This window comes from Emydura macquarii, unplaced genomic scaffold (genome assembly GCF_026122565.2).
Source record: "Emydura macquarii macquarii isolate MOO-44397 ecotype Brisbane River unplaced genomic scaffold, CSIRO-AGI_Emac_v2 contig_3240, whole genome shotgun sequence".
In the NCBI taxonomy this organism is placed as follows: domain Eukaryota; kingdom Metazoa; phylum Chordata; order Testudines; family Chelidae; genus Emydura; species Emydura macquarii.
Window position 1 is genome coordinate 918763 of NW_027133377.1, and position 288358 is coordinate 1207120.

The 288358-nt window shown below is 40.7% G+C and overlaps 2 protein-coding genes across 14 annotated transcripts; both read right to left on the minus strand.

Moving 5' to 3' along the window:
• Window positions 1–22000: 22000 nt before the first annotated feature.
• PPFIBP2 (PPFIA binding protein 2) lies at window positions 22001–219166 on the minus strand. Of its 13 annotated transcripts, none has more exons than XM_067532151.1 (30): window positions 218904–219163; window positions 173240–173337; window positions 136357–136571; window positions 106849–106941; window positions 101420–101533; window positions 84984–85115; window positions 80732–80914; window positions 72081–72173; window positions 67141–67249; window positions 65782–65814; window positions 63813–63874; window positions 60792–60867; window positions 57225–57331; window positions 56940–57004; window positions 56648–56716; window positions 56323–56383; window positions 53849–53890; window positions 50671–50824; window positions 48076–48108; window positions 44730–44868; window positions 43686–43805; window positions 42667–42817; window positions 42308–42419; window positions 41457–41545; window positions 39595–39717; window positions 38268–38393; window positions 32709–32897; window positions 30747–30926; window positions 28671–28736; window positions 22001–27899 (listed from the first exon to the last, which is right to left on the minus strand). In XM_067532151.1, exons 2-30 carry the CDS (start codon window positions 173301–173303, stop codon window positions 27828–27830), a joined length of 3072 nt encoding a protein of 1023 aa, XP_067388252.1. In that variant the 5' UTR covers window positions 173304–173337; window positions 218904–219163; the 3' UTR covers window positions 22001–27827. The 13 variants fall into 13 exon arrangements, with proteins under 13 accessions (XP_067388252.1, XP_067388253.1, XP_067388256.1 ...); XM_067532152.1 differs by lacking the exon at window positions 218904–219163 and adding an exon at window positions 184012–184094; XM_067532155.1 differs by lacking the exon at window positions 65782–65814 and having other exon boundaries at window positions 218904–219164.
• A 21268-nt stretch (window positions 219167–240434) lies between these two features.
• On the minus strand, window positions 240435–249944 carry OLFML1 (olfactomedin like 1). Its single transcript, XM_067532093.1, has 3 exons — window positions 249785–249944; window positions 245991–246279; window positions 240435–241261 (listed from the first exon to the last, which is right to left on the minus strand). The coding sequence occupies exons 1-3, from the start codon at window positions 249908–249910 to the stop codon at window positions 240483–240485; spliced, it is 1194 nt and encodes a 397-aa protein (XP_067388194.1). The 5' UTR covers window positions 249911–249944; the 3' UTR covers window positions 240435–240482.
• Between the last annotated feature and the right edge of the window lie 38414 nt (window positions 249945–288358).

A 288358-nucleotide genomic window follows, 5' to 3' on the forward strand; every position in this document is an offset into this window, starting at 1 on the left:
TACAGATAGCTGTATTAAAATGCATATTTTTTACATGCACCCAGTTTACCAAATGATTCAGATTGCTCTGAACCAGTGAATTCACCTCTTCGTTATTTACGACTTCCCAATTTTCATATCATTGGCAAACTTTATCAGTGATGATTTTATGTTTTCTTTCAGGTCATTGATAAAAATGTTAAATAGCATAGGGCCAAGAGCCAATCCTGCGGGACCTCACTGAAAACCTGCTCAATGACAAGTCCCCATTTTGAGACCTACGTCAGCCAGTTTTTAGTCCATTTAATGTGTGCCATGTTAATTTTATGTCGTTCCATCTTTTTAATCAAAATGTCATGTGGCACCAAGTCAAAGCCCATACAGAAGTTAAGTATATTACATCAACACTATTACCTTTATAAACCAAACTTGTAATCTCATCAAAAAAATCAAGTTAGTTTGACAGGAACTATTTTCCATTGACCCAAGTTGATTCTCATTAATTACATTACTCTCCTTTAACACTTTAGTAATTGAGTCCCATATCAGCCATTCCATGTTGGGAACATGGATTACAAGGTACATCAATGAAGAGTAAGAATTAAGATTGTCACTGTTGAAACTTCAGCCACTTCCAACTTCAGATCTTCCAAGACAAGAGCCTAGAAACATACACAGAACTCATACATGATGGCCTGACTAATTTGCACATGCAAATTCTGTAACAAGGTGATCCTTGCAAGTCAGATATTTTCACATGCAAACAGCAGTTGTTTATCTAATGCCTAAATGGCTACTTGAATGTACAAATACCTGATTTGCAGGTGGTATTTCAGTGACTGTCAAAGCAAATTAGCTGCACAATTGCACATGCATTTTTGTGCCTTCCTGTGTTTGAAAATCTGGATCCATAAGTCAGTTTAGAAAAGATCATAAATATAATGGCACAATATTTACTTTTAAAGAATAATCAAGTCAAAGAAGAGTTATTTTAATGACCAAGGTAAATAGTCAGAATGCAGGTAAAGAGCCCAATACTGATTATATCAATTTCACTAGCAAAATTCCCATTGTCTTCAGAGATCTGTCACAAAGTTTCTGTCAGACAGTTGTAAGCAGTCTAACCTTTGAACCTTTAAATGGTTTGGGACTTAGTCTTCTGATTTTGTTTTTCTTTTGTTATGGTGCAACTGAGTAAGTTTTAGACAACTGTGCAAAACAAAGAGAATATTGATCTCAGAACAAATGCATCAGGCCCCTTTGACAAGATTCTTGTCAAAACCTTACCAAAAACTCCAGAAGCACACGAAAATACTTCAAAACCTAAGGCTTTAAAGCTTAGGGAAAGAAAAGACATTGATCATTTACTCCGTGTAACCCCATAGTTTGACCAGACTAAATCACAGCCATTTTGCATGTATTTAGCTATTATTAACTAAAAGCAGAATACTATATAGCTAGGAATAATTGTTAGGGATTTTATAGGCAAGGCCAAATTGTTGCAATTGCAGCTTTGCTAATTAGAATGAAAGAAGGGAAAAAAGGAAAGAACAGTAGACACAAGCAATTGTATACAACAAATTCTCAGAGATTCAATATGTAATAAATTAAGGCTCTATAATATTTATTGTTCATAAGCAGTACCTGTTGCTTTTGATGGATGAATAAGATCTATGAAGAAATCTCTCCTGCTTGTGGGAATGTGGGGGAAATATTCCTTATAATTTTTCATTGTATGTGAGTCTTTATTGATGGTCAAGGGTACTGAAAGCAGTTTTATTACTTTTGCACAGCTCTAGTTATAACTCTGTTGATGTCAAAGGATATCGGATGTCATCCACCTGTGTCAGAAAGGAATTTGAGGCTTGGATGCTACCCATGAAACAGAATTATAGGTGTGATTGAAAAGGATGTGGTGAAAAACTGCTGGGGTTAAAGAATCAAATACAGAATGTTACTTTGCCAACCTTTGTTTTATTTTTAATAGAATTTTTCATACACAAAGAAGAGAGACCAAGGCCTGATTCCCATTTTCACTACGACCACTTTATTGTACTCTGGTAAATGACAGTTACATCTACTTCAATTATTTTTCCTGCCATGGTGGTGTAAAGTGGAATGAGTGTAGATGAAAATCAGGCTCCAAGAATCCAAAATCAAGATGAAATTATTTTTCATGAAATGCAAGTGAAAACAGTCCTCTCAGTAACAGTGTATGGAAGCAAATTAAAGCTTTATTTTGCATTTTTATCTGGAATAGGCATTTGTTTTCTTCCTACTGAAATAATTAGCATTAAAAACAACTACTACTATTTCTTAATGTCCAGAAAAAGTACACAGAGGTGCTGTGTTTTGCTTTCACAGAGTAATTAGTAAGTAAAGTGGAAGTTCCAGTCTTGTGTGATCAGGCTATCTGATACCCTGGTTACATGTGATGCATCTGTGACCAACCACTTAGCTAGTTAGCTCTGAAACATTAGGCCTAGCGTATGCATGAATGTTAGAATCCAACCTTGTAAACACTTATGGATGGATGCCACACCTGGTAGAAAGTATTTGAAAGAAAAATTTGCCCCTTAATTACTAGCAGAAGTTCATATCTTCTGGAAGAAAGTACTCTCTCACAAAAGCAACCAATTTCTGTAAGCAAGAGCATATGTCCATTGCACTGGAAATGTAGTCCTTGCAATGGTATGAAGCAGGAAGGTGATGTTAGCATAAATCTCTATCCAATGGGAGAAGATATCAGAAACCCTGTGGATCTCAGACTCTGCATGGGTATCTGTGTTGCCTTCACGTGGCTTTCAAGTCTTTACTGCATTATCTCCTCCCTTACCCACTGAGGATGGCACAGCTGACTCCTGTGTTATGCTGTTCCCAGTTCTCCACCTTTGCTTGTGCTCAGGTGAGCCCCACTGGAGAACACAGAACAGCAGTAACTTATGTGTCATATTCTCCTTAGATATACTTTGTCTGGGAGCATGTACAGCAGTTATTTCTGACTCCTTCACCCTCTGGATGGTCACACACCTTTTCCTTTGTGGTGGTCTGATGGCAACTGCATCATGTGTTACTCCATTTGTTTTCCACATGGTCTTCACAGGCCTATTTTCTCTTGTTTTATCCCTGTTGGCTTCCCTCTGTGCTATATAAAAGCAAGAAGTATATGGGCCATAATTTTAATTTTTTGTGGAAGAAAATTGCCTTCAAAGAAGCAAGTTTTTCCTTTCTGAAACCAGAGAGAGTGGGCCTGATTTTTCAGGCACTTATATCAGTGTAAATTAAGGAGTAATTCCAGTGGAGTCGATGGTCCAGTTTTATGCAGGTGAAACTCTAAGTGGAGTAGAATCAGGCTTAATATTTTAAGGAAGGAATCAGAATTTCACATGGCCCAGAATCCATCCTGTGGCTGGCAAGACAGGAAGACCATCACTAGAGGAAAGTGAAAAACAATATTGGCTAGAAAGAGGCCTTAGAAATGGTCTCGAATAGTCAAAAGAGCAGATAAAAATCTACTCCTGAAATTGTTCCAAGAGTTATAAGACCCCTTTCCTTGCCTTCACCTTATCATAGGGCTTGAAGTCCATGAGAGAAGACACATTCTTTTCCTACCAAAAGCAGTTCAAAATGCAACTGATAATCCCAGTCACACAGCTCTGCAATGATGAGAGTCACAGCAAAATATGCTGGAGGCCACATGTTTGAAACTAACATTTTCTGATGTTTAGGATTAATTCCTTACTGAGAAATTTGAGTGTTTTGTGTTTAGAGTTTTTTTTTTTTATTTTAGTTTTGGGAGCTGTTTTGTCAAGGCTCTGGGGTTTTTTTAACCTTCCACTGTAGCAGGCATGACTCCCTTGCTGGTGGATTCTCTGTACCTGAAAGTATTTAAACCATGATTTGAGGACTTTAATAACTCAGTCATAGGTTAGAGGTTTATTACAGGAGTGGGTGGGTGAGGTTCTGTGGCCTAAATTGTGCAGGAGGTCAGACTAAATGATCATATTGGTCCCTTCTGACCTTAGAGTCTGTGAGTCTAAGTCTCCAAACGGTAAATTGAACAACATGGAAACTTTTATATAAAAATTATTTTGCTTTCATTAGTCTTTATTTTAAATTTTCATAAGTATAAATTGTTTTTCCACATTGTACAAATTAAGCATTATTTTGCCATGGAAAATAAGTCATGTCACTTCAATCAACATTTCAGGCAACAGAATCCAACAGCTTCTGTCATGGAAATAAGTCTTATGCTGCCACTGAATTCTGTGTGTCCTGATTATGATGGTGTGTGTGCATTGCTCATTACGTTTCACTGATTTAACGGTTTCCTTAATGTAACTACTGAATTGTAAATCAGGGCCTCTTCCAGAGTCTATCTCTGTTCTCTGGCAGTCTGAATAATAGGGGGAATGAATGGTGATGGGGAGAAAACAGTGATAAGAAAGGTAAAAATTATAGGAACCAAGGAAAAAAGGAGTGTAGAGGTACTGGATTATACAGTTTTTCCTCTTTTTATAAATCATAATGACTTCATTATATGACATGACTGCATGCATTTTACTTTCAGTTTGGATAACTTCACAAGCATGACAAAATCTCCAAGTGTTACCAAAGTTAATACACCAAGAAACTGTGTCTAGGACAGGTTTAATATGGTACTGAGGTTTTATATCTTGCAAACTTTTTTTGTACCACTGTCCATAACTTGACAGTGGAAAATTATTGCTGGCATCTTTCCTTCCTCACTCTTTTTAGTAGGATTTTTTGTGTGTGTGTGCTATTTTAGGACATGTCTAAACTGTGGGGACTATACTGGCATCACTCCGGTACCATAACTATGCCAGCATAACCCCATCGTGGCAACGCAGCCTACATTGGTGGAAAGGATTTTCCATCCGTGTAGCAATATCACTTCCCCGAGTGACAGTAGCTATTCAATGGAAGCATTCTCTCGCTGATTTAGCAGTGTCTACACTGGAGGTTATATCAACATAGTTATGTTACTCAGAAGTGTGAAAAATCCACACTTCTGAGCAACATAGCTATGTCAGTGTGATGGGATGTTCACACTACACAAGGCAGAGCAGGGTAAATTAGATTAATTACCTGATAAACTGCACCTGGGGGAGAGCCAGGGATTGAAAGTTTGGTTGATGAAGGACTCAAGCAGAGAAGGAACAGTCGGGATTAGCATACAGCTAGAAAGCTGGTGGCAGAGAGGGAGCCTGTAGCCACTCTCTGGATATTAGAGAGGGAAAGAGGGAAACTTAGGGGAACGGGTATGTGAAAAAGCACAGAGAAATGGCAGCAAGATTTAAGATGGTGCAGACGTTGGCTGCTGATTAGAGGGGTCTCTAAACTGGAATCTGGAGTAGAGGGTGGGCCCAGATTCCCTTACCAGCCAATGGGGGAGCGATACACTCAGGGTCGTGAAATGAAGACTGCTATTTTGTGAAAGACTTTGATACCTCAAAAGGGGAGGACTATAGTGACCTGGCCGGGGGGGAGGGGCAAACCATGAAGAGAGAGCACTTTGAGTCACATAGAGAAAGAGAAGTGGCAGGGTGCACAAGCGAGTGACAGAAGGGGGTGTCAGACCTGGCAAACTAATCCACAGGTGGGCTACTTAGGAGGCGCCAGAGCGGTGAGTGAAACATGTTACAGTCAACCTAAATTTTAAGTATAGACCAGGCTTTAGCCTGGTGAAATCCAGTGGTTAGGGCACAGGACTCAAACTCAGGAAACTTTGATTACGTTGATGGTCTGTTACTTCCTATGTGATCTTGGGTCAGTCACTTTAACTGTGCACCTCAGTTTCGTCAATTGTAAAATGGAGATGATAATACCCTCTTTTGGGAAGCAATTTGAGATCTATAGATAAAAAGAATTATATTAGTGCTTATTATAGAAAGGCTTGCATAACAGCTGGAGCAAAAGGTAGAAAATATTGTAATTTCCATCTTTTCACTGACACATTGATTAAAAAGTTTACAGTCTGTCTGCTCTATTCTATTGTCTGTTTTCTTTTATGTTAGTTGGTTTGTGAAAGATTGTCAGTATTTTGCACCATAATAAGGCAATCTGCAGAGTACAATTTCTGTGCGGGAAATCTATAGCAGTGTTTGTTAAGCTGCTGTAGAGGAGAATTTAATTAATCTAAAAACTACATTAAAAGAACATGAAGGTTGTTTAAGCAAGCACTCAACCTTAATTCTGGCAATTCCTAACTTTTTTCTGTGCAACCTTGATTCTGCCCCACTGGACATGCAAATTATGATAGTTTTTAATTACATGTTCCCATGCTACTTTATCCACCGGACCCCTGCCTCATGTGGGGATCAACTGGGAATGAATTAGTGTTGTGTAGTGAAAAAGCTTGTTGCCTGTAGGACCCCTGCATCATTTCTCTTTTGTTGAAGAACACTGCCAGTGTTCCTACTTGATGCTGGGCTCGGCACTTAAATCAGACTTTTCAGTTGACCACTATGTTCCTCATTCTCTGGGTACATAACTTGAAACACTTGGGATCAGTGGGGTACCGTGGGTCTCTGGCACCCTGCCCTGGGGCCTTGCTTACATTGGTGCCCCCCCACTGCAGCGCCCTGCAGGGGAGGGTGTCTGCGAGCCCATGTTCCACTCTTCCCCGTTGGCGTCAACAGTGTCGGTAGTGCCCCAAGGGGGTGTGTGTGTGTCTGTGGGCCCGTTTCCCGCTGTCTCCCTGCTGTGGGGCCTGCCTGGTGGGGGGGGCATAGGGTGACAGGCTCCGGTCCCCATGGCTTCCTCATTGCACCCAGTGCAGGGGTGGAGGGACTGGAAGGAAGCCCTGGCAGCCTGTGAGAGGCGGAGCCCTGGCCTGGCCCTCCCTCCCCGCTTGGGATTTGTCTTTCATTTGTGCTGAGCACTCACAAGTGCAACAGAGATCAATGACAGCTGTACTCTGAACAGATAAAACACTATAAAATACTAAGGCCTCTGAAAAATCTGGTTTTAGGCTTTTCAGATAGAGCACCCAAAGTAAGCTGACGCTTTTGATCATTTTGGGTTTGATCTATTATGTGCCTCAGTTCCCTATGTGTGAAAAGGGGCTAATATCAGCTCACCTCAGAAATATTGTGAAGGTAAATTCATTCATGTTTGCAAAGAATTAAGCTTTTACTGACAATAGAAAAGCCCCTGAGGAAACTGATAATTCTGTAGGCAGTGCAGGGCTTGAATAGTATGCAGTAAATTAGGCTTAGGGCCACATATTGAATGAGAGGGTTTGGATAAAAAGAAATATTAAATAACCGCTTATTCAGTGGGCCCTGTCAATCCATGACTACTGAAAGAGGTTGAGGGGGGAAAAGAAACCCCAGGATCATGTAATTAAAGACTCTGTCATACTGCATGTGCACAAAGGGGCTTTCTGGTATTTTCTAATTTTTATTTGACTTTGCAACCCTCATATTCCTTTCACTTAGTTGTGTGGGCTGTATTTAAGGGTTAGCAGCACAGTGGTGACAGCAATAGGCATTATTTGTTTTTTATTGGGGCTGTGAGTGCTATAGCTGTGGGGGCCTGTGTGTTGCTTGGCACTGGGAACATGGTATGTGCAGTAGAAATGACTATAGCCTAGCGCTGAAGCAGGGAGCCAGGGAAAGGATTGCAGGGACCAACGTGGGTCTGAAAACGTTTGCGGGGAGGGGAGGGAGGAGTGGGCGGTGTTTGCAGTGGAGTGAGGGATCAGTGGGAGTGTGAAGAGAGGCGTAAATTGCCTGGGGCACGTGGTAGGAGCGTGCAGGTAGGAGAGTTTTCCACCGGCTGGACAGAATGTGCAGGAGAGGGGGAGGGGGAGCTTGTAGAGGGGAGGTTTGCACGGGCTAGGCCGCGTGTGCAGGGGGGAGCGTGCAGGGAAGGGTTTGGGTGGGCTGGACAGTGTCTGCAGGGGGTTGGACGGGGCAGAGGGGGAGCGTGGGGGAAGGGTTTGCCCGGGCTGGACCCCTTGTGTGCAGGGGGAGGAGGTTGCACTGGGGCGGAGGGGGCAGCGTACAGGGGCGAAGGGTTTGCCCGGGAACTCGGACGGTGTGTGCGTGCAGGGGGAGCGTGTAGGGGCGAAGGGTTTGCACTGGCTGGACAGTGCGTGTGCAGGGGGAGGGCGAAGGTTTGCACGGGCACGTGGACAGTGTGTGTGCAGGGTGGGGACTCGGGAGGGGACCGGGGGGTTGCACTGGGGCGGGGGGAGTTGACTCGTCGGGCGCGGTACGAGGGGCCTTGGCCGGGGGCTGCTGTGGCGGGCGTGCAGCGAAGGCTGCTCCAGGGCTGGGCTCTGTGGCATCCGGGCCCGCTGCCCCCCGCCAGGCCTCGAGCGGCGCGGGGCGGGGGCCGCCGGGCGGGAGGTGGTTTGAGGCGCTGCCGGGAGCTCGGGGCTGCGGGGAAACAAGTGAGGCGGGGGCGGGGGCTGCGACAGAAACACGCCGTGCGGGGCGGTGCCTTGTCCAGCCCCCCGCAGGTTTTCAGTCACGCCGCAGCGTTTCGGGAGCCCCATGGCCTCGTCGCTGCCCGGCGCCCCGTCCCGCCGAAAGATGGGGCCGCTTCGCGTCTCTTCTGGGCTGGTGCGTGTGAACGCCCGGCCGAAAACAATGACTGAGCCGAGGCTCCGTCCCAGGTCATTTAAACTCCGGGTTTTTTTCGGACCTGCCCTGGCTGATGGCTGTGGTTGTCATTGTGGCATCAGCCCGGCTGTTAGCTTTCAAGGCTCGGAGATCCCGGGGGAGGAGTGATCCCATTGCATTACAGGAGCCGAGCCCTCAGTAGCCATCCGGCTTGGGTAATAAAGAGCTGTCGGGTTTGGTTAGACTCCTGTCAGACTGCTCTGTGGAGATCTCTTACACTAGGCAGGGAGGAAGCATGGTCTAATGGTCAGTACAGGACTGGGAGTTAGACCTGTGCTTTCCCCCTGGCTCTGACATTGGTTCACTGTGTCATCCTGAGCAGTTCAGTTAGTCTTTTTGGTCTCTGCATTTCTGTCAGTAAAATGAAGGCCATAAGTCTTAGTTATCTCACAGGAGTGTTGTGAGGCTTGCGCAGTTAGAGCGAGACCCAAACGCGGATCCACTGGGCTCTCAATTTGGGAATGGTGGTTTTAAAATTTGAACTTGGAACCAAATCGTTCCTTAGGTCATAGGCTGTCTCAGAACTGACGTGATCATCCTTGAACTTTGGGATTTCCAGTTGTGAGTGTTGTGGTTTGAAGGCAAACCTATAATTAATGTTTGTAAAGTGTTTTGAGGTCCTTAGATAGAAGGTAAAAAAGATTAATATTATTTTTTAGTATTAAAGAACCCCTTTAAAGTATCTACATGAACGTTCCAATACAATTTTGTCATCACCTTTGGTAATAAACTTTCTATATGACCTCCAGATCTTTTATCCTCGACTGGATTTACTTAACATAGGATTCTCTGTCAGTAAATATTTATAGTATTTGTGGAACATCTGATATTCATCACTGCTACTGGAAATTACTTGGATTACTTTTTTCTAGACATTGTCACAAATTTGGTAAATAATGCACAAATTAATGTTTAAAACTAGTTACACCTCCAAAAGAATAAATTATTGGATTAGTTTCCTTGGATGCAAAATTCCTAATCCAGTGGCACATCTTCCTCTTTAATATACTTTGAATTTGTATTGGTAGGAAGTATGAGATACACATTTACATTAAGGAGGCTATGCCTCTACATGAGTCATGCCAGCTCTGTCATAAATGAGGAAACGTCAGAGATACAATGAGCAATGCATATTGATTAGAGAACCTAAAGATTTTTGCTGTAAGGCTGCAGTCTTTACAATGTCCTTAATCAGGAAAAATTGCATTCCTGTTGACGTCAGGGGATGGTGGTGGAGGGGGAGGACTTTCGGATTTGACCCTTTATAACCAGGCTTAGAAAAAGATGAAGTGTTAGACTTCACTGTCAAAACTGTTTCTGTTTTGCTGCTTGGATTTTGGCTTGCATTTTAATGAACAGTAATTTCACCAAAGCATATTGTGTTGTTTTCCAAAGTCAGGGATACTGTACTGTCTTGTTAACACCACACATTATTCTCCATTTCTTTGCTTTTTGTTAGGAGATTAGCCACAATAGCAAGAGATTCTTGTTTGGGCTTCCGTCACTGGATCATATATGAGGGTTACCTATAGGTAAATACTGAAACTTTCCTGTGATTATTTTTATTTGTAAATTTAGGATTTTGCCCTGATTTTTTTTTTTTTTTTTTTTTAAAAGAGTTGTGAATTTGGTGTTCAGGAAGGTGGGGTATTAAAAACTCCACCTAGAGGCAGCCATGGTACTGCATTGTTGGACTAGCTTCCTCCCAGGTCTGACCTGCAGCACCTCTTGTATTCTGTTTCTGTTCATTGTGCAGTATGGCCTAGGATGAGACCACTGGTTTGAAGCTGATTAAAAATACACCGCTATGGGGACAACCTGACACAAGAAGGATGAGGGTATTTGGCTGAGCTTTCAGCACTTTTTTTCCCCTTCATAGCAGGTAGTTATTTTGCACCTTAAATAAAAAATGGATTGTAGCTCCGCTGCCCTTAGATGCTGGATGGAGGGAACAGAAAAGGAAAATGTGAATGTTTGACTTTGAGGATCTTGTGGTATTCTGCCATTCAGAGCCTTTCCCATGTGTGAATAAGTCTTGTTGATACATGCAGAGAGACCTTATAACTCTGGCTCACTTTCTGTAGGCACAAGGCTAGGAAATCTGGGTTTGCAGAATCTACTTTCCTGAGCTCTGTAAAGGGTGGTGCCACCAAACTTTGAACCCTTGAATTAAGGCCAGCCTGATTAGGGGCCGGCGACATTCTCATCAGCCCTCTTTCCAATCTGACTGCCCTCCCAATTACATAGCCATGCATTTTTCATGATGTATTCTTGCTGTTGTACAAATTACCTGCGTTCTCCCTCTCCCAGGCTATGAGTGTCACCTTGTATGCTGCTAAGCAATGGCAGAAATCTTCCTTCAGTTCTGAGCAATTTCTCCTCTTGCCTTGGAATGGCTAGTGTGGAAAATATCTGTAGACTGTCATGTAACTAAACAAAGAATGAGCGAATACAAGAACCACGCTCCAATTCTGTTATGTATCTCCTGTTTGTTCTTGTTTAATCTTACCTCTGTCAGCCCTCCTAATTCCTGGAGTTTATTCTGCTTTTATTTAAGTTTCCCTTTTTTCATGTTCCATTTGGCAGTATTTTGTGCCTAGTCAAAAGTGCTTTTTTACAGGGTCACTCATTCAAGAAAGAGGGGGTTTCCCCTAGCTGCACTCCTGCTTTTTATTGGACTGTAACAGTGATTTTTCCCTCCTTGGTTTGTGATAACTGCAACATCCCTATGTATGTAAAGGTGCCTGAGAGCTTCAGTAGAACCCCTTTTACAGATAGCTTATGTGACTAGTTAACCATCTCCTTTGTTAGCCTTTGACCCTAAATGTCCTACTTTCCATGTGTTCTAATCCCAGTATCCCATGGCTACTTGACCGTAATTCTGTAATTTAATATTTGTATTGTCTCTTGTGTAATACCATGCTACCAGAACCATACGTTAGCATTGACAAACAGGAAAAGGAAGGGAGGCTGTGTGGATACCTATTAGGCTGGAGCAGCAGCAACAAGCCAAATTACATGTGCTTTCATTTTTTGATAAGTACCATATACTTGTGAATAGGTTGAGTTGTGTATAAACTGAGCCCCTTCCCACATATACATGTATAGTAGAAAGTTGTATGTGAACACACATGGATAGAGCCTGTAGCATCTTGTTCCAACAATGGAGCCCAGCCACTAAACCAGAGAAAAGGAGATGTGACAGTCTGGCCGTAGAAATAGTTTGGTGGTAAAATTGTATCCCCTCTCCTGACTGGCTGTCTAAACTGCAACAAAGCAAAAACCTTCTGTTCCGTAGAAATTGTAGCTACTATCTATATTAATTTTTCAATATAAGGGATCTGGAATTATAGATTTATACACGGTATTGCTTTATTTGCATGAATTGGGAGGAGCCTCAGTACTCACAATGGGCAATGTTTTTTTCCAATAGCTGAAGAGGCCCTGGAAGATACGGGTTAGGGATCAGTGTACAGGTAATGTCTAAGGCATGCAACATATATAGGAACAAAAAAAAACCCCCATATTACATATTTCAGCAATTTATTTCATGGTGTAGAATGGAATTTATACTGTTGTTGTCATCATATATGGTGTGTGTGTGTGTGTGTGTGTGTGTGTGTGTGTGTTGCATACTCCGGATGATGTCATGATAACTGTGGATTATGTAAATATACATCTTAAAGGATATAGATCAGTGTTTCTCAATTGTTGTTCCGCGGAACCCTGTTGGGGTTCCGCAAGAAAGTGACATTGCGCCACCGAGAGCAGCTGTTCTCCGTACCAAGGAAAAAGGGAAGATGTCCCGGATTTTTCGGCGGAGGGTATCGAGTATGAGTGTAATTTCCCCATGGAGCCTAAAGGGTTCCACGGGGAAATGTAATTGAGAAACGCTGACCTAGTTGTTTGTATATAATTTGCTTATTTCGGCATTTTCTTTTGGCCCTGTATGTAAAATACTGTTAAGAGTTTGGGGGGGGTTCCGCAATTATTTATCGAGTTCAAAAGGGTTCCGTGGCCAAATTTAATTGAGAAACACTGATATAGACTATGTTCTCAACAGTAATATTTATTTGATTAGACTTAGACTTAAATGTGATGAGGAATAGTTGTAGGGTTGTATGACTAGATGATGACATAATTTCTGTATCCCAACAGGATTTGCCTATCGTGGTTTGCTTGTAATGCTTTTATTGGAGTTATTGTATATGTTTAGTTTCCTTATCTCCCACTCCACCCTCTGTTTTTTCTCTCCTCCCCCTCCACCCCCCCAGGTCATAAAAGAAATAATTACATTGTAACTGTTTCTCCCCATGCCAACATGTTTACCTCTCTTCTAAAATCAATGGTAATCTTTTCATCTGGGTCTACATCCAGGTTTCCAGTGATGAAGGAAAAGGTCATGTTGACTTAATTACAAAGGTAAATATTAGCAGCCTTCATGTAGACAGATAATTTAATCTAACTGGACATGTTTACTATACAGGTGTAGAAGGCAATGCTTGCCTTAGGAAGGAGACGATTAGATTTCAGTGACATTTAAAGTGATGCTGTCACTTGTAGTTTATGCCCAACATTTGACCTTCCTTGAAATAGGGTGATTTGATGGCAAAAGTCCTCCAGATTATTATTTATTTTACAGTGTATTTAGTGAAGATGCTGGATATTAGACATAGAGAGTGAAACCTATTTATCAGTTAACTAGGTACAACAGGGATCAGTGCAAATGTCTCCTTACAGCTCCCTATCAATGCCTGTCATTTGGGAGGGATGTCTTTTTGGTGCCTCAGCCTTTAGGGATGAGAGGGTGATTGAGACTGCAAACAAAGCTGCAGTTGAATTGTGATAGCAGTTTTTATGATGGCTGTTTGGAATTTGAGACTCTATCTTATTTCACAGTGTCCTTTAAATGATATAAATCTCTCTAGTAAATCTGCCATCAGGACTCTGAGAGGGGAGAAGAAAACAATAGTCACCATTCTGGCAGAATATCCAATAAAATAGTGTCAGAAGCTCTTCCCTGCTACTTCCTCAGCAATGATTAACTAGGGACCACTCTTTCCAAACTATGCTGCTGCCATTGATAGGGTTTACGTATAAGTAGAACATAATTGACAAGAGGTGCTAACTTCAGCTTTGCTAGAGAAATTCTATTGTGCCTTTCTAAGCTTTGGAAGTTGTTCTAATGAGTTTGTTATTTGGAGAATGCTGTAAGTGCACAGTGCTTTACAAAACACACACAAAGGCAAGGGGCCTGGCTGAGATCTCATACTGGGATAAATTAAAGTCAAGAGTTACACTAGTGTGAAATCAGAATCAGGTCAAGGTTGCGGTTTCCGAGAGCTCAGATGGATAACAAATATGGGGCAACAGTACAGATCCTTTAAGGATGAGGACCTAATTGGTGAGGAGTTAGAATTGGTCAAGAATTTTTCAACAAAACGTTTTTCATGAGAAATGCTGATTCATTGAAATCAAAACTTTTGGTGGGAAAAGGTGAGGTTCAACAAAACTTGAGGAAAAGTTTTCTCAGGGCCAGGATGGAATTTTGGGTGGGTTCTCTCTCTGAGTTTTCATCAAAAATTTTTGAAAGGTCTCAGGTTCATTCTGGTGGAGAACAGGAAAACTTTGGTATTTGAAAAATTTTCATGGGACGGGAAAACTGTTTTCAGTCTACCTCCACTGATCAAGGGAGGCTTCAGAAAAGAGGTGAGTTTAAAGGAGACACTTGAAGGAGGAGAAGGAGCATTTGGTTGCTGAAACAGTGGGATGTTCACAGTTCCAGGCGTAGAATAAAATAAGGTATGAAGGTAGAATGGGGAGAAGGAGACAAAGGGATCATCTAGGAGTGAGGTGCAGAGGAATGAGGAAGGATTATGAAATGAAATGAGAGCAGAGAAGGAGGCAGGGAAGAGATGTGCAGGGCCATGAGAATGAATGAGGAGCCTGAACTTAATGAAGGAGAGAGGAAGTCTCCGAGAGGATTCTAGGTGCAGTGGAAGAAGAAAGGCAACCAGCATCTGCCTCTGGCATGAGCAAAGGTCCTTATTTTCCAGTATGAGAAGACTCTTGTACAGAGTTCAGCTTTAAAAATGTGCTGGAGTTGACTGTTTTTAGACAGGACGGGTAGAGAAGTAGATGATGTTGCCTGGCCCTTATCTTGTGAAGAAGTATGTTACAGCCTGCACATCTATAACCCACTCTTTGGGAATCTGCCTTGCACATTCCCTGAGCCATCTCTGTATACTAATGCAGCAACCTCAGATTGTTTTCCCCTTCATTTCCGTTCAGATGCTTGCATAATTGAACAATAGCTTTGCATTTCTTTGCATATATGGTGCAGTGTCACGAAAGAATGTTGCATCTTATGATTTGATGTCAGAATCCAGGAAGATTTTGAGTAGGGGGGTGTTCATAGAGCTTCCTTTGTGGAAACCTTTCAAGTTAGTGTGGATTGCATAGTACACTATGGTTTGGTCCCTGGACTCTTGAGTTCTTCTAAACCCAGTTCTAATGCGGATTCTCTGTCTGCCTTTTGGGCAAGCCACTTTCTTCTTTAGTTTCTTCCTTTATATATAGGTTTTCCTCTTTTTCCGTATTCCTCATGTTCCACATATTATGAGAATGTTAGCTATTTAACATTTTGTAAAGTGTTTTGAAGGTGAAGGGCAGTATTTAAGGCAGTATTCAGCATTGCACTTTATGGTGGAGCCCTTCTGAATGATGTAAAGTTAAAAAGGGGCTTCTGCCATTATCTGGAAAGAGAGTAGAGATTTGAGGTTGGTGTTGCAGAGATTTAGGGAGATGGATGCAGTGCACAGAGTTCACATGGACATTCCCTAGCCATGCTGCCTGTGGTGAGTGGAACAGCAGCACCTGCATGAAGCAGCATTTTGCTTATTGCACTGTGGTGGTTTCCAATTACAGTGCACAAACAAATACTTGAGCGCGAGGGATTTGCTGGGTCTCTTTTCAGGTGTTACGTGTATGATGCAAGATGTTGTTTTTGAGGACACAATATTGCCATCTGATAACTAAATGGTCAAAACTCTAACAACTGCTGTGTTTTTTCAAGTCTACTACAAAAATGTCAACCCCAAGTTCCCTGGGAATTGGGAAGATGTCCCACTATTTAGATAACGTGACCGTTGGGCATACCATTGACTTCAGAGAACCAAATGGTGTACCAGGGGACAGATAATGTGATGTTAAAATGGAGGGAAGAAGAACTCCAGTTATTTTCAAGGGTGATTTAAATCATTAGGGTTTTCCAGATTGGGGGATGGCTTTCTTCTGAAATGAAATGGCAAGAAGAGGCCCAAAGTTCTCCTGTGGGAGTTTTCTCCCACTGTTTTTGACTAGTGCCTGTCATAAAGCGACCATGTGTGGGTGAGAGAGCATTGTATTTGTCTGAGTATGGAGTGTCTGTAACTGTTCAAACACTCGCCCTTGTATGAAGGGGAATTAAATCTACTCTTCTCTATTGATACATTGGTATTTTGTATCACTGAAAAAAATGTATTGGAAGTAACAGAGTTTTCAACTCTTTGTGTCAGGTGCTCCTGTCCTCAGGCTGCAAATCTTCATATCTTAAAGTGCCCCCCCCTGGGAAGCACATCACTGCTGCTCTGTAACTCGCTGGCTGTGAGCCAGCTCCCCCTCAGTTTTAAAACAGGCTTGTCTTGGATAAAGGATCATTCTGAGTGGGAGGGACTGATGTGTGGAGAAAAGTAACTCTCACATAAGATGGTTATAAAAGAGTATAAAGGATTTTGCCTTGATCGTGATTGACAGGACCTATACACCTAAAACTCCCATATACTTCAGTGGGAGTTCCAAGTACTTGGCACTTCTCAGGATCAGGCCCTTATTAGGAATAAAGTATAAATGAGTCTGTTATCTTTTGGATGGAATCAATGAGACCCATAAGTTACAAATACACACTTCTACAGTGCTTTGGTTGCTATAGACAACAGCAGCTATGTGGCACTGGTTACAGATCTTTTAAATGATCATCAGAGCATGCACTTGTAAAGTGCTTGTCATGGGGCTTTCTGTTTGGCTTTTGTAGATATGCGGCATGTTAATTTGAGTTACAAGCCATGTCTTATTTTTCTGACTATCTCAAAAGCAATGAAATTTTCTGGGTGTACAACAGAAGTTGGGTAGCTCTTTTGGTCCCTGCATGCCAGGGGTCAGGGTCACTTGGCCTTTGCTGTCAGTACAAGGGTTTAACTGGATTTTTGTTAGCTCTCTGGGTATCTAGAGATGAATGAATTAATATAGTAAAAAGGGCCTGATCTAAGTCTGCAGGACACTAGTATATAGACAAGTCCTGTTCTGGCTCTTAAACTGATTTAGTATGTGATCACTTACAAGTCACTTAATCTCTCTGAGTCTGTCTTAGCCTTTGTACAATGATGTTATAATACTTACCTATCCTACCAGAGTGTTTAATTATTTAATGTTAGTATAGTACTAGGTAAAATGTTACTTTGTAGCTTCTTGGTAAAAAAAGAAACTTTACAGATGACATGGATCAGAAATTGGGATGTTATGGGCCTGATCTTGTGGCTTCGTGCAGACAGAATTTCTACTGAAGTCAGCTTGCCACACCACCTGATAATGCTGCCTTCACATGGGGTAAAAAAGGAAACGCTCATCTATAATGGTCTTTTGTTTTGAATAGGAATAACTGTGATGTTGCAGCTGATCCGTCGGATCCCAAGGATGATACAAAGCGTTACCTCCTTTTTGCTAACAAAGTGAATATGCCTTCATTTGTTTGCCCTTTTTTCCCCCCACACCCCAGGGCCACCATTACAAGGACTTTGAGCTGGTGATACCGTTATGATATTTAACTCTGAAAAATTACTTTCCTGAATAATAAGATTTTCTCTTGATCTGTATTATGCATATTTACTGTACAGTTACATAAAAGCATGTGGTCCCAGTCCATATATTTCACATGCAGAACTCCCTTTGATGATCAAGGCTGCTGGGCGATTTGAAGTGGGTTATTTAAACACGATTTACATATAGGAAGTTACAGGAGATATGGTTTATTGCATCTGTTCTCATACGCTTGCCTGAGTTTGGTTTCTCTTGTTCTTAAACCAACAAAAAGGAAAATATTATCCCCAAGAAATCATACAATGTACAAAACATTTGTGCATATAAAACTGCTAGAAGCCCCAGAACTCTTGAACTGCAGGTAGTGGGTGAAATCCTGGCTCCAATGATTTCACCTTCTGTTCTTCACTCACACTGTTTGTTATACCTAGGCACTGCCACTTTTGTAATACACCAACCCCCCTCCCAAAAAATCCACTGGTGGAGACCAAGACAAATCTATGCAAATAGGTTAGAGTTATAACCTTGAGTCTGAATTTTATGGTATTTATCTGATTAAATTAGCTTTTTAACACTAGTTTTAAGGCATCATCTTAGGTTGCTGTTAAATCTGATTTTGTTTTTACTATTAATCTGGATTTACTGTGAAGAAAAATTATAAACTACCATATACTTAAGAAAAATTCACTTTCACAGTTTGTCTACTGAATGTTGATAAATGAGGAAAACTCTGGTCCCTTCCTGCTGAAAAAGATGTAAGTGCCATGTTAGCGTTACTCTGTGTACTGAAATAGTCTGGTGACTTAAACAACTCTCACTTTTTTTTTTTTTTTAAAAACAGACTGAAAAAAACATATTACTTAGAGCAGAGCTAGAAAAGGTAGCCAAGAATCACCCTGATCGATTTAAATCATGGTATACATTGGAGAGACTTTCTCAAGGTAAGTTACTGATGCTCAGAGAAAGATTTTCTTCTGCTCTCTGTTCTGTATACAAGCCACAAGTTTCATCCTTTCCACTAGGGGGTAGTGCTACAATATCCAGCCATCCATTCCGATAGAACTGAGTACTCCTATCAAACTTATTAGTATCTTCCCAAACCTTCCCAAAGCATGGAGCTGTTCTGTAAAACTTAGAAAATGGGAACTGATGATTAACTTTCATTGTATGGTGCAGCTGTGAAGTGACTAGATCTTTGGATAGTGAAATGTTTGTCATCTTACACTTCTCAGCAAAATATACAGCTCTGCTGCTTTGTCTTGTCTCCCTTCCTCCCTCATTTCATCAGCAGAATCATGTTACCTTGGCATTGTGTCTGCTTAGTACTTGCTATGGACACCACAGGAAAATGTACGAGTGCCACTTACAGTAGATCAAGTTTAGATAGGTGCAGTTGCAAGGTACAAAGGTTTAATGCACCAGTTGTGGATTTCTGTGTAGTACTATATTGTGAGGGAAAACAAAGGCTAGAGCTTGAATTCTGCTGTATCTCTCTCTCAAAACACTGAGCCTAATTAATGGCTGGTGTAAGTGATCACAACTTTGTTGATTTTAAATATTTGACTTCAATGCAGTCACACCTAGGCTATGTTTACACTTAAAGTGGTGTGTAGAGTATATACACTGTGCTTCTCCCCGCTCTTCCCCTCCAGCATGGGTAAAGAAATCAGTGTAGATGGTGAAACACTACTTAGGCGAGCAAAGACATGCCAAAATCTTAGAGTATATACCCTACATGGCTTTCTACATGCACAAGCAATGCTTCCACAGTCAGTGTCCTCCTGGGAAAAGCTCTGGCAGGGGGGAGTCAGCAGAGAGACTGCAGCAGCTCCCTGCTGTTGGAACCTTTCCTTGCTGCCACCCCTCTGCCTGAGCCTTTCACTGCCGTGCGTAGGTACGTGCCGCAGTATGAATGCAGCTTACTTTTCATTGCGATGTGTTGCTATGCGTACCTTGCCCCCGCTGCCAGACAAGGCTATATACACCAGTGGTGGATGTGGTCGAGAGTTTTGATCCTACTCTTGTCAAGTGCCTTCTTACAGTGATGGGGTATAAATGCTGATTCTAAAGGGATACTTGTCCATGTGTATTGCCTGTGTTATGTTGAGGGGCAGGATGGGGCCTTTTAGTGTGAATGTATATTTGAATTGTAACGTACTAGTGGTATCCCTCAGTGTTTGTTTCAGTTTGGAAGCATAGCTCTGATTTCATTACTGCAGATATGATTAAACCACACCTCCCTCCCCGTGGCAGAGATGTTCTTACTCTGATATGTGGGCCTCCACCTGTGATTCAGTTTGCATATCAGCCAAATCCTGACAAACTGGCTTAACCCCAAGATAACACATTCACTTATTGACACTGATGCCATGTAGTACCTTTTACAAAGTGTACTACGTCTCATTCACATGCAGAAATAATCTATTGTGCTACAGCACTTTTAGAACAGTGTAGGTAGACCGCAGTTTTCAAAGTTCGGGTTAAGGATTTTATTGAATAGTTGAGTAATTTTGTTCTGTCTCTTTGTTGCCTTGAATATTTTTAATATGGAGAGCTTGAGTAATAGTCTTTAGATGTTTGATATTAAGCAATAAAACAGAGATGCATATCTGGCTAACTATAATATGGAGAGGGTGTTTAATATACAAAGTTAAAGGTCACGTGACTCCAGATACCCAACATTCAATTATCCTAAAATATTCTGTCTTTATTGCTTTAATTAGATAAAATTTGTAACCAACAACTTAGGAGGAAAAGCTCAATTATTTTGTTAATTATATACTTAGGTATAGCATCGACTTTCAGCTGCCTGTGATTGGTGTTCTGAACCTATTTCCCAACTTATGTGAGGTTTGTGTGACAAGACTCTACACATAGTCCATTCATTACAATGTGAAGAAATTAATTTATTTCCTGAATGAAAGAAGAGATTAGGAATATTTCTTAGGAGGGTACTGCCATAAAACAGTGCAGTAGAGTAAGGAAGGGGGTCATGGGACGAAACTGCAGTAACTCAGACAGTGAAAGTGCCTGAAGAGAATTCTCATGACTTCTCAAACTGTTTTGTTGTTAAAATTTCACTCTAAAATTTAATGTCGGGGATTAAATATTAACCTTCATGCTGAGTCACTGAATGTTACTCTAGGTATATTTGTTTGCCAGTAGCACGACTACTGCTGTACAAAGAGGATGTGATTGACAGTCACTGAAAACTGCATTGCTGCCTTACATTGCACTGAACTTCAGTACAAGTATCTCCTGTTGTTATATGGACTTATAATAAATACTGTTCTCTACAGGTAGTACCTGTGCTGTAGGCAGTTTCAGAAGTGTGTCTCACTCAAAAGAAAATGTTGCTTCCAAACATAAGGTACATGACTCATTCTAAGGCACTCTTATAACGTCATTGTTTTTACTATGCTATGCATCTCTTCAGAAACACCTTTCCAATGCCAGTGCCTGTGCACTGCTGTGTTCACTCTCTCAGGGCTGGTTTGTACGGTACTGTCCTGTTGTATCTTAAGCTTGTAAAGTGGGGGGGGGCAGGGATCTTGTTTCTTATCTGACAGATTGTGAAATTACATGTACCCAGTAGCACTTACTTAATGTTTTTAATTAGAGGTAAATACCAGTAACATTTGCACTTTATTTTATTTTTTTGGTATCTCACCGATGAAGTCTACTCAGTGCATTCTCACACGAACAGTTACAGTGGACAGAGATTAAAAGGCTTCAGGCTTGTAGGCCAGCCATTTTAAAAGTTTTGATAATCCCAATGCCACTGTGGACTGAGTCCTTTAATGCCAGTGTATTTTGGAGAGTCATAAGCAGGGCTCTCTGCTGTGGAGCTTGTGTTCCCTTATGTTGCAAAATACAATGTTAATTTACTCTATCACCATGAATTTTTCAGTCCCATCCTTTCTTTCATTCCCTCCCTTGCAAAACACAGCTATGGCTCAGAGTTGTAAATACTCAGATGTAAAATTTTCTTTGCTTATGTTTTTACCAAATTTTTTTCGATAATGTGTGTTTTGTTATGCACTCTAGGCAACCTGGGCCTCACATCTTTGCTGTTTTCTAGGCAGTGCAGTTCTTACCAGGGAAGTAGTAAACACATAGCTAGCTTCAGCTGGTACATTATTCACCAGCCTGCACTGTGGTTTCCTTCAATCTCAGGCTGCGAGCTGAACAGCAGAGGTGAAATTCTGGACCCACTGAAGTCCATAGCAAAACTTCAATAGACTTTCCTGAGGCTAGAATTTTGTCTTGGAGGATATTTACTTGCAAAGAGAAACTTTGTGTGTCTTCTGTTAAGTCCCTTTGAACCTGTCTATTCATTTTCCCCTTTTGTTCATTCTACATCTGTATATTCTTAGAAAAAACACTTATTTCTTCTTAAACACTGCATAATTACTGATTGTGGTACAGTAATTTAAAAATGTTAAGTCATTTCTAAGTATTATCATTTAGCATTATAACCCCTTTTAAAGGATTATCATTCATTTTAAGGGTGAAGGTTATAAGCTTTATGAAATGCAAAAAATATGCCTAGACATGATTTTACATTTATTATAGGTATGGCACTTAGAGCATTTTTTCATGCACAGACTTCACAATGCTTTATAAAAGTGAGTCTGCTCATTTAATAGCTAGAGAAACAAACCCTTGCAGGTTAATGGAATTGCCCAAGCATACATCAAGTCACTGACAGAAATAAGAATAGAACCCAGGTCTGCTGACTTCATCAGTACTCTAGCCCCATTTCCTGTCTGTGTGCACATGTATTTTATATAAGATGCCTATTCAGTACTCTGGGCATTGTATAGAAATCTCCTAAGGCCTAAATGTACTTCAAGACAAAGTACTCTCATATAAACTGTTAAAGAGCAGATGGGGGTAAATGAATAAACTTCCCAAAAGACCAGCCGCCAATGCCTATTTAAAACGTACTTTACAGAGTCAAGATGGAATAGACAAATGTACAGAATTTATTCATTACAGTATGAATGCCCAAAGGTCGGTATTTGTATTTCCCTGAACTTTTCACTTTTATTTTGTATATCAAATAAGAAACTCAAGTATTCTGTTAACTTATATTTGAATACTAAAGTCTACAAAACAACACACACGAACTGTAAAATATTAATTTTAAAAATCCAGTATGGCCTAACATCTTAGGGTGCAACATTCATACAAATTTAAAACTAATTTCATTAGGTTCATCTAAGGTGCATCGAGTACACTAAAGTGATAACTGTGTGTTCATACAGACAACGGAGAATTCTCAAAAGTGTTAATTAGAAACCTAACTCTGATCCCTGTTATGTGAATGGGACTTTTGAAAATCCCAACTTTTATATCAAACAATTCTGCTGTCTCCATACAGTAAAACTCATTTTGCAAAATGGAATGCAAAAAATTAGCTTTTAACAAGTTCACCTATAAATCTTAATTGTAGAAATTGACAAGTCTTTATGAGAAATCAGTTCTATGACCATCGTTCAAGTCTCACTTTCCCACTTAGATCACACTTTGAAGTTTGTGCATTAAGGGTTAGATTGGGCCATCTGTACCCACAGTGAGTAATACCTTACTCTTGAAATAGTCCTATGAGTAAGGGCTAACTCTGACTCAGCCTGAATAGTACTTAAGTGAAAACAGCCTCACACTTTAAGCTCTTTTGGAAGAGGCATGTCTTCCATTGAGAAATATTTCCAAACGTGGTCTAGCATCATAGCACATAAAATGAAACCTCACTGCAACCAAAAGTGATGAGTTCTAAGCAGTAAGTAACCCACCCTCAGACAGTATAAAATAGGCTTGAATTAAACATATTCCAAAATAAAAAATACCATTTATTTCACAACCCAGTCAAGTTTTGTTTTTGGAATTGCCCTGTGTGCAAAATATCCCACTCATACCTTGGTAGTGACTGTAGGGGCATCAGACTTTTTCTCCCCCCCCAGTCTCCACTCTTGTGGTGATCCATGTTGAGGACCATACAGCCCCATCAGTGTACAGCTGAAGCGAAACCTCAAGTAGTCATGGAACCTGCATGGCCACCTTCCAAGTAATGCTGCCTAATATCTAGCTTTTACGTGCAGAAAGCAAGAACTGCCAGTTGCCTTCATCTCCCTGGACAGCCCTCACCATTTGGGTGTGTCTGCACTGGAGCTGGTAGGTGTAATGACCAGCTCAGTAGTGCTGATCAGGAAGTGTATCTGTAATAACACAAAGGGTGGGTGAGGCTAGCTGTTCTGCATATCATCTCATTTTTGGTAAGTACCTGGATGGCTAGCCACACTTCTGTTTTTAGGGCACTACCCTGATCCCAGCTGGACATGACACCTTCCAGCTACAGTGTAGACATATCCTTTGTGTATGTAGCTTTTCTTCCCCACTGCAACTAGAGACTGTTGTCTTACCTGAGGCAGCAGTGTGGAAGACACCCTTGCCCAGCTGCGCCACAGGGAGTGAGTGCAACAGTGGTTGCAGGGGGAAGAGAAAGAACCCGGGGTAATCCAGCAAGGTGTTGGGGAGTTGGACAGAGAAAAATTCAGTGGGAGACAGAGGAGTGAACTCGATAGGAAATATAGAGGAAGGGTGAGGTAGCAGCTCAGCCCCCAGAGAGAGAATGCACAAGCATGAGCAGTATACCACTTGGATCTTGAAGCAGCTGGGCTAAGGGTCAGAAGATGATTAGGCCTCCCTCCTAAGTTGCAGAGCCTAGCTGGGCCATGTCATGAGGGCAGGCAGGGCCAGGATTTGAGGCTCTGTTTTTCTCCCTGACCGTTTTATGGAGCTGAAAAGTATTATAAAGAAATGAACTGTTATAGAATTTAACATTTTCAATCAGAAAAATGATTCATTTTATAAACTGGGAGGTTTGCACAGTATAAATACAGAACTTGTGGCTATGCATCATCTGTGATAACACAAAGGGCCAAGGCCTGTTCTCAGATAGATACATGAGGACAATGGAAATTGTGTGCTCACAACTGAGGGCACCATGGTCCAAACTCTTTCTCTCTTCACCCGCTATCCTTTCCCAGGATAATTTCTCCTTATACTACTGCTGTCAGGTTACAAACTCAAAAGTTTCAGCTATAATGCAGACTCTTTCTTCACAGCACAGTTAGCTCAAGTTATAATTCAAGTGTTACCCCCAGTTCAACTCCTGCATACACAAAAAAAAACTCTAGTGTGAGGTGAGTGGTACTTTAAGTTCAGACTCTGGCCCGTCAGATGGTGGGCGAAACTTAAGTGTTTCTGATGCTTGAGCTAGTAACAGAGGAGTTACAACTCATTAGCTAATTTAATCACTGTGTAACTCCCATGGTTGTTTTGAAATGTGGTCAAATGTACTAAATCAAACTACCGTTGATGAGCCCTCATCACCGTTTAAGATAGGGTAACAAGCCTTGTGGATTGGGGGAAGCAATAGATGTCAAACTTTAGTCAGGCTTTTGGTACTGTCTCACATGACCTTCCCATAACAAACAAAAAATATAGCCCTGACAAACTTATTATCAGATTGGTGCAAAACTGGCTAGAAAACTGTACTCAGAGCTTAGTTATCAATTGAGCTAGAAGGGCATCTCGAGTGGGTTCCTGCAGGTATCTGTCCTGGGTCTGGTTCTATTCAGTGTCTTCATAAATGATTTGGATACAAGCAGTTTGGAGGACAGGAAGAGAATTCAGAATGATTTTGACAAACTGGAGAAATGGCCTGAAATAGGGTAAAATTCAATAAGGACAAATGCAAAGTACTACTTTTAGGAAGGAATAATCAGTTGTAGAAATACAAAATGGGAAATGATTGCCTAGGAAGGAGTACTTCAGAAAAGGATCTGGGGATTATAGTGGATCAGAAACTAAATGAGAGTCAACAATGGAATATTGTTGCAAAAAAAGCAAACATCATTGTGGGATGTATTAACTGGAGTGTCATAAGCAAGACAAGAAAAATAATTCCTTCTAATCTACTCAGCACTGATAAGGCCTCAACTGGAGTATTGTGTCCCGTTCTGGGCACCATACTCCAGGAAAGATACGGACGAATTGGAGAAAGTCCAGAGGAGAGCAACAAAAGTGATTTAAAGTCTAGGAAACATGACCTAAGAGGAAAGAGTGAAAGACTGGGAGAAGAGAAGACTGATGAGGGACATAAGTCTTCAAATACCTGAAAGGTTGTTAAACGGTCCTTAACCACAGAGGACAGGACAAGAAGTAATGGTCTTAAATTGCAGCAAGGGAGATTCAGGTTAGATGTTAGGAGAAACTTCCTAACTGCCAGAGTAGTTAAGCACTGGAACAAATCACCTAGGGAGGTTGTGGATTAGATAACCTATCAAGTTTCCTTCCAGTCCTACATTTGTGATTCTATATCTGCCTGATAATCAATCAGATCTCCAGAAAAGAACTGCACCACTACCTTTATGTCCTATTGGATTCTAGCAGTTTAAGAATCTGAGATGATAAACATTCATCATTTGCCTTTCCTTAGACATATATACAAGGGAGAGTCACATTAGTCTCTTGCTATATTTCATCATTTAATATCTTTAATTTTCTTTGCAGTAGAACACTTCTGGATTAATTGCATCACATCTTGAACCATCTGGGTCAAGTTCCCCTTTCAGCTACACTAGCATGATGCCACTAAAGTCTGTGGAGCTGCAGAGCTGATTGGCCATTATAATACACTATAAGCTATACTAACACCAGCTCATAGCAGCAGCTGTGCAGCACTAACAAACATTTCCTAACTAGTGACCCTTTGCATGTCACACTGGCAATAGTTGTTGGTTGTTACTGTGACATTAGGGTAGTGCTCTGTATAAGCATATATAGAAGACTGGAATGAAGAGAGAACAGTTAAAGGGGAAATATAACCACAGCTACTGTTTACAAAACAAACAAGTTTCTCATGCAAACATTACAAGGTGTTTCTAACCACATCTCAGTCATGCCATTATGCAGAGTCCATATACATTGACATTGCTTACAGTATGCTGAATGCAATTCAGGGAGCAAGAAGTCTTATGGTAAAGGCTTGAGAGTCTATCACTTCCTCCTGGTTTTCCAACCGTCCATGCTGAGTTTCACACCAGCTGTTAACTTTGCTTGCAGATCCTCTATCTATATACTCATTTTGACTGAAAATTCAGTGACAATTCATTTGTATGCACGCTTGTGGATTGGGCAGTCTGGTATTTATAAGAGAAGGCTGTATGCAGCAGAGCTTACTGAAATGTTACAATAGTACAAGGAACTTTCATCAGTCATAAGGCAAACAATGTATTGGGCTAAAAGTTCTATTGCACTCACCTTGAGGTATCTGTAGAGAGGGTGGTATATACCAATCTGGTATTTTAAATATGCATTTTAAGTTAGATGAATTTTTCTGCCTGTTCCTTGAACACACATACACATACTGCTTGTTTGAAATCATGTAAGAAAGAGTCATTCTCTAAGAGAAGCCAACTTTTGGGTCCCTCAATTTCCTTTGCAGTCTCAAACTGAAGATTGAATTGTGGGATTTCCTGCTGAGAGCAAATTTTTCATTGTCCTTCCAGGGATGCCTTAGGCAGAGAGAGTAGAGGGGGGCCTATCTAGGAACATACTCATCTGCTAGGTCTTCAAGAGGGGTGAAAAGTGATCTGTCTTTCCTCTTCAGCCCAATGGTATAGTCAGGGTAAGGCAAAGAGAAATGCAGAAGCAGGGGAGGACTTCCCCTTTATGGTAGTCTCAAAATCCTGAAGCCCGTCCGATCTCTAAATCAGACTGCAGCTTTTCAGCAATGGTTCAACAAACAGCTATCTGCACCACCGTCTGTCAGATCCCAAAATGATATCTGTTGCACCATGAACCATATAGTATAATTGGAATTGTCAAAGTAACATCCTCACCTCTTTAATTTAGTATCAGGAAGACCCTTATTCTGTGACAGAGGCATATTCTACTTTGCAAGTTACTTATAAAAGTACAAAATTATAAAACAGATAATTGGCAGGTAACAGTGCATAAATCCACTGTATAAAATAAGTCACCGTAAATCTGTAAAGATATCTTTTACCTAGTCTTAATCATTTTCCAATTTTCCCATCTTTAGATGATAACTAATTTTGCATAACTCTTCTTAATCTCCATTTAAAAATACCTAACAGAGTGGGTTTTTTTTTTTTTTTACCTGTAAGGTGTTTCTGCATGAATAACACATACATTTTACACTTCTCGTTGGCAGAAAAGCCTAAGATATTTTCTGCATATAGCACCCAGCTTTCATCAGCTAGTTCTCTGGATACGTGTGAGGTATAACAGTGTTCTTGGTCTTGTTCATCATCTCCAGTCTTCAAAGGTGGGTGTTAAAAATCTGCTGTCATTCAGCATTTCATCTTGACTTAGCAAATTCTGAAAGTAAATAAACAGTATGTATACCAATCAGAAATATGTTCAGTTAGATGTGTATAGCAATCCAACTATAATTAGATCTGATTAATGACAGCAGGAATTTACCACTTATTTGATGTAGCTCTATCATAATATTATAAATATTTAAGGAATTACAAGTCACCTGATTATACTATAACGTAGCGGGATGAGTGGGATGATCAGCAACAATACGTCTCGCATTTGGGTGACATAATGGATAAAAAAGTTCATATTACATGGCCCTCCATTTTGCTTTCCAGTGAATGAGTTTATCTACTAAAATCAGCAGCACCAATGCAGCAGTTAATTTTATACACTATGTGGTCCCATGTATTGGATACAGAATCAAATCCAGACTGCTTTGGTGAAGTGAACTCTATCTGAGGGAGCAGGGGCAGTAATTGCTTGCAAAATGTTGGAGTTACTTATTTTCAATTTGTTTTTATCAGATGTAGGCACTAATTTACAGTGGGCGACAGTCACCCCTGTTCAGAGGGTGTGGAGAATCAGTGGAGGCTATGCACCACTTAAGTTCAACTTAGGCCATACACTATGAATAAAGGACTGACAACTTATTTAAAAATAAATAAAGATTTTTAAATTATGGAAATGTAAGCAGGCTGTAAATAAGAAGTCTGTAACAGGAACACTGAGACACTTACTCTAGAGAACTGCCAGTAATGATTAACTTTCACGGTATTCTAGCACAATAAGTTTGGGACTTTACAGCAAGTGTAAATTGGTACATACCGTGAGGTTGCTTATGCCTTGAGAGAGAACCCCTATTTGCATTACTGTTCCTTCTGAATGTTCCATCTGTAAAATCATTCAGTAACTAGATCAAATCAATCAGCAACTACAATTTTATCCAGACTCTACATGCATCTTTCAGAGGGGATTCTGTCTTTGAGAAAAATGAAATCTCAACATAATGAATTACTACTCCTTAGGCACATTTCAAAGTTATACAGAAACAAATATACATATTGTACATAACACCTCACACATCAAAAGAAAAAAATACTATTACTGTATAATACAGTAAAAATGCAGTTATGATAGGAAGATCAATTTCTGATAAGGAGAAAAGGCATTCCTTAATCCTTTAGTATGAATATTACACCCATTAACTAAGTTAAGAATATATCAGTTTGCTCTCTATGTGCTACAATAATATTTCCCAAAAGACAAAAGCATTCAACAACACATGATGCATTCCTACTAGACAGGCAATACAAGGTACTCAGCATGCTCTCTTATTAATTCTAAAGAGGGATATTAATCTTTTGAGCATGTCAGGTGACCTGAAATGTAAAGTGAGTTGAGTACTAATAGTGCTAATTATTTACTGTACAAATGTGTGTCTGTACTCTGTTCACTTCCAGGTCATTTGTTCAGCTGGAAGTTAGAATTTCATTACCTTTTTTTAAATTATTCAAAATATTTTTGCAACAGTTGCACAGTTGTATTTAGTAATTTAAAATGGGGTCAGGCATGGTGGAATATTAAAGTTAAAATGTGTGGATGCTGCATTAACCTTGTAACTGGACACTTCCTTTCGGTAAACATGTTAAGCATCAAAATACAGGTACATTCACTACAGATACTGACAGTGTTCAACCCTGTTGGGATTTGGTCCTCTCATATTTTCTTAACACAAATAAGATTAACACTAATATTTTACTTTGTAAAAACTAACACAGGAGCCACTATATGTGAAATGCATGCTAAAACAGTTTTGTTAACTGGGTCCTCTAAATAACAAAGTGCAAACTTACAGCAAAAAAGACAGTAGTTAGGTAATGAGTTAATTTACAGATGAGCACAAATGATGTGTTGGGACAGTAAACCATGCAAATGAAAAATGAGTTGTCCTAATTGTGTGATCATTCTCTTATCTGGTTTCTCACTTAGAAGCCAGATTAAATAGTTCTCCTCCCTGGGACAGAGTCTCAGCTAGTGTAAATTGACATAGCTCTACTGAAGTCACTGGAGCTGTGATAATTTACATTAGCAGAGGATCTTCCCCAGGTCTGGCTCTTGTGCTCTACCAAAGCTCTCACGAGCCCCAACAGCTCCGTTTTTCAGGGTTTGCATTACTTTACACAGACTTTGGCAGGAAGGAGGCTGGATAGAATTTTTATGGATACATACTGTTTGTGTGTGTGTGATGTGTAAACTAAAGTCCATTACAGAGAAAGTGATTGCTACATGTATAACAAAATGGAATTATTCAAAGTATTTCTTTATTGTCTAACTGGTAATGTTCATGAGTGATCCATTGTGTTATATATATTATTTCATACAGTATGTAATACTTTACATGGTGCAAATGCTGCACTCTTCAAGTAGCATGTCTTAAAATATACAATCCAGTTGTACTTTTATGAGAACAAAATATAAATTGATACCTCTGTACAAATTAATCTGAATAAGATTTTATTACATTAAAAACCACTTATAAAGATAAAATTTCTTTGTGCAGTACTCCTAGATTATGAAAATTAAACGTTCAAAAATATTTGGTGTTTTTACTAAACCCCCAAATTTAACAATCCAAATACATTAACTTTTATAGTGTAAAGGTTTTATATACCTGAAAAAGGGCTTGAAGATGGAAGGGTTTACACTTACAAAGATAAAAGTATATTTCACCTGACATTCTCAGTATAAAACTCTTCAAAAGTGTCCATAGCTCATACGTTCTCAATGAGTTCATGCAGATGTAGCAAAGATTTTGTTATATGGTAACAAAAGGTTATTTGCAAGCTTTGGAATGCATATAGAGGATGAGAGATGAGAATGATATCAGTCTATGTGTCCCACCTGATCCAGTTTGTCCAATTCCCTATCAGTGAGTGGACTAAGTCCTTTGTATCCACCATAGCTCTTCTGAGTACCATTAGTTGCTCCTGGATTTGTGTCCATAGGACAAATGTAATCTGTAGATTCATCAAATTTCTTTTTTCTTAGGTTTCCAAAATGTGAAAATCCAAGTTTCTTTGGCTAAAATAATGAAATATAAAGTTTTACACAAGAGAAACAATTTGTCTAACATGTAAAATCTACCTTGAAGTTATATTTGGTGGATGCCAATAATGCAGGGCTCGACAAATTTGTTTTGGAGCTAGGAGCCAGCCCAAAAATTAAGGAGCCAGACAACGTGGGCTCAGCGTCAGGGTGCTCTGGCCAGAGCGCAGCAGCTGCTGTCTCCTCCCGGCTCCACCCCTTCCCCCCCACCCCTCTCCCACAACGTGGGCCCAGCGGCAGGGCGCTCTGGCTGGAGCGTGGCAGCCACAACGCTCCCCCCTCCCAGCCCTGCCACATGGGCGCAGTGGCGCCCTGGCTGGAGCACGGCGGCCACTCCCCCCTGAAAAATACGAGGTGCCAGACTTAAATTTCTAGGCGCCATGGTGACTGGGTTTGTCGAGCCCTGCAATAATGCACAAATCCTGACTTAAGTCTATAAACACAGAAAAACACAGCTTTACTCATCCCTGGTATATTTCTTACTAATGATACACTAGCAGAACACTGTTCTGATATTGTTAATGCCTGATTATTGTTGCTGGCTATACTACCATACATTTACTACGATAATGAGGAATTGTTACAACTAAAATTAAACTTATCAAAGTAAATGAACAAGTGTGTTTTGTGATATGATTTTAAACAAAAAAAACTACTTGTCTGTTTACTTGCTAATTCACAAAAAGGTCTCCCTCATCATTGATGTGATTAGGTAGGATCTTACCATAGCTCAGATTGATATATCATGATATTTTCATTTGGCAACTGTGTTAATAAAGAATTCAAGATGCAATGAGGGCAATTCTACCAGCTGGTTGAGATTTAAATACTCAGTTACAGTGTGCAATTTTTAAACTTTATTCACTCTCTTTCCAGCTAGAAAAATAGGCTTCAATTCTGAAAGGTACTTAAGCAAATGCTTAACTTTAAGCACACGAATAGTCCCAATGAAGTCAGTTGTGCTAGTTGCATAAGTTTAAGCACCTGTGTCGTTCTACTGACTTCAGTGGGACAACTTGTGCCTAAAGTTACGCAGGTGCTTCAGTACTTTGTTGAATCAAGGCCACTGAAGATGTGGACTTCATTCAGTACTTTTCTGAACAATGATGGTCTTAAGCATGTGCTTAAGTGCTTTCCTGAATTGGGGAGATAGGTACCAAGCATTTAGCTGTCTGTGAGTGGTCCCATTGAAATCCACAGACTATTGACATGAGTAAAGTCACTCATGCGTAAGTGTTTGAAAGATCAGTTTTATAAACAGCCCTCCCTATAGTGGGCTACACTAAGAGCAGATGCATGCATATGTTCTGCAAATCCTGACACTATTAGGCATTGAGAAGAGCTCACATTTAACACATCTGTTCGATATAAAAGATAACATTTGTATACTTGACATCACATGGACTGCAGGAGCTCAGAAGAGGATTTTTAATTTTCAAGGTTATTCAGTTCAGAATCACATTTTTCTGGAACTTGGTTAACTCTTTGTTAAATTGGGAACAGTTAATGCTAAAAATGAACAATGCTTTGGATAGAGTTTCCTTTGAAGAAAAGGTTATGACATTGCACATTTTATTTCTTTAGTATATTATGATGGACTTGTGCTGAGTTTCCGGGTATTAAGAATACTAAAATTAAGAATAACTAAAACGTAACTTTACTGGGAGCTGCTCTCCCCCACTTCCCAGGGTTGGGCGCTTATTGTATTAAAAAAGCAAACAACTGCACAGAGATGCAAGAATTCACAGAGTAACATACCCGAACTTTAGCAGTGGTGGTCAGAGGTGTGTAAGCTGTAGATTCCATTATTTCTCTTTTTTCTTGTTGTGATTCTGGCCCAATTAACACATTAAAGTTAGTGGTTAGGTGGCGTCTCAGCAGGGTCTTTTGAGGTGGAATGTTTAAAAGCATTGCCAGTGTGTCACCATTAAAGCGAGGTTCCAGAATCTATTAAAAATACAAATTATGTTTTATGTAGTCAAACCTGTACTTCAACCACAATCATTCTATAATGCTGTTTAAAATTATCTGTATGTTCCTAATAATTGTTTTCTGTCATAGACACTATCAGACAAATAAATAAAAGCTTCTCTCGCCCTCAAGTGATTAATGGAAGTCACAGGTGTCACCTGAAATACTTTCCAATTGCCTTTAACTAAACAATGTTACCTCAGTATTTGCAACGTTCTTTAGATATTCCCTATATTAAAAATAGAGAGGTTAGGAAATACTGTGGTAATTTTATGTCGCAAAGAAAGCAAAAACAAACAAAAAAGCCCTGAAACATTGTTAAAGGCAAACCTCTGCACTCCCTGTCCTTATTTTACTTAAGGGTATATCTGCACTGTTTTAAAACCCGCAGCAGAGGTGTAGATGTTCAGGCTGAGGCTGGAGCTTGGGCTCCAGGGCCTGGGGAGTGGGTTAGGTTTACAAGCCTGAGCTACACTGCTGTTTTTAGCACCGTAGCACTAAATCTGTAGGCCCAGGCTCTGAGATTTGCTGCTGTGGGTTTTAAAACACAGTTTTAAATGGGTTTTTAAACAAACCTGAGTTGTTTGTAATCTTTTATCTCCCAAGTCTAAGCAATTCCTGATAGTTGGCAAAGCTGCCACAGCTCAGCGACTCAGGGCAATTCTTTATCTGTGACAGGCTCTTGTTTCAAGTTCATTTTATTTCTTTGAACAACTCTGGTGATACTTAGAAGTTATTAGAAAGTAATTTCCACTATATAATTTCTTTTCTACAGCCCAATGCCTCCCACAGTTCTGGGCATCTGGGCTCCTCTCTGCAGCTCATACAGGTGGATAAAAGTCTTGGCACCGCACGTGCTAGCCATGCCTTGCTCTGTGGCAATGTGAATGGCAGTTCTGTTGCTGCCACCTATTTTCTTCTTTTCAGGGGTTATTGTGTGTGGCTATTTTGAGAGCAACGGTGAGCAGTGTTTTCCCTCTAGCCTTTTCCTCACACTTGGGTTAGTTTACAGATGGGAGAGGCTCTAAAGATGAGGACGACGCCAGTCAGCCAAGTCCCAAGGGGGGGACTTATGGGGCCACAATCCCCCCCACCTCTCAAGTCTTAAACTGTGTCCTGAATGCCCTGGGAAAAGAAGCAGGGCTCATAAACATCACCCTCCTTCCCAATTTGACCAAGTGGTCTCTAGTGTCTAATACCCTCCACCCCCTTGAGGAATGGACCCAGCAGGGGAAGGCTCTGCGGTACGTCTACGCAGCACAAAAAACCCCGCAGCAGCAAGTCGTCTTAGAGTCTGCATCAACTGACTCAGGCTCGCAGAGTTCATGCTGTGGGGCTAAAAATAGCTGTGTACTCACGCTGGCTTGGGCTGGAGCCCAGGCTTTGAAACCTAGCATGGAGGGAGGGTCTCAGAGCCTGGAATCCAGATCAAGCCTGAATATCTACACGGCTGTTTACAATCCCACAGTGTGAGTCCCACGAGACCCAGTCAGTTGACAGGGGTTCTGAGACTCGCTGCCACAAGGTTTTATTTTTTTTGTTGTGTAGATGTATCCAGAGAGATTTCTCTTGAAGGGGCTTCCAGCCCTAAGGACAGATAGCTGCAAAAGGCCTCATCAAAGCCACAACAGAGCTCATATGCTCTCAAAGCATGCAAATATATAAATAAAAGGGATGGGGGGCGTGAAGAAAAAGCACACGAGCTCCATCTGGTACAAGTCTTCTGACTTTTCTCCCTACTCCACGGAGGATGATGAATTGTTGGACTGAGTCTGAACAGGACCGGTGAAAAACGCACAGATTTTTTTTCCCCTGTGAGAAATTTCACACTACGTGCAGCAAGGTTGTCTCCAATATTCAGATTCAACATGAACAGACTTCTGAGAGTAAGCCTCAAAGTAAATTTCTCCCCACAAAATCCTCTCGGGACTGCGAATCCCCTACGCTCTTCCCTTAAGGAAGTGTTCAGGGACAAATGGATAAGCATGATAAGGGCAAGCACATTAACAAAAATGACCTCAGGTTCTATAAGATTCAGGAACCAAAGATACCAAAGGTTGACCCTGCTGTAGCATTCCAAGAAGGCTCGACGGTTATCCATGCGGAAGGGGAGTTCTACGCTAAGGACCTCATAGATAGAAAGATGGCTGTCATTCTCAAAAATTACTGTGAGGCCTTCTCAGCAACTCTCAGGCCAGGGCATGCCTAACAGCTACCTGCCTTACAAGGACATCTCTCTCTCCTGAGATCCTGGCTGGAAGATCTCAGGGACCTATAGGGTAGAAGAGATCACTCTGACTTTGGCTCTATTTTAAAGAGAGTTTCCTTGGCAACAGCATTTATAGTTGACACCTCAATCAATGCCATAAGTTTCTCAGCCAGAGTCAGTCTCTAGCTCAATAATCGGGTGCCACCTATGACTCCAACCCTGGAAGGTAGTTACCTACGCAAAGCAGTTTCTGTGCTCCACCAAGTTTACAGGCTCCCTTCTTTTTGGGGGAAAGCTGGACAAGGTGACAAAATCCAAATAGTCTCTCCCAGCGCCAGACAGTACCTTCAGGAGAGAGTACAGACCATCCTTTAGACAGAGGCACGCCTTCATCCTCACAGAGATAGTGACAGGACAGCAGGTTTTCCAAAGGAAAGATGTGGAACTGAGGATGCCCAGCCCGCTGAAAACCTCTCCATGACAAAGACTGCATAACTGAAGCTAAGGTGCAGAATTTCGCATTTACTGGAGGAATGGGTTGCATCAATCATGGACAAGTGGGTCAAGGAGATAGTAAATCAGGGATACTCCCTTGAGCTAGGGGCTCCACCCCACCCATTCTTCACCCAGTCCCCCATCTCCAACAGTCCTGTAACGCACAATCTGCTCCAGAATGAGATCTCTCATTGTTTAGATATGGGAGTAAGAGAACAGCTCCTCAGAAGAAAGGTTCTCAGGGTTCTACTTCATCATCTTTGTTCAAAAATGCAAGGGAGAATAGAATCTGAGTCATTTTGACCTCAAAAGGCTCAACAAGCAGATGGAGACCTTTGCCTCTACTGTGTCATCCCTGTCCCAGGGGGAATATTCTTACTTCATTGGTTCTGGCAGATGCATACCTCCATATTCCTATCAGACCTTACCACCACAGATCTTTAAGGTTTGCTTATAGCAGGAAGCATTATCAGTACCGGATGCTTCCATTTGGCCTATTCTTGGTCCCCAGGTTTTTACAAAGATGTTGGTGGTAATCATAGCCAGGCTCAGGTCGAAGAGTATCGACCTGTATTCCCTTCCTGGGCATCTTGATCAGAGCTCCATCCATGGCAACAGACAGAGCCATGTCCTTGATGCTGGATCTCCTGAAGGCGCATGGGGTTTATCATCAATGTCAAGAAAAACTCCTTGACTCAGTCTACTAAAATAACTCCTCTAGAAGTGGACACTGACACCTCTATAGCAAAGATCTACCCACCTCTAGAAAGGTTCCAAAGACTCAGGACCTTCTCACATTGTTCCGGAGCTGCAAGAGGCCTACCATAGCACTGGACCTTCAACTGCTAGGCCTCCTAGGGCCATGCACAATCGCACATCAGGCATCTTCAAAGCTTCATCTTATAGGTGTGGAACCACTCCCCAGAACACACGAAGGATCAGGTAAAGGTCCTGCTGCAGATGCTGAGCTCCTTAAAATGGTGGTTTGCCTAGGGCAATATCCACAAAAGTAGGCCCATATGTCTTCCTGATCCTCTGGTTCTCATAACTGATGCCAGCCTGGAGGGCTGCGGAGCACACTTGGGGTCTGAAACCGCTCAAGGCAGCTGGAGCCCAGAGGAAAGGGCTCACAGCATAAGCCTCCTAGAGCTAAGAGCAGCTAAGCTGTTGCTGCGATGGTTCCACTCCAGTGTAGAGGAGAAATATGTCCTGATTCAGTCAGACAACACAACCATGGTCACGTATATGAACAACCAAAGGGGAAACGCGGAGCCTAGACTTTGACTTGTTCCTTGACTGATGTCAATACCAGCTTTCTGTTTGTCCATCAAAACTTGCTTTCTGATAGCCCTCACTTCTGTCAGGCAAGCATCAGAGCTGGCAGCCTGATCTACGCAGGAGCCTTACTGCATGTTCCAGAAGGACAAGGCACTCTTCAGGACTCCTGAATTTTTTATTCCTAAATTGAATTCTTCCTTCCACACTTCCCAAGAGCTGATCCTTCCTTCACTATGTCCACTGAGAGAAGAGGTGGCACATCTGAGATGTCATAAAAGCTCTGAAAAATGACCTCAAACCTACAGAATCTATGAGAAGATGAGGAACCCAATTTGGTATTTTGTGTGGGGGGTGGTTTTGGTAGAAAAAGGACTCAGAGCTTCCAAGGCATTCACAATTCTGTTCCTGAACGGGGGTCAGGACACACAGTATGAGATCCCTGGCAAGGTCACGGGCAGAAATGCATCCACATTGGCAATCTGTAGGAAGGCCAGCTCAAGCACTATAACATGGTCTTCCTGTCATCTGCAAAGGCTTCCTTTGGCAGGAAGGTGCTGCAGCGAGTGGCCCAGAAATAATATTGCTCTGTGAGCAAATCTTAGATTTATTTCTGACCTTTTCTATAACCCTCCCTACATCTGTTCACTGCTCATTACTTTCCAGATGTCCAGAATTGTGGGAGATGCGGGACTGCAGAACCGGAAAACACTTCTTGTTGATAATTTCCTTTCTGTACTAGCAGTATCTTCCATAGTTCTACCCACCCTGAATAGCTTATCAGCCAAAAGGTCAGATGTTGATAGGATCTTTACTATGTCACTGTTTTTTGGTCCACCGTACAGTTGGTCTGGTTACCCTGGTATATTTGTTACTCATATTGTTATTCGAGTTTTTACAGCTTTGGAATAACTCCTTTGGTGGCAAGTGGGAACAGGGGGCATGGCCAGAGCATGAAGCAACAAGATATTAATTCACCTCTGTGAGCTGCAGAGAGGAGGGGAGTAGCCCAGGCTTTCAGCTTGTGTGAGATGCTGCTAGCAGAAAGGAAATTATAAGTAAAACATTTTTCGCAATTTTTCCATATTAGTCTGGAAGACACTGTGGCATCTTGCTTTTTAGCTTTCTAACAATTCTTTTTACTTTATATTTCCTATGTTGTAACAATTAATTTACATGAAACAGACTCAGAAGCTTTTAAGAAGGTTGATAAATGAGTATACTACGTCATATTACTAAAATTAAGGTATATTCCTCTTTCTGTTTCATACTTGGAAATTAAACAGATACCATAGTTTTTTTTGGTAAGGTACTCTGGTTATACTTTTAACTTAAAAAATGCAATAAAACTATGAACCAGTTCTCACAATAAGGCCACCATGAACTCCACTTCCTCGAAGGTTTGGTGCATATTCTGCCAAATCTACTGATCTGAGCCATTCCATCACTCTGTGATTGGACCACTGAACTACTTCAGAAGGTGAAATATAATTCTGTAAAAGTAACCACAAAAAAATTCAATATACTGTTTTTTTCCCCACACAGCTCGTTTTAGTTTACATACATGCATGCAGACACAACTCGAATAAGAAAATACAGTTCAGTACTTGAAAAAGGTTGAACCTCAGCTAATGAATTTACCTTTCATAGCTGTCTAGTTATCAGTTACTATTAAATAATTCCTCCTCCTCAACAATCAGTAGTCCCCAAATTCTGAGGTACCCTGTTTTGCTTTGAACATCTTGTGCAGCTCTCAGAAGACTAGGAGAATCGTGACTGGCTGGTGAAGTGATAAGTACATTCTATTACAGATGGAATCCTAAGAACTACTATATGAAAAAAAAAACAATATGAAGAGAATATTTATTCTGCAAAAAATATTGAAATAATCTATTATTTTGAAGGTTCCCAGATAGACACTATGCTGGCTCAAGAAAGGATACATTTGTTTATGTGCTGTTGGGAGTACTGCTTAAGAAATTGATAAAGTTGGAGAAATTAGTAGAGGTGAGTAAATTAATAAAAAAGAATTCCAAATACTTCTCTCAAAAATGTTATTAAATTCTTAAATATGAACAATTTGCCAAGCTTTACAGACTGGGAGAATGATGGGGAAAAAAGTGGCTGAATAATATATTTTTAAAAGTAATGCAAGATTCACTGAATAATTTATTCAACCAGCTCTGGAACTTACAGATGGTACATACCTATTCACATCGTAGTCCATCTCACTGACAGTGCAGGGTTGGTTACAATTGGTGACCAAACCATGAGCCTTCCAGCTTGCCCTTTGGGAAACTGTTCCACAGTGTTGAGAAATCTCTCTCACTCAGAAGCTTTTCTGAATATTCAGCCAAAATTGTCCCTCTCTCAATACATCTCATTTCTTCCCGTTACACCACTTGTGCCAACCTACATAAGGCCACCAGGTTCCCTTCCTCATGGGAACAATGGGGAAGCGGCTTCCTGGGGTGTGGGCTGGTGACATGGAAAAGGATAAGCAGTAATTTTACACTACTTTCCTCCTCTGGGATGTGGAAATTCCCTGAGGACACTCGAGAGAGAGAGCTCCTGGCTGCAGTGGCTGGTATATTGTACAGTTCATTTTCTTTCACATTCACCCTTGACTGTTATGGGATAAACAAGCACCGGCTCAATGACAACAGACTCAAAACACACAAATTTCTTCTTTACCTCATCAACCGGCCTCCTACGTAGACAGTGAGGGTTAAACTGGTTGACATGCAGCACGTGAATAGCACATTTAATACTGAGATGATGCAGCTGGCTGGTGACTTTCAGAAAGAGAAGGTCATTCTGAAAAAGGAAAAGCCTGGGTAAGTGGCACCACTAAACAATGTGAATTTTTTCCTGGAAAATAAGAGTCAAGTTCCAAACTTGCTGTGACATTTGTATGTATCAAAGAAATCCAGGTTAGATTAATGGTATGCATTCCTGTTACAAAAACAGTTGCATCTTAAAAAAATTAATCTCGAAGACTTTTGGTCTTATTAAGTAGAAACTATTTAAAAAGGACTTTGTAGATGACTACATCTGGAATGTTTCTCAGCTGAGTAAGGTCATGTTCACACTGGGATCCTACTTGCTATAGCCACATTTAAATAAAGGGGTAGCTATCCGAGTTCTAGCATGATCTTCTTAATCAGCATGGACAGGAATTTTCTTCTGAGAACTGTGCTAACTAAAGTTATGGTCTGGATTAACACTCACTAGAACTATACAATGGTTTTATAGCAGTTACAAGGCAAAAAGAAAAATTCTTATCCACACTGGACAGGGAAGTGATGCTAGAGCCTTACCAGCAACAAATATTTAAACATAACTATAGCTTGGATGGTTCTGATACCAGTTTGGTCAAGGCCTTACAAGGTACTGGGCTCACTGCTGGTCTCTACTTCTAAGTATCATGGTTACCTGGTGAACAGACCAAATATCCCGAGCTGCATGTACTGTAGGTTATTAAACATACTGTGTTGATATGGTACTGGTTGTCAGATGTCTTACAGAAACCAGCTATAATTGTATCTCCTCTATCCTATTCCTAAGGCAGATATAGTGACTATTGGTTAATCGTTGGGGAGGGGGGCTGTCCCTCTACCATTCATTAGACAAGGTGACCCACTAGTCCCTCAATTTTTGCCCTGCATAGACCCTTTTGACTGCTCATCTTCAAAAGAAAATTCCAAGACTAAAAGGAATATTGCTGGAAAGCTAGAATCAAAGTAGTAGCTATTTCCCCTCTCTCTCCTGAATCTGCTTATTAGCAACCCTTCGGTTGCCAGCAAAAAGTTGCTATTATCTGGCAGTTGCTAATAAGTGGAAGGCAGGTTTATCAGGCAGTAGCCAGGGAAGAAAGCACGAGACAGGCCTTCCCTGGATGAAGCCCTGCAAACCTGCCAGCAGGGAAGGAAGCTGCAGCCCAGAAGCCAGGGCCTAGAGAGCTGCTTGGTATCTCTCCCTGTACTGTTTTGGGGTCACGGTTCAGCATGTCCAGAACCTCCTTCCCTGCGTGCAGTCCCCTGGCAGGACACAGCTTGAAGAGCACAGGGAGAGGCACTGTGCAAATCCCAACATCTGGCTTGCAGCTCCCTGCTACTGCTCTGCCCACAGCCTCCCCTCCCAGGCCACAGCCCCTTACTTCCTGTGTGGTCCTTGTCCACAGGCAGATTTGCCAGGCCGCAACCCCAGAAGGAAGTGTTGGGATGTGCTAAGCATGGCTGCAGACAAGTTCATGGGGCTGCAACCAGAGATGAAATGTCCCAGCACTTCCTTCCCTGGCCACAGCTTCGCAAACCTGTGTGCAGGTGGCGCCTCTCTTCCAAAAAAAGGTGCTAATAAGCAGCATGCTGTTGCTAATATCTGAATTCCATTAACACTTATGTTAATGGGATGGGATCAGTTCCTAGCAATGTTGCCATTAATCAGAAGTTGCTAATATCAGGATTCTTTTAAGCAGAATCTACTGTATTTACAAGATGGAAGGTTCAGAGTCAGTTTGAATGGAAGGGAAAAGGTTTTATAGTAAGCCATCTTACCACAGTTAAATACTGCAGCATTCTCCCATCAACTCTCGATTCATGAAACTGATCTTTATATTGAGGTAAGCCAATATCATCAAGCCATCCTGAAAATATAAAAATAGTGGAGAAAACAAATCCAGATTTAGGAAGTCTTTTCAGCTCAAGAAATAATCCTTGAGGATGAAATTTCACACCTCCACATCTTCACCTATATCAAGGGTCCTCTGACCCCCTTCAGAAATTCATGTCCCACCTATTCTCTTTTTCATTTCCCTTTCAAGGCCTTCTCTCCAAAATGGCTCTCCCTTTGACTGAGAACTGTAGGCAGCTTCCACCAGAACCCATGAATGATATTCCTGAAATGCTTTAGAGGACAGAGTATGTGACTGAGCATGTGACTTCTACAGGACTGTTTAGCCCCTTCCTTACTAGGAATGAAAAATCTAGTTACTTGCACTCGGTGGTTAAATTGGAGGAGCTGCTTGATTCCTGGCCTGAGGCATTTTTAAGCTGAATTCCAATTGCCTTCTTTTTCAGAGAATGCTAAATTCAGCTATGGTCCAACCTTCCAGAAATCAAACAGCAAGTAAGCTTTGAAAAACATAAGGCATATTCATTATGCTTGGCAATCAAGAAAGCCAAACTTTTAAAATATAAATCTCTAAAATATTCTACCAATGAAATCTTCCAATTGTCACTCTGGTACGGTACGTTTAGACAATCAATCAATCCTATAATCAGCTGGCTTTAACATACATTTCTATCAGAAACACTCATTCACTGTATATGAGAAATACTTGAAACATTTTCATTAGTTCTCAGTTGAGGTAAACAACCTCGAGTCCCACAGTTTTACAAGCACTTACGTGTCACCCAGATATGATCTAGTTGTGCAGACTTATCATCCTGTTTTGTATTTATTGATTTAACGGCCAAAACTAATTTCTTCCTGTGCAGAGGATGTTTTATTCCTAGTTCCTGTAACAAAAAGCAATAATAATAACAGTTTGTCCTTATGTGGTGCCTTTTATCTGATAACCCATACATGTGAGAGAGACTGATTTTAGTTTTTGCTACATAAAGACGACTATGCACCTTCTTGAATTAGCTGCTATGTTTTGATGCTTGGATCTAAAGGTGGCCAGTGGACTGATACACTGAAATACAATAAAGGATCAACCACATACACCTGCCTAATAGACAGCAATAATTCCAGATTTCTTACCTTTTCCATGTCCTGGGGTGTTGCTGTTAATAGCGTGTGGCCAGAACTCACCCACTGCCGTGCAAAAATGACATACTGACCAAGACCAAAGTCCTCAAGCCAGTTACATACTCTTTCAGTGCTCCACTGAGCAAAGGGGGCATTGCAGTCACTGAAAAGCACAAGTACAGTATGAAGATCACACAAAAGAGAATTAACTGACACGTCAGAAAAGCCTTCCGTCCTGGCACTGGGAGTTTAGTGATGTTTTAACACTAGCACTAGTTTTCTTTAACTAAAGTCACTTTTGAATATATTTTTTCCAACTTTCTGTTAACCTCCCCCCCACACACTACTAGGTAGTAGTTGGGGCCTGATCCTGCAAGGTCATTAACTTCAGTTGATAACACTGAGAAATGCTGAAAAATTATAAACAAATTGCTATAACTTCAATTCACAGACCAATTGCTTATACATGGTTTAGATTTTGTTTAAAGAACAGCCAAAAGGTGGTCTCTGCCATGTGGGTAATTACTAACACTTACTGATGTACTCTCTGTTCTCTGGCTGGCTGTAAAAAGAGTTGATACCTAGTCTTGCAGTACCAAATTGGTAAATATACTTTGCAATATATAGTATGTTAGTTTGAACTTTCTTAAATAGATTCAGCTCCACATACTCTTGAAAAATTCAATGGAGAGAGGAGAGAAGTTTCCATCATCCATGTGGGGAGAGTTAAGATGGAAACCTTGACTCCCAGTCATCCTGCAGCTATTCCCAAAGCAGGGAATGAAGAGGATGATGTCATGCTACACTTGCTCTTTGTTACAAGTGAAATTATGGCTTCTCAGATTTTCCAACCAGCAGCTGTCATTACTCCCTGCAACTGCAAAGGTGTAAATAGGTTCTCCTAGAGAAACCCTTTCTAGTTATAGTGAAATTGATCTGTTGTGAAGCATGCCGGGCAATATTTCACCACAGGAGAAGCACTCTGTTCAACAATACTACCTCATATGAATGGAAAGTAAAAGAGCAATTACCTCTTCTGCCCCTTTGATCTAGATAATCGAGGTCCAGCTGTTGCACGGAAACCACCTCTTCGAAACTCAGCCAAACCTAGATCATCTGCATGGAAGTTACCCGATTGAGTTCTTCTTATTCTTTACAGAAAGCAGAACACCAAGTATTAGAGCATGACATACAGTATTTCCATTTCATACATAAAATGTAAATAACACTAGAAACCACATTAGCCCTCCAGTAATCCCAAAACATTTATATTAAAGCTAGAGAGAAAATATGGAACTCACTGAAAATTTCAGCACTTTTTGTAAGTTCCAAGGAAACTAAGATCTGATTAGTTCCAGAGGGGTAGCCATGTTAGTCTCTTTTTAGCATCCAATGAAGTGGGTTTCTGCCCACGAAAGCTTATGCCCAAATATATTTGTTAGTCGTTAAGCTGCCACAGGACTCTCGCTGTTTTGCTAAGATCTGATTATTATGTTTACTATCTGGGACCATTTAATAATTTTTTGAGCAAACTTGTAAAGATGATTAGAAATAAGGCAACTAGATCAAATCCTGTGGAAAGCAAGTTGCTCTGCAAGAAACGCTGCTCAGGCCTGACACTGCATCCCAAATAGTCTAACATTGGGACTCTGACTGTCAAACAAGTGATGACTTGAAATAACGCAAGTGTTTAGGACAGGACACGGTAAGACTAAACCTGTGTTTGCAACTTATGCCTTCAGAAATGGAAGGCTAGTGAAAAATATGGTAATTAATTTTTTTGCCTCCCAACTAAAAAATTAAATTAAGAAATCAGAGGACTTCTTTTTACTGAATTTCTTCTATAGCATGTCTGCTTCTTTATTAGTAATGGAATCAATTTTCTCTCGATCTGATATGTACACATGTATGCGCCCACATGGACACAAAGTTGCTGGTTTTGCTTATTGCTTTTGACATTTTGTTTTACTACAGATACAGATTCTCTAGCTTGTCTAGAACATGCTGTAAACTGAAAATGTTTCTCATCTGAAACAGTTTGACAGGATATGAATAAAGAATGAACAAGATCTTACTTTCCCCAGATTTTCTTGATGCCTTTTGGGCTCCTTTTATTTTCTGGAGACACTGGAGACTGTGGACCTGATTCCATTCCAGAAGAGATGGGTGAAAGTTCATCTGAAGTTGTTGTACCATCAATATTCTCTGTGTCTCCTGAGATTAAAAACAGTAGGCAGATTATTTTTTAAACTACCTGTCCACAAAGTACAAGATATTTAGTCAGAAACTATCTGGAAAGCAGTGCTTCACAGAAATGAAGCCACAATGGCTTTAAATACAGATTCATTTACTGAACAAATGCCACTGTCTAGAAAGTGAGAATACACACCAGTCATACAATTTAGACTAATTGTGAAGCCTGTGAAACACTGAGCGTGTAACTCCAGTCAGTTTCACCTCTGAAAATCATTTGGATTGATACAATTTATTACAACTAATTCAAGGAATCTTACTTCCCAAAAGGCCAATTTCTGTTCTCAAGTACACCAGTGCACTCCCATTAACTTCAGTGGAATACAGTTTAGCCCTGGTCTGTGGGAAGAACTGAACTTGTGTCACAATGGTATCACTGATTTGCAAAGTTCCTTAAAATAGTAATGACATCAGTCATACAGTAAGTAGCATTTAGTGTAATGCATGGTGGCCACGATATGGGGGATGTCTGGGTCAGCTGCCTAGGGATTAGGGAAGGGAGTGAGGGGCCCAACAGAACTGTCACAGTGGCTCTGTGTTGCTTTAGCACAGTCACTCTCATTAACAAACAGCAGCAGCTGGTCTAGTCAATGCCCTTTAAATCCTGTCTCTTGCTAATGACATTGTTTGTCCGCACTGGTATCACTGCCCTCTGGTGGATGGCAAGTTATCAGATCTGGTCAAGTGTGTGTTATAACAACCTCTAATTCCCTCTGTTTATAATCATGAAGTTTTAGGTAATCCCAGTGAGTGGATTCAGGGCCAAATAATAAGAGTTTTGCCAACCAAAAATCTGGCCCAGTATGACAGCTGTGAAATCCTAATTGGTCAAGAAGTGCCATAAGAAAACTAAACAAAAGTATTATGCAGCTTTTCTGTAGTGGGGTAGAAACGAGTCCTCATAAATTTGTGACATCACCGGGAACAGTGATATATGGAAACTCAGCTTCTAGGACACTTGTGTCATTCTAAAGTTATTTTAATTTTCCTGGCCATCTTAGAAATGCCATAAGAAAGAAAAATGGAAACAGAGCTAAGTTTTGTCCCTTTTAGTCTTCCCTTCAACCTTCCTAGATATCAGGGTGACTGAGCAACTTGGTTAAATATTGATTTCAATCCCTACTGTGGGGAAGGGGCGGGTTCCATGGAAAAATGTCCCACTTAGACTCAGGGACGTCTCAAATCACTTAGGCAAGACATTCAACTTGCACTGCAATCCTTCTGAACTAAGATCTCAATTCTCTCAGATTTACACAGTAGATCTTGAGTGCTAGATTCCAATTTCCCTACAGTATGCAAGGAGAAACTATATTGGCTTCAATGGGAGTTTCAGCACAGGAAAACAATCTTAGATTGCAAGCCGCCTGGGGCAAAGACTGGCCTTTTGTACTGTGTTGTACAGTGCCCAGCACAATGTGGTCATGCTCCAAGAGTAGTTATCCATGGTTTGCTGTCAAACTGGGAGGGTGTATCTAGTGGCATCCTTCAGGGGTTAGTCCTGGGTCTGGAACTATTCAATATTTTCATTAATGACCAGAATGGATAATGGAGTGTATGTTTATAAAATTTGCAGATGATGCCACACTTGGAGGGGTTACAAACACTTTGAAGGACACGATCAGAATTCAAAATTATATTTGACGAATTGGTCTGAATTCAGCAAGATGAAATTCACTCAAGACAAGTGGAAAGTACTTCACTTAAGAAAGAAAAATCAAATGCACAACAACAAAATGGGGAATAACTAGGTTGGTGGTAATATTGGTGGAAGTTATAGTTGATCACAAATTGAATATGAGGCAGCAACATGATGGAATTGCAGAAAAAGGATAATATCATTCTGATGTGTATTAACAGGAGTGTCATATGTAAGACATAGAAGGCCACTGTCCCATTCTACATGGCACTGGTGAGGTCTCAGATGGAGTACTGTGTTCAGTTCTGGGCATCAATCACACTTTAGGAATGATGTGGACATATTGGAGAGAGTCCCTGGGAGAGCAACAAAAAGGATAAAAGGTTTAGAAAACCTGAGGAAAGATAGAAAAGTCGACATGTTTAGTCTCGGGAAAATGAGATGGGGGGACCTGACAATAGTCTTCAAATGTGTTAAGCGTTGTTATAAAGAAGATGGTGATCAGTTATTCTCCATGTCCACTGAAGGTAGGACAAGAAATAATGGTCTTAATCTGCAGCAATGGAGATTTAAGCTTTCTTACTGTAATGGTAGTTAAGCTCTGAAACAGGCTTCTAACAAACTGTGGAATCCCCATCATTGGATGTTTTTAAAAACAGGTTGGACAAACACTTGACAGGGATGATTTAAGTTTACTTGGTTCTGCCACAGCACAGGAGGCTGGACTTGATGACTTCTCGGTGGCCCTTCCAGCCCTACATTTCTGATTCTATAAAACTGGGACCTATAGGCACAACCTCAACACAAATAATAAATAATCAGAGTTGATTATGTTTTTTGCATAAAGGACAAGTTTACATAAAAGCATTTGTATTGGTGATGTTTATCAGTTTATAATTAATATTTAGTAGCTTAACACTAATTTCTTAAGAGATTTTGCTTTAATAAGAACAGGATTTTTCTAAAGCGCTCATCATTGGCCTCTCTCCTCCCCTCCAAGTTAATGGGAGTTTTACCAGACTTCTGTGGAAGCAAAGTGAGTCCATTGTTGAGTGCTTTTGAAAAGGTTATGGCTTTTAGCCACACTAAGGCTATGTCTACACTGAAAACATGGGGCACAGCTGTGGTGCTGTAATACTTCACTGCTGACACTGCCTACCCCAATAGGAAGAGTTCTCCTGTTGCTGTAGTTAATCCACCTACCCAAGAAACAACTGATGGAAGAATTCTTCCATTGAATTGGAATAGCACTGTCTACACTGGGGTTAAATCAGCATAGCTATGACTCTCAGGGGTGGATTTTTCACACCCCTGAGAGATGTAGCTATGCCAAAGTAAGTTCCCAGTGTAGACCAGACCTAATACTTTTAAAAGAAAGGCTGTTGGGTTTTTTTGTTTCAGGATTATACCTAGTTTAATTAGGACTCCCCACACACATCTGCAAATAGTATTTTAAAGGAGAAAAATGGAAAAAAGAGCAAGCAGGAAAATTCATAGCTAGATTACAGTTGCATCTTGATTGGATACAGTACCTAATATTGGTGCACTAACACTCCTGATGCGATCTTCAGTCATTCCAAGAAGCAGAAAGCCAGATGAGGAAACAAAGGTGATGGAAAATCCAACAAATTGAAGTTATAGAAAAGCAAAGAAATAAATAACCAAGCATCAAAGGCAGGGGAAAAAATGACAGAAAGCAAAGTTACACTGTAAATGAAGGTGGATATGCAATGGCATGTATGAAACCTAAAAAAGTTCTGCACAAGTTATCAATTAAAACAGATGGGGATGACATTTTTTTTATTACTAATTATACTTTTTTTAACCCCTTCCCAGTCAATAGTAATGTGTTGCAAATGTACTGTAGAACTCAAAAATCAATAAACATCTCAAAAGGAGCAATCTCCAAAGCTACATGGAATTCATTACAAATGGGGAAATGGAGGATGCAATAAATTTAAACAAAACAAAACAGCAATAACAAATACATATTTACTGCAAGGGAAATAAATCTAGACTCCTGGATATGTTACTGTTTTGCTAACCAGGAGATTGGTATGATAGTTGGAAAAGAAAGTGATTCATAACTATTCTAATATTTTTGGAGAAATCTTAGTCATTTAAAACATATTTTAACACTAACATTTACCCTTTTAAATTCAGTATAGTTGCAAGTTCATCACTGGTTTCTACAAAAGCAACAACTGCCTTCATAAAAGCCCCAATCCTTGAATGACCTTTTAGCTAAGGGCATAACCAACATGGTCCATGTGCTACTCACACCTGTGTATGAACTCTCCATAAAATACAGAGAATCAGTAAAACACAAAAATCTGGCGATCACGTGAAAGATTTTTTTCCTTTATAAATAGGAATTTTCTATCTAAAATATTTTCTCTTAACTGTGATAGTTTAGTGCAGTATACTACTATACTGCTTTGCTTTGGTGTTAATCGGTGCTGCTGAAAATGTAATAACTATATTACAATATAATACTTTTCACAGAGGAATTATTAAATGCACTTTGCAATATTGTGGAGGGAAATGTATTTTTTTAAACAAATTAATTTAAAACTGAGGTCCATACTGAGTCTTAGGTTTCTTTTCAAAGCTCCAAACTGCTTTATTCTGAATCACCAGAAATTCTGACAGCTATAGCCAAGAGGTGAAATAATAGTGAACGAAGAGTGTAGGGCAACATTTTCAAATTTGGGTGTCTTACGTCAGTACCCAAGTTAATAAGTGGCTTTATTTTCAGAGCTGCTGAACATCCACAACTGCAACTGAGATCAACAGGAGGAGTAGGGACTCAGCACGTTCGATAATCAGACTCCGAATTAGGGCCTTATGTAATAAAGCACTTAATATATGTAGCTTAAGCACATGCTTAAGTGATTTGATTGATTAGATGCTTAAATATGGATTTAGCACATAGGCACAAAAGGCATTTAGGCACCTAACCCTCCTTATATGCTTTTGAAAATTCCATTTTAGGTATGTAACTTTAGGCCTTAATACACAAAATACATGCTTAAGACAAGGAACATCTTGAAAAGAAGTTAAACGTCTTCCTCCAAGTTCTAAATCTGATGGGTCTCTTCTCCCCCTAGTAAATGAGTGTCATTAGTATCAATGAGTTATATGCAACATACTGATAATAACAGACTGCCAGGACTTTCACCTGAAGAAAGTGTTTGCATTCATGATGGTTAGACTGTAAACAAAGAATAAAATACAGATTTTTTGTTTTAGTCAGACGGCTAATATCTTGGGGGAAAGTAATTCTTTTAAATAACTTTCTTAGGGTATGTCTATACTGACGGCGGCAAAGTCACTGCCACCTGATCTATCTTTCTGGATCGATTGAGCAGTCAATGTAGACCCGCTCAATCGATCAGGAAGTCGATGCAGTAAATCCACCCCCTCAAGTGGCGTAGCGTTGCATCGATGGGAATGCGGTTTTGTTGGCGCAGTGCAGTGAAGACACCGTGCAGAAGGGAAGCCCAGCAGTCGACGGGAGTTACACAAACTACTCTGCGTAGCTTGCATACTCCCGTCGACTGCTGCCGAATTTCCAGATAAATGTAGACCAGGGCTTAAAAACAAATGATAAAGCAGTTGGTTATCTTGGTTATCAAAAGAGGTCAATCAGAGAGCTCTGGAGTTCCCAGGAAAGCTATGAATTGAACAATTAGTACTTATTATTCATAGAGTCACGTGTGCTAGGGACTTGATTAAAGTCCTGATATTAAACAACAGAGGTTTGTTATCCACTACAATCCCCTTTAAATTTCCAGTCTTTTTCATTGCGTAACAAAATGATTTAGCTAACAGCACATGTCACTGATGCCAGCACAGTTTTATCATTCAATGTAACAGAAATCAGTACACTGACCTTAGAGTCATCCTTTACTTTGCAATCAGGTAAGTTAATGCATCATTTTGATTTTTAGTACCCTCTTAAAAAGGAACAGAAATTTTCTTCTTAAACCCTCTGAATGTAACAACTCACTATTTTAGCTTAAAGGAGTATAAAACGTTTGCTATCTCAGCTGGATCTCATAAAGGAGCTTGTTTATATTTATACACAATTATTCAAACACTTGCAGGGAAGTATGCATACGTACTCAGGCTCAGTACACCGTTGTCCTCATTGTCATTCATTCCAAGTACATTCAAAGAAGTGGGTGTATTGTATGTTCCGTGATCTCCATTGTGTGTGGGTCGAAGAAGTTTCCCTGGCAAGGTCTGATATTTACTACTCTTCACATAAAGTTTATTCTGTTTTTTAAAAAACCACAGATTATTTGTATAATATTTATAAAACAAAGGCATTGTATTCATTCAAGGCAGAGGCAAAGCTATGTGGAGGTCACAAATACATTTTAAAACCATGGTTTTCCTCTAAGGATAATTCAATTTAAACACAGCAACATGTTTTTCTAGCTAAAGGGAAGCTTATGGCTTTTTACAAAGGATAGAATATTTCCCTGCCCACCCTCCAACCTAAAGCAGCACAGTGGGTACCGATATACGATGTTAAAGTAGGAAGTATTGTTAAATACTTATTTATTTATTTTGTCATTAGAATTTCTCTCTTTGCCCTTCTTTTCCTGCTTTCCCACCCATAGTTTCATTGTATATGCTCTGTCCACATTTCACCTTCCCCTCCAACCCTCCCCAGTTCTCTATATGCTCCCTTCCCCCCACACACAGACTTGCACCTTACTGAAATATCAACCCTGAAACACTTGAGTTTGAATCAAACTTAGGCCAAATGTAATCATCCATCTCTAGTAGCAATGTATAAATACAGATGCAAAGCAAAGAATATTAAATAGAAGACACATTTTTACAAAAACCAAAGGGGCATTTTTATAAGAAAAGTGGTATCTTGGTATGGATGCTATTATAAAACATTTATTTTATAAAAGTATATTAAATAACTACACAAAGTTAAAATAATTTTCATATATTTAATGTACCTTGCACTAACCTATGTGCTTTAAAAAAAAATTATCGATAGTTTTAACACAATTCTTCAAGGGGAAAGCATGGACTAACTTATATTTTAGGGTAATTTCTGTTTAAAATGGCTATATGAACTCCACTAACTATTCCATACAATTTTTTCCTCTCTCATACTAAAGTAGGGCCCAATCTACATTCACTCCCAGCCATAGCACTTAGTCCTGTGTATAATGCCACTGAAGTCAATGGTACTATGCCAGTGTTCACAGCATGAGACCCTCAAAACATCAACATTCAATATATTGTATTGAAAGTGAGCGGTACAAAAGGATCATTTACCTTTCTATTATATAGGCTAAGATAAGAATGGGAAAACACTTGAGTTTTGTTGTAATAAACCTCTCTAAGGTCACCTAATTTGGTGGGCCAAGTTCTCTAAATAGGTATGATGGATGTATTAAAAAAAACTGCATGCGTGCCTGCAAAAACCTGTATTTGTGCATGCAAATCTCGTGACACATCTAGAGAGACTATTTTTAAGCTGAAGTGTGGATTTCACAGGGGTACTTGCTGTCCCCAGCTTTGAAAACTTGGCCAGGTAAGTGTTATTTCTCAGTAGAATGTTGATATCATTATTTGATCAGGGTTTCTTCCAAATGAAAGGAGAGGCCATTGCTGAGGACTCGTTGCACATTGCAGAAGTGGGACAAATTTAGAAATACCGAGTCCTCTCTGGAGAAGTGCTGAGCACCCTCTGACTTTTACTAAAGACAATGGGAGCTGTGAGTGTTCTTTGGATCAGAACCATATTGCTAAATGTTTATTTTGGCATTATCCGAGAGCATATGAAAGGAAAGGAATGCATGAGGAGAGAGAATGCAAAACATATTTAGTCCACAGAAATAAACCAGGTACCCTCATGTATTAGCTTTACCTATACTATGCATGCTGCAGGAGAAAATAGATACAATAGAAACCCTGGCTACTAAAAATATATGGGAAATGTATAATGAAAAGAGTAATGTGTAATTTATTTTACACGGCTATTACATTTCATATGTAACTTTGTACATAAATATTATTTTCAGTGTTTTGTTGCTAAGTTTTTTTTAAATCCTTCCCATTCCCTCAAACTAGTGAGGATAAAAGGATAAAAGTGAAGATACAAACTACTGCTATGTGTCTTATTTTTCACACAGTGTCTTATTCAGCTGATGTTGAAGTCAATGCAATTTTTACCACAGATTTCAATGAGAGTTGCATCAGGCTCTCATAGAAAGAGGATTATGCATACACTATATTGTGAAATATTAATTTGTTTGTCTAATTTCATAGACTAAGACCAGAAGGGAACATTGTCATCATCTAATCCAGTGGTTCTCAAACTTTTTATATTGGTAACACCTTTCACACTGCAAGCCTCTGAGTGTGACTTCTTGGCCCACATGGGCTCCCGATTCCCCCTTCACTCCTCGCTCCCTTGGGTTCCTCACTCCCTCTTTGCCCCTAACTCCTGCGGGCTCCCCTCTACTGCTTTGCCCCTAACCCTTGCACTGTGTCCACTTTGCCCCTAACCTCTGCACCCCTCACCCCAGAAAACTGACCTGCATGCATGGATCAGCTGATATTGCTGTTTGCTCCCCCCTCGAACGTTGCTCCTCCGCACACACCTAGGGGGCTGTGAGAAGGGCAGTGAGGAGCAACGGCGGGGCTCCTGGCATGCAGGTCTTTTTCCCCACAGGTGGCAGCACTCGGGGCTCACAGCTTGTGACCCCCACCACATAACCACATTGCAACCTCCTGAGGGGTCGCGACCTCCAGTTTGAGAACCCATGATGTAATCTGACCTCTGCCATAACACAGGCCAAAGAACTTCATTCAAAGATTTCTGGAGCAAAATGAAAACTCCAGTTTGAGCTGGCCATAGCATCTCTTTTAGACAGACATCCAGTCTTGACTTAAAGACAGCAAGCAATGGAGAATCCATCACATGCCTAGGTAAGTTGTTTCAATGATAAATTACTCCCAATGTTATAAAGTTGCACTGCAATTCTTTTCTGAATTTGTCTAGCTTCAGCTTCCAAACGCTAAATCTCGTTATGCCTTTTCTGCTGGACTGAAGAGTGATTAAAGAACTGTTTTTATTTTCCTTATTAGACTACAGAGCTTTTCCTCCCAAGTCCTCCCCCTACTTTTTTTTTTTAAACATATCAATACTTTAACAATACAAGAACAATTCAAGAGAGACTGAATGAGAAGTGAAAAAGTAACCACTCCATCAATGCACAATCACAGTAGGTAAATGTTAAAGGAGTTAAGATACAATCAATATACCTCTTGTTCTACAACAGGTTCTACTGGTTTCCCGTCTACATACTACGGAGTTGCAGGGAGGGTAATTTCAAAGTTTGATGGAAAAAAGTAACAGACAAGTGTTAGTATAAACATACACACAACACAAAACAATTTTAGTCTGATTTCTAAGTAGCGATTCTATTTGAAGATATTAAGAGGTCTATTCTCTCCTCATTAAATAATATATCCCTCACGTGTCTTTCCCCAACAACTTTACAAAGATGACCCACATCTAGATTCTGTTGAGGTCAATGGGATTTTTGCCTTCAACTTCAACAGGAGCAGGATTAGTCCTAAAGATTAAGAATGACTTCATCCAGCAATAATTTATTGCCTGCTGTGGGGTTGAATATGTCAGCCGTTTAACAGACCACAATATAATATTACAGAATGATATAGGATAGGAAGTGAAGAATATCTTATCTAATTGAAGCTGTATGAAGAATTTAGCTAGGAATGTAATTACGCAAACAGCACTTTGGCTGGGTCAATAAGGCTAACTTCAATTTTAAAAAAGAAATGCTTTGGGATCTTTAATTGTTTAAAGTAAAAAGGATCTAAGTCTTAGATCCCATGTAAAACATTCCTCCAGCAACACACTGCCCCAAGTGTTAGTCTATTACGGCCTCAATGGAAGAGAATACCTACTATTAAGGCTTTGACTCAGCAAAGCAAGTAAGCATGTACTGAATTTTAAACATATGAATAATCCCAACCATAGTCAGTAAAGCACTTAAGCACATAGGTCACACTGATTTCATCTCAACTAGTCACGTGCTTAAATTTAAGTATATGCTTAAGTGCTTTATTGATCTGGGACCTAAATTCAGTAATGCTATTTTCTGTGCCATCTTGTTGGTTTCTCCTCCAAGTATCGACAAAGCCCTAGAGTGCTTAGCTTGTGAGATCTGAGTAGCACAGAGCCCAAATTGGAATATCTGCACACCTACCTTTGCATATGCATCCTGTATAGCCTTTTAAAATTAACAGTATATACAGGAGCACATAAAGGAGAAAATAGATCTTTAAATTTTGCAAGGAACTAAAAATGTTAGTCCTTGATTCATTTAATGTATGCATCACTACATAAAATAAGTGCAAAATAAGTTTTAAACACATTTTATTAGATTACAGTTATATTAACAAATCAAAATACCACAGAAAAGATTTTAGGAAAATCTAGAAGAAATTTTGGAATTAACCATATTTTTACTGAATATGGTTACTCTGATACATCATTTTAAAATGGCATTAATGTGCATGGATATTACACAAACCTAGTAATTATGGCTGGCATACAAAAAAAATCGGAAAAACTCTGGCAAAATGTAAGTAGTATTGGAGAAAAACCTAAATTTAGGTAGTAAAAAAATGATCCATTTGATCATGTTGAAATAAGACTTAAGCAAAGTGAAAAGGAAGCCAACCTGAAATGCATTTGGCCTTGTCATTAACAACATTGCTGCCCTTGTTTAAATACCAGCTTCAATAATGCCATTTATATCAGAAGTCTAGCGTGGAAAGTAACAAATATATTACAAGCAAACAATCAAACCACAATCCTGGGCAGAAATAGTAATGTAGCCTCAATATTTAACAATTTAATTTCTTTTTAAATTGTGATTTAATTTATAGTTTAAAAAGTTTGTTACCATTAAAGTCCTTGCAACTCATAGGACTTAAAGTTATTTTAAAGCATATAAAACAATTGTATTAATTGTGTTCATGGTTATCTCCATCTTAGTCTGAGCAAAAGCATTATAATTTGCTGATAAGGTGAAATTATATGGTGAAGAAATACTGTATAATGTTATAAAACAGAATTGGCTAATAGTGGTCAATCAGGGCCCACTAAAAGTTTCCTAATACGCATTTTATAGGAAGTAAGAGTCAATATGCTCATGGTGTCAGATGCTAAATCTGAAGAATATATTATGAAAATAGAATATTTTTATGAATTCAGTGTAAGATTGAGGCCTGAAAAGGTCTGACTCTGAATAAAAACATCTACTTTTCAAGAGAAAAATATGTAAAAAAATTACACTATTTATTTGTAGGGTAGCCCAGTTCACAACTCTCATGATCATGTGTCCTGAAACTAAAGGCATATTGGGTGTGCAATTCAAAAGGATATTAATTCCCATGACTATTTTATACATTGGATATATTTCATGGCAATGCATTTTCCCTTTTCTCCTTATTTAGCTGAAAAGCTGAATATTCGGATGTGTTTGTGTGGACAACACAAATACTTTGTTCATTCTAAGCTCAGACGTGGATGGGGGAGAAATAGGATCTAAACTACAGTATCATAAGCCTTTCTTACATATAGTATTGGTTGAATATAGTATTGATTACATTTAGCATATGTAAACAGACATATGTATAAAATTGACATTTATTTCTTAGAATTCAAATTAAATGCTAAAAGTTATAAATACTTATGAACCAACCTTTTCCAGGGATTCACTTTGCAAGTCCTCTAGACTACTTGACATTGTTTTCTGTGGAACCCTTAAAGTACAAAATAATGAAATTGGAAAATTAAAAAGAAACCAACAAGAATTAATGCAAAATGTCATCTGTGAAATCATATACATTATCCAAATGATAGAGAAATAGTGTGATACCACTCTGGGAATAGTCTGCAATTGATAGGAATCTTTAAGACCATCAACACCGCAAAAACTGGCAGAGTTACCAGTAGATTACTGACTAATTGTTCTACAGCTTTCAGTTAATCCTGGTGATAATTGTTTCAAGTAATATTGTTCTTACCTACTTCTGGTTTCCAAGGATTCCTCATGTGGAGAAATAAGATTATTTGAAGAAACTGGAATGCTTCCACTGTTAATCAGAATAATATAGCTTGTTGTAAATGTTATGTGCTATGTATACCTCTTAACGACATTGCTAAGTCAGCACTGTAAGCATACACAATAAGCAACGTGTCCTCATCTCACCAAATATTGTTAGCTTTGTAGGAACAGACAAGATTAAATGTTAATATCTGAATAGGTTATTTAGACCTAGGACAATTTACAAGGACAACATCGAACAAGGGTCTTACCTGATTTCCAGAGTTTTTTGTGGCAGTAGAGACACCGTAGTTGGTGACAATTCTCCCGGAGGTACCTGTGTAAAATATGAATCCCAGTTTTGATTCTAGTCCATACGTATTTGAATCTGAAAACTAACCCACTGAACGCACACATATGCACAAATAAATTCATCGAGGGCCAAATTTTGCTCTGAGTTATTCCCTTGCAACCATACTGAGATCAGTGATGTAGACAATCTGTTATGGCAGGGCTGAAGGAAGAATCTGCTTCTCAACAATATATTTGTTAAATACCTCTGGTTTAAGTAATTCTGCTTGGGGCTTATTCATGAGATTCCACTTCCTCAAACTTGTCTCAAGTTCCTCTTCACTGCTGCCAGACAGAATTCTCTCTGAAGAGCCTGGAAGAATTCAAGGATAGAAGTGATTAAATAAGGTAACAGATTAAATGAACATTTGATGCGTTCCTATATATTCTTTTTTCTCAGAAAAGCAACTACCCTATACAGTACATTAAAGTGAGATTTTAAAATGGAACAATATATCTATATATAAATAAAACAAATTGATATTATATAGATATCATGTTTGGTTTTTTTGTCACTGCACATGCTGCATTTCTGGTGCTAAAAGGCACATGTGCTAGAGCAAGCATTCTCTGTCATAGTCCAGTTTCTCATACTTCATTCCAAAGTGAAGTAATATACCGGCATTTATTTAAATACAGAAATATAACCTAAAGTTCTGGTAGTCACAATCCAGTGTCATTTTATCCTGATACAGAATATCTATAATGACGATCAGTAATGATTCACATGTCAATAGAACACCTTTCATTAGATTCTCTATTTTCCAGCTCATCAATCTACAGAGTATTTTTTTTTAAAACCACAGCAGTTGCCAGCCAGATCACTGAATCCCCTGGGGACAGTTCCTCCATCCTGATCTAAAGATGCTGCATAGAACTAACAAATATTTCCAGCTTTCTTCTGATTTTAGTGACAGAGTACTTAAGCTAATTCACAATGAAATAAATCCATGTCATATGTCAATGCAGCCTTTAATTCTGACACAGAAGCCTGCAGGTAGATGTGTGCAAGTGGAAAGTAAATCTGAAGCAGAAGCTGAAGTGGAAGAAGAGACACTGTTCTCAGTGTTAGAGGGGTGGACAAATCACGTTTCTTTCTGAATTATGTTCTCTCCTAGGCATCTGAGTAGAGCAAGGTTTCCTTTGAGATTTAACCTGTTACAACAGCTAATTTCAATAACTACTGCTGTAGAAACATAGAAGATATCAAATTACAGCCAAGTCTTGACTTGGAACCTGTTCAAAGTGTCTGAACAGATCTTGTGCATGTGTGCGCCTCCACAGACAGATAAATGGAGTAATATTGAAGCCTAATGTGCAGTACTTTAAAAGTTCCCCACAATGAAGCTGTTCTCTCAAAGCCATTCTGTGAAAGAAATGAAGTACTCAGAAGGCATTGTTATTGTTGATAGCAGTATAATATCAGACGTAGACTCAGTAGCTTACAGCATGTAAGTACACATAGTACATTTTTAGGTTTCTAGGCCATAAGAATGTGAGTCTGAGGATAATGTTAAGTGATGTGAATTGCACCCAGCTTATGTGAACTGTAAAGCAGTTGCTTCTTCATTTCACTGTCCTTTACTAACTGATCCATACGGCGTATGATCACTAACAGATACAAAAGAAACCTGTCTTCAATGATGCTGTTTAAAGAAAAGCATTTGTATTTATTCGTGGATGTAAGGCATGCATAGGGGAGAAAGTAGAAGTAACACAGCCATGTGTAACTCTTTGTAATGTTTTTTCTTTTGCCTTTTCTTTTACCATGAGCTACTTATGTATTTTGCAAGAAGATCTATCTCTGCATGCTGCTTTGAAGCTCTTCCCCATATAAACAACCCACATTTTTCTGGGAAAAAACCCAACCAACAAACTCCTCCCTACATAACAAATACCAACGCTAAAAACCAACACAAACTCGTAGGACAGTTCCAATCTTAACATTTTCCTCTGAAATATCTTTTCAGTTCTTTGGTGGTATCTCTTCAGCTAATAAAGGTTTCTCTGGAGTGAACAACCAAATGTAGTACAACATAATGTATCAAACTTTTTTTTGAAAATAAATAGGAGCTATGAAAACTTAGTTTTGTTGTTCACCTGAGACACAGTTCTGAATTCTAGAGAAAACAGGGATATCTGGCCAATTTATTTTTCACACTATTCTATACATTAATGATTTTAAAGACTTTCTCCAAATGTTCTGTATTTAATAATAGAAAATTGGATCACTGCAGCATTCTATTTCAAAAGGACTCATAAGAGTTTCATTATGTCTCTGGAAAGTGTTATAATTACATAAAAGAAAATACTGCCTAACAAAAGCAGACCTTATTCAGCTAATGAAAATGCATGACAGGTCAGAAAACATGACAATTGCTTTCAGCTTTTCTTTTGTCTTTCAAGTCTGCTGGAAAAGAAGACTACTCTGGCTGCTATGTTTGCCTGCTCTGATTCACAATATTGTGTAACAAGAAGAAAAGGAATAATAGTATAGGCAAACTCATTGGCAATCATACTACAGATCGTATGGGACTCTCCAAACCCAATCTAATGCAGTGAAAACACCAAGCTTGGCCTTTAGTAAGATTTCTAATGGTGGTAATGGTATTAAATTAGGGTCTGAGCCACAGCTCACGGAAGTCAACTGAAGACTCCCATTAATTTCAATGGGCTTTGGATCAGGTCCTTAAAATGTGCATTTTATAATGCCTTTTTTTTCTTTTAAAGAGAAACTGCTTTGCTTATGCTTGGTCTTTTAAAGAGAAACTGCTTTGCTTATGCTTGGTCTTACCTTCATGGCTCTGCTATTCTAAATGCAGACAGGAGGGATGATATTTCCTTGGCATATCTAATAAGATGGGCAGATATTTCATGATGGATAAAGTAAAAACCTGATTATTAAAATATCAATTATCCCTCATTTACCTGACTCAGGTGGTATGGTCATAATCACCTATGGAAAACTATTGCCAGCTATATTAAGCCTTGCTGCGGTCTCAAGGATAGACTATTTCCCGATTCATTTGGACTAGGATGCATTATTATTTTGTTATCTTCAGAAGACAGCCAACAAACCTGCTGTTGTTGACTGAGTCCTTGTGATGTGAAGTGGGAGGTTATTCGATGCTGCTATGTAATTTAAAGAATTAAAGCATCTAGTCATGCACATTGCAAAGCTATGTTAACACAAGTGCTTATTGCTTTTGCTTCCTCTTCTTCCCACTTTCGTTATAACCATTGCTGGTCTTGCCTTTAGATTCTGAGCTTTATGAGGGCAGAGTTTTTGTACTCTGTATTTATACAAAATGGGGCCCTAATTCTGAGACTCCTAAGTGCTACTAGAAAAGCAAACAATAAATACTTTGATTGATTGAGAAACTCTCTGAGTATTAAGGAATCTTAATGACATCATTTGGAGTAAATCAGAATTACATTCCAACCTGCTATTAAATGATGTAAACCAAACATTTAGGTTAAGACTTTCAAAGCTGACTAAGGAATTTAGCCACACAAATGTATATGAATTGGAGTGGTGTGGCTAAATCTCAATCAGTTTTGACTCTAGTTTTCTGAAATGTAGTACAGCATGTTAACCAAAATTAAATGCCTAAAATGTTAAAGATGAAAATTGTAATTTAGTTTTAACAGATTCCTTTTTTATGCCTAATCAAGTGGCTTACTTTTTATGCCTTATTAAATAATATTCATTACAGAACTTACAGTATTCAGGAAGACCAGACATTCAAACATTATCCCAACACTTATTTTACCATGAGCTGCTATCATGATCTCCTTCACTCTTCTGTACTGGCTTAGCAACACTGTCAACTCCTCAATTCGACGGTCCTGCAAAAAAACATTTAAGGAAAATTATATTTTAATTACATTTGTAGATGGAGTAAGTTATACACATTATCACTAGCTATATGTTCACGGTGGTGCCTGGGGATTTGTGCCTATTCTGAATAGGAGCTGCATCCAGAAGCTCATGTGCCTAGTACAGAATGTCTATTCCTCCACTTACCATTGCACACACAATTGGCTGAAATGTATACATTTATTAGTATATTTAAAAACCCAGATTAATTTGATACCGATCACAAATCACTTATTTACAGGGGCACAGCGATAAAGAAATTTGGTTTAATTTCCATGAGTCGAGGAGCTGAACCCTTCCAAGTTCCATTCCTAAGGTCATAACTTAGAGTAGCTCCACAGCTGTGTTAAGTTGCACTGGCTTGATTGATGGCTTGATGATCACTGAAGTACAGTGTGATCTGGCCATATCCCCTTCCTACGTTGAACATGCTCCTACACGGTGAACCAGGAGGGGAAGGTATAGAGCCAGATATGAGAGCTTTACTCTGGCTGAGGATTTCCCCACACTGAGAATCCCCAGTTTACCCTCTGAAGGTCAGAATTTCAAAATGGCTCAGCACCCAGCAGCTCTCCTTTAGAAGTTTTTTCAAATCTATTGCACTGAGATGTCTGAGTGGGTGCACTGAGCTCAATTTCACAATCTGGCTTCAACTGTGGGTGCCAAGTTCTTTTGAAAATCTGGTCCTTAGGGTAGTTTTAGCTCCCATTTACGCTGCTGTACTAGCACAAAGCCAATTTAGTGGGGCTGAGCATCTGGCTCAACATCTCCTTTTCCTCTTCCTCTTTCTTCTTCCATTAGAGTGGAAGAGCAGAGGAACAAACAGCATTTCGGAACAGAGATCTGACTTCTTGGTCCATCCTTTTAGTAAGTTTCTCCCTCAAGTTGTAAGATGTATTGGGGATTTAACAGTGAATGATGAAAGATACCACTAACTGATTTACTCTAACAAAGTTCCCTCCCTTCCCCCAAAAGATGAACTAACAAGCAGTGTAAAGAGTTTGATCTGACGAGATAGGCAGACTCCACATCTTCTGTCTAAGCCCTCCCCCCACTGCCCTTACACACACACACAGCACCTAGGATAAAAGTAATGACTTTCCACCATACAATACACAGGCCTCTATCACTAGAGTTAAAGAAAAGCCTGCATACACACCAGTTGTAGGGCTTAACTTCTCTGTAGCCAAGGAAGCCTCATTCAGTGCAGCAGAGAACAAACATGTACATGCCGCCAACTAGCACATTACCCAGCATGAGACCAAGGTTTGCTAACAAACTAAAACGATTCAGAAAATTTGCTGGAAACGTCCTCTTGTCTCTAAGTAAGGACAGACTTCATTGCTCTCTGCTGGAATTTGCACAGACTCTCACAGTAGTAAAGACTGGCAACAACATTAATTTCTCTCCCCCACAAGGCAAAACAGTACATTTGCAGACACGGAATGTAGGAGTTTGCCAGGTAGGAAAAGAGTAGGGGCTGCAGCTACATGCCCTAGGAAGTCTACACAGATTTGGGCTTATAATAGGAATCCAGTTTCTGCTCTAACTATAGAGACAGCAGGGTGGTCTCTCTGTAATGCAGAGCAGACACTGGAATATCCCCTCAGAAAAAAATGGGCATACATCTTGAACCCAAACCGAGACACCCAGCAACTTCCAAATACATAGAAAATCTGACTACTTTATTTGTGGTTCTAAATGGCACATACAGCCACATTATTCAAGATGGCTGCTCTACACACAACACCCATGTACCCCGATACTGGCCACTACTCAGCTACTTAAATACTCCATAGGTGCTAATGGAATGGGTCCCCCGTCCCTATGACTACAGTCCCTGAGACTAGAAAGTGAACAAAGATATTTGATATCCCTCTTAGAATGTAAAATGTTACACAGACTTGCAACAGCTCTGCCAAAAGATAATGCCACGTCTTTCATTGTCCAGACGTCAATCTTGGCTTTTTGACCATTTAAGCAGCACAGCCTGTTATGAGTCACATTTCATTTATGAGATGCTTAATTCTCCAGAATTATCATTTACCCTTTCAGTGTTCTCTGCCTACATGTGAGAGTGTGCATTAGGAGGCTACTTGCCCACACCTCACATCTATTGAATGTACTAACAACTTATTAATGCACATCTTCACCTGCCTTTTTGCTATTATGGTGCCCAGACTGTAATTTTCTTACAAACTCAGCTGAAAAACCCAAACTTTAATTTTTATTTATTTTTTGCAAGAATGAAAAACAATTTAAACAACAAATAAATGGGATTTGAAGCTGCTCACCATCTTGCAGGATTGTGCCTTAAAACCTTCCACTCTCAAAGAGAGTTCAGAGGAACTAGCATATTGTAGCAGAGGAATAAAAGGGTAGAAACATTGTTCTGTTCAAAGCTGCTTATTATAAAATTATCTTTTCTAACTTTTCTCTTGGCTTTTCCTAGACTCTTCTGGCTCTCTCCACCCATGAGTTCAGTTTCAGACTCAAAGGTCACTCTCTCTGTTGCAGAATCTAAACTCACAGTGTCAAAGCACTCCATTACAGAATCTGAATCAGGACAGCCATGTAAGATAGTGGCTGGAGGGCCACAAAGTGCTGCTGAAAGGTCAGTGAACCTTGTAGGGCAGAGAAGGGGCGATGCCTGTAACCCTGGATCTCTGTTCCCAAGGCAAAACAGCTCCCAGCTGAGAATCCCAGGCATTTTAAAGGTGCTGCAACTGGACTGGTGGGGAAAGGCAGCATCATCCTTTCTAGGTTAATCCCATAGGTCCCATAACCCCATGCGGCAACTCAAGGTGATGTTGGCTTTATGAAAGCAGCATTTTAGATCACTGCAGAGGTGCAAATAATTATATACTTCCATTATGACTACACAAGGGCAAGTTAATCCTAACCATTTCCTCACCTTTTCTTCATTTGCAGCTAGCAACGATTCCATTCCTATCTTCAGTCGCTGAACTTCTTGATCTAAAATAGTTTTAAAATATTAAAAGTAAAAATGTATATTATATTTAATCTAGATCGTCATTTCTGTTCTATTCTACTGAGGTTCTTATACAGGGCCCATCCCTGAGGCATCTGATTGCCCAGTACATGGTATAAATAAACTGTGACGATTGCACTTTTTGGAAGTCTCTTCAATTACAACTAGCTGAGCCTGGCCAATTGCTGTGATATTAAAGGTGCTATGTATAATGAATACAATATAATGGTTTTTGTTTTAAACGTCTTATTTTCCTAAAAATTCAAGTGGAAAAGATTTGATACCTGTTTCCCTAGAGATTTGAGAGGCTCCTCTCTTTCACATTTATGGAAATAATTTTAAAATAAATTACCTTCCAGCTGGGGAGAATGATCTATAGTTTACATGAAAAGTGGTTAAAGAATATTTGTGAAGCCTGAAGATCAACAAACAATAAATCAGAAAGCCTGACATTGTGCAGTAATTCTTAATGTCTTCTTGTAGTTTTGACTGTAGATGGCAAAGGTTTCCATGGACTCCAGAATCTATTAAAAAGCTTTCTAAATTTGAATAATTGAGCACAGTCTCTGGCAAAAATGCCAGAGTACAGAGCTGTACTATGCATATCACAATCTTTACAATGCAAGATTTGTAGGTTCTTTATGAAAGTGCATAGGCAAAAATTGTGTGTCTTCACAAATCTGTATTGCTGGAATATATAAAACTTTTAAAATGGATTTTCTTAAATAGTCAGAGGCCCGAATCTACCATCAATTCTCCATGTGCTACTTCTACAGACTCTCTCACATCCCCATTTGTACTAACCAAATGTAGATGACCAAGCAGGGCCTAAAAATATTTTGTCTATTGTAGCTCCCATGCAAGGAACACATTCCTGGACATTTTTAATTGATGTATTGGGTTCACAAAGAACTGTGCTACCAGTTATCAAAGATAGTGACGCAATGGATAAGGAAATGGGAAAGAATTAGTGTTGCAAAAAGTGTTATTAGTAAATCTTTTTACAACAAATAGTTTAAGGTTGAACATTCAGCTTCACATTCAAATTGTTTATAAATACTTAAATTATTAATTTCAGTTAGTTATCGCCAGTTCCATATATTTTGCAGTGGTTGGCTATGATTAATATATTACCAGACATTTAAATTAGTGTATTGCAAACATGTTTCTCTTGCAGAAAACAGCATTTAGTCAACATGTGACATGCACTAACACAAGCAAATCAAAACAAATACAATAACCAGCAGTGAGCAAGCAATCAGACAGATTTAAAAAGAAAGCTGCTATTTTTTGGGGGGGGAAAAAAACTTAAAAAAATCAACCTGGAACTAATTTTCATTCATCACTATTAGACTTTAAAAAGAACAGCGTCAAGGTATTTTAATCCCTTTTAAAATAAACTTCATTCTCGCTGTTTGTAATAACCCCAAACAAGTCTGAATGAAAATCTATTTCCTTACCAAAACGTTTTCCTTATTTACCTCAATGGTGAAAAGAAGCATCATGCTTTCAAACAAATTCATCTCCAAAACCCACAAAGAGAAAAATAAAAAGGAACATACATGCACAAAACAGCTGTCACATGAGCTTTACATGCAAATAAAAAAATGAAGGTTAAATCTAGGGCCTATTAACCTTGACAATGTCCTTTTAAAGTCCAGCTATTGAGATTTCATTCATATTTATTTGAAGTGATAAATCAGACTCAAGCTTTAAGCAGGGCTAATAGCTGTCTGCTTGCTGCAAACAATGAAAATTTGTCTCATTTACATTATGATAAAGCAGCTGAACATAAGCAGACATTAAATTATTGCTGCCAAAGTGCATTTTAGCTATAATTTGTGTGAAAACGAACATTAAGATATTGCCAAAAGTGAATCTCAAGGCTTACATTTTTCTTTTAGCCTCCTCCTATATACTTCCTCTACGATGGTAAATGGTGAAAGTCAAATAAAGTATGTAGAAAAAACACAGATTAGATACTGTATGGCAACTTAGTCAGAATATGGATTCAAGCATAATAGGTACATCTTGACATTATTGTTCTTGTGTGTCTCAGAAGAAAACCAGAAAGTCTGACCAGAAAAATTGGCATTTTTTTAAAGAGGAGATATTGCTATTACCACATATCTTTCCATTCAAATATATACCAATACAGTAGCTTCATTAGGGTACTCACAAATTTAGGCTCAGCTCCTACCCCTATTGGAATCACAGGGAGTTTTACCATTGACATCTATGGGAGCAGGAAAGGCCCCCATTGGAAAACTGAAAGGTGCGGTGCTCTTGACTTATTGGTAATTTATAGTAATTTTTTACAATTCTTTGAACATCCTGTAGAAAATGCCAAACTATTTTCCTAATGGAAAAATTCCTTTTCAATTAATTGTTAAAGTTTCAAAACACTGTTATAGGGAGACTGTATCTTCTAGTGCCACTTGCAAATCTTGCAACACTCCACATGCACAAGCTCTACAGCTGACTAGCACCAAATACACGTACAATGGTGTTAGACCGCTGCCTGCATAGGCATTCACCCCTTATGGAAGATACAACAGTAAAGGACTAGATTGTCTCCTTCGCTTCTGGAAGAGGAGACTTAGACTCAGCAATTCTCCTTGGGAGGGGTGAAGGAGGGCGTCCTGGGCCTATAGCATCATCTGCCCCCCGTATCCCGGTATCCGATGGAAGTTGAGTGAGGTCAACACTCCAGGGAATGTTGGTGAGGTTTGCTGAAAATGGAAGGGGAGTGAAGGAGGGGCCCAGTTCTTCTGTGTAGCATTGTTCCCTATTGACAGTGCAGACTTACACAAAGGAATCTGATGGGTATTCAGTTCCAACCAGGGGATGATGTGGTCCTAACAAGTTATGTTTTGGAATGTTTGAATACACAGGGGCTGCACATGGCTATGACTGGGAAGTGATGAAGAACAGTTTGGTTATTTTAAAAAAGGTAACTGGAAATATCCTTTCATGTAACTTTGAGATCAATAATCTACAAATATATGGCTAAAAAGAACATTAAATGGTCTTTCAAATTAGAACAAAGGTCTCTGCATTCGAAGTTTTCTGTGGATACCAAATTCTCTGATTTGGATGTCAGTAGAGCAACATTAACCCTCCCACACCAAAAAAAGAAAAAAACTTAGAAGGCAGTATTATCATGTCTTACATTGCTTTAAATGCTGAGTAGTTGCTGCTTCACAGAACTGAAGACAAATGTTTTCATTTTTTCCCCATCCATTCTTACCTCTTTCTGTAATTTCATTGTGTGCTGAGGTCCTGGAGAGCTGACTCTGTAAACGTTCAATTTCTGCATCTTTGAGAGCTAACTGCTCCTGAAGCTGGGCTATTTCAGCCTGAAAGAACAGAACAGAAATTCAGAATGTCACCATCACTAGATTCCCACTCATTCTCAACTCCCAAACAAAAAGTCACTTCACTTGATTCCAGGCCCTGATTTGTAACTCCTTTTAACATTATGACACTCTTAGATACTTAAAAATGGCGCCAGTCCTTCAGGAAGGATGTGCCTTTTACAGGAACTCATTGTTTTTCAATGGTATTAGCCTGCAGAACAGGAAATGCCTTGCAGGGATGGTGGGATTTTTTAAGGATTCAGGACTGTACATTCTGATCAAATAATCAGGCTGTTTCCTTGGTAAGTAATCTAGGAATAGACAGAAAGCATTAAGGGTAGTTGTTTTCCCAACGGTGTGCATAAAAGGCTTTGCTTGGGCCAGCAGTATAGTGTAAAAAGGGAACTCTGAGGATCATTTACAACAGCTACTCCAAGAGAACAAAGTATTTTCCCAAACTTTCCTCACATCTTGGAAGAGAACCCTGCATTTTCCACCATAGTCATGGATCACTATTTTGATGTTAATTATAGTTCAGATTAGAGGTAGCTTCTACTACTGTGACATAATATTTCTGTCTATCCTATTAAAGAAGATAAATCATAAAACACAAGAAAACTGTTGACTTCTACGAAGCTTGATCACTGCTCTCAGACATTTGGTAAAACTTTGCTCTCTCTTAACTGCATCAGATATTTTAGATGGCATTTATGGCAAAAGCAATGCATGATCTGAAACCAACCACACATACGGATCAAAACACAATAGTTCATTTACACCTATTAGAATTTAGGCTGCCCTTATGACTGGGTAAAATCTTAGATGCTAAAATTTCTCAAAAATAAAACAGGGACAGAAATATGGACTTGTCCAGCTAGCAATATAATTACACTATTATGTCATGTTAGTCCGTCTGAGAGCAGCTGGCTGTAGCACACTAGACTATTTGAGAAAGCAGCACCATTTTCAGATTTTTGTGCATCTTTAGAAGCATTGAAAGCTATCTATGTGCATTTGCCCCTGTAAAAATATACTGTGGTCCATCCATGACATGTCTAATAGCAATATCACTTTAGTATCTAGCATCTTGGGTGTAAGGTGTGACCAGACTTTTCTGAACTATAATGTCTTGAGAACCTATGACTTGACACGGAAGAAGAGGAGAGATTTAGTTAGGTAGATGAAAACACATTTTGACATGAAGGAACAGGCAGCTGGGTGGCAGCAAAGGCTCATCATTTCTGCCTGCAAATCTTCATGGAACATAAGAATTCAGCTTATTGTGCCTCTGAATGTTTACCATGCTTCTCGATGACTAATATGATTTATATATCACAGCCAGCGAGTCATTTCAGATTTTTATTTCAGTACTTGGAGCAATAGGAAGACAGAAGTGCAGACTTCCTAATACCAGATTTGGACTTGTCTCCTTCACCCCATTCTTCAGTCTTGTTTTTTCCTAAAAACGCTCATTTTTCTTCTTTTACTCAATTGCATGTCATCTTCACAGTTAATTTTCCTATTCCTTTTCTTTCCCCTGCACTTATATTACTTTCCAGTTCCATACCCCATTTCTATCCAGAAGTCTATTTCCCTCTTTTCTTCCTTTTCCCCTCCTCCCTCTGCCTCCACACTCCCCCATTTTCCCCTTTCATTGTCATTATTTCTAAAGATAAAAGACCACACATTGTTTTGACAAAACATTTACCATAGATCTACAAAGTTCATTGTCACTGTTGCAGAAAATGGGTTTATTATTGTGACAGAATACACCACTGTATCCACACCCTACACTCTATTGTAATAATCTTTGTACAAAGTATGTCTTGAAAACTCATAATTCGCTGATCATTATTGTCCTGGTAAAATGTGTGTGGCAACATTGTATGTAAAGTTATAAGATTCTAGTATATGATGTTATTAAGGCATATTCCAAATCTGGGTAAGCAGCCCAAACCAGTCCTCAGAGGCAAAAAGGACGCCTCAGCCAGGTGTCAACAAACTGAATTGGACAATCACCTGGGTAAGCATCCATTCTTTGGCAGGAAGAGGGGTGTGAGTGAGAAATTTACATCTTGGCAAACAGACTTATTGTCACATGAAACCCAGCTGGAGATGATTCTCAAAGAATAGATATGGCCTAAGAAGGGAGAACAGAGGACACAAAATCATCTCTCTCCTCCCTTAGTAACAGCATATAATAGACTCATATAGCTTTACACAATGTTTCCACATATATTTTACCAGGACAATAATGATCAATGAATTATGAGTTTTCAAGTGATACCTCGTAAGGCATACTTTATATAAGATTTATCATAGTTTTGTAAGGGTACAATCTGTCACAGAATGATATTAGCCTTTTTAATAACTGCATCTCATTGTTGGTTCACATTCAGTTTGTGATCCACTATAATCCCCAGATCCTTTTCAGTAGTACTACTGCCTAGCCAGTTACTCCCCATTTTGTAGTTATACATTTGATTTTTCCTTCCTACGTGTACTACTTGGCACTTGTCTTTACTGAATTTCATTTTGTTAATTCTTCAATATATCAAGGTCATTCTGAATTCTAATCCTGTCCTCCAAATTGCTTGCAACCCCTCCAAGCCTTATGTCAACTGCAATGTTATCAGCATACTTTCCATTCCATTACTCAAGCCAATAATGAAAATGGTGAATAACATCGGACCCAGGATAGACCCCTGCGGAATTGCAATAGATATCTCCTTCCAGTTTGACAGCAAATCATTGATAACTATTCTTTGAGCATGGTCTTTCAACCACTTATGCATCTCCCTTACAGTAATTTTATCTAGACCACAATTTCTTAGGTTGCTTATGAGAATGTCATGCTGTACTGTGCCAAAAGCTTCACTAAAAATCAAGATATATCACATCTACTGTTTCCCTCCTCACCATCCATTGGACCAGTAACTCTGTCAAAGAAAGAAATTCAATTGGTCTGGCATGATTTGTTCTTGACAAATCCATGTCAGCTAGTACTTATTGACATATTATCCTCTAGGTGCTTACAAACTGATTGTTTAATAATTTGTTCCAGTATCTTTCCAAGTATCAAAGTTAGGTTGACTAGTCTATAACTGCCTGGATCCTCTTTGAATCTGCCTGATTGCATTGTGAGCTCCCTTGAAGGAACACTGCCCATAGCAAGGAATGATCAGTTCCTATTGTCCAGCCTAAACAAAACAACTCTGGTATACTCCCTTGAGTCATTGTTTACCCATAAACAAACCTAGTGTTCTCCCTTGAACCACTATTTATTCCCTACAAAAACCCCTACCATAGTTCAAAACTCTGCCTGGATCTAAAAGCTACATCAAGTCCACTAGGACTTCACCTTTTCCTGACTGAGCGTGTTGGGGGCTCTGCCTGTCTCAAGCACTCCAGACCCTAAGCTGAATAGCCTGTCTCCTGGGAACTTTTGACTGGTTCATGCTGTGCTGAGTGGTGAGACCCCAACTCTCTCTCTCGCTTCTCTAGTTAAGGCCACTTTTTCCCTCAGACCTAATTTAATCTCTCTTTCTTTCTCTCTCTCACTCCAGGTATAACTTTCTAAACCTGACTTGTAATCAGACTTGGTCTAGATTTCCTCAATACCCCAACTGAAACTGTGTAATATTGTAACTGTTTTGCTTACTGATCTCTCCTTGTATAGCTATTACTCTATATACCTGGCGATAAAATAACTTTTATAATCAAGCTAGTTGCCAGACTCTCTCCAAACTTCATTTACTCCTTCATGTTCTCGGTTTCCCTATCTTGCTCTGCAGCAATGCGTCTTTTACCTAAGCCAAAGATCCCTGTAACGCCCAAAAATCCTGTGGGGTTTGCTGGTTAAGTGGGTTACTACCAGAATAATTGTAGAGTGAAAGTGAGGATAGCGACATGCTGAACCTGTGGCATATGAGGGGGTCAGCTGGAAAGTGCTGCTCTGCCCAGCCTGTTGAGTCCAGAGGCATGTAAGGGTGTCATCTTAAAAGTGCTGTTTTCACCCAGTCCGCTCAGATGCACTCTGTTAATCTGTGAATGTGTGTGTGTGAATGTGGGTGTTTATTTGAGTCTGGGGATGGAGGAAACTTAGGTCCTGCAGGGTAGCTCCACTGGGAGGGGACTTACTGAAGGGAGAAATAAAGCTCCATATGAAAACACAAGTGACACAAGCAGTACATTAATAGAATTAACCCCCCCCTCCCCCCCCCAAGAAAAGTAACCCTAGTAAATGAGCGTACCTCAAGGTGATGGGCAAATCTGGTAACACCTGGAGGACACGCTTTAGTCAAACACAACTTTTTGGGCTCAATACTTGAATAACTGGGTAAAATTCAAGATGATCCAATGATCCATTCTGGCCTTAAAAACTCTATGAAAGTTACTCATGGGGTATACCAAAACAAGTTTGCATTTTTCCTCCCACTGCTGTGTCTCTGTTTGCATCTGTGAAACTGAGACTTTCAGACTAGAGAACTTGCTCCAGAGAATAGTAACTGACATAGAGAGAGTAAAAATAGCCTGAAAGGAAGGCTTACTCCTGAACAAATCCTTTGTTAGCCAATACACTAGTTTTTAGGAAAAGAAAAGGAGAGAACAGGGTGGCTGGAAGGGCGAAATATCCTACGTAAAAGCATAGCACAACCGTAAAGGCAAAATCTTCATTCAACAGATTGTTTAAACAAAACCTTATTTTATAGTTATCAATGCAATGTATTAAATGTTTTTTAAAAAAAAGTAAATATGATGAGAAATAATGAGTATCTGCTTCCAAGTTATAATAAATCTGTCTTTCGTAAGTGCCAAATTTACTGCTTACTTTGGTTGCTTTTAATTTCCATTCATATTGGCTTCTTTCATTTTCCAGCTCTTCCACTTTAATTTTGAGATGTTTGAGTTCCTGAAGCAAGCCCTAGAAAGAAAAAAGATAATAGAACAACTAAGTGACTCAACCAGGTGTTTGTTTTCTAGGGACACAAATTAAGGCTCATGCACGACACATTGCAGTAAATGTGAAACCATCCATGCAAAACAAACTTTTCCTTGTTATTTAAGCAGGTGAAAGCTATTTTGCTTTGCTATATTATTAAGTAGAATGCTTTCTGAAACTCTCTAGCCAAAATTATGACCAACTTTGCTTGGTTGTGTAAGGAAGACAGCTGACTGTTGTGTTCAGGTGCATGGCAATGAAAATGCTCAGGTCCACGAATATCCATGTTATATTGTACTAATTTCAGAGATTCTTAAAAAAATCTAGAAGACTGAAATGCTGCCCAGTCTCCCCTAAAGTTCACAGAAAGAAAAAAGCCGCCTGCTGGAAAGTATTTAAGACACCTAAAAACACCAACAAATGAGGCAGACAGGCATCATGCACAAACAACACTTTACAGACAAGTAAGACTATGTCCCTACCATAAGGAGCTGATGATAGACAGACCCGTCAGTGAACGGAAGAGTCCATATTAATTGGTGCTGTCCAGAGATGCATTTACAACAACAAAAAGATTCTTAGCAGCTATATTAGGATATATCTACATGGGTGGTCTTGATGTAAAGCTTTTTGCTGGGCAACTGGTAACACGCTGTATACTAACTGCACCAATAGCATTCACATTGTTTGAAGCTCCTCCAGGAACTGGTCCACTAGAACTGGGTACTCAACTAGAATTGTCCTCCTCTGCTTCCTCACCCTTGTCCTGCCTCCACCGTTGCTGAATTTCCTCCTGTTGCTGGAGGAGCTGCTGCCACCACATCCTACACTCAGTGGTGTGACATATGGTCTCCAAAACTGAGTTTGTCTAGTACTGAGCGCTGAAATACACCCCAAGCAATCTTTGCGTATTTGTGGCTACCACCAACTTGAGCAGAGCATTGCTGGGTCCACGCTGCCATTTCTAGCCTTGGAAACCAGTGTGGTTTGGTAGGAACGGATTATTCTTGTTGCCTGATTTTGGGTGTTTAGTAATTTGAGTGGGGTTATAAACTTGCCAATTGATCTGATCAAAAGATAATGAAGTTCTAATCCCAGAATCAGGCTACAAAGAGTTTACAAGGACCCCCAGGGTGCACGACCGGAGTGTTCACACTGATAACCGAATATGTATAGTTTTACAGACTTTTATTAAGATAGCATAGAATGATAGTCAAATGAATAATCAATTGGATAATGATTGGAATTACTGTCTTGTTCTAAAGACACGTGATATATATATATATATATATATAGTACACTTTGGATTAATATACTCACACCCTTCCCTGATGACCTGGTTGAGAGAGATGTTCAGTTCCTCAACTCTTGAGTGGAGGGGTGGAGAGCTAGGCAGTGCTGGCGAGCTAAGAGCTATAAGACTAAGACTACGAATAGTACTAAGCATAAATTAAGAACAAAGATCCTAACCAACGCCAACACAAAAGAAGCCCAAAAGAAGAAGGAGCTGATGATCACACCCAATTAAGATGGTTTGCCCTTTTTATACCCTGAACAATATGGGTCCTCCTTCTAAGTCCAAACTTAGCTTCTTCACTCCCAAATTATTCTATAGGCTGGCAGATTTGTGCATATTAATGACATAACCATATCCTTTCCTTATCTCACTTTTGTTATTTCTGGCCTTTTCTGTGGGTTTTGTGACGTACCTGTGAAGTTTACTTGGGGCATAAACTGAGGCAGCTCCCTCTGTCTTGATGCCTCCTGACTTATGTAGGGTAAAGGTTATAACCATATATGTCTTATCCTTTAACTCATCATTACTTATCTGGGCCAAAGGTCCCGAACACAGGTATGCTAACGGCGTCTTGTGTTACAGCTATAATACCCTGACATGAATCTATGACTCTATTATAATACAACAAATACTCAAATTTATAGGTAAAAGTATATATGTGCAAGCAAGCAGGCTGGTCCTATAGGCCACATTCTGCAGAACTGGGATGACCAGCAGTGGCAAGAAAATTTCAGCATGGGAAGAGCTACATTTCTTTGACAAGTGCTGAACTGACCCTGGCACTGCATCAACAGAGTACCAACATGCTGTGCCCCATGCCCAGGGAGATGCAGCACCCTTAATACGGAAGTTGACAACCCCAGAATGCTACCGGTCGGTGGCAAACCAATTCAACTTGGGGAGATCAACTGTTGGGCACATTCTCATACAGGTGTGTCATGCCATGGAAAAGTTACTGTTGCATTGGGTTACAATGATGGGTAACGCTCAGGAGATTGTTGATGGCTTTGCATGCACGTGGTTCCCAAACCACATGGGGCAACTGATGGAACCCATCTGCCTAACATTTGCCCTCTCCCAGCCTGTCACCCCTTTGTCCCCCAACTAGGGCACAGAATTTATAAACAGGAGGGGTAGCTCTCCAGGGTGCTCCAAGGGCTGGTTGACAACCATGGCAGGTTTACAGACATAAATGTAGCGTAGTCTGGAAGGGTCCATGATCAGATCTCAGATCTATTCAAATTAATAGAAAAAGGACTATTTGGCCCTAGGAACACTATGGACACTAACGCTGTGGAAGTTTCTCTGATTATTCTGGAAACCTGTCTTAGCCCTGCTTCCTTGGTTAATGAAGCCATTCACAGGTCATCTGAACAGAACTTTTTAACTATCTACTCAGCAGTTTCAGAATTGTAATCGAGTGTACATTTGGCCATCTGAAAGGGTGATGGTGATGTGTGTGGAGTAAATTGGAAGCAGCAGAAAAAAATGTGCTGACCATGATACACCAGCATGTTGTATTCTACACAATATTTGTGAGGATAAGGGGGATGAAGTCTAGATATTGCTCGGCGGTTCGAGCAGCCAGCCAGGTATAGAAAATGGAAACACACAGAGAAATATTGTTAGGGATGCCCACTGTCTCATCCCTGAAAATGTGTGGCCATATAATCATCTGATAATCCATGGAGGGGGGATTTGGGTTTACTGTATGCTACACGGTACTGTCTTCGGGTAGTACAAGTGAGGCCTTGTTCAAGCATTTTGTGAAACTCCCTGCATTATTGTACCTTTGTTTAAAGGGATTTCTAACTTTCATGCAGTGATGAACCATAATGTATGAATTTTAAATAGTTTTGATTGTGAAACAAGAAATAGTAATGTAACAAACCAAAAGCATTATGTATATATATATATGCCTTGCTTCTGTCTCTTCTTGTTTGTGGGATTTCTGGGGTTGAATGGCATAGATCAAAGTTTTCAGGGGCACTGGAAGACTCAAAAGAGCTTGGTTCTCAGGTGCATTTTTAATCTGTGCCCAGAGGTTGGCTCTGCGAGGGGAATGGCCTCTGGGAGCACTGCTCCAGGGGGTGGAGTTGCGGGGCCGCCCAGAAATTAGTATTGTCCTGGGGCTAAAAACATAGGTGGGTCCCAGCGCTCATTGCTGCAGCGCCTGCTGTCCAAGCACCAGCATACGATGAAGCAGCGTATTTTGGCTTAATATAGCCTCTCTGAGCTGCCTCTGCATCTCCCTGTTCTTTTCCATGTGCTCATTGATTATGACAATGCTTCCTCTGGGCATTGTCCCAGTGATGCTGTCCTTGGCCACTGCCAATGTCTTGTTTGACAGTTCAATTTTTTTCTCCCTTTGGGTCCTCAGTTTCTGCCGCCTCCCCCTCTCACCCATCCAGAATTTTTCTGGGGGACTCTGCTATGAGCTGGGCAAATGTCTTATCTTGAGTCTTCCTTTTACACCCCTTCTGGTTGGCCAGGCACTCTGCTATTGACAGAGGCCCTCTCCTGGATGGTATGGCCATTGCAGGTGCCATGGCTGTGGGAGCATGAAAATAAACCAAAACAGTGGGTTATTGTTTGTTTTTCAGACAGGCCATGATAGCATTTTTTTAATATGAATTAGTAACTTTACCTCCTTGAGATTCTTCTCAGTCTTGGGGGAAATTCAGGGATGAAAAATGGTCTGCATGTGGGAAAGGCAGTGGTTGTGCTGGAGTTTGTGTGTGTATAGTGTATGCTGTCTTGCCTTGCCACTGTGCCTTGGATTGCGGGTGGGGGGGGTGTTCCCAGTCAGGCTTTGCAGTTGTGTCTGTGCATTGGAAGGGGGGCTCTATGCTGTCAGAGGGGTGAGGTGAGCACCAGGGTGTAAGCTGCATAGTAATCCCCTCTACATTCCCTTTAGGCTGTCCTGAGTCTCAATGATGTTCCACTGAAGCATGTTATTAGGAGGGGCCTTATTCAAAAAGGCAAAGGGCAGACCAGAGAGATACACTGTGAAGAGATTCACCAAAACCGTCCCCTCAGAAGTGCTGCTGGAGTAGAAGGGAGTTGTGAGCTGTGTCGGGAGGAATGAGCATGTGGCAATCCCTATAACACGAAAACCAAAATCAAGCAATTTCTCAATCTTAAATTCGCTTTCTCTCTCCTGCAGACATTAATAAAATCCAGAGAAAAGTAGATAGGGTCCTGCAATAATCATCAGCTACAATGCATGTTACAGGGCACTTACCCCTCAGAGAGGAGCATTATCCTTTGTACCTGCCCTGGGCAGTGCATGTGCATTTATACCTCATGTAAACTATGGATACTAACCAAATTTCTTTTCCTGTATCCAATGTTTCAATGAACTGTTGTGGTTTTAGCCAGATGAATGCTTTAATTATTTGAATCTGCCACGGGAGGGGGCTGGTGTAGAGGTTGCGGCTGTGCCATGCTGCCATTCTGAGAGGGCAAATGGGTGGTGGTGGAAAGGGGTTTCCTGGACAGGACAGATGAGGGAAGGTGAAAGGAAAATGGGCAGATAGGAATGTAACCTCTGTGGAGTGGGCCTGAAGACCGTTGATGGTCAGGGCTCTAGGATGTAAAAGAGGCCGAGTACTCAAGTGGAGCAGATGCCATCTTGGGAACGTGGATGAGGAAGGAGGGGGTCTGAGTGAGAAAGGTAAGGGGGAGAGGGGTTGGAAATTCAAAAAGGCTCCTAATTTACATCTGTCTAAAATGGCTGTGACCATGGGCCACCCAGAACAGAAATCAGCACAGCAGCACAACACAATAATAACGATAAACTGTAAAGATGTGCCTCTTTGATCTCAGTCTGGGTTTCTGGCTGGGACCAGGGCTCAGTTGATGCAGGGCAAGAATCAGGCTCTACCGCTGCAGGACTGGAATTGGGCTGGCTTTCACCTTGTCACAGTCTCGAGTCCCAAAGAGATCCTGGCTCTCAGGGGACAGCTCTTCTCCTCCCTCATCCCACTCATCCTCCAACAAGTCTTGGTTGTCCTTGGGCAGGGGGAAAAGAGCTGGCAGCAAGATCCAAAAAATGTCTGTGTTTGGTGGTCTGTCCAGTTCTTTGTAAAATGGACAGGTCGCGTGTGTCTCCTGGGGGATGACTTCCTTGAATCCCTCATTTTAATGTAGGCCTGCCTTCCTGAGCTGCTCTTTATTCAGCACTGCTTGGTGTCCCAGCCATGACCCTTCATGGACATCTGCTTCACAGTGTCTGCAAACAGTTCTTTATCCTGATGTCTGATCACAAGACATCCTGAACTGACTCTTCTCCCAGATATCAATGAGATGCTGGGTTTCAACGTGGCTCCAAGCAGTAGCACAAGGCAAGTTGTGGGGACTGTGCAGTGGAATTGCTGTGGCACTGCAAGAATGCTGATATATTTCAAGGTGAGGAGCAAATGGGCAAAAGTTGGTCCCACACCAGGTTTTAAATGGGGGGAGGAGTCTGTCCTGAGAATTTGACACCAGGGCAGGGGGGTGCACACAGGTACACAGTCAAGCCAGTAATGGTTGACTTTAAAGCACTGTGGGATAGCTGTTGGAACAGTGCAAAAAGTGATGCACAGCTGTTGCATGCCCACAAACAACAGATCTAACTAAATCAATTCGCAGCAAACTTAGTCCACTTTGCTAGCGGGCTACAGAGTTTGTGGTAAAGTGTGGAGTTAATGCATCGTGGTGCATTGCGTCATATGTATGCAAGCATTTTAGAACCGGATTAACTCAACTTGATCTAGTTTAAAACCCCCATGTAGATGAGCTGTGTCTGTTTAATTCAGCAGCAGATGGACAGTTCAATCTGCTGCTGCTCAGAGTTTTCCCTGTTCTTCCGTCTCAGAAGAGCACTGCGAGGATAAATACATTAAATTTGATTAAGATTGTAAGGGACTCAGATACTACAGTATGGGTCCCTTAAAAAGTCCCTAAAATATGTAGATAAGACAGAAAGAGGGAACACCAAGAATAGTCCTCCATTCTAACAGCCGGGGTGATTTGGTTGGGACTAGGAGGCATTGCTACAAATTTATTGGACAACTACTATCTGAAGGCTGACATAAAAGATGACATCTTTGAACAGGGTACCAGAAGAGCACCAAAATAGGAATCTCAGCACCTTCCCATTTCCCAGCAGCTTAACAGGGACAGAGGGTTGAGAAGGAGGGACATCTCACCTGGGCATTGCCCCGGCTATCATCTCTGGCTGGTATGTTTAGCCATTTGGCTGTTAGGAGTCTGGTAAAATTTCCACGTCCTTTTTGTGAGTGGATGTGTGAGAGTGGCAAGATTCTGAAAGATTAAGGGGGAAGATGAGCACGATACTTCGGGATGAGAGATCTGGGAGGCAGAAATGCATGAGGAGACAGAAATTACAGAGGAGGAAGTAGAGAACACAACGTAGAGAAAAGAGTTATAAGGGAGCCCAAGGAGAAAGAGGAAACAAATACTGAAGGCAATGAAGGAAATATACACTATGATCTATAATAGAAAAGATGAGGAAAGTTTAAAACCAATAGACACAATAAATCTCATTTGAAAAAACAGAAAATTGACCATACTTTACCACAGCACACAACAAACAATACATAACCATCTTATTACTTTAAATTACAGAAGGTGTGATTCTGGAATATGTGTAAAGCATCACCGGTATATTTTACCCTGACCAGTGGGATTGGTCCACACTAGGTACATTTTTCAAGCCCTGATTTTAATGAATAGTAATGTTTTGTAATTCAGCATATTGAAATACAACTTTTGTTTCCTTTTATGGTGGTGCCCAATTTACCTTCACCAGGCATCCAAACACAGTAGTTATTCTTGTCACTGGGCCTACCAAAAGCTGTCCAGACAGGATCCTAGCAATCTCCATCCATCTGACCATTTCTTGCCTCTCGAATCCCTTCGTTCCTTTAACCCTCAGTGTTCTTTCTCTGAGACCAACATTACTGATGAATCTTGGCACTGGCTTTGAGGGGACGCTATTTCCCTGAACTGACGTTTGTAATGTGACAGACCAAAAGCCTAATCCAAACCTCATGGATCTTGCATACTCTTGTACATTAAGGAACCATACTAATGTATCAGGGAACACAAAAACAATATTTCTTTAAATGTTCTTCAATTTCTTCTTCATTTTAGACATGAAGCTATTCAGACCTTCATTTAACTTTCAACCTTTTTCTCCAATGTGCATTTCATATGATACGCTAATGATTGACTAATCAGTTCCAGACAGTGGCAAACTATTAAGCAAGAAATAGCTGCAGTATGTTTCATAGGAACCAGATCAACAGAGAATATTTATATTTAAAAAATCCTAAGAAAAAAGTGACAGAAAAATTATCTGAAAACAAACAAACAAACAAACAAAACAACAAAAAGCAAAATACCAAAACCCTCTATCAACATGAGCAGATTACAGTTTGGCTTTCTGGAAACGATCCCACAAATAATTAAGGAGACACTGCAAATACAGCAAACTGGCACTAAAAAGTAATCTTAAAATAGGCTTAAGATGCTTGACCTAAAAGCAAAGTACCTTTTACCATGACACACAAGTGATTTTGATCAAATAAAGTTAAGGTTATACTGTAAACACCAAAAGAGGATTTTTTTCAGAAGTGCTCATTTCAGAGAATAACCAAAAAAATTTGCTTCAAAATGTTCAATTTTTAAAAAGTATAAAATGGATTATTTTACTGCGGTTCTTCTCATTAATTTCATCCTATCAGAATACATAAAATGAACAGAATGAAAGAAAAAGCAAATTATTTCTGCAAGTGTGTTAAGCACTTCTTAAGTGGCTCAGAAACTAATAACCCACTGTACTCAGTGTGTCAATGCATGGTTATGTTGACATATATGGTTGCAGATTACCTCAAAAGCTTTGCTGCTATACAAACAAACGTGGCTCTATTGTTGGCATTCTAAAACAGGACAACTATGACAAAATGCTTTTCAGTGTTAAAAGCAAAATGGAAACTATGTACAAAAAAACCCGAAGGCCATATTTTGCTCTCATTGACATCTGTGCATTGGTAAGCAGGCATCAATAAGAACATAATTTGGCACTAGGTTTATTATTAACATAGCGCTCTCTCTAACAAAAAAGTCACACAGATTAATGCCTATTGTTCACAACATAATTCTGGTTAGTGAATTCAGTTTTTGTGAGAAAGGGGGCAATAAACAGAATCATGCTAACATGTACTTCTCATACATCACACCAAGAGCAATTCTTCTGGGTGAGGCTCTCTACCACTGATCTTGTGCTCGCCTGAGGACCATTAGCTGTCAGTTCAGGTTTCCTATCTTGAGACTTTCTTTCCTGGATTTTACTATTAATTTCCAGCTGTAGTCTACACATCTGCTCCTGTAGCTCACTGATCAGGTTCACTACTGACTGCAAGAAGGAAAGAGACACAGGTGAGAAAGAAAATGTGGGGGATTAAGGAAGAAATGAGGGCAGGAATCACAGAATATTATTTCATAGTCAGAGGACTACAGAATACATGGAGCTGGGAAGAGTAATTACAAAGAAACAAAGCAGATTTTTCCCTAAACGAGAAGTGTAAATTGGTGTAAATCTGGAGTAGCTCCATTTAAGTTACTGCCTATATACCAAGGGGATGGATGTTTTAGAATACCTAAGACAGAGAGAGAGGTTAGTGAATTTACTTGTGATTTACACCAGTGTGAAGAAGATCAGAATTTGGCCCCAAGTCTTTACCAATCTGTCCATCAGGATTCAGTCAGATATAATGACAGCTGGAATCCATATTGTAACGTTGGCCAGTCCTGAAAGCTGTTTTGGAGCAGTTTTGAAAGCTGTTTGTTGAATATGGGACCACAGGCAGATTTTTTTTCTGAAATGGGATGAGTTATATATAAGTTACTAGTAGAAACTTGCCATGTGATCATTCTGGACCATAATCTAGTCTGTCATATAATTTATAATTACAGACATCCATGTCAAAAGAAATCCAATTCCAGAAAATAAATTAGTTGACCTCCATTCTACTAGCAGGTCAATTTGCACCCAGTACTAGCCAAGATGAGAACAATAGGCCCCTAAACCAGCCATTCTGCCATTTAGCCCCACCAACCTGGGCAGGTTCCTGACACAAATGGGTAGCCAAAATGATAACACAATTTTAAAATAACCCTAGGCAAATACATTCATGTGGGGAACAGCTTCCCTGTAACAGTCAATAAAACAGTACACATCTAGTTATGGGAAAGAAGCCAATTGCAAGTCTGTAGTAAAAGCCATGTAATGTCGTATTTCCCCTCCTTAATTCAATGGCTCATAATCTTCAATGCTTCCTCAGAGATTACAAAAATTTGGAATTGCTTCTTAATATTTATGTATTTTAATATCATGTACTTTACAGCTTTTCGTTTTTCCCAGCTAAAGTGAACCTGTTGACATTAATCCACCCCTAAGTGAGTGTGAAAGTTAACAGGCAGCAGAACCTCTGGAGAGACTGGGGGCCTGGAAAGGGGGCAGAAGGGAGATTTCCATTTTTTCTATTACAAAACATGGAAATCCTCTTAAAATTTACACTTACCTGAAATTCCCCTGCACTGCAGTAAATACAAAGCTAGACAAAACTAGTAGGGAAGATGGACAACTTCTTTGTGCAGGGGAGCATCTTAGAGGGTTTGGGCACATACTTTTCCAAACAAGCAAAAACTCTACAGAACCAACAGAGTCCCACTAACTGCACAGATTCTGGAAGCAAGATCAAAGGCTTTAAATATCTCCCCCTCCCTTTTAATCTCCAAAGGCATGCACATCAGCAAATTAGAGAAGTTATATGGTAGATGGGTATTTTCATGCTAAGGCCTTGATTCAGTAAAGCACAGGCTAACTTTTAAGCACATACTGAAGTCTTTTGCTGAACCAGGGCCTAAATATGTGCTGTTTTCAGAACTCTTCCTCCACCCAGCAGTGGTTTTATATTGTAGATAAAATGATGAAAAGCCTCTTTAACATATAGGAGAAGTTGCATAGCATGCAGTCTGGGTATTAGTTCCTTTACAGATTGCCACACTGTAGGTAACAAAACCAGTCTGCTTGAGCACCAGCTAATGCAGGTGGAACTGTATCCTTCATACACTGGATGACTGAGCGACCACATCCATTAGCAACTTTGCAATAACATAGCAGGGCAGTGGGGAGGGAAGTGTTTCTTTAGTCAAGCCCATCATCCTATCACAGTACTGCAAGTTAAACCCCTGGAAAGCACAGGCTCAGGCTTTGTGTAAAATCAGGATACTCTCCAGAGACCTTGATTTTCCATGTCTGGATTTTGTTTCATTCTCACAGTCATTGCCACAACAAGGCTTTTTTTTTTTTTTTTTTTTTTAATTAAAATGGTAAATTCCTATTGAGTGCTACTACCACAGGCTGGGATTTTCAAAGGAGACTAAGGGAGTTAGGGACCCACCTTCCACTGAATTTCAATGGGAGTTGGGGGCCTGCCTAACTCCCTTAGTCCCCTTTGAAAATCCCAGATTTAGTCTGTATTTGTCTTTGGCAGGAAACGGAGAACACTATTAACCTTTATGAGGCAGAACCAAGCCTAGGTTTTGCAAAACCCTTGGCTAAATTAGATGTGTGGAGCCCAGGCAGACTTTTGCAGGTATGGCTTGGCACAGGTAAAGGGTTGGCAGCTACTCTAGTTGTAAATTCCCGTCATGGCAATGCAGGAGTTTGGCAGCAACTTAAAATGGCTCTGGGATAAAATAGTGGTGCTGGGGTGGAGCACTACTCCCTCTGGGCAGAACCAACACAGTGTCCCATCAATCAATGTCACACCCAGCCCCAACCTAGAGCACAGTGAACGGCTGGCGTGTGGTATGGGGCTGCTTCAAAAAGGCAGTGGCTGATGAAGGCAGCCTCTTATTGCTGTGCCTCTTGCAGCTTCACCCACACTCCCATGCACCTACCTTATTCCAAATGTTTATTGCAGCTTCAATTTCATTTGACAGATGCAGCTACTACTGGGTGCATTATGTGCATTATGATTATTTTGCTCAGTCCGCATTGGTTTGCACACACTAGGTGGGCCACAGCGTGACTCTTCAAACATAAGCACAGATCACAGCCTCAGCTTTTCTTACTTTGGATACACAGAATCACAACTTTGGGTGTGGTCTCTTAGCAGCGGAATCAAACTGACCCTCACATTGGAGGTCAGGTCTCCCAACCCTAGAGCAGTTAATAGTTTGGCACATACTTTAAACCAATGTTTCTCAACTGTTGTCATCCAACTAGAACCTTCCCTCTCACTTAACAATATAGATGACAAAGGGGTTGCTGTTACCTTCTTGGCCTTCAGCCACTGCCAGAATGTATCCTTCTTAAGACTATTAAAGTTTCAGAAACCTTGGGAAGCTAAAATAAACCAAATCCCAAACGTGGAAGTGAACAGTAAATTACAGCTCCTCATAGCTAACCTAGATTGTAGGGTCAGTATGTGTCAAACCTGAATTTCAAATCTCTCCTAAGTAAACAGGGAACCAAACATTTTTCTGCTGCAATAAAGTGCAAACCTTGGTCCCAGAACACAGACCTAGTAATCTTCCCCCGGCAGGCTACGGTGCTCCATTGTGTTAGGGGCATAGCTCCTGCTCCCCGCTGAGGTGCAGGAAAGTTCTGTGGAGCTGTGCTCTGTGATGTGCATGGGTAGTGGATTTCCTGTATCTCCTGCAGGGCGCTCAGTGTCCTCACTCATTTGGCAGAAACGAAGGTTCTGCTCTGTCCACAGCCTCCCACACCTATCATGGAGTTTAGTATTTGCCCCAATGTAGATACCATTTCTTTTCACCAAGATTTCTCTTCATTTGACATTTATTGTGTAGCTGAAATTCTGCTCTCCCACCTCAGGTCTGGTGTTCATGACTGCATCAGAACCAGTACAGATCTACAGTGCAGAGACGGCATGGGACAGGGCCAGTGGATTGTGCTGAGTCACCGGCCATTCTTCTCCTCCCCCCCCCCCCCCCCCCCCACACACACACACACACACACACACACACACAAATGGAGAGCATATCAGCTGCATCAGCTGTGGTAGATCTGAAACTGCAATAGCAGCTGCAGAACTGGGGGAGGATTCCTATTCTGTGGAAGAGGAAGGATTAAGTGACTAACAATTTTAATGCATGCTTTTAGAATGGACTCTGGGTCTGACTAAAGAGGCACAGTAACATTTGAAGTTAGTAAGTATAAAAAGGAACACACACACACACACACACACACACACACACAAATACAGAGCCATATTCCACACTGAATCATAGTAACATCTAGGGCAGATTACCAAAGGTACAGACAGTGCTCTGTAAGCGGGAGGCTGCGGTTGCACACTTGTTCCAGCTCAAGTGCTTCTCAGAACTACTGTATAATGTATATGCAAGAGACTGAGCACCAGAAAGTAAACAATGAGCTAAGTAAGACTCACCTCAGCTTTGTTCTGCTTCTCTTCATATTCACTCTGTTCCTTTTCCATGCCAACCAACTTAATCTTCAGGTCTGAAACTTCTGTCATTAGATCTAGTTTCTGAGTTTCTAGTGACGTTCGACTTAGTAGCTCCTGAAACAACAGGAGAGTTTCCCCCCTAATTATTATTATTTGCATAAAACTCTAGCAGCGAACTAATGTATTACTAACACTTATGTGAACAAAAGTCCTTCCCCAATACAAATGCAAGATGATTCTATATCTTATTTAAGAGCCACATGCACTCAAAGGCATACAATAATTTAAAATTTTTAAAATTAAATGGTAATAAGGTTTTATTTTCAAGATTTTTTAAAATTAAACAATAATTAAACATTAATAAGTCACTAGAACCCAAGAGTTCTGAAGAAACTTGAATATAAAAATGCAGAAGTAACAACTGTAGTATGTAACCTATCACTTAAATCAGTCTCTGTACCAGATGACTAGTGAGTAGCTAATGTAACACTGATTAAAAAAAAAAAAAAAAAAAAAAAAAAAAAAGACTCCAGAGGGGATCCTGGCAATTAGAAGCCAGTAAGCCTAACTTCAGTACAAGACAAATAGGTTGAAACTATTGTAAACAACAGAACTATCAGACATATAAATAAACGCAATATGTTGGAGAAGAGTCAACACGGCTTTTGTAAAGGAAAATCATGCCTCACCAAACTATTAGAATTCTTTGAGGGGGGTCAACATGCATGAAGGCAAGAGTTATCCAGTCGATATAATGTACTTGGACTTTCAGAAAATGTTTGATAAGGTCCCTCACTAAAGCTCTTAAACAAAGTAAGCAGTCATGGGATAATAAGAAAGGTCCTCCAGTAACTGGTTAAAAGATGGGAAACAAAGGGACAGTTCTCACAGCTGGAGAGAGGTAAATAGCAGGGTCTCCAGAGGAGCTGTACTGGGTCCAGTCCTCTACAACATATTCATAAATGATCTGGAAAACAGGATGAACATTGAGGTTGCAAAGTCTGCAGAAGATACTAAATTATTCAAGATAGTTAAGTCCAGAGCTGAACATGAAGGGTTACACTGGGATCTCATAAAACTGAGTGATTGGGCAACAAAATGGCAGATGAAGTTCAATATTGATAAGTACAAAGTAATGCACATTGAAAAACATAAGCTTAACTATACATACAAAATGACGGGATCTAAATTAGCTGTTACCACTCAAGAGATCTGGAGTCATCATGAAAAGTTTTCTGAAAACATCTGCTCAATGTGCAGCAACAATCAAAAAAGCTAACAGAATGTTAGGAATCATTAGGAAAGCTCCATCCTCCCTGGAACCCGCTTTCAGGTAGTTAAAGGCTGCTATCAAATCCCCCCTCGTTCTTCTCTTCTGCAGACTAAACAAGCCTAGTTCCCTCAGCCTCTCCTCATAAGTCATGTGCTCCAGCCCCCTAGTCATTTTTGTTGCCCTCCTCTGGATTGCTCCTCCTCCTCTCCAATTTGTCTACATCTTTTCTGTAGTGGGGTGCCCCAAAACTGGACACAATACTCCAAATGTGGCCTCATCAGTGCTGAATAGAGGGGAATAATCACTTCCCTCGATCTGCTGGCAATGCTCCTACTAATGCAGTCCAATATGCCGTTAGCCTTCTTAGCAATAAAGGCACATTGTTGATTCACATCCGGTCTTTTGTCCACTGTAACTCCCAGATCCTTTTCTGAAGAACTGCTGCCTAGTCTGCCCCCAGTCTGTAGCTGTGCATGGGATTCTTCCGTCCAAAATGCAGGACTCGGCACTTGTCCTTGTTGAATCTCATCAGCTTTTTTTTTTGGCCCAATCCTCCAATTTGTCTAGGTCACTCTGTATCCTATCCCTATCCTCCAGGGTATCTATCACCCCCCCCCCCCATCTTAGCATCATCTGCAAACTTCCTGAGTGTGCAATCCACCCCATCCTCCAGATCATTAATGAAGATGTTGAACCAAACTGGCCCAGCACCGACCCCTGGGGCACTCCACTTGTTATTGGCTGCCAACTAGACACTGAGCCATTGATCACTATCCATTGAGCCCAATGATCTAGCCAGCTTTCTATTCACTTTATAGTCCATTCATTCAACCCATACTTCTTTAACTTGCTGATAGGAATGCTGTGGGAAACGGTATCAAAAGCTTTGCTAAAGTAAATGTATATTATGTCTACCACTTTACCCCACGTCCACACAGCCAGTCATCTCCTCATAGAAGGCTATCTGGTTGGTTAGGCATAACTTGCTCTCGGTGAATCCATGCTAACTATTCCTAATCAACTTCCTCCTCTCTTCCAAGTGCCTCAAAATGGATTTCTTGAGGATCTGCTCCATGATTTTTCCAGGGACCGAGGTGAGGCTGACTGGTCTGTAATTCCCCAGTTCCTCCTCCTTCCCTTTTTTGAAGATGGGCACTATATTTGCCTTTTTCCAATTATCCAGGACTCCCCCAATTGCCACGAGTTTTCAAAGATAATGGCCAATAGCTCTTCAATCACATCAGCCAATTCCCTCAGCAGCCTCGGATGCATTGCATCCGGCCCCAAGAACTTGTGTATGTCCAGCCTTTCTAAATAGTCCTGAACCTGTTCTTTCAGCACTAAGGGCTGCTCACCTCCTCCCCATTCTATGCTGCCCAGTGCAGTAGTCTGGGAGCTGACCTTGTCTGTGAAGACGGAGGCAAAAAAAGCATTGATTAAAAGAGTGGTGTCACGCTGGTGAGATTGGGCGGGAGGAGGGGGGCATTTATTATATTATTTAACATCAATATGTCAAAATCATAATAATTCATGTGAGATATGCCATGTCAGGTACTGTTAGAAAGGCTATAATGTGCTAAGTAAGATGATGATGTTTATGTTCACGTGTTATATATGTAATGGAAGTTATGGATATGTTTGATATATCTGTATTTCAAATTGTCCTGTGCCTGGGCGACACCCCAGACAGGATGGCTGCAGCACTAGCCTGCTTAATGGCCCATTAAGGAAATTCACAGGTACAATGGGCCCAGAAGGAGAAGCCAGGATAAACCTGATGAGTCACCAGGACTTACTCATGTGATTCTAGACTCCATCTTGTTCCTGTAAAATTCCACGAGCAGCATGGCAAAGACCAAAGGACATAAAAGGCAGCAGCCTGAGATCCATTTTGTCTTTCAGTCTCTGTCTTCAGTCTTCACCTACCTCTGGATCAACTCATCTACAGTGGAACTGAACTGAAGCTGTGAAACAAAGGACTGAGACCCATCCAAGTACTGGCTGTACACCAGAGGGACTATACAAGCCTGCAAACTCCACAATTCTTCTAGAAACATGATATATATGGACTTTCCAATCATTTGTATGTATCTGATTGCTTTAATCGTTTAACATTTCTCTTATAGCCTGTTTCTTTCTTTTTATAATAAACCTTTAGTTTTAGTTACTAAAGGATTGGCTGGCAGTGTGGTATTTTGGGTCAGATCCAAACTTATATTGATCTGGTACTGTGGCTGACCATTTGGGGTCAGGAGAAACCTTTTTGGTAAAGAGCATGGAGTTTAAATAACTGGTCTCTTTACTGGACCTAGTGGCTGATTGGGAGCCAGAGACTGAAATGCAGTAAAGGGGGCTGTGTATATTTTATTTTGGCTTCTTGATAACCAGTGTGGGGAATCAGAAGCACTGTTTGTGGCTGATTGGGAAGTCTGACTTCAGTGCCATCACCAGTGTTGGGAGAATCTGCTCTCTTTTTACAGCTTGCCCTGACCTTGGCATTTTCAGGTGGCTATCCTAGGCACGGATGGGTTACAAGTGGGACTGCTCAATTTAGAAGAGAGACAATTAAGGGGGGATATGAGAAAGTTCTACAAAATCATGAATGATGTGGAGAAACGGAATAGGGAAATGTTATTAATCCCTTCACATAACACAAGAACTAAGGGTCACCTGATTAAATTAATAGGTAGCAAGTTTAAAACAAACTTAAGGACAACTTCTTCCCCCAATGCATAGTCAACTTGTAGAACTTGTTGTCATGACATGTGCAGAAGGCTGACAGTATAACTGGGTTAAAAAAAGAATTAGATAAGTTCATGGAAGATAAGTGCATCAGTTGCTATTAGCTGAGATGGTCAGGAATGCAACCCCATACTCTGGGTGTCCCTAAACCTCCGACTGCCAGAAGATGGGACTGGATGATGGAGATGGATCACTCAATAATTGCCCTAGACTGTTCATTCTCCCTGAAGCTTCTGGCATTTGCCACTGTAAGAAACAGGATTCTGGGCTAGATGGACCACTGGTCTGACTGAGTATGGCCATTTTTATGCACTCACTGATTATAATTTAAAACACATGATGCATTGCATACAAGTTTGAAATAAACATTTATTACTGTTGGAAAAAGTAACTATTATATATATTTTTACTGGAATAGTGGCAGATTTATAAAATATTAGAGGGAAAACATTTTCAAATTCACCAGAATGCTCTATGCAGAAGAAAACAACTGAAAAGGGATTGTTTTGCTACGGCAGAAAAATCAAGGAACTTGACTGCAACTGAAAGAGGAAGGAAAGCAATCTTTTCTAACCTCTCCACTGTATGTATCCTTCCAAGGATGTCAATGAATTTTGCAGCCATTTTTCCTAACTGTTCTTCCATGTAAGCTACTAAAGAACATTTTTTTCAGGAGAATTTGTATGTCTGAACTATTTCATGGCCTAGACATCAAGCTGGAGGAGTACGTGGAAGTTGAATAAGCACAAACACATAATCCTACACAAATCTTCAGATGACACAGTAGAAAGCAGTGCATCAGATAAAATCTTTTCATAGAATTTTCTGCAGTCCTGTGGCTGAGAGTCTGAATTCCAGACCACTCACCCAGACAGAAACTGCTTTTAATATTACAATGCAATGATTTAGGCCTGGTCAACACTTACCTAAATTCTGATCTCAGTTACGTGGACTAAATCCAGAGGAATTTCACTGAAGTCAGCATAGCTCTTCTGGATTTACACTGATGTTACTGAGATCAGAATCTGGTCCAAAAATATTATGTATGTACAATATGGTTTAGAAACAAGGAAGGACTTTGAAAAAGCAAAGCAAACAAAAATTTTGAAGTTATACTGTTTATTTAAGACCCAAATTTGATCCACCGCAAATACCGTTTTAATCTGGTGGAGAATATTGTCTGGATTAAAAACAGTAATTGACTGTCCTCTGTGCTGCAGCAGCAATCATCTAAACCACTCACTATTCCCATAAATTGTGCCCATTCCTGCCTGCATTGCCAATGGCATTTGGGCACAGGAAAATAAACAGAGCAGGAACTGTGTGTTTTATGCTTCTGCCTATGCAGCCCTTATAGTGTTGCATCTGTCTGCTGCTGAATTATTTCACTGAGTTACATCTGATTATTTCTTTTGTTTGTTTCAATATTTATAGTTTAATATTTTATTGATCTAATGTTGTGCAGAAACTTTGTTCCAAGAATCATCCAATATCATTTCAGTAGTGAATGTTTTTTTCACCACAAATTCAGTTTTCAAAGCTGTGAGCCAAAAACTTTATAATATATAAAACATTAAAGCTATCCTTAGCTTTTTCAGTCTTCCTGGAAAGCAAGGATAAAGGACCACAAATACAGCATTTTGTAAAGGATCAATGACCAGAGGTATATGCTACCCCAAAATGGAGCAGGCTTTACTACTGCAACTTTAAATGACAATTTTAACTTCAAAAAGGGAAACTATACAAAAATGAGGAAACGTGTTAAACAGAAATTAAAAGGAAAAGTCTCAAAAATGAAATGCCAGCAAGCTGCATGGAAACTATTTAAAACACCATAATAGAGGCTCAAACTAAATGTATACCGCAAATTAAAAAAAAGTGAGAGGACCAAAAGCATGCCAACATGGCTAAACAGCAGAGTAAAAAAGAAGTTAGAGGCAAAAAGTCATCCTTTAAAAACTGGAAGTTAAATCCTACTGAGGCAAATAGAAAGGAGCATAACTCTGGCAAGTCAAGTGTAAAAGCATAATTAGGAAGACCAACAAAAAAATCTGAAGAGCAACTAGCAAAAGACACACACAAAAGTTTTGCTATTAACTTTTAAGTACACCAGAAGCAGGCAGACTGTCAAACAATCAGTGGGGCCACTGGACAACTGAGGTGCTAACTTAGCGCTTAAGGAAGAGAAAGTCATTGCAGGGAATCTAAATGAACTCTGCATCAATCTGCAATGCACAGGATATGAGGGAAATTCCTCATCAAAGCCATATTTTTAAGTGATTAATCTGAGGAACTGCCCCAGATTGTCCAAAACCTCCTTTATTGACACCTCAAACTGATAAATTAAGCAGTAATAAGTCACCATGACCAGATGGTATTAACCCAAGAGTTCTGAAGGAACTCAAATATGAAACTATAGAACTATAAACTGTGTTATGTCACTTATCACTTAAATTGGCTTCTGTACCAGAAAACTCAAGGGCATCTAATGTAATGGAGATTTTTTAAAAAGGCTTCAGAGGCAGTCCTGGCAATTACAGGCTGGTAAGCCTAACTTCAGTAGCAGGTAAATTGGTTGAAACTATAGTAAAGAATAGAATTATCCGACACATAAGTGAACATGATATGAGTCCACATGACTTTTGTAAAGAAAAATCATGCCTTACCAATCTATTAGAATTCTTTGAGGGTGTCAACAAGCATGTGGAGATGGGTGGTCCAGCTGATACAGTGTAGCTGGGCTTTCAGAAAGCCTTTGATAAGGACTCACATGAAAGGCTCTTAAGCAAACTAAGTAGTCATGGGGTAAGAGTGAAGGTTCTCTTATGATCAGTAACTGATTTAAAGACAAGAAACAAAGGTAGGAATAAAAAGCCATTTTAAACAATGGAATGAAGGAAGTAGCAGGGTCTCCCAAGGATCTGTATGGGGACTTGTGCTGTTCAACATATTTATAAATAGTCAGGAAAAGTGGGTAAGCAGTGAAGTCGCAAAGATTGCAGATTACATTGAATTACTCAAGATAGTTAAATTCAAAGGGATCTCACAAGACTGGGTGACAAAATGGCAGATAAAATTCAATGTTGATAAGTGCAAAGGAATGCATATTGGAAAACATAATCCAAACTTCATACAACTTGATGAGATCTAAATTAGCTGTTACAACTCAAGAAAGAGATATTAGAATCATCATGGCTAGTTCTTTAAAACCATCTGCTCAATGTGCAGCAGCAGTCAAAAAAGCTACAGAATATTAGGAGCTATTAGGAAAGGAAGAGACAATAAGACAGAAAACATCATAATGCCTCTAAATAAATCTATGGTATGCTCACACCTTGAATGCTGTACACAGTGCTGGTCACCCCATATCAAAAAAGGTATACTAGAATTAGAAGTAGTACAGAGAGGGGCAATAAAATGATTAGGGACATGGAACAGCTTCTATAAAAGGAAAGATTAAAAAGACGGGCTTTCCACATCCCTGAACGATGCAGTTATACCGACTTATCTCCCGAAATACCTTCTCCTATAGAATAGCTACCGCCTCTTGGAGAGGTGGAGTACCTATGCCACCAGGAGAAGCTCTCCCGTTGGTTTAGGTAGCATCTTCACTAAGCACTACAGCAGTGCTGCTGCCTCAGTGCAGCTGCGCCACTATGCTCTACATGTAGACAAGCCCTGGGACAGTTCAGTTTAGAAAAGAGATGACTGAGGGGGGATATGAGAGAGGTCAACAAAATCATGAAGGGTGTGGAGAAACTGAATAGGGTAGTGTTATTTACCCCTTTACATAACACAAGAACAAGGGGTTACCCAATGAAATTAATACGCAGCAGTTTAAAAACAAACATAAGGAAGTACTTCTTATGCACAGTCAACCTGTGGAACTTGTTGGCATAGCATGCAGTGAAGGCCAAAAATATAACTGGGTTCAAAAAAAGATTAGGTAAGTTCATGGAGGATAGTCCATCAACGGCTATTAGCAAAGATTGTCAGAGATGCAATTCCATGCTCTGCGTGTCCCTAAACCTCTGTCTGCCAGAAGCTGGGACTAGACAATGGAATGAATCTTTCGATAATTGCCCTGTTCTGTTCATTCCCTCTGAAGTATCTGGCAGTAGCCAGTGTCTGAAGACAGGATATTGGGCTAGATGGACCATTGGTCTGACCTGTATGGCCGTTCTTATGCAACTCTGTTATCTTACTGTGAACTTGGTATGAAGTAATGAACTACATTTTAAAGAGTCTAGAACACTAGGTCTGCTGCAACTGTTGCACTTTCGCTTTCGAATATAAACCTTTGTTTGACAGACTTCACTTACTGTTTAACTGAAATGTTTAGAATATTTTTTGAGTTTGACATCAGTTTGACATTCTTTTATTGCTGTTAAGAACCATTTTACAGTGGAAACACAACTTAAAAAATTTCTGCATAAAAAAACCTGTGTAATGATGCAATACAAGATCTCTCCTTAGAATACACTGTATAGTATTTCCCTTATGAAGGATTTTGTCACAGTTACTCATGTAAAACAGTATGCCTTATCCAATCAGTGGTCCCATGTTGATTTTAATGGTTCTGCTTGAGCAAGAAGGTGCTACTCAATGTGATAAGTGACTATTTTACACCAGCTGAGGCTGTCCTGGAGCTAAAAAGTCTATAACTTTTAGTTTGAGAGGAAGCAAAGTTTAAAGTAAATGTCACTTCTTGAAATGGGTAACATCTGGAAGCAATTACTTTCATCTTCTAACAGATGATTTCAGTGACCAGTGCAACAGCAGAATATAACCCATTTTATTACAGAGAAATTAGAGAGTATTTCAGTGGTATAAATGCAATTTGAAACCAGTTTGAATAAATATACAGTTATAAGAAAAGAACATACAAATTTGTGTTGTTGGTTTTCAAGTAAAAAGATACTACATGAGATGTAGAAGGATAATTTGGGCTGCAGAGGTTTTAGGAGGATCTTTGAAGAGCCAAAGGGTGGTGTAAAAATAGAACATAGTCTACAAGGATGTCTTGTTTTTAAAATTTAATTTTTAAAACAACTAACCAACATCTTCACTTCTCTTTTAAAAAAACACCACTAGTATTTCTTTTAACTGATCAACAAAGCAATTTGTTTCAAAAGTGACTTTTGCTCCTTAAAAACGAAAGAAAATGTTATTTCAGAGAAGAATGACTATAAAGACAAACCACGCACAAGCTGTGACATTACGTACAACATACCGATCAATGCATAGCCAAACTCAAACACGCATCCTATTCTAAATACAGATTTATTTCTGAAATGCTCAGAGTACATTGTATAAATTAGTATTTTTGATTTTTACATTAAAACATGCCTTTTAATAATTCCAGTGAAATCTGGGCATGTGCTATTGCCCTATTTCAAATTCACACAGCAGATTTAGCTGGCTTGCAAAGGCACAGATCTTGTAAAGTTGTTATAAGAAGGTTTCAAATGAAATAGGATAAATTAGAAGAGAGGCCTCTGCAGACTGTCCATATAGCCCAAAATAATATAAGTATAGGAAGTTCCAGAATATTCAGTAGCTGTACCCTATAAGGACAGGAGGAAAGTCATGCTATACATTAATAAAGAAATCTTATAGAAGAGTCTCAGTTAGATAAGGAAAACTATTCTGCGCTATTCTACACTGTATGTAATACTCTGTTGAAGAGACACAGTTTGTACTTTTCATTCTTAATTAAAGCAGTTTTGAAACAAAATGGTTAGAAGAGACACAGTTTATACTTTTCATCCTAAAGTAAAGCAGTTTTGAAACAAAATTGTTAAAGACCTACCTGGTTAGTAAAATTCAGCAAGAACCACCACTAATGAGGACCGCACTTTTCAAGTGCTGTGTGTCAGCTGTGGTAGAAATAAGATATTTGCTTAACTCAAACACAGCTGAGAGCAACGTACATGTGTAATCTCCATGAAATAGTGCAAGACAGTAGCAGACAGCGAATTACAGCTCTCCAATTCGCCATTTGCACATTATCTAGCCAAGCGAATGGAAAGTATTTAACTTGCCAATACTCCAACTGTTTGAATAGTCTTTGCATATATGTGTGAAGAACAGAACAGTACCTATATTAAATGTAAACTAGGAAAAGGTTGTAATGTTCACCTATGAAGATAGCCACATAATTAGCTAGTATGCTACTATAAACTCACCAACAACCAAAAAGGAACAGAATATACCACAATTTAAAACTCTCGCACCAAGACAGCTGCTAACGAGTACCGGCTGCAAACTGTAAACAAGAGTTGAAACTTGTCTGCATTCAGGTATCTTGGATAATTGAAAGTTGATAGTACGACTTTTTCTGGGCAGCAAAACTCCCATTTAGTGAATAGTTATTTCAGGTTTACAACATCATAAATGAGATAGGAATCTGGCCCACTTTGATACAGGAAAGATAATAGCGAGGATGGAACAATTACGGGTAACGGTGCATCACACACACAAGTTGCTGCCCTCATACCATTTCTCCTTGCATTTTTGAGTCCCTAGTTCCTGTGGGAGGCACTATGCTCTCCAACGGAATTCTGGCCAGCCCTTCCAAAGTTACAGGACAGAGTTCTATACATCCGCCCCATGCCTCTTAAACCTATGCAGTGACTGGCTGGAATCTCGCCCCAAGAGGAGAAAGGACATAAATTCAGACCCATTTGTGTTCAAGACTTTATTTTCTATTTATATTCTCAAGTGACAGTGTCATGAAGACAGTATGATTCATCCATGACTCTCTGGCAATAGACTTCATGGGAAACACCTCTTGTCAGAACGTTATGGGGACTACCTGGACAAACTACACAGAATCCTCTGGATGGATAATTGCTGATCATATGCCAAATGCAGGATGGCTGTGAATGGCAGTGGAATCATATGGTCCAAGCATGGGCAGGAGTTGGGACTGAGGTCAGGAAGGAGAACAACATGCTGAAACTGATACACTCCCACTGACTTAAATTAAACCAAAAAAATTATCTACAACTTCAGGCACCGTTCTGCAACATGCAGGGCATGAGTGGAGACTAGCATCTACTCAAACAAGACAGGTGGTAAAGGAGCAACTATTCAGTAAATAGTTTTAGAATGCTTTTACCAGCAATGGTTACCTTAGAAATGCACATATAAACAGAAGAGTTCCAGAGGGGTAGCTGTGTTAGTCTGTATACAGCAAAAACACTACCTACTGAAATTAAAATTGTAAGTCTTTAAAGTGCTACAGAACTCAAGTTGTTTTGACATATAAAGAGAGAGCTTCAAAGGTCAATTTCCTTATCAATGAACAAACAAACTGTTTTCTTTTTCCAAACTGATCCAAGTAGATCTGAAGATTTACAGAACTTATTCATAAAGTTCAAACTTTTTGAGTGTTCAGTACTACTAAGTGAGCAATGAGAATTTAAGCTATATGGGTGATATTTTGCTTCTGTTTTCAAACCCTCACCCATCTATTGTACATTTACATAATGTAGATAGCAAGTGCTCCCAGAGTTAACATAGTGAAGGTCATCTCTCCTTCTCAAAAGACATCATTTCCTTTGCACACTTTCCTGGAACAAAGCATCCTAGAATGCCACAGATCCATGAACTAGTATGGCACAGATACACACCACTCATCTCTAAAATATGCAGTGACTTAGAAAATCAAACAGACACAATTTAATATTTCTCTGGAGCAAACCAGATATGCTAAAAATGAACAATCACCGAGAACCAGCTATCGTCTTACTATTATTCCAGTTCTTATCCCTGAAACAAACAGATTCCATTTTAAATAAAACCATTTTATAGCGTTTATATGGGAATGGAAAAAACCCCAAACTAGCCCTGAGGAATCAAGCCCTTTTTCCTCTTGGAAGATTAAGTCTACCACAGTCCTGTTTGTATTCATTTTCTTGGTCAACCTTGGATAATCACCTCCAAGGCTAATTAGGACAGTAGACAATCTTCAACAGTGAGTTGGAGCAGAGACTTTGTACCCTGCCTCACCCTTCATAATTTATCTGCAGATGGACAATATAACTACCACATTTTAATTTTGTTCAATCTATCTATGTATTAAAGCCTCATCTAAAACAAAGACCTGCACTGGCACTGCCAAAACACACATTCACACACACACTCTCTCGCCCCCCCCCCCCTTTTTTTTTTTTTTTGGTGACGAAGAGGATAGACACCGGAATCTCTTGTACTGAATTTGCATCAAAACTAATTTTAAGAAACATGCAGCATTTCAGTACAAATTTCTTCTCAGGCAGAATGGAACGTATATTTAGGGCCTATCCGAAGTACTAAAGTCAACAGAAGTTTTTCCACTGATTTCAATGGATTTTTGAAAAGCTCTATCTGTTAAGTGCCGTAAAAGAAAAAATAAGATAAACAAAGAAAATTACCCCAATCACTCTCATGATTCTCTTCTTCATTCCTCACAACACAAAATAATGTTTTCGAAATTTAAGGCCAAATCTAAAATGCACTGAAATCAGTTCAAAGACTCCAGTTGTTTTCAGAGGACTTTGAAACAGCTGATACAGCTCTTAGGCTATGAATCAAGTTCTAGTAAAAGCACAGCCACCATTACAAGTTTCCTAAAGAAAACATGAGAAGTTGATTTTGACAGAGTCGCATGCCAGACTATTCTTCAGAACCCAAGCTGTTCCACTAGACTCTGTACTGTCATCCTTTACAAGAAAAGGAAGGAAATTTTGACTAATTCTAATACACAAAGAGCAGCTTATTTTTAAACCGCTGTTTGTAGTGTTTGCACTGTAGCTTTAAAGCAGAGTTCAAAATAATCACTCAAGGACCCTAGCCAATGGCCCCGCCCTTACATCGTGGGCGAGTCTCTGCTAGTCTGGGTCCAGATGGCATGCATTTTGCAAGGTAGTATTACATACTGGTGCTGCAGTGATATAATCAGATATTTTACTAAAGAAACTTCATAAACCCATACTTAAGCAAGCTCAATACAAAAATAGACAACATCTAAGTGTAGTACTTTTGGAGCACAAGAAACTTTGGGAGAAAACTCATATTGTATTATCTTTTGGAAAATAAAATTAAAAAGCCAGAATGCATTCTGGACCAACATATATTATTGTTATTTTCACAACTGAAAACATGCCAGTCTACAGTGCATTTTGGCAGATTGATTCTGTTAATACATGCTAAGTTTTTCCAAGCATGGAAAATACCTTTTCATTTACTATTTAACACTACAAAGAAAGAGAAAGTGAACTGATATTCACTAAGATAGAGTCAATGCAATTCAACATACTATAAGCTGAGCAATCCAAATATAAATTAAGGCTGGTATTTTCAAATAAACCTGAGATGACAACACAAGTATTGCTGAAAGGCAAGGGGAGTTGTACTATTAACTCCCTTAGATGTTTTTGAAAACCTAAAACTTGAGTTCAGTGGGACTACTTGCATAGTTAAAGTTTAGCGCATGTATAAATCTTTGCACAGTTAGGACCTAGATTAAAAACCAGTGTCTGGAAAATTAAACTGAAGGTAAAATTTCCTAATGTCTAATACATTAAGAGACTCCCATCCTCCAGGCTGTTTAAAAAAATAATATAAAATAAATAAATCCCCAGTTTATGCCTATTCTCACTGTACACTCCAACCCAGAAACAATAGTAGTCGTAACAAAAATGCAGACCCTGTATAGAAAGCACAGGTTTAATTTAAACAAAGCAAACCCTGCCTGCAATAGTTTAATAATAGACTTGGAGACAGATCTCCTGTGATCTCTTCTGGTTTCTGTCACTGCCTTGTGGTGTATGATCTTGGGCAAATCTCTTAGGGCCTGATCCTGCAATGAGCATCATGAAGACATTAAGGTCCACTGACATGTAACTCATTGCAGAAAGCAGGGTTTAAAAGTCTCTGTGCTTCAGTTTACCCAAGAGTTAAATAGTTGTAATGTTAAACATCTCACATGGGTGCTTTGAAGATCAGTCAAAAATGCTTATAAAAGACTGAGATCATCAGAAAAAAGCTCATGCCTGTTCAAATTATTCTTACAAAATGTAAGCACTTGTAATGCTGCCAAGGATTAAATTTTAGGTACTTTGTACTTTATTTTAAGATAGACCTTGCTTTTGGCATTTTCTAACTTTTGTTGGTTTACTTTAGATCTTTTCCAGTCACATCCTATACAGCAAACCACAAAACCACCTGCTTAATCGTGTGCTTAAATCCATCTTGTTCAGTGAAGCACATGCTTTATCTTAAGCACGTATTTAGGTACCACTGATTTCCAGTGGATTTAAACACTTGCTTCAGAGTTTTCCTGATTCAGGTCCTTAATCCACAACTTCTCCTGGGAACACTGCGAGCAGATAATTTTCCAGTAAAGAGGAATGGTCAGCAATTTTAATGCAAATCTTGGATTTTGAAATCTATCTTTGGACAGATTGGATTCACTGATCTTGGATCTATATTTGCTTTGAAACTGAAAAAAAAATCCTCTCCAATCTGGTTAGAAATGCTTTTATGCTATTTCTGATGTTTCACATTCTAAATAGCTACCGTTCTTTTCTAGAGGTTTGCCTCCTGAATAGAAAGAAAACCATAGGTGTTAAAAGTTGGTATTTTTCAAAACCTAGCACAGTTTATATGGGTGAATCCAACTTCCCCCAGCTTGAAATGTTTGGGACCACTAACACTACCAAGAAATCCTGTTGGCTAAAAGGTGCATATGAAAATTGTGATTTTAAACAGACACATGATACAACTACACTGGATGTAGACTGCCACCGTTTGCTGTTTATATTTGTGTACCAGAAACACTATCATTAAGGATACGATTTAGTTACGGGGTTCACAGCGATCATGGATTCCATGACTACTGGACCTCCGTGACATCTTTGGCTTCAACTGTGGCCGGGGTTGAAGCCAGTGCTATGCATTCCGCCGCCTCCCCCATGGCTGTGACCAAGGCTAGAGACATGTTGTGTGCACCCTCTCCCCCCTTGAGGCTGCACTTAGGGCTGTGCGCACCCTCCCCACCTCGTGGCTGTGACTGGGGCTAGAGCCGGGCTATGTGCGGTACCCCACCCTCCCCCGCCGCAGCTACGGCTGTGCAACCCCCCTGCGGCTGCAGCCAAGACTGTGCGGTCCGCCGGTGGGGCTCCCCCAAGAGCTGCGGCTGGGGTTGCAGTTGGGACTGTGTGTCCCTCCCCCGCAGCTGCGGGCCAGAGCCATGGCTCTGTGCCCCCCTCTGTGGCAGTGGGGCTTCGCCCCAGGGGGCTCCAGCTGTCCTTCCTCCCCCCCAGCTTTGCTCCCTGGTTATTTTTAGTAAAGTCACAGACAGCTCCCTGAATTTTTGTTTATGGCCTTGACCTGTCTTGACCTGTCTGGGACTTTTACTAAAAATAACTGTGACAAAATCTTAACCTTAACTATCAAAAACATGAAGAAAGTCTATATACATGAAGACAATGTAATTATGTAAAGTCAGTCATATTTTGTATTATCTAAAATGTTAAGTGTATATAGCACTTTGAGATCAAAACAGATAAGCTCACCAATAATTAATTTTGCCCTACAAATCTACAACCTTAATTTCAAGAACTATCTGATCTTTTTCTAAATATCTATCATCTAAATTACCTGTAGACACTCAGCATTTTCAGAATCTCTTGCTGGTAGGCATGGAAAATTGCAGAGAGCAACTTCTTCAGAGTCTTTGTCACTTCGAAACTGTCACTGCTGTCTGAAATGCTTAACCATATTTACTTTATGGTGTATTCTACTCTCTCATCCCCTGTTGTGAAATGGCATGGGTGGGTTAAATCAAACAGCAAACTGAGAACTGTGGTTTTGTAAGCAAATGTTAGAAGTAAGGAAAAAACAGCTTTATATAGTAGCTGAGAGAAAAAAAAGAAAGCTCATACAGATGAAGAGAGAGAATGTTAGCCTAATTCATTTCAACCTCAAATGAGTTTAAAATTCAACTTCAAACCAAACCACATGAAAGCAGGAGACAGTTTTAAAGCAGTACACATTATAGAATTAACCCTACAGAAACTAGTATTTTGTTACTTAGCCTGTCTAACCAGTTATTCAACCATCTCCAGCCCTCCTCCAGCTTTAGTTTGCTGAAGCATTATGAATAATATACAATGGTTTCATTTTACATGCTTACTGCTTACAGCGTTATACAACAGACCGGTAAAATCCATGTACGCAAGGAAAGCAAACAAACATTTATTATGAAAATATTGTTCCAGGCAACGGAGAAGATAAAAGGAGATAAAACTCTTCTATGTCCATTTACTCAGGGCATTACAGAGTCAGAAGCATGCATTCATGTTCCTCTGTCTTGAAAAAGATTGCATAAGAAACCTCCCACACTAGATTTTACCTGTTGAAGCATTTCTTCAGTAGCATTAAGTTTCAGCTGATGCCCCTCGAGACAGACTTCTAGGTCCCGGATTTTCTCTCCTTGTGCCTCCACCTGATCAGTGAGGACACTCACCTGTAATTTGAGAACAAGGCAAGGAGAACACTTTTGAACTGGCTGCAAATAAATGTCAGCTAAACCTTATTAATCAAATAGTCCAGCACACAATGTATTTTTATATCCAGTCTGTCACTGAAAGTCTTTAAAAGTTTCACATTCCTGAATATCATATCATCTTCTTCTAGCAAGATAAATATAAGTTTTGATTCTTACCTCAAATCCTGTCTTACAATATCGTTGTTTTGAAAACATCAGTCACCTTTTGTACTTTTTTAAAAATAAAAAATATAAAAACATAACATCTCTGTATAAGCGGCATGAGTAAATCATACACCAATGTGTACAGTAAACACTCTCTTTAAAAAAAATAGTAGCATAGAATACTCTTAATATTTTCAGTGGTATCAGAAGATGCACTATTTTCAGCTATTCAGATGCACTATTTCAATAATTTCAGCTTTGGTTAGCATTTCCCTCTTTAAAGTGGATAGACAATAAAACTGTTCTTCAGGAAACTGACCAATTATAGTACTTCTTACAAGAACCTGAGAACAACTTACCTATCAATAAAGCTTTCTGAAGCCATAAAATAATGTAATACGTAAAAGGCATGTTTTAGCCTTGACAAAGCTCTACTCCACAAAAATGTCCAAGCTTTACAAGCCAAAACATGAATGCAAAAGAACTGAAATAAAAGGGATGAATTGCTGTGAAGAAAACAATTAGTAGTCCTTTTAAGGAACTGTAAGAATGGTGGTACAAACTGCTATACAAAAAAGTAAACTGTAATAAGAAAAGCCCAGTAGCTTAACCCAGAAACTTATTAAAACTCAAAAAAAGAATGAATTCAACATGTTACAGAGATTTGAAAATCCACCTTTTAGAACAAGGTGATGCAGCCCATGGAGGATGTTCTTATGTATTAGTTCATTATTATTATTTATTTGTATTTTGGTAACCCAAGGAGTCCCAGTCATGGACCAGGACCCCATTGTGCTAGGTTCTGTACAACATGTAACAAAAGAGACAGTTCCTAAAGAGTTTACACTATATGCACAACAATCCCTCCAAAAACAAATAGCTAGGATGAAACTGCAAACTCCACTTCTAATTTTTTTTTTTGCATTACTTTAATTAAAATCAGACTGAAATGTTATTTTTGTGAAGAATTCATTTTTGTTGTTTTTTCTTTCTTACTAAAAGTGGCGATAAAGGAATGACTGAAATGTCATAGAAGAATGCACTGTGAAAGAGATGCATTGCGTCTTTGAAAGTTAAATTTAAATTTCAGGCTCTCTCACATCCTTAACGACGCTGATATTTAAACACTTTAGAAATGAAGTGCATAGTGGCCAAGTTTTGTGCCGTTTGAAGCATGGTGTTTAAAGCAAATAATTTTATAAGTGAATATCCACATTTTCAAATAATTTGCATATCACCACTTATGGTAAAGATACTCTGCCCCAAGCAGTGACAGAGACAGGACAAAGAGCTACGGAAAACGTGGCGTAGCTGGGGGGCCAGTATTGGAAACCCCACCCCTCCACCCCCACCCCCGTCCCTCCCCCTGCATTCAGATCCAGCATGGGGAGAGGCTGCTTGGCTGCTGCACAACAGGCACCACAGTGGCCCCTGGCAAACAAGAGGAGCATCTGCAGCCAAACTTGCTGAATGACGTCTGTGCTGGGTTGCAGGAATGTGTTGCAAAGCTACCAAATGCTTGAGTGGCATGCCAGAAACATGGCTAAAAATCTTCTGAAATTCTTTAATGCTAAAACATATTCTTACATTAGGATTTCTGAATTTGTATCCCTATTTATGTAGCCTTGCCTCATTTTAGTCCATGTCTTGAACTGATTTCGTGCCACAGAGTCAAGTGGTTCAATATGTACCAGCTACCATAAGTAAGAGTTTGCCTCTCTTTCCCTATCCTGGGCTAATAAACCCTTTAGCCTTGGAGTTTTAGTTTGCTACAAACACCTTGGCCTTCATTCTCAGAGTTTATTCAGCCCTCATTACTACTTTAAACAGGATGTAACCTCAGGCTTCTAAACGCCTGTTAAACACAACCTTACCTGTGCTGTCTCACCCAGCTCCAGCATAACAGAAACTACATAACCAGCTATCCTCAAGGAGGAGCTCCAAAACCTTCAAATGGGCCAGCAGGACCCACCTACTTCAAAAAGGATCTGCTTCGGAGAGAGCCTTTAAGAAGATGCACTAGATATTTAGTGTGCTCCCTGCAGCTGTCACTATAAGAGAAAATGCAAGCTCTGTTTAAAGGGTTACAGTCTAACTGGTAACTGGGTACACACTGTAATTCCCGAGGAACAGGTGACCTGCACAGGCATTTAATAAATTCCCAGCAGCTTTAGAAGTATGTGCTGAATGTTCTAACAGCCCAGCTAAGAGGCATATTGGTAGCCTAAAACTCCATTGTTTCTTCTCTCTTAGGTCTCACATCTGCCAGCCCCTCTGGGGATCACTGGGTCGTACGCAGAGCAATGTTCCCACATACACTACATGCCTCAGTCATCACAACTCACTAAAGCCTATAAAGAAAGTCATTTTCTTTTAAATAACTTGCTTTGCACATGTTTATTGTTTGAGATCCCAAAGGCTATAACTTAGAAAAACTAGGCAACACAGAGGAAAAGAGGCACTTGCATTAACTCCCATAAACTGTCGCAGGCTACAGCAAGACTTCACAGCTGATGTGGCATCTGTAACCTGCACTGCACGCTGGGCAACACTGAGTTGGGAAGCACTGTTCAACAGTGAGTGTTGATGGGACAGAATTTAACTCTGAAAGGTTTAAAGCAGAGGTGTCTGAGTGACCCCACTCGCTACTGGGTACAGGTAAGAGGCACTGCCTTTCCCACTGCCCCACCACTGCTTCACCTCCAGCAGTTCTGCATGGACTAGGAAAGCTCTGCGCAGCCTAGGGGCTGTTCTACCTTGTGCCAATGGACTGTGGTCCCTAAGAGATCATGGAACATCTGGGGATAGCAGGAGAATAGTGTGCACCAGTCACTCCTTGATGTTACTTTGACATGCCCTCTGCATTGCAGAGGCATAGGAGTTGGTTCTATGTCCACTGAGGACTTTCAATGGAATCCCCTGCAGGGGATTTGCAGGTGGTTTCCACTTCCTTTGAGCAGCCTGAATGGCATATGGAGAGTAGGTTTTGACTGTGGCCTTGACTTTTAAAAAAAATAACGTTTGACCCTTAGGCTAAGAAAAGTTTGGACACTACTGATTTAGACTGTGAGCTCTTTGGGGCAGCAATGGTCTTTTACAGTGGGGCACTAGTCTTGGGTGTGGCCTTGTGAGTGCAACTAACACAAATAGGTAATAATGGGGGGGGAGGGCCGGAGGAAAGGGTAGAAAGGTGAATGACATTAACATGTTGAATAACCAACCTGGACCTGGCTTTTGGGAGCATTTAGCACAAATTTCTGAAGCAATTTCATTAAATTTCTTTGTAGGCAGATCCAGGTAAGTGTCTCAGCCATGCTTAGAACTAAACATTTATGCTTTCAAACAGAATTTCAAACAGAAGTTTTATTGCTAAGGCTTTTGCCAATGGCAGTTCTAATTAGACAGGAATTAACAATTCAAGCCAAGCCATAAGAGTATATCTCATGAGAAGTTTACTGCTTATTTTATATTGGTAATGAGAATATTATTCACCACTCAGTTAATTAAAGCAAGTGTGAACAAAAACATATTCAACAGAAGACACGTTCACAGAAGCTCATTACTGAGATAACACAGAATATTGTTACACTGGTATTATGGGTATGTGGACTAGGAGCCACTTTCAGAGGGAAAAGGATAGATAAAGATTGGGTATCTAGAGAGACTTCTGCTTTGGGCTTTAAGAATAGCTACTGTGCAGGCTAGTAAAGGAAAGGGGATAATATTGAGAAAGACTCAAGGAACTTTATTTTATCTTGTGCATAGTTTTATTTTCCCAGTAAAATTTTGTCACAGGGACAGAGGCCCTGCTTTTGAAAGAGACTTGTAAATTGGGAAGCAGGAAACCTGGAAGAAACTGAACCTGTTTCAGACTTATTTTCTCCTGGATTTATTGCCAAATTCTCCCACCCTATCAGATTTTTTAAGGAAGTGAAACATCTCAGATACAATCCAAAGGCAAGATGTGATCACAGAACATACTGTTCTCTCTACTTCTTGACACAGAAACAAGATTTGGGAAAGCCAGATGTTAAACATTTTTCTGGGAGGACAAAATTGGATGTTGAAGAGGGACTGGGGAATGGACATACAATGATATTGATGTCTGAGTGTGGCTCAAGTCATGGGATGGAGAATAATTTGACAGCTGAAAGAGGCTCATGTCACCTGGAAAGTGTTAGCACCAATGTGCGTTGAAGAACTATGCCACTGTGGACGGAGTCAGTTCCTGCCCTCTGTAACTTTCCCTTGATGCCAACTTTCCAGCTGTCTCATTTCTCCTGTTCCAAGTTCCCCACATTCTTCCTATAACAATAATGACCAGGATCCATCATATCTCCTCTGAATCCAGAGTATGCTGCTAAGCAATGACTTCTCAGATCAAATCTTATATTCTCATGCACGGAACAACAATTATAATACAAACAGAGAGTGGGTCAACTAGACCCTCATATTCAGTGATAAATCCTGAGGGTCAACTCTTCAATTGGCATATGTCAGCATAAGTCCACTGACTTCAGTGGATTTACACCAGTTGAGGGTCTGGCATGGAGGAGAAAGAGAGTGAGTGTTTGTGAGAGGTAGAATCACCACAGAGGAAGTGGAAGCACAGGAAGATGGGAGAGAATTGGGTACAAGAGCCAAGAGCCAGACATCAAGTTACTCAGCCAACTATAGAAATTGGCACAAAACCATGTTCTCCCATAGAACTGACTAGGACAATCTCACAAACTTGGAGCAATCACTTTGACCTGCCACATCTGGTTACTCTACACTTCTACAGTGTACTTTTCATGGATTTTACAGAACAAATAAAGTCAATTACATGTCCACGATTTTGAATTTATTTTTTCCTCTTGCTTAGTTGTTCTCTTCTCTCCTATCTTTGTGCTATATACAAATATCAACCATTTTGGTGGCCAGCCTGGTTAGCTGCAAGCCTTCCTCACATCCAATGGCAATTTTATGTTGGCAATTTTATCTATCAGTGGCCAGTAAATGTTCTTCACAGAACATATTCTATTGTTCCAACAAAACCAAGGTGTTTGGCTTCCTGTCTCCCCCATGCCTCCATCTAACTTTTATCCACTGAATATGAAATATGCTGATAGTACCACTACCATACATACCTGCAGTATGAGGGACTCTTTATCACCTTCTAATCGTGCCAGTCGTTCTTGATAGGTTTCATTGTTAGCAGAAGAAAGATGATTCACCTGAGACTGAAGATAACAATATGTTAAGAATTTAAACAAATAATTGAAATGAAAATGTCAAGCAATAGCAAACATAATGAAAAGAAAGAAAGAACCAGGGGTTGCAATAATGCAAAATAAATATACATATTATACAGCGTTTATCCTGCAAACATCAATCCAGTATGCCATAAGCAGTTTGGAAATTCCTCTTAAATGCAGCTGAATTTTAGATAACTTCTGATTTCTAGGGATCAAAATCTCTGAATACCCAAAGATCAAGAATGACATCCAGTAGAACTTCATGTCACTCCTGACCTTTGTGTATACAAACACTTTTCCAGATTCAATGAAATACAGATTGTGAACTGGAATCAGTGTGCCATCAGCCATTAGTGAGCCTGTAAGTTGTTAAAGGCAAACATTTCTTTCTGTTGTCCATATTTTCATTTGTCATGCAAAATTCCACTGAAAGTATCACAAATAGGTTGAGAATTCATAAATGCAAATATATATGCTGACATGCAAATTTGTGCATTTGCAAAACACATCCAGGTAGTACAACCTCTGAAAATTAAATGTTTATTATTTGACCAAAAATATGAAAGAATCCAGCTCCCAAGGTGATCAGGAACTTTCTGAAGAAAAGCAGCAAATCCAGTAGGAAATGAACAGAGGTGAGTCTAAACTGAACCTGGACACCCACAAACTTTGGAATGTTAAAAATTTACTTCAAGAACCAAACTTTGTATCTTGGGCCCATCTGTGGAAATGATACAAACTAAGACCCATGAAGACTATTCACAGCAGCATATTAAATTGTGCTACTCCAACATTCTCCCTCAATAAGACTTCATATTAATCATAGTTCATGCAGGAAAGCCATTTAAGGAGCTACTTTGCATTTTTAAGTAATTCAAGGGTATAGCTTACTTTGCAACTAAGTCCCCATGTAAACGATACAAGAAAATATGTAATTTTATCTTTTATTATTATGAATTTATTAAAAATACCTTATGATGTTTATAATAGCAAATGCAAGTTTAACAATACATCCAGGGTTGCTTCATTAGTAACTAGAATTCTATGCTTTAAAAAAACCCTGCCTAAAAATAAATCCTTACATAATATTCTTTCAACATATAAAGATTCCACAGAATCTACTTCAAGTCCTTTGCTTTGTTTTTTCTGTCAAACTCCAGCAAACTACCTTGGATTTTACCAGATATAGCTCAGTAGATGTATTTTTAAGCAACATAATTACTATAAAGCTGACTTAAGGAAAAAAATGAATTCCTTGTTAATGGGCTTTTATTACCTTGTTCAGCTGGCAACTTTTTATCAGAAACTACTGTAGCGGTTTAATTAGATTTCTAAAGTAAACTCAATGTGCAGAGCAGATAGGAAAAAGCAAATGTCAAAGTAGAACATAGTATTATTAAATGTCATTGTCAGTGACCATGCAATTATGTGCCTTAACAACAATCAATAGTGCAACAGTGTCTGCAGTTGTTGAAAGGAAGACAGTGGAAAGCTGTGAAATTTATGCAAAGGAGCAATCTATATACACAATCTGTAACACAATCTATTTAAATAGTGCCTGATTTTGCTTTCACTGAAAGTCAACTGCAGAACTCCCTTTGCCTTCAATGCTGCAGGAGCTACCCCACATATTAGTAATTTTTGAAGACCGTGCAGCAAATTGCTATGATAGCAGATACTGCACTATGCAACGGCATGGAAGGATGGTCCTGTGGACAAGTCATTAGGGCCAGATCTTCAGTTGGTGCAAATAAGTGACACGCAACTGATTTTGACATAGTTCTGCCAATTTGCACTGTCAGAGGATCTCTCCCTTAGTCTCATCCTCTGCATCAGCTCCCAGATTAAAAATATTTCCAGTCTTCCACCTTTTGTCTTTTCTATTTTAGTTGTAAACTCTCGTGGGGAGGGGTGGTCTCTTAATACATATATGTATGGCCCCCTTGTTCAATGGGCCCCTGATCTCAGTTGGCGCTGCTAGGCACTACTGTAATACAAATAACAAAGGTAAACCTGACAGTGATAATTTAAGCTAGATCCAAATCATACTGGGCTACATTTTAAAAATATGGCTACTTAGAGATGGAGTTGTACGGAGCTCTGCATCCTTCACTTCCATGGCTTCTGAGGTTGTTCCAGATCTCTCAGAGCTGTGTTAGCATAAGATTTTTGGGGAGGCGGAGTTCTAAGAGGAGGAGAATTTAATATCTGCTCCCTCTTTTCTCAGTTTTTCAATATATCTTTGAAAACATCTCTGTGAACATCATCTTCCCTGCACATCTCCATCAATGGTCTATTTTCAACCCTTCCATTTAAAAAAAACCCACCACCACAACAGTTGTCAAATCAACACAGGTCCAGCTTAAATTCATTCCTTTCATGTGGTACATGCATCTATCCAGCTGTTTTTAGAGAAAATGTTTTATTTATGATTTTTATAGCGCTATAATGGAAATAAAAAATGTCCAAGAAATGTCTCTATATGTCCTGCAGGGACATTCCCTTGGCCAGCGAGTTTGCATGACCTCAGACATACTGCTAGCTACTCTGCTTTTGATCTTACAGAATCACTTAGAGTCTGGGACCTTTGAACTGACTGCCCATAAATTAGAAATATTCCCTTCTCCCCACCATCATGGGTGCTCCTCCCAATGGACAACCTTCCCCAACAGGTCCTCATGACCATACCAACAGCAGCATGGTGGGGAAAGCCCCCTTCTATGTGTGTACAGCATGTGCAGTACTCTGGGAGCGCCACCACAGGTCCACTGCTCTACACAGAGCAGGATAAGCCATAGCCAGGTGAGGAGGGAAGGAGGAGGAACTTAGCATTCTTCCAGCTTCTTGTACATCCTGTAACAATTCATATCCTGAAACAATTAATTTCAGGCCCAGCTAGCTGTCTCAATTAGTTAACATCTAATTTTGAAAAATTCATTTTGTTGTCACTATGTGCCTCATTCTGAGCATGTCACTGCAAATTCACTTTGAGTCACAGAAAGCCAGCACAAGGCACATGGACCACTAAAGTCCTACCTCAGGGGTTCTCAAACTGGGGGTCACTGGGGGTTGTGAGGTTATCATGGAGGGATCACAAGCTGTCAGTCCCCATGCATGCCAGTAAGGGTGGCATGGCATGGGTGGGGGTTCATCACTTTTTGGGGGGGTTGTCACAGCCTGAAATATTTTCAAAGGGGGTCCCCCATAAAAAAAGTTTGAGAACCCCTGTCATACCTAAACCCTGTTTTGAGGATCCAAAAGCATTACACAGTCTTTTTGATGGCCACTTCTGCATGGGGGTGAATTTCTCTCTTTGAATTTATAGTTTAATTTTAGATTAGCTTTTAGAGTGGTGAATAATATTCTGGTTAGATCTGAGAAGATTTGACATTTGATCATGATGTGGATTTCTGCTAGAAGTATTGTGGCTCACTCAGCTTCCCAGAATATATAATTCCTCTATAAAATGTCTGACTCTTCATTTTGCAAGATGATCCACATCAATGCTTTCAACATTATAAGCCTCCGTGGGAACTAATCTTCTTTGGCTGTGTAGGTGGGCTCAAACCTGGGAAAATAAAATATGATGCAATTTTGTTGTTGATGTTAGAAAATCTGCTTAGCTAGCAGTTGCTGATAACATTCTGTCTTTGACCATCATCAGGTCAGTGACAATAAAGATAATGGTTCTTTCAAGAGTTTGTAAAGGATTCTTGAGAAGTAGCTTTTCTTGTAATTTTTCAAACCTCTATTTTGTTTAATGTCAAAAGGACAGACGAGATTTAATGGAGGAAGGAGAGCTATTAAGGGGGAGAGAAACTGAAAAGTGGTTCTAGATTTCAAGACCTGTGCAGGAGAAGTTTCTATTTAAAAAAAAAAAAAAAAAAAAAAAAAAAAAGCAAGGTTGTGTTCATGATCAAAAAGAAGATGGATTTTGTATGATACTCTTTTTACTGCTGGCTTTGCCCTTTTGCTACATTGATTTTAGGAAACAGGACTGTGACCACTTATGTTTAGGGAAAAGATTTTCCAGGCACTATGAATTAAATTAATGTCATCATACTTTTGCCATAACAAACTTCTCATGAAACATAAACAGGGTTCCAAGTTGTATATGAAGAGTCATCTGTCTAAAAGACTTAGATCAGTATCAAATCACAGATACCTGAGGTTCTTCACTGCACCCACTTTTATCAAATGTGCAGCTGCCAAATGTTGTCTGCCTTGTTGCATGCTTCTGAAACACCCCCAATTACAAGTGCATTATTTAATAATAAAATAAAGCTAGTGAATCACTGTGATGTGAGCAAGAAAATATCAGCTTTGCTAATAGGTCAGCTAGTGAGTGAGCTATTATCTGTACTTGTCAGATAAGTGCAGACAAGATGACCTGTTAAATAAAAGTGGTAGATTGACATGTAGCAGTTGTTTAAGACTCGGGCAATCTCTGTGGTAAACAAAGACAAGATAAAACAATGTAATATATCCCAAGGCCATTTGTGGATGGTCGGGTACTTTCTGCAGTTGTAAAAGTAAAGTGCTTAGTTTCCTCTAAGCCAATGCAGGCAGACATCAGCAGGGACTGAATGTGGGACCTTTGACTCTAAAATCACAAGACCTTAAAGTACTTGATTAAAAGACATAGCTCCATTAGTGATCAGCGAATAGCAGGCCCTGATAATCACATGCCTAAAAGCCAGTACTATCAAGACTTATTACAGAGATAACAAAAATATTAAATCTGAGGGGACAGCCTGAAAGCAAAAAATAAGCTTACTGCATATGCGGTGGGTAGACTTTTGGTGAATTAGGTTTGCAGTTTATGAACTACATGTGTTAATTATAGAGCTGGTCAGGAATTTTCTGTTGCAATTATTTTCTGATGGCAAATGCCTTTTCTGCACCATCAAATTTTTCTGAGAAAATTTCAGTTTTGCCCAAAATTTTCAATTTTCCATGGGGAAAATAGAAATGACGACTTTCCCCACTGCCTTCCCCCTGCCAGAGCCTTTCCCTGTGGCAGGGACAGGCTCCAGCAGCTTTCTGTGGTAAGGAAATAGATGCATCCCCCATCACAGCCTTTTCTGCTGGGTTGGGAGCTGCTGGAGCCGCTCCCTGGTGCCTCCCCACTGCCAGAGCCTTTCCCAGTGAAAGGCTCTAGCAGTGGAACACTACACTGCTAAAAATAGCAGCACAGACAGGGAAGGCATTGCTTGGGCATGTAGAGAGCTGCACAGAGTACAAACCCTAAGGGTCTGGTGTGTCTTCCCATTGCTCATCTAAGCAGTGCCTCACCATCTACACAGCTGTTTATGCTAGTGCTAGGGGGTCGTGCAGTGTATACATTCTACATGCCGCCATAAGTGTAGACATAGCCTGAAACCAATTTTCAGAATTGTGGCAGCACGTCAGTGCCTGTCTATTTTAAGAATGCGTTATGTATAAATTTATACATTTTCCTTAACCCAATATGCTCTGTGTAATATTTACTGTTGTTTTCCCAGTTAAAGTAAAAGCTTTCACATAGGGGTTCATCCCAGGACCTGTTTCAACTTCTTAAAAATCTTCAGTTTCTTAGATTCTCTCTGTCACATTATGCTCTCTTCTAACTTGGACAAAATGCTGTTATGTATTGGAAACACTTGCTGTGGGTATGTCTTTACTTACGGTGACAAATTCAGTGCCGTCAGATCGATTCTCAAGGAGAAATAAATCAGACACCTCCCCCCTCCCCACACACACTAGTTACTTTAATTTTACCAATGTCTCAGACTGGAGATGGGAGAAACTAGTTACTTTAATTTTACCAATGTCTCAGACTGGAGATGGGAGAAACTCTTAGTCTGGTATGCATAGATTTTTAAAGTTTCTGCCAAGTCTCATTTTATCTTCACAGGAGATTGGATTCAGAACACTATTTATTGTCCTACACAGAAGGAAAGCCAGAGTTCAGGTTTTCTAGACAAACTCTCACAGCTGAAAGCTCCACAGCCTGCAAAAGTAAGGCCTTTTAAGCAAGGACATATGCAAACCAATAAAATTCAATATGAGCCAATCTATGGTTTCCTTGTGTGTGCTAAATTTCAGCTTTAGGAGTCTCCGTCAACCTTATTCTAAATAGCTTGGTAAGCTGGTCAGTACACTGAAGCACAGTAATTCAGCACTAATTCTAAGGAAGCCATATTGAAAGAATAATAAAGCTGACAGGCATTTAGATCAGCGGTTCTCAAACCTCTTTTGACAAGGCACCCACACCTTAATAGAGAGCTTGTGTCAAAGCTCCCCTCCCATTCACAATCACATGAACCGCCTCCAGTCCCACAGGGAATTGAATAAGTTTTCTGTGGCAACTATGGCAATTGCAGGCATGGAAAAAGTAACATTAGGGACATGCTTAATGTATTCCATCTTTTATTGCAATTTGGCAGCTGAAAATAAGGAAGCGGAACCAGCAGTGTGTGACCAAACAGATTTCCACTGACTACCAGTGGTACATGGACTACAGTCTGAGAACCTGTCATTTGTCATATGCAATCAGACTGAAGAAAGAAAACACCTCACCCTCCTTTTTCCCCCCAGGATCAGTCTAGTGTGGGGTCAATGCTATTGAGAAAAATATATAATTCCCACGTCTGGGACTCATCAGGGTCACTACTTCCATTCCACAACAACCGTGTAGCAACGGGCACGTAGCGTATCACTTGGGAGATATTTGTTTTGGGGGCTATTACTTAAATCTCCAAATACGATTGGATTCAGATTACAATCTATTGATATTTTAGAGCTATCTGACTGTATAGGGATTTTTGAGGAGTTGCTAGATATGTGACTCTCCTCTCCGTTCACCTGGACGCAATGAGAAAAGCAGAAACGGGTTTCTCCTATAGTTCCCACCCCTCATGTTTGATTAGATGTTTGGATAGGGGAGAATGGTAGTCAGCTAAATAGAGCTAAAATCACATGATCTGAAACAAAGCAAGGCAGAGCTTATGTTCCTAGACAGCACGAACGTTTGCTTAAATTCTTTGCTCTGAACTGGAAAGCTGGATCTGGCAGATTTGCTGGTATTTGGAAAAGCTAATATTTGATTTTCCCATTCCCTAGTCTTTCCGGCCAACCATAAAGCTTTAAAATCAAATCAAATCAAATCAAAACGTCATTTATAGAAGCCACAAGATTTGTCATGGGCAGCAAGATGTTAATTCTGTGGAACTAGGTGAGAACAATTTACCCCACCTCATCCCAATGAGGACTATCAACAGTTTAATGTTCAGAGAAACAAATGAGATACATGGGAGCCCTGGTGTGTACCTGTTTCAACTGAACATTCATTACAGTTCAACATTCACATGCAGACACCTACTCAACAGATACAAAGCAACAGCAGTAGATTCACCATGGTATTGGATGCTCTACAAATGGGAGAGGGTTGTCCATGCTGCTCCCTCTGATATCCTTCACTAAATTAGACCAGTGAAGGTCTAATGGTCTCAGAGAGCTCTCACCATACACAGCCAGTGGAAAACCTCAACATTTATTTTCAATATCATTAGCTGACCACTTGTCGATGCACACACACATACCTATGTGCAACAATGGGGATCACACTTTTATTTCAGAAATGTGTATTCTAGTTAAGGTCAGAGGAGGGGATACTAGAGAGCTAAAGGGAAACAGAGAAGAGTGGTGATTTTGGAAGCAAGCATAAAATTCTGAGGGAGAACTTCCTCCCGCACCTCATGGGAACTGAACAGAGTTCATACTAGAGATAAGTATCCTTTGACCTTATCCTAGATGGGAGCTTCTTTTCGTCTTCAGTCCTAGCTTCCTCAGTTCAGCCTGGAAGGTTTAATTAGGGAGACTGTGGTGTCCTCCCTATCTGATGTTGGGTTTATACACAGGGCTAGCCTTCTGTAAAATTGCTTGAAAGCGGAAGCAGTCTAAAGTGGCAGCAGTCTCCAACAAGCTAGTGCTCTGTGTGAGAAACATGCACAAGGGCATGCTTCTTGAGCTATAATGCTAGAAAAGTACTACTATGCATAAAGATTATTCTACATCCTCCCAGGATGTAGAGGCACTTTTGCATGAATATAAGCTTATGTGGCCTCCACAGTTGCATATGTTGATGGGCTCTCTTTTGTCTGTAGGTAGCAGGAGCTCTTAGAATGTCTCCACCGTTACAAGTGGCAGATTGACACAACACATACCACCTCCACCGTAGCGTAACATGCATCTGCCAGATCTTATTCAACTTCTTAGCCACTGAATGTCTGCCAGTTGTGAAATAGTTTCCTACCATTTCAACAATTTGCTGAGTGTTCAGTGGGCATAGTTAAATCACTCCTTTTCACCAGTAGGTTATATTCTACTGGTTGGGGGAGTTATTCCTTGTGCTTTTCACCAGTAGGTTATATTCTACTGGTTGGGGGAGTTATTCCTTGTGCTTATTAAAGGGAATACTGCTACAACTGGTAATATCTTTCCTATCAGTAAAGGCAAAAGAAAACATTTTAACTGTGCCTACTGTCTGACCCAGAACAGGCAGCTGTATTTTTTGGCTCCACTGACTTGCTCCTTCATTTTGCTGCCACCTAGCCAATGCCCAGGGCCTGTCTTGGCACTGCTCTCTTAACAAGTCTTTTCACAGCTAGGAAAGTACAGATGGCAGAGCTGGAGTGTGGTAACATTTGTTTCAATTTGATCTAAGGGGTTTCTCTCCTTACAGTATCACGTGACACTCGCTGCTGTACAAGTTAAATGTTAAAGGAGATCGCTGTTAAGGGACTGATTCTGATTTTTCTGAGAATCTGAAAATATCAGCTGCATTATTAGTTTAGCCTGCCTGGGTTTTGTGATTTTACATTTGCCGCTGCACTCCCATGATATAGTTCAAGCCCACAGATTGTATACTGTAATGCATATCCAGCTATGCCACCTAACCAATTGTAATATCAAAACTGATACTCCTCCCTTAACTGTTTTATACTCATGGTGAAACTAGAGCCTGCTTTGGCACATTTCACTGAGGGTCTGTGGAAGTTCATTTCAGTTGCTCTCTGTTAAGCACTGTTCCCTACCGTAGGGGAAGTAGTGCTTTTATTATCAGCCAAACAGCATCAGTTTACGATTACAGGATCTGAAATCTTTATATGCCATCACAGTTGGTGCCAGAACATGTGAACCAACACTGGGATTCTGGGGCATGAAGATTCAATAAATCACACAGATTGTGGCAACATTTTCTCTCTTATCAAAGGAATTTGGGAGTGCAGTGGCTCAAGTTCTTCTGGGAGCAATGCAAGATCGTTTGCAGTTCTCCACTTCCGTTCACCCCCACACATTTTTCTTTAACAGCCATTACTAGAAAAGGGGGCAGTATTGATGTTCTGCTTTAAAGTCATCATCATAAAAGGAATTACACACAACTACTGTAATAGCATACTTTCATTTCTGCAAAACAAGAAACAGAGTGTGCACTATATTAACAGAGCATACATTTCTGGCATACTGTGTTGGGAAATAATCCCAATATACCCACTGTTTCAAGAATTAATTCTTCCATAAAAGCATTATACGGTGTTAAGCATTCCTTACCACAGGGAACAAAAGATTAATGCTGTTTCCAAGATAAGCCTTAAAGGGTTTAAAATTCATCACTGTGGAGTCCAGCAAACTGAAAACAATTTCTTGAGCATTCCCATTTTATTAGAGAGAACAACCAATACACATTTTTGGCCTCAATTTACAGTGTATGCTGCTATCTTAATTACTGCACACAAGCCTTTATTTGGCATACTTAAGATTTGAAAGATGAAATTTTATCAAGAAGGGGAAAAATGTATTGTTTGAAAACTTATTTCAATAAAGAGATTTAAATTCTGACCTCAGAAAACAGCAATAAAAAGTTATTTATCTTTGCTTTAATTATGCAAAACACAGGTTAACCTCTGATAGTATAATATTACCAACTGCCATGTCCTGCATACCCCAACTGTAAAGATACAAAGGCCCCTGGGACTGAAGCAAATATTTTCCATAATTTTTTTTTCAAACTAACTGAACTTCAAGCTTCCCAGGCTTCAGCCTTTGTCAGAGATTGAGATAATATTGTGAAGCTTTCCATGGATCCAATAAGTCAATCAAAATTATAGATCCTGTTCACAATTCACATACAGGATAGACTTCTATCTACATATTTTTATGTATATAAAATATAGTTAGTCAATAACCAGACATTTCAAAATTAAGACACTAAAAGAATCTGAAAACCGTACAGACATGAATAATTATTTGATTCTATGAGAGAATGCATAGTATTTGCAAGAAAATGTTTACACAAAATACATAAAACTAGTTTTTACATGCTATACTATTACTGAAAAGTTAAAAAAGAAAAGTTTTTTAACACAGTAAAATCTATTTATTGCTGCCTTTGAAGACTCAAGAATAGAGTCAGGAAAGGATACAAGAAAATTATAAAAAATCCACTAGAAACAATCTTAGTTCTTAGGTGAAAAGGAAAATTCTGTTTTCTGCACTCCTACTTCTAGACAAAATAACTTAAAAAATCCAATTTAGAAGTTACTTTGTTCACCACAAAATTAAGATTTCAATTGTTTTTCATCTATTTTTAAAATACATAAACTACACTGAAAGGCAAGTGTGTAAAAAAACCAACCAACACCCCAACATTCCACATATGCAGAAAGGGTTAATTAAATGAACTACTGACGCAAATACCCTCTTTATCACAAAGTATCAACAACATTTTCTCATTGCTTACCATAAACTGTTATATAGGAAGCACGCTGTAGATTTACAATCTCAGGGACAGCCAAATTAAAATATTATTTTCCATTTGTTCAAAGCTTGATTTCAGAGTTTCATTTTAAGCACAGAGAACTGGTTTTCCCCTCTCATGGAGATATGCCTATATAATTAGCTTCTCATGAAGAACTTGGCAATTGTTTAAGTCTGAGGCACTAAATATGTTTTTCCTTACAAAGCTGAAAAGTCAAAGCCTGTTACTTACAGGTCTTTACAAAGAGACAACAGAGCACAGCAAATCACTTACCCTCTTTAGCCACGTGAAGTGCTTGTAAATATCAATCTCACCATCCATGCTTTGGGCCCATCTCAGCAATTATATTTCCTGGGTTAAAAGGAACTTTTTGGACACAAGGTAGAGCGTCGTCCCGCACAATGCAATCGCTGTTTCTCCCCCTTTCTGCCCCCACCTCTAAGAGCATGAATCCATGTTCATATTTAACTTAAATCTTCTGTCTCTGTCCCTCAGGCTTATCCCAAACTCTGCTGACGGATGTATACACAACACACAACTGCATAAACTTCAGACTCTCCCCCTCCAAGCATCTGTTTAGTGCAGATCACAATTAGTGACAAGCAGCAACATCATTCTAAAGGCTTCAAAAGATGTATCATGCCAGATAGTCTCTTGAAAAAAAGGAGCCTTCCATAGTAATCTAAACCTGCAGTAACTGTTCCCTGTTAAAATAACAAGCTAAAAATTGCTAGGCTGTCATAGAGAAACTATTTTCAAGTAATGCCTTCCCTGGCTTTCCGTTTCAAGAGTGGCTGGAACTCATTACCCAAAGACCCCCTATTTCCTGTCTCTGTTTTACTCTGTGTTCATCGTAACACTCCTCAGCTTCCCAGTTTATTTCAAGCTGGGGTTAAGCCTAAAAATAAGCCCTGCTCTTTGAATTACTTGCCTGTTCTCACAGAATACACTGTAAAAATAGAAGGGGTTCAAGAAGGACCTTATGGAGAAATAAAATATTCTATGAACATGAAGGCTTTTGCCAGAAGGGGCAATGTTTCATCTTTACAAAGAACAACGATATACTCCCAACTTTTTATAGAGTCTTTTTCTACCGCAGCTGAAGCCACAGAGCATGGCAACGTTTCAAACTTGCAATGCCAAGATGAATGTACAGTCAAAGCAATGGTTCTGTTGACAGGGGAAGTCTCAGGCATTACTGCTTGTTACAGTGGTGTCCCCTAGTGCTTCCACACAGTATTATGGCTATGTCTTAATTTTTCTTTTCTTTATAACTTCAGGTCATAATGTTTTAGATTTGCTTGGTGAAAAGGCCCTAACTTGCAACTAGGCAATAAAGAACTCCATATTAAGAGAGAATTATTTTGGACAAAAATATTTTTAAAATTGTAAGAAGTTAAATGACAGGATCCAGGTTATACCAGCTTGTAAAAAAAAAAACCAAAAACATGATGCCTTAGGAGTGTTGCATCAAGTGGCTGGGTGAGTGGGGTTTTCCCCCTCGTTGAATCAACAATGATGTCCTCACACCCATGCAGGTCTCCGGGCACTCAGAGAAATGCCTATTGCCTCCAGGGTCCCCAGCCAAACTCTTTCCAGCCATTAGAGAAAATTCTACAGCAGAAAAAGGGAACCCATGCCCAGTAACACTGCCAGCAATGGCACCACCCTATGCAAGGAACAGCCAGGAATTTGAAGCAGAATGTTTCCTTAAAAGACAATTCTTGTCTGGCTCTGCCTCATTTAGCTACATCTCAACGCACAGAGTCCTCAAGTATATGGAGAAGTTTCTGCTGATGGAGAAGCGAGGAGGTACCATGTTAGCTCAACTCTTCCTCTTTAGACAGAATTTTGGCCAAAGCAGCTCCGGTCCCTCCAAGGCAAAAAGCCGAGACTCTCACTTAAAGCCATATGCTGGAGAAAATGTGTAAGACTTTTAAAGAATAAATGCTGTTAAAAATATTTGAAAGTGCTAGTATGACTAAAGCACAGGCAAACCTCTGACCATGTAACCGAATGGTAAGCTGCCAAACTTGCCATGCCATTTGTGACAGCACTTTGAAAGATTTAGGATATTTTATGTATTCATTCCAGGTTTGCCTCGTAAGACTTTACTGATAGCTGGCCTTTGTTGGTGGGAAAAGGCTTTTCTTAGTAGTTCTTGATATCCAGCACAACCTCCTTATATTTGCCTGTCTCATCAACTCGCCATATAATTTAAAATCTCCTAAAAAACTCTCACTTCTCGTACCCATATCATGTATCTTATATATATTAAATTAAATATGTCCGTATGTGACGGCCACCATCTTGGCCAACATCCTGGGGATCTCTGGAACTAAAACCACAAACTGTTACAGCTTGAGATAAAGAGATCTGAGAGTTCTGAAACATATTTTCATGCAGGACAACCATAGTTAGTTACAACTGTACCTTGGGCTTCACGTCTACATAAACAGTACTACTTGTGTGGAACCAGACTTTCCAGCCTTATCCATGTGGCTCCCTCATTTCAGATAATTTTTAAAAAATAATTTGCCTCTGCTAAAAATGCCCCCTCCCATTATGCTTTAATTAGTCAGTTAAACCCAATAATAATTTCTTTAAAACTTCTTACATTCAAAATGTCACCGTTTGACGGCAGGGGAATCAATTAATAATGCTCTAGGAAAGCTGCATTACTCTGCTTATTGCTCTCTAGATACAATATTCACAGACAGGTGAACACTAGCTCTCTTGCTGTAAAGAATATTTAAATTACTAACATACCTTATTCCTGTCCAAGGGCTTGTTTCAGATTTCATGCAACTGTGCCTTGATTTTGTCACAGTCATTCTTCCTGACTAAAAGAGTGTCTGAATTTCTAGTGATCTTACACTGAGTCAGTCCCTTATCAGCTAGGAATGTTGACAAAGTACACTCCAAACAGTCACATGCTTGATGTTAGCCTGTCACCTACATGCTGGATTTTCTCTCTTGTTTGAGCTTTGGCCCTAGAGTACTGAATGAATAAAGGAGGATACAAATAAAATACGTTAACATTAATCAGAGTATTTTCCCATTGAATTGGGAAGGTGGGCTGGTTTCTATTGGGTGTATAAAGTTGAGCCAGTGGGAAATGTTACAGTTTGAAAATTTTTTCATAAAGCTACTATTATATTGCTCCATTATTTCTGCTATTAGGAAACCAGTGTCTGTATTCCTGATGAAATGTCAACTTCTAATTACCCCCTTCAAAAAAAAAAAAAAAAAAAAAAAAAGGCAGTCCTCCACTCAATCCAGACCATTCTTTTCTTTCTTAGTATTTGATTTATTTCACTTTAGCATTTTTAGTTTTCAAGAAATGTTATCTCCCATACCCTCCTCCCAAACATAGGACACACAGCAAAAATGGGAATATAATCTGAAACATTAATCTTAAAAATAGCAAATTTTCTGTAGTCCATTGTCTGTAGCCAGAGACTACTGGAACAAAATGCCTTCCCTTCCTAGTGAATCCTCAAAAGAGGCCCACTGATCACAGCTGTTACAATGTCAACTCCACCATTTTCAAAACAGCATCAAGAGAGAGAGCTACATGAACCTTTTACCTAATATTTAAGTAATGGAAACCACATAGCCAAACACCCTGTGCAATTCTGGCTATTCACTAGTCTATGTTCAGAAGCATTAAATTTGCTTCAACAAGCTCAAATACTCTTTTAATCCCATATCAAACATTTAACAGACTTTCCACCATATATTTTAAAATCTACTAGGATCAGTGCGCTCCAGGCTCTTATTTATAGCTTCTGCAGTTAAGAGCCCCAATGTTATCATTTAATTCCAGAAGTGGAAGGGAAACAAAAAGCCATAGATCCTGCTGGGGTTAGGGAGAGAAGAAAGGAGTGCTTGCTTTATGTCATGTTTGTCTTTGCCCACTAAAACCATGGAATCTCCTCCTCTCTAGGGCTGAGGAGACGATGGAGATGGCCACTCCCAGTAGCACTGTTCTCCAGCAACCTTGTTGAAGCCCTGTAAAGCATTCAGAAGCAAACCCCTTGGGATGTTTTGGGATGGCACCCAGCAAAAACGTCTGTGGACTGTGCTCCTATTGGAGTCATGCTGCCACATGAGGTCAGAGAAGGGGGGAAAGAAAACAATTACAGAGGCTCAGGAACTCTGTATGTATGACTCTAGCCTCCAGCAGATCTGAGGCAGGGAGGGTCATCAGTTCTGAGCCCTGAAATGAAGCACCTCAATGTTTAAATTTAAAGTGGGAAGTGTTCATGAAAACTGGGAATTGCTCAAAGATATCCTACTGGATATCCTAAAAGCCATAACATTCACAGACCACGAAAATAAGATTTTATTTATCTATCCATCCCGTATGATGTTGTGGATCGAATACTAAGTTTACTATCTGTGATAAAGAAAGATGGGAGGCAGAATCTGCTAAAATTAAACATTTTGAAATCAACAGGCCCAGATAACTTACACCCAGGAATCTTAATGGAACTAGCTGAGGAGCCCTCTGAACCACTAATGATAAAAAATAAGTCTTGGAAAATTGGGGAAATTCCCAAAGGATTGGAGGACTGCTACATTCCAACATTTTAAAATAAGGGTAAAAGGGATGACCCAGGGAACTATAGACCAGTTAGCATGACGTCAATCCCAGGTAAAATAATGGAATGGTTAATTTGAGAGTCTATCAACAAAGAATCAGAGGCTAAAAAAATAAATGTCAGTCAGCTTGGTTTCACGGAAGGAAGGTCTTGTCAAACTTTTATTTTATTTTATTTGGGGGTAGGGGGAGAGGGCAGGATAACAGTTGATAAAGGCAACTGTGTTGACATAGTATAGCTGGATTCTTGCAATGCATTTGACTTAGTACCATATGACATTTTGATTTAAAAACTTACATTATATGGAGTTAACAGCAGACACATTAAATGGATTAAAAACTGACTCCACTGACAGATCTCAAAATGTAGTTGTTGAGGGGAGATGATAGTGAGTGGGGCTGTTTCTAATAGACTCCCAAGGAGATCAGTTCTTGGTCCAACACTATTTAATATTTTTTTATCAACAATCTAGACAAAGATGTAAAATCTTTGCAGGTAAAATTTGCAGAGGATACAAAAACGATGGGGTAATAATTACCGAGGACAGGCTACTGTTACACAGTGATCTGAATCACTTAGTTAAATTATCACAATCCAGCAAAATGCATTTTATTTTTAATACAGCCTGAGACAAGGTAATACATTCAGAAACTAAGAACACAGATTATGTGAGCTTTAATGAGCTCAATTTATTCAATTTATTGAAGAGAAAGTTGCGAGGTGACTTGATCACTGTTTGTAAGTACTTACACATGCAACAGATCCCTGATAGTGAGGCTTTTCAACCTTGCTGACAGAGGCATAACATGATCTAATGGCTGGAAGATGAAGTTAAACAAATTCAACCTTGAAATAAGACATTTCCTAGCAGTGAGGATAACTGAACATTGAAACAGGTTACCAGAGGAAATGATTGACTCATCATTGCTTGGAGGCTTTAGGAGCAAATTTAAAATCTTTCTAAAGGATATGCTTTAATCCAGTTTCTAGGAGAAATTCTGCAACCTGTGTGTGCAGGAGATCAGACTAGATGGTCATGGTGGTCTCTTCTGGCCTTTGACTCTGCGAATCTAGGAGTCCCCATGTTCATCCCTTTCCTTCATGGACTATGGTTAGAATAAGATTACCTGTATTGCCCTTAATATGCTCATAACACGTGAAACTCTGCATTAGGATAATGACTATAATCAAACCTCATGCATCAGGGCATCAGACAGTTGCCTATAGGGGTCAGGAAGGAATTCTACTCCCAATCCACCGTTGGTAGGTAAATTCTGGATATTTTGTTCCCACTTCTTCTGAAGCAGATATTGGGCACAGCTGGTCCACTGCTCTGAGATGGTACAGAGAATCCTCTATCTAGATGCCTAATTAATGTATCTTCCTCACATGTTCAGACCATATCAACTACCACATTTGGGTTTGGGAAGGAATTTTTCCCCCAGCTCAAAGTGGCTGTAAGAACCCATAAGCCTAAAACTGGGATCTGTGGTATTGAAGGCAGACGTCGCTTCCTCATTGCCACAAGGGGCCCAGGCAGAGTTGCCACAAAGAAGTACTGAGAAGCTAAGACCTGCAGCAAGTCTCACTCTACGGGGCATGAGCAATAGCCATCTGTGATTCTCTGGCTGGCACTCCCCATACAAACCAGGAAGCCATTTCTGGATATTGTCTGAGCAATGCAGCCTCCTGTGTGCTTCTGCCTTAGACCCCCACATCATCACGCCTTGCTGCAACTTGCTTCCCAGCTCTTGATTTAGGCTTGACTCCGGTCCCTGCTCTTTGGTTTGCTGTCTTTGGCTTAAGACCATTACTGGCCTTGGTGAAAGACTCTGGCCAGCCCAACCCCAATTCTCATCTCGTGCTTTCAACCTGGAACAGACTTGGACCTGCAATTTTGAACTGGCCAGGCCCCAAATTGACCTTTGTCCTTCGGCCCCGATACCGAGCAGCTCATTCTGTGTCACAGACCACCCATGAGCCAGTCCTGACAAGGTTTTTTCACCTTCCTTTGTGCAGCATGGGCATAGTTTGCCTGCTGAGATCATCTGGGCATCTCACCTAATCAATTCCCTACGATTATGGGGGCCTTGGACATTGGTGTCACCTTAGTCTTTCCCTGTAGCACACAGTTCAGTCTCCTGAGTATTGAAGTGTTCGAGCTAACTAAAGTCTTTCATCTTAATATAGGGGTATCTAGGTGAAAATTAATGCCCTGTGACGTAAAGGAGGTCAGACTAGCTACTCGGTGGTCCTTCTTGGTCTTAAATTCTATGTAGCTATGAAATTGATCTCTATAGAGCACAAAGTGGCTTCTACAGGTTTGGAAGAAAAGAAAGGGGCATACTGTGCAGTGAGTGACCCTGTGCCTGATCCATTGCTTTGGGGTCTTTTTCTCTCAAGGGAGTAGATGGGAAGAGACAGCCCTCTGTTCACTTTTTAACATTAGTTAGAGAAAGCACTTGCTGGTCTGGCTTTGAGAGTGCCTGTTTATAATACACTTTATAAAACAAAGGCTATTTAGCCCTGAAGATGTAAAACCAATGTATCTCATCAGTAGAGTGCGAGTATACTGAAAAAGAAAATCAGGCCATCTGTGCAAAAGGCAGACATCTCCAACAGCTGGTTCTCAGCCCTTTGGTCAAGACCAACTGACAATCCCTAGGTGAAAAGCTCAACACAAAGGACATATATTTGCATATTTGGACCAAGCAGCATACAGAAAAGAGAAGCAGCTTGTCTCTTAGTCAGAAAGAGAAACAACTTTGACAGAAGGAGACACAATTTTTATTTCGGAACTAAAACACTGAGGAGTTTCCAAGTGGAGTTCTGCATGTGGAAGCATCAGTGCATAGCCAGGACAAATAAGACTTTTAACTTCCAAAGGACATCAGACAGTTTATTTTTCTCCTTTCCTCTTTTCTAAGCCAGCATGATTATGCCAGGCTCCTATTACATACGCTAGATGAAAACATAACTCCTCAAGCAGGTGCAAGAGACTTTGGAGTCTTTCCCAATTACAACTCATACTATCCCATAACTCTAGCACCATCAGGCCTTCCTGATAGTTCTAGCAATAACTGGCTTGCTTCCCTTAGCTTATGTAAAGAAAGTATCACCGGTGCTTGAAGCAAAGTTACTATTTACTTGTTCATTCACAGACGTTTGCACATTCTTGGCAACTTCAGACATGTTTTGCCACATACTGAAATACACTTTCAGACCAAACCACAGAAGAGCTACAAAATTTATATTTGAGGTTTAATGAAATTTACTTAGAATAAAAATGCAAAGCATGGGAAATTTGAATACTTTGCCTTGGATTAACTAAAAAACATTTACCTTTTAATTAATAGTAAAACTACTGTTGTGGACATCCAAAACCAGCAGGTCTGGTCCAGCGAGGGAAAGGTATGCCAATATGGAAAAAATGAACTTGGAAAATGTTTGAAAAGGCTAATGTACAAAATTCTGCTGGTAGGTCTGACTTACTAGTTCAGGCTTGCAGTATCCAGCTTGACAGGTTTCCATGTACTGCTGAAATTATTAAATATATAAGTGAGATGATAAAATGGACAGTATTAACAATATAATAATTGCATTTTGAGGCTTCACACACCCTAGTGTTTTACAGTTTGTTTATTTTTTTATTTTAAAAAACTGGGCAAAGGTTTACCTAGAGTACTTTATTATAACCTGGTGGAGAATAAAATCCAGTTTCTAGATCTGTTTTGATTCTAGATTCAGTAGGCTCTAACTGAGAAATAAGAAGTCAGTATTTATAGAGGACTTAGAATTAGCAAAACTTAACGCAATAATTATATACAGCCTATTTCCTAGAGCTATGATTATTAATTATACTGTATCATTATTATACTATATCGGGCAGTAATGTGATCCTTACTCCAACTAAGTGAGATAGGATAGAGGCTGGCTTATTTTCTTCTTAAAACATTAATTCCAGGGTTGAATAGGAAATAAAACAACCTCAGCATTTATTTCAGATTTTAAACAAAACCTATCAGCATATGTATACTGTTTTATTTATGTGTATATGAGCTACAATATTTAGGGTTTTTGTTTTGTTCTGTTTTGTTTTAAGCTATTCAGTACTGGAAAGATGACAAAAATCTGAAAATATATTTAGCTGGAACCAAAATCCAAGTGCACTTCTATAGACAATGTTATGTTTTGGCCTGAACTATAAGATGCTATTATCTTTATTGAAAAGTTCCAGAGGGGTAGTCGTGTTAGTCTGTATACAGCAAAAACAATGAGAGTCCTGTAGCAACTTAAAAACTAACAAATTTAATTTCTGCAGGCATAAGCTTTCGTGGGCTGCAACCCACTTCGTCAGATGCAAGAAACGGAAATCAGATAGGGGGTATATATATACACACAAGGGTAAGGAACAACAATGGGGAGGGGAGGTGTTAAAAAGCATTCAGTTAGAGTAGATGAGGCCTATTCACAACCATTGATTAGAAGGTGAGAATGTGTGAACAATAACAATTACTTCCTTACCCTTGGATGTATATATATACCCCCTATCTGATTTCTATTTCTTGCATCTGACGAAGTGGGTTGCAGCCCACGAAAGCTTATGCCTGCAGAAATTAAATTTATTAGTCTTTAAAGTGCTACAGGACTCTCGTTATTATCTTTATTGTGGAGATACTGTGTTATCTTACTGATATGACAGGTCAACTGACCCAAATACATTTTGTATAGATTGAATGACAGTTGTAAGCAAAAATACTTCAGGTTTATAGTATTTCTATACAATTCCAGGAAGATCTCCAAATCCAGTATTGGCTATTCAGAAACAGAGATTTTTATCATGAATATTTCTATACCACAGTTGTGGCACCACTTGTTTTTATCTAGTTTTCATGATCTAATAAAATAAATCCCTCCTTATACAGCCCTTGATAGATAACAATTCCTTCAATAAAAACCTCCACTTACATACAGCAAATTACTTTTAAACCTCAGTATCTGTAAATTAGAACAGTGCATCATACTATAGCAATAGGAATCACTGGAAATTGCAGAGGCAGGATGATATAGAAAATGAAGAACTGTCAGCAAGTGGAGCTTTAGGCACAAGGGAAAAAGAACTTCTACAAATTTGTCAGCTGCTTATTGCAAGAGGAGAAGACACTCAACACAACAGCTGAAAGAAACGTGGATGCAGAGGATTTATCCAGATCCATTATTCAAAATCTTTCTCAAGGCGAATGTGCAATTGCTATACCCCAATGGTTTCTTGAAAACCCACAGAATAGTCCCCTCTATGGGTCCTATGAACATTAACTTGAAGAGGAGGTATCCCAAATGAGGGTGGGGGGAACTACATTTTTACTATAGATGCCCAAAATCGAGCTCTAGCCACTGTGAACCGCCTGCTCAATTATTCCCATTCCTGGCAGGAATTCTGAGAGGTGGTCAAGTTGCAATTGTGGGACAGCATTGCTGGCCAGAACATGGGTGCAAATAACTGTGGAAAAGCAGAATCAGTGTTTCCTTTTGGGGAAACATCTGAAGAGAGCCAATTTGGCCCCACTGGTTGTAAGATGACTTTTGTTTGCATAGTGCTGATTTCTTCCTATCTTTGCTGAATAGCTAATACAGTAGATGATTGTAATGTTAGTTTCTGAAGATTTATCATTTCCATGCAGGGTAAGCCTAGAATAAATGATATCACTATACTGGGTATTAGAGTATCCACATCAAGCCCTGGCTATTTATATGGGGGAGGCAATGCTGTCTGACATTCAGGAATGGATGAAGACTCTCCTACCATTCCTTCTTTCTCCTGTCCACACTTCTGAAGCACTGTGAGAAGAGTTGATATAGCAGCTCTATACCTACACAAGGGGAATTCCCATCTTGCTAAATCTGTCAGGTTTCGAGCCACTTTGAGCTGGAAGATCAATGAAAGGAGTCATAAAGTGTATCATAGAACTGGGTCCTATGTTTTGCCCTAAAAAAGGTGCTATTCAGAAAAGTACTTCAGTGTTATGTTTTAAGTCACACGCACACAGGCACGCAAAGACGAATGAAAATAAATGCAGAATGAAGGCTCTCTTTTACTCTTCAAAGTCTCTCTGCAGGTCAGTTTTCAATGTTGTGTGTGTTAATTCCTCTTGGTGCCAGGCAGATCCAGCTATATTTAGATCCATGATGCCTCTCAACAGTCAAGCTCTATAGCTTGTGGATAGGTGTATCAGTCTTGATTGGCACGACACAGAAGAGTGTGTATTCTCATCCCAATGTGGGAGAGTCAGATGCAGATGAAAATTTCTATAAATGTATAAAAGTTTATTTTTTTCCTTAACCACCCAAAACTTATATTCAAATCTAATATTGATATGGTATGCAACTTGCTTAAAAGGGAAATGAGAAAGCTAAAATAAATTATTTTTGCAAAACCAGAATTCCTTTACCTATGTTACTGGCTAACACCATAGATCACTAACATTAAACAAGAATTTTGAACCCCTAATTTATTTTACATTTATGCACTTCACTTCTCTCAGCTTGACCAGTGAAAACTGACTAGTTATTTTTGGCTTTCATTTATAGTTCACATATTATCAGGCCAGAAGAAACTGTTGTGATCACCTAATCCAGTGGTTTCCAACCTTTTTGGCTCGAGGGCCACAAATATAATTTTTTACAAACCTGAGGGGACACCAGTCTCTGCCAGCAGCCCCTCTTCCCCCCTGCAGCTAGAAGGAAGGAGTTCAGCGAGAAGGCTCTCCCGTCCCCCTGGCTGCAGCAGACAAAACATGCACTCCACCTGGGTTCCTAGGCAGTGGTTCCCTTCTGCAGCCAGTGGACAGGAGATCAGTGCTCCCCTCCCTCTGGCTCAAGCAGGCACCCAAGTAGAGCACTTCACCGTGCTCCCTGCTACAGCCAGGGAAGAGGAGTGCTGATCTCCTGTCCTCTTGGCTTGCAGCAAGGAGCCTGCACCCACAAAGCGCTCTGCCTAGCTATGTAGGCAGCGGCTTCCTTCTGCAGCCAGCAGGAGGGGATCTGTGGGCCACTCTGAAAGACCCCACGGGGGGCCACTTTTGGGCCACGGGTTGGGAACCACTGGTCTAATCTGACCTCCTGTATAACACAGGCTTTAGAACTTCCCCGAATTAATTCCAGTTTGAACAAGAGCGTATCTTTCAGAAAAAAAACAGTTAATTTCACTTTCAGGCCATCGTGCACTGGTACAATTCTGCTGTGTCTTGAGTTGTGAACAGGGAAATGTTTATTTGATAAAAAAGTATTTCTGTAAGAATTTTTTAAATAAGTTTGAGGAAAACATTATTGGCCTTAAGTTTGGTAAAAGCTATGTTTTACAAAATTAATGTTTTGGACCAATTTGACCTCACAGTGTCCCTTAAATTTCTGTACAAATAAGAATTATCTATTACCAGTGAACAATATTATAATTATATTAATACTTTCCACCTATATAATGACACTCATTCAAATATCTGCAGGTGCTTTACAAAGCAGCATTCTCCCTATGTTATGGATTGAGAATTCTGAAAAGTCCATCTCAGTCCCTAAACATTTAGTGAAGTGGGGAACAGGGAGATTTGGGACCAAAGGACCCAAGTCAGCAAAACATTTAAGCACATGCTGAATTTTAAATCTTGAAGTCAGTGGGTCATAAACACATTCGTAAACTTAAGCATGTTCTTTATTCTTTTGCTGAATTGGGGTCTAATGGGCCCCTAATGGGTTGTTACAAAACCCCATGAAGTCAATGGAAAGACTCCCTTTGATTTTAATGGACATTCAATGAATCTTCATTAAAGGGTTCTTATTGGTAGATAAGTACTAGCTAAGAATGTATGGGCAGGCTATTCTATTTTATCTGTTGAATGGGATGTTTTTAATTATATGGAAGCACCCAGAGTAAATAGGAACTTGTTACAAATCAAGAGTAGATGAAATAAAGTAAACAAAATAATTTAAAAAATATGTATAGTATTTCAAATTTTTCTACTCTTCTTTTCCTTACCATCTGGCAAATAGATTTATCAAGTGTGCCAGAGTAACATTTCTCCGAGTGAATATGGTCAAGAAAATATTGCCATGATTTCAAGAGTGAGCAGCTGTTTAAGGATCAATGTACAATGCTCCATGGTTTAAACTAACTACAGACCTTTTACAATCTATGAAGCTAGACTGTTATTTGTGTTAAAAATCATTAGAATTATGCTCAGGTAAAGTGGATCCAAACATCCGTAGGGGAGAAATGCATCTTTGCAGAGCCTAATACAAAAAAAGCATTAGCAGTGCAGAATTTCATTTGAAGTTAGCAAAATGAAATGGTAACTAAATATGAATCATTTAGCTGACCAAGTCAGGCACAGTCAGTTATTAATTTTTAATGTTGAAATTACTATCCGCTTTGTGATACGTCATGCACTACTGAAATATTTAGCAAATAATTGTGTTACTATATCCAACGTCATTTTACAGCCAGTCGCCCATGACAATCTTACCTTTTATTTTGTAGTGTGCCAACAGCATCAGTATTTCCAAATACAAAAGCATTTATAAATGACAAAGACCTCTTCACCCACAGGCAGAGAATTTCAATACATTTCTTAAGTAATTACAGCTGTTCAATTAATACAGCTTTATTCCATCTTAGCCTTGTCAAAACAATAGTCCTGTTTTAAATTACAATGTTAAGCCCTACTTAATGAGCTGCCTACATCTAATACCACCTAAAAATTTCCTGTGAAACTCAGCTCTGACATACCCTTATGTCAGAGAATGGGAGATCTGTCCCACAGTGTTTGGAATCAAAGTCCCAGCAGGACTAGAATTTGAAGTCTAATAAAAAAGCCAGGTAGGACTAGCTGCGCCTCTCTTTCTGCCTTCCTCTGTCTTTCTCTCTGACTGAAAACTACACTGACAACTTCTGGGACTGTTACTTCAAGAGCTTTTTGTGCAACTGGGTTTTCAATATTTTAAAGGGATTTCTTTCTTTCTGTTATGCGTTCAGCTAGCTCATACTAAGGTACCACAACTAGTTACATCACGTCCACTTATAAGCTTTGGGATACGTTTCTAAAAGTTACAGAAGTGTCAGCAGCTTCCGAAGCATCACTCTACACAGTCCTTCTGTAGTCTCAGGAACCTTGCGGTTCCCTGGTCACAGGTAAAGAGAGAGTAGGAGCCTTGTGGCATGAGCTTGTGGTCTCACTACCTTTACTACTGCAAACAGTCTGTTTTTAAAGTCTTGGCCATTCATTCTTATGGGTTCTGGGTCAGGCCTTTATTTTCATAAGTCCAAAATTCAACTCTACGTGAACCATGAAGTCACAACCAGTCCTTTCTATAGCAAAGGATTAAAGTAGACACTTACAAAAATGAAGGGAAGCAATCATGGGCATAAAACTTACTGGTTATGTTATTGTTTTGGTTTTACACTCTATGAACACAACTAAAGTCCATCACACCCTACATACTTACATCCCGAAAAGGTATTGCTTTAATTATTTAGATTAAAAAATAAATGAGTGGATTTAGGGCTTTCTGACAGATAGCCTCTATTTATTCATTGAACAGATATAGCATTGGCAGTAGTCATTAAAGCTTCCCCCCTCATCACCCTACCCATGTGCTTCAATCCTGACCTAGAGGGACCAAATTCCATGGCTTTGTCTACTTCAGCAAACTTTGTAACAGTAATTCACCACTGGGAGTAGCAATGACAAAAGTGGTATTGTTCCATAAATTGTAAGCTCTTTAGGCAGGGATAGTCTTTTTGTTATAGGTTTGTGCAGTCCCCCTAGCACAAGAGGCTGGGACCTGTAGGTGCTGCTGCAATACAAATAAATAACAATGGGGTAGAGAGAACTTGGTCACTTTCCATTGTCTATCCCCACTCTAAGTCAGTCAGGAAGATCTGAAATAGTCACAGTAGGGTTAGGCGACTCAGAGATGAGAACACACATAACCTCTAGGGTGAATTCTGGTTGTGAATTTTACTAATGAGAAAATAGTTGAGTCTCTGTTCTCAATTGTGAGGTTTTGTTGCTTTGGTTTTAAATGATGATGGTGTGCAGTACGGATTGGGATCACCAGTCTGATTTCCTATACCGTAGGTTGTTGAAAAGTCCACATATGGCAGTGACTTTCAGTCACTATCAACCTGGGGCCACATTAACCAGGGACCTAAAGATGAAAAGTTCTGTATTTAGTTACAAATCCCCTGATCCAGTTGCTTTTCTCTCTCATCACAGGACAAGCTCTCAGATGCTTTGTTCTGTTACAAAGACCCCTAACTCAATAGTTGTAGGAAGGAAGAATATTATCAGCACAATCAATTCTAAATTTATTTAAAAAACTTACTTCAGCAAGCCCATTAAGGGAAATGCCGACTTCAGTGCCAGTGTGGACAGCACTATGTTGTCAGGAGAGCTTCTCCCACCAACATAGCTACCACCGTGCATGGGAGCTGGAGTAATTAAGCCAACAGGAGAGCTCTCTGCTGTCAGCTTAGAGTGGCTACACAGAGAGTTTGCAGTGGCATAGCTGCATTGGTGCCACTGTGCCACTATAAGCTCTCTAACGTAGCCATAGCCTAAGAGTCTTCAGTCAATAACAGGTAGCAATAAGGAGGCAGAGAAGCCATTCGTTTCAGTTCCCTGCTAAAGATTGGTACAAGACATAAACAAGCAGCTAGAAACTTGATGGGCCAGAGTTTTTTCTGGAACCTTGATTGTTTCACATGAAGTGGCGACTATCCTCATTTACTTGGTGTCTGTTACGACTGTAAAAATTCCCTGACCATTTCAGGGCCTACATATTGCACAAGTGAGTAGAAAAGCTTAAAAAAGGGGGACAGACTGAAGGTTTTAGACAGTGTTTTATATAGATGAGTTATAGCAGTACAGTACTTTAGTACTTTACTGTACTGTATTTTAGTACTTTACTGTACTGATATAACTTGTGTATATTGGTGTATTCTGGTGAGCATAGGAACCCAAGGGCTATTAACCAAATTGCGGAAGGTGTGACAAGCCCAAATTTTTGTGCATATATTTAAAGGAAGGATAATGTGTAAGTAACACCTGTTCCTCCTGTTGAACGGGGCATGCTCATCCATTGCTAAAGAGCACCAGTTTCTTTTGCATCATTAGCTTCTACTAAATTTCCAGGCAGAAGGAGTAGCTGTGCCTGCTTTTTACCCTATCTACTTCAGTAGGATGTTAAGAACATAGGAATTGCCTGAATGGATCAAACCAGAATTCCATTTAGTTCGCTATCCTATGGCCAATACCAGATGATTCAGAGAAACGTGTCACAACTCACAGTAGGCAGACATGGGATAATATGTCCCCCACATTAGGTCTCATCCTGATCTTTAATACTGTAGTTAGAGACTGGTTTAAGCCCTGAAGCATAAGATTTAATATCCCTTCCAACATTTTTGTTATCATGACAATTCTGGAGGTTGCAAAGTTTTGTTCTCAGACCTCCATGCTGGACTACTGCAATGCACTTTACAAGAGGCTACTCAGAGAAGCTACACTTAGGCCACGTCAACTCCTGTTGCGCTGCAGCTGTACCGATGCAGGTGTGCTGCTGCAAAGCATCTGGTGAAGACTCTCCATGACAATGGAAGAGAGCTCGCCCGCCGACATAGTGCTGTGCACACGAGCACTTACGTCGCTCTGCGGGGTGGTTTATTCACACCTGTGAGCGACATAAATTATGCTGACATAGGCTGTAATGTAGACATAGCCATAGTACAGAATGGCAGACGCTGTCTTTGGGTAGGGTTTGTTACATGAAGCACATTGTACGTGTGTTTCACAGACTGTACTGGCTACAATTTTGCTTTGGTAGTCAAATCCAGCCTTTTATAGTTTGGTTCCTAGTTATCTTGGAAGATCACCTTTCCTTACATATCATGGGAGATGAAAATATCTTGGGACCCTTTTACAATCAATCTTTTGATTTCAGTGCTCAGGGCTGGAAGTGAAGTGTTCTCAGCGTAGGACTCTTAACCCTGGAGTTCATGTCCAAGTTCACTGAGCAGAATATGCGTTTACTGACTTTCAATGGATGTACACTCATTTATTTCCGCAGGCTTTTTCTTGACACCAGATCAGACCTCCCACCATTGAGTGAGAGAACATTTTGGAAATTACTTTTGCAATTTGTCATTTTGAATAGGCTGCATGAATCATGTATATGCCTAGAAACAGGATTAGGCATATTCTTAAAAGTAAGTAAAAACAGAATATGGTGTGGAGTTTGAGGATTAATATAATAAAATAAAAATCATTAAAAAAGCAGAAATATTGTTGTCTTCAGTAGTCTTAATATGTTCCACAAGAGACCCAAAGATAGATAGTACAAGTTACCACTAATTAGTTGGTTTTGAACATATACTTTATCCAAATCAACACAGTTGATGACATACTAGATGGGGCTGCAAGATTTGCAATGGCAAATACTGATGTTTTGGGAAGGAAATTGTGGTTTCTGTTTTGGATGAATTCCCATGGAGGAAAGTACTATATAAGGAAACGTTAGCATAAAACAAAGAAGTCTAAAGTCAAAGGGGATAATACTGTTCATTACAGAGCTGCAAAGCTTAATTAATATTTGTACAAGAGCGGAGGCAAAAGCAAAATCCCAGATTCAAACTCCCATGCACTCTGTGATTCAGGACTGACTGCATTTGAATGGTGCCATGAAAATGTAATTCCAGTATATGAAGTACTAAATAGTTATATTTTCATAAGTACTTCCTTTATCTACCATTTGGTCAGGACCTGAAAGCCTGTCTGAGCCGAGTTCTTACTCACGAAACTCAGCAGGAGTATGTCTGAGGGAGGACTGAATAAGAATTGACCTCAGGATTTGACCACAGATTCTGATACTGTGAAATTAAATTTAACATTTTTAAAAACCACTAAATCTGCACCAGCTTCCCATCCCTTCCTTTCGTAAGGTCTCAGGATAAGGATTTTCCAACCACACCACTGCACCTCTAGAGTATGCAGTTCAAAGACAGGCCACTAGCTAACAAAGATAAACAAAAGGCAGAAAGCATTCCAGAAGCTTTAGCGCATATTAACAGCAGGACAGCTCCGGTAAGTAAGGCACACTGAATCAGAAGCTACAGTCACAATTAGGAAAGAGCAAAATGGTCTGGTGGAGCCAACCCAAACCGCCACCACCACCCATACAACTAAACCTTTCTAAATGGTTCTAAATGGTCATCCCCTTAACCAACCCACCACATATCTGCAGCACCAGATCTTCATGGGGAGGAGCATCTTGACAGTCTACACCTGCTTCTCCTCCCTCTCCTACATTGGGTGTCTTCTTCAAGAGGTTGCCTGAAGGCCTGCTCCCCACTCTAGTGCACTCAGTCTCCTTCACTAGGTGAGCAGGTGGCTCATTCCCCTACCTGCCTCCTAACCCAGCTTTGCATGGTCTCGTGTAGCAGGAGCAAACAGTTAGTCTCTCAGCTATGCTCGCTAATCCTCTCTCTTTATAAACACAAGAGATGCTTTGGAGAGTCAAGACACCCCTGAGTGAAGACACCACAATGTAGAAGACGAGGAGTATGTGTCCATCTTAGCTGCCTCAGAAGCATGTGCCACTGCATACAGTCACACTCGGAACTAGGGACCTAGAGGTGAAAGGTTCTGTATCTAGTTACAAATCGCCTGATTCAGTTGCTTTTCTCCAAGTGAGGGCAACAGAAAGGGCACAGGAGAGACAGCACTCTTAAAATTTCCCTTCCACCCTCCTCCTCCCACCAAATGAGACCTTCTTAGACCTTCAACTCCCAGCTATGCTAATCTAATGCAGAAAGCATTCTAAGGTCTAAAACTTTAGTAGATTGCTGCTGTTTGAATTAAATTACAAAAAGAATTGAACCACGAGATTCAGGATTCGATACTATTCCCCAACCAGATGGAAAAGCTTTTTGTGACTACTCACCAGGTTTTCCTCCAGCCACTCTCGTATACATTTTGCTGTATCCCCTGGTATCTGATTCCGTAATGCTGCTCTGTCTTGAGGATCCTCTAGCATTTCTAGTGCCATCTTCAGGTCTTCTAGCAGATGCAAAATTTGGAATGTGCCCAAATATACTGATGGAGCAGGTGACACAATGTCATATATGCCATTTGCATACTCTGTGGCTGCCTTAGTACCTAATACAAGTAATAGAGAGAGGGAGAAGAGATTTTTATAAACATTTTAAAGTTCACAATATAATACGATGATACTACAATATCTACACTCCAAGTGCTACTCTTTGGGCACTATTAACAATTAATGAGAAGGTGAATATGACACAGCACTTACAAATTTTTGAATTAGTCATTATTAAATAGACAAATAAATGTCCCCTTTCAAAATGAGACAGAGGTGTAACATTCAGATCACTACATTTAAAAAAAAAAAAAAAAAAAAAAGGATACTGGGTCCAGGATAGATCTGCTAAAGCGCCACAAACACAAACCAAAAAACCCCCAAACCACCTGTAATTATCCTCACCAACCATTAGATGTCACAATATAGTTGAAAGACCCCAAATTAGCCCCATTTCTCCTGTATTACAAGAAAGACTTTTGCTATACAGTATGTTAGCAAGAAATCTAGGTGAGAACAGGTTTCATTACGATCAAGACAGAAAAACTAATGTTTAGCCAAAAAAAAATCATAGTTAGCTATATCGATTGCTACCACGTCCCTTCTTATTGTCTGAAAACATAATCCAGCAATAGTGAGAGAGAGATTCTGTCTTCAAGATACAGTACATGTGCAACTCCTCCAAAGTCCTAGCAGAGGGCAGAAATTAGCCTTTAGATAAAACCTTAAGTTCCAAGTTCCAAAGTATCAGCCTGGTATTGATTAAAATTACCAGAAGATGGACAAGAAATTGGAATCGGAAAGAACCCATTGCTGATGTAATGCTCTCCTACCACTTAAAAAAAACCCAACAAGGTGGGGGTAGGAGACATTTTCCCTTGTCATGATGTAAATTTAGCTCATACAGCAAGACCCACTCCCTTCATATGGTAATCATGCATTGACATAGAGTTGAAAGAGAGTTCCAACTAAATGCAAGCCTCACAAATTTGGATTTATGGAACCATTTGGATTTAGATTTGGAAATATGGAGGAGTTTGTTTTCCTTACACAGTAAAACTGGATAGCACCTTTGGCTTAGTAAAATACTTGATAGCACAGAAGACAGTCATTAGTTGTTTAAGCTTTTTTGCCCCCAAGCAATGTGGGAAGGGAGTGTCAGAATCAAAAGTGGCAGCAAATAAAGGCCAGCACCGGAGGGGGAAAGCTTCTATTTATAAATATAAACTCCAATTAAAACATAGGAATTGCCATACTAGGTCGTTCCATCTAGTTCAGTATCCAGCATACATACTATAGAGGAAACTGAAAGAAACTCCATGGTAGCCATATGAGAGATAATTTGTTTCCCCATGACGCCTCCTCTTAAACCCCTAACAGTTCAGAGACTGGCATAAAGCCTCAATCATGAGTTTTTTTCTTCCTTCCAAAAAATTGTTAGTATTTTCTGTTGTAATTCTGGATATTATCTACATAAATGTTCAATCCCTCATTGAATCTTGCTAATTTTTCAGGCTCAACAATTTCCTGTGTCAATGAGTTCTACAGTTTAATTATGGATTGTGTGAAAAAGTGTTTCCTTTTATCGTTTTTGAATATGCCACCTTTAAGTTTCATCAGATGTCTCCTGGTTATTTTGTAAGATGGGGGGAACAGAAGTCCCCATCTACCATCTTTTTATCATTAATTATTTTGTATACTTTTATCGTCCCGTTATTCATCGCCTCTCTAACAAACAATCCCAGTCTTTTCAATCTCTCTTCATATCAGTTTTTCCAGGCCCTCGATCATTCTCATTACCCTTCTCTGAATTACCTCTAATTCTGCTATATCCTATTTTGAACGGAGTGACCTGCCTCACACACAGTATTCCAGATGAGGCTACCCCCTTGATTCATATAAGGAAATTATAATAGTCTCTGTATTATTCTGCACTCATTTGTGAATACTACTGTCTTGTTTACTTTTTTGAGTGCAGCTGCACATTGAGCAGAAGTCTTCACTTGAGCTACCAATGACTCCCAGGACATTTTCTTGGGCTGATATAATTAACTTAAAACCCAGAAAGGTGTATTAGGAATTCAATTTCTCTCTTCAGCATGCATTTCACTTTGCATAAAATCAACATTAATTTTATCTGCCATTGTATTGCCTATTCACCTCGCTTGGTTAGGACCCTCTGAAGTTCCTCAGTGTCTTCTTTTAACTCTACTAACCTAAATAATTGTCACATGCAAAGTTTTCCACCGTACTATATACCCATTCCAGATCATTAATAAATATATGCAACAACACCGGCTCTAGTACAGAACCTTGGGGCACCCTGCATTTTGCCATGACTGACCATTTATTCCTACTATTTGTGTCTCTGAGCTAGATTTTGATCCATAATACTTCACCTCTTGCTACATGACTGTTTAGCTTCTTTGGTAGCCTTTTTTGAGGGACCCTGTCAAAAGACTTGAAAGTCTAAAGAAATTGTGTCAATCAGTTTCTCTTTATCCACTACTTTAATGACATGTACAAAGAATTCTAAAACATTAGTGGGACACAATTATCTTTTGCAAAACTGTGTAGATTAGACTAGATATCATGGTCTTCTAGGTGTTTTATTGTTCTATTTTTAATCATCATTTCCATTAATTTATCAGGTACAGCAAGAGTGTAGCTATGGGCGGGCCAGGGGCCACCCACTTTGAAAGCAGGCCCACCCATGCTTTGCTTAAACTACTTTCGCAACTGGAGTTCTCTCAGCCGGTGGCTTCCCGAACATCCTGCTTCTGGTCACGTGACCGGAAACAGGAAGTTCGGGTTTTTCGGCTGGCCCACTCCAGTCAGCCAGAGGCCCTGCCAGAAGATCAGGTCTGGCTTTGCGCCTGAGATACAGATAAGACTACTGGTCTGTAGCTCCCTGCATCATCCCCACAAACTTTTAAAAACAAGGAGTAGCTTTTAAAAACAACAACAAAAAAGACTGCCTATTTTTACTACAAGCTCAGTCACTTCATTCTCAAGTTCCTTCAGAACTCTTGAATGGATCCCATCTGGATCTGGTGACTTACTGCTTTTTAATTCATTAATTTATTCCTGTACCTCTCGTTCTCCAACACCTCAATCTCTGATTCTACCTCATCTTCATTACCAGATAAGAACAGTGAGTATCTCCCCCAGCATGCTATGTTGCCAAGACCAATGGAAAGAAATCATTTCACCTCCCAAAAATGTCCTTATCTTCCTTAATTGCTACCTTTAGCAACTAGTGAGTGGATTCTCAGATTCTTTTATAGGTTTCCTCTGAAATACTTAAAGAATTGCCTGTTGCTCATTTCTATGCCGTTAGCTATGTTGTCTTCAATTCCATCATAGGCCTGCTAATTTTCTTACATGCTCCTGTTAGTGAAGCCAATAAAAAGTGGCACAGATTTCCACATTATGAAGGATCTGTTTGGCTGAAATAACCTCTTGAACCTGGCCATTTGACTGCACTAGTTTACTACTTGCCTTCCTGCTTTCCTTTTTGTTTAAAGGTATGCATACCTCCTATTGTTTCCATAAGTAGCATCCATGCCACCCCTCTAAGAATTTTACTTCCCTTGCTTTTGACTTTAGGGCCTTTTGGAGGATTTTCCTCGTTATATTTAAAACTTCTCTTGTGAAAGTTTAGTGTAATTTTGATAGCTTTTGGTACCCTTCCTCCCCCTAGTTAACAAGTACATGTCACACCAAGGAGGCAGACATGTTTAAAAGCTATTTCATGCTCATACCTTCAATGAATGGACAGCTTTAATATTTATGGAACAGTCCTAAATAATTTAACAGGGATGAAACAAATAGGGTCCTATAGAAATTTAAAGTGGATAGAATTAAATTAGGGTTGTTAAGTGATTTTAAAAAATAATCACAATTAATCACAAGATTAAAAAAATAGTCACAGTTTTAATCACACTGTTAAACAATAATAATTTAAATGTATTAAATATTTGTGGATGTTTTTCTATATTTTCAAATATATTGATTTCAATTACAACACAAAATACATGATGTACAGTGCTCTTTTTATATTATTTTTATTACAAATATTGGCACTATAAAAAAGATAAACAAAAGAAACACTGTTTTTCAATTCCCCTCATATAAGTATGTAGTGCAATCTCTATCATGAAAGTGCAACTTACAAATGTATAATTTTTTCTTTTCTTTTTTTTTTTAAATATAGCTGCACTCAAAAACAAAACTAGGTAAAGCTTGAGAGCTACAAGTCAAAGCATGAAGGAGCATATGAATGTTTAGCATGTCTGGCATGTAAATATCTTGCAGCGCCGGCTACAACAGTGCCATGCAAATACCTGTTCTCACTTTCAGGTGACATTGTAAATAAGAGGTGGGCAGCATTATCTCCCATAACTGTAAACAAACTTGTTTGTCTTAGCGTTTGGCTGAACAAGAAATAGGACTGAGTGGACTTGTACGAAGTGAATTGAAAAATACTGTTTATATTTTTACAGTGCAAATATCTGTAATCAAAATAATACAAAGTGAGCATTGTACACTTCATATTCTGTGTTGTAATTGAAATCAATATATTTGAAAATGTAGAAAAACATCCAAAATATTTATAATAAATTGAAATAGGTATTCTATTATTATTTAACAGTGTTATTAAAACTGCAATTAATCACGACTCTTTTTTAATCTAATTTGTTTTGTGTTAATCATATGCATTAACTGAAATTAATTGACAGTCCTAAATTAAATAGAGAATTACATCTCTACTATAGGATTCTCCAGGCTGATTTGTAAATTCTATAAGAAGTTATCTTAAACCCCATATAGGACATTTCCATAAGGAAGCAGTCACACACCGAATGGCTGACGCCCTAAATCTGACCTCACACCTACAAAAATATTTTTAGTTTTCAAATATCCAAGTATGAGAGGAAGAATATTGTCCTCCTTTAAAAAGGAACAACAACAAACAGTTACAATAATCTTAAAATCACAAACTTTAGGACAGGAAGCTCAAGCAACTAGTACTTTAAATTGTGTGTCTTCTTGACATGAGGCTGCACTTCACATGCACCTTAAGACATTACAAGGATTTGGGCTTCATGGCCCAAGCCTGGGAAGATATAAGCACCCTCAACTCCCATTGTTTTCTATAGGATTTGTGGGCACCCAGCGTCTCACAAGACTACCTCAGCACATTGCAGGACTGGGCTGTTAGAGCCTCAGGCATTGTGGATTTGTTTCATCACCCTAGTCCTAATGCATTGTCATTTGGTAAGAAACATCCTGTGCTTTGGGGGTGATGCTAGTCCTGTCATTATTATGTGCATGTTTAGAAGTCAATCTCATCTTTTTAATGGAAAGGCTTCAGACGGGAGACCTATCGATCCTGAAGGAAGCCATTTAAGAATTTCCAGATTTCTTCTAACTGCTTTCTTCTCTTGCCCTGATTTGATCTCTCTGTAGTTTGCATGCTACTGGTGTAAAAAAGCCAAACAGCAGGAAGTATTTATGTTCTCATTATTAACACAGTCTATAAAAAGGCACAACAAATGAAAATCTTCAAAGGCATCCTCGTGGCACGCTCGTGCACCTGCTGCTTTGATTCATAGATTCCAAGACCAGAACAAACCATTCTGATAATCTGATCTCCTGCATAACACATAGCATAGAACTTAACCAAAATAATTCCTACAATTTATTTTTCAGGAAAACATCCCATCTTGTTTTTAAAATGGTCAGTGACATCACGACCCTTCGTAAATTGTTCCACTGGTTAATTACCTTCACTGTCAAAAATGTATCCTTTATTTCCAATCATAATTTGTCTAGCTTCAACTTCCAGTCACTGGGTCATATTATACCTTTCCCTGCTAGACTGAAGAATATCAGTCTATGGGACTACTTCAGTCTATGAGACTTCATTACTGAAGAATATCAGTTCCCCTGTAGATTCTTACAGACTGTAATCAAATTAGTTCTTTTGGCCACAGCGTCACATTGGGAGCTCATGTTCAGCTGATTACCCACCACAACTCTCAAATCTTTTTCAGAGTCACTGCTTCCCAGGATAGAGTCCCTCATTCTGTAAGTATGGCCTACTTGAGGAGCTGCCTGACAAACAAAATTCAGTGTATCCAGCTGTTTCTGGCTGGGAACCTATTTTGAGCATACCTAGTGCATGATTTTAAAGAGCGCTGAAGAAGACAATGACTAAACTTTCTTAACAAATAAGAATAAAAGATCAGAATTTGTCTTTTTTTTTTTTTTTTTGTGGTCTATACATTTGTTGCCATAATGGTCTTACAATTGAAGGTCTTGATCCTGCAAAGTGTCATTTATGTGAGGAAGTCCCATTGGGAGGGCAAACAAAGTTGTTCATCTAATTGTGTTGATGTGCACCCAAAATGCCCATTAACATTAATAGAGGAAGTAGAGACCAAGACTTCTGCTCTCGTTCATAATTTAAAATCTTTCAAATGTGATCACTTCTCTCTGCTGTACAAGGAATACCAGAGCTGTTTAAAACTTTGTACGGGAACACTAAAAAAAAAAAAATGATAAAAAATAAAGTGTTGGGAACAGAATATCCAGGCTTTCAGATATGATCAGTAAGAGAAAACAAATCTGAGCCTTTTCTTTCGGTAAAGTGTCTTCAATGCAGTCAAATATCTTCTACATCAATGACTCGGAGCCTATTCATCATTCGCCACCTAAGGCTCACTCTTGCAAGGTACTGAGCATTCTAGCTTCGATCCAACAAAGCCTCATTGACTTGAAGTCTATGGGACTACTCACATGTTTAAAATTAAGCACATCCTTAAATTATTTGTTGCATTGGGGCCAAAGTGCTCAGCACCCTGCAGGATTAAGCCCCTATATGGGTAACTCATTTTCTGGAATGGGAGCTAGACACACAGATCCCAGTGCATCACTGAGAGAACATAATCCTTCCTCGCTCCTTTCCAAACTCTCGCACACATGGTCTTCCTTTGTAGTGTTATTTTTAATCCAATTTGCTGAGTGTTGCCATTTCAGCCCTTTTGCTCTTTGATTGAAGGGGAGGGGAGGAGAAAGACAAATTCCTCTGGAGGCAATGCTAAGGGACAGTTTATCAGGGAGAGAAATGATGTAGAAATGCAGGAGCTCATTCAACATTTTAATTCATACAACTTCCTATTTTACTGGCTGAACAAAGGCAGGACTCAAACGGATCAATAACTTACTTCCTCTTGTTTGGTTCCTAAATACTGTTGTATTAAACAGAACATGCATTGTTCATTTGAAAAGGCGAATAAAAGAAAGAAACTGAAAAACAGAACTGAAAACCCACAGGAACTATTTTAATTATATATTGCATATGTTCAATTTAACCATGTCCATGCTAAAACTGCAAAGAGTGCAAGCAAGTTACGATAGCAGACAGACAGGTGTGCAAATGCAAGAATGAAGGTCTCCTTGTAGCTGAAATCTGATGAGATGCTATGATCAAAAGAGAGACTGCAGATTACCCTCCTACTGTCTTCTTCACAGTGATGAATTTATTTCTTGCTTAAAAACTCAAGAGGGGAAAGATATAGTTAAAGCAAAGGCACCTAACAGGAACTCAAGAGACTGCTCAGTTCCCAGTTCTGCAACACACTCACTTACACAAACCACTTAATCTCTCTGTGCCCTAGTTTCCCATCTGTAAAGAAGGGAGTAGTAATATTTCCCTTCTCCCACCTTTTGTCCTTCTTTAAATTGTAAGGTCTCTAGAGAAAAATCTTCTGATGCCATGCACCTACACAGTGCCTAGCACAATGGGCTCCTGATCTTAGCTGGTGCCTCTGAGCACTAATGTAATACAAATGTGTTTTCCACGTGGCTGTTTATAAAGTGTTTTTGGGAGCATTTTAAGGCATCTTTTAAGGATTAACCCATTCCTCTTTTGGCCTGCATATCCAGATAGCAGGTGACTGGGGTTACAAAGCTTCTGCACAATGTATTCAGAAGTATAGTGACAACTGTACATCATTTTCAGTTACATGTTTCCTATTCTGTGAATATAAAAAACTTATTTGCAATTCAAAGTTCTTTGGAGTCATTCAGCTAATTCCAGGGAAAGGCTGCTTTGGGGCAAATACATAACCAGTTTGGAAAGCAATGCATTTGCAGCCCTGTGAAATAAATTACCAAAGGGAGCTATAAAACCAGCTGGCTTAACAGTTGAAAATCTTCCCTTCCCACTCCGTTTTTCTGGATCTTTTATACACTTTTACCCCTGCGTTTCTATCCATCTCTCTTCACTTCCAGCAAGTTATCATCTTTTATCTTACTTACTTTCCTTAAGTTCCTGCCCCGTGCCTCCATCCATACAATCTGCCATCTTTTTTTGTTGTTGTTATTCTAAATTGACTGAGATAAGAAAATGAACCCTAGCGACAAGTGACTCAACTCTCAGCAGTTACAAAGAGACTGTGCTGAACTGCAGAGTCACCTAGTACCTCCTATTCCAATAATCAATTGAAGAGTTTCCTTAAGGAACAATTCAGTTCTGTGAGGGAGGGATGGCTTGATATAGGCTGAAACACGCATTTAAAACAATGCCAGTGTTAAAATCAGAACTAGTGTGCGTGACGAAGTGGAGATATTCTTGGGGTTTTCTCTGAGTGCTGTGTGTTTCCCCATATGTTACTCATGTATTTCGGTGATGGGACCCGGGTGTGTGATCATTTCAGAGACTACCAGAGGGAGGATGGGCCTTCACCAGCCACACGTATGCCGACCTAGCCAGGACCCTCTGCCCTGACCCAACCAGTTGCAACAGGTTGAGGTAGGTGGAGACCGAGAGGAGTGGCACCTTGCCAGGAAAGAGACAAAGGACTGGGAAGGGGCAAGGGGATGGCTCAGGGGGTGGCTGGGGTAAAGGGGCAGTGGGGAGGGAGCCCTGAGAATGGGGCTCTCCAGGTGGTCGCTGCTGTTACTCCTAGTTAAGCTGCTCGCAAAGTCCTTCCACACTGTGATCCTGAGAACTAATAAACCCTTCCACGCTGGATGTGAATTGCTTCTGAAGGGGACCACACTCCGACCCCATCTCCGGCAGCCAAATTCCAGACCGAGTTGCAGAAGGACCCCTCATTAACAAAGTTGAGGGAACTTGCTGGCCACGGGGCTACAAAACCCCTTGGGGGAGAATGCAAGGAAAGATTCCTGTGGGAGAAGGGGTTCCTGTACCAGAAGTGGGCTCCCCCCAGGGAGGTAGAACGCTGGGGAATCAGGAGACGGCTAGTGGTCCCCCAGAAGTACTGCCGCAGGCTATTGTACCTGGCCCACGATGTCACTCTCTCAGGACACCAGGGGATCCAGCGCACCATGCAGAGGCTGCTGCAGAACGTTTACTGGCTGGGGATCTTTGATGCAGTCTGGCTGTACTGCCGGTCCTGTGACCCCTGCCAGAAGGTGTAAGGATAGCCGAGGTTATATACCTGAGCCACAAGGTGGGGAGCGGCTGCCTAAAGCCAGAGCTGGCTAAGGTGGGGACAATCAGGAACTGGCCTGTCCCCCAGACTAAGAACCAGGTCCAGGCCTTCATCGGGATGGCGGGGTACTACCAGGGGGTTTGTCCCTCAGTTCAGCTCCATAACTGTCCCCACCACTCATGTAAGAAGGGGAAGCCAGACAAGAGGGTCTGGACCGAGCCGTGCCAAAAAGCCTCTGTGCACTGAAAGTGGCTTTAGTCCAGGACCCGTTTCTGGTAAATCCAGATTTCGACAAGCCCTTTATAGCGTTCACAGACGCCTCAGTCACAGGGCTGGGTGCGGTGCTAATGCAAACCGATGCAAAGGGGGAGAGGCACCCCATCGTGTACCTGAGCAAGAAGCTGCTCCCCCCAGAGCAGAACTATGCTGTCATAGAGGAGGAGTGCCTGGCCATGGGGTAGCCTCTTGAGAAACTGCAGTCAGACCTGTTTGGTCGGCGCACCACTGTGTATACGAAACACTCACCTCTGACCTGGCTACACCAGATGAAAGGAGCTATCGCCAAGCTCAGGACGTGGAGTCTGACCCTCCAAGATTACAATACGGAAGTGGCCCACGTTAAGGGGAGTGTCAATGTTATAGCTAATACTTGGTCATGGGGGGGGGGGGGGGTCTGAACTTCCCCAGGTCACTGGCTGAGGTGACCCTGCTCAGTTCGGTCTCAAAGGGGGAGAGATGTGACGTAATGGAGATATTCTTGGGGTTTTCTCTGAGTGCTAGTCGTGTGCCTCAGTTTCCCCATATGTTACTCATGTATTTTGGTGATGGGACCCAGGTGTTTGATCATTTCAGAGACTACTAGAGGGAAGATGGGCCTTCCCCAGCCCCATATGCAGACCTAGTTAGGACCCCCTGCCCTGGCACAACCAGTTGCAACAGGTTGGGGCAGGTAGAGACCAAGAGGAGTGGCCACCTTGCCCAGGAAGGAGACAAAGGACTGGGAAGGGGCAAGGGGATGGCTCAGGGGGAAAGAGGCCAGTCCCCCATGAAGGGGCGGTGGGGTGGGAGCCCCGAGAATGGGGCTCTCCAGGTGGTCGCTGCTGTAACTCCTAGTTAAGCTGCTAGCAAAGTCCTTCTGCGCTGTGATCCTGAGAACTAATAAATCCTTCCGACTTCCACGCTGGCTGTGAATCGCTTCTGACTGCAAGGCAGAGTGGCTGGCCCTTTGGGTGCGTGTAGGGCTCCCCAGAGTCCCGGAAAGGGGGCTCACAGGAGCAGCTTGGGTGGAGCAGGGGTGCTGAACTCTGCGAGGCCAGAATCAGGAGGCGGTTGCACTGGTGTGTGGAGACCTGTGTGGTGGGTGGCAGACTCTGAGGCACTAGAGTCCTGACTGGCTGTGTCCCAAGTAATTCCAGAGCACTGTCCTGGGAACTCTGTCACAGTGTGAATATCTTAGCGTGTGATTTTTCTGATGGTTCAGTCTAAGACCATGCTTCTACACAGCAAAACGGTTAGTAAACTCAAGATGTAGTGCTGTAGCACACTAAGGAATTTTAAGTGGATTTTTACTCAGGGTCAGTACATGGGCCCTGCAAGTCCCCCTGGATTTAGAGGCAATTAGAAACATAAAGGAGAAAAATTGTTTCACAGGTCTGCCAGCTTTGTACATAATCTGCATAGTGTTTGTTTTGTGTAGCCCAAAAGCCTTTAAAAATATTTTGTTTGCAGCTACACAGGGACTTCAAACAGTAATAACAAGTTCCAGTGATTGGTTATAATGCTGTAATGCAAGGCAGCTACGGAACTGCATAGTTACATTCCCTCATATGTGCTGGGAAATTGAGTCCAGGCTTGCAGTTTCCTTTCAATTCTTCTATTGGGAAGACGGGATCCACTTCCCCATGGAGAGGGCAGAAAATTCATCTCCCTAAATCCATGGCTATTGAAAGCAAAGACCACCAGCATAAAAACCCTGTGTTCAGTCCTGCTCTTTGTCCCCAAACCCCTCACCTCAGGTTGTACTGCATTCAGAGGGATTCCCAGGGTAGCTTTTATTACCTTTGGTACTATTACTATTTTTTCATCTTTGGTAGTAGAGCCTACAGGTGCCAAATCCAAGATTCAGATTCCACTATGCTAGGCACTGTACATGCACATACACAGTTAGATACCCTCCAGTTTCCCAGAAATGTACATCCAAGTAAATGTGGTAATGGGACAAAATGGGAAGGACTGCGGCCTCAAAGCTAAGGTGAAGATATGCCTGCACCACAGATGGATTGATATTGACCCCAGCAACAGGCTTGGGGGCAGAACAACAGACCATTTTACAAGGCAGAGGGAAAGGAAAATCCACCCTTCTTCCCACCCAAATAATTTAGGGAAATTCTGTGAAGAGCACCTCACACAGATTTCCTCCCTGCCAGATCACCTCCTGCAAGTTTGTCTAGCCTAATGAGATTTGTAATCTAACAACAATAATTTGGTGGGGACTGGAGAGAGAAGACATGTTTTCAGTTTTCAAAATCCAAAATGCACTCGTCTGCCCCAGAAAGCTTTGTGGTAACTTTAGCAGGCCATAGAGAACTGGAATGCCGCATCAAAAAAGGCTGAATCTCTGAAAGTATACACACAATCTATTCTTTGGTTTGTGCGGGGAGGGAAGGCATTTAGCCTCAAATAGTCACAAGGCTGCTTATATTTTTGGGTCATTTTCTTTTGCTAATCTTTCTTCTGTTCATAACAGAACGAAACTCAGCATTAAAGACAAATATAAATTCAGACATATTTACAGATGATAAAACTTGTCAAAATCTGACAGTCTTCAAAATCTGTTTACTAACCTAATTGACAAAGGAATGACTCACATGAACTAGAGCATAGGTGAAGAGACTTCTGAACCACAAAAGACCTTTGTGCTTCAGATTCTGCATGCTCAATGCCTCTTTTTGCCTATGTTATTGTATCTTCTGCTCTTTGCACTTATACAACTCAATTTATTTTCAAACATCTAGCCTTCACAATGCCAGTTGAGCCTGAAATTATATATGCCTTGTGGTTATCTTGGCCATCCCATAGCTAAGTTTGAAGTTAGTTTCCCACTATAAAGAGGAATTTGATGTCTCCCTCACCCAATTTCAGTGCTTAATTTGTGCCAGGCATGAGCCCTGGCACCTGTAGGCTTGGCAGTTTATAGTCCAGCACCTTTGGGCTTGCCACCTCAGTTATGAAATTAAAGAAATTGCTCAAGCCCTCACACATCGTTCATTAAAAATTAAGCACTGCCCAACTTCAGTACTCAATAAAAAGAAACCAAATCCCTTGAAACTTCACATGGCACACAGCAGCTCACAGTGGCATTTTCCTGGGAAATCTGGAGGGAAAACGTGTTTTAAAGTTAGCGACCTAAATCCTTCAACACATAAAGGCAGCATTGTGTCATTCTAGAAGTTGTAAGCACTCCAGCATCTTTCTTGAAAGAACTACCTCTAAAAGGCAACTTGTAGAGCTAATCAGAATTTTCTGTCAAGGAGCCCACTCCCGGAAAGGTCATTTCTGGCCACAGTACTGGTTGCCACTAACTGGTGGTACCTCCCAATTTGGAGGTAGAGAAGGCTAGGGTATGCACATTTTCTGATCTCAGGACCCTATTATAGTCTTGCAGGTTCAGATGAACTCAACATTTGTCTAAGCAACTCAATCCATCTCTACTGAATCCCTTAAAAAATAAAAGGTATGATATATGCAAGTGGTATATATACTTAATTTAAATGTTATAGTCTTACAAGAGCTACAGGAACAAAATAGTGTGATATTGTTTCTTTTGTGTTAATTTGAACATGTAGTGAATGCATGGTTATGCTTTGATGGTATAACACTGATAGGGTTGGCATATCTGGAGTCAGAGTTGCAGAATTTAAATGGCATTTACTTGCTTGTTGATTTTGAACTTGTTTTTGGCTGCAACATGCTTTTGAAATCTTTGCTTTTATTATTTTGTAAAAATAGAGAGACCTATTGCTGCTGATCTAATTTCATACTAGTCTGTGGAATCCTTCTCATGTATGTCTCAACTATTTCCTTTACTGACATTCAAATTATGGACATTCTGAGCTATAGTCCTTTCTCTATCTGCAATTACTCACAACCAACCAGTAAGACATATTTTCTTAGCTGGAACATGGCTCTTAGTTTTTGCAAATCCTAGCTATGCCAGACCTACTATTTTTATGTCAGCATCTGCAATAGTACAGTTCCCAGTATATCCCTGAAGATACAGGGATATACAATAGGCTGCAAGAAATAAGTTATTTTCTGAAATTTGGCGTAAGGCCAGTTCCTGGAAGCTTTAACACACTACAAAACTAATTACAAAACAAAAACTGAACTTTTAAGGATAAAGCTCTGATAAATTTATCTGCAATGAGCAGCACCTTACTTCATAACTAGTCAAAAAGTCCCACTGATTTAAAATGGAACTACTTGTGGAAAAAGACACTAGTCAATATAAGGATATCAGAATCTGGCCCTCAGTTTATGACAGTTGAGGTTATCCCAAAGTGGTTAATAAATTTAGATAACTATCTGTGCTTCAACTGACTCAAAACCAGAAAAAGATGGATATTTACCTTGTAACTGTTGTTCTTCAAGATGTGTTGCTCATGTCCATTCCATTGTAGGGGTGTGCACACCTTTGTGCATGGTTACTGGAACTTTCTTCCCTTTAGCAGTACCCATAGGGCCGGCTTCGGCACCCCCTGGAGTCCCACACATATGCTGTAGTATAGGAGGTGCTGCCGGCCCTACACCTGCTCAGTTCCTTCTTGCCGCCAACTCTGGCAGCGGGGATGGGGGGTGGGTTGTGGAATGGACATGAGCAACATATCTCGAAGAACAAAAGTTACAAGGTAAGTAACTGTCTTTTCTTCTTCGAGTGCTTGCTCATGTCCATTCCATTGTAGGTGACTCACAAGCAATATCTTGGAGGTGGGCCAGAATTACGGATGAGCTGCCTGCAGCACCACTCTGCCAAAACCCGCATCATCCCGCGCCTGCTGGACGATGGCGTAGCGGGACGTGAAGGTGTGCACCGACGACCAAGTGGCAGCCCTGCAGATGTCTTGCACAAGCACTCTCACTAGGAAGGCTGTAGACAAAGCTTGAGCTCTGGTTGAATGGGCTGTAATTATCCCCGGAAGTGGCACCTTCGCCTGCTCATACAACTTGATGCAGGAAGTTATCCACGATGAGATGTGCTGGGCAGAAACAGGTAAGCCTTTCATCTGATCAACCACTGCAACGAAGAGTTGTGTAGGTCTCCGGAACGGTCTCGTGCGCTTGATGTAGAATGCTAACGCCCATCTAACATCTAGCATGCGCCACCTCCTCTCTTCCTCTAAACCATGCAGTTTGGGAAAAAACATGGGAAGAAAAATATCTTGGTTATAATGAAATTGGGAAACCACCTTAGGGAGGAAGGCCGGGTGTAGCCACAACTGAACTTTGTCTTTATAGAACTCAGTATAAGGAGGCTCCAAGGTCAGTGCCCTAATCTGGAGACCCTCCTTGCCGAGATAATGGCCACTGGAAAGGCCACTTTCCATGACAGCAGCAGTAAAGGGCATGTAGCCATGTGCTCAAAGGGGGGCCCCGTGAGCCACAAGAGGACCAGGTTGAGATCCTAGGGAGGCAGCAGGTCACGGACCTGCAGATAGAGCCTCTCCACCCCTTTCAGGAACCTAATTGTCATACGGTGAAAGAAAACTCATCTCCCCTCCAAAGGCTGGTGGAACGCCGATATAGGTGGACATTCAGGAAGGCCACAACTAGCTCCTGGAGTTTTAGTTGCAACAAATACTCCAGGATCGCCTGTATCAGTGACAACCCAGGCGAAATCCTCTGGGACTCTGCACCCCAGGTAAATTGTTTCCATTTAGCCCGATACATAACTTGCATGGAAGGTTTCCTGCTACCCAGCAGGATTTGCTGAACTTGCACCGAACAGGCTCGCTTGTCTGCGCTCAGCCACGGAGCCTCCATGCTGTGAGGTGTAGGGAGTCCAGGTCTGGGTGTAGCAAGCGACCGTGATCCTGGGACAGGAGATCGTGCCATCTCGGAAGCTCCAGCCAGGGGGCGATTGATAGGTCCAGCAGCATGCTGAACCAGTGGTGGGGTGAGCAGGCCGGTGCAATTAAGATAATGTCTGCCTTGTCCTCTTGGTTTTCAGCAGGACTTTGTGAAGGAGAGGTATGGGCAGAAACGCGTACATGAAGCTCCCCGACTAGTGCAGAAGGAAGGTGTCAGAAAGCAACTCGGCCTCCAGAACGCAGAGGGAGCAGAATTGCGGGCATTTCTTATTCCATGCTGATACAAACAGGTCCACCTGGGGAGAGCCCCACCGTTGGAAAATGATAGAGACCACACCTGAAAGCAGCGACCAGTCGTGGCGGGGTAAGAACGACCTGCTGAGGTGGTCCGCCTTGTCATTCTTCACTCCCAGGAAGTGAGAGGCTATTATGTGAAAATTGTGCCTCACCGCCAGGTCCCGCAGACAAATGGCTTCCTGGCAGAGGGCTGAGGAACGGGCTCCACCCCTGCCTGTTGATGTAATACATAGCCACTGTATTGTCTGTCAGTACCTGTGTCACTTTGCCTGCAATAAAGTGGAGAAATACTCCACATGCTACTCGAATAGCTCTCTCGCATTGATGTGCATGTGCCTCTCCTCCCTCGACCAGACCCCATGTGCCGAGGTTGGCACCAATATGGGCCCCCCACCCTAAGTCCGAGGCGTCTGATACCAGGGTGACCGAGAGGACTAGCTCATTGAATGGCACGCCCCTCAACACTGCTCGGGGGCTCTGCCACCAGTCTAATGTAGCCAGGATCTGTGTGTGTGTGGGGGGGAACTGTGACCATCCAGTCCAGGGAATGTCTACTTCGGGCATAAACCGAGGCCAGCTATGACTGAAGTGGTTTGAATCTTAGGCGAGCCAGCCTCACTACATAAGTGCAAGCCAGCGTGTGGCTTAACAACTGCAGACAGTGCCTGGCTGTTGTCGTCGGGCAGAGGTGCAGCCGAGCAATGACGGCAGACATCGCCTTGAAGCGTGGCTGGGGTAGGAAATCTCTGACATGGTGGTCCAGGACCACCCCGATTAACTCTATCCGCTGAACCGGGTTAATGTGGACTTCTGCTCATTTATTAGCAGGCCCAGCTGGCAGCAGGAGGCGCATGTCAGAGCTACACTGCTCTGGACCTGGGCCCTGGGCCAGGCCCTGATCAGCCAGTTGTCCAGATAGGGGAAAATCTGGACCCCTTTGCAACTCAGGTGTGCTGCCCACCACTGCCATACATTCTGTAAACACCCTCAGGGCCAAGGAAAGGCAGAAGGACAATGCTGCAAACTGGCAGTGGGAGCCAGCTACCATGAAACCGAGGAAATGCCTGTGGCTGGGGAAGATAGAAATGTGGAAGTAAGCTTCCTTTAGGTCGAGGGCAGCATACCAGTCTCCTGGATCCAGGGAGGGGATGACGGAAGCAAGGGGGACCATGCGAAATTTCAGCCTCTTGAGATACTTGTTGAGATGACATAGGTCTATTATGGGTCTTAGACACCTTTCGCTTTGAGGATGAGGAAGTACCTTGAGTAAAACCCCTTTCCCCTCATGTCCGGTGGAACCTCTTCTACGGCCCCCAGGTTGAGAAGAGTCTCTACCTCTTGCATGGGGAGATGCTCATGAGAGAGGTCCCTGAAGAGGGACGGGAAGGGAGGGTTGTTGGGAGGGGTAGAAACAAACTGGAGGGCATAGCCTGCTGAAACTATGCCAAGGATCCAGCGATCCGAAGTGACCTTGGCCCATTCGGACAGGAAGTGAGCTAGACAGTTCAAAAAGGGCTGGGAAGGATCCAGGGCGCAGGCTGGAACGCCGCCCTCAGACACACCTTCAAAATGACCTCTTGATTACCGGATCGCCTAGACGACCCTTGCTGAGGAAGACCCTGGCACTGGTTGACGTCTCCTAGACCTCCTATTTCTGTCCCTCTGTCTGTAGGGTGTGAACCATTGTGGCTGGTACCTCTGCTGTTGCTGGCCCTGAGGACGGAATTGGCGTCTACAGGTCTGGGGCGTATAAACACCCAAGAAGCGGAGCGTGGCCCTCAAGTCTTTCAGACCATGCAACTTCGCATCTGTCTGGTCCGAAAACAAGGCCAACCCGTTGAAGGGGAGGTTCTGGATGGACTGTTGGACAACCTGGGACAGCCCCGACGTGCAGATGGAGGAGGCCATGGCTCTGTCCACCAAGTCTGCTGTGTCTGAAGATGCCTGCACTGTTGCTCTGGCCCCAGTGATACTCTCCTCCAGGATGAGTACTGAAGTCCAGTGCCTGGTCCTGGGGCAAAGTGCCACAAAGCGCTTTAGTGAGTCCCAGAGATTGAAGTTGCACCTGCCCAGGAGAGCCAGCTGATTGGCAATTCGAAACTGCAGGCTTGCCTTCGAATACATCTTTCTCCAGAACAGGTCCAATTTCTTGTTATCTTTGTTTTTTGGCGTGGAACTGGGCTGTTCCTACCTATCACGCTGGTTGGCCACATCTACCACCAGGGTACTGGGAGAGGGGTAGGTGAAAAGTTACTCGAATCCTTTGGCTGGGACATAATATTTTTTCTCAGCCCCATAGAGGTTGGGGCCACTGATGAAGGAGCCTGCCACAGGGCTTTCACTATCTTCAATACCCTCTCACATACGGGGAGGGCAACCCAGGCTGGGGCGGCGGCTGACAGGACATTAAAGAGACTGTCTGATGCCTCCTTTAGATCTTTTGCCTTCAACCCCAAGTTGGAAGCCACCCTCTTGAGAAGCTCTTGATGAGCCCTGAAATCATCCAGGGATGCCGAGTGTCCCTGGGTGACCGCCACATGTGAGGAAGAGGAGGAGGACTGGAGAGGCACGATGGGTGGTGGCATACCTTCCCGCTGACGAGCGGCCCTACCAGAGGTCTCTTCGTGGGGGTCCGAATTGTTATCGGAGGCCAAACGATGGCCCTTCTCTGGTGCCCGTGGTGCGGACTGCATCCCAGACTACCTGAGCAACTGTGGACATGGCCCGACCGGAAACCCCCAGGGTCCCCAATATGGCCTTTGGGGTGGCCACTGATCTTGAGGCCATCCTGGGGCCGCCTGAGTCAAAGGGTGCTCTTGCATCTTTTGCTGGTGGTGACAACTTGCCTGGTGGCCGTCCTCTCAAGAGGACACTGACTCACTGTCAGACGACCATGGTGCGGCTGCCTCGGAGGCTCCCGCTGTATGGTGCCAAGTGGCGGGGAGCGATGACCTGATCTGTGGGTCCGGTGCTCTGGAGAATGGCCTTTTGGCGTTGCTGATCATCATCATCATGATGAGACCTGGTGCTGCGACCAGTGTTGACGCGAGAAACCATGCTCTGACTGCAAACTGGAGCACCCGGAACGACGCCTGGGCACCGATGACTTACGTTGCCACTTCCCACTCAATGCTGTGTCAGCTTCTGATGACCAGGTTTTGCGCCACACCAGTGTGGGCGAACTCTTCAGTGCCAGGGAACAGGAACAGTACCGACTTCCCTCGGGGGGAGCGGCCTCCTGCAGGCAACCCAGACAGGTGCTGCCTTCTGGAACAAACTTCGCCTGGTGCCGAGGATTGTGACTGACCAGTGCCAGGAGGATGACCTCGCTCCGTGCCCTGCCAATGCGGGGTGCTCCAGCGGCTGTAACCTGAAGTGACTTCTGGGGGAGCAAAGCCAAGTCAACCCCTCCACCCGGGGCAACCGGGTTGTTGGAGATCTTCCTCCACGCTCCAGGGATCACCTGAGCCAACCGGGAGTCCCAACGCAGGCTTCCCCCATGACACCGGCCCCTTCTCTCTGGGTGGAAGCTGGGGTTAGGGCAGCATGGGAAAGTCCTACAAGGTCTGTGCTGCCTGAAATGCCTCCAGTGTCGACAAAGCCAGCAGGTGCAGAGACGCCCTCCCACACCCAGGAGTCGAGGGTGGTTCTCTGGTTGGAGACAGACACTGGCAGTGGCGAGCGAGTCTCCACTGTCTAGCTTCGGTGTGGCTCTGTGCTTGACCCCGCTTTCTTGGACGGTGCAGGGGAGTGTCCCTAGTTTGTGTGCTGCTTTCGCTGCTTCTTCCTTGACAGAGAAGAAGTCTGGTGCCGATGCGGGGCTGGTGCCAATGGCGCACTCTGCACCCATGCCATGCTCGGTACTGAAGCAGAATGGGTTGGTTCGGAGGCCGGTCTGAGTGCTGAATCCATTAGTAAGGCTTTCAAGCGGATCTTTGTGTCTTTTTGGGTCCAAGGTTTGAAAGCCTTACAAATTTTGCGTTTGTCTTTACGATGAGCTTCCCCCAGGCACTTTAGGCAACTATCACGGGGGTCGCTCAGCGGAAAGGCCTTCCCACAGGCTGCACACAGTTTGAAACCCGGTGACTGGGGCATGTCATGCCCTTGGCAAAGTCCCAGCCGGGACTATCCTAAGTGAATAACTATCACTATTAACAACACTTGAGATCTAATCTACCTAAGACAAACAACGATTAAGGGAGAACAAAAAGGATTGAGCACTTGCGATGCAAGCCAAAGCAGTTCCAGCAACCATCACAGGCAGAAAGAAGGAACTGAGGGGGTGTAGGGCTGGCAGCGCCTCTTATACCGCTGCATGTGTGCAAGGCTCCAGGGGGCACCAAAGCCAGCCCTACGGGTACTGCTAAAGGGAAAAAAGTTCCAGTCACCGTGCACGAAGGCGCGCACACACCTACAATGGAATGGACATGAGCAAAGACTCAAAGAAGAACTGATTTTAAAAAGATAAATGTGGCAAGTTACATGTTTATTAAATGAACCAGTTCCTTTCTGTATTTAACATACTGCACAATTTATGTGAGCATAACATGAACTTATATTTCCTTCTTAATGCCACATTAGCAAGATATTATTGGTACTTGAAATGGACAGAGAAAAATGACTAACGATCTCAACACTAACTGCCAGATTATGAAAATCCTTGTCCATAAAGTAGTAATACAAGGACTGGGCATCAGAGACCCTGATTCTAGCCCCAGCTCGATGAAAGACTCACTGGGTTAATGCCGCGGGGCTCAGACCTGCGCCTGCAGGGTTGATGAGCGAGAGCATTACCTTTTGCACCATCATGCTGCAAGGCCAGACAGAGAAACGGCAGCTGATACTGCAAGCAGAGACTATACCCACAGACTCATTAGGGTCTGCTGACTAGCCGAAGACTCCTGACTGGTCACTTCTTCTAGCATAAAACTTCCTGTTCCTGCCACGCTCTTTGTCTAAGCAATTGGAGTCTAGGCCTGCTGCTGGCCAGACCTCTGAGACCAAATTCCTGCCTCCTCACCTGCTTTTTCCTCCTTGCTCCCGTTACCTCGCCTCGCTCCTACTCTCTCACCTTAACTCCAGTTATTGACTCTGGATTAACCCTTGGCGCAACTCTGACTCTGGCTTTGACACCCCCCGCCCCCAACTTGACTTCTCGCTCCGGTGCCAGTTTAACCCTTGGCATGGCTTCTAACTCTGACTCTAGCTGTGACCCTTAGTGTGACTCTTGACTATGTCCCTGCCCCTACTCTGGGCTTCGACCATTACCCACCCATACACGCCCTGCCACATTGTTTGATTTCAGCCAAGTCAATTAGCTTCTCAGTACTGTACGACAGTTGTGTCATCCATAGAACTGGATTAATAATACATATCCTTGTAAAATGTCATGAGATCGCTAGATGAAGATATTAAAGGGCCTTCTATGCAATAATAATGCTCACCAGCTTCACAAGTTGTTTTTTTAAAATTATTATTATCCCTATTTTACAGAGGGAATTAGTCAATGTCACAAAGGGGGTTAGAATTTAGGACATCTTGGCTCCCAGTGTCCCATTCAGACCACATCACTTGCTTAGTACATTAAAAGACAGGAGGCAGGTTTTTGGAACAGTTACCCAAATAGCTGAAATAACCTTTTGCATGATCAAACACACTAAAAATTCAGGAAATTCCAAAGTTCAGGTTGTTCTGGCAACAGTGTGTAAGGAATGAGAGACAGACAATGCCACATTTACACAATCCTAAGGCAAGATCTTGACTGTTTTTTTGGTTTTTTTAAAATCAAAACTGCTCCCAGTCATTTATACAAGTCCTTCACATACACCTAAAGAAATCATGAGACACCAAATTATTTGCAGTACGAAGAGTCTTTGACAATGCACTTAATTCCTGTCCACACACTTACATGCAGTTCAGCATACACACCAGAGACCTGGCTGGCAACAAAAACAAATCAAAACAGAATGTAGGTAGTTAATATATATATCCTGTGGAATAGCGTAGCAGAGAGACAGCTAGGAAATATTGCAAGGTGGTTTAAAATGCAAAGTAATTCTCTTATGGGAAACAAAGAGAATGAATCTGACTGAGACATCAGGTCCTATTCCCAACTTGAAGGGGTGTTAGGAAAAGGTGTGACTCGGAAGTGCTGGTAAGAGACCCCAGCTTATTTCCCATCCCCTGTCATACTGAGTTAGGGTTACAGAAGTTATAAACTTGTCACTTCTAAATATTTTCATGTGACTGTAGAACAGATCAAGAATTAACTAATTCAACATTAACTAAAATGTCGGCATATAACATCCCCTATCCAAAAAAAGGCCAATATTTGCTGTCTCAAGTTTTTAATTAAATTTAAACTTTTTGATCAATTTCCCCTTCTAAAATGAACTGAGGACTATCTTTATGACAAGATCTTGATAAATATGTTTCTGGTGGTGTTAGGATAGGAAATTATATATTTCTCTGTCAGGGATCTTGTCTCAAAAAAGACATTTATTGATGCATTTCTTCTTTCATATTCCTATTGTTTACATAAGTGTTCTATCTTGCAATTTCAGAAGATCATTACTGTATCTCATATAATCTGAGTATGCTCTGTGAACTTTACAATGCACAAATTTAATTAAGGTCTAAGGCTGTAGGGGGCAGAACATCCATAGTATGTGCTATTTATCTCTTTTGTTCATCTACAAAATTTCAGGGTTTTTACTAATATATAAAAAAGGAAATACAACACAACTGAAGTACAAACTATTAAGGTAATTACACTGTATTTAGAAGATACAAAGGATAACACAAAATACAAAGATTATCAGCCACTGTTACTGTCCAATTACTCTGATGCAAGAGGAAACTAACAGCTCATTATTTAAATTATTCCATTTCAATCACCATTATTTCAATTATAATCCCTGTCAATGCACTGCTTCAGTAAAATTCAGTAACTTCTGTTTATTATCAGTTGTAAAGTGTTACATATCTTTATCACAGAAAAAGGTAAAATACAAAAAGCTTTCTCTCTCTTCAAAATACTATGAAACCCAAGTAGGACGGAAGGGAATAAAATGGTGGCTGACACTGCTGGGAACAAGATGGAAAAAGTAGATACAGTGGATTCTTCCACCCATTCCACACAATTATAAGAGTTTTACACTGCCAATCAGCTACACATCATTTACTGTACATTTAAAAGCAAAACACCAGCTGATTACACAAAACAGTACTAAGTTTTACTTGTTAAGTGCAAGCCATTTCAATCCCTTGTGAAGCAAAGCTGTGAATTCTATTTTATTTACAAAAGACTGTGATGTTCTCTCTCACGTAGTGTGAAAAGATATTGGACTACAAATGAACCCAGTGATGATGTGTGGTCATTCAAGAGGAAAGCATGTGGCCACTGGGAAATATTCTGGTTTCATAAGGTTGATGTGGGAACTCGATATGTAACTCATGCCAGCATGCACATAATCTAACTTAACTTGTAATATTTAAAAATTGAATACTTCCCTTCCCCTGAGGCCCTGCCCCACCGCCATTCTCTCCTCTATCCTCCTCTTCCTGTTGTTTGCTACACTTCCCCTTTCCTTCCCTCCTCCCGCCCCCGCTCTGCCCAGATTAGGAGGGACTCACCTGTGGAGCCAGGACTGGGAGCTGCAGTCACCAGACGCAGGAAGGAGGCGAGCCCGCCTCCCCCTGCCTGCAGTAACCGGACTTTTGGCATCCAGTCAGTAGATCTGACTGGATGCTGTCAGGTCCCCTTGTCGACAGAAGTTTCCGGTTGAAAACCAGGCAGCTGGCCACCATAGGGCACAGTGCATGGGAAGAAATGAGAATCTACACCACCACCTACAGATTCTCTATGGATAGAAATTCCATGCTTGAAAAGTAAGAGCATAGCAGTAGGAACATACTACCCACCACCTGACCAGGATGGTGACAGCGATTGTGAAATGTTCAGGGAGATTAGAGGGGAGTTGAAAAACAGAAAACCCAATAACAATGTGAGATTTCAACTCTCCCTATTTGAATGGATACATGTCACCTCAGGACAGAATGCAGATATACAATTTCTAGACACCATTAATGACTACTTCTTAGAGCAACTAGAATCGGAACACATAAGGGGAGAGAAAATTCTTGATTTAGTTCTAAGTGCAGCACAGGATCTGCTGCAAGAAGTAAATATAGGTGAATCCCTGAGTAACAGCTACCATAATTGAATTAAAGTTAACAGCCTTCGGGAGGAGCTGTGGGAGGGGAGAAACCAAAGAAACCCATCACCGTAACACTTAATTTTTAAAAGTTACACAAAAATAATGAAGATAGTTAAATGGAAATTAAAAGGGACAGTCACGAGAGTGAAATGCCTGCAAGCTACATGGAAACTATTTAAAATCATCATAATAGAGGCTCAAACTAAATGCATACTCCCTCCACCCAAAAAAGTAAGAGGACTAAAAACATGCCACTGTAGCTAAATAGCAGAGTAAAAGAGGCAGTTAGAGGCAAGAAGTCAAATTCTACTGAGGAAAATAAAAAGGAACATAAACTCTGTCAAGTCAAGTGTAAAAGTATAATTAGGCAAGCCAAAAAAGAATTTGAGCAGCAATTAGCAAAAGACACAAAAACTAGCAGTAAAATTTTTTTTTAAAGTACATCAGAAGTACTCCCAAACAATCAGTGGGGCCACTGGATGATCGAGGTGTTAAAGAAGCATTCAAGGAAGACAAGGCTGTTGCAGAGAAGTTAAGTTGCATCGCTCTTCATTGCAGGGGATGTGAGGGAAATTCCTACACCTGAACCATTCTTTTTAGATGACAGATCTGAGAAACTTTCCCAGATTGAGATGTCAATAAAGGAGGTTTTGGAACAAACATATTCAAATTAAAAACTGTAATAAGTCACCAGGACCAGATGGTATTCACCCAAGTGTTCTGAAGAACTGAAATATGAAACTGCAGAATTATTATCTGTGGTATGTAACCTATCACTTAAATCAGTCTGTATGTCAGATGACCTGAGGACAGCTGATGTAATGGCGATTTTTTAAAAAGACTCCGGAGGTGATCCTGGCAATTAGAGGCAGGTAAGCCTAACTTCAGTACCAGGCAAATTGGTTGACACTAATAGTAAAGAACAGAATTATCAGACACATAGATGAATATGATATGGTAGATAAGAGTCAACATGGCTTTTATAAAGGGAAATCATGCCTCACAAATCTACTGTAGCCTATAGAACTAGCCTGCTTGCTTGCATTATATAGATATGTATCTTTTCTTATAGATTTAAGTATGATTGTGTGATTATAATAGAATTATACATTTATATATATTTTGCTGTAATGCAAGGTACCTTACAGGACATCCTGGATGACAGCTACATTATTATTATTATACACATATTTGGGAACTAGTGTTGAAAATGTTAATGGTATAACAAAAACAAGACATATATGGTCATGTGTGTCCTAAATGAGTTAGCAGACATACTCGGGACCTTTGGCCTAGGTAAGTGTTGAAAGTAATGATGTCAGGCATAAAAGGTGAGGTAATGGAATCTTTAAAATGGGAAGTAAAATGTCATGGATATCCTTAATATTCATGAACCTACCAGCCTATAAAGTATGCATACCTCAATAATTTGGGGGTGGAAATTCCAAATATGGACTTAGGAGGAGGACCCATATTCTTGGGGTATAAGAAGGGGAAGATCGTGCTATTTTGGTGCGATCATCATCTACTCTTGCTTAAAGCTTTTAGTTTGTGTTAATATTTTCCTTCTTCATTTTATAGTCTTATTTTTGTAGTCTTAGTTTATAACTCTTAGCTCTCTAGCAGTGCTTATTCCACCCCTCTACTCAAAAGTTGAGGAATCAAACATCTCTCTCAACCAGAGTGAGTATATTAATTCAAAGCATATCATAGAAATATATATATTATGAGTCTCTAAAATTAAGATTGTATTGTCCATTTGATTGTTTATTTTCTATATCAGTTATTTGTCTATCATTTTATGTTATCTTAATAAAACTTATAAAATTATACAAATTTGGTTATCACTAAGAAACTTCCTGTTGTACACACGGGAGTCCTTATAAAATTCTTCTGGAGCCTGATTTAGGACAAGAACCTTCTAATCCAAGCAATTGGCAAACCTATAACCCTATGAAATAACTAATATACTTAAAATCAGACTACACTACTAGAATTCTTTGAGGAGGTCACAACAAGCATGTGAACAAGGGTGATCCAGTCGACAGTGTACTTGGACTTTCAGAGAGCCTTTCATTAAGGAACCACACCAAAGGCTTGTAAGCAAACTAAGCAGTCATGAGGTAAGAGAGAAGGTCATCTCATGGATCAGTAACTGATTAAAAGATAGGAAACAAATCACAGAAAACAAATATAGGAAAAACAGTCAGTTTTCACAATGGAATGAGGTAAACAGCAGAGGGCCCCCAAGGAAATGTACTGGGACCTGTGCTGTTCAACATGTTCATAAATGATCACAAAAAGTGGTTAAACAGTGAGGCGGTGAAGCTTACAGAGGATACAAAATTACTCAAGATAGTTAAGTCCAAAGCGGACTATGAAGATTTACTAAGGCATCTCATAAAACTGCACGATGGCACAACAAAGCAGCAGATAAAATTCAGTGTTGATAAGTGCAAAGTAATGTACATTGGAAAAAATAATCCCAGCTACACATACAGAATGATGGGTTGTCCATTAGCTGTTACCACTCAAGAAAGACCTTGGAGTCATTGTGGTTAGTTCACTGAAAAACAAGGTTAGTTACCAGTAACTGATGTTCTTCGAGATGTGCTGCTCATGTCCATTCCACTATAGGTGTGTGCACACCTCCGTGTACAGCTACCAGAACTTTTTTCCCCTGAGCAGATCCCATAGGGCCAGTTCCAGCACCCCCTGGAGCCCTGCGCACATACCGTGGTATACCGGTCCTACGCCCCCTCAGTCCCTTCTTTCTGCCAACTCCGTTAGCGGGGACAGGGGGTGTGTTGGGGAATGGACATAAGCAACACATCTTGAAGAACATCAGTTACTGGTAAGTAACCTTGTTTTCTTCTTCCAGTGATTGCTCATGTCCATTCCACTATAGGTGACTAACAAGCAGTACCTTGGAGATGGGCTGGCATTAGCGGTGAGCTGCCTGCAGCACAGCTCTGCTGAAGCCTGCGTCTTCCCGTGCCCGTTGGACATAGGCATGGTGGGACTTCAAGTCCCACCCATGCCTATCAGCCTGGCAGCTGCTCTGCAGATGCCCTGCACTGGCCCACACAAACCGGAAAGGAAATAGAGGCTAGGGTGCCACCCTTGCATGCACCATCAAAAAGGGTTTCAATTGCCCTATTGCCGAGATGACCGTTACTGAGGGCCTAAGGAGCAATCTGAACCAAAGACAAAGGGCCAAACCTCTGGGCATGCCAATGGCGGGGGGAAGCAACTGTGGATGCCTGGAGCGGTGCCCCGATCCACTGGAGCGCTGCTCTAGCTCCCAGGTGCTCCGTCTGCTCCAGGAGCTCACTGAGTCCCCCAAGGGTCCCCTCAATGTCGATTGACCTTGGCCCTTGTTCTTTACCATCCCTGTGGTTCAGGGATGTGGGTGTATTCAAACCCCTTGGCTGGGGTGTAATGCTTTTCTCGGCTCATTTAGGTATCGGGCTACGGAGGAGGGGGTTTGCCACGAGGCCCTCACTATCTTGAGCACCCCTTTGTAGACTGGGAGGGCTGCGGCCGGAGCAGGCGCACGGACAATCCTCTGGCGAGCTGGGCTGACCAGCGCGTCATACCGGTAACAAGGACTTTGCGCACTGCATGGTCATCCAAGGGCGAATGGTGGCACCAAGTCAAACTCCAGCAACTGAGGCCATTACCTGCCTGGGGTTCTGGCCGTTGGTGGTGTGCGGCTACCTCCCCAAGGGGACACTGAGGCACCGTCAAAAGACCACGGTGGGACTCCCCCCAAAAAGATTCTCACTGTGCAGTACCGAGCCTGGGGGGGAGGAGGGGAAGGGAAGCGGTGCCCCGATCCACAGGTGCTCCGTCGCTCCGGAGGGCGTCCCCTCAATGTCGATGACCTTGACTACCAGGTTCGACGTGGGTGCTGCGGCCGGAGCAGGCGCACGGACAATCCTCTGGCGAGCTGGGCTGACCAGCGCATCATACCGGTAACAAGGACTTTGCGCACTGCATGTATCTCGGCACCAAGTCAAACTCCAGCAACTGGGTTCTGCGCTGCCTCGGTGCGGGGGGTCGAACTCCTCGGTGCCGAGTCTGTCTCTGGCGACCAGGTTCGGCACTGCCCGGGCAAACTTCTCGGTACCGAGTCAGTCTCTGATGACCGGGATCAGCGCCACATCATTGCAGGTGAACTCTTCGCTGCTGGAGAGCAGGAATGGCAAGTTCTATCTGGGGAACAGCACCCATCGGGCGACCGTGGTCGGTGCTGCCTCCTGGGTGGACCTCACCTGGTGCCGGGGGGGTCAAGACCGGTGTCGGGCAGGCGACTTCGCTCCCCACCTCGATGCAAGTCGGTCCGAAGACTGCGACCTGGGGTAACTTCTAGGAAAGCAGTTCTGCTCTGCCCTAGGAAACTGGTCTACAGGAGATCTTCCTCCCCCTACCGGGGATCTCCTGAGCCATTCAGGGGGTCTCAATATGGGCTTCCCCCGTAACACCAGCCCCTTCTCTCTCATGGAGGTATGGGCTGGGGCAGCGAATGCAAGACCAACAAGGCTCTTGCCGCCCAATGGCCTCCAATGTCAATGGTGCCAGTAGGTGTCAAGGGGCTCCCCCAGTCCCAAGAGTCAGGGGAGACTCCCTGGCTGGAGACGCTGGCTCAGGCAGCGGGTGTCCGTGATCCGACCTCGGCACGAATCGGTGCACAACCCCGTCTGCTTAGACGGTACGGGGGAGTGTCCGCGTTCAGAGCGCTGATTCCATCTCTTTGCGGTGCCGAGTTGGGTCAGTGCCTAAAGTTCAAAACACGGGGAATTAAGCACTTGCAATGCAAGCACAGGCAGTTCCAGCAACTGTCATGGGCGGAAAGAAGGAACTGAGGGGGCGTACGGCCAGCAGCGCTTCATATGCCGCAGCATGTGCGCGGGGCTCCAGGGGGTGCCAGAGCCAGCCCTACGGGATCTGCTAAGGGGAAAAAAGTTCCAGTAGCCATGCATGGAGGCATGTACACACCTATAGTGGATGGACATGAGCAAGCATTCGAAGAAGAAACATCTGCTCAGCGTGCAGTGGCAATGGAAAAAGCTAACAATGCTAGGAAGCATTAGGAAAAGGATAAATAATAAGACAAAAATATCATAATGCCACTATATAAATCCATGGTACACCACTTTGCTGTTCTATTTGTCCTGTCTTAAAAAAAGATATATCAGAATTGGAAAAGGTACACAAAAAATTTATTAGCGGTATGGTACAGCTTCCATATGAGGAGAGTCTGGGACTGTTTAGCTTAGAAAAGAAACAACTAACGGGGGTGCGTATATGAGAGAGGACTATATAATAATGAATGGTGTGGAGAAAGTGAATAAGGAAGTGTTCTTTACTCTTTCACATAACCAAGGGTCACCCAATGAAAGTCATAGGCAGCAGGTTTAAAAGAAACATAAGGAAGTACTTCATACAACGCACAGTGAACCTGTGGAACTCATTGCCAGGGGATGTGGTGAAGGCCAAAACTATACCTGGGTTAAAAAAAGAATTAGATAAATTCATGGAGGATAAGTTCATCAAAGGCTATTAGCCAAGACAGTCATGGATGCAATCCTATGCTGTGGGTGTCCCTAAACCTCTGACTGATAGAAGCAGGCACTGAATGATGGGGATAGATCACTTCATAATTGCCCTGTTCTGTTCATTCCCTCTGGCACTGGTCACTGTCTAAACACAGGACACTGGGCTGGATGAACAATTGATCTGACCCAGTATGGCCATTCTTATGTTCTTATTCTCTATCAACCAGACTCCTTGAGGAAAATACATTAAACTGAGCTAAAAAGTCTATGGATCTTTTAGGGATAACTTCCAGTAAAGGCCATTTTAATCTATTCAATTCAGTACATGACCAGAACAATCAGAGGAACATGAACCATTTACTCCTCAAAAGAAGAGAGAGTTTGGTTAAGCTCTATTCTATTTGGACAATTTCTTGTTAGTCCAACTTCTTTGCAAATGTTAACTAGTTACTTCTTCAGCAGTTGTATGCTGAATATATTCAGGTCACCTATACATTTTCAGTTTCCTTAGTAATAAATCAGAAATACAACAACTTTTACAAAAGGGAAAACTAAATAATTCCACTGATTAGCTGTTAAATTTTAAAACTCTTAGTGCCATCTCTGCTCCATAACTCTGCTGAAAATCAACACATAGTTACAGGGGTCTTTAGATCTTTACTTGTGGTCATTATCCAAAAAGGAATTAACGGATTGTCAGGCCAATGGCATAGAGAAACACTCTGTGACATAAACAATACAAAAATATTGAATGGGTTCAAAGCATTTTGCAAACATCAATCTCCACAGACCCCTCGTGACACAAACACAAATTTTATGACCCCCTTTTTGACAGAGAGGGAAGCTAAAGAAGGGAGAGTTAAATTACTTGCTCAAAGCCACAGAGTCAGTGTTGTGCCCCCATTCTGTGCAGGCTTTACCAGATCTGACATATGGGAAACATACTTAGAGCCTTGTGCTTACAAGGTAAGCAAGTCTTGCTAGCTAATGGATCGGTCCTGTTCATTGACAATCACATTACTCTCTTTTGCATTTCAAGGGAGATTTTAAACAAGGCAGCTAACTTTAGACTAATCATTCAGAATCCCTAATTCATACAGCCATGAAGGCGGGTTATCAGTACAGATGTACTGAAGCAGAAAAGGTTTGGGAATGCTGACCTATCTGTCAAATTTGATCAAGCACAGTACAATTCAATTTGGCAATCTATCTTGACAATCTTACCCTTATGCGCTCTAACACTAATATCATATTTTATATTGCACTGAGCTGCTTGGTCTAGAGTAAGATTGGAAAATATAATATTTGGATGAGCTATAGACATGTGTTGGGTCTATTCAGATTTGGGGAGACACTGTTTTCAAACTGAGAAGCCTAAAATTAGGGATATAAATCTCAGTTTAGGCACATGAAAAATATCAGGTCACTTATATGGGTGCCTAACTGTGTGCTTATCCTTAGGCAACCAAGTTGGAAAATCGTGGACATAATCTACTATTTTAATATTAAACTATGGCTAATATGTGGAATTATGATTATAAAAACTTTTTGTATAAAAAGCCAAAATTAAAAGGAAAATTCCGGGGCTGCATAACAAAGGCTGTATAGAGAAGTGTCTGAATATAATTAAAATTCGAAACTACCCAATGAGAATTAAATATGTGTAGAAATTCAGCCTCTTTTTCTGTGAAAAATGCAGATTTTAGGTCTTGAAAGTAGACATCTGCAAGGCAGAGAGCAGCAGCGTTGGATACATCTTTCCCATGGCACGCCTCTGGCCATACCCCACCACTACTCCACTCCATATCTCCACCCAAGCTTCACTTGGAAAAGAAACTTCTTTCTAGCAGATACTTAGATTTCAGCAACTACCCAGGTTGACTTCACCCTTGAATCCTAATAAGTCATCAGTCCTGGTACCCTTTTCCAAGCATCCAGTCCTTCCTTCTGAGCAACCTTCCCTATTTCATTTCCCTCTGATGATTTTGGAAAGCACCCAGGTTGGCCAGCAAAGCATTCTTGTCCTTCAGTCCATAGGCAGTTCGAAACAGAACCCTGGATATTTGGATCATGGAGCTGGGAGAAGAGAACCAAGCTTGGATTGTTGCCAGGTTCCTGGGTTTGGAACAGGATGGGCTATTAACTAGAATCCACATTCAAGGTTCAGAAGAGCTGTTTGCTCTCTGGGTCCGGGCAGGGTAGGTAATATAAAATTTTCAACAAGCCTGACAACCGTAAAGAAGAAGGATGGCCCAGTGGTCAGGGCACTGTCCGAGGACTTGGGAAACCGCATTTCAATTCCCTGTTCCACCACATGCTTCCCGTGTGACCTTGCACAAGTCACTTGGTCGTTCTGTGCCTCAGGTCCCCATCTGTAAAATGTCAATACCTCATAGGGGTACTGTGAGGATGAATACATTATAGTTTGGGGGACACTAAAGTACTGCAGCAATGGGGACCGTATAACTAACTAAAATATACTATCAATCTTTAAATTAAAAATAAAAATCCAAGAATATTCCCAGAAATAAACAAAACAAATTCTATTAAGGTAGATAAGAATGAGAGTACATTTCTTAAAAGAGTGTTTTCCAGATGGGGGGGATGCAGGAAGAATCTATGTGGGTCACAGACCTGATGCAGAGGGGAAGGAGTCAGACAGCAAGACCACCTGCAGCAACAACTCCTGTCCCATAGGGCTGGTCTAGCTCCCCATTCCCGGTGCTGCAACCTAGTGCATGGAGTCACTGTGCTACTTGGGTCTGGCCTGGCTGCTCCCCCCATGAGTGGTATTGTGACCTGATGCATTGGGGGGGGGGGGGGGCGGGGCGGGAGAGGCGGGGGGCAGCACCACTCACATTTGGCCTGGTCATGATGGACTGGCATCTGGACCAAACCTGACTGGTGCTGCCACCTTGTGCACCAGATTGCCATATTTCTAATAGGGAGCTGGGCCCACCCCATGATACAGAAGCCACTGCCCCGGGGTTGAGTGGGGGAGGGAGGGCTCACTCTCCAACCTCCCCCTCCCCCCCCAGGCCCTCAAGGCTTCCCCTCCACGCCAGGCTGGGATTAAGGTTCCAGTGCAGGGGCAGATAGTACTGCCGCAGATGGTTGGAGCCCCTCAGTGGGCCAAGGAGGAAGAAATGGCAGCAGCAGTAGACAAGGAGAATGACACTAGTCTATGATTTTACTCTGCTCCCCTCTGAATTTGGACCCCTGGCCAGGTTGCAGGGGAAAAAAATTACACAAAATGCAGTTGGTGGGTTGCCTTAGTAAAAAGTTTGGGAACCATGATCTTAAAAATCCTCACTATTTTATTATAATCTCCACCCAACTTCTCCAAGTGGCAGGAGACCCTCACTAGCTGCCACTCAAAATAAGCCTGTATCTGCTCTGTCATGTATGAGCACAAGGAGTATGGAGTTTCTCGGTATGCTACGACCAACATCCTGCTTCAGGTACAGGGGTAACCACAGGCTCTTATTGTAAATATTATCAGGGCTCACATGTGCAGAGTACAGGATCCAGGTTGATCTTTGGCCTGTACTCAGAGAATAAGTTTTCCATTTCATAAGGGGAAAGGAAATGGGGTGCAGAGGGGGGTCTACAGTCTATAGCAGGTTAGTGTCTCCAACTCATCCAGTGAAGGGTCAGATATGGGATGCTATGCTGTCTGGCCTGTAGCAGCAGGATTGGAAGGTGTGTTCTCCAGCATGCTGATGGCAGATGGATTTGCAGTTCACAGGTCAGCATGTTGTGTTTTCCGAGGAACAGTGGGCATACGTCCATGTTGGAAAAACATGGAGTAAAGCGATGCAGGGGTTAAGACTAGAACTTTACTGAGGATTTCCTGTCTTTTGAGCTTTTATACAAGTGATTTTGTAAAAATTATTATTATTAATAATAAAATAATAACAATAATAATAATGGATCCAATGTGTCCAATTAACATTGCTCAATTTTAACAAAATTCATTGTCAGGGAATTATGATATCTTAAAATAAACCAATTTTCCAGCTGATTCTGAATTAGATAAGAAAATATTCATAGACACTAGAATAAAAATTTGAGCCGTATAAAGCTCTTATATGAATCAGATCCCTCCAAGAGGTTTCTGTCTTGTTCATGACCTGCACGTACATTGTGGAAAAGAACTCTGTGCACCCACAGGCATGCCCAAACCCTTTAATTTGTTTCCGGAGCTTGGACACCAACACCACCATGAACTAGCTGGGAGTGGAATGTGTTGATTGCTGTACAAGTGAATATGCCAAGCTTCCATACACAAGTTGCTTTGCTTCTCTGTAGTCCTATATCCAGTGCTATGACAACCAAGTGAAGAAAAAATACTGTTTGGCAGCCTGGGACAATCAAAACCCAGTCTGAATAAGTAAAAACTCTTTGCTTACTGACCGAGAGTACATTCCTCAGTGCATGGGCACATTCAAAACTCAGAACTGGCCCCGTATCTCGGTTACTGTGCAAATACTAATCCATTACAGAAGAAATACATAATATACCCAACTAGCTCATGTAATGCTTTACTAAACTGCTCTCTGCAGTCAGCTATGACTAACTCTACACTAGGTTTTCCTTCTAAACAGCATCTATCATTAAATACATATGGTCATCTACTGAATAAGGGCACAACTCCCATCTGCAAAAGCTCCTAGAATATCAGTGCAATGACACACAGGTGGCAGTCTCTACTCCTCAACTTTCCTTGTCCAGGTTCACAGGAACTCCATTTCCTCCACAAAAGGTTAATACAGCCTGACTCTTTCAGGAAGGAGATTATAGGAGTTAGTATTTACGTTGGATACTCTCTCTATGTACCAATGGAAACTTCACATAACAAAACATAGCATCACTCAGATGACCTACAAGAGGTATCTATTTGCCTACAGCTCACATGGCCTATAACTCACAGCAGGGAGACTTCAGAGAATTTGAGACATGTTAGGAAGCATCTACAACTAATTCTAGAGTTTGGAATGCTGCAGCTGACCGGACTCAAAGGATGACAAAGTTTAAATGTACGCCCATGCTAGAATCACATACAACTTCTCCTTCCTTCTCTCCCATCCCACACAAAAAAACCCACAAAAACAAAACACCTGCAACAGAAAACCCATTTTAAATCCAAAAGACTTTATTTAAATGGAAAAAAATGTATGTTTCTGACTGAGTTTTTAAAACAATTCAAGATGTGATATAATGATATCATCAACCTGTGCTGAGCTTTGAAAGTGTTCCCTTGGAAAGAAGACATAAGGTAAAAAAAATGTAAGTGCCTAGGTGATTTGTGAACCTATGATCCATTTTCAAAAGCAACTCAGCAGCCCAAGTCTCTCAAACTCAGTGGCATATAAGCACATTTGAAAATGTTACCCATGATTATTACATCACACTAAGTTTGCTACTGTTGAAAAAACACATTTATTCTAAATCCCCTAATTTCTGAAAACAAGACCCTTTGGTCTGGAATAAATGTCATTTTGGGGTAGAGGGTTGTAACACTCTGTTTGCATAGTTTTTTGAGTTGGTAATAGGTAGAAAAACAATAAACAAAATTCTAATAATCTCCTACTGGCTAAAACATTTTTCAAGTGATTTTATGTTTGGTGAAAAAGAGAAAAAAGAAAAATAATGCCTACTTCTAAACAGTCAAGTTTGTCTGGACCTTGTCCTCATTGGCATGAAGAGTTGTTTGGGGATATGTTGGGCCCTGCACAGCATATATGTTTCAAATCAGACTAGATGATCAGACCAGATGATCACTGTGGTCCCTTCTGGACTCGGAATCTGTGGAAGTATTTTCCATATGTTCTGTACCTTTATAGATCAGGTTGCCTACTTGCTAAAGTTATCTATGACCTGCTACAGCTTGTGTGCCCAGAAGGAGGAGGACATTTGTGGTTGGATCAGATCCTTTAAAATAAAAATCCTGGACATGTACCTTATTACTCAGAGTTATGGGGTACTTTGGCACTAATATTTTGAGGCTCCATTATGAGCCTCCTGAGGCTGATCTTTACTTGGAAGTGGTGAAGAAACACGTAACTGAAGTGCCATATGCTGGATTCATCCTCCTGGGTAGTAGAAGAGAATGAGGTGCAGAGTATTACTACATATTTAAAAAGCTGTAACAAGTGATCTCCCATTGTGCAGAGGATGAGTCATAGCCGTGCCCAGATATCTATCCTGAGAGCGTGCTCAGATGATGATGGTGCCTGTGCAAACCCAAAGGCCAGTGGAGTCCTAACCACAGAGGCCTTGCCCCCTTCTTGTATACGGAATGCTGGGAGACAGACAGGCTTGCTTTTGTGTGGGTGTATCAGAGGACTGCCAAGTGCTCCTTGTACCATCTACATCTCTGTGCAGGCAGATACATAATTTAGCACTGGGAACTGGAGTTCTTGTATACAGCAAAGAAGTTATATAATTTCACTCCTTAGCTCTCTGAAACAAAACTAACAGCACATCACTTAAAAAAATACTGGATGGTTCAGTCTTGGCAAGATCTCTGAATTAGTGTTGCAAACACAAATTTAAGTTTTGACATTCAACATTTAACACACAAACTGTGTGCTGTTTCCCAAGAACTCAGTGACCAAGCCCATGCTGTAAGGCAAATTTGGGAATTAGTGGTTATTATAATATTCATGAGATTTCAACAGAACAAGCTCCTGCTAGCAGACACTCCTATCACACATGCTAGCATGTATTTAATTCTTCTTATAACTTCATAGAGAGGTAAATTTGTCTTACGGCAATACTATGAGGTGGGGTTTTTTAACTCATTTATCTAAAATAATCTTGCAGATGCAAAGATTTCCAGTGCCCAAACTGTTATTGTTTGTCTTTGAAATGTGTGTTTAGTTGTTTTTTTAGGGGGGTGTGGAGGTGAGAGAGAGAAAGAGAGGGAGGGACAGAAAAAGACAGAGACTCAGAAAGACAAAGTTGGTAACAAAAACAAGGGCCTGAGTGTCCTCAACTCTCACTGGTTGTCAAAGGGAGTTGCAGCTACTCAACGTTTTTCAAGATCAGGTTCCAACCAAATCAGTTTGGTCTCAAATAAAGCAGTATCATACCTGCAATGATATCATCCATCTGCTCTAGGGCTGCTTCAAGCATATGACTAGCATCAGAAGCCATGATTTCTGACTTGCCCAAGCCTTTATTCCTCCTACTGGAAAAAAATAAAAAGAGGGAGATGAAGCCATGCATATTACATTAAATCACAGACATTTTAGAGAACATACTTCGGTACTACTCTGCTGTAAACTGAACCACGTGAGCTAAATTTACCCACTGGCACAATAAGACACAATGCCATAAAAATGCCGATGGAGTCACTTCTGCTTCTAGCAATGATTTTAGCCCAGCATTTCCAGATGTTCATTTAATATTTTTGCCGTAGTTTTTCTTCTATGCACTTTCACCAAAATCAGCAATATCTCAGTTCCCAAATGGGTCAAAGATCATGCAACTCCTCTGCCAAATTCCTGTCCAAGTAACAGTTCCTATAATCAACAGATAACATTTCAAAAGAAAACAGAACACGCACCGCCATTTGGCAGCCTGTGCTAGGCAAGGGTGCTGGAGACAAGGGGTGGGAGAGTAAGGGGAGGGTGATTGTCCCCCCCATTTTTTAAACAGGGGGTCACGCCCCCCATTTTTAAGAACCGCAATTCAGAAGGGCACAGTGAGGGGTGTCCCAGGCTCCCCCCCGGCTCCTGACTGAAGCTGGATATGTGGTGACCAAGTGGAGCAAGGATGTGTGTGCTTGTGCAGTTGCAACCCCTTTTGGAGTACACTTTCCACTAACAGGTGCCCCTGGTATTCAAGCTGTGTTATAGGCCTGGTCTACACTGGCAACTTAGGTCGACTTAAAGTCACTTAAGTCGACTTACTTACACCCGCGTCTACACTGGCACCACTGTTCATTCGAATTAAGGTGTCTCTAAAATCAACTTAATAAGACCACCTCTGCAAGTGGCATAGCACCTAATTCGAATTTGTTAAATCGATTGTCAGTGTAGACACAATGGAACTTAAATCGAATTAATTGACCTCTGGAATGTATCCCACAATGCCCCATTTTGACCGTTCTGGACAGTTACGCTGTGCTGCTCAGTGGTCACGCGAGCAGGAAATGTCCCCTCCCCTCAAGCCCCAGGAAGATTTGAATTTTCATTTCCTGTGCTGTGGAGAGAGCTTTGTCACTGTTCCCCACGTGGCTTCTGCAAAGCCCAAACGCGCTCCAGCATGGAGTTGACCAGAGGTCTTAGATCTCATTGGTCTGTGGGACGAAGAGTCCATTCTGGCTCAGCTCAGAGCCAACAAAAGGAATCTGGACATTTCTGGGAAAATATCCCAGGACATGCTGGAGAATGGACACAAGAGGGACGCGCAGCAGTGCCACATGAAGATCAAGGAGCTGCACCAGTTGTATCAGAAAGCCAGGGAAGCTAACAGCTGTTCTGGCTCCTCGCCCAAAAAATGCCGGTTCTATGATGAGGTGCATGCAATTCTCGGTGGCAATCCCACCACGGTGCAGCCCCGCAGCATCGATACCTCTGCTAGGACACAGTCCATGGACAATGATGAGGACTCTGTGGATGAGGAGGAGGAAGCTGAGGAGAGCAGGGTGCAGGAGAGCGGGGTGTCCGTTCTCCCAGAAAGTCAGGACTTATTCCTGACCTCCGAGCAGTCCAGCAGCACACAGGAGAGCACAAATGATCCTGGGGAAGGCACATCTGGTGATTTTTTTTCTTCTTAGCATTTCAGTCCCTTTACATTGGGTGGGGGGGAGGCACGAAGGGGATCTCAGGCGTTTTGGTGACTACTGGGGGGTTACCCAGGGATCAGTTTTTTATGTGATAAGAAATGCTACGTTTATCATCAGTTGATATCTCACAGAAACTTTCATGTATGTAATCTGTTATCCTTCGCAAAACTTTTCAGGGTAGGGCTACCTTGTTCCTCCCTCCATGGTAGGATACTTCGCTGCAATCAAGGTAGCCTGCATCATGGTGGAACACTGCTGGTACCCCGCTGCATCCAGTAGATCTGTGTTTTAAACAGCCTCCCCCCCCCCCCCCCACGCTATCCGCAGTTCCTCTCTGTGAGGGTTTAAAATACAAGCAGAGCTCCCCACCCCCCACCACTACGCTGTCCGCAGTTCTTCTCTGAAATGGCACAGCGGAGCAGATCGTTCTGGGACGTCAGGAATGGAATGAGCCTCTGTGTTTGCCCTGCACACTATATGGAGATTATTGTCTACATTATATCAGGGGATCACTATCTAAATTGTTACATTTGTATCGTTTTCTTCACTATGCTAACTGTGGCTACCTTGTTATTTTTCTTTCATTCTGTAGACACCTCAGCACTGGACCGACCCTTAAGAAATGCTGCGGAAAGACTGTCTCAGATTAGAAAGAGGAAAAAAAAAAAAGCAGAGATGACATGTTTGGCCAGCTCATGAATGCCTCAGCTGCCGCAGAGACAGAGCAAACAGCGTGGAGGCTGACCTTGTCCCAGAATATGGACAGGGAGAGTCGCTGAGAAATGATGGAGCACGATCGCAGTACCACGCAAGAAATGCTGCGAATCATGCGGGACCAAGCAGACATGCTCCGGCAGCTTGTGGAGCTTCAGGAGGAGCGGAGGCAGGACAGAGTCCTGCTGCAGCCCCTCCATAATGCTCCTCAACCGAGGGCTTTGCCACACTCCCCCTCTCCCACCCCAAAGAGGTCTCGGAGGAGAATGGCCAGGCTGCAGTACATGCTCACATCCATCCCGGTGGAGGCAAGCAGAAAGCAACGGTGGACACGCTAATAGCTGGCCAACAAGCTACCAACCTACCCCTTGAGACAGTGAATGAACACTCCCTTCCCCCATTACTAGAATGTTAAGAAATAAAGTTTTGCATCATTTCAACACGTTTCTTTATTAAATCATATCTTGTTCAGGTGGGATTGGGCGGGCACAGATATCGAGGGGGGGGGGGGGTGTTCACCAAAGGCACACAACATACAGGAATAGAAATCAGTCCTGCATCTCATTGCACAACCTGGTTTTCAAAGCTTCCCTAATGCAAAGCGCTCCACGGTTAGCTCTCAGCATAGTGCTGGCATCTGGCTGCTCATAACTGGCAGCCAATCTTTCTGCCTCCACAGCCCAACCCTGGGGGAACCTCTCACCCTTCGCTTCACACACATTATGAAGAACACAGCAAGCAGATATCATAGAGGGGAGGTACTTCTCAGTCATGTCCAGCCTAGTGAGGAGACTCCTCCATCTACCTTTTAAACGCCCAAAGGCACATTCTACAACCATTCTGCAACTGCTTAACCTCTTATTAAAACACTCCTTGTCACTGTCAAGGTGACCGGTGTAGGGCTTCATTAGCCAAGGGAGCAAGGGGTAAGCAAGATTCCCCAGGATCACTATTGGCATTTCCATACCCCCGATGTGAATTTTTTGGTCAGGGAAGAAAGTGCCCGCCTGCATCTTAAAGAACTGCCCCGAGTTATGAAATACACGAGCATCATGCACCTTCCCAGACCACCCCACACAGATGTCGGTGAAACGACCCCTGTGATCCACAAGCCCCTGCAGGACCATGGAAAAATACCCCTTGAGGTTTATGTACTCGGCCGCTAGGTGAGCAGGTGCTAAGATAGGGATGGGCATCCCATCAATGGCCCCCCCGCAGTTTGGGAACCCCATCGTGCCAAACCCCTCCACTATGTCCTGCACATTTCCCAAAGTCACTATCCTTCGTAGCAGAAGTCTATTGATGGCACTGCACACTTGAATCATGGCAGTGTCTACTGTAGATTTACCAACTCCGAATTGATTCCCAATCGAGCAGTAACAGTCGGGGGTTGCCAGCTTCCACAGAGCAATGGCGACTCTCTTCTCCACCATCAGAGCTTGTCTCAAGCGAGTATTAACGCGCTTCAGGGACGGGGCCAGCTCCGAGCACAGTTCAAGGAAAGTTGCCTTTCGCATATGAAAGTTTTGCAGCCACTGATCATCATCCCACAGCTGCATAACGATGCGGTCCCACCACTCTGTGCTTGTTTCCCTGCACCAGAACTGGCGCTCCACAGATGGCAGATGACTCATTACAGCCTCCAGCAATCAGGAATTGCTCTGCTCAATGTCTTGTAGCAAGGTAGCCCCAGTGGCATCGGTGTTGTCTCTGCTTCGGCTTCTTGCTCTATTTCTAAAATAATCGATAAGCCACGATGTATTTGTCATGCTCACAATTATAGTGCAGAGCTGAGCTCGCTCCATGTCTCTGCAGCTATGGTGATCGCGGGGAGTAAAAAAGGGCGCGAAAATACTTTTCCTTTTTGTTGGAGGGGTGGGGGAGAAAGGAGGGGAAGCAGCATTGCATCTTGGGATGATGACACTCGTCCCAACAGCCACCAAGGCTAGTTGCACTGTGGGATAGCTACCCACATTGCACTGCTTTGCAATTCGAATTAAGGCTGGTCAGTGTAAACACAAGAGACCAGCGCAAACAGCTTAGTGTGTACACGGTGCTGCGATTTCTAAAAATCGGCTGCTGAAAGTCGACTTAAAGAAAGTCGACTTCCCACAGCAGTGTAGACATAGCCATAGATAATTGAGTCTATTTTGTTTATCCAATAATAGCTATGAGAACACAACATTAGCTTTTTCTCAATGAATGAACCAGACTGCTCTCATGCCAAGTGTTGCTCCTGAGACTTGAAATTTCTGAATAGCAGTCTTAGATTAATTTAATTCAGAGCCATGCAGGAGTCTTTGCTAAAGATGTTTGCACTGGGACATTTTTATGGTCATAAAATCTTACAAACATATGTGGTTAAACAAGTTCTTTCACAGAAGGGTGTAGAAGGAAAGTTACTCCTTTTTGTGGAATAACATGTTCACCTAAAATGAACTTTAAATTATGCTATTTTTAAGTGACAAACTTTAACAAAGAACTTCTGGCCATAATTCACTTAAAAGGGGATGTTTAAGAAGAAAATGAGATGTGTCCCTTACCTATATGAATACGAGCACCAGTTCTAAAGGCTGGAGAATAAGGAAGTCGCCATGGCTGCCAACTTCCTAGAACTGTACTGCATTTTTTTCTTGATTAATACATTGGTGGAGTGTGGAAAAAACCATAGATAATACCAGATTTGATAGTGCAGTACTTAGTTTAATGATTGGATATTTTTAAAACAATCTTTTTTTTAAGTGGGGGAATGCCACAACCAACCTTTCTTATCTTTCTATTTACTTAACCAACCATACTTTAGATCCCAAAGAATAAAGAAAGCTATTGTTCCTTGATCAGAAATAACCCAAATTTGCTGACTTCCAAGGCATGCCACAAAAGTCATCTGTTTGACAGAGTCTCTGTAGAAGGCTGAGGGTTTGCTTCCTATGTAATGAAGGGGGTAGGTGGTTGGCCAAGTCCCTGTGGAACTGGTGATTTTAATTCTGATGAGATTTGATTCAATAGTATTTATTGTAGGTTTAGTTATATTAGGGTACCTAGAGTCCTGGATAGGTAATTTTATTATTTTAATAAATCATTAATAAATTAAAAAGTTAATAAATAAATATCTCCAATGACAAGCTATGTATATGAAGATATTTTTATATGGTATTCACCCAGTGGTAGTTCTATTGTCCACTTTCAATGACATGAACGGTAATTATACACCCACATTTATTCTCTCAATTGCAAACTTCCTGGAGATAAACACTAGGATGCAGAATCAACCAGGCATAAAATAGAATTGTGCATTAAAATGTAATTATCCTTTTTTTGTTTACCAGGGGAACAGTCATGCAATACTGAAAGAGTACCTAAAGCTAAGAGTCCAAACCTTAGTGCCATAAGAAACATTGTAGCTCAGTAATGAACCTGATACAGTGGAAAACAGAATCATAGAAATATAGGTCTGAAAGGGACCTCAGTTCAAGAGATCATCTCCCTTGCTTCAGATTAGGCTAATTACTTCTTGTCCTGCCAAGAGCCATCCTCTTTATAATAGCACTCAACATATTTGAATACTGTTACCAGGTCCCTATGTTTGTTATCAAGTAAAGATAACTTACTCCAGTTACAAATCAATAATCCTGTGATGCACGCTTTTCTCCATAGTGCTTGATGAAATATTCACAAAGTTAATGATAAACGACTTTTCTGTTTAATCTTTGCACTACTAATCATTCTCCCATCCATCCAGTGGGGATAACACTACATTTTTACTTTGGGTCTTTTTCTACGAAGTTGTTCTGTTAACATAAAGGTTATTTTATAATCTTAGGAAGATTAATAGACCAATTCCAACAACAGACTAACTCCTACACTCTTAATAAATGCAGAGTAGGGATGGGAATAACGATTTTTGGCAGGTGTTTTTTTTGTTTTTGTTTTTTTTTTTAAAGGCACAATCCCAGTTCACACCCCTCCCAACAGATGATTATTTATGCAGAAAAAGACCATTTAAAACTAAGCAGAACCGTATTTTTCATATAAGGATATTGTCGACCTTCTGTACAGCTGATTATAAGCAGTCTGTGCAGAAAGGGCTGTTTTGTATGGCTGATAAGCTATAGCAGGCATATGTATTTATTCTCTATAGCATATGTGGTAACTTTAGACTGCCACAAGAAACACTGAAACCAATTTCTGCTAGATATGATGATTATGATGATGAAGGCAACTAAGCTTTTCAAAATATGACCATGTGGTGCACAATGCACTAAGCTTGAACAAGTCCAGAAGGCACGTGTCCCTCACCCTGTATACATAAAGGACAAGAACTTTCCCAACCCTCCCTTGATTTCCAGAGCCAGTCCCTCAGAAAAAAGCCAAATTTCAGCACTCCACTTCAAAATAAGCACTGAAGTCTAAATATTCATCTACAATCTCCAATAGAAGTGGTTAGCTTTTGACTGCACAGCCCCAAGGTTGGCCCTAACAGTTTCCGCTGAAGTATGTTGAGTAAGCATTGCTAGATCAGGTTACTTCCTGTTGGATCTGATGCTATGTACCAAAAACTATTCAATAACAGTGGGCCAAATCCTGCTCCATTTCACCAATGTGATACCACTGCAATCACTCTGCATTGCCATTTGTGCTTCACATCTGAAATATCTAATGGGAGAAAGCTCATCCAGTGTTGTGATCCCTTAATAGGGATAATATACAGGTTTTTAATGATCTTAGCTGTTGGGAGAATAAAGCTTTAGTGCCTTAAAAATTATAAAAGGCCCTTTGACTATTAATACTTATTTACTTGCTTTCAATTTCCCTCTGAGTTCTTTGTTGTTTTCAAACAAAGGGTCTGACTTCCTACTTATGGAAGAGACCATGATCTGCTTTGTGTTAGATTTATTATTCAGTTTGTGGTTTGCTACAAAAATAATTTGATAATTAAGCTGGTAAAAATATCAAGGGTGTAAAACTGAACTGACTGGTCAGATTTCCTTCTGGCAACAAACCTAAGAGGAGACAGGAAGTTGAATCTTTGGAGAGTTCTTTCTTCCTCACTTATTTATATTAGAAAGATAATTGAGTTTCTAGGTCAAGAAATCAACATTACTCAGAAGCTTTTCTTGAAAAATGATTTTGCTGAAAAATCCATAGATTTTTTTCATTTTGTTTTCTCACCAATCCTACTAAGAATAAACTTGACAAGTGAATGTGGGGGCAGGGGGTGATAGAGAAAAAACAAAAAAAGCACACACACCACCAAAAGCATCCCAAGTTTCAGAAAAATCATGGAATTTGGAGATGAGCACCACCTATAATTAAGTCCATCTTGTCCATTCACTGCCAGTGAAGGACAATTCCCTCTTTTAAGTCACTTATATAGTGAAGCTTCCATCACTTTCTTGGGAGACTGTTCACCAGTGTGTCCCATTTACCCTAGTTTAACTGCCAGATCCTCTGGGTGTCACTTATCTATCCCTCTTCCATGATAGCAGAGAATACTGTGACTTAATGAAGCAAGCACAGAGGGAATACCAGCTTTCTATTGCTCATCAGCACTTCGACTGACTGATTCACATTTAAAACGTGATGATGTTGGGCTCAGAGACCCTTATATGTCAGTGCATCTCTATTCAGCAAAGCACATAATCTCATAACTGGGATTTAGCATGTATTTAAATATTTTGCTGAATAAGAACCTGAAAAGAGGTCCCCCAAATTCTCCTAGGCCGAGTGTTAGGAACCAACCAACGACCAAGAGTGAAATGAATTAGAAAGATACATGGGTTACGATTCCCCAAGGAGGGAGAATGACTCTTATGTTCATCTGCCTATTTGACCTACCCTATGTTATTTTGGCAGCATTTTCTTTTATTTCCATTTCTTCTCTCTCTCTCTCTCTCTCTCTGTATTTTTTTAAAAAACAAAGTAGAGGTTGGTGCAATTAAAACTGGTCAAAAGTTTTCTAATGAAATATCTTTCATCTGAAAATGCTATTTCATTAAAATTAAAACTTTCTACTGGAACGTAATCATTTTGATGAAGTTTAATTTGGAAAAAAATTGAAACAAAGGATTTTGACAAAGTCAACCTTATCTGAATGGCACACTTCAATTTTTCATTTTGAAACAATTTTTTGTTTCAAAGGTTACTTTTATATTACAATATAAAATAGAAAAGTCAAAACTGGATCAAGAAGTTTCAAATTTATCAAAACTAAACATTTTGACCAACCTAAACCAATTTTTTTTTCAGAAATTTCGTTTCATGGGAAATTTTCAAATTTGTGTGTGTATTCGTTCCAACGCACAACAAAAACAAATTTCAAAATAACAGCATTTCCCAAAGAATATGAATTCTGGATCTTTCACAGCTCTACAATTAATATAAATGTTAATTATCTGAAACATAAAAAGGTAAAACACAAATAAGGTTAAGTTAGATATATACATTTTATTTGTATTACATGCAAGATAAACAAGAATCGAACATGGCAATCAGAGAACCCAAAGTTATATGAGGTAATGGAAGATAAAGAACATATATATATGGCACTCAAAACACATGAATACTTGGTTTTCTCTCTCTCTTTTTTAGCAAAATAATATTTAGATATTTTTAAAATGACTTTGTTGACCATAATTCAGCTTCCCCTCAGATCCACTTAATCTTCATTATTGACGGAGCTAAACAAAACTTGGGTATTTCCAAATGGCTTTATCACTTATATAAATATTCTGGAACTTATTATATGCCCCATAGTTTACAGAAACTTACTTCAATGCTACTGATCCAGTTTCTTGATTTTGTAGCTTAAGGTAGATTCCAGTTTCCTGTTGCCACATCTTTAATGTGGTGTTTGCTGGTATAATTAGTAGATTCAGGAAAAGTTTTTTACCCGCCACAGATATTGGCCCTGATCCTCAGCTACAACCGAGTTGCTCTGCATCATTCTGCCAGTGCAAAGTGACCCTCATGCTGGTGTATTGGGTCACAGAAGAATTTCCCCAGTGCAGGAGGATCCTCCTGTGGCACAGAGATGCTATAACGGCTTCTATGCTACCTGGCCCCTTTGGCTGAAGTATTGGGTATGTCTATGTTCCCTAGTAAACCCTGGCTGTACTATGGCCCCTCGGGGCCTCTGACAGCTTGTGTAAATTAGAGCAGTCCAGATCCTGGACTGGTGCACAGCTGGCCCATGATTGGGGGGAGAGGAGTAATGTTAAAAAAAATATTGCCTAAAGCCTTGAGCTGCACTACGTGCCCCTCATTTGCAGCGTTAAGAATGCAGCCATGGCTTCCTATATGCTTAAACCTGCCAGACGAATTCACATTTATTATTAGCATGAGATGGCAGAAAATGAGCTGTTCCTAAATGTAAAATATAGGATGGGTACATGCACCTATTTATGACTAGAAGTGGGGAAAACAGTCGTTATGAAAATGACAGAAATGTCAGCATTTCATTGTGAATGTGAAACTGGTCCAGCTTATTCAAGTTTTGACGTTAACACAAGACCCTTGGACCAAGCAAAATATTATCTGACTGTAAAAAAAAATACAAGAAACCTAAATTTCTGAGTTGCAAAAAATGAGTTAATTTTGGGTGGAAAACTCCATGAAAAGCTTGCCATTATTTCACATGGTCTTGCAACACCTTGTACTTTTCCCTCACCAACACTTCATTGTACACACCTGCCACAATATGTTTATTATTCAACTGAAAGTCAAGTAATAAAAACAAAAAACCACAAAAGCTATATAATAAATAATATATTAAAAAAGTAGAGCACAGTGTAATTTGTTCCAGAGTGACAATGTAATACTACTTGCTTGACATCTTTTTCTAGTCAGACCTGTTGCTTTAGCTTCAGGCAAGTTTCATTTTCCCAGACACTCCTCTCTTGCTGTTTGTCTAGTCTAAGCAAGCTTACTAGAGCCGGTACATTGTCAGTTACAGTCTTTGGACCTAATTCTGTACAAGCATATGCTAGTGTGGACTCTTGTCAATGGGACCCTTGCACAGATCCCACAGCAGGGTCAGGGCCTTGAAAAGTGACACATATTCAATGGTATCTCTTTGCAATTTTTAATTGTTTAACAGTTTCTCTACTCAGATGACACCAACAGATGCGCAATGCATAAGACTCCTTACAATACAGTACCTGCAAAACTTCAAGAACAAAACAAAATGAAATGACTTATCTCTATATGTAAGAAGATAAAATATTTTTGGAGGAATAGTTTTCTTCCAATATCCAACAAGTTTGAAAAAAGATATTCTTAATCTCTAATACTAAATTAAAGTAAATCTAAATAAATGTATATAAATCAGTTAGTCAGGGAAATATAAAAGCAACTCACCCACCTTTACAGGTCCCTAAGGTGAGAAGGATTTCCTTTTGCTCTGATCTGTGAAATCGTTCATTGCTAATAATTGTAGCCTCACTCCTAACCAAATGACAATCCCCAAATATAACCACCACCCCTAAGACACATGCCTACAATAATTTGGAGCCCAACCCACATATAAAAAAGCTGTGATCTTATTTATTGTAATTACTCAAGTTCAACCACATACAAGTAATAGGATCTGCCAGGAAGTTAGCACACTGGTCTTAATGTGTCCTGCTTCCTTTGCTCAGTCAGTTCTACTATTCAAATCCTAACATATGATTTACATTTCAAACTAGTTTTGAATATGAGGAAGAGGGTTTTTACCTGGAACAGTATCTCCAATTTCATGTAGGTGAAAATAACCTCCAACAAAACTATTGTGCCTAAGGGACTACTCCCCTTGCAAACTGCTTATTTCTTTCCCCGATTCCCCTACAGAAATCCACGGACGCTGAAAGTCCTCAGATTTCCCTGTTCTCAACAAAATATAATCCTTAATGCTTTTTTTTTTTTTTTTTTAAATACTTTTTTTTTCACGACTGTGAAGAACCTGAATCAAATGTTTAACAGCTGTGTGGCTGCCTCGACCCTACAGCCAGCCAGAGATGGGAACTGCCTCAACTCTCTTTTTCATGAGCCAGGTGTTAACTCTCTACCCTACTCAAGATAATCAAGTTGCTAATGCTGTTAATAGTTAACAGAGATGTGGTTTAATTTAGGAAATCTTGAGTTCTAGCCCTAGCTCTTACACTGACTTTCTGGCTGGCCTTGGGCAAGACACTGAACCCTCCTTCCCCATTTACAAAATGTGTATTGCAATAATAATACTTACATCTTACAGGAAGGTTACAAATGCATATTTTAAGTGCTTTAACGATTCAAAATGCTAGTATTGTACTGCTATTATCATCTTATTACTTAATGATAAAAGCAAACATCAAATGGCTTGGTTAAACCCTGAAAAGTTTATATGCTTAGCTCAATTGCATACAGACTTCTGCACCCTTAAGGGTTCTTCAGCTTTCCCTCTCTTCCTTTACTGTTCTCCCTTTTCCTTCATATGCTTCCTCCCTACACATACACTTCACCTATATCAACTCACCCTGCAGCCTCTTTGGCTGCGATTGCTGCTTTCCCCCTCTAAAGTGGTCCAGCAGCTCTGGTGCTATGCCCTTGGACAAACCTTTCATGTTCATTTGGATCTTGGCCTTTTAAAACTTGACATACTTCCCTATTTAAGTTACATAGGCTCTTGTCACAAATAACTATCCACAGCTGTTGGGAATAGATGCATTTCTGATGATGGTTGGAGCAGCTGCCAACGTAAGTTATATTACTTATGGGGCACCCTCCAACCTCCAGAACACTGTGTTGCCATACAATAGAACAAAATAAATACAGTTTAACAACACTAAAATACCATCCTCTTCAAATACAACACATTAAAAGCAAATGAACACATCTAATTAAAAAAACAAACGTTATATGGGGATTGAAGGGAAAACGTAGCAAATACAGGGGCAATGTTAGTTACCTGTACACCACTTTTTAAAAACGTGAGGTGGGGATGAAATGAAAAGTTATTTCTGAAAATCCATGTTGTAGGACCACCACAGGCAAAAGCATAATCACTTTCTGGTGCAATGATGCAGCAAGAGATCTCAAATGAAGTCAGGCCCAACACTGTTAATGGCTTTAAAAACTGGTAGTTATCTCTTTAAAGTCAATCTACAACATTTGAGTGCCTGTGTCAAGAACACATAGGGTCAGGTCCTCAACGTGAAAGTAATTCTATTGTGTTGCAAAGGGACTATAAAACTAGCCTACTTAGGCTGTTTCCTCTAGGATGAAAGATCCTGGAGTGGTGCAAAGGGGACTCTTATTGCTAGCACAAATTAGAGTTGCCCTGAGGTACAAACAATAAGAGCATTTTCAACTAACTGTTTAACAACATACAGAATGGGGCTATGCACAGTGAATTACATGAACTTGCAATGATTACATATTCAGAACAGACTTTTGACTTTATGATTTTACAAATAAACACACACAGCTTGTTAATTTGAATCAGAGATTGCACATTACAATAAGCAATCTCTTAAAAATACTTTAAATATACAATTATATCAATGCAACACTCTGGTTGATACTTTAAAAGCACAAAATTTAGCCAGAATTCCCATGCAGTAACTCCGCCACAGGACACATGGATATTAAGACTCAGTTACTATTGAGTCTGAATTAACTGAATTTCCTGACATGTTTGTGTTAAGTCTCATCCTTAAATATAAAATCCTACATGGATGTAGCGGCATGTGTCAAAATGAAGTTTCTTCAGCTCCTATCTCAAAGCTGCTTTATCAACTATGGAGAACTCTTTGGTTCTTCAGCCTATTTTTAAATTCCACAGGGCTTTGTTTTCATGAAAACTTAAATATTCTACTTTACTGCTTAACAGCAACATAAATTAGCTTTGTTCAGCGCCTGTAGCATTCAAGAATTGGCTAAATAAGTACCCATTCGATAGGTTGTCAAAAATTACATAAGAGCGACAAGACTGTCCACCATTAATGAAAGAAATCTTGTAACTTCTGACTGATCTTGCAAATCCTCCCACCAATTATGCATTTAATTATGTATTACTGTATTGTTTGGAGCAGCAATGCTCTCAGAACTTTATAGCTTAGTCCTCACCTGACTAGCACTGTCAAGAAACATTTTCATTTCAAAAAGGTTTTTAATTAGAAAACTACCACCTACTGTTTTTGGCATTTCAAGCAATACAAACAATGACATAAGATGCTGCTTTGGATTAAAGATTCAATTGGACAAAACATGAGAAATCCAATTATGATTTCAGCAGAGAAGAGCCTTTCTAAGTGAACTGTTCACAACCACAGGGATATAGTTCAGATGGGATGATCTCTTATAACTCTTTTCCAGCTCTAACTTCTAGGGTTCTATGAATAAGTTAACGTAGTTGTAACTGTTAAATACAATTATAAATTATGCTTCCCATCCCCTATTTTATTTTTTGTTGTCCTGCATATAGAAAAAGCTGCTTGATCATTTTTTTTTTTAAGAGCAAATAGCTAAGAATCTAAAAAACAAAAATACAAAGGTATACAAAAATAATCTACAGTATAGGGAAAGCAAGTCCAAGTCTGCTATTCACCTTTTACAGTATTGCCAACTCCAAGCATGCAAAAATCCACGAGTCAAGCCACAAAATAAATCATGAGCTTTAAAAATAAACAAACATTGGGTTTTTTTCTTTGCCTTCGGGTTTTTTAGGCTTTACGGTACCGAGTTCACATTTTCAAGCTCTTCTCCACAACCATAAAGGGCTAGAAACTTACTTAAAAATAAAAAAATAAAAGCTGAAATTCTCAGGTATGCGCTTGATGTCCAAGAGCGGGGACTTTAAGAAAAATACCAAATATTGTGTGAGTTGATAAAATCATGAGAGTTGGCAACAATATGTCATAATACAAAGGGGACAGTCAAATAAACTGAAAGGTAGCAAATTTAAAATGGGTACAAGGAAACACTTTTTCTACACATTGTGCACCAGTGGAACTCACTGCCACAAGATATCACTGAGAGCCAAAACTTAGTGCAGTGGTTCCCAACCTGTAGCCCAGGGGGCCAAAAGGGGCCCGCAAGGTCTTTCAGAGTGGCCTGCTACTTCCCTCCTCCTAGCTGCAGAAGGGAACTGCTGCCTAAGGACCCGGGTGGAGCACGTTGCCGCATGGCTACAAGATCGGTGCAGGCTGCTTGCTGCAGCCAAGGGGATGAGATATCAGCGCTCCCCTCCCCCTGGCTGTAGCAGGGAGCACGGCAAAGCACTCCGCCTGGGTCCCTAGGCTCTGGGGTCCCTGCTGGAACCAGAGGTAGGGGAGCACTGATCTCCCGTGCCCCTGGCTGCAGAAGGGAGCCACTGCCTAGGTACCCAGGTGGAGTGCATGGGGCGTGTGGTTTCCCTGCTGCAGCCAGGGGGACGGGAGATCAGCAAGGAGGCAGCCTCCTCACTGAACTCTTTCCGTCTGGGTGTAATGGGGAGAGTGAGGGGGGGAAGGCTGCTGGTGGAGCAGCCAGGACCCACCATGCTTGAGGAGGGGCAGAACTCTAAAAATCAGTGCCTTCTGGTTTGTCACCCACCATGACTTAGCTGCCTGGCCACGTGCTTCAGTGTGTAGTGACAGTCTCTCCTCGTCTAGTCACTACTCATTAGTGCTTGGTCTGTGAGTGTGTGAAATACTGTGAGTAATTTGCAGGTGTAAAATACTGAATGTAAAAATGAGCACAGTAGCATCAAAATGTTTACTTTAAATATGTAGTGATTTGTTGTTCTTAATGGTGTGTACGTCAATACAGTTTTTTATGAGTTGATAGACTGATGGCCCTTCAGGGTTGTAAAAATGATATCTGTGGCCCTCGAGCCAAAAAGGTTGGGAACCACTGGCTTAGTGGGATTTGAAAGAAATTGGACATTTATACAGTTAATGAGAAGACCCAGCATTACAACAGCAAATATTTAAAACAAACTAACACTTTTGGAAGAAATATAAAGCTGCATGCTTCAGGGCACAAACCAACCTTTAACTATTGGGAATCAGGAAGCAGCTTTTCCTCAGGGTCATAACTACCTACTGTAAGGTTTCTTCCATCTTCCCCTGAAGCAGCTGGCACTGGCCACTGTGGGAAATAGGCTACTGGATCATACGGATTCCTCGTCTGATCCAGTATAATTCCTATGTTCCTATTTTTGTTTTCTTGTGTTTTAGTGGATCTTAGAATTAGAATGTATTCTTCAAACTTATTACCTTGTTATGGGCTGAATTCAGCAAAGCATGCAAGCACCTACTATAAGGGAGCTAAGCAAGTGCTTTAAGCACACTGGTGAATCAGGTACTTTTGCTTTAAAGATAGGGTAGCTTTTGAAGGCTCAATTTGGATAACTGTCTGAAAATGTGGATGATTCTTTGTATTCTATCTGAGGAACACTGGCAGGGACCACTATAGGAATTCTGATGTCTCAGACAAACCTGCTGCTGTCTGACCCTTACCTTCTCACAGTGATCCGCAAACACTGAAATGCTGCATTTGGCTGATGACAATACCTCAACATTGAGCTGCAGTTTTCTCAGGGATGTGCTACAGGTCTGCAGCTGACGTCTGAAACTAGTTTCTTATAACTGACCCGACCATGCATGTACCCGGCTTTGATTTGCCACAACACTCACGGGCCCCTTCTGAACAGATTTTGAACGGGCCAGGGTGAATGTGCAGCCAGCTTTCAGACCCAGGGCCAACGAGAGGATCCCACATACGGCTGTGGCCAAAGACAGACAATGTCTCACATCACTGTCAATTGCTCTGTGACCAGATTTGATCGTAGTCTGAGGTCTCTGTACTTTACTGATGAGGCTGCCACAAATCGGCTTGGCAAGCTCTGCATCTGATAAGAAGACAAGCCACAAACACTTATCGAACCATTTGCTAACCCTAATATTTTACTACACTAATTAACCACCTATTTTACCAGTATGCATGAGCTGTCCCCCCAATGGCTCTGGTCAGTAGAACCTCTAATCCACGCTGTGTGTCCATCAGGCCACGTGACTACAGTATGGATTTCAGTCTCACTGCAAATATAAGGTCTCCCTTGAGTTATAAGGCCCTGCTTTTTCTGTGCTAGCACCTAAGTGCCTCCAGTTTGATTTTCCATGGTTTGTACTAGGGATGTAAAAGGTTAACCGCTTAACCGGTAATCCACTGTTTAAACGTTTTAAATAGCTTGTTACCATTTAAACTGGGGGGGCGGAGGGGAGCGACAGCTGGGCTGGCTCCCCGCCAGCCAGAGCAGCTAGGCAGCTCTTGCTTGCAAGGAGGCGCAGAACCCAGAGCCAGGGGCGGGAAGTCATAGCTGGGTTTGGCTCGGCTCAGCTCCCCACAAGTGAGAGCTGCCCAGCACGTTTCCCCCCTCTCCCCAACGTTTAAACATTCTATTTTTAGACCATTTAAATGGATTTTAAATTAAACTAATTTTTACATCCCTAGTTTGTACACACACACCCACCCACCCACACACACACACACACCCTTCCCTTCATACTGCTTAGATATGAATATGTAGTACTATAGTAAATGAAACAATGAATTCACACACTGTGGCTCTTTTGGGTAATGTTGATCGCTAATTTGACTCCTGAACCATTGAGGTGTGAATATCACTTCTTTATAGGCTACCTAAGAATGTTAAAATTCACAGTGTACACATTAAGACCTAACACAGGTACAGAGGGTATAGAGAAGAGATGGGATATCACAGAAAGTCACAGGTACCTTAGCAAGACATCAGAGGCCAGAAAACTGGCAAAAGGAGCCAATTAATTTAAAGTCCTATATTAATCTAAAATTTAAGCATTCTAAAACAGGGATTAGGTTCAAAACAGTTCCTTCATTTTGTAAAATATGATTCTCCTCATCCGACATCAAAGATATCTGCAGAGCCCTGAAAATTATCATTGTCACAGGGAGCACAAAATAATGGCACTGCTTATTCAATTTCTTTGAAAATAACTATTTAGATGCAGAAAATATTCCCTCCCAAACTATAATAATGTTAAGGAAAGTTAAATATTGGGGCTTCAAATTCTTGAGTGTCCCTAATTGCTTTTTTTATTTTTAACTGCTCCTTTGAATCATGGAAATATTTTTAGTCATTCAAAAAGAACTTCAGAGCTGATTTTTACCACCAATTGTGGCACTTGAAGTCTCAGCCTTTATTGGATTTGCTATATTAAGGTCCAGGAAATCTGCATTTCTCCAAAATAAAAAATTCATCTCACATTGTTACTATTTCCCATTTTTATCTGACAGTGGATCTTAATGTCATGAGGACACCAATGCACATATGAAGTCACTTTTTTTTTCCTGGTACAGTGCAGCAGGGTGAGTTGCTCAGATTCTCCAGGTTATTCACTACCACAAGAAACGACGAGGCTAGAATTTATACATTGCCCTGTAAGATTATAGGGTGCAGTGAATTGATTTGTGACTCATCTCCCTTTACAAAATGTAAAAGAAAAAATAGCAAGATTAGAATTTAGTAACTAGTGAGATATGACTTCATATGGAACAGAAATAGAGAACAGCTTTAAGAATGTGGTCACTGACTGAGCAAATGTTTTATCATTTTATCCCACAGATGGGCTCAAGATTCAAACAAACCCACAGCTCCTACACCACAATGCAGCCATCTATTCTCCCTTGATGCACATTCTTTCCACGAATTACTCTCTGAGCACACATTTATGGGTGAAGGTGCACTCCGAACTAAGAACGGAGTTTGTGCTGACCTCCGTTATCAATACGACACACATAGCATGCACAAAACTGTATATACTTAAAGGCAATTGTGCTAATGAAATTGAAATGTGAAAATGAAAATGAAAATGAAAATGAAATTGAAATGTACTAATGAATTGTTGATAGGAAACTCTCCATGTATAACATTACCATAGAGAGAATCTGAACCAAGGAACCTGTAAAATAAACACACCTGGGGGGTCACTAAGAGATTTGGAAGGGTTATGAACTCTATCTGGATGGGGAATAGCAAAGGAACTAGCTGAAGTTGAAAGTGGGGTATAATTCCATCTGTCAGATCCCTCTGTGTTTCAAAGAAGCTGCACAAAATGAAGGTTAATACTCAGACCCAAAAAAAGCTAGTTCATGCCATCCTGGCAGTGATTTTCAGCCAAATAAAAAGCAGAAGGTGTACAGGCCACAGAGAAGAATCGAGTCCTAAAACAGACACTATGACTCAGGCTTGGTCTACATTTAAAACTTAGGTCGACATAATTACATAACTTAAGGGTTTGAAAAATTCTCCTCCTCTTTCCCCTTTCCCCTACCCCTCTGTAGCTATGCCGACCTGCAGCCCAGTACAGGAGCTGGAGTTCCTATAGTGACAGAAAAACCACTTTTACCATTGCAGGAAGCGAATACGTAGTGGGGTTACACCAGCATAACTACAGAGCCGTAGCTGTGCCTCTGTAGTGCCTACAGTATACACATGGCCTAAGCTTCTTGGGACTGTCTTCAAAACAAAAAAAGGTATGTTCTTAACTTGAGTTAAAAGTTCTAGTAAAGTGAAGGCAATTTTAGTGTTCCCCTGAGTTAACAGGTTGCGTTAAAGCTGGCTTTAAATAAATATAAATGTTAAAAATGAATACTAAGGTCGCTTTTCGACTGTGTAAAAGGTTTAATCGTTTAATTACAATTTTTCTCCTTGAACTGCTCTGTGCAGCCATTTGTAAGTAACTGGACATATCATCAGGCTTGTTTAAAGATGATGCCCCTATTCTGGAAACACACACAGAATTCATGTTGATTGGGGCTGACTATATAGAGTGTTTTTGTGAGAAGATTTGTAACTTTAAGACTCAGAAGCTATTATGAAAGTTTCCAGAAGTTACATCTGTGAACATGGAAGAGAGGAATTTTAGATATACAGCATCCTTTCCAGAAACAGCAAGATCCTATAGGTGAATCCTTACTTGGATTAAAAACAGATTTTCATCTGGAATCAGGAGGAGGGCAATATTAAAATCACTGGATCCTCTATTATATTGAATCCTTCAATGATATCCTCTGTAGATGGAGCATTTCATTTTTATGTTGATAAACAGAGAGTTGCAGTATGGATCCCTGTCTACAGATTCAGGTTCAGTTATTGTCAGTCCGCTCCAGTGCACAGTAGCAAAGTCCCAGACAAGTTTAGCACCATTTGGACATATTGTACTTACAGAAAAATCAAATCTGGGAGTCTTTGCTTACATAAGTATTTATTTCACTGAAAACAATTAGGCACACTCATTTTTTATGGATGATTTTAAAAGGAGAATTTCAAGGAGTTTAAACCATTTCAGATTTGAAGGTCAGGTTTAAGCCTTGTTTACACATGAAAGCTGACTGATTTGCTCAATCAAAAGAGATTTAAGCTTAATTGCCATCAGGCAATCCTCAACAGATCTAAGACGATTGTCCATGCAATGCGGGTGCAGTTTCTAAATTAATTAAATTAATAGAATCATAGAAGATTAGGGTTGGAAGGGACCTCAGGAGATCATCTAGTCCAAACTCCTGCTCAAAGAAGGACAAACCCCAACTAAATCATCCCAGCCAGGACTAAGTAAATTGGTACGAGTTATGTTTAAGACAAAACTTAAGCAAAAAAATATATATACATATGCAACAATATATGAGACACAGTGTCCATATGCAGTGGGCCATCAGGAACCAGCCACCCTACCCAAGTCAAATCAAAATGGAAAAATTTTATGGAAAGTCATCTGTATATCCTTGTTTCCTCTCTCTCTTTAGTCTGCAAGATATCTTTATCCAATTGGCAACTACATCAGTTTCACTGGCAGTGATTCTTACCTAAAATTTTAGTGCCATATTCTGCTCCCCTTACTCACAGTGAGGGAATAGTACCTTACTCCTTTCATAATCCCATTGGCAGAATCTGGCCCACAGGTAAAATTGTACCTCTAATATTCATCTTAACACAGCTAATTTCTAAACCAAACTCTTGAAACCCACATCAAATTGAGTTTCTTTAGCTGAATGACGAACAAAAGTAAGTTTAGCAATTAGAGGAAGAAAGCTTTGCCTAAGGAGTGCAGAATTACAAGTGAAGCTCAGATAGGTAATCTGACATTCAAAAGCAGCACTCTGCCTTTTTAAACTTTAAACTTCATATAGATGAGAAACTGGTAACCTTTCGCAGCTCAAGAAGTGGTGAGAAAGTCGGACATTTCCCCCATTATTTTCCAATAAACCGAGATTGATGTCTGAATACTCAAATGGCTAGAGACTGATTAATAGCTCAATTATTCACCCACTAAAGTCAGTAGCAGATTTTCAACTGACTTCAGTGGACAGGGGCAGATGTGATGAGATGCCTGGGATCTCTAATGGTGTGTCTCATGAAGAAGCTGTATTTTCTCATGGGGAAACACGTTGTTTAACTAGAAAAGGGATCTTAACATACAGAGAACTCACTGAATTGCTCACCTTGGCTATATAATTCCTGACTACAAGATTATTCATTCCTCTGGCCCTCTCTCCTTTTTGCCCCGACAGCTGAAGTAAAACTAGACACATAACTACTTGAAGTTTGCTTGAGTACATAGTGCAGTCTTTTTATGGGTCTACAAAAGAATTTAAGTGTCCAGCATGCTGCAAGCAGTCAGTCTGATATATTTGGTGTTACGCGATATGAGAGAGAATTTAGAAAGCTTTTGTTATATATAGCACCTTTTATCATAAGAATGCCTTCATGCCTGAAGTTCTTACTAACCACAAAGCAGATCATGCTATGTCCATCATCCATTCAGGGGGATCTTTATACACATATCTACGCAAATGTAAACTGTTACAAAGAACAAAATTCTCTGAGCAGTTTAGCAGGTTTATTTATACACCCAAAGATTTGTTTCACTATATAACTTTAGACGGTTTAAAACGCTTTTTAAAAAACCCAGAAAACATAACTAAGATGATACTTTCATTTAAAAAAATAAATTTCCAAAACTTTCTAGCAAAACCATTCAAGTGAATTATACTGATCAGTCCCCCTGAAACGTGAATGGATTTCCTTTTCTTTATGCCACACCAGAAACTTTGCCACATTAGATAACACAGAAGCTAGTTAAAACAAAGCCACTGAACTATGCAGCATACCATTTCCCATCCTGTCAACTGAAGTTTCTGGATACACTAATGGCACTTGGGAAAGACAGAGGCCTTGCCAACACTACAAATGCTTTGCCGGTTTAGCTATACTGACAGCGCCCCCCAAGTGTAGACACAGCTTAGACTGACAGAAGGAGTTTTTCTGTTGGTGTTGTGTAATGTTACATCCACAAATGATATAAGTTATGCCAAAAGCAGTACTCTTCTGTGTCGGCTAAGGGGGTGTGATTTTCTCACACTGCTCACTGACATAGCCATGCTGACAAAGCTTTGTAGCGTAGAGCTGGCCTTAATAGTTTTAGATTATTGTGGTGCATACTTTGGGGCTCATGAAAAACAGTGAACAACAGAATGTTAGTAAAAATTACAAGTGTTCAACTAAACTATTAAATTACCCAATGAATTTAGCTTAATATCAGGGCCATCTGCCACTTTCAAAACAGACTGTGATGGCACATTGAATTTAACTGATGCTCTGGTACTCTCATATGAGAAAACTGAACTTTGACCTGAACCCTAGAATTTCCACAAAGTAGGAGATTGTCCTGTGTAGCTGATTATGTATTTGTATAGAATTCTGCTAATGCCATTTATAAACTTATATTATTTAAATTACAGTCAGACTCAAAATATGCTAGGTGCTGCACAGACATAAAGGAAAACAGTCTCTGCCCCCAAAAGTTTACAAGCTAGAGGGATGAAAGGTTAAAATCACGCAAGCCAAATGTTCAGGGTGATAATCAGCATTTCTTGAGGTTGTCGAAGGAGGTCGGGCTGGGAGGGTCAATGGCTATATAAAATAATCCCCAATTACCCCTGCTACCCAGCCATTTCGGGGCTAATTTCTTGTAGGTGTCATGGTAGAAACTGGTCCTGAGGATCTAGAGACAATCACATTTCCGTACTCTATTTTTCTCCTTTTTTATTAATATCGCCACATCCTAAATCTAGAGTGTTGCCAGCACATTGGATTATGACTAAGAGTCAAAGAATATTCTTTATTCCCATTTGACTGAATAACTCCCATTAATGATAATGTGCACTGAGAGGAGTATATATTATTTGAATTCGTATTTTATGATGCACATATAGGCTGTGAATCTTTATGTTCATGCTCAAGTTGCAGGCTTGTTTCAAAATAAATACTGTATTTTAATTGACTAAGGGCATTCTTTCTGGTACACAAACAGGAATCTATTCTCTCCAATAATACAACAGATTATGAGGAAGTAGCTGATGTCTATGGTTAATATTTCATTTAATTCTCATTTAACATCTGGTTAAACTGTTTCTTGAAAACTTAATTACAAAGAGAGGAAACTCCCCTCTCACATTTACCAAAAAAACAACAAAAAAATCCCCAAAATCACTCTCTAAAACTCTCTAGAAGAATTACCTTCAAAAGATTTAAGATTTACTTGTCGTAAGTGTTTATAAAACAAATCATGGGCCCAGGTTATCCAATGGTAAAGAGCCTTCAAGACCTCTAACCTGTCTTGAGTCCTGTAGCATGGAAAACCTGTGCTGCTCCTGAGAGGACGAACCCCAGATTTTCAATGCTTACACTGCTGCCTCCCTGCTCTCCATCGTCACAACCTCAGTGGAAGGAGTGGGTGGGGAAAGAAGGTCAGGATCCTGAGAAGGAAAGGTGTTCATTGGCGTGGAGTTTTCCCCCATTCCCCAATGGGCCGTTCTGCAGATCCCTTTCTTGTGCACATGGACCCATGGTCCCCTTATGAAGTCAGCCTGTCTTTGGTTTAGAGAGGCATAATCTTCATCTCCCTGTGCCAGCAGGGGTGACTCTAGCTTTCACTCTCTTCAAGGGGGGCTGGAATCATATCTTCTTTTCTATCTGCAGAACACCAGGCACATGCAGGCCTTCTACTACTAATGCAGCTCCATGGGTGAATGTGCTACTATAGACCAGAAGCCAGCATTTTAACCTTCATGATAACTAGAGCTGTTCTGACCAGTGTTACGCAACATTAGCAAAAACCCCAGCAGTCATTCTATGCTAGTGCTCCTGGGGTTGCTCGCACTGGCAGAACAGCTATGGAAGATTTCCCAAAAGCTCTCAGTGTAGACCCAGCCCCATGTCGCCGGATAATAATGACCCAAGAACTCTTGTCCAAAGAGATGTCAGAATGGTAAAAAATTCATAGGTACGTCATAATATTAGTGATAAAAGTGGAAAAAGTATTTGATATCCAATTTAATTTTGCCTCAAACTTGAAAAGGTCAAACTAATTTCAAATATTTTTTGTTAAGATATACTCTAGGCCTGAATACTTGTGCTATACTCTTCCAGCCCCACCCAAAGTTCTTCAACCAAGGTTAAAAAACCTGAAAAATTACAGTTAATAATCTACATACTAGCAGAATATAAAGTACACAGCCACTGTTATAAAATTAGTAGAACTTTATCAGTTCTTCAACAAATGGATTTTTTTTTTTTTTTAGACTACATTAACAGAAAAGATAAATAAAGCAGAGCTCTCATATGACTTTAAGTTGGCTGTATAATGTCATTACATCATGGACAGAAGCCCTGCAGCACAGAGTTGTGGCACAGAACGACGACACAGGGTACTCAGTGTTAGGATACAATAAATCCTGTTTTACTGTTGAGCATTTGAAGATTTGGAGATTTTCAGGAACATATGAAACATTTACTAGTGGTGCTTGGTCTGACTGCAAATAAAATCATGTAGCTTCACCAGGCAACATTATCTCAATATTAACAACAAAAGATACACTCACTGAACATCCCCCATACTCTATAGGTTATAGTTAGTAAGAAAGGGCAAAAATAAACATGACTTTAGGTTAATGAGCATGCAAAACCAATTAATCCTCAACAGCTACCGGTCTGCCTTGCTTTATAACAAGATGCTCTGCTTTCTCACAACTTTCTTGCTCCTGTGGCAAACTTACAAATCCTAAATTTTAAGTAATTTTGAAATAGCAGGACTGACTCATTTTTCAGACCACAGACCTGTTTGATGAAAAGCAAAAAGAAAACACCTCCAGCGGTGAACACAGGGAAAACTTTAAAAAACTCTTCTTATTTTTTGTTACCTCCCATCTCATGGAACAAGAGGAAGAGTAGTGAGACATGGCAGCAGTGATGATTTGGGTGTGCTGAGGAGGAGGAATTTGAATTTGAAGCAGCAAGAGACAGAAACCAATGAAGGATTCAAGGAGAGAGTGATATGGCTGGAGCAGCAGCTTTTTGGGTTGGCTGCTGGGGACAGAAATGTGGGGAGGTCAAGGTGGAAAGAGTTGGAGTGACCAAAGTGAGAAATGACCAAGATGTGGGTAATAGCGGAGATCATGAGGAAAAGGTGGATTTTGGAAATATTAGAGAAGAAGCAGCCACATGAATTAACAGCAATGCCAAACTAAACCCAAACTAGAAAGGGGAGAGAAGATACTGCTGCTGAGGTTGTGAGACTGGAAAACAGAAAGGGACAATGAAGTTGTCAGTGAGGATGAAGAGAGATTAAGTGGAGAAAAAGTTGTTTTGAAGAAACTGGGCTAATGTCTACTCTCATATTGGTGCCAATAAAGGGTATAAAATTACTCTTGATTCGCACTATTAGTGTAAAAGACATTTTGCTCAGAGTGTGAAATGGCATCAAGAACACCAAGGAGAAATATTAAACATCCTGAAAAAAAAATTAAATAAAAAAAACCTGGTAGGTGTGTAACAGAAAAACATCAAACTCCCTACCTGCCACTATACAGTGGAACTATGCTGCTTCCAGAGGCCTCTTGCTGCCAAGGAGGAAGGTCTTGACTTGCCCAAATAGCAAAAAAAAGAAAAGAGGATATTTTACTTGGTTAATTTAAACACCCCCAATATTTGCCTTATTTCAATAAGTGTAGAGGCCTACATTTTCACAAGTATCCACTACATTTTGGTGCTGCAGTTTTTGGATACCCAACCTGACACACACAAAAGTTTGATTTTCAGAGGTACGGAGCGCCTGCACATCCTAGTGACCTAACCTGGCACTTGGGTTCTCAGCACTTCTGGAAAAAAAAAAAATCAGGCCATAAATATTTCACGTTAGGTCTCAAGGACGGGAGAATCCAAAATATACGTCTGACGGTATGGAATCCCTCTGGTCTTTAAAAAGAAGCAATTGTTCAAAAAACCTGCATCTAAATACAAGAATAACAATTTTAAATAAATGCGGGCCTGATAGTACAACCCTTCATTGTGCAAATAGTTTACACTCTTGTGAATTAACCACTAGTTGGTGCCGTAATCTACAAACTAAAACAGAATTAATTGACACTGTCCAAACAAAAGCAGGAAGAGAGCCACAAAACAAACTGAATAAGAATTCAATTTGCACAATAGTTCATTATTTCTTAAGATGGATTACAACTATTCTAAAATATAACATTGATCAGGCACAACTGCAGCAAATATAAGAGGTAAATGGCTATTGTAGCCTCTACTGCTCCACTTGCCTATTAAACTCTTTGAGTACACATTTACGAATCCTCCAAAAAGATATTCATAGACCAGAACAGATTTTCCTGTACATATTATAAAAGCTTGCTAAAGCCCCATTTATTTCTTGCCAAGATAACCGAAGGTACTATTTTCCTTTTTACTCTATCTGTAGCTTGCACGATCAGACTATGCATATGTTGCTCTTTTCAATATCAGACAAAATTACTTTGAAAGCATTCAACTTCCTATATTAAAGAACATTTTTTACTTCTCACCCAAGGGAGAAAACCTGAAATATAGTACACCTATATACAGCTAATCATTTCTAAGGGTTCCAGTTTCTGTGAGACTTTGTTTCAAATTTATATTCAATTAGTTATCTATCGCTATTACTGTTAGAATGCTTTGTGCATATACGGTTCTTTGCAAAAGCGTTAAGACTTTTAGAGAAAATAAAACTGATCCCGCTGCCAAATATATATTTGACTTTTTTAGAGCACTATGGAGGAGTTAATAAATATGTTCTCATATGGGAATAACGTGTCTCATTTCCACTGCAATTCTTATTAACAGAACATGCCTCGCTTGGATTCAGTCAAGCTTGTTTTCCTTCCACTCCAATCACAAACCCCTGTTCACATGAATTCTATACTTTTCCCCTAGGAATATGTATTAATGCTACATTTACACAGTAGTTCTTGTTATTACAGGAACGTGGAAGTGAATTGGGGTGTAGTGAGTGGAAGGATTATATGGAACTCTCCATAACATGATCTCCAGATATTTTAAAATTTGAGCTGCATTAAAAAGTTTAGATTATTTTTAAAGAAGGTGTAATGTGTTGTGGTGTTAGCTGAACTCCTCCATGCAAACATTCTTTAAAAAAAAAAATACTCAAAGTTGTTTTTTTTATTTTCATGCTTTTAGTGAATATAAGACACTGTAACCACCATGAGTTTATTAAAATCATAACAGAAGCCCAAATTACAAAGCTTGTAAAACAGCATAATGGAGCCGGGGACGGGCTTTCGGATGCCCTCCGCATTGGGTTCCAGTACCCAGACCGTGTCTCCCGCTTGGTATACGGGTTTCCAGGGGTCCTGTGGGAGTGGAGTTAGGTGTGGCCACCGAGAGTATGCCTGATTCATGGAGATTAGGGTCTGGGGGAGATGTCGTTCCCACCCCTTGTAGTCCCCCCCGCCCAGTGCAGATCGAAGGAGGGATTTGAGAGTGCCAATTTTCCGTTCTACTACTCCATTGCTTTCAGGGTGGTACTTGAGGTGGACATGGAGGTTAGCCCCCAGGAGGCGATGAGCGCTTCAATGACCTTACCAGTGAAGGGGGGCCCCCCATCGGTTTGGACCTCTGTGGGGAGACCCCAGGTAGTCGCCAGAAGGGTGAGGGCCGAGGCCACAGATTTTGCGGTGGACACCTTTAACGGCTGGCACCACACTTGTCGTGTTCCCAGATCCACGACCACGATGCCCTTCGGATGGGACTTGGACCCCGGGAGGGGTCCAATAAGATCAACTTGCCATGTGGACCCTGGAGCAAAGTACTCGGCCTTGTAGGCCCCTTTTTCATGTCGTGGCTGGTTCATACTGCGGGCCTTGTGGCACTTAAGGCAAGTCTGTGCAGCACGGGTGCACTGTGAGAGAGGGACATCGGAGTGGCGTTGGCCATGGCTGGTGAGAACATTGTACATGGCACGGGGGGCAGATGCCCCCATCCATCGTGCAACCACTGCGTAAAGCAGTCAGTTAGGAGTGCCGGCTTGGCGGGGGCAGCCTGTAAGACCTCGCTTTGGCGGAGGCGTTGGTCTAGCTGTGTATGCAGAGGATCGGAATCAGACCGATGGGAGGGGCAGTGGGTAACGAACCACGGGAGTTTTGTGTGTTCAGCCTCGGTTCTGATCTGATGCCAGACATCCGCATGTGTTGTTGGGGTACCCTCCCCAGTTAGGATAGACAGACAATAGGAGGAATCAACCCCGAGCACCACGCGAGATTTGGGGTGGTCTCGCGATAAATGCTGGGCTGCCAAGAAAACCCCGATAGCCTCCGCTAGCTGTGCTGAGGTCTCGGGGGGCAGGATTTCCATATTGAAAGAACTACACTCAGAGCACAACATACCTGCCCTAGGGGACGGAGAGGTGCCCCCATCGGAAACAATCCATGGCGAAAAGGAGCTTTCCTGTGCCTGAGGGGCAGAGGGGGACACTGGCCCTGACCCTGGGGTGGATTTACACGTCCAACCCCGGAACTTCTCCTGGGCTTGGTAGACCAATTTTTCCCAGGTGGGTCCCGTGCCCCCAAACTGAGGGGCGGGTGTGAATGTGAGACAAGGTATAAGGCCCGCGTGGGGGCCGTTTAGAGTGCCAGATGAGGTTTTTGCCCATAGTCCCGCAGCTACGGCGGCAAGGAGCATTTGCCCCACCGGTCCGTAGCGGTGCTCCGGGCCGTGGAGTTTATGAGACCAGTTGGATATGGCCTGGGCCTGTTGGGAAACAGTGTACCCTACATGGGATTCCCAAACAAAGATTTCGATTTGCAGAGAGGCATTGGGGTCCCAGCGTGCTAGGGCTGGGCGGGACTGAAACCAGGTGACAAATTGCTGAAGGGCGCTGGCCGCCTCGGGGGGCCAAAGCTCTGTCCCCTTTCGGCGGGTCACGCACTGCTGCAGAATAGCTAGACTGGGCACTAACGTTGCTGGTATAAACTGTCGATGGTAATTAAGGGTGCCCAGAATTTGCTGCACATGTTGTTTGGTCGTAGGTGTTTGGTCCACCCATGCTGAAATGGAGATCGGGACTGCATGGCTTACACCATCTTTTTGGACTTGAAGTCCCAGGAAGTGATAGGAAGTGGATGGGGCTTGCGAGCTCTTTTCTGTGTTAACTTCCCAGCCATCCTGGGCCAATAGGCTGAGGGTGGCCTGGGTGGCCTGCTGGACCGCATTAGGGTCTGGTCCACATACTAAAATGTCATCCACATAATAAATGAGCTGGACCCCTGAGGGCAGACACAGCTTCTCTAGTGTACGCTTTAGTGCCCCTGTGGCACATGCGGGGGAGTTTTTGTACCCTTGGGGGCATACTTGCCACTGGAATTGGGCCCCCTCATAAGCAAAATTGAGGATCCCCTCTTTGTCTACCAGTGGGATTTGGTAAAACATATCCTTAAGGTCTAGCGTGCAGCCCCACTGATTGGTGTTATTTAACAGGGCCCGCTCGATTTGGGGGATTTCCCACTGGGCTGCAAACGCTAATGACTGTACCCGCCGGTTGGCTTGGCGATAATCTATAACCATGCGGTACTTTCCTGGGGCGTGAGGCTTGGGGACCCCCCATGCACTAGACAAGTAAGTACTGGCGTGGGTGCGTTTAATTTTGCCCTGAGTTAGTAGGGAGGCAATTAATTGGCGAATCGCTTGTTGGCCCTCAGGTGCTGTAGGAATGGATTGGAACTTCCAACGGGAGGTAGATATTAACTGCGGGCGGTGGGGAGGTGATTGAATCGGGGTTATAGGGAGGACGCTACGGACTTGGTCCCCCAGGTCAAACAACCGAATCTCGTCTACTCCAAGCAGATTCTGGTCTCCCAGCAGGGCTTTAAGCGTGGCCAGGGTGTGACCGAAGGTTAAATGAGTTTTAACTACCGGTCGTTTTTCGATGGAGTTTAACCCTTGTACGTACATAGAGGTTTTGGTAGGGACATGGGGGACATCAGGGGTAATTATGGACACCTGGGCTCCGGTGTCCAGAAGGAATCGAACCGGCTGGCCGGTGGGTGTTTTAAGAGTAGCATAAGGCCGAGTGTCCTTGGTAGAGGCCGGGCCCCCAGTTAGGCACTCGGCCGCCTCTAGTTTTTTGGGTCCGAAGATGGTTTGGGGCAAGAGTACTGGACTCCTGAATTTTCCCCTGAGGTGCCGTAATCGGTCCATCCCAATTTTATGGCTAACTGCTTTTGTTCATTATCTGTCATTTTGCGTAGGGCCTCTTTATTAATCCCTTGGCCGAGGAGGAACCCGAACATGGCCTTTTCGATTTTGGTGCGTTCGGGGAAACGGGGGTTATCAGGTCTTGGTTTACTTATGGGGGTTTGGGCGGCCGCCACTTCAGGGGAGTCTTGGGGATCTGGGTATCCCCGTGAGACCAAGGTGGTTAAGGCTTCCCGAGCATCCTGGGGCCACTTAATGCGGTCAACAGCTTCATACAATCGACTAATGGGGTAACCGTGGAAGGTGCGCAGCCAGATGAGGGCCCCAGTATCTACGTGGGAACAGCCTTCGAGAGCCACGTCAATTGCTCCCTCATTGATAGGAATTTGGGTGGGGTCGGTTAGGAAGAGGAATGGTGAGGGTGAGGCTGCCTGAGCCTGGGTAAGGCCGAGAGGGTGGGTGTGGGGGCTCCATACCGTGACAGATGCCCCGGCGATAGCGTAGATGAGCTGCTGGGGTGTTTTAATACTGTTGGCGGGGATATGCATCCCCCGGGCCGATCCATGAAGGTGAAGAAGCGCTACGGCCGGGGTCGTGAGATCCCAGATTGTATTGGTGGTGACCGCGTGACCGGGGAACCCCCTGGCCCAATTGGCCGTGCGGGCAATAATGGTCGCTTCTGCAGGGTCTAACCAGTCCTGACCATTTTCTAACATTAAGCGCCCAAGCCACATTAGTGGGGCTTCAAGCGGTCCTCGGCCGGTATCCCGCATAAATTCCTTCATTTCAGGTTTGGTGCGAGTCCTAGACTCGGAGACCTGGGTTCGTTGGCCCTGGCCGTCCACCTTAAGACGGGTGACGGTTACGGGAAAAGCCTCGACAGGAGCTGAGGGCTCTGGGTTCAATGATTCTGGTAAGGGAGGGTAGAAGCTTTTAGGTTTGGTCGGGAGGAGTTTTACTTCGGGCTCAGGCTCATATGGGGGAGGGACAGGAAAGCCGGTAGAAGAATCGGGCGGGATAGTGGGGGCGGTGGACATTTGGGATTGTGTACAGGTGACCAATGCCCCCTGGATTACGGTTAGCTTGTCCAGGGTCTTGCCTAGTATGTCGTGAAGACAGGTGGCCACCTTGTCAGCTTTATAAGTGTCGGGTCTGAACCTTTTTGCTTTTTTGATTCCCTCTAGGGCTTCAATAAGTTGGACTAAGAGGCTGTGGCTGGGCCCGCCGGGAAAGATGCGGGGGGCCGGGGTCAATTTGGGCGGGTGGCCCCCTGCAGTCTTGAGGACCCGGGTACAATGAGACCATAGTTCTGCGGGGTCCGTATCGGTTCTCCAGTCCCCCGTGGAAGTACACCTGGGTTGGAGGCTGGTGTCACTAGGGGTAGCTCTGAATTGAGGGTGGCATACTGTTAAACATCCTACAGATTCGGGTGTTAAGGGAACAGTATAGGATTTACAATGCGTCCCTTCTCCTATGGAGCAGACCCATTCAAGGGCTGACGGGGACCCTCTATTAACTAGGAGGTGGTGCTGGAGGTGTTCGAATTGGAGTTCCCTGTTAGTGGTACCCGGATTCTGATAGGGGCATTGTGGATTGGTAATTGGGGATCCTGTTCGTGACGCCATGTTGAGGACAGGTAAAGGAATCCCCAGGTTACCAAGCACCACGCAGAGAAAACAGTTTCTTAACTATTTACAAGTTTATTTGGGGCAAAGAGGGTGTGGGGTTTTACAAGGGAAAAGGAACATCACATATAACAGACTTATCTACTTTCCTAAATAGGGGGACTAAAGCAGATTAGAAGGATAACAAGACACAGGATACACTAATTAACGATTAGATGATTTCCAATAGTATAATTAATTAATGTTAATTATACCTGAAAACTATAACAAGCATGCTATTTAAAATCTTACCACCACGAGGAACAGGGTCATGACGCCTGGCCAATGGGGGGATACGAGAAACGCTCGGATTCAAGACCCGGACCGGTTACACTCGACTCGACTCTCGCCCAGTAGAAGACTCGGGGGCGGGAAGGGAGGCAGCAGCTTCAGGCGTGCAGTCTGGTGGGCCGACAGCTCTCTTCAGTCAGACCCACCGAGATGCAGCAGTGTTTATGCACTCGGGCTATGTGCTGTATTCGTAACAGCTAATGGCTGCTGGGCTATGTGCCGTATTCGTAACAGTTGATGGCTGCCCCTGGCTATTTGCAACGTCCCATTGTTTGCCATTGCAGACGTGCTATCTTAGGTGTGTCAGTAAAAGGTCCCGATAAGGTCAGGTCTCAGGTCTCCTGTAATTGCCGAGCGGGAGGGGCTGAGCGGGGGCGAGTACCGGTCACTAGATATTATGTTGTCGCCACAATAAGACACTGTAACCACCATGAGTTTATTAAAATCATAACAGAAGCCCAAATTACAAAGCTTGTAAAACATGATTACTTGCTGGACAAGATCCATGTGGAAAATGCTACAATTTTGTTTAAAATTTCTCTTTCAATCTCAATCTCTTTCAACTGCAGCTGAAAGACCAGATTTTGCCATCAAAAAAAGAAAAGGAAACATCATCATCATTTGTTTGTAATCTGTGTCCCCAACAGCAGGATACCAGATTCACACACATATTAAAATAGACTGGTTTTTCATTCAGGTAAAAGAATTCAACAGGTCAGTGTTCAAGCAAAAGTGAATTTTAATTTTTTCCCCGAAGTTTGGAAGTGGAAAATTTCCATTCTCCCAAAGTTTCACAAAAATACCACACACACACTCCCCACACAATTTCTGGGGTGCAAAATTAACTGTTCATGAAATGTTTTCATCATTTTACCCACCTCCCATTATAACTCAGATAGATGGAAAAATCTGACATTAAACTTTGTTTATTTTCAACCCATAGCAAGAGCAGTACATAGTTGCACAGGAATAGAACAAGAATGGTACTGTGATTCCAAAAAAAAAAAAAAATCACGATTTCCCCCCAGTGTCCCACTGCTTTAGTGCAGACCTTTCCCTCACCCCCAATCACTCCAGCTAAGCTAATTAATGCACTGGGGGACAGAGCGAAAACTCTGCCTATTCCACACCCACATCCTGCCCACCTTCATGGCATGGGATGTAGAAGCGTCACAAAGGCTACCCTTCCTTCCCACACCATGCCCTGTATGGTCAACCCATATTGCAGATGAGTAGGACAGGCCATGATCGTGCTCAGTAATAATTCTTTGTATGTGCATCTTACACACACACACACACACACACACACACACACACACACACACACACACACACACACACACACACACACACACACACACACACACACACACACACACCCCCCCCCCCTTTCCATATGAAATGGCATGCCTAACTCTCTGAACATACCACATTTCTGGTTACCAAGGTTGTGACTAAAAATTGGGAATGCTATGTAAATAGAAAACAAGATTCAGTCAACTTTTGTACTCCACATCAGATAAGCTTCTCTTCACTGTATGAAAATAGTAAATAAGAAGTCCCTCCTTTGGGTAAATTAGGATTTCTCTATTATATTGAGCCCAATTCTCCTCTAACATATGGCTGTATCCAGATCCCCTCGCTCCTGTTAAATATCATCTTACAGTACTTCACAAGCAGGTCCACTGACTTCAATGTAAAGTACTACTTCATATGGATAAATACAGATAGATATAGATATAAATCTTGCTTTATATCCTCTTCATGATCAGGTCATGGATCACAGGTCAACATCTTCCCCAGTTGAGCTCTCTCATCCCTTATGGGCTAGATGGATCTCAGGTGTCATCCAGCGTGGCAATTCTTACGTTCAGGACAATTCTTCTTCACGACCATTTTTCAAAGTTACTTTGATTCCCTCTAGCTTAACAACGACGAAGTTCTACACATTCCAATTGAAACAACCAACTCATCAATAGAATATCTCAGACGCACGGTATATTGTAAAACTGAAATAATCAAATTTAAATAGTAATTTCTAAAGTTTGTCAGAAGAATACATTTCAAAGGTTTACCGGACTATAAAGATAGAGGGGGAGCAAACCTATTTATTCCCTCAAGAGGAAGATAACTAAGACATCAATCAACATTTTCATTCTGTTAAGGTGGCTGGAACAGTCAGTCACGCTGGAGAAGCTGCTGAAAGGGGAAACCATCTTGAGTAAGAACTATAGCTGATTAAGTTAAGTTTTACCATTAGAGCTGGTACACTTGAAAAGCTTGCATCACTGCAGTGTTTCAAGTGTAGACACTACCTATGCTGACAGGAAGGATTTTCTTGTTGGTATAGGTAATCCACCTTGCTGAGAGGCAGTAGCTAAATCAACAGAAGAATTCTTTAATTGACCCAGCCCTGTTCACATTGGGGTTAGGCTGGCTTAACTATGTCGCTCAGGGGTGTGGATTTTTCTCACCCCTGAGCGATGTAGCTGAGTCAACTTAACTTTTCAGATGCCATAGGCCTTAGAAGCGTATTTTACTTTTGTTTGTTTGTAACCATTTTTCTCTTTATTCTTTCTACTTGGTATCACTTAAACCTATGCTGTTTTGTTAATAATCTTGTTTTTCTTTTACCATAAACCAACTCAGCGCTTTCTCTATGGGTTTGTCAACACAGTTAAGTAAATAAACTGCTGTACATTGTCTCTGTAAAGAAGCAGCGGACTTAATAAACTCTGTGAGTGTTGCATAAGAGGGCTGGATACTGTAGAGTGGAATCTCTGGGGAACTTGGAAGTTGAGGTTCATTGATTGTTACCTGCTAGGCAAGGTTTGGACTGGCAACATCCTCAAGAGTATGCTGGCAGGTCAGACAAGCAGGTGTGTCAGGGAGCTAATCTGTAGTTTAGCAGCAGCAGGGCACTCACTTGCTGAGTCTGAGAGGGAGTAACACAGTGGCTCACAATTATGGGAACACCAGCAGGTGTCCCAACCCCCTACTTACATATGTGGAAAGATTAATTAGGAAATTCCCACCCAAAAACCTCTGTAAACTTTGAATTGAAGTGGCTCGAGTATTTTCCTCTCAATGGAATCGCTAAAAGGAAGTACATTTTCAGTCAACAGTCACACCCAACAAAATATTTGACGCCAAGCTGTATCCCACTATAATTACGACATTCTTCCACCCTGACACAAATGTTCTCTTTACATACTCAATTTCAATTCACAAAGCTGTCCTCATTGTACACCTCAAAGAACTGAAAAATTACAATGCAATGCACATCCTTAACTCCAACTTGTTTTTCCATTATTTCACTACACAACATTATGAATGTACATAGGAATATAATTGGCTATGGGCTTTTTAGTAGTGTGTCCTATATTATTGGATTGTTTTAGAGTTATAATGTAAATACACAAAAGTTTGCATGGAGGAGTGTTGATGAAAATGGACTAACACTCAGATTGGCATTATGTTGTATGGACTCATTCCTAATAGTCTCCTTCCTTTTTAGTATTTGTATTGTGAAAAAATACACTCAAGCAAACTTAATTCTAAGTTTGCAAAATTTCTTATGTTAGGAAAAAGAATGCTGTTTATTACAACATAAAACCAGCATAAGTGAGAGGGAAATCAGACTCAGTACATTATGTTTTATTGAAAGATTTTGTATTAAACCAAATTATGAACTGAAAATTACTCTCCTTCTCCCACCAAACACAAGTTATTTCCCACAACAGAACAATTTAACAACAGTAAGATCTGTTATAGTCTTAAAGGCTGGCGAAACTCCCAGACACTTGCACAAATGGAAGAAAATATAGTTACTGCTTAGAGTAGCTTAGAATGTCTTTTTGAAGGGAGGAGGTTATCAATGGAAATGCTTGTCAAAATTTGGGTTACATCCTTTCTAATAAGCAATAACTCTTGCAATTCAGGAGTCAAAGTGCTGAAACTAACCACAAATGATCCATCTGTTACTTCCATCCTAAACAAAAAAGTTCTGTTTTAATACAAACACAAAAGTTATGCTGAAATTCTGCAATAAAATGTCTGTATCTCATGCAGATTACACTACATAATATTAAAGAAGTGCACTGAATAACAACCTGGAACTAATTTTGTACATTCTTATATCTTCAAAAAAACCTTATAATAAATAAGATGCTTACACAGGATAAACATAGACAGCAAATCTAATTGTATGCCTCTTCACAAAATTCTCCCTACAAGTTACATATACTGTTGTTATAAGTCCAACTGATCCCCACCTTCCTATAACACACAATGGGCATGATTTTACAAAGCATGCCTGGGCCTGTGCAGATGTGGTACAAAAGATTTTTATTAATAGTACCAATTAACATCAAGTTTGGATTTAATAAAGCCATCAAATTACACAAGAGGGAATGCTATAATACAGATGCTAGATAGAAATTTTGCATTAGGTGATCATAGCAATTCAAATAAGAACAGATTTTCTATACAGAATAACATAGTTCTGAATACGCACCACGCACTCTGCTATTGTATTGTACAATGACTACCTTAGCAAAACACAGAACCTTTGTTTCCAAAAGGTTCTTAAGGCTGGTCTCTTATCTCTTTACTAAATTGGATTTGCTCCAAGGTCTTCTCTTGACAAAGCATTAGCTCTGGAATGAGATATCACCAGAATACTTCAGTTTGGCGACCTATTATATTACACTAATACATGATCATCACAATAAATTATATTAATAAATCTCAATGAAATGTCTAAGTAGGATGCTCTGAATATGGATCATTAAAACAGATGCTACCATCTGGACTACTAAAGGGTTCAATCTTGCTTTACATACCAAATGTGCAAACAACAACAACAACAAAACTCTAATTTGCAACATTTCTTAGAGACACCATCTCAAATTTGACAAGGGCTTTTCTGTCAAAAATAAATGTTCTAACTGTATTTTTGTATAGAAATCTGTGCAAATGGAGTTACAAGGTGATGTTCTTGTATGAAGCATAAATGAGTAATTAGAGATGGGCCCCAGCAGGAACCCCTGAAAAGAAAGAAAAAGAAAAAAAACCCACCTCTGCATTTCAGGAGTGTCCAGCTTTGATCTGTACAGATTGCCTATTTAAATTTGGAACGAATCAAAACCCCAGTTTGAATTTTGGGAGTGTTAGATCCAGATCTGGGTACTGAAGATTGAACCTATTTGTAGTAATTAGTGAACTTGCAGACAACCTAGTGAAATCTTAAATGAAGACATAGTATGTGTAGGATTCATTCACCATGAATATTCATGTACCGTCTATCACTATTCCAAATGAACACAACAATCACATACAGTATATGGGGTTGTGGATAAGCACTTGCTGCAGCCTATACCACAGAGCCAGTCTACGGGCCTACTACTGTTCCCACACAACACCACTTACCTCTTCGATACCTAGGGTAAGCTCCCTGACCCTAGGACAAAGCTCCACCTTCAATGACTGGGAGCCTATACTGAGATTCTAGGGAAGAAAGCCAAGTCTGCTTTTTATGCCTCCTTTCCCTAATGCAGACCCCAGTCGCTTCACAGAGTCATCACCAGCTTAGCAGCATGCCCTAGGGTAATTTGTAAAATGCCCCTGGCCTCCAGTAAGGAGTTCAAGCACTGTCACTGACAGCACACTGCAACTTTTCAATAGTCAGGTCTATCATTTCCCACCACAAACACATGGTTTAAACACTCTCCGGAGATACCATCAGCCTTTTCAACTTCTGGGACAGCACACAAAAGGTCCCTTCTTCCACCTTCCAATACACAGCTGCTTTCTTTCCTTAATCTTCCACCTTGATCTTGAACAACTTCACATTTCACATGGATGAGCCAATTTAGTAGTGACAATGTATATTATTGCAGTTGAGAAAACATGTCCCCTTAACTATCAAGCTTTCCACTCCTAATCTTCTATTTAAAGAAAATGGTTATTAACAATGATACACGGCAGTCTGCATAGCACATCTTCAAACTAACATGAAAAGAAAAAGAAAAACTTGGAACAATCATTTCTGTTAAGGAAGATCTGGGTTTCACCATTATTTTGTTGATCATCGGGCAGATAGCTAATTGTCTCTTTTATGTTCCAAGAGTGACTGATTTTTTTGTCCCAAGAAAATCATAACAATAATTCTGGACAATATTTTCATTCTTTGTTGTTACAATAATTGCTATTTCTGCATTATGACCTTCAAAAATTAGACATACATGCATCTCTCTCTCTCCACACATGCATGTAAATAGATTATGTGCCCTGAGTGTTATTCTTATGCATTAGTATTCATGCGTAAATGACAATGCTGTGCATGGTACTATTTTTAATTTTATTACCAAAAAAAAAATCCAAGAGAAACTACAGAAAAAGTCTCCAGAAGAGTCAAGAGACTGTATAAAACTGCACTAATGGAGTTAGGCCTCAAACCAGCAACTACTTATGCACCTGCTGCTTATCATTAAGTTAAAAAAAAAGAAGTGTGGTGAAAAAGCCAATACCAAAATTGAACAGACATCCCTTCTAAATGTTGTTATTCTATAAAAGGTGTTATTTAATCCAAAAAATTATTTCAGTTCCTCAGTATAATCATAAAGAAAATATAGCCACTATTTTTGAAGGACACAGCAATTGTATTTTCTATTTGTTCTGTAGGCTCTGCAAAAATAGTTATTTAATTCTCAGGTAGTAGCTATGCTGGCATCACTGCGGCGGTGGGGGTCCATGGATAGCTAGCCAGGAATGAGAAAGTTAAATTTGTTGTTAAACTAAAACCAGCCACATTCACTGATATGCCAAATAAAATAAATCAGCATTTGAAAAAGGGACCGGTTTTGCAAGGTGCTGAGAAGGGGTGAAGTGTGGTCACTCACCCATGCTCAGATAACAGGGTGATGATGATTGATATATTTATATCTACACAGAGATGAGACAGGATTAGATTAGAGAAAGCAAACAGTGCAACACCTTGTTAGAAGTGATCTGTCTTCACTTAATGGCTCAGTGGTCAGCACATCATAACAGGGACTCAGATTAAAAGATTAATTCCACTGTGACACAATGTCAGGACTCCTCCTCTGCAGAGTTCCCAAGCACCTCTTCCAAGTTCACTTAGAATTCCACAATAATTTTTGAGACAGTGATAAATCGCTCCATGTCCCACAGCTATACTGCCATGTAATTTGTGTCCCTTCTGATACACAGGGATGATTGAATGGAAATTTACTGCAGTCACACCTCCCTGGGCAGAAATCGTTCAGTTATTACAAACTAAACACATGGCTAAACACATCCACACTTCCTCACTCCAGGCTGAACTAGTGAAATGGGCGTTACATGGGGATATGCTTGAAGATCTCTCAGAAGCTTCAGTTATTGCAGAATACGATGACCTACCTGCTTAGTGGAAAGAGATGATGAGAGTCCATTGCAATCTGTGCTCCATAGACTACTTTGGCTAACCTTATGCATGATATACAGCCCTACATGCCAGCATGATGTCTGAGATCAGCGTAAGTGCTTCTACCGACAATCTTTAGCCACACACTTTTTTGCAGACTCGAAAGAAGACATTCTTAGTGAAGGACCCCAATTGTGGACGTTGTTCTCATTGGTGGACTGTCACTAGAATTTATTAGCACCCAGAGCACAACCGCAGGCTCATCTTTTCAACCAAATCTTTTGTATAATGTGTTTAAAATTTACGATACTGTCTTTTCATATGTCTGAGTTACAAATGCTGATTGATTAACTTGTGATGCACCTACTGTGGATGGATAACAGCAGCCAACTTTCCCAGAGATTTTCAATGAAAACTGCTGGGTGCTCAACACTTGAAAATTTTGGTCATAAACACGTTGAAAGCGTCTGCGTTGCATTATATATAAACATGGTTGGGCTAGGTCAGAAGTAGGATGGTAGATTTCAGCAGGATACATCTATTCCTTGTAAAGTGGTGATGGTGATTCAGTAGATGTAGATTTCCCTGTGGGGCAGAACTGAGCCAATGACCCAGCAGTACAGGTACATTCACTGCTGGAGATGCTGGTTCCGATTCCCCTTCTGGAATCATTTACACTTGTGCAAAGTGTAAAATGCATTCTGATTTGTTAGAATTTTAACTATATAAATGTTAGCAGAGTAAATACACACACACACACACACACACACACACACAATACACGAATGTTAGCATTTTCCCACTCACTTTTCACAGTTGTAAATGACGTCAACAAATACAAGGCAGTGGAAAATCTGGCCTCTTTTCTTTATGATGGGATGTGAAAGCGAAGGATGGAATTTCAAAGACAAAGGGATGCGTAGTTCCCCTTAAAATGAACTGAGATTGAAGCCCAAATATTCTAGGTGGCTTTAAAAATCTCCCATGTCCTGAACCAGTTCCAGATCTGGAAAATATATTCTGCCTACTCAACTCCCTCTGTAATTCCAATTGGACATGATAGCCTTCTTCATTTCTTGTCTTAAACAGTTATTTATTGTTGTTGTGCCAGTTTAAACAGCTGCTGTGTTTTACCCCAGAAGGGACCATTTTACAGAGGTTAGTGAAGTCATCCTTATGAATAAATAGTTAAACATTCAGAGAGCCTTTTGTGAAGGAAGCTTCTCTATAAAGAGATAGTATAATTTCCAGGGGGCAAGACATACACCTACGAGAAAGGCTGGAGACAGTTGCACCACATGAATGGGCCTAATATTACGTGATTCAGCACAGCACTTAAGCATGTGCTTAACTTTAACAAGCTTCATTCTCAGTAAGTAGGAGAGTTCCATACGGTACCTGACTTTGGCTATCACAGGTTGAGTGGAAAGCCTGTGCTCAAAATACTTAGTCACCGTAAAAACTAAGCATGATATAGCTGTGTGGTCCTATTGTTTTTAGCTGTTATTTGGTACTCTCTTCTGCTATTAGTGCAATGCAGTGCACAAATATATTAGATGATTTATGATGAAAATTCCTCTAACACAAAGCAACTCTAAAATGGAAGAGGGGAAAGCTAAGGCGATAACAGATGTGCTTGACTTATACTCTCACCCCTGTGAATAATTTTAGCTCAATTAATGTCATCTGGTTATTGCAGGAGTAAACCTGCTACTGTCCCTGTGCTGTATTAAGGTTTAACACATTACTCCAAGATCAGAGTTTGGTAGTTTTATATTTAATTGAGAGTTTCACCTATTACTACTGCAAAATCTTTGACTGTACTGAAAAAGTCAAGCACTTCACCTGTATGGGATTTAAACTCTTTACACTTCTCTATGGGCTTCCAGTCGGTATATTTAAGTGCTTCACAGTGCAACCCTTTTGCCAGACAGTTGGAAACAAAAAGGTCTGGAGGTTCAATATATCTAGAATCCCTCTTGAGAAATACCTAAACTGGTTCAAGCCCCCAGCCAGAAACACGGGAAAACTAAATGCACCATCCCCGAATGCCCTTAACAGGCAGAACTACCCCAGTCTCAAGCACTCGGACTGTATACAAACAAGGAAATCCTTATTAGGGGACAGGGAACACATTTAAACTTGGGAAAACAAAGCAACAGAATATAAATGCAAATAAACAGTAAAATACTCCATTAATTTTGGCAGAAGTCCTTTTAACCCCCTTCTCACCCACTGGTGAGACTGTCCCACAGCCCCTTGACCACCCCACCACACCAATCCACTGAACCCCGTTCAGAATTTGGATGAGAGAGGAGCAGTATAGTCTGTGTGTCTCTTTGCAGTTCTGTCTCCAGTCCCAAGGGAGCTGCTTGCCTGGTTTCACCTGGGAATGCCACCACTTAACCCAGTTTAGAGATTCAGCTTTAAAGTGCAGGGCTGGCGGGGCCTCACCAGAGTTTGCTCAACTCTGCTGTTATGCTCTGCATCATCTCTCAACACAAAGTCCTCAATCTGTATAGTCTCTTATGATGCAATGACTCTCGAGCAGTATCCTGGCTGCTTGGAAAGAGCTCTTTGCCACAAGGTATGCATCTGTAGGAGCTCACTACTTCCCAAAATCCATGGTTTCATAAGAGGAATTATGAGTAGGTAGCCTATGGATATAAAGCTCTTTGTGGGCAACCCTTTTCTCTAATGGAGGAAGTAGAGAGAGATCTTTCTCCTTTGGAGCGTCTGGCCATGGAGCTTACACAAATATTTTTTAAAATTAAGCTTCACAACACTCCCCATTTCCCCCCCGCCCCAGTAATAGTATTCATTTTACAAATGGCAAACTTGAGGCACAGAAAACAGATTCTCCATACTGCCAGTTCTGTATATCACTTGTTAACTTGGCAAACCATTAATATAAAACAAGCCATATGCAAGTTGATCTAGAAGTTGCATGGGTTTTGCTGATTTTGTTTCTTTTAAACAAAACTTATCTTTGCAATTAAAGCTTCTTGTGCTCATTGGCTTCTACATATCCATGAATTGCCCAATAGATTTGTAGTGCTACTGGGGAATAGTTTTATAGCAAAACAAACTGCACAAACATCCACTCAAACAAAGGAGAAAGAATTGCACCAGTGCAACAAGAACACAAGAGAATATAAATAAAATATTGAGCTAAAAATCTACGGAAATAGTTATTTAGCTACAAGAAGTGCATTCATTTTGTTGTTTAACATGCACCCACATAGAAGCTGAAGGAGAGGACAGAAACCACTGTACTGTAACAAGGGGAAATTATGTAGCCAGAGTCCAAAGATATCTCATCTCCTTCGTTGTGGGGGTCAGATAAAGTCAAAGAGCTAATCATCCAGGGAAAAATATGGTCTCAATTATTCCTTCAAGCAGTGCCTCAAAATAAACTGACAAGCTGATGTAGCATAGAAAAGATAGCATGGAAAGATATTGACAAGCTGGAGGGAATTTAGAGAAGAGCAATAGAAAGTATTGAGGGTTGGAATTCTTGGATTTTGAGGAAAGATTCAAAAAGCTAAATATGTATAACTTGACTATTCAACTATTATGGGGATTCAAGGGTGGCAAGTAGTATATATAGTGTGCAGATGCAGCCCACATAACACAGAGAGAGAGCTGCATATGCAGCCCACAATGGTAAATAGAGCAAAGCAGTAATTCTCAACCTAACACCTGCAAATTCAAGAACTCTACCCTGAGTTTCATCCTGGTGGCTGTCTGCATCCTGACACCATCTCCAAGTTTTCTCAGGTCATCAGGCAATCAGGCCTGTGTCTTTGTGCACTGTAGGATATTTAATTCAGATACTTATAATATTGAGCTCTCCCCACTTCTAAATTAGCACCTCAATGCCTTTTGATTTCAAAGGTGCTTTTTAAAGTTATGTTTATTGTTGGCCCTGTAAATATTACTCCCCATCCCATCCACTCCGTCCTCCATGTAAGAGTTTCAGGACCAAGCTCTTCCACTGTCATCTGGTATATACATATATAACATATACAATTCCCACGGCTTCTTAATATTAAAAGAAAAATTAGAAGAAAATTCCCTCAAAGACTACAACCAGGAATTAAATGCAATGCAAGAACCTTATCAGGTTAGTATAATGTGTTTTCTAATGCAAATCTCACACCACAGACAAATGTTTATTAAATCTAATGTTAAAATTATTTAATACACAGGTTAAAAAAAGTTTCTAAACATAATACTTAAATTATCCAAAAGTACAAAGTTTGGCTTAAAAAGTCATAATACATATAGTACATAATCTGCAATTTCCTACACTTGACCTTGACCATGAGCTACACAGACATCCATATCCACTAGTTTGCCAAATATATTTGCTCTTACCATTTTACAGTGACAGTTACATGATTTTATTATTATTTTCGTAAGTAGTGAATGTAAATAAATAAAAAGATGTGCAATAACAAATCCCTCTGCAAAACTCAGGAAAACTTCCTGTAATTGTCCACTGCCACTGGCTTCAATGATGGTTCTGGACACCTTATATTCCAAGTAGCAAAACAGTCTGAGCAAATAAAAAGTATTCTGCTACCTGTATTTTGTGAAGATGGAAGTGCAGATTATTTTTATAGTTGTGACATCCAGAGCAGAATGGTTATAGCATAGTCAACACTCATGAAACAGGAGATCATTTGACATCACCCTGTACTCTTGCCTTCCATATCTTCCAGGGTTGCAAATATAGTGTATACATACCCTAACACACAACTTCTATGGAGGCACAGCAGAGCTGCAGCTACACTGATGTACTGTAGACACTAGCTACAGCAACAGAATGGTTTTTTCCATCACTAAACTAAATCCATCCCCTTGAGAGCGGTAAGTAGGTGGTTGGAAGAATTCTTCAGTCAACCAAGCAGTGTCTACACTGGGGCCTAGGTTGGTTTAACTATATCTGTCAGGGGTGGGAATTTTTCACATCTCTGAGCAATGTAGGTAGGTCAACCTAACTTTTAGATGTAGACCAGGCTTTAGAAACAACAAAGGTCAAGCTCCTGAGAGCTTAGAATTGACCTGCTGTTGTGTGGAGATAAAATAACCCATAACGATATGTTATCCCCCACTGTTCCACCTGAGGTTTCTCTTAGTTCTCTTATTCTCTTTGGTAACTTCTTTTCTGAATTAGTTATTGGATAAACACTTCCACTCCACATCACATAAATTATACTCGAATCCAGATTCCTTTCACTCTTACAGTAATGAGAATGAATGAACAAACAAACAAACCAACAGAGCAGGACTAAATGCAGAAAGCATAGCAGTGCTAGGAATTTCAACTCATGGAATAAAAGGCACATTCCTCTCTTCCACTTAGCCAAGTTTGACTGCAACAGGATGCCATCGCTGACAACACATACTCTGAATCAACAGCTTACTGTCAATAAACTAATTCATTAAACCATTAGTATAAATTCAGTTTCAAAGCTTTCTTAACCTTACAAGAACAAACATGCATAAGGGAGTCTCTATATGAGTCATTTGCATTTAAAAGTAATGTCTCAATGTTAGTGGCTAAAGAATAAAAGTCCCTATAATGCAACAAAACAAAACAAAAAAGGAAGCAGGAAGCCCCAGCTTTGCACTTAGTTTACAGATACTCATAACTCATGACTTAGTTCCACAGGAGTAGCCTTCTTAGTCTGTATACAGCAAAAACAACGAAAGTCCCGTAGCACTTGAAAGACTAACAAATTTCTGCAGGCATAAGCTTTCAGGCGAAATGAGTTGCAGCCCACGAAAGCTTATGCCTGCAGAAATTTGTTAGTCTTTCAAGTGCTACAGGACTCTCCTTGTTTTTGTCATATGACTTAGGGGATTTTTAAAAGGCTTGCACACTTCTGTAGTCAAAGGATCTCAAAATCATTTCCAAAGACATCCAAGAATAGCCTGCAAAAGGAGTGTTTTACACGGGGGGGGGAACGGACTGAGCCCCGGGAGGCTGGATCACTGCTGCTATTACACTGAAGGGAGTTACCCTGCACCGGCCCCAGTGTAAACGAGAGCACTGGCTGGGCTCATGGAGATGTGAAGTGAGGTGCTCCGGGCCACGCAGCCACTCAGTTGCAGAGGCTGGGCTAGCCCTGAATTCTGAGCTCCCAGCTGCCCCTCAGCTCAGTCCTGTCACACGCAGCCCCGGGCTTGGGGGGGGGGGGGGCAAGAGAACCGCTAAGAGGGTGTCCCGGAGGAGACACAAGCCCAGCCCGGCCCCAGCAGCCCCCCAGGTGAGCCACCCCTGAGTTACCGTTTGTTGGCGGGGCACGGCGCTGTCTTGCTCCTGTCCAGCCACTCGCGGGGCTGCTGCAGCGGTGCCTCTGCTAGACAGACGGCACTGACCCGAGCGGCCCGGCTCCCCCTTTGCGTGGCGCCCCGGAGCGCGCTCTTCCCCGGCGGGCGCAGGTGCCTTGCTCACACTCCGGGCCGGAGCGCGCGCGCCTGGCCGCCCCCTGGCCCCTGCGCCCGGCTCCCTAGCGCGAGCGGCCCGGCCGGTGGCTCCGGCTGCCCGAGTCCGAGCTCCCGCGCCATTGGTTCTGGGGACGGGACCGGCAGGCAGCTATTGTTCCCACGTGATTTGGAGTGGAAGCGCGTGGGGGGAGGGAAGGCAGTCCGAGCACGGGGAGAAGGGGCTGAGAGCAGCTGCGGGGGGTCACCGGCTGCACGCGCTAGCAGGGAGCAGTTTTACCAGCCCTTGCAGGACCCGGGTGGGTGGGAGGTTTTCCCACTACTTCTCACTACAGTGTTTGACTTAACCGGCTTTCAAAGGTGTAGTAGAATGCCAACGCTTAGGTCTCGTCTGCAGCCAAAGCTGTACCTCTCTAAACACAGGGGTGTTGTCAACGCGCTGCAACCCCCTTAATTGGCTGCGGTTGTTCTGTGGTGTAGCTTACTTCCAGGCAGGAAGGGTAATAAAGCTGCACCAGTAGGTGCACTTTTAGACTGCTATAATTGCAGCATAACTAGTACCAGTATAACTATCAAAGTAAAATATTGCCCTTAACAAAAATAGTTCTGCCAGGCTTTGGTTACAAAGGGATGGCCCATGTGGCTGAAAACACAGGCCTGGGAATCAGGACATTTTTGAGCTCTGTTATTGACTCCCTCTCTAACAATGGACAAGTTGTGTTCATTGCCCTCTGTGCCTCAGTTTCCTTGTCTGTAAAATGGGATCATTAATACTTTCCCTACCTCTCAGCAGTGTTGTAAGTAAATATCTATCTAGATATCTATAAGGGCTTCCTCACTAGTGTCTTAGGTTTTGATTCTGTAATGAGCTCTGTGAACCACTTTGCGGGATCAATCTCTCTGATTTGAGCCCTTGTGCAAAAGATGCTGCAGAAATGCATAGTATGGGAAAGATTTCCAAAAGCACAAATGGCTGTTAAACACCCAGTTCTCCACTGCCAGTTGTGCCTTTGCAAATCTCCCACTACATTATTACTGAAATGGAATAATCAATTAAAATAATTAGACAGAACAGTGTTCTCAAACAAATCAAGGCCGTCAAATGATTTTTAAAAATTACAATTAATCGTGAGATTAAAAAATAGTTGTGATTAATCACAGTTTTAATCGCACAGTAAAACTATAATAGAATACCAATTTGAATTCAGCATAGAAGGATGTCCTCTGGAATGGTGGTTGAAGTGTAAAGGGGCATATGAATGTTCACATATCTGGCATGTAAATACCTTGCAACACAGGCTACAAAAGTGCCATGTGAATGCATGTTCTCACTTTCAGGTGACATTGTAAATAAGGAGTGAGCAGCATTATCTCCCATATATGTAAACAAACTTGTTTGTCTTAGAGTTGGCTGAAGAAGAAGTAGGACTGAGAGGACTTGCAGGCTCTAAAGTTTTACACTGTTTTGTTTTGTTATGAAAAAACAAAAATTCTACATTTGTAAATTGCACTTTCAGGATAAAGAGATTGCACTAGAGTACTTGTATGAGGTGAATTAAAAATACTACTTCTTTTGCTTATCTTTTTATAGTGCAAATATTTGTAATAAAAATAATATAAAGTGAGCACTGTGTACTTTGTATTCTGTGTTGTAATTAAAATCAATATATTTTAAAATGTAGAACATTCAAAAATATTTATAATAAATTTAAATTGATATGCTATTGTTTAACAGTGCGATTAAAACTGCAATTAATCGCAACTATTTTTTAATCTAGTTAATTTGTTTTGTGTTTATTGCTTGTATTAACTGAGATTAATTGACAGTCCTAAAACAAATATTTGTTGAAGCAGATTCTTCTTGTTCTAGTTCCTTATTCTGTACCAAGAATTTTCCAGGAGTAACTAAAAGTATGGCTATAAACTTTTGATTCAGAGAAACTGGACCATTCCAGAGATATAGAAACGGAGTAAGGCATGGTTCAGCACTTAAAAGTTTTACTCATATAACTTTTATCAGTTAGGGGGATGATTCTTTGCCAACATAGTTAAACTGGTAAAAGCCCCAGGTTAGACTCAGGTCATACTGGTATAAAGGTGACTTATACTAGTATAGATTATTTTGGCTTCTAATATAATAATTTTGCCATTTAGCAGCAAAGCTTACTGGCATAGACAAACCCTAAGGAAAAAAGCATAGTTAACTTTAAATGACAACCTGCAAGTTAAAGATGTAGGTTTTTACTTCATTTTAATCAGATTGCAGGATGGTTTCTGAGCCTCATATAAAGTACTATAAGATGAGGCCTTTAGGGTTACTGATCATGTCACATTCATGCAGGTTGCTGAGTCAAAGACTGATGACAATATCTATCATATTGTTCTTTGTCACCCAAATAGGTCACTGAGCATGCATGACACTGATACAGCTCCTTCAAAAAGATGAAAAACCACAACTACTATGTGGTGAGCACTTCTGATTATGTCATTTTTCTAGGGATAATTATTAAACGATAATGGGTAATTAGCAGAAAGTGCAACAAGTTTTAAGTAGTTGTAATGTGCATGATATAATTAAAAACAAATTTCAGTTATACTGCAATGTCATATTTGAGCCACTGAAGGATACTGACTGCCATCAGATGGTATCTCACATTCATTTGAATGGTTTCAAAATATTTAATGTTATGTTTCCAAATAATTCTAATTACTTAATATTATTATTTATTATCTGTCATTTAAAAGATTCCTTCCAGTCAGCATAAAACACTGATGTGCTAGGAACACCAAAATGTTTAGTGGTTTGGTTAGGTGTTTTGTTCCCTGTTAATCATCTAACAATTCTGCAAACACTATGCATGAGCTTAAAATTAAGTTAACCTCATGCATAAATGTTTGCAGGACAGGAGCCATAGAGCACATACCAGGGCAAAGAACTGGAGTTGACTGGTAGAAGGAAACTGTGCAGTATGGGAGAGGGAGTAAAGTGGGAATGAAGCTGAATATCTCTGGAAAATTTTCTACTAACATACCAATGACTAAGTAGAATTGGCAAGAACCCACAGATCTTGCACTGACTTTTGACTTGCTTTTGAACCTGATTCTCATCTTTCCTATTACTGGCTTCTTTAGATTCCTTTTAGCTCAGCTGCCCTGTTAACTCTGAGGTATCCTTTCAAGCAAGGTTTTAAGTTGACTAAATCAAATGGGGCTGTAGAGTTGGCCAAATAAAATAAAATACAGTTCTGGTATGGGTCTGAGGCAGATCAGTTGTTGGTGAGCACTAAATGGCCCAAGGAGCATTACAAATATAGGTAAGTTAGGTGTTTACTCTAAAATTTAGCTAGGAATTAACAAAATACCCTAACTGTGCAATGCTAGAACCAGTCCGTCTCTGAGACCTCTTTGAGCTCTGTTCTCAAATCCCAGTCCCTCAAGTTATGTTTACAGTGGGAAATGTGTCATGTTAGAAAACATGTTGATTGACATGTTTTAACTAACATGATGTTAAACACGATTTTTCTCTAAATGTGTACAAGTACAATCATGTTTTAAAACATGTTGGGTAGTTTGTCCCAAACACTTTTAAACACTACTTTTAAACATTACTTGTCCCTGACTACATTAGTGCGAAGTCATGTTTATGTCCTTTTCATTAAAACATGCTAGTTAAGATTTTTCTAGCATGACTCTCCCCCCAGTGTAGGCATGGAGAAGCACTCTTCCTCAGCTGTCCTGAATCCCTGCACTGTCTCTGTTTGGCTAATTACCATTCTAATAATCCCTCCATATTCACTAAGAATGACTTGTTTCTTTTCTACAGCAGTGGAGACACACTAGTATCACAAAGATAGTGCTGTATTAGGATTCTGCTTCTCTCTGATAACAATGAACCTTATTCAAAGAGAGCAGAATCTTGCTTCTCAAAGTGAGTCTATGCAAAAACAAGGCAGGAAACCCAAAAGACAGTGATTCTGTCACAGACTGGTTTTTGTCTGGGTTTTAGTGATAGTTTTTCCCCTGCCATTTCTGGAAGCTGTTAGAAATATAGGACCAGATTAGACCTGCGTGAACTATGGTTTTAAATTGATTGATTGTTTGGATACTAGCATGAATAATTGGCTCAAAGCATGTGACCAGAAGGAATGAACTGGTGAGAAAGAAGGATTGTTTCTGCCTTTGAAATACCAGTGTTATCTTATTTAAGGTTTGGTAAATAAAGGACAAATGGTTAATTGGGCACCAGGTGCAGTAAATAATTGGTTAGAAATGCTTAGTCCAAAAAATATGTGAAAGTCTTGAAGAGGATAGAGTGCAGCCTTAAACTCCTTCAGCTAAGGTTTAATAACCAGAAATGACATCACTTGTTTGTTACACTGCATAAAAAAGCAAATTTTGTTTAGGTGTTCTTTGTCAGAGCTTTTCCTTACTCCTCCAGAGTCATGCTATGATAGAGCTGTACCTTCCTGACCTGAACCTGTTTAAGTATTTGGCCTGTGCTTATAACTGTGTGGTTTCTAAGGTACAGAATGTAGGTATGTGAGTGTGCTTATATTTGTATTTTGGATGTAACCAACACTAAGTGGCCCAATGAAGATATGCTTGTGTGGAAACTGAGTCATGAGGGACCTTACCAATGTTATGGGGAAATTATTTCTAACAGAAGCTGTAGAATATTGTTTGTGACCTCCCAGGTATTCAGTGTCAAGAATTCACTGGTTACCTCAATAAATATTCCACTTTCAATTTCTAGCTAGATATAACTACTGGGATATATTATTCTTCTGGTAAAAAGTGAGTTGAGCAAGTTTTTCTTTCTTTCTTTCCCAATCATAATCTTGGATTATGGGTGAAGATAGCAATATTGTGAGGGCCTGTATTTTTGCAAGATACTGATTCTACAACTGTACTGATACCTCTGCATGTGAGTAATCTCTTTAGAAATCCCAATGGGGCTACTCACATGTATAAAGAACATTAAATCAGTATGTCAGTCTTTGCAGGATCTAAAAACAGATGATAAAGGGACAAGGCCTGCAATGAACTTTGCATGGCTAGCCCTCCTATATGGAGGCTCACTGACCTCAGCAGGGCTTTGTATCAGCATAAGGGTCTATCCATATGAAGCTCATTTCAGTATTGGGGCCTAAGGCATGTACATGTTGTGTATATATAGTGACAACCTTTTAAAATTGTTTTCCAGTTATGCATACTACATTGTAGTTTGTCTTTGGTAAAGAGTTAGTGAATTGGTTTTATTATACAATTTCCAGAAGAGAGTTAAAATTTAAGCGAAGTGGCTTCCAATAACCCATTTGTTATACTGCTTCACTGATTCTGGTTTTTCTTAACGTCAAATACAAAATTTTTCACAAGACAGCCTAGTTGTCTCAGCCTATTACTTAACAAAGGTCTAATAGCAGAGAGCTGTAATGAAGTCTTGTAAGACTAAGACTTCATTACTTTTAATAAATACACCATAGTCTATGTACAAAACAAGCACTTACATTTACAAAACAAGCTATAAATTAAAGGAAATGAACAAAGGGCACCTTATGGTGTCATAGCTTTAGTGTTTTAAAATTGTCTATACACTTGCTAATTCATAAAATTGGGTAGTACATAATGGGTCTGCCAGTTATGAATGTGAATTAGCAAGGGTCTGCTGTTTTAGCCCTGACCTGTTGTTCTCTTTTTTTCCCCATAAAATTCTCTAGGAAGCTGCCGGTACCATTTATCCTCTTGCATGAGAATTTCACAGATTGGTTGTCCCTTTAAGGGGAGTTGGGCTTAGCTTGGTCTGTGATGGATCAGCTACTCCACCCAGCTGACTCAAATTAGTTGTCAAACCCAGCTGGGGAAGAGTTTAAGTGATTTCCCTGAAGGACTGGGAGAGAAACTGCCAGCAGGAAGTTGTCTTCTGTGGGCTGGTCTGTACTACAGTGTTAGGTTGGCTTTATTACATCGCTTAGGGCTGCAAAAAGTTTCATGTCCTGTGCAATGTAATTAAGTCAACCTAAGCCCCAGTGTAGACATCGCTAGGTTGATAGAAGAATTCCGTGAGTCTAGCTACCACCTCTCAGGGAGATAGATTTACTACAGTGCTAGAAGAACCTCTTCTGTTGCTGTAGTGTCTACAGCTGTGCTGCTGTCACATTTCTAGTGTAGACATACCCTGTGACTGACCTTGGAGGGAGGGGGTAACAGGGAGAGAAGGAGGCCCCTGAGGCAGGTTCTGGAGAGGTTCAAACCCTAGGCAGATGGCCCGGTAGTAGAGTGGGCTTAAGAATCCAGCTTGTAGGGAAACCAGCTTAGGTTAATGGGTAGCTGCAGAGGGAAGTCACTTTTCTTTTATGTTTCCTTTGACACTGTTGTTTAAGTTTATCAGCATCCTGCCTGGAGTGCTGAGAGAAATGGTTCTCTGTCAAGACCCTCTCTAAAGAGAAGATAGGCCTGAGGCTGCAATTGCTGACACAAAGGTTATTAAAGAGAGAGACTCGAAAAGCCCTGTTATAGGGGAATTAAAGATCTGTGAAGAAACCACTGGGGTGAGTTATGCTATGGCAGCCCCGCCACAGGTAACAAAACATACATTTAAATTCTTATCCCCCATGCAAAAGCTAGTTAAACAAACTTTACAGTGGGACTGATGCAAGAGCAGAAGGAACCTTCCCTTGTCTAGTCTGCACCAATACAGCTGATCTATGACCGCTTCATAGGGTACGTCTGCACTGCATCTGGGAATGAGCCTCCCAGCCCAGTTCCACCAACTTGTGCTAGCGATTAAAAATAGTTGTGTAGGTGTTGTGACTCAGGATCTCAAGTTCCAGCCTGAGCTGCAATGTTGAAGCAAAGTCTACACAGCTATTTAATGCACTAGTGCAAGCCGTGTTAACACAAGTCTGTGGACCCAGAGAAAGGAGGCTTGCTTTCAAATACAGGGTAGACATGCCCATAATATTTGATTAGAAGATGTAGCCTGGTACCTTGTCCCACTTTGAACAGGTTTTTAAGACCAGAGCAAGCCCAGTTTGAAGCCCTACTGGCGACAACAGCTCCTTCAATTCTGTGGACATCCCACAGACAGTTTTAGCAAACCTCCTGAGGCAGCAGGGCCGGCCATGGTTCCATTCTTTAGTTGGCAAGACTTTCTTCCCTCTGCAGAAGAATGAAACCCCCACAAAGCTGGTGGAGTTAATGTGAAATATTCTGGATGAAAACTCTAACAGGTATATTTTATTCCTATACAAAAGGATACCTTCAGATTTCTTCTGAATTTAATGAGAAAGAAGAGAGGAACAGGAACAGGTCCTTGATATTAAAACTCAAAATAAATCTCGTAAAATGTATTCAATGTATACTGCAGCAGCCAGTGTGTTTTAATGTCTGCCATAGCATTCATCTTTAATAAATCTCCCCCCAATGGACGTGAAATACTCCCTTCCTTTGAAAACAACTGTGTCCTGTGACTGAAATGAGCCTTTTAGATCTTCTCAAGCATAATGATGTCATGAATTCACAAGAACAGAAATAACTTTTAAATATTTTTAAAAGGTGTTCAAGAATGCATCTGTAAGCATTGTGCAGCATTATAAAATGTGATGTCTAAACCAGTACAGCCATTGAGCAGGCTGTCTAAATCTAATGTTTGAGACAGCTATACATGATATAACAGTAGGGAAGAATAATAATGGCAAGCAAATGGCTCCACCTAGTGTGTGGTTTCTTTCTTAATCCTCTTTTTTATCGATTTCCCAGTAGAGGGCTCCTATTACCTAATATCTTAACAACCGATTGCACACCTGAAATCTGCTATTTAACTTTCCAATCTATTTTCTATAAGTAATTACAGTTAATTTGCAAGAGGCAAAAAGGTAGTGTATAAAGGTGAATATTTGAATTAATCATAATTTGATATAATTAAAAAAGATATACTGGCAAATAATAATGTCAGCTACTTAATATTTCTCCATCCTCTCACATGGCCAAAACAAAATGTGAATCCTCCTCCCCTTTGCACGTAAGTGTTAAAAAAGTCTGTGGATCTTTACATCACACAGTGTCTTAAATGGCTTCTGCAGTCTCCCTTACTGGGACTGGACAACAGGGGATGGAGTAGTTGAAATTTCCCTGTTCTGTTCATTTCCTTTGAAGCACTTAACACTAGCCTCTGTCAGAGACAAGATACTGAGCTAGGTGGACATTGGTCTGAAACAGTATGGCTGTTTTTATATAACTGCAGTTAAGTAAGTCCCTTTCCCACTTAAAAAAACCCAACAAAAACAAAAAATTTCCACAGTTTGCTATCATTTACATGAGGCCAAATAAAAACTGGACTTGATAATGGTCACAAATTCTATAGTATTTTTTCGGTGTCTTCATATTCACACCTAAACATTAAGCAAAGCTCCCACAGATGGCATATAAACCTTTCCATTACCTTTTAATTCTAACATCCACATTGAGACTTCAGTCCACATGTTTTTATTACAGGCAATGTGTCCTGGTAAATACCATTTATTTTTCTAGGTAGCTTCTCAGTGAGATCCGTTGATTTGGCATGTTGCATCCACAGATGATTTAATACCTCATAACTCTCAGTGGTTCTCTCTTCCATGCTGCACTTCTGTAATTATGACACATTTGTGGTCAGTTTTCTTGGTAGGAAGTCATGGGTCTGAGTTTTGTCTTCACAGAAGTACACATCTGGGTATGTTCGCACTGCAAAGAAAAATTCATGGTGCTGAGTCTTGGAGCCTGGGTTATTTGACTCAGGCTTGCGGGTTTGGTCTGTTGGGCTAAAAATAGCAGTGTAGATGTTCAGACTCAGACCAGAGTCTGAGCTTGGGAGACCCTCTCCGCTCACTGGGTTACAAAGCCCAGGTTCCAGCCCATGTAGTAACATCTACACTGCTATTTTTAGCTCTGTAACCCCAGCCTTGCAATCCTGAGTCAATTGACCCAGACTTTGAGACCCAGTGTGGCAGATTTTTCTTTGTAGTGTAGATGTATCTATTTAGACCCACTGTGCTCTCCTATTTAGTTATTCCATCTGTTTCCTATCTAGTCTAACAAACTGTCCAAGAATATATGTTCTATTCTTGCTATGATGTTTTTAATAGGTTGGTTTCTTGGCACATTTCTAATTAATATGATCCTTAGTTGTCTGCTTCAATGTGAATTCATGCCTAGTTCTGAGATGGACATCAATATCATTTTGAAATCTTTGGGATCACCCTCTCTTTGGTGTTTTTGTTGATAAGTTGCTTTTTCTTAGTCCAGAACTGAATTTTGATTCAAACACAAAAACAAGCAATGTCTTTGCTCTTCTTTCAAAAGTGTCCTAAGTTGTTTGATATTCAATGTTATGGTACAGTTATCTGCATTTTGGCCAAGATTTTCAAAAGAGAGTAAGGAAGTCTTCCATTGGGATTCCTTTAGGCTTCTTTGAAAGTCCAAGCAATGATGCCCATATAGGGCCTGATTCCTACTGCACCTAAAACTCTCACTGAGTTCAGTGGGAGTTTTGGATATGCAATAAACATATATGGTTTCTCACTGCTGGACAAAGGATGAGTTAGGAACAGAGCTTTGTGAATAAGTCAAAGCAAGTAACTTATTCAGTGAATTTAGCCCCTCATTTTTCCTGCTTGCATAATGTCAGTGGGGAGGAGTATAGTTCCTCAGACATGCGGGATTCATTAAAAAAATTCTTTATTCTTTGCATTGATCATGCATGTTTGAAATTCATGCTCTGTTGCTTGAATGTCATTGGTCAGATGAGACTGTATTGAAAGAATAGTTATCAATGGTTTGCTGTCAAACCAGAAGAACGTATCTAGTGGCATCCTGCAGGGATCAGTCCTGGGTCCAGTACTAGTCTGTATATTCATTAATAACTTTAATAATAGAGTTCCAGAGGGGTAGCCGTGTTAGTTTGTATACGGCAAAAACAACGAGAGTCCTGTAGCACCTTAAAGACTAACAAATTTCTGCAGGCATAAGCTTTCGTGGGCTGCAACCCACTTCGTCAGATGCATGAAGTGGAAATCACAGATAAGAGAGAGAGAGAGAGATACATCCAAGGGTAAGAAACATAACAATGGGGATGGTGTGGGTCAGCCACAGGAGCTCATTCACCTGCACATCTACTAATGTGATATATGCCATCATGTGCCAGCAATGCCCCTCTGCCATGTACATTGGCCAAACTGGACTGTCACTATGCAAAAGAATAAATGGACACAAATCAGACATAAAAAATGGTAACATCCATAAGCCAGTAGGAGAGCACTTCAGTCTCCCAGGACACTCTGTAGCTGACTTGAAAGTTGCTATACTTCTACAAAAAAAACTTCAAAAACAGACTTCAGCAAGAAACTGCAGAGCTGGAACTCATATGCAAACTTGACACAATCAGACTGGGTCTGAATAAGGACTTGGAATGGTTATCTCATTACTAATCAAGTAATTGTGAATGTTCACACATTCTCACTTCTAATCAACTGACTTTGTGAATAGGCCTCATCTACCCTAACCGAACTGACTATATATATAGCACTTTGCCCTCCCCATTGTTATGTTTCTTATCCTTGGACGTATATATATACCTCTTATCTGTGATTTCCACTTCATGCATCTGACGAAGTGGGTTGCAGCCCACGAAAGCTTATGGCCGCAGAAATTTGTTAGTCTTTAAGGTGCTACAGGACTCTCAGGTTTTTTTAATAATAGAGTGGAGAGTATGCTTAATAAATTTGCAAATGACACCCAACTGGAGAGGTTGCAGGCAATTTGAAGGACAGGATTAGAAATCAAAATGACCGTGACAAATTGAAGAGTTGATTAGAATTAAACAAGATGAAATTTGATAAAACAAGTTGTGAGGGAATTTACAGGCCCCACACGGAACCAGGGCTGGGAGTAGAGCAATATTGGGCTAGGGAGGCCTCGCCCCTTAACATGTTCCCAGCATGTTCCCAGTGGAAGAACAATTTAAAAGGACATAGGTAGCCTAGGAAAAGGGGCGAAATGAGCTGCATGCAGCACCAGGAATTAAGACTGATGCCTTGAGCTGTGTCATGAGTGGCAATAGCTTTGTGAAGGCTACTCTAGCAGCAGGGACATGGATTCCCTCCTCTTTGACTTTTGGAGCTGAAATCCCAAAAGGAGATTGATCAAACAAGTGAAAGAGTTAAGAGTCTAAAAGAAATAAAATAGTTGTAGTAATAGAAAAGGAATTCATGGTTCCAATATTAGGAAATTAGTTTAGGACAACAATGGGTAAACCCTCTGCTAAAGAAAGGGAGTCTGTCTTTCTTTTGCCTTTTGATAAGGAAAGGGAGTCTGTCTTTCTTTCGCCCTCTGATAAAGAAAGGGAGTTTTTCTCTCACCCTCTGCTGAAGGAAGAAGCACTTATCTAGTCATAAATTCTGGCTTCAGGAATTTCACCAGAGAGGGGTAAAAGGGAGGGAAAGTTTTCTTATCTGATAAGTGAAAGAATGTCAGCTTGAAGAAAACCATAAGAAGAGAGCAAGAGGTAAAGTTAGAAGGCGCATGCTTAGAAAGGTAATAGAATATTATCGCACACCCTGCATAGAAAATTAGTTCATTAGCATGAACATGGATCTATATATGTTGTATGTGGAAGAAAATGTATGTAATAGGCGGTCGCGAAAGTTGTAAACCTTTTATTACCCAGCCAATGGGGAACGAAGGGAGGGATTTTCTCGGCCGGGATAGGGAATATAAATTGTTAAACAAAGAAAGGGGGCACGCTCCTTACAGAATAGATTTTTGTTCTGGAGTTGTGCCCAGCTTTGCAAACCTGTTATAAAAATAAAACGTAGGTTTTTTTGTTACTCTTTACCTGTATCCGATGTTCTTTATTAAACCCTTTTAGTCAAAGTTATTATTTACACAAGACACTAAGACTGAGGAGAGTCTGCTAAGCCATGCCCCAAGTGGAGGAGCTCCAGACTGGTAGGAAGTGACCCAGGGGAAACATAATTTGGGGTAGCCTAATAACTGGGCTTGACGCTCTAATAAACTCCTATGGCCCTGGGTTGGGATCTGGTGGACAGGGTGGGCCTTGGTCCTCCTGCCTTCCCTCCTCCCTCCCATAATAACAGAACCTCTGGGGGAGCAATCATAGCATGTGGGGATGATTGAGGCCATGGCTGGGGCCTCCTCCAGGATGAGTAGGCTAACAGAAAGTGTAAGGCTAGGTAAGGCTAGAACCTGACCACTAAGCTCCTCATCAGACTATCTCACTAAACAAATGCACAGTACTACTCTTTGGAAGGAAAAATCAAATGCATAGCTACAAAATGGGGAATAACTGGCTAGGCAGAAGAGGACTGTGGTATGCATGCACAAACAGATGTGTGCACACACACAACAGTTCATTTAAATACTTTGCATGAAATAAATGTACATCATTATGTTAATTTTACAGTACAAGACCCATTGATTTCAACAAAAGGTTGATAAGAAAACAGGTTCATTCATAATATGTTATATCAGTTGCAGTTTGGTTATTGGTTAATGAACTATAATGAATTATTTAAAAAAGTGTTTAACAAATTATTCGTTGAAATGACAAGACAGACAAGGCATATAATGTACTTAACTGTACTTAACGCCACAAGAGCTCATTTAAATGGAAACATGTCACAGATATTTCTCATCACACTCTTAACATTAAAAGCAAAGAACAGGCCATTCTGGAGATAGTAGTAGCATTGGCCACAATCCCGTCAACAGCTATGCATGTGTTTAATATACTACCGTGAGCAGTCCTGCAGGTTCCTGTTTGCAGGATTGGGGCCTTCGTGCCAAACTGGAGATCTAGATTTTCCTTGACGCGGTCTATTACTTCCTGATTTAGTAGGAAGAATGAGCATTTCATAGCACTTGGCAGCATTTCCTTAACTAAAGGATTATTAAAATGGAGGACACTTTGTTCTCCAATAGGAGCTAACTTACAAACACATCAGTTCTGAATACATTTCAATCCTGGTTGCCATATGAGATTGAGGAAATTGAGTGTTTCAGTCTAGAATGGCATAGGACTTGGAGGTAATGAGGCTGGAGAGGAGGAGATCAGGCCTTAAAGCCAAGTAGCTCAACTAAATGGCTTTGTCGGGGGAACCTAGATGTGCTTGAGCTGGTACTCAGACTGACAACTAGGTACCTTTCAATGCAGCGAGCACAGCGCCTTTTATTAAAGCTGCCTTTCCAATCCCAGGCAACTAATACACTTATTTTTTAAAAATATTTTCAGTAAATGTGGTGCTTATGGAAGTAATATCCTTGGGCAGAACTAATGCAAACAGTCACTTTTCAAGTTTCCCAGACGTACATCTACGAGTGCAATTGTAATGATTGGGCCTACAAATTTACCCTAATTGTGAGCTCAACTGTGAAATATGTCATCATAAAAAATACTGATGGGAAAAGGTGCAAAAAAGAAACAAACTGGATTAGTCCAAACAGAAAGGCCTATGAATATAATTCAAGGACTATGTTAAGATCATGCTGGTAAACAAAAATGGTGTGACACTGGAAATCAACAAACCAACATAAGTGTGTTAGAACTTGGGCCTAATTGGTACACAAAATAAAACGGTGATGAGATATTCCATCCATAATTCCCTTGTTGGGGTTCTTTAAAAAAAAAAAAAAAAAAAAGACATTGAGTGGGAAAGCTGACTACAAAGATGCTGGCTGACTGAAAGATGAGAGAAGGGGAAGGAGTGAGCTTCACCATCATGGTTGCCACCCCAACTGTCTATTGGGACCCTGAACCTTCTTCATCCTAATCCTGAGAGATGTCCTGACCTGACCAGGCCAGAGGGAGGGACCCAGATGATACAGCCATCTCCACCTCCACTGGCTCTGGCTAAGTCCCAGACACAACTTGGGATGTGAGACTTTGTCTACCCCTCCTCTTTCCCCCTCCATATCCTTTTCTATCCTTATTTCCTTTCTTTTCTTTCCTATCTGTCTCCTTTTCTTTTCTAAGAGACTAACTTAGCCAGCCAAGGCTGCATATATTACAATGCTGCTGTAAACCTGTGACTGAAAAGGCAGCTAAATGTAATATTGTAGACAGCCTGATGCTGGTACAAGTTTGCCATGTCTTAGAGTGACTGTTAAGATCATGTGCTGTGACCTGTGTATTTCTAGCATTGAGGATGTTAGTAAAAGTCAGCACCAGAGACAGAAGCAGGCTGTGTTATTTTCTCTTCCCTTTGTCTTGTGAGTGTTTTGTCTTCTAGGAAGTCAGATCAGGTTTTAACAACAGCTCCAGCCCATTTCAGCTAATTTCTTCTCTTTTCCCCTGCAAAAAAACAGTTATCATCATCTTTGATACCATCTAAGAGACTGTCAAATAAATGGGTTTTTCCTTTAAAGATTCTTTCTAGCTGAAGGCAACGGGAACAAGGGATGTTGTTCTTTTCTATACCTTTGCCAATTCCGATATATCTTTTTTGAGATAGGACGACCAGATCTGCACACAGTATTCAAGATGTGTGCGTATCATGGATTTACAAAGAGACAATATGATATTTTCTGTCTTATTATCTATCTCTTTCTTAATGATTCCTAACATTCTGTTAGTTTTTTTGACTGCTGCTGCACATTGAGTGGATGTTTTCAGACAATTATCCACAGTGACTCCAAGATCTCTTTCTTGAGTGGTAACAGCTAATTTAGACCCCATCATCTTATTTGTATAGTTGGGATTATGTTTTCCAATGTGCATTACTTTACATGTATCAACATTGAATTTCATCTGCCATTTTGTTGCACAGTCCCCCAGTTCTGTAAGATCCCTTTGCAACTCTTTGCAGGCTGCTTTGGACTTAACTATATTAAGTAGTTTAGTATCATCTGTTTTGTCACTTCCCTATTTACCCTTTTTCCCAGATCATTTATGAATATTTTGAACAGTATTGGTCCCAATACAGGCCCCTCGGGGACACCACTATTTACCTCTCTCCATTCTGAAAACTGATAATTTTTCCTACTCTTTGTTTCCTATCTTTTAACCAGTTACTGATCCAGAAGAGGACTTTCTCTCTTATCCCATGACCGCTTACTCTGCTTAAGATCCTTTGGTGTGGGACCTTGTCAAAGGCTTTCTGAAATCTAAGCACACTATATCCACTGGATCAGCCCTGTCCACAAGCTTGTTGATCCCCTCAAACAATTCTAGTAGAATAAACACTATTCATTGTTGGACAGCGACTGGATCATGTTAACACCTTTGATTCTTTGTGGCCCTTTATTCTATCTAAATTAATACTACACAACTCAGACCAAACATCATAGTTTGCAATAACTATACTTTTCTAGTTCTTGGCCTGTTTTGCCAGAACTTGTGGTGTGGGGGGGAGAAATCCTGTCTTGGACAAAATCTCCAAACTCACATTCCCTTTTTGGGACCTATTCAGTGATTTGCATGCAGGTCTCTGGAGGTAATAATTTAATGCTTTAAGTCAAATATGCCACCTATCTTCAAGTCATCATTTTCTTTCAAATGTAGTTATTTGCACCAACTGCAGATGTGTTGACAAACAGGCCAGTGTGATATCAACACATATCTTGCGATATGTTAAAAAAATAGGTTTTTCGGGGTGATGCAATGTGCCATGGCCAAGGTAAATCTTTACAATGTTCACAAAAAGAGCCAGTAATCTGGATGATGCAATAAAATTTACAAATTTTACATCTACACAAGAAAATAAAATTGGGATTCTGTCCCATAGCCCTCACCTAAAGTGAATGGGGTGTGGCAGAGACAGCAGTGTAGGATTAGACCACTGGTGGATTATCCAGTATATGATATGGACACAATTCTTGGTATATTTTTAGAATTGGCAAGTGTAAAATTATCTCTCAGTATCTTGTTAGCCAAAAAATATACTCTGAGGCTTGTTCTTATAAGAGTGATTGTAAGATATACAGCCATAAAGCTCTTTAAAATCCAACTTTCATCAATGTTGCCATTTGGTTGAATGACTCTAACTCTGCTATGCAAGTTTAATTTTCTTCAAGATCATGTGTAGGTAGGATTCAATCTTTGCTTTAGCACTACCTTTGTCAAAGCAAAAAGCCAGTGTAAGAATAACATCTATTGAGAACATTTATGTTATATGGACAGTTTCTTATGGAAATGTTTTTGTTAAATAATATGATTTGTGTTCCCAGTTAAGAAATGCAGCATCCTTTCAGAGCCATTGAGTTATGCCGTGTGCTTGTGGAGATGGGTTTAACATTTTGCAATACCAATTGAAGTCTTTATGTGTGTGTGCTAAAACCTAGTGATCTTTTGAATTAGTTAATATAATAAAATCTTGCAGGTTTCCAGATATTCTCCAGGTGCTTCCAGATATTCTCCAGTATTTTTCCCCTCCAGAAGTTTTCATATTGATTGATAGTTTTCTGTTTTGTAGTGTTTTTTAGCTAATTTTTTTGTTTAAAATGTAACACTTGTCAAAGAAATAATCCATTTTTATATATTTATTTAACGTACCAAAAATGACATTTCTTACAAATGATAAAATATTTAATTGCAATATGATGTAGACTTGATCTGGAAGTATTTCAGCATCAAAATGGAAATCTTCATAACCATTCAAATCTCTGTGTGTGTGTATTTAAATGGGATTACACTGGTGGTACTGAAATCAGAAACTGGCCCAGAATGTATTTAGGAGTCTGGTCTATAAAATGTGTAACATACAATCTTACTACCATACTATAATTAAGGAAAGTTGCTGATATTCTATATATCATAACAATTTTAGTAATTTATTTACTTTTCTACATTTTTTGTTCCTTGATATGCAAGTATTTTTTCCCACTTAATTAATATTTTAGTGTTGCACAACATCAACTGGTCTTGTGTCCTTTCTAGGGAAAGTGTGAATGGACAGTTATGTATCTACTGACAAAACATTTTGACTAAGATTACTTTTTTCTGGCAGACTAATCCAATTATTTCTGCGTGCAGACTATCACCTTCTGAGGTTGTATGTTATACTTTTTTGTATTTAAAATAAAAAGATATTAACAGACACAATGTAATCAACACAAGATTTAGTTTGCTACCAACAAATTGCCACTGCTGTCACTTTAATGGAAAATTTGAAATGGTTCTTCCTAATTTGCATAGTTCTAAATTACATTATAACTTTATCTTTGCCGGCCACTAAGTACTCATGAGCAATCCTACAGTAACAAGTCACTGTGTGCATGCATGCTGAAGGAAAAAGAAACTTTTGGTAAGGATGTGAAGAAATAGATTTAATTTTCAAGCTCTGAAAGAAGGGCTGTTAATAATTGACAAAAATGTCCCCATGGAGTTTTGCACACAATTGTTATACAGGTAATTAGTTTTGCATACATTTTCAAGTCCTCCGTTTTGTTTTTGGGAAATGGCATGACAGTTTTTTGACTGGCTTTCAAACATCCATGTGACGTTGGACAACTTGAGCATTTTCATGGAAGTACTTAGACTTTGAGGTACCCCCCAAAAAAAAATCCCCCAAAAAACATATATGGTCCACTGGATAAGTGGATTCAGCAAGGTACTTAAGCATGTGGCTAACTTTAAGCATGTGTTTAGTCCCACTGAATTGTGTCATAAGCACAAGATGGGGACCCAAATGGACCAAACCTCTATTCCCACTTCTGCCAATTACTGGCCTTAATATTTTATAGCACTTAGCAAGTATTTATTTAGTTATAAAGTAGTGGCCTGACGTGAAGCCCACTGAAGTCAATGTGAGTTTCCATTGATTTTAGTGAACTTCAGGCTGGGCTTTCAGTCAATACTATCATCCCCATTTTACAAATGGGAGAAATTGAGGTTCTTAAAAGTTAAGTGGCTTGCTAGTAACAGAGTCAGGATTAGAACTCAGAAATCCCAGCTCTCTGAATAGTTCAGTCATACACCCTTTCTGAAAAGAACAACAGACTTGGAACTGCCTCAAACCTGAATTGTACCTGAACCATTTTTGTGGTTTATAAAAGTTCTGTTCATTTTTCTTTTAAATTTTCCACAATCTTCTGCACTTCCTGGTTTCATCCAGGAGTACCAAATACTTCAGTGAAGTTCTTGCAATATTTCCATTTTGGGCCAAACCAGGAAATACTGAGAATGCACAACCAAGCCTGATTTTGAGAGACTCCCATGGCAAAAAGGTTAAGATAGATCCTTGTCTGAACCTTTGAGGTTCACCCATCACTAGCTGTTGCAAATAGCAAGGGAGGAGTACAAAAATACCATTAGTGTCTTCTTAATTTAACATGTGTGAACTCCTTATCTTTAAATCTATTCCACATTGTATTTATCTGTGAGTCTCTGAGTACCTTTTCCAGATCTGAAAAAGAGCACTGCATAGACTCAAAAGCTTGTCTCTCACCCACCTTATCTCTCTAATATACTGGGACCAACAACGCTACAACAACACTGCAAACATCTTGTTTCTTTTCTTAATTTAGGATTTATTGGAATAACAACAAAATACATTTTCCTCGTGCAAATAACCATAAGGAAAACATGTCTTTCCTAGAATGTTTTCTGTAAAAGAGTAGATTCATCCAGCCTCAAAGTCAAGTAGCTTTGTTTATCTCATAAAAAGCACTTAGCAAATGTCAGTAATACCATTATTTTCATTTTACAGCTAGTGAAACAGAGAGGTTTCTGGCACAGAGAGTGACTTGCCTATGGTCATGTATGCAATGTTGTAGTAGCCACATCGGTTCCAGGATATTAGAGAGATAAGGTGGGTGATGTAATATTTTTTATTGGACCAACTTCTGGTGGTGAGAGAGATGAGCTTACACAGAGCTCACCTGAAGAAGAACTCTGGGTAAGCTCGAAAGCTTGTCTCTCGCACCAGCAGAAGTTGATCCAATAAAAGATATTACCTCACCCACCTTTCCCATGGTCACGCAGAAGTCAGTTACAGTTTCCTTTGTCCGAGCACAACACTTTCTCCAGTTTGTATTTGCCTTAGTGTTACACTATAAAATTATGGAGTTTCTTTGCTGAAGTATATCAGCTTAGACCTAGTTGTGACTAAGTAGCTTATATTCTTTTGATTGTATTTTCTTTTTAAAATCATTCCCTGCTGTTTGGCTGTTCTGTTCAGGTTACTTTTAAAAAGCAACAACAGCTCTTTATTCTGAAAGAACAAAATGTGATTATTCTGTGGATTCAATGAAGTATGGCTTTTCCAGCATCAATCATTTTATTAAACTGTAATGCAGATATTCTTAAAATCCAAAAACTGAAGCTGACACTTGCGTATTACAAATATAGGTCTGTGGGGTTTTTTATTTTAATTCTGAAGAAACATACCATTTACTGTCTTTGTAGTTCATAAAACCAGTCTGCATCAATGTTATGCCCTCACCTGGACTACTGTGTTCATTCTGGTGATCTGTCTCTCAAACTACCTTGCAGAATTAGAGTGGGTGCAGATATACAGGCCAAAAATGCTCAGAGGCATAGGAAAATTCTCAAAGAATGAGTAAAAATATTGAATTATTTACTTCAGAAAGGAGACAAATCAGAGGGTACATGATAACAGTATACAAAATAATGAACGGCCTATAGAGAAGGTAGATCAGGAACTTTTATTCATCCTGTCTTATAACACAAGAATAATGGCACATTCAATAAAACTGAAAGGCAACAAACTCAGAACTGATAAAGGAAATATTTCTTCATAAGCACATTTAGACTCTGGAACTCATTGCCACAGGAAGTCATTGAGGCCAAGAATTTAGCAGGATTAAAGAAGGATTGAACATTTATATGGCTAAATCTTGTTTACTCACAGAACAGATGCAGTATGGACAGTGACAGGGTATGTTTTCCCACATCAATCTCAGTGATTAATGTACTTTGGCCTTGAACTTGAGGCAACTGTCCCAGCTTTCCATGGGTGAAAGGGAAGTTCAGCCTCCAAACCTAGTCAGTCCCTGAGCTCTCTGCTTGACTGTCAGTGTGAGTTTGAGGTTTCTACTCATAATGGGTAACAATATTTGGTCATTACCACTTAAATCTAGATGTGAAAATACATCATTTGAAATGAACACAGTAAGTACCGCATTGGTTCAGACCAAAGGTCCATCTAGTCCAATAACCCATCTTTGATAGCAGTCAGTATAGGTGGTTCCAGGAAAGGTGCAGAAGCGTTGGGGTGAGCATTATGAGATAATGTGCCTCTAGATAAACTTTCCTTCTAAACCCCAATAGTAGAGGTTGCTTTATGCCTTGAAGCATAGGATTTGCATTCTTCCTAGAACACTTCTTTCTTTTTCAATATTTACTTTTGCAACTCTGGATATGCTTGTTCAGTGCTGTCTATCTGTCCCTGTCACAAATACAAAGGCTCCACTTCAGCAGTGCAGTTAAGCTCATGCTTAACTTTGAGCATGTGCTTAAAGTTCATTTGAAGTCAATGAGACTTACAAGGTGCTTAAAGTTAAGCAGATGCTTAAAGTTAAAAGGGTGCTTAAGAACTATGCAGAATCGGGGCCCTACATTCACTTGAGAAAAATACAGAATGACTTTGAGAGTAATTTAATATGGGGCAAATCCTGCAGGCCTTATTCATTACTGATTGAGGTGCATATAAGGATTTTGCTCAAATATGTGTTTAATACAGGACCTGCTGTTGCATTGAATGGGAATAAACCATGTATGGTAGTGAAAACTCTGTGGGCCAAATTCCCTGAGGGTATAAAGTGGCACAATTTTACCAACTTTTTAATTTAACTGCATTATCAATTTACAGTAGAGAGAATTTATCTCTGTGAGTTTGAACTTGTGGAAGTTTCCTTCCAAATTCTTCCACCTGGGGCCAATCAGTATAGTAGAAGAGGAGGTGTTTCTGTTCCATTTGCTGCCCAGGCCCCCAGTACCTTGCCACCCTACTCAACATAGCTCCTGCAGGAGACATACTGGCTGAAACTCTGGCTTGCAACTGCCTCTGGGATTCCCCTCTGTGTGGCTGACTTTGTGGGAAGATATGATGAAGCTCATCTGTCATTTCAATGTTGTAACACCGACACCTCCTGCATGTTTATGAAGTCTGGGACCATTCCTTTTCAAATGCTCAAAAAGTTACATATTTAAGTTTCCGCACAGTGGGATGAGAATATACTCTCTAAATGTTTAAATAAGTATGATACATTGTAAAATTATATATATATATATATATATATATAAAATTATAATTATGATTATATATATACACACATATAATGAAGCAGTTGCATCTAACATTGAGCAAATGGAAGAGCAAGGGGAATTCCATGACTATAACTGAAAAGAGAACTTGGGCATTGACTTTACATTTATTTAATATTCATCCTTGAAAAGTTCCTAAAAATCTTAACCTTTTTGCTTTGTTTGAAGTTTGTAAAGGATCTGGGATCCTTCAGCCCAGGCAAATAGCTGCTTTTCTTTGGGGTTATAATGCACCATGGAATGGCTACCCTGATGTTTGGGGAAATGTAACACAGGGATTTCATAAGTATTTATAGTGTCTAAGACATCGTATACACATTCTATCCGAGATGTGCCTCCACTAGGAGAGTTATATACAACATAGAGGGTGCCACACATCAGAAAACCTGCTTCAGCATTCTTGCTGTTGCATGATGTGTCCCAAGTATGCTCCACAGCCATAGTCATATGGTTGATTTTAGTGATGACAAGGTTTCCACTAGTGTCTGGCTCTGCGTGAATTGCCCACAGCCCTTGTTCATCAATAGCAAGATCTATTTTAGTAGCAGGAAACAGTTCATAGGCAGGAATCTGTCCAGCTCCTGGCAGGAGCATCCTATCAGTTACCTTTCTTTTCTGGATGTTATATTTAACTATCTCATTTAAGGAGCCATATCTGTGATAAAACAGGAAACCATTATACATAACATGGCCAGTTCCCTGCCAGGGAAATGGCAGGTTAACTCTCCGTCCTGTTAACTTATGACTCCTTTCCATGAATACCCGGATATTTGCAAATTCCAAAATAATGTTGTTCTTGAATCCACTTAAGAAATAAATCTTCAGATGTTTTTTGCCTGGATCTGTCATCCAAGAGCCATGAGTATCTCCAGTCTTCTTAACTATCTTTAGGGACTTGATACCTGCAAGCATGTTGTCACAGCCTGAAAGGAAACAATCCAAGTATAAAGGATTATCAAATTAGAATATATGGGAATCCTCTGGTTGTTCCCTCTCTTTGGAATTCTTAGTCTCTTCTTCATCCATGGATTAGTGTATGCCCAAAATGTCTATAAAAATGGCAACAAAGTTGCTGTGTTAAGTAGTCACCAAACTCATTTCATATAATAGACCCAACATCCTCTGCCATGGAAACTCATTGCCTATCTTCAGCTACATACATGGGGCCAATTTCTGAAACAGGATTGCATGAGTATAACTGAGAGGAGACACAGAGCAGCAACTTTGATTCTTATTCCATTCACACCACTTTTACACAAGTGTATCTACATTCACTGTAGTCAGGTTCTCCTGATTTACATCGGCAAAAGAGAAGAATCAAGCCCCTTATTTATAAAAGATCTATAGGTTAAAGTCTGACCTATTGAATTTTAGCATACTATCTTGGGAGCTCACTCCTGACCTCTGTTTTCCCCGCCCCTTTAATAACATAAATACCCTTAGCAAGAAATACAGCATCCTAATATGCAGTCAAAATATAATGAGCCCAATTCTGGGTTGTGTTCTGGCCCCTTTTCCCCTCTCCTGCAACATAAAAGCCAGCCAGTTCCCAAAGTTAGGAATCTTTCTGTCTTGGGGGCATTCCATGGGAGGTGTAGAACCAACAAAACAACAGTTCCATATCACCACACCTCAGGTTAGAGGCACGTCCAGGGACTGTGTAGCTGCCAGAGTGGAGTTGTCATGTGCACCACTGAAAAGTGAGTGCAAGATGTTACTACCAGAATGAGTAGGTAATTCTGAGTCTGTAGCATTTTACACCCACTTTGCACAGATATTAACAACTCTGTAAGATGCAAGGCAGTGGAGAATCATGCCCATGGAATGCAGAGTCTTTATCGACTGCCCGTCCTTTCCAGCAAAGATGTTATTAAAGTGTATACTGGAGTAAAGAGCTTGCTTGCCAAAGGCAATAACAAATTAGAAGAGACACTACTTGAAGTTTAAAAAATGTCTTTTAATAAAGTGCAGCCTTCATAGCCAAACAGAACAAACAAGCCCTTAAGGCAGGAAATTCTGGCAGTAGATGAAATGGAAAAGGCAAAAGCAACCTCTCTTGCATCATCAGCCTCCTTTCTTTTGACTTGGTCCAAATCCATTGAAAACAGCAGGACTCACATTGCCTCCAGAAAGCAGCCCTTTTTGCACTTGTGGATTCTGATGCCTCCTACCTACACACTTTAGTTACTGCAGCTAACAGAAAAGGCTAGAGATGAGCTGCAGTCCTGGAGGCCTCTGCTGCCCTAGGATCCTTTCAAATCTCACTCCACCCGCATCAAACTCAGATGCCAGTTTGATGCCTAATCTGCAGGACTGGCATATCCAACTTCCAATCAAGGCAGAGTTGGAAGATCACCCACTCTTCTGCACAGTCAGTGAGTGTCTGTACATATCCAAAGCAAAACTACTTTGGACTTATACCTTATCCCTTATAGTGGTGTGGCAGCTTTGCCATTGTTAAGGCTAAAAGTCACTTACCGTTCAATAGATAACTTTATCTAAGTCCTCTAAAAGCCACATGCTTACTAGTTTTTCTGTTGATTTGGCCCTCAATGATTAATATTAAACATAGCAATAAACTCATGGCTCTTCTTTTAAATAGTGGTGTCAACTAAGAATTACCCCAATCATCAGGAAGTGTCTCCTGGAAGCTGGAAACCCTAGGCAGCAAGACTTTAAACACTCACAAATGATGCTGTAAAATCTGGAAATTGATAATGGACCGATAAATATGATAAGGTAAACGATTATGGTTCAATGGAAAGACGGTTAGTATATACTAATGTCTTACTATCAATAACAACTTTCAACATATGGAAAGATACAAGGGCAGATAATTTTACCCTGGTTACTGTTACAGAGAAATACTTTTCAGCATCTTTACTACGGGTTATTTAAAAACCATCTAATTTATTTTTTTACTGGAGGTCAAAGAAAATGCCTAAGAATTCAAACAAGCTTAGATCTAGAAAGGAACAAAATTTGAAATTCAGAGCACTGTAGACTGGTAAAGGGGTAAAGTGGTAAAGAGGTATATCAACAGTGTGAGAAGGGTAGTATTTCACTGTTGCCATCTGCCGTAACCCTTTGATAGCGTGTTGACAAAGATTAGCATGTTGACAGATTCTGAGCTGATATAATTTGATGTAGCTCCATTGAAGTCAGGTTTACCCCACTTTAGGATCTGCCCTGGAGTTTTTTAGAAAGGTTCTGATTGCTATTTTAAAATGTTCTTTTGTGTGTTTCTGATTTCACACTGCTTCTGCTTGGAAATGAAACAGAAGACCGTGTAAAATGTATATACTATATATAATTTGCATCAATTAGTGAATTTCATAGGGGAAAGATACTGTTCAAAGATTAAATTTTAGAGGATGAGGGCTTTCAATAAAACATAAAATGCATATGTACTTCATATGATATTAAATATCATTATTAGTACACCTACGTGTTGAATTTGCAAATTCAAAATTGAATTTTGCTTACAACTAAGTCACTTGCTATGTGATCTTGATAGGGAGTTACAGGGAATATTAGAATATATGGAAAATGTACCAGTAGATTACATAATTTTGATGTCTATTGAATTATCTTTAGGGGTGAGGTTGTGACCTCAAAAATGCAAGCCACTTAATGATTTGACACAGCTGCAACAAACTGTGAGACATTAGAGAGCTTTTCCTGGAATGTGTCTGTGACAGATACTGTGGAAACATGGACTATCTCTACTTTATAAATGTTATATGTATTTATGGACTAGAGATTCTATTCTGGATTCATGTGGAAACTTAAGAGTTTCGTCCAGGAACTAAAATCACTGAGGAGTAATTAATGCAACTCCTTGGACTGGTAACAGGTCTGGAGAAGCCCCACCCCCTTTGGGAATTGCATAGACTACTTTAACCTGGATCCATGGGCCTGGCAAACAAGGAATTCTATGAAATGACCATCTGAACGCAGGGAGACAGATCACCCTATGTAGGATGTAATATGTAGGGTGTATATTTTGGGACCTGTGAAAAGATGCCTGTTTGTCTGGCAAGGAAAGAGAACAGTCAGGTAAAAAAGCTGAGCCAACACCTGATTAGGTAAACAATTGGTAAGCAACTGAGTTAGCAAACTAATCTTAGTGCTGGGCAGAAAAAGTGTTTTATACACTATATAATGAAAACTTTGTAGGAATGTATTTAAGGCAAGCACCTGAATGCGGTGAGTACATTTAACCCTGTGCTGTGCCCTGTTTTGGTGGACTGATCAATCAATGAAGCAGCAGATAAATGACGTACTTCTTCATCTCAAGAGTCTGTCTGTGAACTTGTGCATTCTGGGTGGCAGGGAAAGATCCATCAATACCCTCACTCGACCTAAGAACTGAAAGGAGTCTGTGGACTGGCTCTGTGAAAGGACCTGAAGTTCTTTGAAACATCTGGGTCTCCATGTGGAAAGTTGGTGACCCTTGGTAAGCCAGACGTGTGTATCAGCTGTTTATTTTTTTTCATATGTTTTTTCTAATGCTTTTGTTCTGAATAAATAGTGCTTTGAATTATCCTGGTCACTGGTTAACCCGCTCATTGCCGCTTAGAGAACAGGGCTGCAGCTCAGACAGTTTAAGGCTGGACAGGACCCCAGATCATTTAGTCTGACCTCCTGTAAATCACAAGCCACAAACATCACCCAGCACCTCTACACTAAACCCAACTAAAACTGCACCGAAGTATTTCAGCCCACTGAAGACTAAACTGTTATATGCCATAGGCAGAGAATAGGAGGAGCACCCATGCTTGAAGACCCCATAACAGCAGGGAGTTGATTAAGTGAGATAAATCCAGATAATGATGGCAAGTGACCCACACACAGTCACCAGTGCAGAGGAAAGTGAACCTTTGCCCCCAATCTGAACTGGAGGGAAATTCCTTCCTCACCCCACATGTCGTGTTGAGTTAGTACCTGAGCATTTGAGCAAGAGCCAGCCAGCTAAGCACGTGAGAGAGAGAGAGCGAATCTTTAGTGGCACCTCAGAGCCTTGTCCCTCCCCATCCAGTGTCCCATCTCCAGCTGTGGCCATTCCTGATGCTTCAGAGGAAGGAGATTTAAAACAAACAAAAAAACCAAGAACACATGGGAAGGGGGGGAGGGGAATCTCTTCTGAAACCATGAAGTGTGAGGTGCTGAACTTAATTCAGACCTGCTAAGGTGATCACAATTAATTGCAGGGGTGCACACCCTAAATCCTCAATCTGAAGGGAGAGAGTTATGTGACTTTGCCCCAGCGTGGTGATGGTTAGGGCTCTGAGACCTAAGTGGGATACCCTTAAGGAGGCCAAAAAGGGATAAGAAGTGCAGTGTCTTGGGAACTGTGACAGTTGGCAGGGCATACCTTTAGCAGTTTTTAAAAAATGCTTCTGCTCCAATTAAAGAGCTGTTTCCAAAGAACCAATTTAGCATGCAATACAGTATGTATATAACGAATATTTTAATTACACCATTTCCCTTATCACTTTGGTGTATTCGTTTTCTTTGTTGAAAGATCAATATTAAGACACTTAAAGAACATACACTTGTAAATATATGTTATCCATGTTTCAGCATAAATGTATAAACTAGAGGACTGGCTCTCTTAGATCTAAGTTTTGAAAAGTAAGCAGTTCTTACTTGTGTTAAGCATGAGCTTGACTTTCCTTTTTTCTTCTGCTTCTTCATTTAGCTGCTGTTCCACTAGATCTTCATCTACTTCTACACATGCAGTAGATTCTTTCACTGATTCAAAATAGTCAATGTCCCTTTGAGCTCTTTCAACTCTTGTTAGCAAACGCTCCACTTCATTTTTAAACTCAGCCTTATAAATGTTCAGCCCTTCCAGGCGCGATGTCATCCTCCTTGACAAGTCTCGGAATTCTTGTACATAATCCAGTATTTCTTGGTTGCATTTCTCCAGCCCGCTCTTGAGTTAAAATACAGAATATATATATATATATATATATATTTGCACGTGTGTGTATGTATTTTCTATAAATAGGCTCTTAATACATGATTGGTTTATAAAAACCACTGGCTGTTCCCTCAGGCTCCCTTCCCCATTACAAATTAATTATCCCTGATCACTTGTTATTAATCTGAATGAATCATAGAATCATAGAAAATTAGGGTTGGAAGGGATCTCAGGAGGTCATCTAGTCCAACCCCCTGCTCACAGCAGACTCAACCCCAACTAAATGATCCTAGCCAGGGCTTTGTCAAGACGGGCCTTAAAAACCTCTAAGGATGGAGATTCCACCACCTCCGTAGGTAACCCATTCCATGTGTCACCACCCTCCTAGTGAAAAAGTTTTTCCTATATTCAACCTAGATCTCCCCCACTGCAACTTGAGACCATTGCTCCTTGTTCTGTCATCTACTACCATTGAGAACAGCCTAGCTCCATCCTCCCTGAAACCTGCCTTCAGGTAGTTGAAAGTCGCTATCAAATCCCCCTCAGTCTTCTGCAGACTAAACAAGCCCAGTTCCCTCAGCCTCTCTTCATAAGTCATGTGCTCGAACCTCTTAATCATTTGTTGCCCTCTGCTGGACTCTCTCCAATTTGTCCACATCCTTCGTGTAATGGGAGGCTCAAAACTGGACACAATACTTCAAATGTGGCCTCGTCAGTACTGAATAGAGGGGAATAATCACTTCCCTCGATCTGCTGGCAATGCTCCTACTAATGCAGCCCAATATGCTTCTTGGCAACAAGGGCACACTGTTGACTCATATCCAGCTTCCTGTCCACTGTAACCCCCAGGTTCTTTTCTGCAGAACTGCTGCCTAGCGAGTCAGTCCCCAGTCTGTAGCAGTGCAGAAGACACTGAAATTCATAGTTGTAGTTAAATATATGCATTCTCCCTTGCTATGAAATATGAGGGCCAGATTCTTTGCTCTGCTTCTGCCAGCAGAGGAGAGGCCTGGCAGAACCTATTGGAGGATGGGGTGCCGAACAGGGAGATTAGTGGCGACTCTCCTCTCTGAGGCCCCTCAAAATTGTCTCTTTGGTGTCTCTGCTGAGTCAGTTTCATAAAAATGTGAAAGCAGGGGCTGTCAGAGGCAGGAAGCAGCCACATTTCACATAATGTTCCTCTGCTGGCTCAGCAGATATCTGATCCAGAGTTCCTGTTGCTTCCTCTCTTTTAGCCTTTAAAATGGAAAATCAGAATTTTGATCTACAAAATCAATGTTTGTGAAGGAAGTTTGTGTCAAAATGGTGAAAATTGTGGGAGTAAAATCAAGGAAGATAGGGCAATGGAATTCAGATTTTTGTCAAAGTTTGAAAGACCAGCATGCCTATCCAACCAGCTCAATATCAGTTCATCTTACTGCACATTTTCAAAAGCGTCTAGGGATTTTGGATGCCCAGCTTGAGTCATTATTAAAGGGGCCTCACTTTCACATAGTGCTGAGCTCCCTCTAAAAATCAGGACTCTTTAAGATGTTTCAAATTGACCACCCGAAAGCCAAGGTATCCAATATTGTCAGGAACTTTTGAAAATGTAGGCCCCTTTAGTTTGGTCAAAACTAGGTGCTGAAAAAGCCAGTGATTTCTATAAGATGTTTCATCTACAAATTTCAAAGCGCTTTACAAAGAGGCAAGTAAATGGGGATACTGAGGCCCAGAGAGAAGTGACTTGCCCAATGGCATGCAGCAGGCCAGTGGCAGAGCTGTCCTGGGTCCTAGTCCAGTGCTCAACCCATTAGCCAATCAGATGAGTTGATGAACGCACGTCAGTATCTAAGGGATACACAAGAACGGTAGGCCTAACTAGTTAATAGTCTAGTTAATAGTTAATAGCATTGTGATGCTTTTCACCCAGATTTCAAACTTTTCATTTGGGGCGTTAGGTAAGCTTTTTCTATGAGTGAGGAATAAATATATTTACAAAGAGAATCATGCAGTATGTGTTATGTATATCATTCTCCAAAACCTTTAGTGAGGTTTTTATAGCTCTCATGCTCATGCAGTTACATATGTGACATTTTATGCTAATTATTTAATGAGCTAACATGGATTTTTGCATATGACCATAATTCCCACCAAGATGCCAATGTATCCATCTCCCTTCCTCACTACAGAAAATGCCTCCATCCATGCTCCCAAATGTCCCATGTCCATTTCTCCCTCCAGTATTTACCCCTCCCCTTTTTTTCCCTAGATACTGTCTGTTCCCGCTTCACCTCTCCCTTAGCCTTTAGACAGCCAAAAGTGTGGGTGTGTGGAAAGGAGACAGACGTTGTCCCCCTCAAGTTGAAACGTGGGAGTGGGAGATAGCCGCCCCTGTCCCCATTGCTCATACAGTTACGCATATATCAGCTTCTATGGGTGACCCAAGATGTGCAAGAATGTCAAGCTTGTTTAGGGGGAAATTTATCTCCTCTCCAGAAGGTACAAAAGGGAGAAAACAGCCAGTTGAAACGTACACGATTGTCATTCTTGTGTAGATTAATGAAATGTTAATCTCATCCCACCTAACGGGGACAGAACATTGACCCAATCCTTCACTGCTTTCTCAGGCAAAACTCTTATTGAAGCAAGTGGGAGCTTTGCATGAGCAAAGAGTGCAGGAGTGGCTACTGTTAGAGCTTCTTTGCAATTCTTTTATTAACAGAGATTACCAGCCAAAGACACGGTAGCAATTTTTAGAAATTCATCCCATGCAAATTCTGTCCTACTGTGTATGTCTCACATTGTTTAAATAAAGTATGCACGATGCACTGTACATGGGTATTTAGGACCTAGGAATGAAAAACCTCTGGAATTTTTAAAAATAATCTCATCTGAATTTAATTAGCAGCATTGGGAGACCTTAACTGAAGAAAGAGGACCCCTCTTTCAGGGACTGTAATCTTATGAAATTTAGCACAACCAAAACTTTTTGCAATCTCCCAACCACATGGGGATTTTTTAAATCTATAGTCAAGGTGCAAATACACTTAAAGTTGACAAAAATAAATAATATAGTAGTCATCAGTTCAGGTCAGCTGTAGGTAGAAAAATGCCTTGTAAACTTCTATCTTCGGTGTTTACTCATTAGTTATTAATCTTTGTCACCAATCCTGTTGGTGCCAACAGGAAATGCAGTTGTCCTAGAGAAATACCGTGACAGCATTTTAAACATTTACACATTTTTAGCTAAATTTTATTGATGGGATCACACAGATGCAACTGATAGCAGAACTTGGCTAAAATATAATAACATTAAAATGATATAATATGATAAATAATGCTATGATACCATGAAATAGTTAAAGTTACAGTTTTTAGCTACCATAAAGTACTTATTAAGGTTGTTTATATTATTCATTATTTTACTGATGATTAACATATATGGAGTTTGTGTATACAAGAACATGCTCCACCTTTCAAATACATTTTCAGTGAGACAATATTCTTACAACACAATTATACAGATATCACATACCTCTAAAGACAGAAAACGCCGGTCGATGTAATGCATCAATACTGCATCTTGCATAACATATTGGGCCTCTCCCACAAAACTTGTGAAAAATGAAACTAATAAAAATCTGAGTTGCAAGATTACCATTGTTTCCTGAAATCTTGTGGGGGAAAATAAAGAATTAATAATGGTAAGAAAAATAACACTAAAACTGGCCTCCCATAAAATTAAAATCAATATAATTGCTGCCTGATACTGTGATGTGAAAAAAATGGCTAAAAATACTAAGGCAGTGAGAATTTAAAGATTTAAAATGGCTGTTTAAGCTCCTGCAGTCTATCATTAGAACAATAAAGTTGCAGAAAGCTTGAGCTAGATGTGTTTATTTCTAGAAGCCAGATGAATGTTTTCCAGCTTATGATCTTGTAATCAATCCCAGATGTTCAGTGCTGAGCCACATAAAGCCTTTAGTCCAGTTACATTAAATAAAAACAAAAACAACCATCCACCCCACCAACAGAACAATATTTAGGGCCAGATCCTTACCCTGTAAGTAAATCAGAACAGCTTCACTGACATCAACAAAGCAATGCTGATTTGCACCAGCTGAGGGTCTGGTCTGTGATATCTGTAGTTGTTGTTTTGAACAATCACAGGTGTTACTGTAAAGCAATTTAAAACAACTTCACTTTCAGTGTTTATCTGGGTATATATGTCTGTCTGTTGTAGGATAGAAAAATGAGAGACGTTCTTTTGTCATTTATCTGTTTTAGAGTTTTATACTGCTGCCCATCAACATAGTATCTGAGCACCTTCCCACACAAAATCAATAGAAAAAGCAAAGTCCGTTGTGGATTTAATGGAGTTTCTGGCACTTCTCCCTTTTTGGGGTAAAAACACTACCTGGGATAAGGATTTTGGTTTTCATTTTTTAAAAGACATATTAATTTTTAAAGCTTATTTGTTACAGCTCTCTTTGGTCTTTTCTTTGAGTAGAAGGGGGTGCAAATGCATATCCAGAACCCCTGGACCGAGGGGACATGGCCCTCCTAACAGCATAGACTATATGAAGTTATGTCCTTCTGTTTGAACCCAAACACTATATCTCTACTGCTGTTTCTCAGAATTCCGCATATCTTAACATTTCTTTCAGCATCCTTCTCTACAGTTTACTCTCACACCCGCACAAGCTCCCTTTGTGCTCCCAGCTTGAGTGTAAGCATGTAATCATTGATTCAATGCATGAAAATGTGTCACAGCAGGCAGAATTTACCCTTTGACCTCATTTCCCTGACTGCTGTGAGGTACAACTTTGCATTACTTATGGCAAGAATTCACATAGTGCACTGGCAAAAAGTGATTTTTATACTACTTTATGCTAATGCAAAACAAACAAGTTTGCCAGTTTCCATTTATGTGGAATAGTCAGTGATGTGCAGCCAGCCTGACTGGATACCTCCTCCCCAGCTCTCATTTCATCTCAGAGCAGGCTGAACTACTCCCTGGGGAGATGGAAACAAACAACATTGTCTTGTTGGACTCTGGAACTGATAGGGAGACACATTGGATGTGTCTTCCAGGAATACAGAAAAACATGCAACTCTGAAGCACTAGGATATCTCCTTTGATTGGGAGTGATAGAGAAACTCCTGCCGGGTGAGTAGTTTGGTGGGGTATATTGTCTTTTCTCTTGTCCCCAAAAGCCTGGCAAAATCAGAACAGTATTGGATGATAAAATATTGCTGCAGGATTGGGGGACAGGGTAGAAAAGTGGTGTGTGCCACATTCTTCTCCACCAAGAGGCCATAAGCCTGCAGGGTTTCTGAGTGTTATAGCCATCCTAATAGCTTTAAGGAAGCAATCAGTAAACGAATTATATGTGGCAAAATAGGTTACTTTCACCCACTGGTGCATGAAGAAATTCAGCTCATCTACAGAAGTGAAAATCCACTAAATCATGGACTTCCTGCAAGTTGGAACATCCTTGGATATCTGTGTTAGCTCCAGTAAGGTGCAGATTATGACATCAGTGCTGCCCTAGACCTAAATAACAGTAGAAACTTGACTTTGTACTCTTGGGTGTCCTGTTTCACACTTACTCACAAGTTGACATATACTCCAAATATACGAAAATGGCCCCCTTAGAAGTTTGCTCTAGTACTGAACATCATTGATTGAACCTCTCACCCACATGCATACTTACTTTCTCTCATCCGAAGTGGCATTTTAATAGCTCCAGAGGGGTAGTCGTGTTAGTCTGTATATAGCAAAAACAACAAGAGTCCTGTAGCACTTTAAAGACTAACAAATTTAATTTCTTCAGGCATAAGCTTTTAAATTTGTTAGTCTTTAAAGTGCTACAGGACTCTCGTTATTTTAATAGCTGTAACCTCAGCCATTATCTGAATGGGGTGCTCTGCCAATGGAGAAATAATTCTGTGCTTTCCACAATGACAAGATGGTGCTGCAGACTTCTCCAGAGTTTATTCCAAAGTGTACTCTATCTTTTGTGGTATTTGGGACACCTTTCCTCAGTCTCAAGGCATCGTTCTGCCTTCTTTCTTTATGAATGCAAACTATGAAAGGAGATAAAGTAGGATATGCTTGATGTCAGGAAAGCATTAGCTCCATACTTAAAACAGAGTACAAATATCCTCTCTTTATTTCTCTTCATCCCAGACACAGGAGCAAGAGAGTTTCAAAGTACACCATTACAAATTGGATAAGGTCCTGCATAGTTAAAGAGTGCTGTAAAAGAAACTGAGTTGTCCAGTGCCTTCTTGCATTGCTGCTGCAGATTTACCTAAAAATCATCAGCAGCTGAAAATGTAGGAGCTTTGGAGGGAGAGATTTGCAAGGCAGCCACTTGGTCATTACTTTGTACTTTTGCTAAACAAGATAAACTCAAACTTATCAAATGTAACATTCAGGAGGAGGATTCTCCAGGCTGTGGTTGAGGACCAAGTTTTTTCTTCTGTTATTCTGCATGGTGGGATACTGTACTTCCTAGATGTGTATATATATACTTTCTTTTGGCTACTCTATACTCTTGCTGTATATGTATTATTAATTATTTATGTTGTAGGGACCTGGAGGTCCCACTCAAAGCTTGGGGCTCTATTGGGCTAGGACTGTACAGACACAGAATGGATATATGGTCCTTGCCCCACTGATAGGGTGACCAGATGTCCTGATTTTATGGGGACAGTCCCAGTATTTGCGGCTCTTTCTCATGTAAGTGCCTATTACCCCCAACCCCTTGTCTGGATTTTTCACACTTGCTATCTGGTCACCCTATCCACATAGCATTTATTTTTTTCATGACCCACCCTTAGCAGGGTTTTTTATTGCTATTGTAGCTACACCCACTTGCAAAGATAAGCAGATGGGCCCCTGGAAGAGAAAAAGGAAGAGTGACCTACCTGCTTATTCCTATTCATTGACCGGATATACCTACCTGTATACACCTCCCTCTTTAAGGCTGGGCAGAAGAGTGCATTTTTCTTGTCTGTGCTTTTTCTTTACAGCACTTCTTTTTCTTCATCATTTGGGGTCATCTTTGTTGTGCCAGCTGTTCAAGTCTTTCTAGGGAGATTTAGGTGTTTTCAGCCCTGTATTTGCATTTATATTTTTGGCTCCAGATATTGAAGATATTTTTGTTTTTAAATGTAATATACAAATCAATTGAGTGAAAATACCTGGCTTTGGAGAAATCGGGCCTGATTTTCTGTGGTGTCACTCCAGGTTTACACCAGGTTAGCTAAATTCATTTATATGGAGTTACACTGGAGTAGTGCAGTAATGAATCAGGCCTATTGGCTCCTCTTTGAGGTTACTCATTGCACAGCTTTGCAACTTTGCCTGTGCTGCCACAATTCAGAGGGCCTCAACTCTGATGACTGGTGGCATCCTTTCAAAAAACAGAAATGAGCAGGCATGTAGAAACTTGTTTCTTACATTAGCCTCTTTGCTTCATTCTGTTCTTCCTGAGGTTGCGAAATCCAGCAGGAAAATACCACCACTATTCTGATCCTAGTGTCAAAACCCCCCATTAGGTACAACTTCAGACACCTGGCCAAGTTGGCTGATACATTCTCTCTGCTTCCAAGCAAGGCCCATGCATAAGGCCACTTTTATTCCTGCTATGTAGTCTGGCCTACGACAGGTCTACGTTTTCTCCAAAAGCTTTTGATAATACTACACACAGAAGACAGTGATTTTTATCTCAGGATCAGTGATATAAAACACTAGACGTTTCATCCCATTTGCAGCTTTCTGATTAATTCTATTTGTTTTAAAGTGCTAACTATGTATAAATTAAAATGATTCTGCTATTAAGCCTGATGCAAGCATAGAATTATTTTTCTAGTGTATCAGTGCTTTAGTTCTTTGTTTTTCCCACTTCATGATGATAAATCAAATGTAGTTACTATAAGTAAGGTAAGGGGTAGAGAAATAACTGTAAATGGAATTATACACACACACATACAGTTTTGTTTATGGTTGCAGTGCAGATGGATCCTGAGAGCTCTGAATTTATGTGTTTAGAGTAATCTAATACAGTAATTTTGCTGCAGCTCTGATGAGCCATAACAGTATTCGGTATTAATATCTGTTTCATTACATTAGTGCCACAAAAATATCTTTCCTACCAGTACTAGCCACAACCTGATGAGCCACTTACTCTAGGGGTGATACCTGAAATTACAGTAGATTTTTATTATGATCGGAAATGAAACCTTTATAATTCCTATCCTGCCTCAGACAAAACCTGATTTTGGCAGTTCCCACTTTAGCCCTCAGACAAAGCAATTTGCATTGATGCAAAAATGTAAAAATGAGAAATCACTTTTAAATCCATTCTTGGAGCCAAACCGAAGATATTGTACCCTAGTGATAGTCACAAAGAACAACATGGAATGGGCTGAGTGTCAGGATGCACAGGCTTCCACTGGGGGGCTCTCATGGCTTTATTATTGGGAAGCAGAATTATATTAAAGCTTAGCATTTTAAAAGCCTGAGCTACATAAAACATATAGCAAGAAATGTGACTCAAAAACGATAAAGAGAAAACATGCATCAGATCCTTTTGTAAAGGAGGAAAATTAGATTTTAGTAATCTATGAAGGCCAGTTGCTAAAAGGCTTCAGAAGTCTCTGACTGCAATAACAGGCTCAGAAGGAATATAGGTCCAGTGCTCCTTGAGGGTGTGTGTCTCCAACACACTTTGGAGTCCCCTGGAGTTGGGGGTGTTCAGCCTCTTGCAGGAAGTATTAATCATGTTACAGGATCAGATCCTTAAACAAAAGCAAAGACCAAGTTGAATCCTTATTTTGCCTAAACTGGTTCATAACTGGAGCTATATGAATGATTAATAATGAATAATGTATGCACTGAATTTCACCTGCAAACAGATTGTGAAGTTCTCACATTCATTCCTTCTTTGCAGTCACTCCTGAACAATTCTTGGTGTGTAGGTTGTTCATGCATTTGTTGTGAACACAGAAATACATGCTGTGCTGGTTAATTACAAAACTCAGAATAAGATTGATTCTGTTCCTGGCACTTGGATTACTTGCCTAGCTAACCAAAAACACACAAATTTTGAATTGCATAGTTGTGTAAAATTCACAGTACAAAATTTCCACTCTTGTTGGATAGTTATGCCATTTGAAATTAACTCACTGTGAAGAATCACACTTAAGATTTGCTCTTGGTGACTGTTCACGCCAGTAAAGCTTATTTGCTAAATATTCACAGAAAGTGAACACAAGAGGGGCATGAACATCATCAAAATGACTTTGTTTAAGCAGTCTAAGGAATATTCCCAGAAAATGTTTTTGGGTGTTCACCCAACTCAGTTCATAGATCTTGAATTAAGGGAATGCCAAATGTTCCTGTGTATCTTGGATGATGTTTACTTTTAAACAGATTTTTTAAAAAGGTGATTCATGATTTCTGCTTATTAAATGTAATATTAGAGCTTGCTTGGATGAAAACCAAAATAAGAGCTTTTCCTTCTCAATATAGGCAGCCCAAATGTTAGATTTCCTGCATGTTTTTAGGATAGTAGAACATAAGCATTTTGTAGTGTCAGCATGTTTAAATATGTTATTTCAGTTTGTGTTACATTAAAGTGATACATTCAGGAACTGAATTTAAGGAGTGCCTACGAACTGTAAGGAGAGAGAGAGAGATCTTTACTTATATGGAAAAGCTGTTAAAAATTCATAAAGCAGCCTTCCCTATGGGATTACATCATTAACTGGTAGAAATGGCATGTTTACGGTTGATGAACAATTTATATTGTTTGTAGATCAAGCAGGTGAATTCATGTCTAATTATCAGTAGATGTTATGAAAATCTGTAACGGTGCTATGTGCTCTAAGACCCTGTATAAGAATGCAAGGCTCTTCTGTTCAATCACCCTACACTCAGGGGCTACAACCTTGCATTAGACAGTGGTTCCCAACCTTTGTGAGTGAAAGCCCCACTAGTTAACACTAGGTAAAACATGCAGCCCTGACCCCCTCCCCAACCCAGCCATAAACACACATAACGCCTATAAACACGTATAATGATAATAATAATACCACTAAATTACATAAATAATAATAATAAATGACTCTTACCTGAGTAAGAAGCGAAGCCTTCTCTGGCGCAGCTGCCACCACACGCCGCGTGTGGCCCCACCTCTTCCCATCCCTCATGGACTGAAGTTCATGGAGGTGGCAGGTGCTGGCGGGCTGGCCAAGGCACAGGGCTCCTCCACTCCGGTCAGTGCGGGGCTTTAGGCTGCTGCGCCTGGTCAGCGTGAGGCTTGGGGGCTAAATGACCTCAATATTACCGAAGCCTCATAGACCCCCTGTAATCTTTGGTGCCTCCCCAAGGAGGTCCCACACCCCAGGTTGGGAACTGTTGCATTAGAATACAAGGTAACTAGAGCTGATGTGTTCAGATACTGTGGTGATGGATGCAGTATCAGAACCTAAATAGAACAGAATGGAGTCATGCTAGTGGGGTCCCCCAATTAACTCTAGCCAGGATATAAAAGGGAAGGAGAATCACTTTGAACCAGAGAAAATTAGGACAGAGAGGGCCCTGCAAGGAGACCATATGAACTGCAGAAGTCAAAGAGGAAGCTTCCACTGAAGTTTGTTGGATTATTGTTTTTGCATTACCAATGAAGTCAAGTCTCAGAAAGGGGGAAATTGGAGCACATAGACTCATTCAATTTCATTTCTGAGCTTTTTAAAATGGCCTCTGCCAACCTGTTTATAATCCCTTACTTACCTGTCTTAAAGGGAATTAAATCCCATGCAGTATTCCTGAAGGATGCCTTACATACTAAAGAAAATAAGCAACATTACTAACTGTAAGTTTGATGCACTTATGTTGTGGTAGGGAGCAAAAGGAGGGGGATGTGGGACAAGGAATACAGAATAGTGAGGCAAAGCTTTGTGGTGTGCTTTTACTTGACACAAGTCCAGAGAAATCTTCCCACAGGGTATCTTCAGGTCATGGGAGGGCATGTCAGGATGGAATTGAAGAGCATTCTACTGTACAAATTCTGAAATTGCCACTGCTCAAAGCTTCATGATTTTCAAGATGCTTTCACTTGCTTCTCAAGATGCTTGTTTTCAGGCTTCATCTTAGTCTGTACTCCATCTCTGGAAACAATGGAAAATACCAGGGATTCATGGAAAATTTCTAGATTCGAAATAAAGAATCCTCCAAGCTGCACTAAGTGATTTCACGTGAAAGACAACATGTTACTGGTCACTGTGTAGTTGCAAGGGCCAAACTAAATTTGTCCATTAGCTCCCTTTTATTGTAAATTCCTGCCTGCCCTCTATCACAAGAGAACTCCTGATCTACTGGACTCACTATTTAGCATTTCCACACTGACAGCAGTGACTTAGTGATGATGTATGAAAAAAATCTCCAGTTCAATCTTTGGAACATTCGGGGCTTCCTGTTTTCCTTGGAGAGGCCAGTTTGGAATTCCTCCGGGATTGGTCTTGGACCAATCTTAATCAACCTTTTTATTACTGACCTTGGCACAAAAAGTGGGAATGTGCTAATAAAGGTTTTGGATGACACGAAGTTGGGAGGTATTGCCAATACAGAGAAGGATCGGGATATCATACAGGAAGATCTGGATGACCTTGTAAACTGGAGTAATAGAAATAAGATGAAATTTAATAGTGGAAAGTGCAAGGTCATGCATTTAGGACCTAATAACATGAATTTCTGCTATAAGCTGAAAAGTTCCAGAGGGGTAGCCGTGTTAGTCTGTATACAGCAAAAACAATGAGAGACCTGTAGCATCTTAAAGACTAACTGACTTCTTGCATCTGACAAAGTGGGTTACAGCCCACGAAAGCTTATGCCCTCAGAAATTTGTTAGTTTTTAAGGTGCTACAGGACTCTCGTTGTTTTCGCTATAAGCTGGGTTTGCATCAGTTAGCAGTGACAGAGGAGGAGAAGAACCTGGGCGTATTGATTGATTACAGGATGACTATAAGCTGCCATTGTGATGTGGCCGTGAAAAAAGCTAATATGATCCTTGGATGCATCAGACGAGGTATTTCCAGTAGAGATAGGGAGGTGTTAGTACCATTATACAAAGCGCTGGTGAGACCTCATCTGGAATACTGTGTGCAGTTCTGGTCCCCCACGTTTAAGAAAGATTAATTCAAACTGGAACAGGTGCAGAGAAGGGCTACTAGGATGATCTGAGGAATGGAAAACCTGCCTCATGAGAGGAGACTCAAAGAGCTTGGCTTGTTTAGCCTAACCAAAAGAAGGTTGAGGGGAGATATGATTGCTCTCTATAAATACATCAGAGGGATAAATACCAGGGAGGGAGAGGAATTATTTAAGTTCAGCACCAATGTGAACACAAGAACTAATAGATATAAACTGGCCATCAGTAAGTTTAGACTTGAATTTAGACACAGGTTTCTAATCATCCGAGGAGTGAAGTTCTGGAATAGCCTTCCAAGGGGTGCAGTGGGGGCAAAAAACCTAGCTAGCTTCAAAACTGAGCTTGATAAATTTATGAAGGAGATAGTATGATGGGACAGTTTAATTTGGCAGTTGACTGATCTTTGACTACTGGTGGTAGATATGCCAATGGCCTGTGAAGGGATGTTAGACAGGGTGGGTTCTGAGTTATTACAGAAAATTCTTTCTTGGGTGTCTGGCTGGTGAGTCTTGCCCACATGCTCAGGGTTTAACTGATTGCTATATTTGGGGTCGGGAAGGAATTTTCCCCCAGGGCAGATTGACAATGGCTCTGGGGTTTTTTCGCCTTTTTCTCTAGCATGGGGCACGGTTCACTTGCTGGTACCTTGCTCTGTACCTTAAAGTCTTTAAACCATGATCTGAGGACTTTAATAACTCAGTCATAGGTCAGAGGTCTATTACTGGAGTGGATGGGTGAGGTTCTTTGGCCTGTGTTGTGCAGGAGGTCAGACTAGATGATCATATTGGTCCCTTCTGACCTTAGAGTCTATGAGCCTATGAGCTTGCTGTTGATGTCTGCCTATTCCACTAGCTCTAGAGTATCACATCCACTAAATTTCAGTGCACCTTAAATACTCCTTTGCTCTGTGTATGTGTGTGCACACACCTTGTGAAAGGGACATCCAGTTTTAGAGTGTGACAGGCACTGAATTTAATGGTAACTTTTCTGCCATGCAATGTTTAAAGATGGAGTGCTGAGATGGACTAGCCCATGGAAGGAACAATGAAAGTGAGAGATATCTTATTTGTAGGTGGGGCTGGTAGAGATGCCAGTAATTAAGGTGCCCAACACTTCCCATTACAAAAGCCTGTTTTCAATGGCTTATAACTGCCAAACTAGCTGTCTAGCTGAAATTTCCTATGCTGGGTGTCTGCCTGCCTCAAGCCGAAGTATTTTTTTAAAAGCTTCAGCAAAAATGATTCAACAGCTTCAGAGAATAAGATGAGGGGAAAATAAACTGTTTTGCTGATGTTAACCCCTCCCCCCGAACTGTACCATTTCATTGAGAAGCCCCAGTACCTCCATGTTTTGCAGCAAGGGCTTGAAATTTGGCAGGTCACCCTGGTGTCAGGGATGAGCCTTTTACTGCTCCCATTAGAAACTACCCAAGTTTGGGCAAGTTATAAGCCTGTGGGGTGAAATAAATAATAATGATAAAGAAGAGTATCCACATGCTTGTAGAGACTTGTCCGAGTTTGTGAGCAGAGTTCGCCGAAGATTCCATCTATATTGGGTATACTCCAGTCCAGGGCTGGACTTTCCCTGCAATTGCTGTTTATGGCTGCAGCAGCCATGGTGGCATTAGGCAGAGGACCTGAGAGCATGGAGACTGATTGATGGTGCCTTGGCCCTGTTATGGATGTTTTTCCCATGCTACCAAACTTCCCGGGCACCTGGCTGAGTAGGGTGCCTCCACAAAGCTGGGTTCCACACCAAAATTGATAGCCTTCCCCAGTTTTGACTAGTCAACAGCATTGGTTCCACTGTGTAGAGGACCCTCCACGGCACAGGGGAGAGACAGGATTTGAGGGATGTAAGTGTAACAGGAATGCTGCCTCCAGAGCACCCCTCGAGGCACAGGATGGCCCTGCAGGCATCCCCCTCACTTCCTTCCTGATTCTCCCAGTAACTTCCCATTGCCCAAAGTATTTAAAACAAGATTTCCCTTTTGAGTGTAATTCATGGGATCTTTACACACAGTTTCTAGTGGCCGCCCCAGGCCCAAACCCTTCCCTCTTAGCTAAGGGAGAACACAGCCTTCCTTCCAGGGTTTCTGCTGTGCTTGTCCCTGGTTCCTTTAAATTGCCGTCTGTCAGTTCTAGGCGAGCTAGCGATGTCTTTCAACACACAAAATCTTCATGACGATAGCCCTGTCCGCCAAGACATCTCTGCTGGGTGAGGTCTTTCAGCTTTCCTCTACAGAGCAGATGTTAGGTTACACTACCTCAGTCCTTTCTTCTCTGAGCTACCTCAGCACTCCTGCGAAAGCTTTCCTGCTCCCTACAGCTCCTCTAACTCAGGATAAAAACAACAAGAGTTCTGTGGCACTTTAAAGACTAACAGATTTAATTTTTGTAGGCATAAGCTTTCGTGAGACTCAGCTCACTTCGTCAGAGGCAGAGGTAGATGCAGTGGTAGATGCTCAGGATGCTGCTTTACCCACAGGCTTAACTGGGTCAAATGAGCATCTTCATTTTCCTTATCTGAGGAGAAGAATTGGTGGTGCCATAAGTGGGGCTCAGTCACCCCATGGCAAGAAACTAGTAAAGCAGAATGTCTTGACATGTGCGAGGTATTGGGAAGTATTGAACTCCTTTGTGATCCATTCTGAGTTGTGCTGTTTCCAGCTTGCCCAGTATTATACTTTTTCTTATTATTTGTTTTATGGGGGTGCCTTAAGGGCCTTTATACTAACATTGCTATACAGTTTACCTTTCTTGAAAAAGATAAGATTGTTAAAGGCAACTGACACCTGCCCCAGCAGGATGATGAACCTACAGATCTGCTCTAGTTATATCAGCACTCCCAGATCAGAAGCTCAAATTCTCTTTCCCACCTGTGGCCCTTGAAATGTCAGACTTCATCATTAATTCTCTGCCTTCATTCACACCACTTACTTCCATCTTCCCTGTGCACTTTTCCACCCAGTAAAATTCTTTTGTAGTCCTGCTTCTCCCACTAACTAGTGCCATGCTAACCTTTTATTATTGTTCAGTTTTTTGTTCCTTCATGTAAAAATTTGACAAATAGCTCTCTCCTTCTAAAACAATTTAATAATAATCCTGATTATTTTGTACAGTATAGAAGCTGATCCTGATTTGGGGACTTAAGTTTGCTTTAAACACTTGTTGCAACTTGATGAGCTTGTTTTTCTAGTGCAGTCCTTGACACTTGTCAAATCAGACCATCTTAACTGTTTTGATACTGAATTATTTAGTTTTTACTGTGACTTCCATTGACAGAGCAGATTAAAATGATATATTAATGTATATTGGATGCAGGTGAAGGGAGTTGGTATGTCTGGATATGTGATATTTTTGAGGCATGTAGTTACTAGATAAGAAAACGGAGTAAACAATTTAATTTTCAGGCAAACAATAATAAAGAGCAAATGTTGCTTAATTCAGGGTGAGTCAAATGAAAGCTATCGAGGAGGATGCAGCAGCTTAGAGCATCCATCTGCAGCCCTACCATACAAGAGACCCAAAGGCAGCTCTGAAGCTGCTAACACAACTGCTCTTATGTAGAAACCAGATGCTGCCACTGTAAAATATCTCAGCTGGGCATCTGTGCCCAGCCAGTCAAACTTGTGCCCTGTGTATATTATGATGCGGGAGGTGGGGAGGCAGATAATTCTGCCAAATGGAGAAAAAAGAGAGGAATAATGGTTTAATCTTTTGAGTAAGAAAAAGATCAACAATATTCTGAGAATAGCTGTGTATAAGAAAACAGATTAGAATCCATGAGATTAGCTGCTCACCAACGTTAGTTTGGGGACTGGAGAATGCAGGCTAATTTTAGTGGGTAGTTTAAGAAAGGAGACCCTAGTAAAACCCCAATGAATTAAATTTGAGATAAATCTAAGAGTGGTGGTGATCAGCTGAGTTTGTTCTGATGATGACTATGGATTCAGGATGAGTAAGCAAGAAGCAGGAGAAAACACTGAGCAACAGAAAGGCAGAAAATTGCAGCCGAGTTTTCAATGCCACAGAACAGTCCAGCTGATAGCAGGAAAGAGAGGAAGACGATGCCAGGAGCTAGCAGGTTTAGGGTACCTGGCCTCAAGTGACTTAAGACATCCTTCAGCCTTGCACTGTGATCCCACTGACTCCCTCAGACTAAACAGGGTCAGGACAGCTATAAATTCTCAGACTACCAAGGAACACGGAAGTGCTAGAAGAAGTGAAGCTGGTGATTTTAGATGAGGAACTCCCCCTTCTCCCTTACTGCACTAGTGACACAGCATGATATATGCTATCACGAGAGATGTGTTTTGGATAAAGCCAAGCTACTGGTCTCACCAGTGGTAGTTAAATTTCCAAGAGTATATTGTATAAGGGGAAGGTAGGGTTTTATCCTGCTGCTCTGGCCAAATTCAATTCTAGGTAATTTCATTGTTCTAGCAGTTTCAGGTGGCTGTGGTATTTTTCTTCACTCTCCACTGTAAGCTGTTGTATAGTATTGATGTGCATGATTAAACAGCTACTGTGTTTCCACCTCACTGGTTGCTGCATTTCAGTGATGTGGCAATAGGCTTAATTACTTAATGTTTGTAAGACACTTTGTGATCCTCAGATGGAAGGATTTGTGTGAGTTTTTAATCGGAAGGCATATAGCACTGTGCACAGAGTCATGGACTTGTTACAAAGCAGTGTGGGCTAATATGGTCTCCAGTGTTGCACTGACATTGTGTGCTGTGATTGAACTGTCTAATCCACTGATTCTCAACCAGGGGTATGCGTATCCCTGGGGATACGCAGAGGTCTTCCAGGAGGTACATCAACTCACCTAGATATTTGCCTAGTTTTACAACAGGCTACATAAAAAGCACTAGCAAAGTCAGTACAAACTAAAATTTCAAACAGACAATGACTTGTTTATACTGCTCTTTATACTATATACTGAAATGTAAGTACAATATTTATATTCCAATTGATTTATTTTATAATGATATGGTAAAAATGAGAAGGTAAGCAATTTTTCAGTAATAGTGTGCTGTGACACTTTTGTATTTTTATGTCTGATTTTGTAAGCAAGTAGTGAAATTTGCAGGTACTCAAGACAAATCAGACTCCTAAAAGGGTGTCTGGAAAGGTTGAGAGCCACTGGTCTAATCTTGTTGTTCTTGGCTAGAACTCCTAAATATCAGACTGGTAAAATAACTCTTCAACTGTCTGAATAGCAATGGAAGCCTGTAGGATACAACAGAGTGATAAAAATTAAATGAAAGCAGGTCTTTCCTTTGCTTATTTAATAGCTAGGTCCCCTCTGCATCAGTTTAATGCTGGAGAGAGGGAGTCAGCCCCAACACAGCACTGTTCTCAAGGCCCAGGGCTGGCTATTAGAGTTGAAGACTATCAAAATAGTTTTCACTGTGCAGTTGCAAACCTAAGCATTTGATTTTACCTTGATGATTATTCAGTGCTTTCAGTTTATGAGGTAACTGTATCCTGGGCTAGTAAACTTTAAAAGCCACGCAAAGACTTTAGAAGCAGAGTAAACAACAATTGCTTTTGTTCTTTCTCCTCGGGACTTTCAACAAACAGCCTGCAGATTTACATTGGCCCAGTTACCTTCAGCAGAAAACTGCTTCTCTCGAATAACTTCAAATCCCTCAAATTCTAAAGGAGTTGAAGAAGAGAGAGAACATGCATATGAAGAAAACAACGTGCCCTGCGCGCTTTGAGAAGTATAATTTCTACCATAGAATTTCACTCACTCCTCAGAACCAAGGGATGGATCCTTGGGCCTCCAATGCTTTGCTCCAATGTGCAGCTTCAACTTAACTGGCTAGCAAGGAAATCCCCTTATTTAAAGTGGATCCCTTGCTGATGTATAGCCAATCTAGCAGCTCTACACGGCTCTTCTTCCCAGTCTCAGACGTACGGTTGATTCTTGGTGGTTGTTACGGCCCCTTTGCTAGTAGCAGTCAGGCTTAGTTTAGAGTAATCCTGAGGCGTGAGGGGGAACCCAAAGGTATCATAAAGCCACATTTGTCTCCCCATGCCTGGTCCTACTCCAGCACAGCTTGACTAGACCAGAAAGCTTAGCTTCTAATTTTGGTCCACACACATCTGGTCCTGTCACATGCATTTCTCTCTCTGGATATAACTAATAAAAGCTGGAGGTACAGTTACGTCTGTTCTGTTTTTGCGGCCAGTGTGATTCTAGGCCCAAGTACCAAATACTAGATTAGTTTAAGGCCACAAGAAAGACTCAGAGTAGCCAGTGTCCTTTGGATGTTTTGGTGGTTTATGTGAGAAGGTAGCTGATGAAAGTATTTCAGTCCTCGCCTGTCTCTATGGTACATCATGTTTTGGATAGTCCTTAGTAGGACTTGTCAGCCATGTCCTGCATGACAGGAATACTGGAATATTTTCACCAGTGCAGTGGATTACTGGGGAAACTGCAGCTCATTCCATTTCCCGCACTCACCCTGAGAAACAACATACTGTATTCTCCTGATTCTCCAACCTCTAGCAATGCATTTCATTTGCTTTTCCTGGGTCTGTTTGTATTCTTTTTTCTCACACTTTCTCTGTTGTGCTGAACCTTGATCAAACTTGTCTTAGCCCTAAGCAGTCATTTGATTGAGTAACATTTTTAGACATTTCAACTGGCTTACATTAATCATGAACATACCTGAGCTTAGCCAGTATTTTAACACCTATTTTAAATGAAATTCTGTGCGGTATATTCCTCCTCTCCGTTATGTTGAATTCCTTTTTATTGCTTGTATTCAGAGAGAGAAATCAGCACAGGATCACAGAGAGATGCAACACAGGGAGTGTCTTTATTGAACTAACCCTAAAAACCAGCCAGGACTGGCTGAGCTATCCCCTAATAGTCTAACTCGATTGCTACAGCAACCTAGGCAATTAGGCAAGACACAAAATACACAACACTCTCCATCTTCCCAAAATAAAATATCTAAATAAAATAAAATAAAATATCTATAAAGGTTATTTTATAAACTTTATAAAAGGTTTTTCTGTGGAAAGAATCAGCCACTGTGTTGCCTCTCTCAGCCTCAGCAAGCCTGAGCTTTGCTGCTTCTAAACTCTGTGTCAGTTCCCTGATGCACCCACTTGTCTGCCTTACTAGCAAACTTGACAGGACTTTTCCAGTCCAAATCTTGTCCCTAGAAGGTAACAATCAGTGAATCCCAAGTTCCTCATAGATGTCTTTCTCTGCCATTCTCAGCCCCTCTCTTTGTAGCACCCACGAAACCATATCAAGTTTGCTGCTTCTTTAAAGAGATGGTACACAGTGGCTTATTAACTTAACTGGGGTTGACAGATCTTACACTGAGTTAGTTTATGGTGAAAATAAAGCAAGTTTATTAACAAAAGGATATAGGGTTAAGTGATACCAAGTATAAGGCATAGGGATAAAAATAGTTACAAACAAACAAAAGTAAAAATACGCTTCTGAGGTCTGATTTACACTACAGACCTATAGTGGTATAACTACGTTGCTCAGGGGTGTGAAAAATCTGCACCCCTAGCAATGTAGTTATACTGACCTAATCTCCCGTGTAGACAGCATTATGTTGGCAGAGAGCTTCTCCCGTCAACATAATCCACCTCCCCGAGATGCAGTAGCTAACTACGCTGACGGGAGAGCTCTCTGCTGTCAGTATAGGAGTGGTTTTATTTAATGCCAATGCAGTGTTTTAAGTGTAGACTGCCCTAAGACTAAAACTCAAACTATAGAGTGCTTTGTTCAAATAAGTTTTTCTCACCACAGTCATCCTTCCAGCATGATGGCCCGTTCTTTAGCCAGGACCCAACACATCAAGTTCAAAGCATTCAAACACATCTTTAACTCATTAGGTGAAAGATAATTTAGTGTTTTTCTCCCCCTCTTTTTATAGTCCAGAAATCCGGCCCTCTAGCATCACTCCATAAGAAAGAAGTATCATTCTGATTTTAGAATGATCTTTATTCCAGCATAACTCTAGTGGGGCCAGTGGAATTACTTTAGATTTACACCAGTGTAAACCAGAATTTAGGGCTCAAAATATTTAGGTTGAGGTGAAGTAGACTTCTCACTCCCACTCCCTCATGCTCCTGCCACATGAGGGTTGAGCAATGCAATCTGTTCCCAGCCAGTAAGAGTAGACTGATTTTTCACCTTGCTGTGCTGGTCTTTTTCTGTCCTCCTCCTTGTCCACTCCTGCTTCTTTTTGGAGCTCTGGTCCCCAGTGTAAGGAATGGATGGGCAGCAGGAGAGAGCAGTCTCTGTGCTCCTAGGTCATGCAGGGACAGGCAACATGTACAGCCCTTATACAGCCACTCAAGAAGGGGATCAGGGAGGAGTAAAGTGAGTTCATGGAGAACTTTAAAAATAAGGCAGGCAAAATTAGGTACCTATAGTAGATACTGTACTATAGTGATCAGATGCATTTTAATTCTTAAATTATTTTTAACTTGATCCTGAAAAGAATGGGGAGCCAAGAGTACAGGACTAGGAGGGATGTGGACGGTAGAAGAGATGGGTAGATGGAAGAATGTTTGTTTATTTCCTTAGCAAATGCATGCAATTGTGGTATTTTCTTTTGCATGCCAAACTGTTCCCTTGGCTTCATCACTTTCAGTGGAAAACAAACCCAGTCAAACTCCAAAGGGCTTCCTACTGGAGCTGCTTCTTAACAGCTCTCTGCTTTGAATAGTTCTCCAATAATTAATTAATAGAATAGGAAATGTTACTGCAATAATTGACATGAATAATAAATGAATAGAGTAATTTACTGTTCAGTCATCTCTAAACATTATCACAACAATTTCATAGAATCATAGAAATGTAGGTGTGGAAGGGACCTTGAGAGGTTATTTAGACCAGCCTCATGTTCTGAGGCAGGACCAACTAAACTAGACCATCCATGACAGGCATCTGTGTAATCTGTTCTTAAAACCTCCAATGATGGGGATTCCACAACCTACCTTGGAAGCCTATTCCAGTACTTAACTACCCTTATAGTTAGAAAATTTTTCCTAATACTTAACCCAAATCTCTCTTGCTGCAGATTAAACCTATTACTTCTTGTTCTACCCTCAATACACATGGAGAACAATTGATCACAGTCTTCTTTGTAACAGTCCTTAACATATTTAAAGACTGTCATCAGGTCTCCCTTTAATCGTTCTTTCTGAGGACTAAAGATGTCCAGGTTTTTAACCTTTCCTTATAGGTCTGTTTTTATTATGTTTGTTGCTCTCTTCTGGACTCCCTCCAATTTGTCCACATCTTTCCTAAAGTGTGCACTGAGAACTGGACATAATATTCTAGCAGAGGCCTCACCAGCGTCAAGTAGAGCGGGACAATTACTTCCCATGTCCTACAGATACCCCAGAATGAGATTAGCCTTTTTAGCAACTGCATCGCCTTGTTGACTCACATTCAATTTGTGACATGTTTTAACTTCCAGATCCTTTTCAGTACTACTGCATAGCCAGTTATTCCCCATTTTGTAGTTGTGCATTTGATTTTTTTTCCTTCCTAAGTGAGGTACTTTTCACTCATCTTTATTGAATTTCATCTTGTTGAATTCAGACCAATTCTCCAATTTGTCAAATGTCATTTTGAATTCTTATCCAGTCCCCCAAAGTGCTAACAACCCCTCCCAGTTTGGAATCATCTGCAAATTTTATAAGTATACTCTCCATTCCATTATCCAAGTCATTAATAAAAATATGGACTAGTGCCAGACCCAGGAAAGAACACTGAGGGACTGCACTAGATACATCCCCCTAGTTTGACAGCAAACTATTGAAAACTACTCTTTGAGTACGGTTTTCCAGACAGTTTTGCACCCACATTTCTCTAGGCCACATTCCCTAGCTTTGTCAGGAAGTGATTTGGTGTTTGCATAAGTCTGGTGCCATCTGGTTCTCTGGACCCCAAACACTCAGATGCCAATCTGGATATCACACAGAATCATAATCTCAATTTTCAACTGTCTCCTCAGGTCAATAGATTAGATCAGATGGTCATTTACTAGGTTTATCAGCCACCTTGGAAACAGCTGATCATGAGTTGCTACTGATTCAGTTACAACAGATTGGATGGAGTAGTTTTAAGATGAATGTATTCGTTCTTTTCAAAGATATCACAGAGGATTGTGTGGGGCAACTGCCCTCTCTCCCAGAGGATTCTTATTGCTGAGGATTCAGTCTTCTCACCTTTTCGGCCAACATCTATGTGAAACCACTGGTTAAAATTGTGTGAGGTGCTATGAATTGCAGTGTCAGCATGCTGGCGATACTCAGCTCTACGTCTCCTTTTCATCAACTACCCACCTTTTGAAGAATCCACATGCTGCCAATTCACTTCCTGATAAAATACTGGTTGTTATGTCTCCCAAAAGCCAAAAATGCCTTTTAATTAACAGCAGTGACTCAATGGGATCCGAATTACAATAAGAAGGAAAATAAAGTAACAACAAGAATGAATCAAGTTGACACAATGAGAGAATTCTTATTTCCATGCTGCATCCAGCACCACTTCTCTCTTGGGTTCAGTCTCCTGCCTTGGTTTTGAACTCTCCAGCCTAGAAAGCTTCAGACTTTCAGGGTGAGATTTTAAAAAATGCTCAGCAACTCAGCTCCCAATTATAGGGTTGGCACCTGTACCAGAACATCCTTAAGGGTGCTCAGTTCGTGCTGCCCATTGCTCAGTTTTATGGGCTCAGGATCATCCCAGATGTCTCTCTTTTGTACCTCAGAGGGGGCAACTGTACTCAATGATGTCATAGGGGTTCTGACTTCAATATAAGCAGGTAAATCAATTCTGAACACTCTTGGAAGTCCCACCCTGAAGGTGCAGTAACCACACTTTGCTTATGTCTACACTGCAATTGGGAGGTATGATTGCAGCACCTGTATGTGTATCCTAGCTCTGGTAACAATAGCAATGAAGCTGTGGCAGCATGGGCTCATCTTGCCTGCTTTGGACCCAGGGTACATACTTGAGCAGAATGGAGTCTATGCTACTATAAAGATGAACTCTGCGCTCAATCATGGCATTTGCATTTGGCAGGAACCCTTTGGCTATCCGTCCTAAAAATGGACTCTGTGGAGTGAAGTTAGAGTTCTGAGTCCTTCAGTTCCTAGAGGACTGTAGTGTGTTGCTTAGGATGCTTCAGGGTTATCTTCTTCAAAACTCTTGCATCTGTTGTAAATGCATGTGTCTCTGTATGCTCCTTGTTTCTTCCTCCACCCACAAACTCCCTGGAGCCAAGGGCAAGGTATAGTCAGGGCCCTCAGATTTTGCTCTAAATGGAAATATACCTGAGCCCAAGCCTGGATACTTTTAGATCATGATTAAAGTATTTTTTTAGTTAGTCTTTCTCCTCTCTGTAAGTTTTGGAACCCTCTGGCATTTAGTCTCTTGGCAGTTATTCCCCTTCAGCCGTTCCTTTCTGGTTAGCTGCTATATGCTCCCTGTTTTGAGGAATATGTTTTGAATTCCTGATCTGAGGTATGTAAAGTGTTCCCAAACACTGTAATAAGAGTAACAAAACTATAAAATCACCACGATTTAGCACCTGGCTACTGAATTGTGCAGAGTACTCGTTTCATTTTCCTGGGTGTTTTTAAGCTGCTATGGCAGGTGGCCCTGCTTACTTACAGACCATATTAAAAGCAGAACTGTGCTGACTAGGTTGAAGGTAGGAAGAATCTACCATAGTTATACTAGCCATTTGTAATCTTATTTATTTCAGTGTGTCCATATAGGATTCAGGGTTCCTAAGAGAACCTGGTCTGAACAGAATGCTTGTTGGCTATAGAGCAAATAAATAACATTAACTAGTTCTATTACATTCTCCTCTCCATAGTCTTGCTTTCTAAAGTTTTCTCACAGACACTGCATCTCCCATCTACTTTGTCTTCTTTCTGACTGTTCGGAGAATACCATGGACTTACAAGAGTAGACCCCACTGATCTTTTACTTCTCAAATATTCTTCAAGCTACTGTAATTCTGACAAAAGTAAATATTGGAACGTTCTGGAAGTGTTTGGAACTGGCTGCCTCAGATGGTTATTTTGTCATCTTCATGTGAGGTGGATAAAAAAAAAAAGAATACTGTCAACCTGATGCACTCTAAATAACATTATATCCTTCTCCTTAGGCAAAACCAGCTCCTTTCCATTCTGTCCTAATGTCAAATAATGACTTTGTCTGTCAAAGACTGTTTCAGATTTACAGTCTCACAAGATGAAGGTGCCTTTTCTTACACAGAGTAGCTCCCAAAAATGTGAGTACAAAATCTGTCTGAAAAGGTCTTATAGAAATGCATTACTATGAACATTTAACGTTTGTACAAGTGAGCATACATAAGCCACTGTTCAATGTGTGTTACTTGACCCTTCTCGGTACCGGGCCTATGAAGGATATAAGTGGCTGTCCCTGTCACATAAAGGATTAGCTTTTTAGCTCAAATTGTAGAGGCAGCTCTAGAGATCCCAGGTACAATCCCTATTGACAACCCAGCTGACAGTTGTTACATATAGACACATGACATTATTAATTCTCATTGTTAGCTATTAAAAATGCATGAATGACTTTTCAGAACAAATATAGTGAACGGGCTCAGAAATTCTGTGAGCTAATTCTAGACATGATGAAACAAATAGATAATAAATAATACAGGGGATGTAGTTAGGAAAAACAAAGGTTACACTAATGAGATCATGTGTTTACTCAGGCATGGAATGTGTATAGTTTGGTGGATGCATTCATGTTTATTGGTTAATAATTCACTCTTTGGCGGCTTTGAGGAGGAACTGGAATAAAGAGAAGGTGGTGACTTGGTGTGCAGGGTTTGGCAGAGTATTCCATGCATTGAGGGCATGATAGAAGAAAGATGGAGACAGAGAGGGAGATCTAAAACATCTAGTTGGTACACTAGTGTTGTATAACTTCTTTAATTATTTTCTCTGGCAGCGAGTCTCAGAGCCCTGGTCAATAGACTTGGGCTCACGGGCCTTGCACTGAGGGGCTCAAAATAGCAATGTAGATGTTTGGGCTTGGGCTGTAGTCCAGGCTGTGAAACCTGACAAGGGGGAAGAGGGTCTCAGAGCCCAGGCTCCAGTCCAAGCCCAAACATCTGCACTGCTCTTTTTAGCCCCCGCACTGGAACCCCGGTCAGTTGAGCTGGCTCTGAGACTCCCTGCCACAGGTCTTTTTTGCAGTGTAGACCTACCCTTAGTGATACATATGAATACATCATTTTTCTAAAGAAACACAGCATGTAACATAACGTATAGAAATACATAGCAGTATAACATGATATTCTTGTATTACTGCACATAATTTTAAATAATCACAATACTTTGCACTTAATAATCACAGTAAGTGTACAGTTTTCCACTGAGGAACTCAAAGTCCTTTACGGACAATAATTATACAAACCTTTTCAGCACCTTTATGAAAGAGAAATATGTAGCAGGCCCACTGCCACCATATGTAGCAGGCCCACTGCCGCCCAAACACCACATTGTGACCAGAGGTGACTCTATGGCCCCCTGTCTCTAGCTTTCCCTTCTTCAGGACTCCTTAAACAAATTCAGCACAGTCAAAAAGAAATAAAAACATTTCCTTACACAGGGTCCACTTTATTCAGTCCTCAGATATACACGGGCCCTCCAGGCTCCAACTCCAGTTCAGTGTCTCTCTCCCTTTAGTTGAAGGTGTTCCCAGAGCTGGGGCATGGTTGCAGGTCTCTGCAAGAACCAGTCCTCCTCCTCCTCCTCCTCCTGTTGTTGTTGTTGCTGCTGCTGCTGCTGCTGCTGCTGCTGCTGCTGCTTCTCCTCCTCCTCCCTCCCCCCCCATTAAGGGGCAAGTCACCCCTTTTAAACCATACTACAGATGGCAAGATTAAGGCTCAAAAACACAAAGGGGGAAATTTCAAAGCACTAGGGGATTTAGGAGAACAAGTGCCATCGATTTAGATGGTTTGGAAAGTCTCTCCACAGAGACTTGTCTAAGAACATGAGTCAAGTCAGAATCAGAGCTGAAAATATACCCCAGAAATCCTGACTACCAGTCCCTATTTTAAACGGTACACTGAGTACCCTGTGCCTTGGCTTAGCTGTACCAAGTATGTACCCACAGGGTTCAGGAGGGTTTGTACTTGGTGCGGCTAAGCTCTGCCACCATTGCCCGTGGTGTTACTACAGGTACACTACTATTTACACTCATGCTAGCTGTCACTGAGCTAGTGCAAGCCTATGTATTTGAGCTGGGAGTCACACCCCTAGCGTGTAGTGAAGATGTAGCATAAATGTCCAAGAAGGAGTTAATAAAGCTTAAAATGTGCCTCACATAAAGTAGCTTTCAGAACAATGCCTATCACTCCATAGCAGTTCCCACCTGCGAACCGCAGCTTTAAGTCATGAAGTTGGAGAGAACAAGGTAACTCAAGGGTTCATTTCTTTTGTCAACACTTTACACAGCTTGAAATCTAAAAATACAGCGTTCCAAAAATTCAATGCTGAGTAGCATGAATATGTGTACAGGAGGTGAGAATCACACTCCTGGTTCATAGTGTAGATGTAGCCTTACAATACATTTTTCTCCTTTCTTTCTTGTCCATTTCTATGGTACATTACAGAGGAATTTGTGTTGGTTTTAATATTATGTCAAGGGCATCTAAAGCCCAGGAGAGATGCCTTTTTGTGGAGATATAAATATGTCATAGCAGTTAACGCCTATACAAAGGGCCAGACTAGCAGGTGGACAAGAGAGCAGACACCCTACATGTACAGTAAAAGGTTGTCAGGTTGTAGAATCCCACATAGGAATACAAATCACCCTAAGCTCAAGTGCTAGAACCCTGTAAAAAGATGCAGAATAATTACTACTGACTTATTCTGGCAGGTCCTGTTATTCACTCCAGTCAGTCTATAAGAAGCTTGGAATAGCAGTCTGGGGAAAAATAGAATTCAAGGAAGTCCTGCAGAGAAACTGAGCAATATTGAAGGGGTTGTGTTTGTTTTGTTTGTTTTTTTGGGGGGGGGGGCGGGGGGCATTGTTTTTTGTATTTTGGGCTTTTCTCTCTGGTAGTTGTTAGAATTAGCAGTTAATCTAGACTCCAAGAAGGGGGTAAATTTAGATAATATATGCATATTCTCTTGATATCAGGATGGGAGGTGTACCATCTTACATGTGGGATCAGGAGTGGGATTGAACATCCTCTGCACCAAGAAGAGAAGTGGAAGAAGTCCTGAAATGGATGCTGGAACAGCAGAAACAGCAGTAGCAGACCTTGCTGCAATGTATGGAGCAGCAGAAACAGCTGTAACAGTTCCAGCAACTGCACTAAGCCCAAGCTGCAGCCCAATAGCAACAGCAGGAAAAGCACCCAGAAGCAGCTGTTGTACGTCCCAGGTTGCCGATAAGTCTAAATGGAACCAAAAGATAACCCTGAAGCTCACCTGGTCACTTCCAAGAAGGTACCTATCACAATTGAGTGGGATGAGGAGTCCTGGCCTATCCATTTGACTTCTTTCCAACCGGAGAGGCACAAGCAGTATAAAGGGCATTGGAAAAGGAAGTATTTGTAAATTACAAGTCCATGAAAGCTGCTATTTATGGATGATTGAGTCTCAGAGGCAGCGTTTGGGAGGCAAGCTCTTTTCCGGGAGGGTGAAGCCACATACCTTCTCTTGGTGCTGTGATAGACTGGCTGACTTGATGCCGTCAGTCAAAAATCTGGACTGCACAGGAACTACTGTGCAAAGCAGTGGAGTACTGTTTAGAAAGTCTGCCGGGAAGGGCATAGACTTAGGTGTGCTAGCACTCCTGCAGCTTGAGTTAGAGAGCTAAGGCTTGCTAGCTGGTGCCGTAACAGACTCTGATTGTGCACAGATATGGACCTGTAACTCACACTCACCAGTGCATTACACACATCTGCTGTAAAGTTCACCTCTCAAAAACTGACTTCCTCTCCCCATTTTGTGATTCTCTTCTAAAGGTAAATGGGTTTTACCTTTACCTTTTACCTGATGGGGTGGGAGAAAAGGACCTTGAAGCAACATGGCTGCTTGTAACAATGCTTCACCCAACCCTCTCTGTTTATATGACAGTACACAACCAACCTAGAAGCCTCAGAACCCCCACCGTGTCCTGTAGTACCTGACTTTTATCAAGCCTATGTGCTGATCTAAATGTGTCACAGGGAGAGGACCGAGGAAGTGGGCTGTTCAGGAAGCACCCACTTTGTATTGACAGTGGCCTCCATTGAAGAGATAGGAAGTCTTGGTAAAGTTGTGATATGAACATTACAGTCACAAAGGACATTGTGATGAGCTAGAGAGAGAAGTCAAGCAGACCCCATCCCTCTCCACCAAACACACAGTGAAATATAATGTGAAACCTCTGGAAACAGTCTGTCTAGATAACAAACCCGAACACTGGTCTCACTTGTATGCCAGCCACTGTGTCACTATTGTATGAGGCATAGTCTGCAGAACAGGACTGGGAATCAGGAACAAGTGAGTTCTAATCCTACTCTGCTAGTGATGCACTTAACCTCGCTGTATTTTTATTTCATCTATTTATCTACCTTCCAGGGGTTCATGAAGATGAATTACTTAATGTATGTTTGTGTGGTAATTTGGAGCGGGAAAGTGCTATATAAGTGATGTGGATTATTTAAATGTATATTTATATTACAGGGACACCTAGGTTGGGGCTCTGTTGTGCTAAGCAAGGTACACACATATAGCAAAGGACAAGTTCCTGTGTCACTGATGTATTTTTCTAGTTCTAAACTGCTTTGGAGTCTGAGGTGGGGGAGGGAGAAGGAGGGCAAGAGAATAACAACCAAAAGGTGGTATATTTATGAGAGACAAACCTTTCTCATGGGTTTAAGTTTTGTCCTCCTGATGTCGAATGCCATGGACCAGATGCACTGTGGCTGACACAGTGAGGTTCCACTTGAACTTTGAAGTCCACCAGGGGTCAACTTCAGCACAAAGGCAGGGGTTGTGTCCAGTGCTGTCTTCCTTTGGCATTTCTGCCCAGGAAAGCATCATAAGATATTGCAAGAGGCTCTGTAAGAATGCCTCTGCATGATCTGATAAGTATATTTGAATTTGGTGATAAGTAGCACCTAATTCCCTTAGGTTCCTTTGAAAACCCCATCCTTAATGACCTGGCCAGAAACTACACCTGTTCTCATGACTGACAAGAAAAATCTTGGAGGGCCAGAACTATACCAGAGGTTCTGTGGGTCAGTAGAAGTATTATAGCAACCTTCATTTGGTACTGAAAGTGCCAGCAAGGGGAATTTTGGCAGCTAGCATGTTTAAAAGTCTTTTAAACTAGCTCTAATTAGAACTTCTCCCATCCTTCAATACTTTCTTTGAAGGGACTGTGCAGATAGGTTTATAAGAAGCCTGCTATGATTACTCATGTAAGAAATAATGTAATTAGAAATAGAAAGTCAGAGAATTTGAAGACCATGTTAAGAAAAATACCCATTAGGCATGAAAATAACAGGAAAAACTCTCTCTTTTGACATGTTATCAAATATAAGAGCTAGACAAATTTTTAAAAATTGCATACATTTTCAGACTAACACTGTACAGATGAATGTATTGCTTTCATGGACTATTGGAGCACATTTGGGTAGGAAACATTTATTTAATGTCAGGTGGCTTCTAGCTAAATTGAAAGGAGCATGAATATTTGAGTGGGAATTCTCTAGAGAACATATCTGAGTATAGGCCGGGGAAGGGGAAACTGCATAAAATACACAGACCAAAAGCAGTTAAAGAATTAAAAACTGAGTCTGCAGTGTGGATGCACCTAAGTATAGAATGAAGGAACAAAAAGTCTGAATGGGAAGAATTGTGACAGAAGAGATCTGTGACAGCAGAGGTGTTAGAAAGGATTGTGATGATAATGGACAGAATCAGATGAGTGGTGAAGAACGGTATTGTGTAATTTTTATATAACTGGAAAAATGAGAGTTTAATGAACTGCTACTGCCAACCACAGAGAAGTCTACTAACTCAAAGTTGAACAAATGCGTATCAAGAGTAAAGGGCAAATAGTAGTTTCATATAGAGTTTCAAGACAGAAAAGATATGAGAATAAAATATTGTATAATGGGCTAAGGAAAGGATTCACAGATAACAAGACGGTGATTATGACTGACTAAACTTGCCTATTAACTGAGAAAGCTACAAGACATATGTTGCCATAGAAACAGAAATGATGGAGGTGTTTAAATGACCGCTTCTTGTACCGATGTGTTTTGTTTCTGACTGGAGAGGGCTCATCAGTAATGGACTGAACAGGCAGGCCTCAAACTGACCAGATTATCACTAATGATGAATGAACTTCCAGAGGCTGGGTTTTAAAGTTGGTCTGGAAATCTTGTAAAAATAGACATTCCAGTTCTTTCTGCTTCCAATTATTCTGGAGAACTTGCAAGAATGGCCTTAATGCAGGATTTTAGCATTTCTGCTTCAGACAAGAACTAGAAAGTGTAGAGGGTTTTAAAAATTTGAAAACATTGGTAGGAAAAAGAGTTGTACAAAGTGTTTAGAACATTCTGAAAGGCTTACATGGAGTTTTGGCCAAAGGTTGGAGGTGTGGGGGAGAGAGGGGAAAAAGAAAATAGGACATTACTATTTTATCCAAACTGGTGTACACATTCCTAATGTTTACATGTATCCTCCTACTTAATGGGGCACTTTAAATTGCTCTTGGTACAATGGTATTGTTTTTATTGCTGGAGATCTCAGAGTGGAGAGATCCCCTATTTCCCTGTCTTCACATCATCCAAACAACATCAGCTGGTGAAGTGAAATAATTCCTGGAATTTACAGGCCACAGGCATGGATAAATCATAGGCCCTGGAAGGGTAGCCATCTCTTCTGTATTGGACTGTGATGTGGTGTCCACCGCACACAATGCCTGAAGGGGTTCAGGTAGCTAAGTGAGCCAATTAACCACCAAGGCTGCACCTGGTGCAGGAGCCAGTGAGCAATGAGGACTAATTAAAGAGGAAGCCGGCTGGACAGGAACAGGAGGGGCCTGGTATAAAGCCCAGTAGCTGAGGCAAGGCAAGGCGAGGCACTGGGACAAAGTTCTGTCAACTTGGTTATGCCAGTGAATACTCCCTCCATTCATTTTCATAAATCAGTCCAAATTTATGACCTGATTATATAGAGATCCTTAGATCTTATGTAATCAGATTAAAAAGCAAATATTTTTTCCTTCCACAAAAAGTAAGTAATTTTGCTCCATTAATTTAATTTTTATCAAATTGCTTAATGTCACACTAATTCCCTTTCTCAGACAATTCCTTTTACAAATTGTTTGAGATTGACAGCTGATAGAGGATCATTTTGTCTCTTGCTTTGATTAAATAACGGTGGTTATCAGCTAGGTCTACAATGGTCTAAACTTAGAGAAAGGTTGGGAGGGTTGCTTCAACAGCTGCTTAGAGACTGAGGAAAAGATTAGATCATGCCACCTAATATACGCAAGATGAAATGAGAAGATTGTATCTGGATATTGCTAGCAAGGTAATTTTAACTGTAACGTGACATGAACTTACATGTCTATACTGTTTGCTCCAATTAATATTTATAAGTATATTTATTGAAGGTCATGTTCAGTGTAGTACTATTACTAAGTTAAACTCTGTATAAAAATATACAGCATGAAAACCTGTTCACAAAATGCCATTGAAGTATTATTATTATTTATTTTATTTAGTTTTAATTAAATTCACTAGCAGTGAAATACATCATCTTTCTTATGAAAGGGGATTTTTTTCAGGCCCCATAGTTTTTGAAAGCCATATGTGAAAATGTTTTTCTAAAATCCCAGAAAATATGTACTGTTTCCTAAACTCTGGAATGATTCTGTCATTCTTATTCAGGCAAAACTTCCTTGGAAAATGGGCATACTCCCCAACTCTATTTATTCTGCCCTGAGTCATCCCTCCAGTCCCCAGTTTTCCTTTGCTTCTGTCTCTGCCACTCTAACGTATACAACACACTTGGGAATACAAATTTGCATGCAGCTCTATTGGCATAAGTTGCTGTCTTACATCAGGTGTTGATGTGACTCACTATCTTTGCATCATGTTGTATTTTAAATGTATGTCAAAAATACAAACATTGACTTAAAAATAAAGGTCATGATTCAGGAAAGAGTTCTTATTCAGGAGAACATTTTAAGCATGTACTTAAATCCTATTGAAGTCAATGAGACTTGAGCACATGCTTAAAATGAAGCATGTGCTTAATTGCTCTCCTAAATAAGGATAGCTTAACTGCTATCTTGAATTGGGGCCCAACACAGTACAAATAAAAAATGACTATGATGGGACATGCCATGTATGGAGTGTCTTTTTACTTGATGTACTGTAGTATACAGTAACGTTACTGGCCCCAAAACAGTGAAGTCATTAACAAGGCGATAAATACCCATTAAGACCAAAGAACGTGAATGGTTGGATAGTAAGATTAAATGCATTTTGTGAATTTCAAGATGAATGAACATTAAAACTTTAGTTTTATGAGTAAAGATTGGCATAACTAAACCAAAATGAACCTCTTGCTCTTTATTCATCCTCACTCCTTATTCAGTAAGCCTCCCATATTATTTTCCATATATTTCTAAATGAATCTTTTCCAGAACCCTTATTTCACTTTTTAAATGGAAATGAATGATAATGAGCTACATGAAGTTGCTTTAATCTTATTTCAAAGGATGACTCAATTTGCCCGATTTATTATTTGTCTCTCAGAAAATCAGATCACTTCTCAGCATTGCTACAGTTGAAATAATTATGTGCAGTCACTAACATAAATGTTGGCATGTTGAGGCAGCGTGGCTGGCCCCCCATAAAGAAGTGTGTGGACACTAGGGGTCAGCCACTGACCTCAACAACCTGAATTCACGTGCAGCTCAAAGCCCATATCCGCCATAAAGAATCTTCCTGTCAGACACAACCAGAAAGCCCTGGGTAACTAATATTCAGTGCTTACTTCTACCCTCATACCTGAGGTCGATCTGTCTCTGCAGAGCTCTGACCTTCCTTCGTGGGAAGAAGCATGGTCCAGTGGGTCATCTACTAGACTGGAAGTCAGAAGGGTTGAGTTCTACTCTAAGCTCTACCATTGATGTATTTGTGATCTTGGCAAGTCACTTCATCTTGGATTCTGAACTCCTGTAGCATTTACCCTTTCACGAAATCCAGCATCCATCACAGCCAGATTTTAGCTCATGAAAAGACTCACCTAGCTTGAACAAGAAAATCCTTGTGCTTTATTCTGCTAGATCTCTCTGATCTCTTGTGTCATTGGCCATGTGGTTCCAACATGCATATGAGTTTGTTGGAGTAAACAGGGTAGCAGTTGGTTGAATCCACTTATTTTTACTAGATTCCAGTTATTCATGATAGGTAGCTGCTCTCCGCTGCCCATATCCCCATTCATGTTGACTTCAACTTGACTTTTTCCCTTCAACATTTTGTGAGCCTGCTTGAGGAAATTAAGAGTTGCCATGGACTCATTATGAGTCAGATGGAATTCCTCCCAGGGTTCTTGCTGCTCTGCAGCACTTCCTAAACCCTCATCTGAAACGCAGCATTGTAGCTCTAGTTTAGGGCACATCTAGCCTTTATAGGAGATCTTCTAAGATGGTAGAATTTTGAAGTGATCCTTGGGAGCCTGTCACTGGACAAAGAAAGAAAGATGGATGGCTCCATGCAGCCCATTATTTATCACATGATTGGCAAATAGTCTTTCACTAATTGGCCTCATTAGAAAGTGACTTGTCATTATGGTGATAGTATCATCCCAGCCACCCCAGAAAACTGAATGGGTTTCATCTTCTGTTTAAAACAGCAATTATGAGAAGTGCCAAATGGAAGCAGAGGTTAAATGATCTTCTAGCAAGAGATTATTTTGTAATTTTCTCAGGAAATTCTTCTCCTTTCTAAATATTCCCAGGAAGGTTTGATCAAGAAAATCCATGGCTACAAATCACACAATATCAGGATAATTCCCCACTTACCAAATAGAGATCCTGTGACCAGGATCATTCAGCAAACTCTATGTGTGCCACAATGAACTATAGAGGTTCTTTTCTCTTCACCTTCCACTTTCAATTGCCAACCATAGCCCTCAGTCTCCTGTGGCTTCCTATCTTTTCTTGTGACAGTGAAAAGATGAATTGAGAAGGTTCAGAACAGGAAAGAAGGAAGGGGTGGGATATATAACATATGTAATTAGAGAGGGACAAAAAAGGAGGGGGACTCCTGTAATTATAGAATGAATGTCTTTACAGGGGTGAATGGAAGCAAAGATTTTTTTTTTTTTAAAAGGAAAAGCTCCAAAAAGAAAAACTAAATCTGTTATAATCTGCCACAACCTCATTTGCTGGCAAACTTGTACTTTATTGAATTCTTCACATTTACTGGGCTAATGAACTAAAGAGGGATTTAATTAATGCAAGAAGGGACATTTAAGGGGCAGGTAGCAAGTAAACCATACTAGGTAAAACCTATAGGGTTGTAAATGAGGGGAGAATTTAATTCACTGTTACTTATGCTGTGGACTTTCTCACGGTTCTCTCCATTTTCTAGCCTTCCAAAGTTCAAGAGCTGATACACTCTGAAATGAATCAGCACCTGCAGTGATAAAAGACTGTAAATCTGGCACACATCAATGGTAATAATGATACAGTGATATAACACTGTTATATCAAAAAGTGCTGTCTGAAACAGTACTACATTCAAGCACACTAGGGAACCTTTAGTGCACACCAGCAGGGTCTACATGGACCAATTAATGTACAACAGGTTAGTGCTCTTCAGAAATCACACCACTGTAGAGTGCATTATCCCACCATGTAGATAAGCCCTTATTAACTTGTCTCCATTCTATTCTCACCTCATTTTCCTGGCTCTGGATCACGGTTAGTTTTTTTTTTTAACTCATCTTCATAATTAAGCATTCTGGAGGAACAGAATGTTTTAGCTGAAATGAACAGAGTACTCATTGTCCAACCTACTGGAGATTTCTTTGTTCTTGAGGCACAGCAGTAAACTTCTGTCATGTTGGCAATATATATGTAGACAACCAGGCTCAGAGCTAGCCTTACACCACATATATCAATGCTTGATGTGCAAGTAGACCTGGGAGAAATTTTTCAGTTCAGAATTTTTTTCACTGAAAAATGCAGATTTGGGTTGATCAATGACTTCAGGAATCAATGTCGAATTTATTACATTTTTGGGGGTGTGTGGGGGGAAGAGGGAGGGAAATGACTTTTTTCCTGAAAAAATAGAAGCACTTTGTTTGACCCAAATTATTTTTGTCACAATTTTTTTGTTATGGCAGGGAGCCAAGATATCATTTGCACAGTTGTATGTGCAAGGTGCTGAATGCTCTTGCAAGGTATTGAGCATCCTCCACTCCTGGTGAAGTCAGATGAAGTAAGGGTGCTCAGGACCATCACTGGAGGGACTCCCTTTTGAAGTATGCCCATTAATAAATGCCTGAAGAAACCTGCTTAGGAATATAGGAAAATACATGTGCATCACTGGAGCTTTTTTCTGCTTGTTTCAACAGAAGTCAGTTAGATGTGTGGTTTTGTGAAAATTTTCAGTATTCTCAAAGCAACAAAAGGCTAAAATCTGCTTTTATTTTTTTGGCACACTAGAGGCATTTTTGCAACATATTTAAATGTCTTGTGATGAAAAGTGTGATACGATTGTATGAATTTGATACAATCAAGAATTCAGAAGTTAGTTCTAATTTAAAAAACATGCTCATGTTTTAGATTAGGATTTTCCAAGAACTCATCCATCATTTCTCTTTCTAACTAAACTACTTGAGAAACTAAATAAATTAACTTGAATAGGGAGGAGGTTTTAATTTAATGGATTTAGATAGTTAGACTTTTTGTATGTTAAAATTTAATATAGTCTAATCAGCCAACAATTGCCTGACTTTCTAGGGAGTTGAGCACTCACAATTCACATTGGAGGCAACTGGAGCTACAAGTGCTTATCACCTCTGAAAATCAGGCTTAATTGTAGCTCTACACACACGTATTAAAATTAAATGGCCATATAAAAAGAACAGTGATTGGATCAAGATTTTCATAGTTTAAAGATGTGAAAAAATTGGGTGATGTGTTTTTTTTTTACAAAATGGCTACAATACTGGTCATCAATAAGATGACAAGTAGAGCAACATAATAATGGGCAAAGCAATCGGTGGTCAGATCAGAGAGAAGTAGTAGAAACAGAGCAGAATGAAAAGCTTGAGAACATGACAGAAATAGAGTTGCAGTAGATTTGAATTCAGCCCAATACCTCTGAAAAGAATGAGATTAAAATGAGGCGAATCAATGCCATTACTGTACATAGTCAAAGCAGGACACAAGGATGCATTTCTTTGGAACATGCTGATGATTGTGTGATGATGACTGGTGACTTTATATACGGATCAACTGCTATGGCCAATTAGAATCCGAAGCCCCAAAAATTTGCTCTTGTTTACAGTGGTAGAAATTAATTTATTTGTATTACCATAGCATCTACGAGCCTTAGCCATGGACAAAGACTCCATTGTGCCAGGCACTGTACAAACACAGAACCAAAAGATGATCCCTGTGCCCTAGAGAGCTTACACTAAGGATAAGACGAGATGGATGTGGACAGGCTGATGGGGGATGGGGGAACTCCACTAATTTACATTATTGTAAGAAAACCAGAACCAAGCACTCTACTTTTACAAGCTTACTCTTTTTAGTTCACACACAAAGCAGGATATAACTATGTGGCAGAATGTCAGATTTGAAGGGTAAGGGTTATGGTCTTGTGTTTTATTTGAATCTGGAATTGACATGTTTGTTTGGGGGGGGGGGGGGGTTTGTGAGATTTCTATACATAAGAATGTGCTTTTACTGCTCACTGTGATATTTTTCCATATAGGATCCCTACTTCATTTGATCTATAGTTTCGGCAGGAGATGTGTTAACCAATGCACTTTGCTAATCAAAACAATTGGAATGACCTGCCTTCATAACCCTCATTGTGGGTGAAAATTTTCTCTCTGAAATCCATGCTGGCTATTTCCTTCTAGATTGTTACTTTGCATGTACTCTCTAACTTGCTTCTAATTGGTGTTTCCATCCTTTTTGTTAATTACAGGTGAATGGGTGTGACAGTGTACCCCTGTGTTCATACCTTACACACTATTGTGGTAACTTTTGTACGAGGCGTGTCTTGTAAGATATCATTTGAAAACTCTAACTTGCTGGTCAGTATCATTGTGCTAAAATGTCTGGCAATGTTATATGTAAAGTTAAGACTTCCCTGTATAGTGATAACATGTTCCAAACCCTACACCTCTGCCCAGGCAGAGATTGGCAAACAGCTCTGTCCTAAACAAAGGAATGTGTGCTCTGCTTAATCTGCATTTAAGCAGTAAACAGAATCATCAAGCAGGAAGGGAAACAAAGCAAGCTCAAACAGGTGAAGAAAAGGCAACAGGGAACATCCTTCCACAAAGACTGTCTCCTCATCGCTAGCTGGAAATGTTTTTCAAGAGAGGGACAAATTATAAAAAGGAGACAAAGGCACACTCCCCGCTCTCTTTCCCCCTGACCACTACATTCAAAAAGGCTAATTCCTGTGGATCTTGTTGTGTCTGTGCCCTACTGGCCCCTGCTGCAGTTGCCCAGTCCTATGCCTGCCAGCCACCCACCCACCCTGCCTTCTCTGTGGCTTTAAAAATGTTAGAAGAATTACTGATGCACAGAGCACTAGTAAATATGATGTAGTTTGCATTTATCAGTGACCCTGACTTGGAAGGAAGAACCCTAGCCCCAAGGCTGGCCCTTGGTATTTTGTCATCCAGGATAGAAAATTATTTTGGTGCCCCTCAAACAAAAACACTCCCCCCCATTTCATGCCCTCTCAGAAGCGGGTGCCCAAGGTGACTGTTCTGACTGCCCAGCCTAAGGCTGGTCCTGCCTAACCCAGCTGCAAAGCCAAGTACACACACACACCATTTGCACATGGACTGTAGAGAGCTACATCGTGGGGTGATAATACTGCATAGCTGTTTATCCCTTCCATGCTTACCCTTCCCTTTGGAACCTGTTCCCACAACACTTGTGTATTCTTCTCCATGCTATTTCTTGCACAGAACTGGAGCATTAGAATATCCCTCCACAAAACACCCAACCAACAAACACAAAATATTTATGCAGTGTGAAATTTCTCAGATTCCTTTTCCCCAGTATTTTTTATTTCCATGTGTCGTGTGCGTCCTGGAGGCAGCTGAGACTGGAAGCCGGATTTACAGAGCCTCATGAGAGGAGCTGTTCGTGTCAGGCTGGAAATACTGCCAGAAGTATGACTTGTCAGAGACCTGGAGAGAGAATCTATTCTCTTCCAGTACCAAGGCCAATCTTTAATCAGACAAAACTTTCTTTCATGTCAGTGGGTGTTTTACCTGAATGAGAGCTGGAGCATCAGACTCCAATTTTATGTACCCAACAGTCTAAGGTAGGAGCTGATCCTGCCCTGTCCTCATTGTCTGTGGTTCTAAATGCCATGCTCTTGTAGTATCTGTGTGCAGAATTGGTCCCATAGTTCTGCTAAGCACCCAGACTTCTGGATGTTTCCCTGCACTAAACCGAATTCTCAATCTTTTCATCTTGTTCCTGAACAATGTGCTGAGCTCCCTTGACTCCCACTGAAGTCAATAATAATGAAGGATGTTCAGTGGCTCATAGGAGTTACTCAACAACCCACAGGATTGGGCCCCTGAAATGGAAGTCTTGTAAAGGAATAAGGTAGTTAAGGGACTGTTGTCACAGTTCAGGGCAACTGCATCTGTAGTCTCCCTCTCCAGAAACGGCAGCCACTGTTATGCGGCCAGCTCTTCAGCCATCACCTCTCGTGGGCTGAGACCTGCATCGCTGTCTCCTTCATGACTCGGGTTTTTCCACACAGCATAGTTCCCTGCCTACATTGTGAGTTCTCCAGCAAGCCAGATCGTCCAAAACACTGTCTGCCCTTTGCTTTCTCCTACAAGGCAATGAAAAGCTGTAATTGCCAGTAGTTATTAGTTACCAGGCAGCCTTTGAAAGCTATTGTGCAGTCGTTTATAAGCAAGCACATTTATTCTTAGAGTGAAAGCATTAGAGAACATATTAAAAACAATAAAAAAACCCACACCTACACTGACATAATTAGGTCGACATAAGCTGCCTTATGTTGACCTAATTGTGTAGCATAGACCAGGCCTAAATATAAGATGAGAGACAACAATTGGATGCAATAAACAGCCTGGGGAAATAATAGGTAACAGATAATTATGAACACTGTACTAAACAGTGGTTGCACCACACATGCTGCCTAACCATGTTTGAGATTTGTTTGTTTGTTTTATTCAATACATCCCTTAAAACTCTGCTGTGATGCTTTAAAAACAATGAGGTGATTTTTGTATGAGGTTATGAAAGTCCACAGCTAGTGGTATTTTTAAAGGACATATTGAGGCACATAGGTATTCTTTGTCTTCCTCTTTTTCATGCATCCACAAATACTCTGCTGTTGGAGAGATGGCATGTAACAGACAGGATTACATAGATACTGTTGTCTTTTATAGGACATAGTTCTAGGTTATCATGTGTATGTACCATTGTGTTCTTTAGCTTCATTAATCATACCTAGGAAGAGAAGCAGGAGACTGCTGCTCAGACAGATGGTCTTCAGACTGATTATTCACTTTGGGAGAGACAGAGGAGAAATGTATTCAACACTCTTGTTTTAAAAGGATTGACATTTTACAGAAGTGTTATTTAATAACTAAGGAGCTGGAATTTAATTCCAACTGCTGTCCTGCTGCTTCACTATCCAATGTGCTATTTGTGTTTGACACTGGAACAATTCAGGGAGGGGCCAGTGATGTGAGAGGAATGATTAATCAGACATTATCCAGGAAGGTTGCACACTTTGTAGACTCCTTCTGTTGATTGCTGTTCTGCAAGGAAGGGGAGAAAGCTGCAAAAAATCTGTCCTTTAGAATGGAGCAAGAGGGATACATGTTGTTAGACCTGATTTGTGATGGGCTAATGAAGAGATCATAGGTAAGGGATAAAGTAACATCAGCCTAAGAAAGAATAGCTGTTGTAAAGGGGAAAAAGTGGGGTACTATAGAATTATGTAGAGTCACACATACTATAACTTCCTGTCATCACAGTCTATCACCTAACTGTGTGTATGATTTCACTGGCTGGCTACTCTCCTTTTTGTTGTGTATCTCAAGCATTAGAGAAGATGTTTGTTTATTTTCTTATTTATTTAAATTTCTAAGCAGACAGAGAGTGCCTATCTCCATAGCCCTAGGACAGCCCTGGCTTTAAAAAATAATCCCTAAAGTATAGTGTAATATCCAGGAACTGAATTTACTGAATCTGCAAAGTAGTTACACCATCCTTTCCAGCAAGGTCAATAGGAAGTGAAGGGTTGGTATTGCCCATCAGAGACAAATACATAGCTATACGCTACTCTCAGTTTCATTTGTATAGATCCATTTACTTCGGAGGGGTGGCACAGGTATAACTAAGGATAGATTTTGGCCTATAGTTTTAAATATAGAAGATTTTAGCTGTACTCCAGTTGTGATCCTCTTTCACTTTGTAGATTATTGCACAAAAAGAATTATGGGGTTTCTAGTACGAAGTGCCTTTACCGAGAATAATCAATATGCAATGGGATTTACTGAGTGAATGCATTGCCTTGCATTTGCACCCGAGACTTTGGTGCCAAGTATCCATAATTCATTATTTGTGTTAGATTATGGGCAGTAAGACCCCACCACACCCCATCATCCTGCCTCCATTGTCCAATTTGTAACATAATTTTATTTACTGGAGGTCCAGGGCACAGTCTCAGCTGGTGTAAATTTTTCATTGCTCTTTTTACTTCAGTGAAGCTATTACAGCTTACACCAGCTGAAGTTATTTCCCTATGTTTACACCTCTCCCATATAAATTCCAAAATGGCACTTTCTCTCTTAGAAAATGATTTCTCTGAAATGTTTGGAGAGCATATCTATATGATGACATTATACTGCAGAGCAGAAGTCATCTTTATTACACTAAAGATTAAAGGATTAAGGTTTAATTTCTTCCAGCATTTGTGGTCATCCATCTTATTCAAGATGATTGAAAGTCTGTATTATTATTTTTATTTATTTTATTTATTTATTTATTATTATTTATTAATTTATTTATTTAAGCCTTGATGCATCTTCATGCCAGATAAGTGGTCAGTTTAATTTTGCATTGTTTTTAAAATGTTATGTAAAAGCCCTCAGATACATTTTTGAGAACTCAACAGGGATTAAACTTTCCTTATTTGGTCAAGGGTTTTGTTTTCATGTTGTTCGTTTGTTTTTTCCCCCCCATTAAAATGTGTTTTTACTATGGGAATGTTAAGCCAGAGGTGTAGGATTTACTCTGGAGATACTCACATTCATGGTCCTCATAATCTCTTCCAGGAGCAAATTCCAGATTGATTGACCAGTTGGTGAGAAAACTTTCCTGAATTTACAAATTTCTTATGAACTAGCCCGTTAGTCCTCAATCAGGAGATGCTGGGTTCTATGGTCGTGTGGAGGTATTGTGTGTTAACAAGGCCATTCTCAATCTGCAATGGTTTAACAGCTGCTATATTGGAAAAGAGACCAAATTTCTTTGCTTTTTCCCCAGTCAGGATGCTGACTCACAAGAATTCCTTGTCCTAAAGTTTGTCTGCATGTGCCTGTTTTCTGCCACTA

Bases quoted from the DNA above. Each gene is read 5' to 3' on its own strand.
- OLFML1 (XM_067532093.1), bottom strand. From the start codon at position 249,910: ATGGTAATCTTGCAACTCAGATTTTTATTAGTTTCATTTTTCACAAGT. The intron at 246,280-249,784 runs GTATGTGATATC...TTTTAACTCAAG, and splicing joins GGCGTTTTCTGTCTTTAGAG to AGCGGGCTGGAGAAATGCAA. The intron at 241,262-245,990 runs GTAAGAACTGCT...GTTTCCTTTCAG, and splicing joins CAAGCTCATGCTTAACACAA to GCTGTGACAACATGCTTGCA.
- PPFIBP2 (XM_067532151.1), bottom strand. From the start codon at position 173,303: ATGGCTTCTGATGCTAGTCATATGCTTGAAGCAGCCCTAGAGCAGATG. The intron at 42,420-42,666 runs GTAAGAAATCTG...TTTTTGTTACAG, and splicing joins CACCCCAGGACATGGAAAAG to GAACTAGGAATAAAACATCC. The intron at 38,394-39,594 runs GTAAAGAAGAAA...TTACTTTTACAG, and splicing joins GTAGGAGGCCGGTTGATGAG to AATTATATTTCACCTTCTGA.